The 288,358-nt window shown below is 46.5% G+C and overlaps 3 protein-coding genes, 2 long non-coding RNA genes and 1 pseudogene across 5 annotated transcripts; all 6 read left to right on the plus strand.

Moving 5' to 3' along the window:
* The first annotated feature begins 22,990 nt into the window (after positions 1-22,990).
* LOC147703347 (PDZ and LIM domain protein 7-like) lies at positions 22,991-186,595 on the plus strand. Its single transcript, XM_086931794.1, has 11 exons — positions 22,991-23,110; positions 31,054-31,161; positions 98,664-98,815; positions 102,842-102,866; positions 130,209-130,405; positions 166,975-167,021; positions 172,088-172,325; positions 175,784-175,964; positions 177,474-177,594; positions 180,031-180,146; positions 185,675-186,595. Exons 2-11 carry the CDS (start codon positions 31,060-31,062, stop codon positions 185,759-185,761), a joined length of 1,266 nt encoding a protein of 421 aa, XP_086787920.1. The 5' UTR covers positions 22,991-23,110; positions 31,054-31,059; the 3' UTR covers positions 185,762-186,595.
* Positions 83,637-83,765, plus strand: LOC147703348 (small Cajal body-specific RNA 14; annotated as a pseudogene).
* LOC147703349 (PDZ and LIM domain protein 7-like) lies at positions 139,955-151,918 on the plus strand. Its single transcript, XM_086931795.1, has 4 exons — positions 139,955-140,093; positions 145,732-145,886; positions 149,235-149,271; positions 151,134-151,918. Exons 2-4 carry the CDS (start codon positions 145,745-145,747, stop codon positions 151,228-151,230), a joined length of 276 nt encoding a protein of 91 aa, XP_086787921.1. The 5' UTR covers positions 139,955-140,093; positions 145,732-145,744; the 3' UTR covers positions 151,231-151,918.
* A 17,327-nt stretch (positions 186,596-203,922) lies between the features above and the next one.
* On the plus strand, positions 203,923-205,583 carry LOC147703350 (uncharacterized). The gene is made up of 3 exons (XR_015297292.1): positions 203,923-204,257; positions 204,398-205,141; positions 205,282-205,583. It is a non-coding gene; the product is annotated as an uncharacterized LOC147703350 (long non-coding RNA).
* A 2,713-nt stretch (positions 205,584-208,296) lies between these two features.
* LOC147703351 (uncharacterized) lies at positions 208,297-209,425 on the plus strand. The gene is made up of 3 exons (XR_015297576.1): positions 208,297-208,357; positions 208,569-209,179; positions 209,361-209,425. It is a non-coding gene; the product is annotated as an uncharacterized LOC147703351 (long non-coding RNA).
* Positions 209,426-211,762: 2,337 nt separating this feature from the next.
* On the plus strand, positions 211,763-236,918 carry LOC147703352 (uncharacterized). The gene is made up of 7 exons (XM_086931796.1): positions 211,763-213,310; positions 214,640-214,731; positions 215,964-216,037; positions 224,728-224,787; positions 233,524-233,961; positions 234,865-235,080; positions 236,561-236,918. Exons 5-7 carry the CDS (start codon positions 233,524-233,526, stop codon positions 236,816-236,818), a joined length of 912 nt encoding a protein of 303 aa, XP_086787922.1. The 5' UTR covers positions 211,763-213,310; positions 214,640-214,731; positions 215,964-216,037; positions 224,728-224,787; the 3' UTR covers positions 236,819-236,918.
* The last annotated feature ends 51,440 nt before the right edge of the window (positions 236,919-288,358 follow it).

Consider the following 288,358-nt stretch of genomic DNA (forward strand, 5'->3'; position numbering starts at 1 on the left):
GGGGGGATGGCTTTGGCAAAGCTTGGGTGCTGAAGTGGGTGGGGGGAGGGAGGGGGAATTGGGAATTGTTCGAATTAATTCACTGTGTCTGAGAATCATTGCGACCTCTTCTATTATTGCTAACACTGATCAACACTGTAGACTGAAACACAAAATTAGGAAGAATGTACTGTTGGAGCTTAGAACTCCAGCCCGCATCACGTTACCACGACATATCACCACTCTGACATGACACACCCTAACACACTGAAAGTAATAACGTGGAACGTCAGGGGGCTGGGGAACCCGAAGAAGATTAGGCAAATATTCGCATACTTTGACAGATTACATATCGATATAGCCTTTCTACAAGAAACGCACTTAGCTACCAGCACCTCATCCACACTGGGTGCTAGATGGGCGGAGTCAGTGACCAGCTCACATTACTCCTCGTACTCACGTGGGGTAAGAATTTTAATAAGGAGAGGGGTGCATTTTGAAATAACAGCAATACACAAGGATGCTGAAGGTCGAAGCGTAACTGTCGTCGGCATGCTAAGGAATCGACAAGTAGCCCTAGTAAACACATACGGCCCCAACACAGATGACCCAGGGTTCTTTGCTAAAATGTGTCGTGATATCTCAAATCTCCAGATTGAGAATGTAATATGGGGTGGTGATTTTAACGTAGCTCTAAAGGATGGCCTAGACAGATCACCACATACCCTAGAACCACACACACGGGTGAGAGAAATTATACATGATGCACTGAAGGATTTACATATGTCAGACATCTGGCGTATTCAACATCCAGGGGACACTGCGGCGACACACATAACGGTGACACACAATAGCTGGTCCAGGCTGGATTACTGGCTGGGCACACAAGAGGTGGTCGCGTGGACTGTCTCTATACAACACTTTCCGAGAACGCTCTCAGACCACAACCCGGTGACACTTACAATAGATATACCACACTATGAACCCCCACCCTTCACATGGCGGTTCAATGCGGGAGCGTTGCGAGATCTGGTATACACTGACACCACCCATAAGGCGATAGTGGACTACTTTGACATCAACTGCCCCACGACGGACGACCCATGCCTCTTGTGGGAAGCTTTTAAGGCCACATTGCGGGGAGTATGTATCAGCACAACCACGGGCATATTGACGGACATACGACAACAATTAAAAGCGCGTGAAAAGGCTTTGCAAACATTGGAACATAGATACACTCAAACGAGAGACACTGCACTATTGGGTGAAATACACACGCTCCTAAAAGAACACCAGCAATTTGCAACAGACGAACTCAAATACATAACTAAACGCAAAACAGCCATGATGTATGGTGAGGGGGGAAGGCCAGGCTGGGCATTAGCGGCCAAAATATGCTCAGGACGGACACCTCAACATATCACCCAAATCAGGACTCGGGAGGGAGTTATGACACGGGACATCAGGGTAATAATGAGAGAATTCATGGATACCTATAGCGACCTGTATGAAGCACATCCTGCGGTGCCTCAGGAAGAAATTCTGTCGTATATGGCAGATGTAGAAATAGCGTGGTTGTCGAATAATCATAGGGAGTATCTAGCTCGCCCCATAACCGTAGAGGAAGTGCAGGATACAATTAAACAGCTGCCAAATGGCAAGGCACCGGGACCGGATGGTTTCACCACAGAATTTTATAAGGCATCCGCAGATCTACTGGCACCCCACTTGGTGAGACTCTATGGAGCGGCACATGAGGCACAAACTCTCCCACCCTCAATGAGGGAAGCCATGCTGATAGCCTTATTAAAACCGGGGAAAGATGAGGAACAATGTGACTCATACCGCCCCTTATCCCTCATAAATGTGGACACCAAAATAATAGCAAGTCTCTTAGCAGCTAGACTTAAACCGCTAATGCTATTGCTGGTGAGGCCGGACCAGTCCGGCTTCATTCAGGATAGAGCGACGACACATAACACACGCACACTCTTCGCACTGGCACAATATCTAGCACCGGAGATTAAGGTGGTGGCGGTGCTCTTAGACGCTGCTAAAGCGTTCGACACGATTGATTGGAATTTCCTACACACGGTCCTAATACGGATGGGATTTCCGACGATTTTCACACAATGGATCTCCATGCTTTACACGAACCTGTCCGCACGGATCAGGGTAAACAAACATATATCGGAGCCGATAGCAATAGGACGAGGGACGAGACAAGGTTGTCCGCTCTCCCCGATGCTTTTTGAGTTAGTATTAGAGCCTTTAGCTTGCAAAATACGACAACACCACCATTATTCGGCCATACAACTACTGACAAGACCTATCCACATATCATTATACGCAGATGACATGGTTCTCTATGTAAAAAACCCAGAGCAACACCTCAACCCCTTACTACGTGAATACATCAAATGTGGTCATTACTCAGGGCTACAAATAAATTGGGGGAAATCTCTTATCCTAGCATTGACGGACAGTACGGCCCCGCCCACCCTGGACTACCCACTAGAGTGGCAGGATGAACCGACCAGATATTTGGGAGTATGGTTTCATAGGAATCCAGAGTTAGTCATCAGAACTAATTATGGGAGAGCAATATCGGCTCTAGACGACAAGATCAAGCGAATGGAATAAATTACCACTGTCATTGGCGGATAGAGCGGCTATTGTAAAAATGGTGTTGCTACCTAAGTTCCTCTACCTTTTTGCTAACATCCCCATCAAACCACCGGCAGAGGTGTTCCGAAACATTAACAAATTGATACTGAGCCTACTATGGGCGGGCAAGCAGGCCAGACTAGACTTGCAAGTGATGACACTGCCATATGAAAAGGGGGGCTTCAAGGTCCCGGACATCTATCTCTATTATCTCTGCGCTCAGGCGCAATTTGCGCACTACTGGTACCATGAGATACCCTTCCTGACCCATGTAGCGGTGGAAACAGGAGATGCTGCCCCAATCCCATTAGCCAACATATTACCACACAAGCGGCCAAGACTACATGAGAGGGATATTAATCCGGTGAATACAACCACTGAAGCGTGGAGGATGATGGGCAAAAAAGCAGGTAAATTACTGTTATATGCACCAGCGCTCCCACTAGCTAATCACCCAGCCCTTTCTATCACCCAAGAACAAGTAGGCATGGACCAACTGCGACAAGCGGGTATTGACACGATGGGAGACCTGTACAAAGAAGGAGTATTTCAAGCACTAGATAAGTTAACATACATTAGTCATCCGACACTGTTATTTAGCTTCAACTACTACAGACTCCAAAGAGCGATAAAAGAACACTTTACTGCGTTTCCAGAAGAAACCCAGACTTTGGCTCCACTGCAATTGGTCCTGACAGCACCCACAGCCTCGCACCTAGTATCAAGATTGTACACGAGCTTACAGAGGGACATTGGGGGCAACACGGAGGGGGTAAGAGAAAAATGGTGCACAATGTTGGATGATCAGCTGACAGAGGAAGAATGGGAAACGGCATGCGCACTCACCAGCATGCTAACACCGAATGGAAATCTTAGAATTATCCATTATAAATACATACACCAGATGTACTATACACCTGCACGACTCCAAAGGTATGGGTTACGAGAAGACTCTAGATGTGTAAGATGCAAACAAGAAGACGCAGGCTTCTTACATCTAGCATGGCAATGTCACTCCGTAGCGAGATTTTGGTTGCAGGTGGTGCAGGCAATTAGCAAAAATGATCGCGGAGAAACTAGTCTGCACGATCAAAGTCTGTTTGTTGGGTCTCGTCCCGCAGCTTAGGGCAAAGAAACGTAAGTTTTGCGTGGTCGCATTACTAATGGCAAAAAGGAGAGTTTGACTACACTGGAATGGTAAAACGGGGCCGAGAATAAAAAACTGGTTAGAGGACTTAACATATTGCCAAGATATGCTGACAACATATGAGGAAGAACTGCCTACCAAATCCAGACCTAAGGATTACTGGCTATAATTACGGGATTATCTGCAGGCGCAATCATTAGATCGAAATGAGTGATATGTGTAGAATAGCTGACCATATACAGGATACGGATATACAGTGTTTGACTATATGGATGTGGGGAGGGAGAATGCTGTGACGCAGTGATTGAAGTTGTAGTAGTTCTCACCTTTCTTAAGTTCAAGGTTTCAAAGAAAGGGAATAGTAAGTTAGACCAAAAAAAAATATATAAAATGTAAGACAACATATGCGCCAGGAAAATGGGATACAATGCACTGCAATGTAAATGTTATCCGCTGCAACGCCGCTGGTCCCATGGATGTCAGCTGATGGGCTGTGTAAACCTGAACGACATTGTATTTTTATAGTTAACAAATGTAGCCGGCCTGTTATGGATGTAGGCGCGAAGCTGTGATTGAACATGTGTAATGTGCAATAAACGTCTTCACAAAAAAAAAAAAAGTCTCCACACAAGATCTTACCGCAACTCCAGTATACCAACCATTACGACGACTTGGCAAGAATTATCTGCACTGCCGGTGATTTCGGCAAGGTCTTATTTCCTGGGTTTGCGTAACAGGCGTCGCTTACGTGACGTTGCCTCCCGGCATTCTGGGAGGTGTAGTCTTTCGTGTGGTGTCACCATTTGATACGCTAAATGCGGACAGCGGCTCTCCACGGCTGTAATCCTGACAGTACATCCCCCTTCACAAGGGACGCTGTCCAGCAGCAGGCCTGTCAGGAAATAAACGATGGTACTTCGCCACCAATCTGGGAGCGTGCACCGACCCCACGGGCTCCCAGGAATTCTCCTCCTGGCCATAGCCTTTCCAGGAAATCAGGTATTGCAGGCGCCCCTCACCCATCTGGAGTTAAGAATCCCCTGAACCTCATATTCACGGTCGTACTGCACCCAGATCGGTAAAGGAGCACGCCGAACTGGACAAAGAGAGGGTTTCAATAGGGACACATGAAAAACAGGGTGGATCCTGAAATGTGCTGGTAAGCGCAGCCTAACAGCCACGGGGTTCACATGTTTCACCACCCTATACGGTCCTATGAATCTGGGATTAAACACACTGTGTCTCTTAAACTTGATATGTTTCGTAGACAACCACACTAGGTCACCCTTCCTGTATTCAGGGCAAGGCCTACGGTGTTTGTCAGCCTGCGCTTTGTACATGCTCTTGGCTCGAACAAGATTCTCACACATAGCCAGGAGTATCCGGCGAATGCACAATAATCTGTCCTTGACATCTGGCAGCCTGACGTTGTCGCTCGGGAGCAACAAGGGATTGACTCTAGGATGGTGACCGTAAGAACAGAAAAAAGGGGAATAAAGCGTGGAGGAATGTTGAGTACTGTTATAGGCCACTTCCGCCACCCACAGTCAATCCACCCACGAGTCTGTATTGGCCTGAACATAGCAACGTAGATATTGCTTTAGGGTTTGGTTAAGCCTCTCTGTTTGACCATCGGTTTGGGGGTGGAAGCTAGTGGACAATGATGAAGATATTTGCAATGCAGAGGACCAGGTTTTCCAGAAGCGAACAGTGAATTGGGCCCCTCCATCCGACACTATCACCCTCGGGAGACCATGTAACCTGACTACATTCACTAAAAGGAGGTGTGCCATGTGACTGGCTGTAGGGACCTGGTTGCATGCTATAAAGTGCCCCATTTTCGTGAGGTAATCCACCACCACCAAGATAGCAGTTTTCCCTTGGTCTTTAGGAAGTCCGACAATGAAGTCCACAGAGAACCTCTCCCAGGGTGTTTCGGGTGTGGGCAAGGGTTGTAAATATCCCTGAGGTTGTTGTCGATCAGATTTCATTTGGGCGCACTGTATACACTCCTTCCCCCATTGACAAAGATCGGTTCGTATTGATGGCCACCACAACTATCTTAAGGCCTTTTCAAGGGTTTTCACATATCCCATGTGACCGGCACAAGGTGTATCATGGCACCAGGAAAACACAGTTTTTCGCAGGGGCTTTGTAGGTATGATACTTGAGATCCCCTCATGGGCACACCATGTCTCAACTTCCACTCGGGTTGATGTCGAAGCCAGGTTCTCCATACACAGGTTTGTATTCCTGATCTTACGCCTTGTAGAAAATCCCCTGTTTGGGTGACACACACAACTTTCGCGGGATCAATGATGGATCTGCTTGGTGTTATGGCGCGCATAGCTGGGTTTTCTTGCCTTGTCAAAGCGTCCGCTTTCTTGTTGTTAATGCCTGGTCTGTATGTGACAATGAATCTGTATTCTTCAAAGAATAACATCCAGCGTAGCTGTCTAGGGGTGAGATGACGAGCTGCTCGTATAAACTGTAGGTTCCGATGGTCGGTGTAGACCGTAACTTGATGAGTAGCTCCTAACAACCAATGCCTCCACTCCAAGAAGGCATCACGTATGGCCAGCAGTTCCTTTTCCGCTATCTTGTAGTTAGTCTCAGCAGGACTGAGTTTCCTTGACATGAATGCAATGGGGTGTAACATTCCAGTGGATTCGTTCCTTTGAGATAACACAGCCCCTAAGGCGACTTCAGAGGCGTCGGCTTCCACCAAGAAGGGCATGTCTGGATTGGCGTGAGTTAGAACAGGAGCCGTGGAAAAGGCATCTTTCAACCCATCAAATGCTCCCTGTGCTTCCGTATCCCATATAAACGGAACGTTCTTCCTCGTGAGAAGGGTCAAGGGTGTTACCATAGCTGAAAATCCACATATGAAACGCCTATAAAAATTGGCGAATCCCAGTAGACACTGAATGTCTTTTACATTACAAGGACGAGGCCACTCCTTCACTGCCTTGACTTTTCTCTTGGCCATGACCTGACCGGACGGTGTGAGCATCACGCCTAAGAATTAGACTGTGGTCACATGAAACTCACATTTAGTGATCTTGCAGTAAAGATGATGATGTAGTAAGGCCTGTAACACCTAGCTCACATGTATCGTATGTTCTTCGGATGTGTCTGAATACACCAAAATGTCGTCAATATATACGACAACAAAATGATCGAGATATTCCCTCAATACCTCATTCAAGAAGAATTGGAAGGCGGCCGGGGCGTTACATAGCCCGAAGGGCATCACCAAATATTCAAAGAGCCCATTCCGCGTCTTGAAGGCTGTCTTCCATTCGTCACCTTGCCGTATGCGAACAAGATGATTTGCACCTCGCAGGTCCAGCTTGGTGTATATTTTGGCTGATCTCACTTGTTCCAATAAAACAGGAATCAGTGGCAAAGGGTATTGGTTCTGGATTGTGATAGTATTCAGTGCTCTGTAGTCAATACAGCATCTCTTGTCTCCATTGGCCTTTGGAATAAAAAACAACGGTGAGGCCGCAGGTGATCTTGATGGTCTTATATACCCTATAGCCAGATATTTATCTAAATAAGCACGTCAATACTCATTCTCGGGCACTGTGAGAGCATAGAGTCTTCCGTTTGGAACCACCGATCCTGGGATAAGGTCCATTCGGCAATCGTAGGCTCTATGTGGTGGGAGCACCTCTGCCTGTGTGTCGCTGAACACATCCTCAAAAGCTTTATAGCAAGAAGGTAAAACTACGTCTTTCTCAGCAGCAGTAGCTATACTGTATATCGAGGCCAAAGCCCGGGATGGACACTCCGATTCAAGCATACACTGTTCTTTACAATATTCAGATACAAACCGTACCATTTTGGATGTCCAATGTTTATAGGGCTCGTGTTTTTGTATCCAGGGAAGCCCCAGGATGATGCCGTATTGTGGTGCTTGGATTATATTGAAGGATAATTTCTCATGATGGTATCCGTTGTGGGTGAGTTCGTATTCGGGTGTGTGATATTTAATGGGCCCAGCTACTAATTCACTACCATCCACAGCGTATACCATTTCTGGCTGGTCCTTTGTGATTAGACGTACTCCCAGTCTTTCGGCTTCTGCGAAGTCCATAAAGCATCCAGTTGCACCGGAATCCACCATAGCGCTAATGTCTTTCTCTACCGAATCACCAAATAAAGACATAGCCAAAAAAAAATGATTCTTCTCCTGGTCACAGCCAGGCGTTTTAGAAGGGATGATGTTCCTGCTTAATGATTCTCCTTCTTCCACCTTCAAGCATTGAAGTTTTCCGACTTCTTCTCTGAGGTTCCTGCTGCGGTTTGTCCAGTCCTAAACCTTCCAGTCTTAGGTTTCACTGGACAGTCCCGTAAGTAATGCCCTTTTTTGCCACAATATAAACAGAGGCCTTGTTTTCTGCGGTGATCCTTTTCACTTAGCGTTAAAGAAGCCCTCACCGCTCCGATATCCATAGGTTCCTGTTTCGTGGTTGGTTTCTCCCCTAGTCCTCCTCGATCATAAGACATGACAGGTTGTTCTTTTTTCTTGTTGTCTCCTTTTTGCTCTGTCATCCTGCGATCCAGACGCAGGGTAAGCTCAATAAGAGCAGAGCAGGTGCGAGGTTGCGGATCAATGTGTGCTAACACATCCTTCATCTCATCATTCAAGCCTTGATAAAACAGAGCAGATTGTTTGGCTTCTAGCCAATCGGTCTCCGCCACCAGACGACGAAAGCTGTTTAAATATGTTACCAGTTCTGTTTTGCCTTGTTTAAGGACTAGCAGCTCCCTATCAGCGGTAAATGTTTCGGCCCTTCGATCAAAAGTTTTCTCAAATTCTGATCTGAACTCATCCCTAACTACAGGGACTGCCCACTGCGCTGCTTCCCCCCCAAGGTAAGAAATTAGAAAAGCAACCCTAGCCTGATTGGTGGAGAACATCTTTGGCTTGCACATAAAATGCAGAAACACTTGTGTCATAAACACCTGGACTTTCTTGTTATCCCCATAGAAACTCTCAGGGGGTTCCAGGGGTATTTGTGTGGGCATCTCTACTAACAAAGAGGTGGAAGGAGTAGGGCTTGACCCAGCATCAAAGGGGTTCCCTTGCATTCTGTCCATTCTAGCCCTTAGTTGTGCTTTCTCAGATCTAGAAGCTGCCACCTCTCTGTTGGAGGCCGCTAGTTCTGTTTGAACCAAAGCTAGAGCTGCCATAACGTCATCTAAGGTAGCCATTATTTCCTCAACACAGCCAAGAAGAGAAAAGCAATCTTGGGCCGATAATTCTGTCAGGCTCCGTCTTCTGTTCTCTTCGGAGCTGTGTTTAATTACCTGTAACCTCCCCCACACAACGCCCCTAGAGTCTGAAGTGATAAACACAGACTACCAGGATAGTCCCGTGAGGGCGGGAAAGGAAGGGTACAGCGGGGAGGGAGATCTGAAATGACAAGGACAGATGTTTAGAAAACAACCCCTACAATACTTCCTTACACTTAGAATAATTGTATCTAAACCCCTACCTGAAAAGAAAAATACAGCAGACTTTGAATTTAGGAGAATAGATACAGGGCGATACCAGGGATTGCAACCAACTGAAATGACAAACATAAAAATACGATGAAATTCTATTCCTGTGTGAGGGCTATGTCAGTTACCAATAAATCGCATAACATACCAAACTAGTATTGTGTTCATTCTAAGGTTGGACAAATCACTCTGATCAGATACCCCTGAATCGTCTCTCCTGTGCTAGGATAAAAAGTGTAGAAAAAACGTTGTGGAAATAAATCATAGAAGAAAACAGCAGGCAAGGTTAAATCACCCTTAAACAGTTCCTGCCGAAACGAGTAGTTCGTACTATCCTGATGTGTCCAATAATCTTTAGACACCTCTTGTGATTAGGAACAAGGTAACAAACTCGAAGAACCGTTTGAGCCCAAACCGCTCCGATCTCCTTATTCAAGCAAAGGAAAAAACAAAGTAAATCTTCTGACCTAAAGTTCTGTCCCGATCGTGTCGGACAGATATCAGGTTTCTCCCTTCAATGAGAAAGCGGAAAGCCTTTCTCGTCCAACAGGGAGAAAAACGCTCGCTCCAAACAGAGAGAACCTTCTTTAGACCTTGTTTGTACATGCAGCTGTGTGTAAACCGTTAATGACCCAAAGAGTCCTGCCCCGACCCAGAACGGGGTGCACAAGGACCAAACGAATGAAAGTCTCCACACAAGATCTAACCGCAACTCCAGTATACCAACCATTACGACGACTTGGCAAGAATTATCGGCACTGCCGGTGATTTTGGCAAGGTCTTATTTTCTGGGTTTGCGTAACAGGCGTCGCTTACGTGACGTTGGCTCCCGGCATTCTGGGAGGTGTAGTCTTTCGTGTGGTGTCACCATTTGATACGCTAAATGCGGACAGCGGCTCTCCACCGCTGTAATCCTGACACTAATCTATGAAGACATACCAAACAGTAAGAATTATGTTGATTCAAAACACAGATATGCTAAGAAATTCCACACTTGAATCAATTTATTACAGAGTTAAGAAGAATAATCCATCAACATAGCCCAGTAAAATAGACCCAAAAGCACAGCACAACTTAGGACCTGGACCATGTAATGGTTAATAAATATTCCAGGAGATGCCCAAGTAGCAGCTTAGCAAATATCAACCCTAAAATACCTCTGCTCACTGCCCAAGAGGCAGCAGCATCCCTCGTGAAACAATGCTGCACAGAAATGGGTACAGGATTCCCGGACCATCCTTAGGCCAGGGAAATAGCTGTCCTAATCCAGCAGAAGAGAGTCCTACAAAGGGTTATGACCATGGTGCCCACAGTTAAAAGTTAGAAAGAGGCCATCCGAACACTGAAAATCAGCAGGGCTGTGCAGGTAGAAAAGGTGACTTATCCAACTTCCATTAATTTCCATTGAGGAGAGAGGATACAAGTAGTGAGAATAAAGTTTTGATAAAAGTGAAAGTAAGACAACCTTAGGTGGGATTGAAAACCATACCCTCAAGGAGGAATCCCAAAAATGAAAGAGACGAAAGCAAAGGCCCACGTTTTCCAAGCTTGCGAGCAGACTTGATAACCACCAGGAACACATCCTTGACAAATAGCCTTTTAAGGTAATAATCTTTTAAGGGATCAAAAGGAATGCACTGCGGGGGCTATACTGAGAGGAGGCCAATCTCAAGAAGGAACTAAGAACTTAATCCAAGGCCGAGCAAGCTAAATAAAATCCCAAAGACGGTGAGAAGTTGAGGCCTCCACATGATTAAATCCCAAACAAAGGCCCTGAAAACAGCCAGTTTACACTGCCCAATGGGAATCTATCGTTGAGGAAGTCATGAAATCTCACAGTATTGAATGGAAGAGGATTCAAACTATAGGAAGAAAACCCCCAGCTAAAGGATCCCCCGTCATGATTATAACACTTGAGGGTGGAGGACCTTTAAGATTGTGGGATGGCCAAAGCCCCCACAGCTGGAACCCCCAAACTGTTCATAAGACAGACAGTCAAGCGGAATTGGAGAAGAGAGGCATGAGAAGCAGCTTAACACCTGACAAACTGAAAGATCACATTGGAGGCTAAAGGAGCCACCAGGGGCAAACAAAACATCTCTGTCCTAACCCTGAGCAAGACCCCCTCTTTGGGGAAAAACTGGAAAGGCAAACAGAAGAAGGAAAGCCAAGGGGATGACGGGGCATCCACCCACACTGCTCAAGTACCCTTTGTCCACAATGCAATCAAGCTGGGCTGGTCTTATTGGTAACCACTCTCCAGGAACATTTACATCTTCAACAGTGTTGGGAAGCATTTAAAGAGTAGCTGGTTTGCCTTAGGTGCACCGCCGAGAGTTGAGTGGCTCATGGGGCATCAGAGTCAATGAAATACAGCTGCTGCATAGCAAAGTGACACCAGGGTCCAACCCACCCAAGAGAGGAGATCCGGTGGAATGAGAGCGCCCCAACCCACCCAAGAGAGGAGATCCAGTGGAATAAGAGCACCCCAACCCACCCAAGATAGGAGATCAAGTGGAATGAGAGCACCCCAACCCACCCAAGAGGGAAGATCCAGTGGAATGAGAGCTGCCCAACCCACCCAAGTGAGAAGATCCAGTGGAATGAGAGCACCCCAACCCACCCAAGAGAGAAGATCCAGTGGAATAAGAGCACCCCAGCCCACCCAAGAGAGGAGATCCAGTGGAATGAGAGCACCCCAACCCACCCAAGAGACAAGATCCAGTGGAATGAGATCACCCCAACCCACCCAAGAGAGAAGATCCAGTGGAATGAGAGCATCCCAACCCACCCAAGAGGGAAGATCCAGTGGAATGAGAACACCCCAACCCACCCAATAGAGAGGAGATCTAGTGGAATAAGAGCACCCCAACCTACCCAAGAGAGGAGATCCAGTGGAATGAGAGCACCCCAACCCACACAAGAGGGAAGATCCAGTGGAATGAGAGCTGCCCAACCCACCCAAGAGAGAAGATCCAGTGGAATGAGAGCAGCACAACCCACCCAAGAGAGGAGATCCAGTGGAATGAGAGCACCCCAACCCACCCAAGAGACGAGATCCAGTGGAATGAGAGCACCCCAACCCACCCAAGAGACGAGATCCAGTGGAATGAGAGCACCCCAACTCACCCAAGAGAGAAGATCCAGTGGAATGAGAGCATCCCAACCCACCCAAGAGAGGAGATCCAGTGGAATAAGAGCACCCCAACCCACCCAAGATAGGAGATCAAGTGGAATGAGAGCACCCCAACCCACCCAAGAGAGAAGATCCAGTTGAATGAGAGCATCCCTACCCACCGAAGAGGAGATCCATTGGAATGAGAGCACACCAACCCACCCAAGAGGGAAGATCCAGTGGAACGAGAGCACCCAAACCCACCCAATAGGAGATTCAGTGGAATGAGAGCACCCCAACCCACCCAAGAGAGAAGATCCAGTGGAATGAGAGCACCCAAACCCACCCAAGAGGGAAGATCCAGTGGAAGGAGAGCACCCCAACCTACCCAAGAGAGAAGATCCAGTAGAATGAGAGCACCCCAACCCACCCAAGAGAGAAGATCCAGTGGAATGAGAGCATCCCAACCTACCCAAGAGAGAAGATCCAGTGGAATGAGAGCACCCCAAAATACCCAAGAGAGAAGACCCACCCAAGAGGAAAGATCCAGTGGAATGAGAGCATCTTTCCAATTCCATATGCTCCAATTTTATTTCCGATCTCGCCGCCTTGAATATTAATCTCTGTAATTCTGGCTCTACGCACAAAGCAGGACACCTTCTTGACCCCATTTTCTCCAGTCTTCCCCACATTCACTGCGCTACAGCAGCACCTATTCACTAGTCAGATCATTTTTTATTAAAGTTTAAAGTATCTCCTCCTCCCACCTCGCTGTCTTCATTCCCTTATCTCACGACTGCCAAAAGAGATTGGAAAAAAAATGGACCCTTACGCTCTTAACAACGTACTACGCTCTAACCTCCCCTCATCTGATTCTCATATAGTTACGTTCTTTAAGAATGTTCATACCTGGCTCTCCGATGCTATAGACTCTTGTCTTCCCTTGACAAATAAAAAACGTATACACGGGGGCGTGGCTAGCAGCCTGGAATATGGCTGCTTGCTGAAGAGGCTCCGGTGTAGAGGGGCCCTTCCTGATCAATCCGGGCAGTTATCCTGTAATTACATGTGCCGTAGGGACCCCCGCGGACGCCAGTGACCCCTTGACTCCGGACAAAATCCGACACCGGGAACCAGGGTCGGCTGCAGCTGCGCGGCAGCGGCCTGCTCCATCCAGGGTGGCCGGGGCCTCAATTTATGCACGCACCCGGCCGAGCTCCGGGAATAAAAGACACGGCTACTGCGGCCAACCTCCGGCCGCTGCAAAACGGACCGGAATAAATGACCACTCACCGGCAATATAGTGGAACCGGCGCCTACACTCCATAACCAGAGGGCCAGCTCCGGAAAGAAAGGAAGACCGAGCGGGCGATTGCAAGGCCCTCTCCACTCGGGAGGGCAGAGGTGAGCATCGGAGCTGGTGACAGTGTCTGGGTCGCAGTGGAGTGAACCCCTTGACGCCGCCGGAGTCATTTCTCGGGCCTGCTGGCCCCTTGCCGATCCAAACAGCCCAGTTTTGCACTGCAGAAAGCCCGCAACTCGACCTGGCCTACAGACCGCCATATCAGAGGGGCCTGACGCCGTGACCGAGTGGGGCCGGTCGAAGACACCTGAGGAGTGCGCCCCCTGACTCCACACCTTCCCCCCCCGATGCCAGACTTGGGGATTCACTGATGCTTTGGGGCCGTGACTACCCCTGTGGATCGCGCTAAGTTACCGCACAGCATTACCCTGGTGCAACTGCCCTCCCCCTCAGCTACCATAATTACAGACCAAAGCACTCGGCCGCTCACTGCCTCGCTTCCTCCACCTCCCCTCCCAGATCGGTGCATACATCGGAGAGCCTGTGGAGGGAGAAACGCACTGGGTGGGGGGCCAACGCCCTACAGGAGGACTTAGAATTCACGCAAAGCAGTACCTACGGAAGATTTCCCGCGGAGGGCCCCACTAAGGTCCAAAACCAGCGCCATGTCGGGCAGAGGCCAGAGGAATCAAAATGCCCAAGCTAGGCTGGTTAAATACGCCTACGCGAAAGACTTTCCTCCGCTGCCGGAGGGGGGGGGGAAGCATCGGGTGGTGCTGCAGGAAAGGATACTTCCAAAAAAGTAACCCTGGAAGACCTAATGGTGGCGCTAAATAGTGTACAGACAACGGTGGGTTCTATCTCCGCTGATGTATCTTTGCTGAGGGCGGACTTTCAAAAAATCACTACCAGAGTGGCGGAGGTGGAGCAGACGACGAAGACTCTAACCATGGATACGGCAGTCTTGCAGAAAACTGTATCACGCCTCGAAACAGAGAACAAGATGTTGACTAAAAAACTGGACAACTAGGAAGGACGCTCACGCAGAAATAACGTACGCATTTTGGGCAGTTCGGAGAGTGAGGGCACCCAGGCAATGGACTTATATGTGGAGGAACTGATAAAAACAAGGCTGCAGCCAAAGGGACTCTCCACTTTCTTTTCGGTGGAGCGGGCACATAGAGTGGCGGGCGGAAGGGCCAAGCCGGGAGCACCCCTCAGACCGGTGCTCGCACGCCTGTTTAAGTTCCGGGATAGAGATGTTATCCTCCAGACGGCACACATCTCCCCACCGATTCGTTTGCTTAACTCCACAATCTCGTTCTTCCCGGACTATACGGCTGCGGTCTCGAGCGCCGTCGTAGTTTCATGGAGGTCAAAAAAGCATTGCGAGCCAGAGAGGTGCCCTATTTGATGCTGTTTCCAGCTAAAATGAGGGTCGTGGCTGAGGGGAAGACGTGGTTCTTCGAGACACCTGAAGAAACATATGATTGGCTTGAAGGATGGCGAAAGGCGAGCAGACCCCGGCACGGACACAGAGAGCAGTGCCGTCGAACCGATGACGAACAGGCATGCAGCCAAGAACTTTTTCAACATGAAGAAGATCACTCACAGAGAGTGGACACAGACGACCTTGGCAATGGATGAACCGGACCAGCGGGCGGAGCCCTGTAACGAAGACATCAGTTTGTCAATGACAGTATATCTAAGCTGACTCTGGACACTGTGCTGAGGCGGGCCCTGCCGGAAAGGGAGGGTTCCCCTCCCCTGAACTGCTTACCCCTTACACGCAAGTACACTGTTTTGGGTTGGGATGGAGCGCTCTGCTGAGTTGGGGTGGCGGGCAGTTGGAAGTCCGTCGGGCAGGGAGGCAGGGAGGAGGGTGGGATTTGGGGTAGTTCTTGTTTTTCGTTTCCTAGTTTTGGTTTTTATTGAAAATGGCATGGTAGCATGGTCTTTGCAACATGGCTGGTCCCCACATGACAGGACAGGGTTATTGTCCCCCTGCACTTCCCACAACCATGATGGCGACTGACACAACTCACACTAGAACTGGAGCGGAGGCCCCGATGGTTCCAGTAGCTCCACTCACACTATTGACATGGAATGTACGCGGATTGGGTGACAAAATTAAGAGAGGGTTAGTATTGCGTACCCTGAAACGTCAAGCTCCCACTTTGGCACTTCATCAGGAGACTCACCTCACAGGTTTGGCATGCAAGGCGATGGATAGATGGGGGTTCAAAATGGCGGTACACTCTGAATTTTCAGCTGGGTCTAGAGGCACAGGTATCCTGCTGCGAAAAAATTCCCCATTTATAGTTTTACAAACAAAACATGACGATCAGGGGAGATTCGCTGCTATACATGGTCAGTGGGAGGGAAGACTCATAAATGTGGTGTGGGTCTATATTCCCCCTGCGCTACACGCTGTGGCACTCCCGGCCCTCAGTCAGTTTCTGCTGTCTCTGCCGGAGGGAGACCTCCTAATTGGGGAAGACTTTAACGCAGCAATGGATGCCAGCAGAGACAGACACCCGGTGAGGACATTGACACCAGGGGTCTCCCGCCTCCAGAGTTTCACAGAGGCGTTGGGCCTGGTAGATGCATGGAGATACAAGCACCCAGTAGCGAAGCAATATACTTTTCACTCTACGGTCCACAACAGTTTATCTAGGATAGATTATTTTCTGACCTCGGAGTCTAGCCTACAACACATAGAAGACATTAATATTGGGCCCAGGGGTGTATCTGACCATTCACCAGTGGTGTTAGGCTACTCTTCCCATCACACTTCCCGCAAGCGTCTTTACCCTATTTACCCAGGTTATTTACAGATCCCACAGGTACGAAAGGAACTTAGTAAGACCACAAAGTATTTCTTTGCCGAGAACGTAGCCTCAGTTAGCTCCCCGACCACCCTGTGGGAGGCCTGCAAGTCGGTACTCAGAGGGCAGGCCATAGCCCCCATCACGGGATTCAAACGTTCTAAGCACCAGGACCTAGTAAATCTGGAACAGGAGCTGCACACAGCGGACGCCGCACATACAACTGATCCCACACCCGAGACCGCACATACCCTCTACCTAAAGCAGCAGCAATATAGGGAACACCTTAGACTAGAAACAAAAACTGCCATTACGGCGACTACACATAGGATATATGAGGTAGGCGACAAGGCAGGGAAGTTACTGGCTTAGCTGGACAGGAGGGAGCGCGGCAGCAGAGCTATAGCGCAACTAAGAACAACGGATGGTCAGGTTATATCGAACCCCGGCGCCATAGCGCACACACTGGCGGAACATTTCCGGGAGGTGTACACCTCCTCCTCGACTGCCTTGGATAATGACGCGGTGAATTTCTTACAAACCATAGAGCTGCCTGGCCTTGAGCCGGAAGCTGTTTTAGAGCTAGAGGCTGACTTGACTGTGGAAGAGATAAACGCTGCTATTAAGTCATTACAGTCCGGTAAGGCACTTGGACCCGACGGGACCCCATTAGAGCTCTACAAACTTATGGCTGACACTCTAGGCCCACATCTACTCGCCATGTACAATGACAGTAAGGAACATGGACTACTGCCTGAGGACCAAAGAACGGCCCCGATCGTGGCAATTCTGAAGCCTGGAAAATCCTCATCGAAATGTCTCTCCTATCGCCCAATATCACTACTCAACGTAGAGGCAAAAATATTGGCTAAATTACTCGCCAATAGATTGCAAGCACACCTTCCCAATTTAATTCACCCGGACCAGTCCGGCTTCATGCCCAACAGAAATACTGCCCTCAATCTTAGGCGCCTGAATAGCGCATTAGCAAGGGAACATTTACTGACTGAGCCATCGGCGGTCCTTTCCCTAGACGCCAAACTGGCTTTCGACATGGTGGAATGGAACTATCTTTTTGAGGCACTCCCGCGCTTGGGCTTCTGCCCAAAGTTTTGCGCATGGATCCAGCTCCTCTACACAAAACCGGTGGCACGTGTGGCGGTGAAGGGACATCTGTCGGAGACTATACCACTGACGAGGGGGACTAGACAGGGTTGTCCTTTATCACCGCTTCTTTTCGCGTTTGGTATTAGAGCCCCTAGCGGCAAAAATTAGAATGCCCCCTCTTTTGCGCGGTATTAAATGGACGGAGGACTGGGAAGACCACATTTCTCTCTATGCAGATGATATTCTGATATATCTTACAGACCCGGAAAGCTCGCTAACGGTGTTACTCGGGATCTGTCGCGCTTTTGGGATAATCACGGGTTACACCATAAACCGGTCTAAATCGGTTCTCTACCTCCTTAGGGGACCCGAGCCGCGACTTCCCCCGGACTGTCCACTAGCGTTATCTCGGGACTCATTTAAGTACCTAGGCATCCATATCACCAGAGACTCCGCTGCCTTCTTCGCCAAGAATTTGACTCCCCCCTCTAGAGCGCTTGGGAAACACTGCCACTGCCACTGCTGGGAAAAGCAGCATTATTTAAAATGATGGCCCTACCCCGTTTTTGATATGCGCTAGAAAATACGCCGTTTCCGGTACCATTGAAATACTTCAAACAGATAGCAGCACTAGTGTCCACGCTCCTGTGGGGTAGCAGGCCAGCACGCATAGCGCAGGCAAAGTTACACCACAGCTGGTACGACTGCGGCATAGCACTCCCTAATATACACTTTTATTACTGGGTGGCACATTGTAAAATCATTAACCAGTGGCTACACGCCTCTCAGGCAGATCCGGCATATAAGGCAGATAGGATACAGCTCGGAACAGATAGGATGTTGGCGGCCCTGTATAACAGATGACGTACGAAGAAACTAGAGGGTCCAACAAAGCACACGGTCACACTGTGGTACGCGGCACATACGCGTTTGGGTTGGAAGGAGACCATCACCAAACTTACCCCGCTTTGGGATTCAAAGCGGTTAGGATCACTCAGAAATAGCAAGGGCTTCGAACATTGGGACAGCATAGGCATTTCCACAGTAGGCGACCTTTGGGCCAAGGGGACGGTCGTTCCCTTCGAACTGCTTAGACAACAATACGAACTTGCACCTACCGAAACATTCCGATACCTACAAATTCGTCACGCTCTCCTTACAGTAATCCCGCAAGACGTAGACATACCTGAGGCCTCTCCCCTTGAAGACAAGCTACTTACAGATTTTTTGCCAAACGTGCTACGTCATTCACATATCGTAAGTTGATTAATAACCTACCAGATCCCACGAACACTTTGGAGGATAAGTGGACCACAGACATAAATGACATTGATGAGACGGAATGGCAGGAGGCCCTAGCCTCACCCAGGGAGGTGGGAATTCCTGCTAGGCTCAGACTTTTGCAGCTCAAAATCCTGCACCGTTCTTACCTCACCAGGAGCACGCTCCACAAAATAGGCAGAACACAACACCCATACTGTCTTAGAGGGTGCGGAGAAGAGGGTAATTTTTTCCACACTATTTGGGATTGCCCCTTCATAACAGACTACTGGCGCAAGGTCCTCCGAACGATATCCCAGACTTAGAATATCTCTTTGTTACCTGAACCGCGCAGATGCCTCCTGAACATATGGGAACCTAACGATCTAACACAGCAGGGACAGATGTGGGCGACTCTGGGCTTCATGGTCGCAAAGCGACATATAGCGCAGAAATGGGGGGCCACGGAGCGACCCCTGTTGGAGTCTTGGTGCAGGGACATGGACGTGACAATGATCACCGAAAAAACTGTATATATAAATAGGAAGTGCCCCAGAAAATGGACCAAAATATGGGCGGCCTGGAACACTTACAGGAGGGACATCTGCGAACCCATTCCTGATTCCGACCAAGATAGCTCAGATGGTGATTCAGGGGATGAGTAAGAGGGTGGGTGGGGCAAGGCAACTGTTGGAATTAATCGTGACTGTCGAGGGAGGGCCTGGGACACATGAAAATTACTGTCGAAAATGTTTTGTACATACTGAACCCGTATATTGTATACATGCGAACTGCCACTCTGATGTTTTTTGCATAACCAATAAAAACATATTTTGAAAAAAAATAACGTATACACCATCGCACCCCGGCCCCATGGTTTAAAGACATTTAAAAAATCTAAATGCAAAGTATTGGAACGTAAATGGAGGAAAAGCTACGCGCCTGACCTCAAAGATGCCTATAAAAAGGCGAAAAAAATCTACCATAACCTTTGCAATACTACTAGGGCCAATTTTGTTTCCAAGACCATTACTGATGGAGCTAACGGCTCAAAAACTATTTTTGGTCTAGTAAAAAAGCTTGCTGGGTCTGAAACCACGGGTAACCCTTCGCCATTAAATAAAAGTCAGTGTGAAGATCTTGCTCACTTCTTCACACACAAAATTGATAAGATATATCTTGAAATTGCTAACTCTCATCGGAGAAGGCCCTTGCAACCACTTTCCCCTTCCACTAACCACAGATTACTCTCTCCTAGTCTGACTGCTATTACATCACACACAGTACCAGTCACGGAGTCCCGCACTACTCTCCCCCTTTTAGACACGTGGCCCCCTCTTAACTTAGATGCCTTAGCTACCATATTAGACAGAGTAAAGTCTGGCTCTCCTAAAGATCCGCTACCTATTTCCATTCTCAAGCAACTTGCGCCTTCCCATATGCATGTCATCCTGAATGTTTTAAACTGTTCCCTACTGGAGACCAAAGTCCCCGATCTTTGGAAACATGCTATGGTGACTCCACTTCTAAAGAAACCCAACACGGATCCTACTGTTCCTGCCAATTACCGACCAATTTCCCTTTTGACAGTCTTCTCCAAAATCCTTGAAAGACACATTCACCATCATGTCTCCCAGTTTATTGAGACAAACAAAATTCTCCACCCCTCTCAATCTGGGTTTAGAACCGGGTTTTCCACGGAGACCACTTTGTTGGGGGTCACTGAGCGGTTACGCCATCACCTCGATATCGGAGACACCGTCGCACTCATATTATTAGATCTCAGCGCGGCGTTCGACACGATATCTCATCCCATATTAGTCAACACACTGAGGTCCTTCGGCAAATGCGGTTCTGCCTTAGACTGGATTGTCTACTTTTTGGACGGCCGCACGTTTCAGATCTTTTCGGCTACCGACAGCTCTGATATCCATCCCTCACTCTATGGGGTACCCCAGGGCTCTGTACTGAGTCCCATGCTCTTTAACCTGTATGTCAGGCTTCTAGCTGACATTGCAGTACAGACCGGTCTGACCCTTTTTACTTACGCCGATGATTCTCAGATCATCTTCTCACTTTCACACTCTGACCCCTACCCTACATCCTGTCTTCAGCTGGGTCTCAGGCGTATTGCACCATGGATGAACCAGAACTAGCTGAAACTAAATGGGGATAAAACTGAGGTCTTAATTCTTGATAAGGAGAAACATTTATGTGGTCCGCTTCATTGGCCCGCTGAAATGGGTGCACCTCCGAGGCCCTCCAGGCATGTCCGGAACCTAGGCGTTTACATCGATGATTCCCTGTCCATGCATCATCATGCAGTCAAGGTCACAGCTATTTGCTTTACCATCTTAAAATGGCTTAGGAAGATCCTTTGGATGCTACCCAGAAAACTGTGGTCCATGCCCTTATCACCTCACGGCTAGACTATGGGAATGTCCTTTTCTGAGTGCAAATAAGGCTGTGACCCGTAGACTGCAGCTGGTTTAAAACTCTGCAGACAGACTTATTTGCAGAGTCTCTAGTTCCACTCCAATTTCTGGCCATCTCTGTGATCTGCACTGGCTCAGAGTGGAAAACCGCATGAAAATTCAAAGCACTCAGCTCCACAACACTTGCAGTCTCTTGTTCAGCCATACTTACCTACACGCCACCTTCGCTCTGCCACTCTCGAAAAATGTACTGTCCCGAGGTTCAATCTTGCTGGGATGGGTGGCAGGTCCTTTTCTTATCTTGGCCCAGTGCTCTGGAATACCCTCCTGACCACTATCCGCAAAGAAACCATCTATACCAGTTTCCGCAAATCCTTAAAGACCTGGTTGTTTAACCAGTAACGTCTTTCATCATTACTCCTCTGAACCTTGCTTCGTCCAGGCGCCGGGAAACCCTTTTTGGGTAGCTGTTGCGCCCTACAAATTCAATAAATAATAATAATAATAATAATCCCAACCCACCCAAGAGGAGATCCAGTGGAATGAGAGCACCCCAGTCCACCCAAGAAAGAAAAATATCGTGGACTGGGAGGCCAGCAGTATCCCCATGTCGAACTGCAGCCAGGATGATCAGGACCCTTTAACCCCTTGCATGCTTGTGACGGAACCGTTCCATCACAAGCCTCGGGTGAGCTGTGCTTGTGACGGAACGCTTCCGTCACGGCCCGCTCGCCGCGCCTGCGCTGCGCGGATTGCGCGCCTGCGCTGACGATTTAATGGGCGGGCGGGTTCGTGACGGACCCGTTCCGTCACAAGCACAGCTCACCCGCGAGCCGTGACGGAGCGGTTCCGTCACAAGCACGGAACCGCCGCGCGGCCGCCCCACCCCCTTAACGCTGCGGCGGAATAGCCGCCGCAGCGAAGGGGTTAAACCAGGGTCCCCCAAACAAAATGAGTCAAAAAGAAGAAACCATTAATGTCACCAATGTATCATCTCCACGGACGGGTTCTACAGCAGCCCGGGACATGCCTCAGTGAGAGACAAGAGAATATGAAGTGCTTCCTAGGGGTGACCTTGTTATTTCTTCCTTTGAGGGGAGGGAAGGAGTTTTAAAAAGTCTCTCAGGTAGGTTACCGTCCTAGGAAGAGGGGCGGAGTGGCAGGGACTCGGTGAGCGGTCCCCAGACATTGGCTCAGCTCTAGAATTAGTTGAAGGAAAAAGAAGGAAACTGAAGCAATCCAATCAAAAGTAGCTTTGAAATGCAAGGTCGAGTGGACAGGCTAAGTGCTGCTCCCTTTCCTCCACCAGCTTCCTCTTCTCCTATTTCCTCTCCTCTGCCTTTTCTTTCCTCCCCATGTATCTTCTTTCTGGCATTTTCTCCCTTTTCCCCGTCCCCCCCTTTCCCCATCACTCTTTTCCTTAACTTCTCCCATCTCCTTTGTCAGTTTACCTTCCGTCATCCAACGAGTCCCTCGTACCCCCTACCCCACACATCAGCCCGCTCCCCCCGCCTACTTCCCCTCGGTGGTCTCCTGGTTCCTCCCTCTGTCCCAGTCCCCTTCCTCCTCTCTTCCCGGCCCCCTCCCTCTGGTAATGCGGGTGCAGGGAATGTTTACCCTATGCTGACGTGTGCCCCCCGCCTCCCTGGCTGCCGCCGGGCGGCTCTCCTTACACTCCTTATATAGTCTCCTGGTTCTGGCGAGCGGCACCGCTCCCTCCGCCGGCACTTCGTGTGCTCTGCAGCAGAAGACCAGGTACGTTGCCGGGGAGCTCATGCGAGCGCGAGACCCGGGGGATATGGGGATGAGTCGGGGGGCGGGGTGCAAGGACTTGTCGGTAGTAGGGGGCTGCCGGGGGGAAGGAGGCACTGCGTTGAGAGGGAAACCCCAACTTTGGTAGAGTGTGGGTGCTGGGGGCACTATTGGTGCCGCACAGTCGGTGAGCGAGGGAGGCTGCCAGTAAGAGGGACAGCGGTTAGTGTAGGAGGGGTGTCTTAGTGGCGGCGGGGGGTGACCAGGTAGCGAGGATTCCAGGCAAACTTTCAGAAGTTTGTGAAGTTTGTCGCCCAAGCCCCCGCCTTAATTTGTCATAGGGATGGGGTAGGTAGGAAGTTCACTACGTGTGTTAGAGGGGACCCGGGCGCCGAGAGCCCTCTGAAACGGGCAGTGCAAGCCCTGTCCCCGGAGGCGCTGCCTGGTCTTGGGCAGAATTCCTGGAGGGGATTTGGGGCTTGTGGTTGTCATTTCCGGTTTCCTCCGCGCGGGGGGCAGTTTGACTTAAACTTTGGTACAACAGCCACTTCTAGGACACTGTGTTTGTGTGTGAGGGAGGGGGGCAATCCCGATCCTGTGGAGCGCCCAGGTCTGCCTTGGCCCCAGTGTAGAGCTGCTGCTGGTCTGTCGAATCAAGAGTTAACGTCATGTGTACATGCCTTGTCATACAATACACCACAAGAGCGTGCTGCGGGCAAGAATCAACATTTATGTAGTGTGAATCTCTGACCACGCAGGTATGTGCCCGTCTGTATTCGTTAGACATATACACAGAGGAAAGGACCGCACCTAGTTTTAACCTCTCATGCGGGTGCCCATATGTACCCCATAGCCATTATGATGCGGGCAGCTTCAGCATGTATTTCTTTTGAGACTTCGACTGTGGCTTTTTCCACTGTCTCCCAGTTTTTTGCCAGTTGCCCTTTCCCCTGGCCTGCAGGCTTCCAGTAGCTGCCCGGTGCGTGCCCCCTGGGATGTCCTTTATTTGTTGACCTCTCGTATGCCCTCCAGGAAACGCTTGAAGTTGAGGGGTGCAGGCCAGGGTGCCAGCCAGGGTGCCATTATGCCCGTATGCCAGAGCCTCAGCATCTCTTTGGCCACAAGATAAACAAGGAACACGCCACTCCCCGGGTAGGTGGTAAACAACAGCCATTATTAGGGTGCACAGGGCTCCGCACACACTTAAATCCCATTAGGTAGTAAAAGACAGCAAAAATTAGAGTCGGGCAGTCCCCCAGTGACCCGGTGCCACTGTACCTGCTGCGTCCATGATAGTTGCACTGGGACTGTCACTCCTACCTTATAGCGCCCTGGCTGTTGTAGTTTAACGTGTGTGTGTTGGGCGCCACTGGCATTGTGTTGTGCCAGCCTAGCCCTCTCCTGCTGGGAAGGGGCGGGTTTTTGTCTTGTACCGTCTATCGCCCATGTCTCCTGTGTGTCTTGGAGTTCACCAGTGGTGGGCGTGTCCACTTTCTGTCACTTGGGTGATATCTATGCAGCTTGTGGCCTAACTCAACCTCTAACCTCTAAACTTATATAGCTTTTACTATCGACGACGAGGCGCTGAAGCGCTGTATGGCAGGTAGCACCCTGCTCTACGACCCAAAGCTAGTGTTTAATAAGAGTAGCTATTCATTATTGCTGTATGTTGTTGGTGTTTGGGTTAGTTTTGTGTTCTGATGAAACTGTCAATCATTTCTTCCAGCTTTTAGTGGTGGATTAAGTTAATAGGACTTTAGTGTGACTATTCGGATGAGTTCTTGAAAGTTGTGTGTTTGAGTGGGTGATGTTCCTCTTTCCTCTTACCTTCTGAATGTTTGAAGGTCCGTGGTACAGTAATGTTATGTTATGTTATGTTAAAATGCGTTTGTATAGCACTCGGCTACTCTAAAAGAGTGTCCCGGCGCTTTCCACGGGCTGAGGTGTAGAACAACATAACAAGAAAAATAGATTCCAGAGAGGAGGAAACCCACCTAAACAGAAAGATTAAAAAGCCAGGTCTTCAAATTTTTTCTAAATTTAAGCAGATTGGAGATACTGCAAAGTGCCAGTGGGAGCGAATTCCACAACTGGGGGGCCATGAGGCTAAAAGAGCGCCCCCCAATGCGGGCCTTCCTCACACGCGGGACGACATCAGTAACTGATGGGATCTGGGATTGTGGAGTTCTCTGCCATGTCTGAACTGGGGTGGCTTGATGAGCAAAATAACAATGGATTAAACCCATATCTGTGACTGGGGGTGAATGTTTTGCCAGTGTGCAACATTCCGTGCATCATCTTGTGTGTTTTGCTGTTCACCCTATGTGGGAAGGGTATGCCCAGACGTGGTTCCCATGCTGACTACTCCATTGGACAACCAACAATTGATGGACAGAATGCAGAACAATGTCGTACATTCACCCCAGTACAGAGATCTGGGCCTAAATCCATCGCTTTTTTTTTGCACTCCACACCATCCCAGTTCAGACATGGCCATATGCAAATCAGCCTTGACCCTGTGCCTCATGGGATCAGTCCAGCCCGAACTGCCAAGCCATGTCTTCCCTGGACCGGAATCAAGGATCTTAGGACCGGTTTCTGGCTATCAGCCGTCTTAAGCCAGGATAGCTTGACTCCAGTGGTGTGGAGAGCGCGGGACTCACGTCTGAGCATACCCTTCCCACTCGGGGTGACAAATGCAAAACCAGCAGTTGATGGACAGAATGCAGAACAATGTCATACATTCGCCCCAGTACAGAGATCTGGGCCTAAATCCATCGTTTTTTTGCACTCCACACCACCCCAGTTCAGACATGGCCATATGCAAATCAGCCTTTACCCTGTGCTTCATGGGGACAGTCCAGCCTGAACTGCCAAGCCATGTCTTCCCTGGACCGGAATCAAGCATCCTAGGACCGGTTTCTGGCTATCAGCAGTCTTCAGCCAGGATAGCTTGACTCCAGTGGTGTGGAGAGCACGAGCTATCCTGGCTGATGACGGCTGATAGCCAGAAACCGGTCCTAGGATGCTTTATTCCGGTCCAGGGAAGACATGGTTTGGCAGTTCGGTCTGGCCTGTTCCCATGAGGCACAGGGTCAAGACAGATTTGCATACGGCAATGTCTGAACTGGGGTGGTGTGTAGTGCAAAAAAAACGATGGATTTAGGCCCAGATCTCTGTAATGGTGTAAACGTATGACATTGTTCTGCATTCTGTCCATCAACTGTTGTTTTTGCGACTACTCCACTGGAGTCAAGCTATCCTGGCTGATGAAGGCTGATAGCCAGAAACCGGTCCTAGGATGCTTGATTCCGGTCCAGGGAAGACATGGCTTGGCAGTTCAGTCTGGACTGTTCCCATGAGGCACAGGGTCAAGACAGATTTGCATACAGCCATGTCTGAACTGGGGATGGCTTGGTGAGCAAAATAACAATGGATTAAACCCAGATCTGTGACTGGGGGTGAATGTTTTGCCATTGTGCAACATTCCGTCCATCATCTTGTGTGTTTTGCAGTTCTCTCCAGTATTTTCTGTGGGTTGGTGGTCTTTGGTATTTTACCCCAAAGACAGTGCAAGGGTCGAGAAAAGGGATGCAGGTTGATGGGGGCGTGTAATTCGCTCCTGTGTTTTACTATGATATGGGATTATTCCAACGGTGTGCATCGCAATCCAGATTGATGACTTTCTATAAGTCAAACTACAAAATCATTCAAACCTCTTAGTTTGCATAACATATCCATAATCTTTATTTAGCTCAAATATATACAGACCTACTGCAGTAATCTCCATCAGCCCCACAAAGAAATCAAAGAATGCTTATCAAATGCTACAAGTGATTCACCTTGCTTCTTCAAATTCACTTGATAAGATGACGAAAGGCTCCTTCCCCATACTCCTTTTCCAAGAGGCTAGCACAGTGGTTAGTCACTTGCTCTATTTAGTCATGTGTTTTTTTTCAGAGTACATCACTCCCGACAACGAGCGGGAGTGGATACACTACTTTAGGTTGGCTCACTAGATAGTGTAGTGATACCACTTCATAGTGGAGTGGTCAGTGGGATGGAACCAGCTGATCCCCTAGATCGGTGCTTCCCAAATCTTTTAGAATCACAACCCACTTTTTAGTACGACAAACTTTAGCGACTTATCTAGCTTTAATGGAAATGAGGTGGGCACATCTTTAATGTAATCATGCACGGTGTGGTAGCGCATTGTTGTTTGCAGACAGCACATTTTCCATTGAAATGATCACTAAATTTGCATTGACATACAGTTTTATAGTTAAAGTATATTGCACACAAATGCTAATGGATGAAAATTGGGTGTCACTGTATATTTTTGAATTGTGCATCACAAGGTAAAGTGTGTTGGTTTCATCTGATCCTATTACAATCTTCGTTTCCATCACACTTCACAATTACAATGATATGTGCTTCATTTTGCTTTTCTAATTGCTGAATGTGTACAGTTAATTTACAGGTATTTACATTTTGTTGTGTGCTCAGAATTGCATCCTCCAGCTTTCCTATTGCAATTCCTGTACTCCAGATGGATCGTCACATAATTCACTTTATTTTTCTTTCTCTGGCTGCAAAGTGAGGAGATCATAAACATCAGTCTTGTGTTAAAAAATAAGCAGCAAAAGACAAAGCTTGACATTTGACCTGTCTCTGAAGCGCAGCAAATGTGACATTATAAATACAGAATTTAAAAGCATCTTAATGTATTGCTTGGACTTTGGTGACCCACCCAAAATCGGGTGGGTTGCGACCCACAGTTTGTGAAACACTGCCCTAGATCTCAAATCAGAGTTGGTGGAAGGCCTGCCGTGATAGTAGGCCTTGCCATGGTAGTAAGCCCTGCTGTGGTGCAAGCCCTGGAGCCATAGTGTGCCTCTTCCCACTCCATATTGGGAGGCATTATCCTGCTGAACACGATTGTGATTCAAAAGCTTGTCAGAACAGTGCATCACTCAGGCCTGTCTTGAAGGCAATGTACCTTGTTTGAGACTTTATGGAAGGGTCTGCTGGATTCCATAGAACTTTGATGGTCTTGACTCCATGTTTGACCTGTTTTGGTCGGCTCTTTGTGTGGGACCAGAAGGTGCTGGAACATGGATTTCTCGAAGGGTGGTTGTGGGGTTCTAGGATCTGGAGCCAGGTTGATCCTTTTCTCCATCAAGCTTTGTGCCTGGTTCACACCAACTTGAAATCTATCCTGTGATAAGGAACATTAGTCAACCTGTGAAATGGTCTAATCTCTTTTGCATCTCTGGGCAAACTCTGCTGCATAGATTCTGAATTCTCTGCTATTTTTGCACCCAGTACTTAGGTGGGCCCTTATGAGCAATATTGCAGTAATCTAATGCGACTGACCTGGTGATTTCTTCCGGGTGATTCTCATGCAGCAGCACCCTTTTGAGCTTGTTGAGTTAGAAGACAGCCTTCTCCACAATTAATTTAGGCTCAGGTGTGATAGAGAGATCCCACCCTACTAAGACACTAGTTTCTCACCTTTTACTGCTGTCACTGTACCAGTCAATCAGAAGGAAGCTTCTGTTTGCCCATTCTTGAACCAGAATGGCAATTTTTGATCTTTTCTGTCATTCAGTTGCAGCCACCTGTGATGTGTCCATGGGTACTTTTGGACGTAGATCTGGACGTTACCATGTATGTTTTCTGCTACAGGTTGGAGCTGGTCTTTAACTTTGACTAGAGGGCCTGGATACGTTTTGAAAACGGACAGTGCTGCACCTCGGGGAGGCCACACATTACGCTCTTGCAAAATGAGAAGATAGTGCCAATCAGTATTTTTGTGTGTGTTTGGTAGGGAATTATTGTAACCACACAAATACCCTATCCCTCTATACAAGTAGTTTGGTAGGGTGAGTTGGCTACAGTATCACACGCTGTGCAGGAAGATCCTTGCTCCAGTGACATTTGTCTTGCCAAGCCATTGCTCCCTTGCTGTTGGGCATCAGGGTGAGACATACACACATAATGTTCATCCTTTTCTCTCAGTCCCCTGGGGTCTGACAAAATGTGACCCGGTTTACCCTGTATCACCCAAGGATCCTTCTTTTGAGCATGTGCTTTAAGGTGGCCACTCAACCTCTGCTACTTAACTCTCCTTTTCTTTATGGGAAAGCATTAAAACACGTCCAGAGGGATGAAATCCATTTGGGGTGCCATCATGGCTGACTGGCTGAGCAATATGTGGATCATTGCTGCACCAGAGCCCTGTCTAGACACAACTAGCGCATGCCTTGCATGCTGGTCTGGTGACCGGTGTACAGCTAGGTGCTTGTATATGCGCATTATATGACAAAGAAGAAAACTAATACAACTAACAAAGAAATGTGCAAATACCATTGTTATTTTCTGAATTAATATAAAAAAATACAATTAAGATTACAAACCCTACATGGTTAGTCGTTCTCAATTTAAACTTTTAATTTTTCTGGAAATAATGTAAAACATTTACAAACACTTCATGTGAAAAAAAAGTATAATTAGCCAAAGTTTAATTTTTTTTCTTTACATTTTTAAAGTTTACTCACAAATAATGTCGAATCCTATTCATGCACTTTATCATTTCATGTGTTAAAAGATTGAACAACTATTAAACTGCTCGCTTTTAAAAATTATTAAGGATTACTTTAAATTGCAGATAGTCTGAACAATATTTAACATGATTAATGATATTTTAATTTTAAAAAAGTTACAATTAAAACATCATCTTATGTTAAGAAAACCATGTATAACTCTGTTTCCATTCCCATGCAAGAACTCAAATGCTCTGCTTGTAAAGATAAAATTGTCTTTTTTTTGTGAATGTAAGACTGTCTTTTTTCGATTTTTAAAAAAATGCATTAATGAACCCTCACGTTTTCTTCTTTCTGGAATTTGCCATAATGGGTTCCCCACAAGTGCCTAGGCAATGCAACACATATGTTTCGTGATTGTGTGCTCTTCCCAATCACTTCCTCATTGTCAGATGAATCCAGTGATGCCTCTCTATCTAAACCCAGAGGAGAGCTGGAGACTTATGAAGGGTAATTTCTGGGGCACAGGACACGTATGTGACAGTCTGTTTCTCTTTGTCCCATTCATAAGATGCTAGCAAATATTCGTGTGCGATATCCTCAATGTCACCTGGGAGGTACCTAGAACACCAATTCCTACTCACACTCGCCCATGCTCCTCAACACGTAACTCTTTCTTGGAATTTACCAAACCATGTCCTACACCCTTCAATTATGATATCAGCAGAGAAACACGGGAGAGTATCAAAGACATCTCAGGGCGGATTGGGACAGCCCATTATTCGTCAGCATGCAAAGGCACTGACATTTCTCCAGAGAGGTGTGTAACCCTTGAGGCTGTCTTTGTTCACCTGCCTGTGTGCCCGCGAGACCTGCTGTTTCTTAAAGATGTGTAGAAAATGTTGAACTGACTCATTTGTGTCTGAGGTACCAGGCATTTTCCCCCAGGTGCGTGTGTGACTTTCAAGCTTCCTGAATTTTGCCCTGACGTGTCAGTCTTGGGCCCTGATAGTTGCTCCACTATGTGTCACAGTTTCTTCTGTGGGGCTTTTTTGTTTGTCCCAGCGTGTGCAACTCACTCCTCTTTGTATATGGGGTCCAGTGTTTACCCCCGACAGTGTATAAGGCCCAGACATTTTGTCTTGGGTGTGTCTTAGGTGGACGGGCCAAACATTTGGTCCAGGAAGCGGTCAATTTCCTCTCCTTTCATTTCTGAGGGTCTTGGCATTTGTACAAATGTGCATGTTTCTGAGTTTTTGTATATGTCTAACTTACTCCATGTGTGTCTATGTGGGCTTGTAATTGCCCTAGCTGTTTGTGACTCATTGTTCCTTGCACCAGAGGGGACAAGCGTTTGCCTCCTGCATTTGATCCCATGTAACGGTTTTCTTTGTCTTCCAGGCACAGATGGACATGGAGTCATACAAGGTGACCCTGGATGGCCCGGCTCCCTGGGGCTTCAGGCTGCAGGGCGGGAAAGACTTCAGCATGCCGCTGTCCATCTCTAGAGTAAGTGCCCTACTCTCTTATTATCCAATAGCAAGATGGGGCGGAGAGGGCCTCTGTTGATAATAGGTACCTGGATTCCAGGCATCAGGTCTCTCTGATGTTGGTCATTTACACATGCCAGCAGGGTCCTCCTTTATTGGAGAAGTGTGGCTCAATGGTTAGAGCTGCAGACCCTGATGCAGAGGTCTGGCCCGGGACCAGGGTTCAATTCCCGCCTCGGCGGGTCTTGGGCTCAATTTTCTTGGACCTGATAATTCTTGCCTCAGTGCCTATTCTAATCATAGGTCCCACTCTGCAACTCTGGGCAATAGCTTGCTTAATCTCCACAACGGCCCCAACAGCACTGGGATGCCTGGCTTCACCTTGGGGGTGCCCAGGAGTGGGCATTTCACAGGGAAAAGCCAAGAAGGGTTCCAAAGCGGTATGCGTACAGCGTCAAGACGCCTCAGGGTATAAGTGCGCTATACAAGTACAAATTCATTTCATTTCAAGGATATACCTTTAAAGTAAATTCTTGAGTATCTTCTGTGTAAGTTCCAGTCCGGTTTTAGACTTTGGCGAGAACACGTAGCCTGATACTTTTAATATCCCTAGTGATCAGCTGAAAGCATTCAATGGTAATAATACATGTTGGTGTTTCCTTACTGAACGCTCTGCAGCATTCCACATGGTCAGTCATGATACCCTAAGCAGCACCTTCCAAAAATGCATTTGCTCTTCTGGGGTGGGACTTACATGGTTTCCATTGCTTCTTACAATCCGTGTTAGTTTTTGCAACAATCCTATTCTACTGTCGTGTATAGCTGGTATGGCAGGGTCCTGCCCCATCTTTTATGGTCTTTGAATTGTAAATAGACAGTCATTCCATTCTTGTAAATCAGTGCACCAACACAGGTATATCTTAAGGTGACATGTCTCATGGAAGAAATAACAAAACTGGATAAAAGATTTCCCAAAACCAGATACAGAAAGTTACAAAGATAGATACTGAAACTACTAAAACCTTTCAAATATAATACCTGAAAATTTGCTCTCCCTTTACTGTTCCACCTTATAAAGCAAACTAATTTCTATTTATGAATTATATTTATGTATACAGAGCTGGCTTGTCACCTTATTCCATTTTGCAATATTTGAAAAGATTTTTGGATTAAAAAAAGGTTAAGGATGGGAATCTCTAAATGAGGGTCGTCTGTATTATAGGCGGGGCAGAAAAGGTGTACATTTCTTGGCATCTTGGATATTGTAGCCTTGGTTATGAGGCTCTGGATCCCTTCCAACAAAGGGAAGGGTCTCAGAACTGACCTGATAGATAAAGAAAGCCACTTTGGAAAAGCACTTATTCAGAGCCTTATTGAATACAGTGTCAGACTGGGTTGAAATCTCAGGCGAGAGTCAGAGTTTCATGATTTGAGGTCATTGAACTCTGTTAACTCTACCTCTAGGCTTCTTTGTGTTAAATGTGGCATGCGAGATCGATTTTACATTTCCAGAGGAAAGGACTTGGCTGTGTAGTAGTTTGAGTTCAGTCTTTTGCTCCACTGAGAGTCAAGAGAGGTCTTTCATTGATAGGTTAATGAGTACAGAGTTCCTTGGGTTCAAGGCTTGACCTTTTTTTTAATTCCAAACACATTCTTGCTTCCTGACTTTATCATCTTTGGAGCTCCTTTACTTCTTTTGCTGTCGCAACAAAGACTAGACGCCGAGATCTAGCCGAAGAACAAACTCTACGATTGTTAGAAGCAGCATCAAGTTTATAATTTATTTTCCTCGAGCCAATTGTGATTTGATGACTGAAAGGTAGATCTTCGTCAACCCAGAATACCAGTTTTTTAAAAGCAACTTTTCGCTGGTCATCGGAAAGGGAGAGTATTATGGGTTGGACCCAGTGTTCTGGTGGAGGACTTCTGGACGTTGTTACAGTTATGCCCCAATAGCTCAACTGAAATGTATTTTTTTGAGATGGTCTTAAGTATCTTGTTTACCTTTTCATCGTATTCAAAACACAGTGGCAGACGGGGAAAAGGTCTACCTAAGCTTTCCAGTATCTGACCTGTTGTCAGGTTTTGGTCTGAGGCTGAACCATTTAATATGCCAGTTTAAAGGTTTCTGCGTTTTTTATACTTTTCAACAGTTTATCTACTAATAAAACACAATTTTGTCTTACCATCTTCTGGGATTACGAGGTGGAGAGTTGTTCCCCTTTCTTTGTCGGCAATGTTGTACTGGGCCTTCATCAGCTGGTCTTTTCTGGCTATGTCCTCGGTGGCACAGTTGGTGTAGGCTTTCAGAAAAGTACTGATAACATACCTGTTATAGTGTGTATCACTGCCTGATACCTATAAGAATTACTATGTTCATGATTGTGGCTGCACTCCCAGACATCAATATCAAATATGGCTAGAAAGGGCTAGCCCCTGCTTGTCCCAACACGCCCTCAAGTGCTGCCTCAACATGCCCTCAAGGAGCGACCCTTGACCCTATTTTAGGCAGGTTGCTCCCCACGCCGCACAGCGCCACCTGTGTGTCTGTGTCCCTGAGCCCGCTGCTGCAGCCTGAAGTTCGAGGCCCTCCTCTACCTGCAGGCTACCACCTGCGCCTCATCCCTGGTGTCCAGTGGTAGGCCAAGACCTGGAACACCCTCCCCATCCTCCCACGGCAGACCCAGTACCTACCAACCTTCAGGAGGCAACTCAAGACCTAGCTTTTCGAGCAGTAGCAGCATCCCTCGCCCACACCCAGCGCCTTGAGACCCTCACGGGTAAGTAGTGTGCTTTGCACATTTCTTGATTGATTGATTCGCTGCCCTCGCTATTTCTGGCCTCAGTAGGTAAGAAAAAAACTGCATTCAAAGAAACTAACGGGGCTCCATAACCTTATTTAATTTCTGCATTGTCCAAGGTTTTTTTTTTGTTGTAAGAAAATAGTCAATACGGGATAGGCTATTATGGGTTGCGGAATAGTAGGTGTACTATTGGCCTTCAGGGTTAAGATGTCGCCAGATGTCTATCAGTCCCTGTGCCTCCATGAATTCACCGAAGCGGGATGGGCCAGGAGTCTGTGTCCGGACCGGGAATCTATCCTGTATGTTATGAGCCACTGCATTAAAGTCTCCCCCCACCACAAGGTCGCCTTCCGGTAGTTCTAACAGGAATTTCCCCAGGTCAGGAAGGGCGGTCGCATGTAGCGCTGGTGGAATATATCCAGACACTATGTTAAGTGGTTTCCCTTCCCATTGTCCACAAGCTGCTGCAAAGCGGCCGTGATCATCAGTTTTAGTGGTCTGTAGTATGAATCAGGATGCCCTCCTCATCAATATGCCCGTCCCACGGGACCCTGAAGTAAAGTCTGAATGTACTATCATGCGGTAGCCCCGCCTGTCTAGTGCCTCGCTGGCCGTGCCCACTAGGTGCGTTTCCTGAAGAAGGATCAGATCATGACTTATTCTTCTGATACCCTGCAGAACCAACCCCCTCTTTATCTTGTCTCCCAGCCCCGCACATTCCAGGACATCAACTGTAGTGGAGTCACCAGCCCGAGTGAGGACTCCCATCTAGGGTATCTGTATGTCTTGTGTCATTTCTTGCCTGTAATGACGGACATGTTTGCAGTATGAATTGGTGCTGTTGCGCCCGGCTTATGCCCATCTGCGTGTTTGTATCTTCTTGACATATACTATCCTTAAGAGTCAACCAAATCAAACAGTTAGAAACACCCTTACCCTGAACCCCCCCTCCCTGCCCCCCTGCTATACAGAGATAAAACCGCCCGCACCCTCAACTTAGCAGAGTGCTTAACCCATTCCCCATACCAAATACTTGCTCGTGGGGGTGAGGACTCTCCGGAGCCGGCGGCCCCTCTTACTCTCCTCGGATGCCCTCAGCCCAGTGTCCTGCAGCAGACCGTCAGGCAGTTCACAATGTTATGATTAAGTCTCTTGTAGTCACCAGGCGGCAAATGTTCCTTGTTGGCATCGTCGACCATAGTGTCTCTGTCCGGCGAGAGGTCTTCTTCCGTTCTCCGAGATGTCTGCGAGTCCGAAGGAGCTCCTGCGTCTTGGTTCTTATGCGTCCTGTTCGAGCGACGGGGCTGATTGGCCGGTCTCCAGCCCTCTAGCCAGTCCCGGGCTATTTCGGGAGTGTCGAGAACCAAGTCTTGCTTTCTGCTACCACCCTTAGTCTAGCTGGAAATATCATTGGATAAGGAATCTCTCGCGTTCTCAGTTCTCTCTTTACATCCAAGAACGTCTGCCGGCGGCGAGCGACCTCCGCTGTGTAGTCCGGAAAGAAGGCCAGCGTGGAGTTGTGGATCTTGACGGGAGGGGACACCCTTGCCGCTTGTAGAATAGCATCTCTGTCCCGAAAATTAAACAGACGGGCAAGGATAGGTCGCGGTGCTGCACCTGGTTTGGGCCGGTCCCCCGGAACTCGGTGCGCTCTCTCCACCGAAAAGAAGGTGGACAATCCTTTAGGCTGGAGCTCTTGTTTGATCAGTTCCTCCACATATAAGTCTGTTGCCGTGGTGCCTTCACATTCTGGTACGCCATGGATTCTTATGTTGTTTCTCCTCGAGCGCCCTTCCTGATCATCCAGTTTTTCACGTAACGTCTTGTTCTCTACCGACATTCGTTCCATCGCCGTTTGGAGCTCCGACACGTCTTCCACTATCGATTTTGTAACCACCTCCATTGAGTTGACCTTCTCAGACATTTTGTGAAAGTCTGCCCTAATCAGAGTGATTTCCATGGAGATTGAGCCCACTGTGGCCTGCACTTGTGTCAGGGCCCGCATGATGTCTTCCAGTGTCGTCTTCTGCGTGCTCGCTCCGTCCGCAGTTTTACCGGCTGGGGTTTTGCCGTCCGCTGGGGAGGAGGAACCCCCTCCACTGGCATATCTATCGATACGGGTTTGTGTAGTACCTCCTTTCGAGCTTTTGCCAGCCATTCCTGCTGTTTTCGCACCTCGGGCTTCTTGTCAAATTTCCCTTTTCTCTCGTGCGGTCACTTGAATGAGGATACGTTAAGGGTCACTGCCTGCTCCTCGTATCTCATGGGAAGCCTCTTACTTCCCATTTCACTTTCGGGTATTGTGCACCCACTGGTTTTTGCCGCCTCTGTAGTGCTTCACTTAGGCCTTGTGTTAGTGGTATGCTCGAACTCTTGCCCGTTGGGGGCCTTCGCCGTCGCAGTCCTCGATCTTGTGGACTGTGCAGTCTCAGTATTATATCCCCTTTGTCAATTGGCCAGTGTTCTCGGACACGTATTCCTTTCTTGTGCCACTGTTGACAGGACCTCGATCCTTTCTCGTTGTCCCAGAAGATACGGGGCTCAATTTTCAACAGCAGTAGCGGCTGAAGCTGTGGGGCCCCCTCTTCAATCGGACGCTGACTATTTGCAACCTCGCATGCCGAGACCTTTGATTTAATGGCAGGTCTTTTCCACGGTCAAGGCGTAAGGTAGCACCCACCCGATCTCTTAGTCTCTTCCAAACTCAGGAGTCTTGTCTCGGGCTGTTTTGCTTACTTCATAGCCCGTAAGTTCTCACCCGAAACCGGTCCCTGCCGCTACTTACTTCCGATCAGGTCTGAGTGCTAGGCCAACGCTTCCCGTCTTCCGCGGGTCCTGGCAGGCTTCCAATCTACGCAGCTCCCGGATCTGATCCCGTGGTAGCTGGTGGCGGTTGTTTCTTGGCCGTAGCTTCAAACTCCTGATGTCGGCTCACTACCCTCCGTGATCGCTACTCGGCGCTGCTTACTTCTTGAGTCGGCCGCGACGTGTTAAAATGGCGGCCCGAGTCTTTGTTCAGCCGCGCTTTCGATTTCTTATGCCCGCAGTCCGGCTGTCTTTCGCTGCGGCGGTGCTTGCGCTCTTTCCCCACAGTCGTCGATGCCCCTCCAGGCCACTCCGGCCAGTTGTTCCAGGTGCCGGTCGGGTGTCCGCCGGCTTGAACTGTAGTGGTCGATCGTTTCCGGTGGTTTTCTCCCGGGTCGCCTCTACTTCCGTTCGGATTGTCGGATGGGATAGATCCCGGCTCTTCGCTGCGGTGTAGGACTCAGAACCGCCTCGGTATAAGTCTTGCCTCCGGTGTCTGATAATGTTCAAAATTGCTGCCCTGGGTTCCGCTCGGTCCTAGGCTTCGGGTCCCTCCGCTAGAGCATCTTTTCTGTACGGATGGATACACGGATATTAGGAGAGGCCGCCCGATCTACGGAGCTCTTCCTTTAGGCTGCCGCCATGCTCGGCTGCTAGCCACGCCCCTCCTTTTTTTTTTTTACTTTATTTTTGATTTTACAACATAGAAAAACAATCCCCCCCCCTCCCCGAAATTGGCATCAATCATCAGGAATGTGTATACAGTACGATAACCTCATTATGGCACACTGTGGTACAGTGAGTACAGTTAAGGCTGTGTTCATGAGCGACGTAATGATCACATCAATAACGTGAAATACTGTTGAGGAACAGGCAGTGCACCTATATTAGAGCGGTTCCAACCTCCCCACCCGCCTCACCCACCCTCTCAGACCCCGATTCCCCCAAAGAGAAAAGTTCAGCACTCGTGCCATCTGAATCGCTGTGAGACAACTCCGTGGCACACATGACTCGCCATGCAAGGAGATCATCCTGCAATCTCTCATCCCTGCGGGTACTCTGCATATGCGTCTCCTCAGCCAGTGACCACTCCCTTATATCTTTACGCCAAGCTGACAACTCAGGAGTCCTCCGCCCCATCCAGGTGATCACCACCCTACGCCTCGCCAGCACCAACATTAATTGCAAAAGTTTGTAGGAAAGGTTTCTCTTCCTAGGCTTAGGGACCAGGGCTAATAGGCAGTGAAGCGGGGTCAGATCAATCCGGAGGCCAGTTACGGCATGTATACGATCGGCCACCCCCTCCAGAAGCTACTGACCAAGGGCGAGTCCCAGGCCAGGTGTAGGAACCCCGCCCTCTCCATCCCACATCTGGGGCAGTTGTCCTCCCCGTCTCCCGAAATACGCTTCAAGGAAAGCGGGGTTAAGTAGGTACGATGCATAAAGTTGAAATGTGTCAATTTGAATCTCGCATTGCAGGACACTCTATGGGAAAGGCTCTCTATGCGCTTACGCTGTCCTGGGTTCAGAGTGAGCCCCAGGTCTGTCTCCCAGGCCCCCCAGGAAGGTGAAATTGGCGGGGTCGAGTCCTGTCTCATGGCCGAATACAGCAGAGATATCAGTTTACGACCTCTGCCACAAGAGAGGAGGATGTTCAGGGTGTGGGACAACGGGGGCGCCTCAGGGAACTGGGGCCATGTCGCCCGTGCCTCCTCCTGAAGGTCCCGATAGTGCAAATATTGCCCCTCCCCCAGGCCAAAGGCTTCCATGGCTTGCTCAAAGGACACGAATGACTCATTGGGATAAAGGTCCGCCAAAGTCTCACAGCCTCCCATTTTCCAATCCCTAAAGGACATGTGTTCCGCCACGTCAACTACAGGGGCCAGGATCCACACCGGCAACTCCCTATCAAAGGGGGCTCGCCGCAGTATTTTCTCCACAAACCGCTGCCAGACTGCAGCAGTGTGGCGCACCACATAGGGCAGGGCCTCATCTGCTCCCCGTCCTCGCATCAATGCCACCTGCAATACTCGCTCGTCAGCCCTGCCGGCCAGTAGGCTCATCTCCCAGCTGTCTCCATCCACGAACCACCATGCAGCCGGTAACAGTTGTGCCGCATAGTAGTACAAGTCAAATCTAGGCGCCTCTAACCCCCCCTCCTCCTATGTTCGGATATCGGTATGGAGGGCAACTCGGCTATGCCAGCCCGCCCAGAGTAACGACGTAAGCAACGTGTTAAGTGTGTGAAAAACGCGCAAGGGGATTGGGCACAGGGAATTCTGAAGGACATAGAGCGTCCTAGGGAGCATCATCATCTTTGCGACGGCCAGTCGCCCCATAAGGGATAGTGGCAAGGAGTTCCAGAAAGTGACTGATTGTTGTAAGGACTTGAGGACCCGGTCAATATTACGGGCCAACCCCTGAGCATCCGTGGGTGTTACCTGGATCCCGAGATACCGGAACGCCTCCTGCTCCGTATTGTCCAAGCTTTGCCCTTGCCTACCCCTCTCTGCAACAGCAAAGAGGATGCAGTTGAAGGGCTAAGGCTGGGTCTATCAGGCTGTAATATCATTGTGTGTCAAAGGGTGATTGTCGTGCCTTCCTGATCTTCTGGCATCAGTGAATTTCAGAACTAAAAGTGTGCAGTTCAGGCCACAACAAAAAGTACACAAATGAAGAAATGGGGGTGACCACCTCATTCCATGTCATTACCAACACTGCCTCCAGTCCTGAACTTTTCACCTCCAAATCATTGATTTCTGGTGTGTTAGTCTAATCTGTTCAATAAGAGCAAAAAATAAAAACAAAACACCCAGAAAACATTAGGCTATCACGCTAAAGGGCACGGCTGGAAACGATGTGCCCAACACCCTCGAGGGAGGTGGTCGTCCTAGCATAAATATAGGTCTTGCTTGCATACTGCAGGCCAGAGAATGGGATCAATATTTGCACGATTATCGCGTTCACATAATGAATGCCTTCTTTTCAAAATTCAAAGAAGCATATCTTCTGCAAGATTTGCTTTGTGGCAGTGCAAATTACAGAGATGCAGTGAGGATGCTTATACTTTAAGCAGAATTCGGAGGAGAGTATACAAGTGCTTCAATCTTGTCTCCTGCCTCTAGCTCCACCCAGTCAGTCAGTCAAAAAATACTTTTATTTGATCTCGTTAAAAATCATAAAAGAATGGAGAAAGTTCAATGATACAAACATGTAAAAAAAAAAGAAACAAGGTTACTTAATTGGATAAAATGTTGAGGGTTAAAAAGGAGCTAACAAAAAAGAAATGAAAACACAATGCTGTCACGACCTGAATAATCGTCCATAGAAAATACATTAAGTAAAACTTTCATGTTAAAAGAAGTTTTGAACAGAGAGAGGCGATGCTGTACACCGGGGGCCCAGAATTTGTGTTAATGCAGGGGATGAACAAGGGTCCAAGTGGTCTAAACTGAACCACTCCAGTTCATTCTTGTTTGTTGTCTAATTCTTTGGCTGCCATTTTCCAAAGCATGATGGCTTTGCAAGAAAGTTCAATGGAGTGGCCTCCAAGACAATATATAACTGCCGCTCTGCATGTCCGTAGCTGATTTTTTATCAGCAACTTGCGGAGGACCCTTTTCCGAATTTCTAGTAGTGTAGGGCAGATGCATAGTAGATGTAAGAGGCTCTCTTCTCCTTGTCCGCACAGCCGGCATTCTTTTGTTGACCATACTTGTTTCCATTTTGGGGTTAGGTCCTTCGTAGGGAATGACCCCAGTCGTAGCATGGTCAGATAGTGTTTTTTATGTTGTGAAAAATGGTCTAACAAGTATGGTTGTGGTTTGAGCGACTGGTAAGAACTAATCACTGCCCAAGCGTGTTTTTAGGTCTCGCCTGTCGATGCGCATGCGCATCGAGCAAGCGAGACTATGGGGGCTCATCGACTCTTTATCTAACTTGCAAGGAATCGTGGCGATTCCTTGCAGTGCCCGTGACTTTTAAGGTCAATGCGCATGCGCATTAAGCTTATGCGCATGCGCATTGACCTTAAAAGTCACGGGCGCGTGCATGTCAACGATCGAATATAGCTGCTTTCTATAACAAACTGTATGATATTAGTTTGCTCTATGTTATGAACTGCAGAACACTGTACGTTTTATTAATGCGACTATGCATATGTAACTGCTTACCGTTCACCCAGCATGTTTACCCAGTTTAGTCCTGATAGACACGTTGTATAAGATGCGTACGCCACGATTTTTTATTTAATGCATCATTCCATTCACTCACTAAACTGCAAACACCTTTTTCACTACGCTTCTTATCCTTCCTCAGTTTTTTCGTACTTTATTTTTCAACCCATTCCGCGTAATACGCTGACATCTTCAACATTCTTAACCACTACAAAATGGCCGTCGCATAAAACATCCTTTATTCCTTTGTTCGACACTGCCCCAAGATGGCCGCCACCGCTGTTAGTCCCTTTTCGGGTCTAGTCACTTCGTAAGCGCATATGGTGCAGTCACTAGATCTTCACGATCAAACGCGCATGCCGACACCAAGACCAAACGCCGAAGTCATTATCGCTACACCGACCGATACGCGGTAAGATCACGATTATTGCACAACAACTCGCGTTTATTTATATGGGGAGTACGAACCAATATGACTCAAGCAATGAGGCATAGCACTAACAACATTTATCACTACACTGACCGGTACGCGGTAAGATCATGATTATTGCATAACAACTCGCGTTTATTTATATGGGGAGCACGTACCAGCATGACTCAAGCAATGATGTATAGGACTAACAATCTTTGAGCACGTGGGCCACACCCACACGTATTACCAATAGATAAGCCAACTGTTTCACGTCGAGTCTTTCACTACACTTTTCCGAGATTTTTTTTAACCTGGATTGCGCAACAGTTCACTGAGCACCTATTCCGATTTTTTAGCGACTAGTATGGACTTCATGTCTGTTCCACACGCGCTCTATATTATGAGTTCAACTATATAACAGAGACCTTCGTTGAGGCTACTCTCTTCATTCTGTTCTTCCCGCTTACTGCACAGCCACCGTGAGCTTCTTCGCCACTCTGTGTTTCACCCCTTCCCCCCACCTGGCCGCCCTTGCTCCCCTACCAATTGCCTACTCACCCAGATGCCCCAGAATTGACACACAACCTTATGTCCAGGCTCTTACTTCACCACCCTGGTAGTGTTCATGCCCCCTGCTCTCCCTCAACCCCTCACCCTCAACCCCTCACCCTCAATCCCTCACCCTCACTCACCCTCACTCACCCTCACTCACCCTCACTCACCCTCACCCTCAACCCCTCACTCACCCTCACCCACCCTCAACCCCTCACCCTCACCCACCCTCAACCCCTCACCCACCCTCAACCCCTCACCCTCACTCACCCTCAACCCCTCACTCACCCTCAACCCCTCACTCACCCTCACTCTCACTCATCCTCACTCACCCTCAACACCTCACCCTCACTCACCCTCACCCTCAATCACCCTCAACGCCTCACCCTCAACGCCTCACCCTCAACCCCTCACTCACTCTCACTCATCCTCACTCACCCTCAACACCTCACACTCACTCACCCTCACTCACCCTCAACACATCACCCTCACTCACTCACCCTCAACACCTCACCCTCAACACCTCACTCACCCTCACTCTCACTCATCCTCACTCAACCACCCTCAACCTCACTCACCCTCAACACCTCATCCTCAACACCTCATCCTCAACACCTCATCCTCAACACCTCACCCTCAACACCTCACCCTCAACACCTCACCCTCAACACCTCACCCTCAACCTCACTCACTCACCCTCAACCCCTCACCCTCAACCCCTCACTCACCCTCACTCTCACTCACCCTCACTCACCCTCACTCACTCTCACTCACCCTCACTCACCCTCACTCACCCTCACTCACCCTCACTCACCCTCACTCACCCTCAACCCCTCACTCACCCTCACTCTCACTCACCCTCACTCACCCTCACCCTCACTCACCCTCACCCTCAATCACCCTCAACGCCTCACCCTCAACGCCTCACCCTCAACACTTCACTCACCCTCACTCTCACTCATCCTCACTCACCCTCAACACGTCACACTCACTCACCCTCACTCAACCTCAACACCTCACCCTCACTCACTCACCCTCAACACCTCACCCTCAACACCTCACTCACCCTCACTCTCACTCATCCTCACTCAACCACCCTCAACCTCACTCACCCTCAACACCTCATCCTCAACCCCTCACCCTCAACACCTCACCCTCAACCCCTCACCCGCAATCCGTCACCCTCAACCCCTCACCCTCACTCACTCACCCTCAACCCCTCACCCTCAACCCCTCACTCACCGTCACTCTTACTCACCCTCACTCACCCTCACTCACCCTCACTCACCCTCACTCACCCTCACTCACCCTCAACACCTCACTCACCCTCACTCATCCTCACTCACCCTCACTCACCCTCACTCACCCTCACTCACCCTCACTCACCCTCAACACCTCACTCACCCTCACTCATCCTCACTCACCCTCAAAGCCTCACCCTCACCCACCCGCAAACCCTCACCCTAACTCACACTCAGCCTCACTCACCTTCACCCTCACTCACACTCACTCACCCTCACTCTCACTCAGCCTCAACCCCTCACTCACCCTCAACCCCTCACTCACCCTCATTCACCCTCACACACCCTCACCCTCACTCACCCTCAACTCCTCACCCTCACACAGTGCAATAGGTCTCGGAGCATTTGAGTTAGAGCTTTTAGAATTGTTTATGGCTTTTTTCTTTAGCATTGGCTACAGGGAACAAAAATGCTAAAGATTTACAAAAAAAAACCATCAACAATTCTAAATGCACTAACTCTAATGCTGCGAGACCTATTGCATTTCTAATGCTTGTTTCTTTGAGAATGCCGTTTTATCCATTAGCTGTGAAATTTGTTTGGTTGCGCTGTTTACTGCCTTTTTGAAGCCAGAAAAAGGGGTGTTTGTGTGCCATACCCCTTCGAGGTGTAAGTCCTTGAGTGAAGCTTTTAGGACTGTGACGATGGAATTATTTAACATCGCTTGCTTTTCGATTTCTTCCCAGCAGTAGTGGGCTAATGTGTTATCTTCTGCTTGCCTCATCCGCCAGTAGTATTTGATGACCGCCCCTTGTCTGGCTGGTTTCTGATTTTTTAGCCCGTATTCCAGTCGAATCTGAGCTTGAGAAATGTGCTGGGGGATTAAGAACAACCTCTTGAAGAAGCTTGGTTGGGCTTGATTAAGGGCGGCTGCGTCTATTGTATGCATTATTTCTGACCCATATGATATGGTTGGTATAAATTTGGCTGCGATTACCTTCAACACATGGCCTGTTGAGCTGCCTTTTAATTTCCTTTGTAAAGTTTTAAAGGCGTAGAGAAGTTGTTTTGCTTTCGTTCTCACTTGATTCAGCTGGTGTTTGAAGTTAAGGTTTTGGTCAAGTTGAAACCCTAGATATTTGTAAGATTCCACCTGGGTTATTGGTTTGTCACCCAGGTTCCAGATGAATTTGCCTTTTGACCCTTTTTTATGATGTTTTGAGAAGCACAGCACCTTAGTTTTCTTGCGGTTGATTGTTAATTGGGATGCAATGGTGTATGCTCCTAGTTGGGTCATTGATCGTTGAAGGCCTATCGGTGTTTGTGATAGAAGGACGATATCATCTGCGTATTGAAGGCTGGTGATTGGTATTTTGCCCAGTTTTGGGGGGTCGGTTTGGACTTGTTGAAGGTATTTCTCAAGGTCGGCGGTATAGATGTTAAAGAGGCAGGGGGCCAGCACGCACCCCTGTTTCAGCCCGTTTTTAGTTTGGAGCCTCTAGCTCCACCCATCTTTGTTTCCTTGTGTCAAAGATTGCATGCAGTCTGCCTAAAAGATGGGGAAAGAAGGAACAAAGACAGAGTGACGTAAAAATGTGAAGAAAGAGAGACATCCAAAAAAAGGAGGGTGGGCAGATTGGAAGAGGCAGGGAGCGGACATGGAGGGAATGATATTGGGGCAAAGAAAGGATGCGATAGGGAGTTCATTTAGAGGGGGACTATGAAGCGGGGGCAACAAGGACATAGACAAAAGATAGATCTAGAGAGAAGGGACATGAGGGTGCAGCCAAACTGCCCGGTAGTCAGTCCGGCCCTGCTTGTACAGTCATTCGTTTAACCTGGTGGTCTGGTTTGAGAGTTTAAGATCTAAATGAGGTACTTTAATTCATTTGACCTGTGTTTGTGCTTCAATTCCTGGCTTGCGGTGGTCTGAATGAGTTTATTGTACCTGAATTCATGGTCCTGGCTTGCTTGGATGGAGTTTAAGGTGCTCTGGATACTAGTTGTTGTTTTGTGTTTGTTCTGAAGGGGTCTGAGCTCTGTTTTTGTTCATTATATACTCGGATGTTTTGAAGACGTTGAGCTCTATTCCTTGGTTTACGGTTTTAGGTTTATTTTGGAGGGAATTCAGGTTTATTTTTATTCGGTGGTTACTGGTTTAGGGATGCTTTAGGTGCAGTTATTTTCATGCTGCACACTTTGTTTATTGAATATGCTTTTCACAACCAAGGAGAGGGTTATGCATTTTTCATTTCTGGCTTTAGCCAAGATGTTTTAATGTTCCTGGTATTTTATGTACAAGCACATACTTGTAGGGGCTTTCAGCGAGCCCTCTGCATCCAATGGACTGTTATTGGGTCATTCGCCATTTTCTTCTGTTCACTGTGGCATACAGCACGAGGCAGTGAATCGGCCCACTTTAGCCATTCGCTAACTACACAGTGAGTTATGGCATTGGGCCCTTTCACAAGGAGTACCTCTACACACAAAGTAGTTCCTTTCCATGACAAGGACTATTTTTTCTTTTAGCCATAGTTTTTTTTTAGATTGACAAGGGCCTGCCAGCTCCCTCAGCAATAAAGTTTGGTGGAATCCATGACAAAAAAACAAGCACTGACAATGCTAAAAAACAGACAGCCAAAGCTGGGACATTTGGCTTTGACAATGCTTGTTTTCTGCGGTGTGTGGGTACCACGTGTTGACATTGTGGGATGTGCTCTTTTGTGGTTTGTGCTGTGCAGAAATCTAACAAGGGGAACCGGCATAGGAAAGCAAATACATCTGCAGACAGTAGAGGGTGGACCTAGCAAATTCAAGGTCAGCCAGTTCCACTGAAGATTTTAAGGTGAATTGTTGGTTCAGAGCCGTTCCACTGCGTGGTATATTATTCCTTTTTATTAGCGTAGCCAGGGACTATTATTTCTCCAAAGCTGCTGTGTGCTGCACACATGTTGTGCCTTCTGGTCTCCTATTTACAGAAATGCTGCCTCTGACCGGCACTTGTACGCAGCTCGTGCTCACGGTGCGCGTGACTACACAAAGTAGTCGCGCCCGCTCCAGGGAGCGCACCAATCAGAGTCCACCTTGAAGGAGACCTACTCCCAGAAGTAGCCTATTTGAGAGACGTGAGGAGTTCCCAAGTACCCCTAACGGATTTCTAAGCCCAAACCACGTTATTATAAGAGACTCTAAGAGGAGCCCCTCTCTGCTCAAGGAGCGGTCTCCCCTCTAGGACACCCGTGGATCAGCCCAACGCGGAAGAGGCGGTTGCTCTGGGCAAGGCCAGCGGTGGCTGTTCCTGGCCCAAGTGAGGAGTGCACGCAGTGCAGATGCTTCAGTGCTCAAAATAAACCCACCGTTTGAGAAGGAGCCTGCTTGTGTGTTATATACTCTGTTACCGCGCGATCTTTCAAACGGCGGTGCAGTGTAAAAATTGCACCAGTATTTTAAGGGGCTACGTAGGCTATTGCGTATTGTTCAGTGTAAATTACCCCGATACCATCTCGGAATACTGCGTACCAGGGGGCAGATTTACAAGCCCCTTGCGCCGCTTTTGCGTCACTTTTCCCATGTTAAAAATGACGCAAAAGTGGCGCTAGGGGCTTGTAAATCTGCCCCCAAATCTCTACACCATGGGTGTGCTATAGGATTACCCACAATTTACACTGCTGCAGTTGACCAGTGACAAAGCTAAACTTGTGTCACGTGACCCTGGGTGGGGTAAAGCAGTGACCTCCCTCTGTCCCGCGGCTATAGGGACGCTTCTAAACTTGAATACCTATTGAATTGCTGTACTATGCGGAATGCATACAGTCTCGCACTACTTCTCGGGCGCAGCATAGCAACGCAATCGGATACTACAGCCAGGGCAACTGGAACTATGCGGGAGGGAAGGACCAAATTATGCAGCAGGTTTGGCTCAATCATGTGGGAATAAAGGCCAAATTATGCGGCGTAACGCAGCACATTTTGGGATAGTATTACTTCATTAGTGCACATGGTAACACCGTTTGGGCAAATATTTAACCTCATCAGTACCAGTTTAACAACCATGTACAGCGATAAGCAACTAAAAGAGGACCAATCAACCTTTGTGAGGGACCTTCCACTGCACGGTAACATGTGCCACCGAGTTTTTAGTAATTGTTTTTGATACTTTTGAGCTGGAAATGCTTTGGGCTTAAAATGTGCAGATTAGGCAGCAGATAGTGGTTATGTGGCAAATCCACAATAATGTGGAAAACACCATGACGGTAGAATCGCAAAATTCCAGTTGCTCCTACTCCAGCCCAGTACTCCCTCTGTACCATGTAACCCTGTATGAGGCAAAACCCCCGTAGGCCCACTCTGGCCCAGTACACTTTGCCAAAGCTCTGTACCATGTCATACAACCTCACTCTCCTTCTGTGATGCAAGGGCACTGCTACATCTCTGCACCGCACAGCCCTGTGTCAGACGGAGCTCACAAGGCCTTGCTGTGTTCCAGTGCACTACGGGGTACTGCCCTCTCTCTTTACCATGTCCTACAAGCTCACATTGCTCCAGTGCCCCATTGGAACGTAACCCTGTAAGAGACAAGCCTCATGTAACCTCACACTATTCCATTGCACGAGGGTACACTGCCAAAGATCTGTATCTTGCCCTGCAGCCCCACTCTACTCCATTGAACAGGGGACTGCTAATGCTATGGAGGGCCTCACAAGAGGAGCCAGCTTGCCTCCAAGGGTTATGAAGCCAGTATGCCTCCCCTGGGGTACAGAGCGAGCATGCCTCCCGGGGGTACATAGCCAGCATGCCTCCCCTGGGGTACAGAGCAAGCATACCCCCCCGGGGGTACAGAGCCAGCATGCCGCCCCTGGGGTACAGAGCAAGCATACCTCCCCGGGGGTACAGAGCCATTATGCCTCCGTGGGGGTACAGAGCCAGCATGCGTCCCTGGGGGTACAGAGCCATTATGCCTCCCTGGTGGTACAGAGCTAGCATGCCTTCCTAGGGGTACAGAGCCATTATGCCTCCCGGGGGTACAGGGCCAGCATGCCTCCCGGAGGTACAGGGCCAGCATGCCTCCCTGGGGGTACAGAGACAGCATGCCTCCCGGTGGTACAGAGACAGCATGCCTCCCCGGGATGCAGAGCCAACATGCCTCCCGGTGGTACAGAGCCAGCATGCCGCCCCTGGGGTACAGAGCAAGCATACCTCCCCGGGGGTACAGAGCCATTATGCCTCCGTGGGGGTACAGAGCCAGCATGCCTCCCTGGGGGTACAGAGCCATTATGCCTCCCTGGTGGTACAGAGCTAGCATGCCTCCCTAGGGGTACAGAGCCATTATGCCTCCCAGGGGTACAGGGCCAGCATGCCTCCCGGAGGTACAGGGCCAGCATGCCTCCCTGGGGGTACAGGGCCAGCATGCCTCCCCGGGATGCAGAGCCAACATGCCTCCCGGTGGTACAGAGCCAGCATGCCGCCCCTGGGGTACAGAGCAAGCATACCTCCCCGGGGGTACAGAGCCATTATGCCTCCCTGGGGGTACAGAGCCAGCATGCCTCCCTGGGGGTACAGAGCCATTATGCCTCCCTGGTGGTACAGAGCTAGCATGCCTCCCTAGGGGTACAGAGCCATTATGCCTCCCGGGGGTACAGGGCCAGCATGCCTCCCGGAGGTACAGGGCCAGCATGCCTCCCAGGGTTACAGGGCCAGCATGCCTCCCTGGGGGTACAGAGACAGCATGCCTCCCTAGGGGTACAGAGCCATTATGCCTCCCGGGGGTGCAGGGCCAGCATGCCTCCCGGAGGTACAGGGCCAGCATGCCTCCCTGGGGTACAGGGCCAGCATGCCTCCCTGGGGGTACAGAGACAGCATGCCTCCCGGTGGTACAGAGACAGCATGCCTCCCCGGGATGCAGAGCCAACATGCCTCCCGGTGGTACAGAGCCAGCATGCCTCCCTGGTGGTACAGAGCAAGCATGCCTCCCGGAGGTACAGAGCCAACATGCCTCCCGGTGGTACAGAGCCAGCATGCCTCCCTGGTGGTACAGAGCAAGCATGCCTCCCTAGGGGTACAGACCCATTATGCCTCCCTGGGGGTACAGAGCCAGCATGCCTCCCGGAGGTACAGGGCCATTATGCCTCCCTGGGGGTACAGAGCCAGCATACCTCCCTGGGGATGCAGAGCCAGCATGCCTCCCGGAGGTACAGGGCCAGCATGCCTCCCTGGGGGTACAGAGCCATTATGCCTCCCTGGGGGTACAGAGCCAGCATACCTCCCTGGGGATGCAGAGCCAGCATGCCTCCCGGAGGTACAGGGCCAGCATGCCTCCCTGGGGGTACAGAGCCATTATGCCTCCCTGGGGGTACAGAGCAAGCATACCTCCCTGGGGATGCAGAGCCAGCATGCCTCCCTGGGGGTACAGAGCCAGCATGCCTCCCGGGGGTACAGACCCAGCATGCCTCCCTGGGGGTACAGAGCCATTATGCCTCCCTGGGGGTACAGAGCAAGCATACCTCCCTGGGGATGCAGAGCCAGCATGCCTCCCTGGGGGTACAGAGCCAGCATACCTCCCCGGAGATGCAGAGCCAGCATGCCTCCCTGGGGGTACAGAGCCAGCATGCCTCCCTGGGGGTACAGAGCCATTATGCCTCCCTGGGGGTACAGAGCAAGCATACCTCACTGGGGATGCAGAGCCAGCATGCCTCCCTGGGGGTACAGAGCCAGCATACCTCCCCGGAGATGCAGAGCCAGCATGCCTCCCTGGTGGTACAGAGACAGCATGCCTCCCTGGTGGTATAGAGCCAGCATGCCTCCGGGGGGGCGGGGGGGGGGGGGTACAGAGCCAGCATGGGCCTCAAGGGATACAGAGGCAGCATGCCTCCCGGTGGTACAGAGACAGCATTCCTCCCAAGGGATTCATAGACAGCATGCCTCCCTGGGGGTACAGAGACAACATGCCTCCCTCCCGGGGGTACAGACCAGCATGCCTCCCACCACTGGTGCTTGCGCTGAGCCCCGGCAGCCTGTGATTGGAGGCCCAGGGAGCAGACTGCCCCTCGCATGGATCTATGGATGATGGCACGCTGGTGACGGCGGGTGCGCACCGTAGCTCATATTTAGAGTCTTGGTGTCAGAGGGGACTGCCCAGGGTTCTCAGGCTTCACCAAAATAACTTTTCAGAAATCTATAAATAAAGAAGGGCAAATTAGACAAGACACCCAAGGGACGAGGAGGCACCGGGAGGAGGAGGAGTGGCGAGTCCTTTCTTTAGGGCAGGACTAGTCTGAGGTGTGGTCGAGGCGAGTCCCAATCTTGCAGGGTGCCCTTGGGCCATGCTGGGGTTAGGGTCACCCGGGAGAAGTTGAAAGCAAAATGAAGGCTATAAAGGCCTCTCCTAGGCCACAGATCAGAGGCCGTGCTCAGCCAGGCACAGGTCTTGAAACCGATCCCTTGGAGAACTTTACGCGTCGGGGGTCTGCATAAAACCGGACACCGCCTCCTTGCCTGAGCAGCTGCTGCCCGACCCGCTCAGGGCCTCGTCCCAGCCGCTCAGGGCCTGCGTGTTCCTGCCTCTGCGGGAGCGCGGCTTGGCTGCAGCGGGACAGTTCACCAGCGTGTTGTCCTCAAAATAATTAGCTGGCCTGCCAAGGTGATAAGGGACGGACACAAGGACTGGTAGGATGAGCCGCCATTGTGTTCTTGTGAGAAGTGATTGGAGATAGCTGGACGGTTTTATAAAGGGGTGGGGCGCGTGCTTTGAAAATAAAAGTACCCTGCTGTGTACATGGGCGTCAGTGGCCATGAGGTCTTTGTTGGGCTGGGACCGCGAGGCTCTGTTAGTATTGGTCTGACTGTGATGGCCCAAGGCTCCCTAGGCCTGTGAGTGGTCTGTGTGCGCCTCAAAGCTCCACAGGCCTCTGGTTAGTCTGGGCTCCCTGCGCCTCTGGCGTGGCTGTAGAGACCTCCGGGCGCAGTAACCCTGGATGTCTGTGTGTGCACAGAGGCTCCGTGGGCCCTGGGTTCGTCTGTCGGAGCCCTGGGCCTGCTTCACAGTGACCCATCTGTGGTTGGTATTTGGGGGCATGAAGTGCCCGAGGCCTCTGATTGGCCTGTGAAGGCCCCGAGGCTCTGTCACCCTCTGGGGGAGTGTGAGGTGGGCCCTGGCAATTGTGCTCGCGGGCAGTTATGTCACACTCGCTTTGCTGGTTCCTGTTGGTTTTGTCACTCGTCCTTGCATGCTCGGGTGCGTGAGGAATGCCCCGGCCCTGGCAAGCGATGACAGAAGAGAGCCCGCTCCGGTTTCACTGTCACGAGTCCAGCCCAGCTCGGAGGCAAGGGGCCAAGGCCCTGCCAAAGCGGGCGGCGACGGTGCCAGGCACGGAGAAGAAGCCGCGCAGGCCCGCACTGTGTGCCGGGTACACGGATTTCCCGGCACCCACACCCGTTCCACAGCCATAATGCACACACAGCACTAAAGCAGATTACTGGCCCACTCCTACCCACAGGGGATTATAGCCAAGGAGAAAGGCAGCGGAAGGCTTTAAATCTGATTGAAAGGCCGTATTTGTATATAGAAAACATGCTATTGGGAAGGAAAGCAGCCTAACCAAAAAAAACATGCATTGGTAACGCCAAAAGGTCCTCTATTATGAGATGTACCTGATTTGGCTATAATATTTAGCCAAACTGTACAGCGTCGATGCTGACAATAATGTAAAAAAGAAAAGTGCTAGGAAATGGCTGTCACATCATTTTGTAGGCACGCACCAGCAGGGATGTGCACGTCTACAAAATGAGTAGAGCATTTTTTTCTTTTTATTTACCAATCTGAAATTGATTAGTTAATAAAATGTAGCACTAAACCTGCCTGTTTTAGTGCTCATACGCTTTTGTGTTATAGAGCTAATGCACTCTTTAAAAAAACGAAAACAAATGGGGAGTGGCTTAGGGTAGGGAGCGAGTCAGCACGGAGGTAGGGAGGGCAGGAGAGAAGAATGTGGGTGGGGCAGAGAAGGACAAAAGAGTGAACAGTGGGGAAGCACACAGACAACAGAGGAATGGGGAAGCAAAGAGACAACGGAAGGCAGGCAGGTGGGGAAGGGGAAGCACACAGACCATAAGGGAGGCTAGACAGGTATGAAGAAGCACGTGGATAAAGGAAGGGGGAGTGAGAAGCAAGAACGGCAACAGAAAGTGGGCAGGCGTGCATTAATCAAAAACGGCAACTGAGGGAGGTAGTACTAGGGGAGAAACACATGTAAAAAAGAGCAACACAAAGTACATGAGGGAGACAGCTGGAAAACACATGCATTCTAGTAGTGTGCTTAACCAAAAAGAAAAAAGTAGCACCTCGAAGGAGAGCAATGGAAGGATACAAGAAATGGGTCCATGCTCCAGAGGAGGGACAAACACCTAAAGAGAAAGGAAAGCCCACGGAAGCTGGCAAATAAGAAGCAAGTAAATGAGTGCCAAGAGAGCCAACCAATGAGGAGCAATGGCCTGGCTCGGTAGCCCATTGTAAGTGAAGAGCATGTTTTGCAACAGACAGAGCATGCATCAAAAGTCTAGCTAATTCCTTCGTAGAATACGCCTTGCTAGGTGCCCATATATTTGTATACCCTTAAATATCTTTCTTCAATTGAAAATGTATTTCATTCTGAGCTTGTGACCCCCAAAGTCACTGACAGACCGATAACATTTCACGATAAATGACCTTCCTTAGAAGATGCAAATAGAAATATAACAGCAGCATGCAAAGCCACCACTGTATATGCCTGGTACCCCCATTGTTAAACTTTGGTGGAAAAAAACGCTTAGAGCATATTTGTGACAGTGTATGATGCTTTAAATTAGTTACTTCATAACAGTTTTCAAAAGATCATTGCATACACAGCCAACACATGTTTTGGGGAGTCACCCCTTCTTCCAGGGCCGCCTCTAGGGTGGTGCGACTGGTACCACTACACCGGGTGCTGACTTCAGGGACGGTGAGTTTGCAAGTTTATTTTGGTTTTAAAAGCACCTGTTGCTGCACTCCTTGCCGATTTTGGAAAAGGTGATGGACAGAGTATCTGAATGATGCAGAATACTCCTACCCAGTCAAGAGATCAGGGCTTGATCCATCACCGTTTTTTAGCTCACTGCACCATCCCAACTCAGAACCTGGCTACATGCAAACTAGTCTGTTCCTGTCCCAGTGCATGATGGGAACAGGGCAAACCAAACTACCAAGCCAATTCTTATACTGGGAAGGAGACAAGCTTCCGGGGACCGGTTTCTGGCATTTCAGCCGTCTTCGGCCCGGCTTGCTTGAATCCTGATGGTGCAATGAGCAAGGGACTCACGTCTGAATATACCCTCCCACACTTAGTGTGGACAAAATCGATTTTGGAAAAGGTGATGGACAGAGTATCTGAATGATGCAGAATACTCCTACCCAGTTAATGTTCTTCCTACGGAGAGATCGGGTTTTGTCTAGTTGAGGTTTTGACTGATCATAAAATAGCAAAGAGGGTTAATATGCCTGCTGCAAAGAACATGTACCATGCAGATCACAAAGCGCATACAATGTAAATTGGTCAGTGGGTTACTGCTTTTCTAAGAGACATCCTTGCAGTTTATAAGTTAAAATCCTAATACAGAACACTGAATTATTAACTGTCATCAGATAACTGCATACACACTGCAAAGTATAGATTAGAGAATGGATTAATGTTGCAAATACGGTTCATTTGAGTAGAAATTGATTCTTAATAAAAAGAACCCCCAACTGTGGTGTTCCTTTTTAGGGCTCGCGCCCTGCGTGTTGCACTGCGCAGCGCCAGATATTTAGTAATTGAAAAACGGGGTTTGTATGCTGCCCTAGGAATCGCACACGCTCTTGCGTGTGCTTTTCCTTTTGTGTGCAGCTATTTGCCTTTGCATGCGTCTTTTAATGAAAGACTGCACGCAATAGGCCACAGGCGGGCGCATTGCTCCGCTCATGGTCTATTGGTATCTATTACGCGCTTGGTGCGCGTAATAGACACCAATAGGCCATGTGGTCACGTGTGTTGCAGTGGCGCGCACGCGCGCACCACTTGTTTATGTAGCGCTTACTACCCCAGACAAGGCGTTGCAATACGGGGTTTGACAGTGCAGCCCTGTACCGTTTGCGAGTTGCACATAAGCTCGCCCTTCGCCTTAATCTTTCTTAAAATGTAGTTTGGTTTCACAAGTTTCATTTAGGATTTGCTGCACGTCTCCTATTCTCCACAAACCTCCATCTTTTTACAACTTTTTCCTGCTCGCCGCGCCGGGTTACCTTAACCTCCGCTTTCTGCGTACACAGACTGCGCTGTGGACCGATCCCTACCCGCACCTCCGGCAGGCTCCAGCCGCTCTCTGATCAGGCTACACTCCCTCCATCCCTACCTGGGGGACCCCCGGGGTGTGAGATGTGTTGCTCTACTAGGGCCGATGGAGCAGCATGTACCCTACTGGCAACAGCAGCAGGGACACAAATGACCCATCACTGCAGCCTCGTGCCTCATCGCCGCAGCCTCGCGCCCCATCCCCGGCACCGTTGGCCCAGGCTGAAGGCAGCCCGGTTGCAGCTCGCGCGGTGCCCTGCTCCTCCCGCCTCATCCTGTGCGCCGGATCGGCCCTTCTCTGCCTGTCCCTGCTGCCCCTGGGAGGCAGTCTGGCCGCCGGTGAGCTGAGCTTGGCGCTGCCATTGCTCCGGCTTAGCCTGTACCTGGCCTGTGGTGTGGTCGCCTTCCTGCTTGGGAGCCTGTGGATGCTGCTAAGTCGGGGACGCCCCATGCGGACACTGGACTTTCAGTCTCGCAAGGAGACCATGCCCGGGATAGCGCTCGCCTCTCTGCGGTCCGCAAAGGTAAGGAGATATCAGCGCCAGGGCCGGCCTTAGGCATGTGCAAGCTGTGCACCTGCACAGGGCCACCAAACCTCAGGGGCCACCACACCAATATATATCCTTAATATAATAATCCTCTGAAGATAAATACATATTTGCGTGGTGGCCCCTGGCAGGGATTTGGCGGCCTCCGGCTCTGTTCCACTTCCAAACACCCTGACCCCCCCCCTCTTCACTGGCCTCCGCGCTCCGCCCTGCCCAGACCCCCTCTTCCGGGGCCCCCTACCGACGCTCCCTGCCCAGGGCCACCATGAGCCTAGAGCCGCCCCTGTCAGCGCTCCTTCTGTCACACCCCCGTCTGACCAAAACACGGGATTATGTTGTGTGTATCATGAGGGTATGCAGATTGTAGCCCTTTGGCATTCTGGGGGGAGTACATGGAGGACCATATGGATGAGAAAAACCTTTCTACTGTATTTCATAATATCCATTCTAAGGGTCCTTAAACGTAAACGTTATAACAAGGTAAACTTGAAGATATTCCTTCTTTTGGGCCCTAAAAGGGACCACAGAGACCGTTAATATTTCCTTTTATATTTTTGCATGTACACCAACAGCACAACATGTAATAGGAACTCTCTTATGTGACCCTTGTTCCAGAGGTGTCTGCTATCCGCTTCACCATCCCATTGTATACTGATGTTGTCTTGATGGGTATGCGTCTATACCTTCCTCCGGTCAGTCAGCATCAACAAACACCCTGTCTGTCAACTGAAGTACCTTCCTTGAACATCCCCTCTTGCAAGGAGCTTTCTTCAAAATAGTTTTCGAAGTTAAAGGTTTCCTCCTGTTGTTCCTCTGCCGGATCAATTGTTGTAGGCCTGTTCTCTCCTTGGATATGTTTTTGAAGCTGCGCCATGACTTAATACTCAACTTTTGTTTTTCCCTTTCGTTGAAGGTCTTTTGCTGGAACTCTGCACAGCCTTCTGACGTGTGGTCCTTAGGCAAACACAAGTTGCAGACTTGGAGATTATCCTTTTCTGCAAACTTGTGATGCCAATTAGGGCACAACCCGGTATGTGCTCGATATCCCAAATTAATTGTCCAGGCCAAGCGGATGATGCCCTTGTGGTACGCTATTTAGGGTTGAAAACCACAAGAGATGTCATTATGAACTGGTGTTTCTCTTTGGTTTCTTTCGCTGTGTGAAGTCTTCGTCCGATTGTTCTATAATTTTCCTAAAAAAAACTTCTACCTCTACTGCTTTCAGACCCCATGGCAGAAAAGAAACAAGCATTTGCAATGAAATAGGTCTCGCATTTACGCAAGTTTGAGCTATTGGCATTGTAAAGGACAATGCATTTTTTTATGTTTTGTTTTTTAAAACATAAATAAAAGGCATTGCCATTTACAATGCAATAGTTTAAACTTGCTTAAATGCGAGACCTATTGCATTGCAAATGCTTGTTCAATTCTGAGTTTGTGCTTCTCCAGACCAAGTGCTCTGACACCCTACACTGGTATGAGTGGCACTATATAACTAATTAAATGCACCTGAAATAGAGTGATTATGGAGACTTGAGGGGCTCTGTTAAAAGGTGGTGGTGAAGGAATCCGTGGTGGAGGTGCTCACCACCTCCACCATGGATGGCAGGGTGCCAACAAACATTGTCGCACCGGGCGCCACCAGCGCTTAAGCCGGCCCAGCCTTCTTCAAGGTCAATGAGTTCCAAGAAAACGAATCCATACATTGCTGCAATCTTCATCTTACTGAGCTCTCCCAGTAAATGGAATCAGGAGTGAGAAATAACTTTGGTCTCTGTCCACCATTAGAATTCCTATGGAGGAAATTTTGAAAAAGACTATTGATTTTGGGATTACCGTCCTTGGGACTTGTATTAACTGCAATGCGCCAATAGGGTGTAAGCGCAGGAGAAAGTAAGGTGCTGGGTTAAAGATCCGAAGTACCCTACAATCAGGCTAATGGCAGATGTATTTGCAGAGACAGAAAGCAAAGAATTTACTGCTAGTGTTTTAGCACCAGTAACCTGGTGGTGTTGGATTAGAACGGGTCTGGGAGGTTGTTTGGTGCTGGGGCGGAGCTCAGCTCACTCTTTGGCCTGCAGCGCAATCCCCATAGTCACAGTATCCATTGCTGTGCTGCTCAATATACATGTCCCTTAATTCCTACAAGCCTTGTCGGTTAGAAGTTCTTTAGGGGCGCAGCACAGCGAAAGCTTAGGCCAGGAGAGCATGCCACTGAATCAATAGTGATTTAGCAAGGGTGCCATGGGCCCCAATGCAAGCCTGCTCTTTGCATGGGTGCTAAATGATGTCCATAATTGGAGATCATTTGGACCCTTGCTTCCCTGGGCCCGGCTGTCACTTTGCCTGTTTCACTATTGAGAATTACAACCCTGTTCACTACTATGAAATCCCCCATTACACCTTGCGGACAAGTCGTAATCTTGTGTGGTCTCTTTTGGGGGGCAGGCAGGACCGGGCTGGGAACTGAAACCGGCCCTAGCAAAGAGCGCTGGGGGGGTGGGTGTTTGGGGGGTGGGGAAGATACTAGCTGAAGGAAAGCTTTGTGCCGCTTTTGTTTCTGGGGCTCGATATTGCAGCTATGTCGCAAAACTGGCCCCCTGTAACAAAAACGGCCCGCCAGGGGTCTAAAACCGGCACCCGCCCTGGTAGCCCATCGGGGAAATGCCTGGTGCCCACTACAACCAGTCCGTCCCTGAGGGCAGGAATCTTTGACAATATCAGTGCTTAAAATGAAAAACTAGATGTGTGGGCACCCTGTACCAGAGAACCTGCTTGTTTCGGGGAAGTGCCGGCACTCTCTAGTTAAAAGTATTATGTCACTCTTGCGAAGTGCAGGTACTCTCGCTCTCTCAAAATAAAAAAACAGTGTCAAGTCTCAGTACCGGCCCATTTAAAGCACTGGACAATATACACACTGCTTTACTGGAATGACTGAAGTGACAGGTCGTGCCAGAAAGCTGTTAACATTTCATGATTACATCATATTGTTGTAAGATTGAGCAGGGAGAGCGGGAGCGGACAACTGGACGCATGCGAGGCGGTGGATGGAACGGACCCCGGGGATGCAGTGATTAATTTGAGCCAGAGCTTTCCGGTGCTGAGCACCGGCACCTAATTGGTTTCCGGTGCTCGGCACCGGCACCTAATTATCAACACCACACTTAGGACAGTCTGCCACAAGGTGGCGCTGCTCATGTAATTTAGAGATGAGCAGTATAACTGTTGTTTAGGAAAAACAATATACATTAAACATTACTAATACCTACCTATCCAGCCATTCCTTCAGCTTTGGGGACCTAGAATAATCTGAACTGTCGCATTTATATGCGAGAGATGGTAAGCAGTTGTTTTGGCAGCGACGACAAGGGCGATGGGTGCTGCAAGCTGCAATGGCCTCCTGGTCAGAGCAATGGCACTTAATATTTTACAAATTAAGCACTGCGGGGATGTTTGTGTGAGGGTCTGTTGTGGTGGCGCAGCACGGGAGGTTATTGAGCAGTTATTCATTCTGAGGTAGCTGCAACCCACATGGGGGATTTGTAGGTGCAGCACCGACTTGCGGGGGAAGAATTACAGGGGCGTCATGAAAGGGTGGAGGCAGCATGAATGTAGGGGATGTTTTGTCTCGAGCAGATTACAACAGACATGGAGTCTCCGCCACCCCTCCCCCACCCAGCCAATTATTTCCAAGGCACTGCGTTGGGGTTGGCGTGGAGCCCGGGATGTTAATCTCCCCCCTTGCCCCCCGGCCCCCGGGGTTCAGCTGGAATGCCTCGCACCGTCCATTCACCCTGAGCGGGAGCGACAGCTTCGAGGGAGAGGACGGGCCTGCCTGGGCCTCGGGGACTCTTTTATCGTGCCCGGCTGCTTGGCGTCACCTCCCTGCACGCCTGTAACTCCCTGTGCTCAGGTTTTATTATTTACCGAGCATTCAGCGGAGCTGTCAGTCGCATCAACGCGCAGCAGGAGTGAGAACATTTCCTGAGATTATGTGCGGATGGAAACGCCTTGATTTTTTTAGCACTCCGCATCCTTTAGTTTTTGGCCACGGACAGATAGATACTCAGGAAAACTCCTGATGGAGAACTCCTACTAGGAGGGGCTACCCTCTCCTTGTTTGGGGTCCGTAGCTCGTAGAGTTAGGTTGGGGTGAGAGGCCATTCCCTTTGGATGCAGAAGGTTGAGGAATGGGCTTTGTGCGTCGCCTGAAACGGTGCAACAGTTTATATTCGTTATTTTTTGGGCCATCATATTTCGAGAGCTTTGGTTGGGAGATAATTTCTGAAGAGGTAGCTCGTTGCTTCTGAAGGAGCTATATTTGGGGTGAAACAGCTTGCACTGGGGTATTGAAAGGCCGATTTAATGGTTTCAGTACCCATCAGGCTCTCTCTGGCACCCTGACTGACATTTCCCTTAACACCCGCCTAGTTTGTTTCCCTCGGTTCAGAGCTCAATTCTTGGTACATAGATTGGCTCTCTCCTTGGAAAAACACCTGGCTCACCCTTCGCCCCCAGCCTGGATTTCTCCTTGTTCCAGACCATAGTATTCCTTGGCCCAGAATTTTTCTTTCCTTATCCAGGAGATTTGCCTCTTTTAGCCGGACCTTGTCTTCTCTTGGCCCAGAGCCTGTTTTCTGGAGCTCAGTTCGCTCCATGGCCTGCAGCACAACCCCCCACGGTCACAGTATCCATTGGTGTGCTGCTGGATATTTGAGTCTCTTTAATCCGACAAGCCTTATCAGGTCTAAGCTCTGTAGAGCAACTTAAGCCAGGAGAGCTTGTCACTGAATCTTATATCCTGCTTTACGATCTGGGATTCTTTCATGGTGGTTACCTTGCTTGATTTGCACAAAACTGCTCTAAAGATCACACTTAATATTTATTTCTTAATTTATAGTAAAAATCTATGGATTCATGCAAGAGGTCAAAAGTGAGGCACAGACGAATTTACAAGTCCAGTAGATTATGCAAGATGAAGATTATGCCATTTGACGCCTGAGGCTTGAGCCGGGCAGATGCTTTGACTTGAATTTTAAAAACCTTTTAAATACTTTGTGGAATACCACCTCCTTTGTGTCCTTTCCCCCCCCTGCACAGCGCGCGGATTTAACGCAGCGCGTGTCTCCACTTATTGAGGGTGGAGGCATAATTCCATTTAATTTTAAAAATTACCTCCTGAATCCCCCCGAATCCCGCGCTGCACGGACAGCACTTCAGCCTCCCCCCAGAGCAACCGGCCAGTTCAGGGCGCTCTTGCCGGGACAGCGAAGGGAAACGGCGGCGGCCATTTTGGGTAGGGCTAGTGACTATAAAAAGAGTAGAAGGACTCCGTTCGCGAGATATTATGCCATTTGACGCCTGAGGCTTGAGCCGGGCAGATGCTTTGACTTGAATTTTAAAAACCTTTTAAATACTTTGTGGAATACCACCTCCTTTGTGTCCTTTCCCCCCCCTGCACAGCGCGCGGATTTAACGCAGCGCGTGTCTCCACTTATTGAGGGTGGAGGCATAATTCCATTTAATTTTAAAAATTACCTCCTGAATCCCCCCGAATCCCGCGCTGCACGGACAGCACTTCAGCCTCCCCCCAGAGCAACCGGCCAGTTCAGGGCGCTCTTGCCGGGACAGCGAAGGGAAACGGCGGCGGCCATTTTGGGTAGGGCTAGTGACTATAAAAAGAGTAGAAGGACTCCGTTCGCGAGATATTATGCCATTTGACGCCTGAGGCTTGAGCCGGGCAGATGCTTTGACTTGAATTTTAAAAACCTTTTAAATACTTTGTGGAATACCAACTCCTTTGTGTCCTTTCCCCCCCCTGCACAGCGCGCGGATTTAACGCAGCGCGTGTCTCCACTTATTGAGGGTGGAGGCATAATTCCATTTAATTTTAAAAATTACCTCCTGAATCCCCCCGAATCCCGCGCTGCACGGACAGCACTTCAGCCTCCCCCCAGAGCAACCGGCCAGTTCAGGGCGCTCTTGCCGGGACAGCGAAGGGAAACGGCGGCGGCCATTTTGGGTAGGGCTAGTGACTATAAAAATAGACGGCTATGACTCCGCGCAGCGGACGCGCTCAGCGGGCACGCCGCATTCACGCCGGAGTCAAGCCAGAGTCCAGCCCGTCTGCGCCCGTCCGCGCTCAGGCCGGGCGCAGGGCCAGGGACCCTGTAAAAAATGTCATACCCAGGCGCTATGATAGACAAGACCTGCTGGCCTTACAAACAAAGCCCTGTTGTGACTCAAACAATTTTGATCCCTCACACTGGGCAGGACCAGTGAGCTGCCAGGCCTGCCGCCACACTTTTCTGTGGTCCCAGGTTTCGGCCTTCTCAACACCCCAAGATAGCTTTAAAGCTGCCCTAATGAATGCCAGATCTGTACCGAGGCATGCCCAGCATATCCAGGACCTATTGATAGATGACAACTTAGATTGTCTCTTTATTACGGAGACATGGCTTAAACCCTGGTGCACCCCAGATGTGGTTCATGCCCTGCCCCCTGGATATGGTATACAAAGAGTAGATAGAGAGAATGAACAACGTGGTGGAGGAGTGGCCATCATATATAGGGACTCCCTCAGCTGCTCGACGGTACCACTGCAAGAGTTGACAGATGCAGAAGGGATGGGTTTTATAATTAAAATCAATGACAACTTCTCCTTTTCGGGGGCTTTGATCTACCGCCCACCAGGACCCTGTGCGGGTTTCCTGAGTAACATAGGAGAGGTGCTCAGCCCATTGATACTTAGGTATTCTAATTTCACCCTGATGGGTGACATAAACATCCACCTTGAGTCCACTACCGATACTTCTGCCGCCTCCTATCGGGAAACCATGGAGGTCATGGGCCTGACTATCCTAGACACCCTAGCCACCCATGAGGCAGGGCATACAATAGATTGCATTGCCACCAACCTAGATGCTTTGACAACTTACCCCCTTAGACCCCAAATATGGACTGACCATATGCTGATTCCTTTTACGTTCCCTCTTATGTCCTATCGAGAAAACGATTTTAAAAAGGAACACAGCATGGTCACAAGGGACGAATGGAAAACGATATTGTCCCACCCAGAACTGATAACCATAGCCAGGAACTGTAGACCCCAGCTGGTAGTACCTGCTAATCCCATCAGCTTCAGAACATGGATGAATGATCTGAAAGGCACAGTTGGGCAGGGAAAAAACAGAATGAGGCAGGGTAGAAAGAAAACATCTGCACCCTGGTTCGATCGAGATCTCAAAGACAAACAAGGAGAGCTCAGAAGAGCTGAAAGAAGCTGGCGGAAAAATTACTCTAGCTTAGAACGCAGCAAATACAAAAGGATAAAAAATGCCTATCATGCGCTGATCAAACAAGCAAAAAAAAGGTACTTCTCGCTGGTAATAGAAACAGCCAGCAGCAAACAAAAGGAAATATTCAAAATTGTTAACGGTTTTAACAAACCTAAATGTTTAGCGCAGGATATCCCGCCCTCGCAGGCACTCTGTGATAAGATCGCAGATTTCTTTGAGGGGAAAGTACAGGGGCTGACGAAGGACTTTGATGTTCCTATATTAGAGCCCAGAATAGAGGAGGATATAGTGAGGCAAGGAGCCATGCAGCTGGAAACTTTCCTTCCAGTTAGCCTGGAGGACACCAAAAGAGGAATTCTGGCAACAAAATCTGGATCCCCCTTTGACCCCTGTCCAGTTAGACTCTTACACCTCATTGTGGACATCGCCAATCCAATAATAAATGCCATTGTCAACACCTCACTGTCCACAGCCAAAGTCCCCCCTGAGTGGAAACTGGCAGCGGTGAAACCACTGCAAAAAAAACAACTCCCCGACCCCACCACATTGTCGAACCTACGACCCATCTCACTACTTCCGGCCCTGTGTAAAGTTACAGAGTCAATTGTAAATAAACAACTTACTCGTTTCTTGGAAGAGAGTGAGGCATGGCACCCTAACCAGGCAGGTTTCAGGGTCCAACATTCCACCGAGTCGGCCCTCCTGTTCACCACAGAAACTATCCGCTCTGCCCTAGACCAAGGTAAGAAGGCCGTCTTGATTTTATTAGACCTATCGGCGGCCTTCGACACGGTCTCACATGCCATCCTATTAGACCGGCTAATAACATCTGGCGTCACAGGGACAGTGCTTGAGTGGATAAGAAACTTTTTAAGTGACAGGAGGCAAGTGGTGACCCTGGGGGAATTCTGCTCCAGTGAAAAAGCGCTGTTGACGGGAGTCCCGCAGGGTTCGAGCCTGAGCCCGACCCTGTTTAATGTTTATACCGCACCCCTGATAAAATTGATTTCGTCATTTGGCATAGACGCCATAGCCTATGCCGATGACACACAACTTATCCTGGTAATGGATAAGGATAACCAAGCCTGGGAGGAAAATCTCAAAGGTTGCCTAACGGCCACCTTCGAATGGATGCGTCTAAACCATCTGAAATGCAACACAGGCAAAACAGAGATCATGCCTATAGGCCCAAATAATGAGTTCATCCCACGATTATGGTGGCCAGAAAAAGCTGAAATACCACCTCACACAACCAACTTGGCCCGTAATCTGGGGGTGCATTTTGACTCTGACCTGTCTTTTAGACAACAAGCGGCTAGAGTGGCAGGCATGTGCTTTGGGGTAATAAAGGGACTGAGAAAGTTCTTTGATCTTTTGCCCCTTGAAGCTAGGAAAACAGTTACGGTTGCACTAGTAACATCACGCATCGATTACTGTAATAGCCTCTACGCTGGCACAAATAAAGCTGTCACACACAAACTTCAGATGGTGCAACATGCAGCTGCGAGGTTGGTCTTAAAGTGGCCGAAAAGATCATCTGCAACCAAAGCCCTTAAGGCATTACACTGGCTGCCTATTATAAAAAGGGTCTTGTTTAAAGTACTCTTAATTACTTTTAGAGCTGTCCACAACTTAGGCCCATCCTACCTGAGGAAAAAATTCAGCAGATACTGCCCAACCAGAGCACTCTTCAACGGCCAACCTGCTTACTGTCCCAAGTTTCAGACTTAAAACTCGAGGGGGTAAATCCCTGGCGGTACTGGGAGCAAAAGCATGGAATACCCTTCCCCCCCAGTTGAGATCACTGGATAAAGAAATAGATTTCCGTAAACACCTAAAAACCTGGATCTTTAATCTACAAGACACGACTGCCCAAAGCCTAGTGTAATTCGGGTCTCGGTCAAGTAAGCATAGGAACTACCTAACATCTGGTGGTCCTTTCTGGGCGCCTAGATGCTCCTTGGAGCGATTGTCGCGCGTTATAAATTGGTATTTACATTACATTACATTACATTACATTACATCTTAAAATAAATACGTTCTTCACAGTTTGGTGCCGTCAGGAAGATGGTTTGTTCCAAATCGTCGTGATGCTGGCAGATTTTGTTTGGCAGCACTGGAAGATACACTGGTTAACTTTTTAGTCAAGGGAAACCACAAAGCCCAAATGCTCCTTCTATATTCCAAAACTATTCTGCCCACTTTTTGTCCATTCTCTGCTTTCAGATACCAGACCAATAAAGATTCTCACCTTCCTTCCTTAGACAGACGTGATCCCTCCCTGAAGAGTGTCTTTTATTGGCCCTGTGCTTGGAATAATGTATTTAAATAAGAGGTGATGGAATTTTGGGTAAGGCGGGTATGGTAAAGGTCTGTGGTCAATGGAAATGCCACTCACCATCCATGAGCATTGGCACACAGCTTGTACAGTTTGGCAAAAGAACTTTGTGAAGCAGTTGTGACGCTCCATATTCTTACACAGTGTCTTTGATCACAGTAGCAAGTGCAGTAGCCTAAAACGATTCCATACCATTTTGGAATACACATGTAGCTGTTGGCTCACTCGCTTAGAGGGATAGTTCAGTCTAGTAAATGGACTGGAGTCTGCCACATATAGATCCTCAAAGAAAAATGGGTGAACAAAAAGGTCAAAGAGGGAATATTGTTTTAGAATACAAGCCTTTTACTCACATCTGATAAGTGTTGCCCCATAAAATTAAAATAATTGGAAATGCATTGCAACCCTCAAAATCTCTGCATTTCCCCCCCTTAAAACAAGCATTTGCAATGCAATATGTCTCGCATTAGGAAAGTTTGAGCTATTGGTATTGTAAATGACAATTTTTTAATTTATGTGTTGGTTTTGAAAATAGCGAAATTAATAGCTTTTCATTTACAATGCCAATAGTTATAACTTTCGCAAATGTGACACCTATAGCATTTGTAATGCATTATGTGTTGTATTTATGCGACTTAGATGTATTGCTATTACAAATAACAATAGCTTTTACTTTTTTTAAAATAATTATTACCTAAATAAAAGTTATTGTAATTTATAATGGCAATAGCTTAAACTTTTGTAAGTAACTTTCGTGAAGATTATGTTCAGTGTATTTTATTGTGAAAATCCAGAACAGAAGTGAAATATTAACATCTTTTTGTGACATTTGTAATAAAGGTTGAAACATTAAGAGAACATATTCGAACCAGTTGTTGAATGGTTGCACAGATTGATGCTGTGGTGGCGCTGAGTGATGTTGTGGTGGCGACGAGTGTTGCTGTGGCGTTCAGTGATGCTGTGGTAGTGCATAGTGATGCTGTGGTGCCCCTGAGTGATGCTGTGGTTATGCGATAGATAGAGTGAATGCGATAGATAGATAGAGGGAGGGCGATAGATAGAGTGAGGGCGATAGATAGATAGAGGGAGGGCGATAGATAGATACACAGATAGATTGTTAGATAGATAGAGTAATGGGGATAGATAGAGGGAGGGCGATAGATAAAGTGACGGCGATGGATAGAGTGAGGGCGATAGATAGAGTGAGGGCGATAGATAGAGTGAGGGCGATAGATAGAGTGAGGGCGATAGAGTGAGGGCGATAGAGTGAGGGCGATAGAGTGAGGGCGATAGAGTGAGGGCGATAGATAGAGTGAGGGCGATAGATAGAGTGAGGGCGATAGAGTGAGGGCGATAGATTGAGTGAGGGCGATAGATTGATTGAGGGCGATAGATAGACAGATAGAGTGAGGGCGATAGATAGACCGATAGAGTGAGGGAGATAGATAGATAGAGTGAGGGCGATTAATAGATAGAGTGGGGGCGATTGATAGATAGAGTGAGGGCGATTGATAGATAGAGTGAGGACGATTGATAGATAGAGTGAGGGCGATTGATAGGTAGAGTGAGGGCGATAGATAGAGTGAGGGCGATAGATAGAGTGAGGGCGATAGATAGAGTGAGGGCGATAGATATATAGATAGAGTGAGGGCGATGGATATATAGATAGAGTGAGGGCGATAGATATGTAGATAGAGTGAGGGCGAAAGAGCGAGGGCGAAAGAGCGAGGGCGATAGAGTGAGGGCGATAGAGTGAGGGCGATAGAGTGAGGGCGATAGAGTGAGGGCGATAGAGTGAGGGCGATAGAGTGAGGGCGATAGAGCGAGGGCGATAGAGCGAGGGCGATAGAGCGAGGGCGATAGAGTGAGGGCGATAGATAGATACATAGATAGGTAGATAGATAGATAGACTGAGGGCGAGAGATGGAGTGAGGGCGAGAGATGGAGTGAGGGCGAGAGATGGAGTGAGGGCTAGAGATGGAGTGAGGGCGAGAGATAGATTGTGTGTGGTTGTGGTTGTGTGTGTGGTTGTGTGTGTGTGGGGTTGTGTGTGTGGTGGTTTGTGTGTGGTGGTGTGTTTGGGGTTGTGTGTGTGCTTGTGTGTTATGTGCGGGGTTGTGTGTGTGCTTGTGTGTGGTTGTGTGTGCTTGTGGTTGTGTGCTTGTGGTTGTGTGCTTGTGGTTGTGTGGTGGGTGTGTGTGTGTGTTGTTGTGTGGAGTTGTGTGTGTGTGTGTAGTTGTGTGGAGTTGTGTGTGTGGGGGGGTGTTGTGTGTGTGGGGGTTGTGTGTGTGTGAGAGGGGTTGTGTGTGTGAGAGAGGTTGTGTGTGCGGTGGGTTGTGTGTGTGTGGGGTTGTGTGTGTCTGGGGTTGTGTGTGGGGGGTTGGGTGTGTGTGTGGGGGTATGTGTGTGGAGTTGTGTGTGTGCGGGGGTATGTGTGTGTGCGGGGGTATGTATGTGTGTGGGGGTATGTGTGTGTGTGGGGTATGTGTGTGTGGGGTATGTGTGTGTGTGGGGTATGTGTGTGTGGGGGGGTATGTGTGTGTGGGGGTATGTGTGTGTGTTGGGGGTATGTGTGTGTGTGGGTATGTGTGTGTGTGTGGGGCAGAGCTTTCCAAACTGTGTGTCCCGACACAGTTCTGTGTCACCTGCAACTGGTGGGTGTGTCGCGGGATAACAACACCGGTATTAAGGGCACTTACTGCTAATTAAGAGGCATTCCCTTGAAAGAGTGTCTCGGAGTCTGCCGCAGCGTGGACTCCGAGACACTCTGCTCTATGGGGGGGCGGTGATTCACAACAAAGCCCCATTAAGAAGTAAATGGTCTTTTAAAGACCTGCAAAGTACTCGGGTGTAGCTGAGTGTGTGCCCTGTGCGCTGGGTTGAGGTGACAGAGGGAGGCCCGCAGAGGGAGGGAAACCGGCAGAGGGAGAGAGAGAGGAACACAGGCACACAGGCAGAGGGAGAGAGACAGGCAGAAGGAGAGAGAGAGACAGGCAGAGGGAGAGAGGGAGACAGGCAGAGGGAGAGAGAGAGACAGGCAGAGGGAGGGAGACAGGCAGAGGGAGGGAGACAGGCAGTGGGAGAGAGGGATACAGGCAGAGGGAGAGAGAGAGAGACAGGCAGAGGGAGGGAGACAGGGAGAGAGAGAGACAGGCAGAGGGAGGGAGACAGGCAGAGGGAGGGGGAGACAGGCAGAGGGAGGGAGAGAGGGAGAGAGACCGGCAGAGGGAGAGAGAGATGGAGGGAGAGAGAGGGGGAGACAGGCAGAGGGAGGGAGACAGGCGGAGGAAGACAGGCAAAGGGAAGGAGGGAGACAGGCAGAGGAAGGGAGAGAGGGAGAGAGACAGGAAGGGAGAGAGGGAGAGAGACAGGCAGGCAGAGGGAGAGAGACAGGCAGAGGGAGGGAGACAGGCAGAGGGAGTGAGAGAGGCGGAGGGAGACAGGCAGAGGGAGGGAGGGAGACAGGCAGAGGGAGGAAGAGAAGGAGAGAGACAGGCAGAGGGAGAGGCAGACAGGCAGAGGGATACAGGCAGAGGGAGGGAGAGTGGGGGAGAGACAGGCAGAGGGAGAGAGACAGGGAGAGTGGGAGAGAGACAGGCAGAGGGAGAGAGACAGGCAGAGGGAGGGAGGGAGAGGGAGGGAGGGAGAGAGACAGGCAGAGGGAGAGAGACAGGCAGAGGGAGCGAGACAGGCAGAGGGTGGGAGAGAGGCGAGGGAGACAGGCAGAGGGAGGGAGAGAGACAGGCAGAGGGAGAGAGGGAGGGAGACAGGCAGAGGGAGGGAGACAGGCAGAGGGAGGGAGACAGGCAGAAGGAGGGAGAGAGGCAGAGGGAGAGCGAGAGAGAACCATCCGAACTCCCCTTAGGTGTTTCGGGCTCGCTACACTGCCTTACTGTGTCCCACAATGATGCATCTCCAAAAAGTGTGTCTCCAACATGAAGAGTTTGAAAAGCTGTGACATAGGGAGTGTGAAGGAAGGAAGAGAGGGGGCAGTGGGATGATTAGATGAGAGGGGTAGTGGGAGTATGAGGGGGGTGTGGGTGTGTTGTGGCAAGAAGACAGGGTTGGTGGAAATGTGAGGGAGAGATGGGTTGCATTAGAATTGTTTGCGGAATTGTGTGGTGTGGAGTTGCATAGTGGAAATATGTGGCATGGGGTGCTGCAGAATTATGTGGATAGTAATTAAATGGTGTTAAGTGTAATGGAATTATGTAGAGTTAGGTTGTGAGTTATGCAGTTAATTATGTGAAACGGTATTGTTTGTTGTGTATTGGCATGTTGTGGAGTTGGATTATGTTGTGTGCTGTTAACCTTTTGTGGCATGGTGTGGAAAATTGTGTTGTGGATTACAGATATGCTGTGTTTTGTGGAATTGTGTTCTGTAGTTGTATGTGGTTTGGAATTATGTGGTGTGTATTGGAAGTGTGTGGAGCTGAATTGAGTGGCGTGAAACTGTGTGGCATGCATGAAATTATGCTTATTGAAAATGTGTTATAGTGTGGACTGTATTTGCGGATTGCTGCTATGTGGCATATAGTGCTATTATGTGGATGTATTTATTTTGTTTTGAGTAGTGTGTAATTATGTTCTGTGTAATTATGTGGCGCTGAGTGGTATATGGAGTGTATTTATGTTGTGTGATGCAGAATTGTGTTCGAATTTTTTGGAGTTATGTGGCATGGTTTGGAGTGGGTATTATAGGTAATGGTGTTGAGTTGGGTAATTGCGTGTCATTTTGCAAAGTTGAATTTATTTTGTGGAGTGTAATTATGTGTTTCGGAATTGAGTGGATCTATGTGAGATGTAAATATGTGGTGTGATATGTAGCTTGGAGTATAATTATGTGTAGTGGAATTATCTGGAGTTGAATTGTGTAACAGTTTGGGATAGAGTGGAATTAGGTAGCAGAGTATTATACGAAGTGGAATTGTGTGGGTTGGAGGGGAGATGAATTATGTGGATTTTATTTTACTGGTTTGTAATTATGTGGCATGTAGTGGAACGATGTTGAGCGGAAGTGTGTGTAGTTGAATTGTGTGGCATGTCATTATGAGATGTGAAAATGTAGTGGATGTATGCGGCATGGATTTGTGTGTTGTACAGAGAGATATAGGAAGCGAGATACTGAATTAGTGAATTTGGGAGTCACGCTTGCCCTTTGCCCCGGGCATGCGCTAATCAGCGACTTCGCCTCTGCTGCGCCCTTCATCTTCCCGGGCTGCATTTATAATAAACTGGGAAGGCTTGTGTGACGTCAGATGCATTCCTCATACAATCTGAAGCCTACGTGAAAGCTTGTTATAAAGTTGGCCTGAGCCCATTTGACCATAAGGATGTTAATAGATCTATTCCACTAGAGTGGCCAACCCATGCCATTACCAGGCTTGCAAACTGCAATTAGGAGCAGTTTTGAAAAGCCTCTGATAATTGTGCCGATAATAAAAGGTCAGCCACTCGTATTGTTAAAGCATTTAAACGGCTTTCAGCCATCCTTGTTCTGTGGCCCTGCACATGAAATGTGGAAGCGAAAAGCATGTGCCAATCACCAATTATTAGCCAATGTCCAGGAAGCACTTCCCGAAGCCACTTTCTTTACTACTGCTGCAGTCTGCACCACAGCTTAAAACCTCTATGCCTAATTCACATTATTCAAGAGTAAAAAATAAACACAATAACTCCATAATACTCTGATAAAAGAATTCAGTATACAGCGCCTGAAAGCAGTAGGTGCACAGAATCATAGACACGGCGTCCGTGTTGTCTCAAAATCGTACGCAGATAGACATGTTTAACAAATGTTGATGTCGTTACAAACTAAGATGAATGACGGACATTGTCTGTTCAGATGTTTTGAAGGCGATGTTTTTTATATGTGTGCACATTTCGAGGTGCCAAGTTTCTGTCATGCTTTGGCATGCATTCCTTTTTCTTGGAAACTCATGGTTCCATCGCTAAATGTTAGAGGGAAATCAGCAAAGATTGTTTGTCATTGAGCTTGACTTCTTGAAGCAGTTCTTGCTGCTGATTCCAAATCTGAAATAGGATTATAATTGAAACTAGCAGCATAACCAAAGCTACAAGAGTAATGCTAATATGCTATTTCATATGTATGTTATTAATCAATAATGATATTTAGAGCCAAACTTGTTAGCACTTAATAATAATGTAGCAGGCAGGCAGGTCTGAAAGTCTAACCAGGTAGGAATGGCAATACCACATCATAGGAGTAGTCGTATTGCATGTCCAATTGTATGAAGAGTTGGCTTCGAAGAGTCATATCTGGAAACGGGGACTCCAGAGATAACCATACTTGCTGCTAATACAGGGTCCCCTTACCTCCTCTGTGGCCACAGTGTGTCTCGTCCGCGTCTGGACTCAGAGTAAATGTAGGAAGTGCTGCTTCCATGCCAGCCTGACATAAATGGCCAAAAGGAAGTGCGAAAGTGGGAGCAACCATGTGACCTCAGCTCAGGATAATATGGCAAAAAACTACAAAGCTGACCTCTTACGTGAGCCTAGTAACTGAAAGGAGGATCATATCGCGCATATGCAAGACCAAGACACGGAGGAAAAGACGATGCTGCGAATGCACGTGTATATGTGGACTACAGGACCTGTGTGTTTGGAAACGCACAGGCCAGTTTAGTAAACAAGAGTTAAGACAGCGGTAGAGACAAAGAAATGTGATGGAGAGAGAAAGTGAGTGATGTAGAACGGGAATAAAGGAAAGGGGAATATTGAGGCGGAAATAACGACGACGATGAAAAAAAAAGGAGAAATAGGAGGCAGAGACGAAGAGAGCGAAAGGGAGAAAGAACGCAAGCCAGTAAGACAAATTGAGAGAGTAAACATGCGATGCGTGCTCTGTGCTGGGGGAGGGGGAGGTCCATTAGCCTGTGAAACTCGCGCCGGCAGGGAAGAAAAACTAGAGAGAAGGGGGCGGGGGGTGATAAGCGTGAGGCGAGACGGCCTGGCGGCCGTCAAAGTGAAAGCCGTGGGCAGTGAATAAATTAGGGGAGGAGAAATGCCTGAGGCACAGCGCACGCTGGGGGATGCATGTGGGAGGGAGGCTGGTGGCTTTGATGTGCACGCGCTTTTTAGGTCAATGCGCTTGCACATTGAGCTTGCTTTTCACGGGCACAGCATCAAATCCCCGATAGTTAAGCTCTGGTTAGGCCCCAATATCTCTCGCAAGCTCAATGCGCAAACGCATTGACAGGCTCGACCTAAAAAAGGGCAGTGCACAGATCTGGGGAGAACTTTATACCTGTATGCACAGGTCACCCAGGACAATCAGTTTGCGCTCTCATTCCATTCAGTTTCTCTCTTTTTGTGTTTGTCTCTTTGACGGAGCATGGGTCAAGTACTGATTAATAATGTCTTTATTAGTGTCCTTCCGCTGCTCAAATTCAGATTGAGGGACTTTGAGTCTGTAGCCAAGGACTTATTTAATGTTTAAATGCTCCAGGGCGCTACTGCAGTGACTGATTTATTTAATGTTTAAAAGCACTTTCTTCGTTTTCCAAGTGGAACCTTCACTACAATGTTGCTTTTATATACTCCGGGGCGACACTGTAGCCACAGGCATATTTAATGTTTAAAAGCATTTTCTTTCTTTTCAACTTGCAATTTTACCTTTTTAATAAAGCAATTCATGCAACTGCATGTCTTTCTCTGATGTGACTCTTCTGTGCGCTAACACTGTAGCCACGAAAAACAGTCCGTGCCACTGCTTGTTTTTATTTGATGTGCCTCTTTTCTGTGCTAACACTGTAGTCATGGACTTATTTAATGTTTAAAAGCTCCAGGGCGATACTGCAACTACTGACTTATTCAATATTTAAATACACTTTGTACGTTTTCCAAATGCAATCTTTACTACAACGTTGCTTTTAGAACTTTAAAAGTGACAATTTGCTCACAGACTAATTCAATATTTAAAAGAATTTCCTTTTTTTCCAGTGTGCAAATACACTTTGTTCATTATCCAAATACAATCTTTAATGCAACGTTGCTTTTATATCCTCCAGGGTGGCACTGTATTCATTGATTTTTTTAATGTTTAAAAGGATTTTTTCCCTTTACAATATGCAATTAAATTTTTTTATTATAGCAGTTGCGTGCTATAACTGGCACCACGGTAAGCACAGGGTCCCATACAATGCCATACAGTGACAGGCCATACCATGCCAAATCATACCATACAGTGCAATAACCAGCTAAGCAGACTACAATCATAACAAACACGATTAAGGGACTTGCAGAGTTTTTGAAAGTTGCCAGCACACTGAAAACCAGAAAACTGCCTGTATGTCTCTCCAACCTCATCATCCACCACACTGCTACTCACTGAGGTCCATAACCCGATAGCCACACCTCAGTGGTGCTTACGCATGACATGAAAACATTTCACACATAAGACCACAAAAGCAAAGAAAACACCCTTGCCAACCACACACTCTACATGACTAGAAGAAGTGGTCTCCAAGTTGAGTCACTTAGGGGTATTGAGAAATGTATGTCGTGGGTGTGTTAGTGTGTTGTTTGGGTATGAGTAAGAGACAGATAACGAGTGGGGTATTGAGTGGTATTTTGTGATTTAATATATTTCTTGTTGCGTTTTGATGTAATTTCTGTGCTATTTAAATGCCATTTTATGTAATTTTGTGTAATGTAGATGGTTTTCATTTAAAAATTAGTAAATATGTGTTGTAATTTGTGTACAAAAGTATGAAATGTATATGATAAAAAGTAATTTAAGAAGAATAAATAAATGTTTGAAAGATGATTTTGGGTGAGTGATTTTGTTAGATTCATTCTTGTAGATAGGATTAGCTGGAATGTTTATTTACGATTACTCCAGCCCAGCGTGCCTGTGACTAGTATCAGAACTCTTTGTCGAACTCTACCGGTCCTTCACAATTATTTTGGTTGTACCAATGCTTATATCTAGTTTTGCACCTTCCAGATTGCCCCTTGCATCAGAACTGCACGTTTTTGTCTTGTCGTAGTGTTACTAGGTCATGGAGAACAATTGGTAATCTTTGAACCACATCATAGCCTCACCAGCTGGTCTTGATCAAGTTGAGGGTCTCCCAGAACAGTCTCTGTGGAAAAAAAACTAATTTGCAGAGAACCCACTGCTATTTTGGGGTGACTCCTGTAGAATAGTTAATGGGAGAGAGGGAGAAAATTTCTCACTGCCTCCTCTCAGACAGCATGAAGGTTTTAGAAATTCAGGACATGGTCTTAAAATATTCGCTGTACCTATCATGTGTGTTGATAGTGCTTAAATTCAGGGGCATAACACAAGCCCCTGCCGCCTTGAGAACTCCACCCCTTCAGGGACCCCCATTGAGGCCAAGGTCAATGAATATATGGGAGACTCAGAGGCCCCTTCTTAGATTCTGCATGGGGGGCACATGCCCTACTCACACACACACACACACACCTCGCACTGATGATGGCGACCATTTTTCTCCGCATCCATCAGGCGCTGTACTTGATGCATGTAACCTGGCACTGAGTTTGTACTCAACATTTATGAATCTCATTTTGAATTAGAGCAGTTTCTTTTGTCGTAGTGAAAAAGGTCCGCAGTTTATCACTGGCTTCCCCAGTCTCCCAGTTGCCAACATGGATGCCACCAGCATATGTGTTTGATGACTTGTGTCACTCCCTGGAGAAAAAGGTGGATCAGGAGTATCACAAGATGATCGTTTGCCAGCTGTGCCCCTGTAATCTGTTTAATCCGGGCCATTATCTCCTTCCCAAAAATGGACTTTGACAGAGAAGAACAGGTGCACAGCATGCTACTGATTACCGTCTCCCCAGCATGCTGGAGGTGGGGCACAATTCATTACTCTGAAGATGCATGGAGTGTAAAACCACAAAAAGCCACACTTGCAAGCATTATCTTTGATGAGGACAAAACTTCAATGTACGCTGCACTAGTGGCAGGTTTTGGTGCCCCTCACCCAAACATGAATATGTCTCGCTTAATCTTCTATGACGATATAATCACATGCTTACATATTGAGTGGTGGATGAGGAGTTCACATCCTATACCTGTCTTGACAAAGTGTCCCCCGAGTGACTGTTGTCCAATTTGAGAATATTGAAAATGTCTTCAACCATGTGGCCTTCATTTTGAGTTTTGTCTCTCTTCAACCTGTAAGGTTCCTCTTACTTCTCCAACTTCATAGATGTTCTCTTGATTATCGATTGAAATCAGAAATATCTTTAACCAGAGTCGAGGATTGTCCACCCGTTTTTGTCAGGCCCTCCCATCTTTTGTGCAGTGAAACATCCCCAACTTGGCCTTAGCAATAGCGGATTATTCCATTGTGTTGATCGACATGTCTGGTAGTCTGACTTGAATGTCGACTGGACATAGCGCTGAAACTGTTTGTCTAGTAGCAGGCCCAAACTTCCATAAAACAAAACTATCATCTAATCAAGCAAAACCTTTTTTTTTTTTAATGTAGTCATAGGCCTTCCCCAGTCTGTTTTTTCAGGGATTTCTGACTGTAGGTCTAAGGAGTTACACGCCCATGTTTAAGGACTACAATGCGTTTTTTAGTTTTTGGGGGCATTATACCTACTTTTGCAGGTGAAGAAGAACACATTTCTAAAAGATCAAACCTTGAAATGGCAGGGTTCCGCTCCATGCATGGGACCTAAGATTTCCCCATAGATCATTGTTACAGTAGTCACAGGTTCATTGTTCCTGCAGTTGGGGACTCTGTGTGCCACTGTCTATAGGCTCTGGTCTCCTTCTGTTCCTCGAGCCATTGCTTTCCACACAGAACTTTGTCCAATTCAAGGGTATTGCTGTCTCGTCTTCACTGTTTTGCTCACTGATGGGTTGGAAGGCCCTTGTCCCTTCGACTGGACTTGAGCCTGTAGGCCTGCAGTCGTTCAGCCATGGTACTGTGCTTGAGGGATCCTGGTGACCCTCACTCTCTGGCTTCAAGATTTCAGGGGTCGGGCGTACCGGGCATCTTCTGAACCCCTCTGCCTCTTCCAGGAGTCCAAGGCAATCATCTGAGGGCCATGTGAAGGAAGTACCAGCACGTGGCAGTCCTCGCCTTCCCTCTGCTACATCTCCAGACTCTCTATCAGGGCGCAAGTCCTAAAAAAAGAAGTGGGGGGCTGTCACCGGAAGTGACGTCACAACAGGAAGTGACGTCACGAAAAGGTGGCTTGCCCCATCGGCTCATTGCCTCCCCTCGCTCACCCCTTAGATGTGATTGCATCTGAGAAGTCGGCGCGTGAGCAGCATCCTGTGAGCTCCGATCTCGTCTCAGACAGGCCGAAGAGTGAAGTCCAGCTGTTTGGCAGGGGGGATGGCGTCCACCCAGTAAAATAAGTGGGGGGACGCCGTCCACCCGCCTCGTACCCTGACTCGAGCCCTGCTCTCTATGCCGTAGAGGTGTGGGTCTCAGTTTTCTCGAAGGGACCCCTCCTCAGGACAATGGTTTCGGTGCAGCATGCTGGGACTGGCTCTTCCACGGCCTGCACCCCTCCAGAGTCATTCTTGGTGCAGGAGAGCCTTCTCTTTGATGGAATCCCTCCTTCCAAGTGAGACCCCAGCACTTCTTCTGGTGGATATGGTCGCCGTCAAAAACAGTTTGACAAAACCTCAAATTCCAGGACTCCATGACAGCCCTCTCCTCGCTCTGCACCTGGCTGCAGAGCGGCCGCCATCACAGCCAAAATTAGTTCCAGTCACTTCACTATTATTCACACTTCCAGTGTGTTTTGTTGATCAAGCGTAAAGCCCCCGCTTGTCACAGCCTACCATGTTTCTTCAGCTCCCACAAACCACAGAAGGACACGCGACGTAGGCAAGGCCCATACCTTGGCGTCTGTGTGCACTGTGTAGGTAAAAGGATATGGTGGCGTGGGCTAGGCCCTGAGAGCAACTGAGGGCTATTCTGCTGCCGTTAAGGGGAGACAGAACCTCAAACTACTCAAAGGGACTGGGAGCTGGGCTAGTAAGGGTTTACCTATCTCTATTACACGGAAGAGGCTCCCGGATAGCCTGGGTGCCAAAGGAGTTTGTCTCTCCCCTATTGGCAAGAAGAGGGGCTCTTCTGGCAGCATAGCGGCCATAGGTGCTGAAACAGCTACCCAATCAAACTTATTTATTTATTTACCTACTTTATCTCAGTAAAGTGCGTTGTGATTTCTCTTCCCGCAACTTAGCGACCTGGCTCTGCACGTCTGATAAGAAATGACTCACAGTCACGGAAATCCTGTGCCTTTCATTTAGCAAAACAGTGCATTCTGGGAGTTGTCGTGCTTCGCTACTGTACAAAATTGATTCGGTGCCAGGTTGCAACGGTTAAAGCCCTGGGCTGGTAACTGCTGCCAGGTATGTGGCAGCGCAAGCTCTGAGGGTGTTCTTGTATGAGTACACCCAGTTCCACTCCCCCCACCCCTTCTTATCCGGAGAGCCAGAGGGAGCTTTTTAGTGCATCATGATAGGCACACCTTACGTTACATCCCTGGTGACCTGATGCACCGAGATGAGTACACCCTGACCCTCCGTGTCCCCCACACCCTCTCACTAGGGTCTGGATCTCGAGATGAGCACGTAGTGCCCACCCCCGCCTCTGAGTGAGGGAAGGCAGCAGGTGAGGGAATATCTTTGGCTGCTGCAGCTGTTCGTCTTCAGTGCTGCTGCTGCTGCAGAATCGCTGAGCTCAGGTGAATGGGGCCTAAACATAGCACCCACTGCCCTCCACCTGGTGGGAGGCTTTGCATACCCCCTCTGCTCACTGCTGCTCTCTACTATCCACAGTCGTAACCACCGCTGCTGCCCACCACTGACTACCATCTGCACCATTCAGCCTCACTGCCACTCGCCACAAACCAGCCGCCGCCATTGCGCCTCCCCACAAAACACCATCCCCACAACCCACCAGCAACGCAAAATACTGCTAACCACTGCTCCACCACCAACTACCACCAGGGATCGCTAACACCACCGCTTCCGGCAATTCCTCACCAATTAATCCAAGTCACTATCATCACCAACTGCATTTGCCATTTCTTACTTTTATCTTATTTACTGACAAAATGTTAGCAGTATTTGTATGTGTCATTCTATTTATATAGCACTTACAAACCCTGACTAGGCGTTGGCATTTTTTTAACCTAAAATACTGCACATTATAGCAAGATGTTTCCCATTAACAACAGCCGCTCGCCAACAGCCTTTCGCCGACAATACCACCATTAGGCCCATTGAAGGCTTGAACATATACTGCCACTATGGTCATATCAGCGTAGCCTGCACAGCACGACTGCAACAGCACCTTCACCTTTACCAACGCAGCATGACTCATTTCAGCATTGTCTATGCAGCACAGATGTCACTGTTCTGCAGCATCGCCAATATGCATGGCTCTAATTTCAGCACTGACAATGTAGCATAGTTGTCAGTGCAGCACCACTGTCTATACTGCATTAGGATTATAGGACAGCTACAAATGCAGCATGACTGTCCCTCCAGCAATGGCAGTGCCGCATAAGTATCGCTTCAGCATTGCTAGCGTAGCACAAATTGCATTGCAGCATTGCCAATGCAGGAGCACAATCAGTTAAGTATCCCCTATGCAGTACGAATGTCGCTTTAGCCTCGCCAGTGCAGAATGACTGCCTTTCAGCATTATCAATACAACAAGGATTTCACTTCCATCATCACCGCTTCAGCACAACTGTCACTGATCTTCAGGAATCACCAATGCAGCCCAATTGTCAATTCAGCTTTAGAAGTGCAGCATTACTGCCATTTTCAGCCTTGTCATTGCCGCATGACAGTCACTGCAGCATCGCCAAAGCAGCAAGACTGTCAACGCAGAATTGTAGGTGACGCACAACTGTCATATCAGCATTGCCAATGCCACACAACTATAAACACAGCCAGGGGCGGCTAGCACGTATATGCACCAGTGGGACGGGCGGGCGGGCAACTGAGTGGTGGGTGGATGGGTGTGTTCATGCAGGCAAGGGGAGTGACAAATATATTTTTTTAAATCACTTGCATTGCCTGTTGCACATTCACCGTCTTCCTTGGTCCCTCCTCTGTCGGCTCTGCGGGCTCCAGCTTTCAGGAAATTCCACTATCCAATCCTGGTGCTACTCTCATGCCCAGCATGAGAGCAGCGCCAGGATTGAATGGAGCGTCCTGGCTGGATGCTCCTTCAGGCCTGTTTAGGCCGTCTAAGACAGCTGAGTGGAGAGCTGCAAAGTGGGCAGGTCACTGTCACTTTTCCAGATCAAAAGAGACTGCCAAACTGACATGCGTACTTTGGAGGGTCCATCTTGCTTCTCCAGTCCTCTATGCTGCCAATCGGCACCAGAGAAGGACACACTCCCATTTATGCCGGCTGGAGGCTGCTGCACCCTAAACATGACAAATAAAATGGCAATGAAATAATTTCATTGCCATTTTATTTTTTACATATGGGCCCAGATGTAGGTAAATCACATTTACCGATTTTGAAATACCGAATTTTACCGATTCGGTATTTCAAAATCGGTAAATGGGATGTAGGTACCAACATCTGGATTTGTTACCGATTCCTTAAAAATTCGGTATTTACCGATTCGGTAAATACCGAATCGGTATTTGCTATTGAATCCTATGGGCCTTGAAGCCCATAGGATTCAATTCAAATACCGATTCGGTATTTACCGAATCGGTAAATACCGAATTTGTCAAGGGTGCAGGGGGTGTTACTTTGACACCCTCTAGCACCCCCAAAACGGGCATGTGTGCAATGTGGCACACAGACATGCCCTAAGGGCACGTCTGTCTGTCACATGGCACATGTGTACATGCACAGATGTGCATGTACACAGGAATCGGTATTTTACCATGGATTTGTATTCCATGGTAAAATACCGATTCTGAAAGCCATGTGCCAATGGAAAATTGGCTACCCACATATCAATCTAGCATTTTCGGTAATTTTACCGATTCGGTAAATATTACCGATTCGGTAAAATTACCGATTCGGTAATAATACCGATTCGGTAAAATTACCGAATATGTGCACCTACATCTCCATAGCCCTTTACCGATCGGAAATGGCAGAAAATCGGTATTTTCGGCCGATTCCGATCGGTAAAGGGCTTCCTACATCTGGCCCTTAGTGCTGTTGCAGCGAGTGGCGATGCCCCCTCGCCCTCACGAAGAAACCACTGCTGAACACAGCATCATAAGGGCAGCTTGACTGTCACCAATGCAGCACAACTGTCACTGCAGTATCGCCAATAGACCGGGCAGAAGTCCTAAAAAAAGAAGTGGCGGGACGCTGTCATCAGAAGTGACATCACAACAGGAGATGACGTCACAAAAGTTGGCTCCGATCTCGTCCCAGAGAGGCCAAAAAGGTGAAGTCCAGCTTTTGGCAGGGGGGACGGCGTCCACCCTGTAAAATAAGTGGGGGGCCGCCGTCCACCCGCGTGGTACCCCGACTCGAGCCCTGCCAATAGAGCTCGACAGTCACTGCAGCATTGCCAATATGGCATAACTGCCAACGCAGCGCCACTGTGATTGCAGCATTGTCAATGCAGTACAACTGTCACTGCCAGCTTTGCCTCTGTGACATGATTGACAGGGAAGACTATAGTCAGTCAAGATTTTCAATGCTTCATGACTACCATTGCAGCTCAATTGTAACTACTGTATTTCCAAAGCAGCACAAATGTTCCAAAAACCCAATCATTGTCTCACTGCCATGAATTTCTGGAAACACATATCTACATTATCTTAGCTTCCTTGCTGCGAGCAATTCAGGTCTGATCACTGCCAGAGAAAACAAGCATTCACAAAGACAATAAGTCTGGCACTGGCTGTTGGAATTTTGGCTTTTCAAATGCTTGTTTTCTCATGATTTTTGCAAAACGTTATTGTTGGAGAAGTTGCTGGGCCTTCATGAATCTACAATAAAAAAAAACGTTGTCTAAAAGCAAAAGTACCTAAATCTCAAAAGAACAAATTGACCTAGTAGCCCCTGGCACTTTGTATGTGGATGTGCTCCTTGTGAAAGGGCAAAATGCCGTCACTCACAGTGAAGTTAGCCAATGGCTGAAGTGGGTTGAACCATTTCCCCATGCTGGAATGGGCCGAAGCAGGAAAATGTGAATGAGACAATAACAGACCAATGGATGAAGAGAGCTGGCTAGAAACCCCTATAACTAAGTATATTGTACATATAATTTTAGAAAGACAAAAAATTCCACAAAAAAAAACAAATCGAAAGGCCTTGGCTGAGGCCAGACCTAAAAATATGAAGCTCCTTGACTGTCCTTTGAAAGCTGATGTTTTCAGGAGGTGGGTAGACTAGTATGAGTAACACAATGCGACACAATTTTGTATAACGGGTACAGCCTCAAACCAAATGAAACAAGGTTTCCTTTATGCTAAGAATAATCTTAGAAATACCCATCTGCCTCAAGACCTGCCACTCAGGCACCCACTGATCCGCTGGCGGCATCCGAACACAGACATCAACCAAATAGCCCCCCCTCCCCAGGCTGCCCAAAAAAGTAGCCCACAGCTGGAACTCGGAAACCGGCCCTTCGGCCATTGACAGGGTGCCCGCCTTGCCAATCGGACCCTTACTGCTGACCTTGATAGCGCTATGGAGCGCCGAGACAGGCTGCTCCCATCAGTGAGGCACTGCTCTCATGCTGTTGAGAGCAGGGTCCTGATTGGTCAAGGGAGTTTCCTGGTGGCCGACTGCAGTGTGCCGAGGTCCTGAGCAGGAGGTCCTGTTGTCAGGCAAGTGTTTCTTTATTATATTTTAAATTTATATTATAATATATTTTAAGGTTCCCTCCTTCCTTCCAGTGGATGCCTGTGCCGGATTCCCAAAGAGTCCCAGATGTGATCTTCACTCTTTCTTTAGGGGGATGGGAATCACAGTTGGGGTACACAGAAGAGATGGATGCTAATTCGCTAGATCGTACTACCACAGCCAGGCAGCTTCCTGGGCACGGGCACATTCAGACGCTTTTTGCTGTGAATTCTCAGCTATGTGTGGCAATTCCTGTAATCTCAGACATGGTGCATGGTGATTTGTCGCTTTAAAATCACACTCCTTTAATTATCATCAGCTCAATTGCGGCAGGTCAAACATTCCAAAATTTACAGAGGAGAAATGCCCTCTAATTGCTTTTACATGCAGACTTTGGTGCAGAAGGCACAAATATCTGCAGCAATCGATGATAGATACATTTTATTTTGTATAGTTAATTAAAACCAATACAATCGTTGCATTTAAAACAATTTCTTAAAATATGGTGAGAATAGTCTGTGTAATTGTCCTTATCAAAGCAGCAATCGATGAAGTTAAATGCCTGAATTAATCACAGCCACATGCAATCGCTCAGCGTCACATCCCAGTCCATCGTTTTTCACCTACTGTTTTAATTTTAAGTCTGTTCCTTTTTGTCTCAAGGATAGTCTTGTGAGTGCGAAGGCTAAGCTAACGGATCCCTGTTTGGATATTTTGACATAAAGGAATTCTGAGGATGTGTTGTAGTGTGTGAAAGTTAAAAACTAAGTCTGTAATATGCTTTTGACTTCAGGCTTTAAAGTCATGCCTCAGTAAAGCATTAAGGTTACACCCAATAGGGACAGCTCTATTACCCAGAACATGGGGCATTAAACAATAGCAAAACCACAATGGTTCTTGGACCACTTATTTAACAACCAACACACACAATTAAGCAAAAGAAAAGGTCCCCACAAAATACCGACAAATCTTATTGTATTGTTATATCGGAGCCATCGTTTTTTGTCACATTGTATATACATTTTTTGGTATATGTTTTTTTAGTGTACCATTGTGGGCACGAATAGTTCGTTAATGTACTGATTGTTCTATTGTACTGTTATTTATGTGAAAATTGTTTGAAACAACAAAACCTTTTTGCTTTGAAGACATTTCTTTTGTGGGTACCATCTTTTCTTTTGCGTAACTGTATATGTTGTTTGTTAAGTAATGGTCCTCTAACCTTTGTGGTTTTGATATCATTAAAACATTATCGCATAACTTTTTACTTGCCCACTGTTGAATGCCCATTTCAATGAGTTTGGGGCCCCATCTAGAGTGCCACACAAACTTGTTTAGTTTACGGTTGATTCTTAGTCTTCCACGGTTTGTTCTTCTGGCAGCATTCATGTAGGTTAGGATAACTAATAGGGAAAAGCATACTGTTTTGAAAATTATTTCCAAGTGGATGTAGTTTTAGTTTGTTAGGCCAAATTAGGTAATTAATGAGATTAGCATGAAATCGTAGGTGCTGAAATGAGTTGGCATGGGATTGAGTTTGGGGACCCCAACGGTTACCTGAAAAGCTTCTGAGAAGAAGGTGCTAGAAGTACATGTTTGTTTTTGGGGGGGGAAAGTTGAAAGCTAAGCGCCAGAGAAACATGGCAATCAAAAAGGTAAGCAGAGTGCATTGGTTTACAGTGTCAAAAGCAGAAGCGTCATGGGGGGTATACAGTGAGGCCTTTTTAGGTCTCCTGGCGTTTAACAGTGCGTCAGCGCTGTGTCCGCCAGGAGATCTTTTGTTGCTGACTATGCTTCCCAGGAGACAGCACCGGCCGCGCGCAAAGGCGATCGGCGTAGGCCACGCGCGCGCGAACACGCTCAGCTGCCGTCTCCTGGGAAGCTCCAACACCCTACATGCATGCGCATACGCAGAGACACACACACACACACGAGCGCCCATGCACGCATGCACCCCCACATAAAGAGAACTCACCCCTGCTGTCGCATACACACACACGTGCACCAAGCGCCCCCGCCCCCCGCGCCGCCCCCCCGCCGCCGCCACTTACCGCTACTCCGGTCTTCAGCTGCCACCGCGGGGCTCTCTCTAGGGCATGGGCTTCTCTCCGTGGGCGCGGCTTCTCTCCGTGGGCGGTTCGATCCCCGGCCGCTCCTCCTCACACGTGGGTGTCCTCCCTGACGGTTGCATGCGTCAGTAATACCATGTGACCCCAAGGCAGCCACGTACAGCAACGAGAGGGGGCCCACTGCCGACAGGACCCCCAGGTGCCTGTGCTACGGCTCCCTACAGCATTTTAAAGGCGGCGCGAGGACGCCGCGCGAACCTGCACCGAGATATGGAGATACTGAGACAGGAAACAAACCAAACGTTTCCACCGAAATTTGTACAGACTGGAGCAGTGCGTAGGTTTCAGTGCACGCGCGTGTGTGTAAATAAGTGCGAAGTGGGGATGGGCAGGCCATTTTACAAGCATGCAAAAAACACTTTGACGTAAAGGCTCTAGGTTCTGTAATAACTACCTTCAAGGTTGAAGCAGATGGTTATGAAGCCGGGCTACGGGGTTCGAGTCCTGGCAACGGCTCAAACACCCTGTGTTTCCGTGGGGGTTACTTTGGGCTGGCATACGCGCGCAGGAGATAAATTAGTGGAACGGGGGTTAAATGGTTTCCGGTTACCCTGTGTGTAAACGAAGAAAGGAAATACGTGCACAAATACGTGCCATGGCTTATTATCTCCCCTGCGCAAGCCGACCCCTGGTTTTGCTACTAAAAGTTGGTTCTTAGTTATAAGCTGCAGGAATTTGCTGGGGGGAAACAGTTTAATGTGAAAAGGGTGTGGCGCAGCGGCTAGGGTGGCTGGTTCTGAATGCTGGTTGAACGGATCGATCAACGGCAGCAGGTTACCGCAGCACCATGTGACATTTGCCAATAGCGCACTTAATGTAACGTTGTTGTAAAAGTGAGTACACACGTTCTCAATCTTGGGGTAATTGTCCCAGTTGAAAAAAACACAAATTACGGCAAATGTTTTCCCCAAGGCAAACGTACGACACAGTATGCCTGCAGCACTCCCAGTGCAGTAAATTGAGACAATAGAGAGCTTCAGGGTAGTGGTCACGGAAATTCTATGCGCAGGAGTAGAGTCGTAAGTCCGTAGGTAGTCACTAACATATTACGGCGAATTCCAGGCGTATTGTATGTGTATCTTGCCTACACCAGAGGGTGTGCGTGTAGAGGGTGGGCCATTAAATAAGAAAGCTATTTACAAATACGGGAAAGCTGGACTGTAAAAATTGCTTTCTCACGTATGTTAATTCCGTACACATCGTCAAATACATTGTCATGCTTAGGTTACACAGAACGTGCATGCTTTTCTGCCCCCCTTCCCTCGTTGTGCCTGCTAGTCCCTGCTTGTGACCCGGTTGCTGTGTTAGGTGGGGCTAGGGGGAGGGTGGTGGGAGGAGTCCGCTGGTGGGCAGGTGTGTGTGAGGGTGCGGTAGAAGCACTGCGGGAGAGAAGCTATGGTCTGGAGAGCACACACCAACCACGGGGCAAGAACTTGGAGCAAGAAGAAACCACAGTGACGCCCACCCTCAGCACCACTGCTCTCACCCCAGCACCCACGCATTTCCAATTGCTGTTTCCCAAGTTTAACCTGCGCGTTTGCCAAAAGAGCTCTATTCTGAGCCCCGCGTCCATCTGCTCCACCCCCTCTTGTGCCCTCAGCTCTGACCGGTGCCTGGGTCCGACATAGCGGCTCTTACCCCTTGGTCATCAACTCTTGCCCCGTACCGCCCTCTGACCTCAAGCAGGGCATTCGTCCCTTGCCACTTTACAAAAATGTCAGAAATACAAATACAACTGGATATCATTTATTTACCTTATTGGCTGGGTAACCTGGCTCATAGTTGACTCTTCATTATTCTAGTTTTAGAGAGGTTACTGCCAGTGCCTTTGAAGATATATTTCTACATGACCAACAGGATGTATCAATACATCTAAGTCCCGTAAATACAACACAAATTACAATAGAAATGCTATAGGTGTCACATTTTCAAAAGTTAAAAAATATTGGCATTGTCATACACAATGTCAATAACTCAAACTTTAATGCTCCGAGATCTATTGCACTGCAAATGCTTGTTTTTGTACTCGTGCGTGGTGAGGTGCCCTCGGGGGAGGAGGAGGCCGTTGTTTTGGGTTTGCGGACAGTCACAGAATCGAAAGCAGACTTTCAGTGAGTGTTTTTTTTCATTTATTTTTTAAATCGATTGTTATGACTATGCTTTTGTCCCTGCCTGTTCAGCTTCATTACAATAGCGATTGCGAAAGCTATCAATTTCAGTGCTGCTTTTTCTTGCAGCATTTACCATCTTTATACAACAATTCAGAGTTTGATAACAAATTAATGTAACACATTGTAATATACAATGCCAATAGCTCAAACTTTAAAGCTGGGAGACCTATTGCATTGTAAATGCTTGTTTGTTTTCTAATGAATTGCCGAAGGAAAGGACAGCTTCTCCCAGTAGCTACGATGCCACCCTGTGCAGGTATTACACATGTGAAAAGTGACAGGTGTTTCCTTTTTGAAAGTCCCAAATAGGAGGATAAAACCATTAAGGTGAAAAAACCTCCTTAGCAATCCGACAATGCTTGCTTCAATATAGAATATTATATTGAAGTAGATAAGCCAGGAACCAAACTTCCCCTGACATCTGGAAGAGAGAAGAGCCTCATCAATGGATTGAGTAGAAGATTCCAAGGGGAATCCAGATACAAAGTCAGGGACAAAAATATAAAGTAAGTGGCCGATGATCAGATGAAAAATAGGGAACCAATTTGTGGAGATGCATCTTTCGGTCATGATTGACTCCCTTGTATATGGGTTAAACAGGAACTGACATCACAGAAAAGACACATACTTCATCTTATATTGGGACCCTCCAATGGTGTTCTCTGAACATTTTACTATCTAAGGGTAGTTTATATGCCCGACCACGCCTCTTCCTTGTGAATCATGGTATCAGCTGAAAGTGCAGAGGGTAAGATCAAGTTTGAGATCCTTGACTACTCGCTACATTCCACAGCTCCACCACCCATCTGTATCAGCTTTCACCGATTGCTGATTCCGCCCCCTGTAACTGTCTACATAGAATGAATCAATGGGCCCCAGGCTACAAGGGTATCCAGCTACGTGCTGTGTGCTGCGTCCAGCAACACACTGTCTGGGTGAGCAACACATGCACCCTCTTCCTCTAACCGCAGAGAGCCTCTGGTGAGTCCTGGGCAGAGTTGCGAACTCAGGCAGTATTATAAGGATCCTCAAATATTGACTTTACGTATGAGCATCTGCTTGTAACATATGCATATGGGGGCTGCATCTCACTGGCCTAAAGCACACTTGTGTACATTCGTGATTTTGATCAGACATTGAAAGCCAAAATTTGATAAGATTAAGGTATGTTAAACTTTGAGTTGAAGCATACAATAGCAACATTTTGAATGACTAGTCCTGTTAGGTTAATTCGGGGTCACTTCTTCAGTGTTGAGAATAACACTGCATACGAATTAAAGAGATTTCTCTTAACTATGCGTACAATTTAATGCACACAAAGTTCTTATACCCCGATTATGTTACACCCAGGAAACTTTATTACATAGTTAAAAAGCAGACTTTTCAAAGCAGTGTGATTCTGTTGTTTCAGGTGAGAGGATTGTTCAAAAGGCGTCTGTAGTTTGAGGGGTTTTGTGGATCTGGCGTGATTTTTAGGAGTGTTTTGATCTGGATACTTTTTTTTAACTGTTCAGGCTCAACGGAATTTACCATCTGCCAAATCTACTTTAATACTCACAAATTATTACAATTAAATGTATAAAGTTTCCTAGACATAGAATTTGAGTATATACATTTCTGTTTGTATTTTCTGGACACCACGTTAATTTGTAGGCTCCAATCAAGGGTTATTTTTTAAACTCAAATATTTAAAATTACCTTGACATATATTAGTCGTTATTCAAAAATATTATAATTTAGAAAGAAAAAACTGAAATCTCCACACAAATAAATCTCATCAAATGTCCACCCACTTTTCGGATTGCACTCACTTTGCTTATATCAGATTTCTTTTCCAGATTTAATTAACAAAGAGTTGATGAGTATGTAGGATTTTCCCCTGTGCTGCTCAGTCTCTGTTCAATATCGTGTTTTCCTTCAATTTGCTTATCCATTTGCTTGCCTTTTGTTATAAGAAAGAAAAGAAGTACACATTGCATTAGAAAATGTACAAACTTCAAAAACGCAACCAAATTGCAATGCATACAGAAAATGCACTCTTCGGTTTCCTTTTTTGTAGTTTTAAACCCGTTTCTAATGAAATATAGGTACTTTCTAAAAAGCTGCCATAAATACGAGGGATCAAATTATTGGGTGAGGCTGTGGGGTTAGGGTGGTTGGGTGAGTTACATCAAACAAAACGACAACGTTAATTTTAACTGAAAAAACACTAGTGTGTCAAGATTCTGGTGCCAAAACTACAAATAGTCAACATTAATTTGGGGAGATTATAACAAAAGCTTCCAATTTTCTAATTTTACTGATTTTTACACATAATAAAAACAGAATAAAAACATTGTGTTCACCGTCCAATTCCTTTTTAAAAACTAGAAATACAAAAAAGTGGTGTTTGAGTGACTGTTCTTACTGCCACCTTATGACCACCAGGTTACTCTGTGCAGATTGCCAGCAGGAACGGATAAAAAGCAAATGAGATTTCCCTAACTAACTGTACCTGTGCGTATGTGACTTTATAAAGCTGGGGCCTTATATGAGAATATTGTACTATATACTTTGCTGTCTGTAATTCAAAAACTAACAGCCACACTCATCAGTTAACCAGCTGTGGAAATATACTCGTTTTTTTTCACAATACACATTTTAAATAAAGATAAATAGTGATCAGATGAGCCAAATGTAAATAAGCATAAATACAGTCTGAGGTACAAAAACAAACAAAAAAATAACATAAAACTGGAACCCCTAATTTTAACCTATACTCCTCATCACACTGTATTGCATTGTTTTATTGGAATTTGCAGTCACTCCGCCATGAATAGTGCCAAGGCGGCCATAGTTGGATGAAGTACCTTGAGCGATGCTTTTTGGGCCTTTGTCTTTGCCTGCTTTTGGTACCATTTGTAAGGTTTGCAGGTGTTCTATTGAGTGTTTTGTTTGTGTGACCTTGCGGAAGCCTTGATTATAAACGGTTTGCCTTTTCTGATTCTGTCATAATAGTGATCACGTCCACAGGTTTGAGTGCAGGTAGGTCTGGGAGCTAGGCTGACCCCATGGCAATCATCTTTAGGCTTTGAGAGCGGTTACTAACTGGGCATGCATGGTTTGGAAGCATGGTATGCAGAAAGCTTGTGAGCGATGCCCGCTCCCGATGTCCTCATGGTGTGATCTGTGTACGTGTTCTATATCAATTAATGTTTATGTAGCGGAATGCACTGTCTAGAGTATCATTATGTGTGTCAATATGTTTTTCTGTGTTTTGGTTCAATTATGGAAATTGCTATTTACTAGCAAATATAACCGCAGCATTAACAGCTCTGGGGTCCTCGCTGATGGTTGTATGCCAAATTCCTGAGGTTAATATCTACCTGTGCATATACCGCTCACTTATTATTGACTTCCAACGTATCGTCAAAGTAATCATCTGTAGGGGACTATAGCTTTGCGGTTCTTTAAAAATCCAATTTACTTTGCATGTATATCGGTAGCTGATATTGTTCAGGTCGATATTACAACTTCAGTATTGTGGTAGAACCCTTCCCTCGTGGCCATTACTGTCCTCTTCCCTTACCTGTGCCTAATTTCTTTTCCCCACTGATCTCTCACGACATCTGAAGGGGCTAGAGGTAAGGTGTATCATCAATGCTACATCTCTCTTACACCCTGCAATAGGTACTGATTACATATGACACCGGACGGCAGAGCCGGTCCTAGGCCTTCTGAGGCCCCGGGCGAAAGGGAAGATGTGAGGCCCCTCTAAGTGCCTTACTGCCTGCGCAAGTGCGCTTTTCCCTACTCTGCGGGGCTGGCAGGGGGCCCCCTGAGCGCGAGGCCCTGGGCAGCTGCCCATACCGCCCATGCCTAGGACCGGCCCTGCCGGACGGTATACACTCGGGCAATTGGTGGGCAACATTATTTGAGAAAGTGATTGGTCGAAGGATTAGTATACATTCATGGCGGAGGTGGGTGGACGCAGCTCTAATCCAGTGCCCACTGCAACTCCCCCCCTCCCCCCAAGCGCCTTCTTAATTCATAGGCCCGCTGGGCAGTTGCCTAGGTGCCCCACGAGCTTAGGGGCACCATGAGACCAGAATTTAACACAAATTTTCCATTAAACATTTTCATTCATTTCAGTGGTTGTGTAGGCAGAGCCCAGTGCACTGCTTTGCCCAGCCCCCCCCTGCGACCTTGGTTTGGGCAGCTGGCTAGAGGCCTTGCTCGTGCTCTGCAGAGGGTGGGGGAAGCTGGTGACAGCAATATCTGAGCTAATGCCCTACCTCTCTACCACTCCATCTGCAGTTCTTCCCCCTCATCACTTTGAGGGTGTGTGGGAATGGCACGCGTCCTATCACCACTCAGTGGCAGCTCAGCTGCCATTCTGTGAAGTACTCTGGACCTCCCCCCACACCTGACTCCTGCTAATGTCAGAGCCCCCCCCCCATGAAGGGGGAAGAAGGTACACTTGAAATCTACATTTACTCGAGCAGACCACAACCCTGACAGGCGCTGGGGTGACCGTCTCAGGAGCCGCGCTTCCTCGTCGCAGCGGCCATATTGTGGCGATTGCCCTCCGCGCTGGGTCCTCTGAGACTGCTCAGACTAAGGAGATATGTTCTTCTAGTTCTGTCCAATCCCCATCCCCCTTCAGAGTGCTCTGAGCACAACATCTGCTTCTCGTTACCCTTTTTAGCATCGGTGTGGATTTCTGTTCATATACAACGTTATGTTCCAGGAATTCCGGCTGTACAGCTGTGAGTCAGCAGGCAGTCACCACGGATAGACGGCAGAGTGGAGGAGAGAAGGCATGGCCTTAGGGTGTGGTGAGGCAATGGGCTGCTCTTGGCGGGAGTAGCGGTTCAAGACGGCAAGTGACTGCTCTTGTGGTACAATGAGGGCAAAGGTCAATATGGGGGTGGATACCAGGGTTTGCTACTTTCTCCAGCGGGCATCTGGAACTCCGGGGACTCATGCTCTCTGCATTGGGGTCCCTCATCCTAGGTGCTCTTGGTTTCCCTGCCCTTGGTGATTTTGCTATGGGGGTTCATCCTACCCCTGGTGCATGGGTTGTCATTGTCTCCAGACTTATTTCTCTCCTGGCTGCTGAGAGAAATGTGGTTGGTGTCCTGTGCTCTCAGCATCTGGGTCTTGCAATGGTTTAGCGTTGGCGGTCCTCCGATGTTCTCTTGCCAAAGCACCTTCTAGTCCTGAGGTTCTTTTACCATCAGGGTTATTCCAGCCCTTATGCTGTATCAGCACTTGATCGCCCAATTGCCCTCCTGTGCTCCACTTGGCTCTCGCTGTGTTGTCTGCTATCCTACCACCCACCTCTGTGTTGCTTCCCCACACCCTACGTGTTGCTTTCCACCACCTGGGGCCATGTTACTTCGACCTCCTCTGCCCACCGTGCCCCCTTGTGTTGCATCCTCCACTGTGTTTGCTCCTGTCCCCCCACCAGGTTGCTTCCTCCCATCCGCTTTAAAAAAATTTAAGAAAAAGATGCTGTCCCTGTTTTTTTACTTTTTAGTTACTGATCCAACAAACTGGTGCATTTATCCGTGTCAAATGCTGTTTTTACATTTCTTTATTAATAACATTGCACAGTATTACATTGCTCTTCTGTCATATACATGCTACAGTACGTCATTATCAAACCATGAAGAGCAACTTATTACTTGCCAATTTGTAGAACTATTCGCATATCACCTGCAATAATACAGTTTCTAAACATGTTATAGCCATTGACAGATTGCAATCTCATCCTCTTTCTTACCCAGCAGATCAATGTACATAGCAATGCTTCCTAGTATTATTAATAAGAGAAATGTATGTTAAATGAGAAAAGACAGAAACTACTAAACTGGAAGAAAAAAACCCTGGCTTGTTTTTACATTTCTTTTGCCATACTGCACATTATCAAGGATGCTGTGCAATCATGGCTAAAAAACATTGGCAAGGCCAATAGGTCCCAAATGCGAGACCTGTTGGCTCTGTCAATGCTTGTTAAAATGGCCTTTCTGTCTTTTTTTACTTTAATTATTAGTCAGGGATTATTACGGCAACTCTAGAACACTGTTTAAATTTATTTTTTCCTTATATTTGCTGCTTAAAGTATGCACTGATAAGGGAAAAAAATTACAGCTTTAGGTGATTTTCCAAATTTTTGTCCCAGGTGGGACATTAAAATACTAGTCATGCCTACCTGGTCCTAATGCCATCTACATCTGGGTATCCAAGAGTTCATGCTTTCTGGTCGGGGCCCCCTAGTGGCGTTGCTAGGCGTGGAGGCATGGGACAGACTGGGCCGGTTCCTCATCTATTTGCACTGTCAGGCTGGGAAGAATAATGTTGTTCCTCTTTGCAATTCACATTCTCCTTACTCTTGCATTCTCTAAGAGTATCTGCTTTATCGAGGATGGCCTATTTCTGTAGTTTGTTCATGCAGTATATTATTCCTGTATAGCGCATGGTGTTTAAAGAGTCGCCTCTATGTAACTGTGTGCCCAGGATGTGAGCGGGCCACGATTGAGAGTTGTGCAGTTCAGGCCAAATGCAGTTAAATTTCACACAGTGCCCGTCAGTGGGTCATAAAGTGGTCCAGAATACATGCTCACCCAAACCTTGGCAGAGAGCACAGACAAATAGTCAGATGTGTCAGTTGTAATTATATGTGAAAATATGTGGTAGTGCACAGCTGTCAGAACACTGACAGGGCTACCACTTTTGGCAGCAAGGGGGTTTTGGGACCAGAGCGACCTCCAGAGGACTGTGCGTTCTAGCTCTCGCAGCGCTAGTAGGGACCATGGCTGATAACCTGCAGGAAGGGGCGGGCATCCCGTAACACGCTACAAAGCACCTGCAGCAGTCATGCTGCGCGGGACACCATGTTTGGCAGCAATAGGTTTTTCAGCCCCCACAGACACCACCAACCCCAGAGGACTCTGTATTCCTGCTCTCCCAGTGCCACGACGAGGCTCCATTGCTGAGAGACTGCAGAAAGGGATGGGGAATCCTGTAACACGCTACAAAGTGCCAGCCACAGACCCACTGTGTGGAACGGGCTCAGGCGGAGCCCGGGACAAGGGCGGGCCTGTCCACGCCTGTCAAAGCCAGGATATGGCAGGGCCATTGTCTTTGATCTTCATCCAAATTAGCCCATATGCTATCAAGCACCCACTTTATTGGTCTTCTAAGGTATTGTACCTGTTACATTTGCACCTTATTTGCTGCGTAGTGCTTTAAAGGTCAGCTTTTTATATAGTATTTTCTTTTGCTCTGCTGTGTGCACTTTGCTCACTATGGGGAAAAGGAAAACTGTGATTAGCCCCTCGAACAGTACTACTCAATAGACCTGACCCAAGCACATGGCTTTGAACTGTGTTACTACTGACATTGAATCTTTAATCGAAAAGGTCTAAAGTATGCTGAACACCTGATATTTTTAGGAGGAAACCTTCGGCACACCCTACTCGTGTTGCATCACCCTCCCTGTACCACCTTTCTTTTCACTTGAGCCTGCACCTACCCCCATCTTAAAGATCAATCCAAAATCTCCTTAGGGCATGGAGGGTGTGTCTGGACAATCTTTCCCTGATTTTGAGTGCTCAAATAGGTGTGAAATTCGTCAGCCAGTGGATCTTGCAATCGAGCAATCTCAGAGCCATGGACCCCACCACCCCTCTGGAGGAAGCCCTCTGCCTCATCAATCTACTGGGTGATGAAGTTAAAGATCTAAAATGTGTGTGTATCGACATCAAGACCTCCCGGACCAAAGTATTTGAAGCAAACAATCTCCTCCCTCTTGCTCCTCCTGTTTGCTTGGTGGGTCCACCCTCCTCTACTTCTACATGCACCAGGGACATTGCCAGTCCGTAGTGGCATAGTGAGCAAAAGAGCAAAGGATTAAACCCAGATCTCTTGACTAGGGGTGAGTGGTTGAAAAGTTTCACCACTCCGTCCATCATTTTGTTGTGTTTGCTATGTTCGCCGTAAGCTGGCAAGGGTATGCCCAGACGTGAGTCCCTTGCTCACCACGCCACTGGATTCAAGCTAGCCTGGCTGATGAGGGGAGATACCCTGAAACCGGTCCCAGGATACTTGTTTCCGGTCCAGGGAGGACCTGACCTGGCAGTTCGGGCTGAACTGTTCCCATAGGGAACAGGGTCAAGTCTGGTTTGCACACGGCTGGGTCTTAACTGGAATGGCATGGCATAGGGAGCAAATAAACAATGGATTTAGACCCAGATCTCTGTACTGGGGGTGAATGTTTGACATTGTTCAGAGTTCCGTCCATCACATGTCCTTTCTTCATACACAAAGCAGCGCTCATGCTGGATTGCGCCCCCCTTTGCTGTCTCCTTCACTTTGAAAAATGCCACTTGGCTCTGAGAATCTGCAAGTCAGATACTAAGTCCAGAGTCGTATATTGTGTTTCCAACCTCCTATGTGCAATACGGTATATTGGACAAAAGGCTGTTGGGCCATGCACTTTTTAGAATAGTGTTCCATACATGTTAACGCTGTTTTGATACAAATATACACTGCACAGTACACTTTACTACATTTAGCAATAGCTAGTGCCCTGTGGGAATCCTCTACTATGTTTTTACATACTAACTGCTTGGACTGCATAGTGCTCCCTTGCAGAACCCTTGTTTTAGGCCACCAATAGAGGTGTTTTTCCATCAGGGAAATAGTTGGGGGTTATCCCGCCATGCCTTTTAACATATGCAAACAATACTTTTTCGATTCTTTTTTTCTTATGTGTGGCTGATGCATTCCAACCACCTTTGAAACTCACTGCCTCAATATGCTAGCTGTCTTTTTAGAGTACTATTGGACCCTTTAAGACCAAGAGACATTATACATGATTTAATTAAGGCCCATTGGTCAATGATGTGATCGACTTTTGATTGTATTTTCATTATTTTTGTCGTGCCATTTTTTTTTTAATCAAACACGTATTTTTATTCATTTTGTACTTTTATTGCGCTTGTAATCAGATGCACTATGATGCACTTTGATGGCTCTTCTGAGTCTAAATAAAGTTATTTGACGAGGATGATGACGGGACGAAAGTTAAAGAAAATGTATAAATGCACACGTACGCACAATCTTCATGATCACCCATTATAGTTGGCTCAGTCACTTTTATCCGTGGCTTCTTGTGTGCCGCATAAAAATCACATGCAGAGACGCCACTGGGGCCTCGAAGCCCCAATGCTGTTGGCGGGCGCTTTCCCACCTCTGAGAATCTCGCTGTGGGGGGCCCACAACATTGCTGCCCGCCAGGCAGTATTATTCCATGGGTGCTTGGGGCTCTCTTTGCTGCACCAATTCATCAGTTCTCATGGAACCAGGCCCCGAAGCCCCTCCCCCTCCGGCCTGATGCGCTGCCATCGAGGTTCACGCGCACAGGCCTCGGCACGTGCGTCGCCCTGTGAGGCGTCCGTGCTCGAGCCTCGCTCATCTGCCCGGAGAGCGACTACAATTAAGGCGGCTCGTCCGACACGTGAGCGAAGGCGCCAGGAATTCCAGGACAGAAACGCGGCCTTTTAAAGACTTGTTGCGTGATGTTGAAACTTGTCCGCGAGGCTTTGGACCGTGAGTGTTTAGACAGAGACTCTCTCGAGCCAACAGCGCTCCCGCTCCCCGGACCCTGTCTGAGGGGGGCTGAGTCGGCCAGCAGTCGGCCCCTGAACCCGTAGAAGGGCATGGTGGTGCCACCAGGGTAGTGTTGCCCATGAAACTGAGTAATCGGGGCCAATATTTTTTCCAAAAAGAATGGTCAATCGTGATAACACCGGTGTTGGGGCATGTAACATTAGCGCCTAACACCGGGTGGGTATTTGAGCCTTATTAACGCTCGAGTAAAGAAATTAAAATTAGCTAGGAGACCTTGGTTGCTGGTGCTAATACCCCTTTGATACTTCTGACTAAGCCTTGGTGTTAGAGATGCCTAGACATGCATGGCAGATGCACACTTACTACATATAACACTCTGGGATGCCATAGCTGCCGACACAACCGTTTTTAAAGTTACGCCTACAGTACCCCAATGCGTATTTGTTGTTGAACACCATTGTGTACAATACCAATATTTACGCTGGACTTAAGGTCTGCCCCTTGCACATCATTTGTTGGCTTTCCTGTCAATCTGATTTGCTTGCTTCCTATTTGATGGCTCTCCTTTTCCTTCTGCATATCCCTTCCCTGTACAGCAATCCATGGAAATGCATGTGTTTTCTTGCTCTCCTCACCGCAACCCAGTGTACGGTTTCCACCACACTCTCTCTGTGTTGCTCTCCCACCGTCCCTAGGCTCCCCATTGCGTCCCCCAATTCTCCCTGTACGTCTCTGCTATTTACCTTTTTTACTCCTCCTCCTGCTCCTCCACCTGGAACTCCTCCTCTGCTCCCTGCACGCCACTATTGGCGGCAGCGGCATTTGTTTCTTTTCTCCACCTCGCCCCATTTAAGTAGTGTGGCTCACTGGTTAGAGGCGGCAGACCCGAGAGCAGAGGACGGCCCGGGACCAGGGTTCGATTCCCGGCGCGGCAGGTTTCTGGACCAGGGTCAGCGGACTCGATAATTCTCTCGCCTCGGTGCCCACTCTGATCAGCGATCACACTCGGCAACTCTGGGCATTAGCTTGCCTCATCTTCACTAACGGCCCCACCAGACCGCCGGGGATGCCTGGCCTCACCCTGGAGATACCCATTAAGGGACCATCTCTCAGGGAAGCCAGGAAGGGTTTCGCAGCGGTCGAAGCGCCTTGGGACCCTACGGGTAAGTAGTGCGCTATATAAATGCCTATACATTTACATTTACATTTACATTTACCTTTGCTTCCCATTTTCTTTTTTATTAGAATTTTTTTTAACTGTTTCAGGAGGGTCTTGAAGCTACACTTTGCAAATGAGCCGTTCTTTCCCTACATATCCTTTAGTGCACCTTTTATTTTTCTATTGCCCCAAGGTGGGTGTTCACCACACCATCTTGGACATTTAAATTATGTTTTGCTTATCCCTCCAAAGTGGTCGTCTGTCATCTTGGAACAGAAAATTATAAAAACAAACAAAATGGCCACATGTCATAGTCTACATGTGTGTTCATGGTAACGCATTCATCCATATACATCATCATGCTGGGCATCATGACGTATATGTGCACATTCCTTGTGACCCAAGGGCATTTGCGTTATCTCACTGTGGGGGAGGGGGGAGCGATTTGCCTGCGCTGTTCAGCATTGGCAATAACCATTTTTTTTCTTTTTTGTTGCTGCTGAAGAGCAGTGGGAAAGGCAAAAGGCGAGGCTGTCTGTGAAATACAATTAGCAGGACCGGCTTTAGAGCTGGTGGCGTCCTGTGTGACAACGTTTGTTCGTGCCCCCGCCCCCATTTCCCCTCCTTTGCCATACATTTCCTCACCACCACCCTTTAACAGTGACCCTGAAGTATCCATTACACTCTCTCTCCCATTCTTTTCTTTTATAGCGCTACTCATACCAGTGCTGGGTGTCAGAGCACTTTACATCACACGTGACACAGACAATGAATCACACATGTAAATCAGTGTATAAGAAATGTTACATACGAAAGAGGACTACAAGGTATAAGAGTTACATGTCACCCATACTAGTTGGCAGTATAGTTTAAGGTGCTTGACCTGGAGTAGCAAAAACTCCGAATTTAAAACGTACCACTATGGTTGAGAGTTGTCTTTATTAATAAGAATTGATTTCTACCCAAAAGAATCCTTTCATGAACATTTGTATAATGAAAGACTGGTGGGAAAATTCATAATGCTCTAACCTATACCGTGCAGTTTCCGTGCAGCTCTTTGATGACAGTTAAAAACTCACTTTTCTATATTAGGATATTAATTGTAAGCAGCAAAAGGATCTCGCCAGCAAAAGCAGTAACCCACGGAACTGCTTACATTATATGCACTTCTGTGAGCTGCATGGCACACGTTCTTTGCAGCAGGCATATTAACCCTCTGTGCTTTTTTATGACAAGTTAAAACTTCCACTAGACAAAACTCAATCTTTCTCTAGAAGGTCCATTAACCACCAGAGTTAGCTTGACTTTTTTATTGTTGCCTGAACATGACCGGAGGCAAGGAACTCTGCAGCAACTGCTTTTAAATCCACAATGTATTTTACAACACAGCGCCTCTGAAGTCAGCGCCCGGTGCAGTGGCACCAATAGCACCGCCCTATAGCCGGCTACTACCAGCTGAAAGACAGTCACAAGTATACAGGCAAAACAACATCAAAAGTAATTTATGCCCAACTCCTAAGCAGGGCAGGTGCCATTTGTGCTTATGGTACATATTTAATATAGTTTATTTTAGTTAGCGTTGTATGCCACTGAATGACAGTCTTGGAGCACTGGAGGTGGGAAATAAAAGAGGAGGAACTAGAGAATCAAAATCGTATAGGAATGGATCATTAGTTCAGCAGCTGGATAGAATCTGTTTTCAGGTTCTCTTCTATGTGTAGATAAACAGTCTCAAATGTTTTAACTCATAGATCTGAATAACCCTCCGGCTCTCCTGAAGAAGACTGTGTAAGTGGCAGAAAACAACAGTGGGAGAAAGAGGAGATCTGTTTTGTCATACTGGGTTCTAGTATGGATCTTTAAAGGTTGCTGCTTGGAAGTGGCAAATAAAAGGATTTATGCATAATGCTAGCATCCTGTCTTGCCATAAAATGAGGAAAACTAGTAGGCCACGGGGCTTGTATAAACTAAATATAGACAAGGATTGTGATAATATTGTTAGCTTATGGTGTGTTGTGCTCCATGGACTATCCTGTGATGGTCGTAAAAAGCAATGAATGCATTACTGATAAGGATGCGGAAATAACCCTGCCTCACACCTCTCTTTCTTCCTAGCTGTCCCCCGGTGGGAAGTCTGAGCTGGCGGGGGTAAGTGTGGGGGACTGGGTGCTGAGCATCGACGGCGAGAGCACCTCTTCCATGACACACATTGAGGCACAGAACAAGATCCGCTCCTGCACCGACAAACTCTCCCTCAGCCTGAGCAGGTGAGTTTTGGGGATTGGGGTGCCAGAGTGCTCCGTGTCAGCAGGAATCTAGGCCTAGATTAACAGTTTTTCATGCAACACAGCGCCGCATGAAAACCTGAAGCATAGCATTGCCCATGTGAGGTTAATTTGCTCAATGGCAGTTTTAGAAGGGCCGCATGCATATGATGTCATTGGCCACATTAGCGCTATAAGAGCCATTTTAGAGTAATTAATAGGTGTTGCGCTACAACCAGTGGTTCACTGTGCAAGATTTGTACTTTAGGAAAATCCTCCAGGACTAATTTCAACATAAGGACAACTGCCCAGGGGAAAAACACGCAGTGTATGTAATTCCACATCTTACGCACGCGATTTTGGTGCAGTGCTCGAGTCAGGGTTCATTGCAAAAAAAGTTTCTGCATTCTAAAGTTGGCACTACTGTTTGCACTGCTGTGCATTGCATAAGTACCTGCACAAGCATACAGTAAAACTGATTTTTTTAGGTCTTGTTCTGGGAATTCTGGGAGTTGTAGTCTTTGTGTGCTTCATTTGGAGTAAGGCGTCAGATAACAACTTGTAAAAGGAAAGTCGGACATAAGATACAATATTTTGTGCCAATCAATCAATCAATCAATCAAAGCATTTATATAGCGCACTACTCACCCGGAGGGTCTCAAGGCCCTAGGGGAGGGGGGGGGGGGGGGGGGGGGGGTCCGCTACTGCTTGAACAGCCAGGTCTTGAGCTGCTTCCTGAAGGCGAGGTGGTCCTGGGTCAGGCGGAGGTGGGTCGGGAGGGAGTTCCAAGTCTTGGCGGCCAGATAGGAGAAGGACCTTCCCCCTCTGGTGGCTCTTCGGAAGCGGGGGACGGCGGCGAGGGCGTGGCCGGTCGATCGAAGCTGGCGTGTGGGAGCGTTGAAGTTGAGGTGGCTGTTGAGGTATCCCGGGCCTTGGTTGTGTAGTGCTTTGTGTGCGTGGGTGAGGAGACAGAAGGTGATTCTCTTGTTGAATGGGAGCCAGGGCAGCTCTCTCAGGTGTCCGGAGATGTGGCTGCGACGGGGGATGTCCAGGATGAGTCGTGCTGAAGCGTTCTGGATCCGCTGGAGTCTCTTCTGGAGTTTGGCGGTGGTACCGGCGTAGAGGAAGTTGCCGTAGTCCAGACGGCTGGTGACGAGGGCCTGGGTGACCGTCTTCCTGGTCTCGGTGGGGATCCACCGGAAGATCTTACGTAGCATGCGCAGGATGTTGAAGCACGACGAGGAGACCGCGTTGATTTGTCTGGTCATGGAGAGGGAGGAGTCCAGTATGAAGCCCAGGTTGCGTGCGTGGTCTGTTGGTTTGGGTGCGCTACCCAGGGCGGGGGGCCACCAGGAGTCGTCCCAGGCGGAGGGTGAAGATCCCAGGATGAGGACTTCTGTCTTGTCCGAGTTCAGTTTCAGGCCGCTGTTCATCATCCACTTGGCTACGTCTGTCATCCCTTCGTGTAGGTTGGCTCTGGCGGTGGCGGGGTCGTTGGTGAGGGAGAGGATCAGCTGGGTGTCGTCGGCGTAGGAGATGATGTTGAGGTTGTGTTTGCGTGCGTTGGCTGCGAGGGGGCTCATGTAGACGTTGAAGAGGGTTGGGCTGAGCGAGGAGCCTTGAGGAACGCCGCAGATGACTTTGGTGGCTTCTGATCTGAACGGGGGGAGGCGGACTCTCTGTGTCCTTCCGGCGAGGAAGTAGATGATCCACTCCAGTGCCTTCTCCTGGATTCCGACGTTGCTGAGGCGCTGCACTAGGGTACGGTGGCAGACAGTGCCGAAAGCCGCGGAGAGGTCTAGGAGGATGAGGGCCGCTGTTTCTCCGTTGTCGAGCAGGGCTCGGATGTCATCGGTGGCTGCGATCAGGGCGGTCTCGGTGCTGTGGTTGGCCCGGAAGCCAGACTGCGAGAGGTCGAGGGATCCGTTCGTCTCGAGGAAGGCGGCCAGCTGCTTGTTGACGGTCTTCTCGATGACTTTTGAAGGAAACAGGAGCAGCGAGATGGGGCGGTAGTTCTTGAGGTCGGTGGGGTTGGCTGATGGCTTCTTTAGTAGAGCGCTGAGTTCGGCGTGCTTCCAGCTCTCTGGGAAGGTAGCGGTGTCGAAGGAGGTGTTGATGATGTCCCGCAGGTGGGGTGTGATGACAGCGTCGGCCTTGTTGAAGACGTGGTGAGGGCAGGGGTCGGTCGGAGATCCGGAGTGGATGGAGTTCATCGTGCGGACGGTGTCTTCGGTGCTGATCGGGGTCCAGGCGCGGAGGGTGGTGGTGGGGGGCGGTGGTTCGGTCGTGGCGTGCGTCGGTTGAGTGTTGAAGCTGTTGTGTATGTCCGCGATCTTGTTGTAGAAGTAGGAGGCGAGGGAGTTGCAGTGGCCTTGTGAAGGGGTGATGTCGTTGTTTCCGGCGTTGGGGTTGGAGAGCTCTTTAACGATGTTGAAGAGTTCCTTGCTGTTGTGTGCGTTGTTGTCCAGTCGTTCCTTGAATGCAGTTTTCTTGGTGAGGTGAATCAGTTGGTGGTGTTTTCGGGTGGCGAGCTTGAGGGCAGTCATGTTGTCCGGTGTTGGGTCTCTGCACCAGGCTTTCTCGAGGGCTCAGCAGTTCCTCTTGGAGCTCTTGAGTTCGTAGGTGAACCATGGGGCTTTCTTGCTGCCGGGTCTGCTAGGCGGGGTCCTCAGAGGGGCGAGGTCGTCTGCGCAGTTGCTGATCCACTTTGTGAGGTTGGTGGCCGCCTGGCTGGGGTTCGTTGCGCCGGTGGGAGGGTTCTTGCTCAGGGAAGTCGCGAGCTGGTCGGCTGTGATCTTGTTCCAGCTTCTGCTTGCAACCTGTTGCTGGTGGTGGTGGATCGTGGTCCTTCTGAAGCTGAAGTGGACGCAGCTGTGGTCCGTCCAGTGGAGTCCGGTGGCATGGCTGAAGGTGATGTCCTTGCTGGATGAGAACACGGGGTCGAGAGTGTGTCCGGCGTAGTGGGTGGGGTTGGTCACCAGCTGCTTGAGTCCGAGGTTTGCGAGGTTGTCCAGCAGGGTGGTGGTGTTGCGGTCGTTGTTGTTCTCCAGGTGGAAGTTGAGGTCCCCGAGGAGGCTGTAGTCAGCGGAGGGAAGGGCCTGCGGGCTGATGAGGTCGGCAATGTCTTCGCTGAATTGTGTGCGTGGTCCCGTGGGTCTGTAGATGAGGGTGCCTCTGAGGGTGGTCTTGGGGTTGATATGGATCTGGAAGTGCAGGTGTTCGGCGGGTGCGAGGGTGTCGTCGGTGTTGGTCGTGATGCGGATGGTGTTCCTGTGGATGATGGCAATGCCTCCTCCTGTCTGGTTGACGCGGTCCCTCCGGATGATCCCACGAAACTGGTTGGGCCACCTACAAAGGACTGTGGAAAGTGCATGCTTGTGTATGTACATTTATATATGTTTATATATGTAGATGTATGTGTATATAAATATACATGTGTTTGACTAAAATGTTGAAATGTTTGTGCAGAAATGTATATATTCAAAGAATTGCTGCTTGGCAGTAAAAGGCAGCGAGGTACATCAATGTGTGTTGCCTGTTTTTTTCTCTGTGTGCCGTAGCTGACACACACCAACAGTCAACAGCTGTGGTGGTGGGGCACAAGGGGGGGGGGGGTCGGGGCAAGACAAATGGATCTGGGCTGGAGCGGCCTGTGCAGGTAAGAGTGGTGGGCGGTGAGGCTGGGGTGGGGGGCTGATTCCACTGACGACCACAAAGGAAAATTAAACAAATAATGAATTACCCCTCGTTGTCATCTTTCGACCCCCCCCCCCCACCCGGCTCCACCGCTCTTACCTGCACGGGCCACAGCTGGATCTGGGGCAAGGGCCACATCTGGCCCTCCTCTGGAGATGCCAGTGACGAGCAGAGGCACGGTCATATGTTGTGGCACGGGAGATAAGCAGGGCGTCCTTGGCCTCTTCTAATACACCACCTCCTACGGGTGGGCTGCAGTAGTTTCCTGGTTTGGTGAAATTCCCTTGGTGCTCTCCCCTTCTGACCTCGACACTGTATTTTGTTTTTTTGCAGAGTCACCCCACCTAAAGCACAGAAGGTAAGTGACCCTCTGTTTTCTTTCCGGGTGGCAAGGGTGTCTTGGATTGGGGTGGGACCACATAAAATAATTACTGTTCCTGAAATCTAGGGCTATGTGGGAGTTTCCAAATTGTGCTATCCTGGTATCATGGTCAGACATACTATTCCCAGACTTACTAGGGTCCGAGGCACTGTTTGAGCCACCACCGGAACTGCATCACCAACTGCCGTGCCCCATAGGCATGTCTCTCAGGATCCCTGTGACACCCAAATATAGATTAATTGTAGACCAGACTGGGCCCCCATCTCGAGCTTACTCTGATTGGACAGCTGAAGGATTGGACAGCTGAAGGCTTGGAAATAACATTACCCGTTAAACCTTAAGGTTATCATTTGGGGGATTTGGGCCCTCCTTGTCTCCTAGAATGGTGCGCAGTCTAGGGTTTGGGCTCAGTGCCACCAGCCCAGGTGCATTCTGGGTCTTGTGGGTTCTGATGGACAGTCTGTCCCCGCATCACTGAGCTGAACAGGTTTTTACACATATTTGTTGGTAGGAATGAATCTTGTGTCTGTGCCTGGCGGGGCCCTATAGGTTCTGCACTGGGCCTAGTGCCTGCTTCTAACCTCCATTTGCCCCCTGCAGTACCAGCAATGGGCAAATGTGTCGCTGTCGCAACATAGGGCGTTGAATGGAGAAACTAGCGGAGATCAGAGTGATTCTTCAAGGCTCATAGCAGTCTCTATACACACGCTTCTTTCTCCCTCGTCCCCGCCGCAGAGCCAACGTTGCTGTGGGGCTCTTTTTAGGTTTCGCTGGGGGACGGAGCCGTTAGGCTCCGCCTCCAGAGAAATCTATTGAGTACAGTAAGCACTCTGGAACACGCCCCCCGTCCCATTGGCTAGCTCCATAAATGGAGCCTAGCCATTGAACGAGGGGCCTGTCCATCAATGCCGGACCAGACACGGGGGCGTTCCCGAGATTCTTTGGCTTTTGCCGACGTCACGCGATGCCGGGAACGCCCCCGAGTCTCCTCCGGCCGGGCCGTGCTTGCTGCTGTCCTGCCTTGTGTCCCTCCTCCCGCCGTCCCCACGTTTCCTGCCTCCCTCCCGACGTCCGTGTCCTTTCTCGCCCCCCTCGTCCTCTCCCGCCCGCCCCCCTCGTCCTCTCCCGCCCCCCCCCCCGTGTCCTCACAAATTGTGGTATCCCGTCCCGCCCGGGGGTCAACCGGCAGCTGCTCGGCACCTTGGCCGAGGCACGAAGGGGCTGCGACCGCATTGGTGGCTTTTCGGAGGCTCGTCGGCAGAGGCACGCTCTGATTGGCCGCTGCAGTGGGCCTGTCCCCGTGAGCTGCGCCGCCGTTGGTTGGAGCCTCGCCGCGTCATCAGGATCTGCCCCGGGAGCCGCGCTGTGAGTGGCTGACTCCGGGGGAACCCTCGACGTCAGCGGAGGCCAGTGGGAGCTGCGACGGGGGCCGTGCCTGCGAGGGCGAGTCTTCGGCCCAGAAGCTGGGGGAGATCGCCTTCCACCCCGCACCCGGTATTGACACCGGCTGAAGAGAGGAAGCGCTGGGGGGCTGTGCGCTCGCTCGCCAAACCGTCACGGACGTGCGCCTCGCCTCCCGAGTGCCCCGCATTGCGCGTGGGACCCGGGGATAACAGCCCAATACCCGATCTCCCTGATTTGAGGGGAGAAACCAGCTGAGGCAGGAGCGCTGCTTCTACAAATGAAGGAGGACGTTGCCGGGCAGGTGTTGCCGAGTAGGACAGCTGCAGCCCCGCGCCTCCGCCCACGGTGAGTGCTGTGTTGCTCGGGTGTTCACGCCGCCCTGGGATAGGTTTTTATAGTTATTCATGCTTCCCTGTTTAAGATGCTCATTTGGCTTAGAATTGAGGGTTAGTTTATTTCTCCTTGTGATGTGTCTGACCCCTTATAAACGTTGTCGTGCAATTCCATCCCTGCACGAAATAAATATGTAGACTATAAACTCGTGTGTGCGGTCGTTTAAGGCGACTCATTACCATGGGGTTTAACACATTTTATTGAAGGGCGGGTAGCAGGTGTTTTAAGCACTGTGTTTTGCTGGGCTGTTTGTTTCTAGTCAGTGCATTTATGTAGAAGTTCGTTTCATCCATTCGTGCTCTCCAATATTACTATCGGTTGTACAGCAGACGAGTGCCTTCTTGGGAACTAGTTTGCATCTAAGTGTGTTTTTTGGAATCGTTGTTGTGGTCTAAGGTGTCCGCCCACAGTCGGCCCTATTCGTACACTGCACGTTAATCTGCTTAATTGCTCGTGGTCTTTCATCCTATTCATCTGGATAGTTTACTTTATGGTTAAGTTGTGTGCGTAGGCAGTGGTAGTGTTGCACACACACCGCTGTCAGAGATATGGAAGGAATCCTATGCCTTCAACTCTGGATGTGTGTAATCTACCTACCGATTAAGGGGAGGGCCAACTGCTTCCTGATTGTATTCAACTGTGCCTTTAGAATACAGGGGTTCACCAGCAACTCTTCAATTGGACGTTCATACACAATGCATTTCCCCCTGTACCCCAGGGATGATACTCAGTAACAGGTTCTCCAATGAGAAACGGCGCCCATTCAAGTGCAGCACGCACTCTTAGTATGATCGCTTTTATATTCGGCACCGCAGTGGAGCTTATTGTTGTATATTTATTTGACGTTACAAGCATTCCGTGGTGATATGTGGCAGGTTTCTATGTTTAAGTTAAGAACGCAGACTTCCCACCGGCTCTTTGCGTGTGTGTGGGGGGGGGGGGGGGGCTCTTGCGTGTGTGTGGGGGCTCTTGCGTATGTGTGTGGGGGGCTCTTGCGTGTGTGTGTTTGTGTGGGGGGCTCTTGCGGGTGTGTGTTTGTGTGGGGGGCTCTTGCGTGTGTGTGTGGGGGGCTCTGGTGTGTGAGGGGGGCTCTTGTGTGGTGTGTGTGGGGGGCTCTTGTGTGTGTGTGTGTGGGGGGCTCTTGTGTGGGTGTGTGTGTGCAAATGCAATACGTCTTGCATTTGCGACAGAGTAAGCTATTGGCATTGTAAATGAGAATGCCATTTATTTATCTGTTTTCAAAACCAACACATAAATAAAAAGTTTGTCATTTACAATGCCAATAGCTCAAACTTTTCCGAAGGCGAAACCGTTGCATTGTAAATGCTTGTTTCTTCTTCTTTGCTGGATACAGTGTGTCTGTTTTCACCTCCCTATATAAACATTTTGCACAGCACCCTCACCCTTGTGGGTGTGTTTAACTCAAGGTGTGGATGGACAGCGTGACACACAAGGACACCCAGAAGGGCGTCCCGCAGAGACGTTTTAAGGCACGGGCAAAGCGGGCTCTGGCCAGGGCCCCAGCCTATCTGGCCCCCTGATAGAGCTAGCTCTGTTCTGCAGAGAGTTTTGCCCTGATGACTGAATAATTATTAAACAGATTGTTTTAAATACTGTTTCCCTTTAATGTATTTTTAATGTGAGTTACTATTCCTGAATATTAGATGTAAGAACTTTAGAATTTGGACGAGAGAGCTTGTGCCCTGTCGGTGACCTGCATAGAAGAGCTGAAATTATATCATAAATTCAAAGCTGTCCCGAACAGGGGCCACCAAAATATGTTCAGCCTCAGGCCCCCAAAATCCTTAAGATGGCCCTGGCGTGACGCTCATGGACTAAAAAAGCGAGACACTTGGGGCACACGGACCTGAAGTGAGGAAGCAGGTGAAAGGAGTACGAGGCTCAGTGGCATCATGAAAAATCATGGGGCCCCCGAGGGAACCATACTTCACAACTGTCCATTATCCTTGGCATCAAGGGTTGGGACCCTCTTCATCGAAGGGGCCTGTGCTATGAAACAGGTATCTATCGGGCTCTGTTTAGTGCCCTGGCACAGGCGGCCCATTTTGTTTCGGACTGCAGTCCGGAAAAAAGTGACAGGGTGCAAAACAGCGCCCGATAGAGACCTGTTTCGAGGCAGCAGGCACATGGATGTGCGCTGCTCAGACGGCTTACTTCTCACCAGTGGAGAAGTGACGGCATGCCGTCATGCCAGGCGAGCGGTGTAGGGGAAGGGAAAACCTTTAAAGAGTCATTTTGACTCTGGATTTCCCTTCTCTTTTTGAAACTCAGGAGCAGCACCATTGTCGTGGTGTCATCAGGGCTTTAATTGGAAGCTGTATCAGTGTTATGTGCAAGCCATAGTTGCTGCTTATTTATCTTATGTAACTAACAACCATTGACAAAGCCAATAGTCCTGACTTGTAAGTATGATCTTACTTGTTGTGTCATATATCCAGATGCAGTGACATTAACAGCAAAATACAAGTCAGGCGGCACGCTATGATATACACAGATTTTTTGTGTATGTGTTTTTTGAGCCACGCCCTTAATTACATTGCCACGCCCCTTTGAGAGACCCTTCAGTTTTTTCATTCCACTTAAAGCCCTGGTGAGGGGGCTTAGGCGCATGAAAGACTAGCGTGAAAAGCACGAGGCACATAGGAAAACAGTGTGAGGCTCATGGGGCACATGGAAAATGGGAGACGCTCAGGCCCTTGTGAAGTGTGAGGAACCTGAGTCACATGGAGCAAGTGTGAGGGGGGCACTTAGACAGACATTTATCACAAACTGCCCCCATATTGGGAGTCAAGTGCTTATTTAAACGTGTTTTCCCTTTACATTCCGGTACTTGCCGTCTTTTTTTCTCGTTGTACAAGCATGACTACGAACCATAGAAAGCTAATAAAACTGCACTCGATGGGTTTCCCACGCCAAAGATGATCCCGTCACCTTCCCAGACATTAGGGATCAAGCGCCTTAAGCGCAGCAGGGTGATTCTGCGCGCTAAATGGTGTCCTTCAGTTCAAGCTGAGCGCTGCGGTTTGCAGAGGCTCGCTCACCCCCTCAGCTCCCAGACGACGCGCCACAGGTTATTGGGTCACCAGACATGTGAACTCATCCTTCCGGAGCAGAGACTCGTGGCCGCGCCCCGGGCACTCTCATTCTAACCACACATTGCGCGTTCGCACACACACCCCCGTGGAACTTAGTTTTTCCAGTATCACAAGTGGGTGATGTCATGTGCTGCCTCCGCATTGACTCACCTGTCGGGGGCGGGAGGCAGCGCCCTGCCGCCCCTCAGATACCACTGTAATCCGCCTAAGCTCAGTGGAACTCCTGGAATGAGGCAGGTGAGCTCAGACGCCCTCCAGCCTTTTCGTTTTTGTTTGTTTCTGCCGCTCTCTGTTGGGAGGTGCCTCGTTCTCTTGAACCTGAGATGTGCCGTTTCCTCGAACGTAAGGCACGCGTTTCCCTTCCCGGCCGACCTCATGTCCCCTGACGGCTTCCTTCCTTTGGAGGCGAAGTGGATATTTGCCTACCAGTCTTGCGCCTGAACTCCAGGCCCTGTAGTGTGGCGTGGTTGCCATGGATACAACCAAGGCGGCAAATAACCGGTCCTCACCACTTGGTCTGTTAGTGAAAGTACAGCTATAAGTGGCTTGCGGTAGGCCCCTCATTCTCTAAGGCCCTGGTGACACTGCACCTGCTGCACTATTAAGAAGCCCCTGCTTCAGGCCCTCAGCAGTCCTGTAGTCTTTTGTCTTTTCTGAGTTGCCCAGTGCCCTTCATGCCTGTGCCCTGCCTATTCGCTGTTTGCTCCTCCAACCTTTTCTGTGCTCCGTCTGCCCACCTCACATGAGCTGACCTCGTCTTATGTGATCAAATCTGCCAGCCATATCTTTTTTCTTGCCAAGAAAACTGCATTCCGGGCTTTGTGGTTTCACTTAAGTTTGAAAACATGGGCTCAAAGTCCCTACATGCATTGTGCTTTTGGATTAAAAAAGCCAGAACTGGCTGATAAGTTCACACGTGACTTGAGGCCACTTGACAGCTCTCCCAGTCCTCTTTGGTCACCGGCTGTCCCTGTATGCAGTGCTTAATTTGAGCTGGTGGGTTCTGGTGCTTGCGTTGGCGAATAATTTTCCACACCGGTGCTTATGATGGTCTGTCACATGGTGGTGCAGTTTATTTAATTTGGAGACAAACACAACAACAGTTATTTGTCAATTCAGTCTAACTTTAAAAAGACTAATATCTGCTCCCAAGCCATTCTTATAGCTTTGGGGGTCTAGAATACTCTGAAGGAGTGTGTTAATAGTTGTGTTGGTACTGTCATTGGCAGTGCTGACAGGGGCAATGGGTGGTTCAAGTTGCAGTGGCTTCCTGAGAAGGCCCAGCACTTATTTTTTCACAAATTAAGCACTGCCTGTCGGATTGCTCTCTCCACGTTTCAACTCATTCTCCCTGCTTGCGCTCCCTTTCTGCCTCTTCCCCCTGCAGCTATCTTTGCCTGCTCTTCAACCACCCCCCTCTTCCTGCATCTGTGTTATTTTTGTTCTGCCTTGGTTTTGCCTCCGCCCTGTCTGCTGGCTCAGCATGAAAGGGGCGCTGCATGAAAGTCCGGGCCATCTCCACACAGCGCAGGAACGGGACACACACACAGACAGGCGTTTTCCAAGATCCTATAGATTGTAGTGTCCAAAGACTGGCATTATTGGTGAAACTACATGTGGTACCTTCTGTAGGGCTTTAAATAGGATGCAAAAAGTGTGTATGGTGAAGTGTCTCTAAAAGGGACCTGGGCTGATTAATTCAGGGTGTGGCTTAAATATGTAAACTACATTTTTGTGTGCCACCTGACTGGTATTTTGGTGCAAGATTAAGTAATTCCCTTCCGCTGCAGCCTAGACAATCTCCGTCAAAGCCTCGGGTTCGCAAAAATCTCAAGACTTAGCCTTTTTCGGCTCATACTTCCTTCAGCATCTTCAGTTTGCTTCTGACTGGTCGGTGCTGGGACACTTCTTACAGGAGTAGCCATGTGCTTTATAAAACTCGTACTCGTTCATTCATTCAAAATATGTGAAATATAAACAGGAACTGAATCTCTGACATGGGTACATTAACGTTTTTTACAGTAATTGTTCAGATATCGATCAGTGTTTTGCCAGTAAACATGAATATAGGGCACAATATTGATTTAATGGGTCTGAGACTCGGCCCACTTAAAGCCCTGACCTTCTGCCTACCATGCTGGATACTAGGTCTGATCTGCAAAACTTGAGCTCTGAAGTCTCCTCAACTCTTAAAGTTTGCTACTGTCTAGTAGATGAGGACTAGTTTAGGAATGTAGTGTGAGTTACTCCAGAGATATTTCTTAAAAGCAATATCTCTTTAGTGAACAGACTAGAATAAAAAAGAAAGCAAGAAGAAGAACAGCAGCATTTACAACGGTGGAAATTGTTTAGTCTGTAGCCTTTTTAGTTCCAGAAATATTGAAAGAAACACCTTTATTGTTCATTTATCTGTTGTGATGCTCACGAGTCGGTGAACACACATAAAAGATTGTTTCACCAGAACCCTCAGGTTTCCCAGGTCCATACTAGGGTAGCTCATCCAGTCCCCGTTTTCCCCTTTGCATTCTTGGAGTTATAGTCCTGATTTCATAATCGGATCGGGTGGACTACAAATCTCAGAATACAAAGGGGAAAACCTGGACTGAATGAACTACTCAGCAATGAAAATGGGAAACTTGAGCTCTGGTTTCACTCAGTCAGCTCTCATTGCCTGCTAGAGAGGGGTCGATGCCAGCCTACGAGGATTCAGTACTGCAGATAGCCCCAGAGCTATCCTTAGTGCTGAAAACCTTCAACGAAGGAGTCTACTCACAGTCAAGTTGGGTATGGGAATGGCTGGAGGTGGATAGGGCTCACAAGTATAGTTCCAGGGACAGATCAGTCATGATGGCTCAGACCTGGAACAGTTTCTCACTTTCCACTTTAGATTTTATTTTTAGATATTTTTTTTAAATAGCACAAATCCCCAAAAATACAGTACAGATGAGTCTTTGGTGAGTTTCTATTGGCCCCGGCTGAAATTTTTCAGTTTATCTGGGGACTTGGTTAGATCGCAGGACCAATGGGGATCGAAAACATCTTGCATCTCAGTACCAGATGAAGATCATCAATGTTTTGTAGTCTCCTGAGGTCATAAGCTCCCGAAGTTTATTGCAGTTAGGGTCTGATACTGTTACAGTCTATTTAAGTCTAGTAATTTTACATTGTGGTCAAGTAATTGTTTGGACCTCAAAGTACTAGGTGCTGCAGGCACCCTGTAGAAAGAGTGAAGTCACTCCCTGGCACCATTAGATGTGGGTGACTCTTGTTTCACTGTTTAAAGTTGTTTTTGGCTACCGGGGGCTAGGAACCCTGGCTTTGGCCAGAGCCTCTGGGGGAGCCAGTTTGTGATTCAAGAGCGCTGCAGTCAGGGTTCCTGATCATAGGAGATGGCACTGGTTACTGAACCCCAACACCTTAGAAGTGGAGGGTAAATATGCCAGTTTCACCAGTTGCTGGGCACTACTCAGTCAGGCTGTGTTGATGAAAGTACTTCAAAATCTGGCTTTGGACCGTAACCTGGTATCCTTATTAAGAAGAGAGTTTGCCAATGCATACAGCCATATTGGGTGCCCACCGGAGTGTGTCCACCCAGAAATCAAAGCAACATAACTTACCATAGCATGCCAAGCTGTGGACTCCTAAACAAACACATGTAAAGTTATCATACAAGTAATGTGAAACCTGTATAGTATACCTGACCGTTACTAAATAAAATAAAAATCTTTTTTTTTAAACATAACCTACCAAGAAGCGTTTCTACTCCAGAGTAGTACTACCGCACTATGGGCCTGTGGGGGACCCTCTTGGCCTCCTGTCAATGATGTAGGTTCTCCTTTTCACATGTCATGGTCAGGCAGCCAGGTACACCAGCAGGGTCTTTGGTAGGTCTCTTCAGGTTTGGTTGGAGGCTTTGCAAGGCAGGCCTCATGCAGCTCTGACGTCTAGGAAGCACCAGCACTTGTTCCATGCATGTTCTTTTTAATGGCAGAAAAGACTTTACAGCACAGGCTCAAAATGTCCAATATATATCCAGTCTTTGCAGAGAGCAATAAAGATCTCCATCTCCAATCTTGTTAGGAACTTGTTCAGACTCCTGTCGATTAGCCAATAATAATAAAAGCATTTCTTCTAAAGTTCCTAGTTACTTCTGACAAAATGTCCCAGGGCTACGGTTTACTCACGGATGTAGGGCCAAACAATATTCTAAAAGGAGCAAGCCAATCAGATCACTCTAAACAACTACGTTTTTAGTTCTTTTAACTAATTAAATTTGTTCCGGTCTAAGTGGTAGGGGAAGAGAGTTCCACATCCCGGAGCCTGGAAAACTAAAGGAACACCCTCCGGTGCGTGTTCTTTTCACCGTAGGAATACAAGAAGGACAGAGCACTATATCATGGAGTTTTTTCACACTTAGGCGTGAGTGGTTCAGCTCAGACTGACCTTTTAGTTGTGGATTGACTGAGCAGCTGTCTAAAACCTATTGCTTACAGTTCTTTAGGATATGCAAAATTCTTTAACTCTTAGATGGATTTAATGCAGAAAGCAACCATTTTATGTGTGTTGTTCACTGCAGACTTTTCTTTAATGTTCAAGTAAGTCGTGAAGTTCCTCTGGCTCCACTGAAGGAGCGGGTTTCCTATGAAGCCATGCGTTACTGCCACAAAATCCTTAACAACAAACACCCAAGTTACCTTCACCCGCTGATTGCTTCCTACTTCCCTAACAAGAATTTGAGATCAGCGGAGGCCTCCTTAGTCTGCATCGCCAGGGTCAAAAAAAGCTCGGATTGAAAGCTGCTCTTTCAAGTATCTGGCAACCAAGCGATGGAATTCTCTCCCACTCATCCTTAGGCAGGAAAAATCCGAATTATCCTTCTGCAAGAAACTTAAAACCTTGCTTTTTTGATCAACTTAATCACAGCCTTTTCAACATGTGCTCTTTTGTGTCGGAGTGATGAAACCCTAGCACTGAGACACGTCAACTGATGTAGCCATACACTTTATAAATTGTCTTAGTATTATTATATTCCGAACTCAGGATGAAAGCCTCTCCTTTTGCCTTTTCCAAAGTTTTTTTCTGTCAGCTAAGCTAGAGACTTAAAAAAAAATTCTGAGACCAAGGAAGTGCAAAGGTCAAATAATCAAAATGGTTTCCTGCATCTACAGTATAATGCAGCTCATGATGGAGGATGAAAGGCTGGCCCTCCATTAGTATCAGAGGATGGGCGGGATCACGCACACTGGTGAGTGACACAGGCATGATAGAAGCGTGCCGGACACAGGTATGGCCTTACCTCAAAGCTCAGCAGCCCCTGCGGCCCAGGGGCCCCCCACTTCTTCAAGGCCACCCATCCCTTCAGGGGTCTCCCAATCAGGCCACGGTCAATAAGTATATCGGACACTAGGTGAATCCTCATCAAATTTTGCAGGTGCTCATTTTGCAGGACTCCACTGGAAACAGGCCACAATTGGGGAGGCTACAGGACTTCACTAAGCAGGGTTGGAAGATCTCATCAACCAGGGGACAGAAAAAGGCACCACTCTAGCAACAATATCAAAACTGCACCCAACCAGGCACTTACAGCACACTCCATAAGGATGAAAGCAGGAGCACATTGGGTGCTTCTTAACAAGGCATAGCCTAAACTCCACCTGGTAGCTACTAGAACTGGTACCTGCTGGTGTTTGAGGGCAGAGACCTCCAAATAGAAAGGGGTTGAACAGCAGATCTTTGGGAGGGTAAATTGAGTCTATCACCTTGGTGAAAAAACAGTTTGAAGAAAAAGGTTATGACCACCCCATTGTGTCGAACCCTGTTCCACATCATTTCCAAACAAATGGCATTCATCAGGCTAAATAATTCATATTTCTGAAGGCCTTTCATATCAGCAACTTTTCCTACAGCTTTGCTAGGATCAGAGAGACACTATTTCCTCTTCTCTATAATAAAACTTTTTTCCACTGCCTGCCCCATCTTCTGTATCCTCCCTTCCATTTTTGCTTTGTGTTGATGCATGGCAGGGTGGTGATCCCCCAAGCCCTCTATTCGTTTCTCAATCATTCTCAGACAACTTCTCCTCCTCCTCCCAGCCCTCCATTTGCCTCAAGTTATCCTAAATGACCTCTCTTGCGTTTTTGGCATTTGCCTGCGGCGGTGCTTCCTTGTTTCCACAAGATTTTTTTCCTTCCTGCCCTTTGCTTGTCCTTCTCCCCTGCTCCCTCTCCTTGTTTCTATGTTTTTAGGTCGAGCCTAGCGCAGCACGCATGCGCTGCTCTAGGTAAAACGACTTCTTGGAATCACTCCAGACTCTTGTGTTTTTTTGTTGGTCTTTTTCTTATTGGTCTTTGCGTGTGTCTTTCGAAAAAGACAGCACATGATCGAGCAGCGGCTTTCCTCCCTCGTTTACATTAGCAGCTTGTTAACAAATAGTAAGTCTGGGTGTGAGCAGTGGCGCGCGCCAGCTGCATTCCACGTGTCAGGTTACACACAAGCGCACACTTTATTATGTTGCTAATCTCTGCTCGCTTCCCAGACCCTCTCACCTTTCTCTTCTTGAGGCGGCCACAGAGTCCGCCTCGTGGAATCTCGGGCGGGGGCAGCACCACATCTGTGATCTGTGAGCCCAAGCAGGGGGCTTTCTGGTATGCCACTGCCCTTTGCCAGCTGACTTTGGGTCCTCCACTATCTCCGGATGCAATTTAGCGGTGAAGCCAACGCCGTTCCGGCTGTTATACTCTCGGGTCCAGTCTAAATGTAGTGGGAGGTACCCTTTTGTGGAAAAAGAATGGGTGAATAAGTTTAAACAACAACAGGTTTCCTCTCGGGTCCAGCCACAAGACTTCCGAGACTATGTTTTGCTGCCGGACGCTCCCCTCGCGACTGCTCTGGGCCTCAGCGCTTCTCGTGGTGTGCGGCTCCACCTCAGTCCTCCTCCCAAGGTCCGCCGGCCTCACAGTTATGTAGCAGGGGGCCTCCTTCGCCTTGTAAGCGATTTCCGCCGACTGGCCAGCCTCAGCCTTCTCCGTCTCCTGTTCTTACTGTATTTCGGTGATATAGCTCCTGTCTGTTTGGTTTTGATCTGCGACCTCCGGCAATGGCACAGATGGGTCCACCCGCTGTCTCTTTAGACTTTGGTTTATCACATACTGAGTGGTCCCTTCGCAGACCTCACTCCGGGTCTGCTGGGTTCTCAGATATACCAAGGGCTTCCGGTGCCTTGTACTCACTTACTCCAATGGATTACTGGCCGGATTATGGGGTTATGCTCCAGTTGTGGCAGAACTCAACCAGAGCTGTGCATAAAGGAGAAGTAGCTTGGTTGCAACCACAGCTGATTAATCTTCATGTTGATATGGTAGCAGCAGAGCATGGACACTTTGTAGTCGTTTACCTGGCAGATCCTGTACAGTGTAGGGAAGCATGACTGAGGCCTGGTGAGGCCTACTAACCAAGAACCATAAAGGGTGAGTTTAATTTGGATGGGAGAATCCTATTAACCAGCATCCTTGTATGCTCGCCAATTCAGGAGGGATGTCACTAATTTGCATGTTTCTTCACACGTTCTTACAGGCCCTTTCTTTTCCTCTCCTCTTTCTTTCTCTATCTCACTTTTTTTCTCTACCTCCTGCTCTCTCCCTCCCCCCACCACTATCGCTGTCAGTGTCCTTCCTCCTGTGTATGCATGTGCTCAATGCCTAAACACTTAAAAGGTCCCAAAGGCGAGACCTATTGGCTATGCCAATGCTTGTTTTCTTTTTGTTCGCCCCCTCTCTTTTCTCTTCACCCTGCTTCTTGGAGGTTCCCCTCTCTGGCACTCTATTCTTCCGCCTTACCATTTTTTGACGCCTCTCTCCAGTCCTCTGCACTCTGTCCCTGTGCTCTACCTGATGATCTCCCTAGGACCAGCTGCCAGGCCTTGCATAGCTGCCTATTTGTAAAAGAAAAACAAATACAGGCGTGAGTGGAAAGCATTTATTACCGGGCCAGTGAGGTTGAATGTATGGTGTGACAAACACCATGGTTGCCTGATATTGATTCCACTTTGTGGTCCTTTCTTCCCCCACTCTTCAATTACGATCTCTTAAGCTCACTCTTGCAAGTTTTTTTATCTCTGCTTTCTCCCTTCGTCATCCACTGCCTCTTTCTTCCTATTTCTCCCTTTCACTTCTTTCTTTCTTTCTTTCTTTCTTTCCACGTGTGATGATGAGACGTAAAACACAGCCTCCAAAATGAGAGCTGATAGCCAGCACCTGCAATCCCTGGCACAAATTAAGCACTGCTATGGCCCACCTAAATACCACAGGTTCCGTAAAATATGAAGCAAAAAGAGCCACAACAAACTCGGTAAATCCAAACTGTTCTGATTCAGTCAGAAGATCCCCGATTGTTGAAGCAGAAAAAGGCTCTATTTTAGCTTTTTCCCGCCTAAACGTGCCTCTATTTCAATTTATGTCAATGGGGAAAATTAATTCCCTCCTATTTTTTTCTAAATCTCCCACTTTCTAATTGTAAAATATTGACATTGATGCATGTTAAATACAATTTTTGCAGGCCTCCAGCCTTTGCACTCCAGAAGCATGCTTCATCCCCATCCAAATGCTGAATTTCAATAAAGCCAGTTTGACTCGAGGAAACTCTGCTGAGAGATCATTGAGAGTGAAAGGGAAAAAAATAGAAGAAGGAAAAAAGGAGAGATAGATTTGAACATGGTTTAATCCTTCTGCAGCAAGTTTAAAGCTGGCAGTTTCCTGCCACTCCTTTCCCTCTAAATTTTCCATGCATACCAAAAACACCAGGGGAGCGCAGTAGGGAAGGGATTGTGACATGCTGCAAGAATGTAAGAATCAAAAGCATTGAGGCTCCTGGTTTGCAGCAGCTAGGAAGGCTGCAACCCGGAACCAAAACACAAGTGTCCCCGAAATAGACAGGAAATGGCAGGGGATAGAGCAGGAAAGCTGAGCTTTAGCCAGTTCCCCATGTCAAAGGCGTCAGGCGTGCAAAAAGATTGCTCTGGAGGGCAGAGGGCATTTAAAAATACTAAGGCTTTCATCACGGGGACATCATGGAAAAAGGAACTGTAGCCTTCCCATGATGAATCCATTTACAATATGTGGGCTGTCAGTAAGAATATGAAGCCTCTGCATACTTTTGGCAAGAAGGGGCAAATGGACAGGGATGACAAAAAGCAACGCTGAGATGTTGTGGTGCCACTCTCAGCCCCTACGTTATGGTATGTTGTTATAACTTGATAAAGTGCAACAAATCCTACCTGAAGGTATATAACGCTTTCTCAGTTTGTAGGTACGAAAGTAGTATTGGCAAGGCACACTTTGGGTGGCAGTGGTATAAGAGCTGTCCTATTCACTAAAAGTGTTTCTAGCGCCAATGCAACTCAAACACAATCTTCTATAGTTCCACAAAATACCAAAGCGTCTCTGCTATTTCACCCCTCTACACTCACCAGGCTAAAAAATGGGGAAATTGGGCCTTGAACCTATCTGCAGTAGCCCTCGCGATTTAATACTACTTAGACAAACCGGGCTAACTCAATAGTTCATCTGTTTTGCCATCTCTGGTTTTACGGATCTGGAAATCCACTAGCTCTTCCACTTCTCCAGAAACCTAGGTCGAGAACTTAGAACCGCCGTCTAGAAGTCAAAAACCCAGTGCAAAATGCTATACCCAGTGGCCAAAAGACCGGAAGTGAAGGATGAAGTGCTGGCATAGGCCAGTAGTGTGTCAGAAGGTGCCTCTGCAATGGTCCTCATTTTAGAAAAGTTGAACATTCTAGTGATGGCCCAGGGGCCTGAAAAAATAGCCAAGGGCCTTATATTGAGTTTGACCGATGGGATACACTGCCTAAAGGTGACCGATATCCTGTCTGCAGTATTACGAGTGCCATAGGATATAATGCACTTATAATACGGTGAATGGGACCTTTGAGGTTCCGTGACAATTGTAAGTGGTGTTTTCGACTCACACGAATATGGTCGAGTCTAGTATCTATGAACCGCAAATGACGAGTTTAGCAAGTGTGCGCAGTTTCGCTGTGCTAACTTAAACCGTTCGTTTGTTATGTGGGTTTGTCATCTGTACCCACGGGTTCCATCTTAGATACGGCATCCATTTTGTCTCTTGCCCTCAAGTAGCCAGCGAACGGACGCTGTCCGCTTCGCGACCCTGGGACTCCCAAGATATTTGCGGAAGACACATGTTCTTTGAAAGTGTCTTTATGACGAGGGGGATGCTACTGTAAGGCAGATGGCGCCGCTCGAGGCTCATCTTGCCGCACGGGCTTATTGTCTCAGTTGTGCATCTCATTAGGCACGTCCCTTTGATGCCTGTATCTCGTGCTTCTCGACACTCCCCTTTTACACCCTTTCCGATCTCCCCACTGTCTCCGTCTTCCTCTGCACCTGTCTTCGTTCCTGTTTCGATCTACTTTACTGCTGATTGGAATTTGCTAATGGTGGGAAGATGGGTTTTTACAGTTGGGAACCGCCAAATGTTTCCGCACTTATGTTCCGGATCTTGTGTGTTTCAAAGTGATCTAAGCGACCCCTCTGAGAGCGACTTGTGGGAACCAGGTTGTAAACTATTGTGTATCATGTTATCCTATGGGTAGAAACTGTATAAAAGGAGCGATCCACAAATACAATTTGAAGCAGTCTCCCCGAACTACACTCGATGTACTTCTTGTGACTTCTGTGTTCCCTGCAGTAAATAAACCTTGACTCTTTGACGCCGAAGGAAGTGTCCCGTGTCTCTGTGATTTGTACGCCGGAGCAGGTTACCCACGAAGGTTTCAGGTGTTGTGCCCTGGCACCGCTGGGTCCAAAGAACCCAGTCCTTCAGTTGGCGCCCAACGTGGGGCTGCATCAGTGGTACCGGTCCAAGCCTGACGATCGTGAGGAACTTCGTGTGAAATCTCCGAGGGAAGGTGCACCCCGCTTCATCGATCCTGTTGTCGAAATAAGTGGCCCGAAGACTTTTCCCGCGAAGATTCCCGCCTCCTAACGGCTGCGACGGACTGCTGCCCTGACTGTAGACCTGTTTTGGCGCCTGGCGTAGACCTTGGTATAGCGAGACGATTGACGGGCCTTCCTGAGGACGCCATTGATCTTTGAGTTAAGTATTTGTGGGTCGCTCCCAGAGTTCTTGGTTGTAGACACTTTAGCGAGTGTCTTTGTTGTAAACACTTTAGCGAGTGTTTTTGTTGTAGACACTTTAGCGAGTGTCTTTGTTGTACACGCTGTGTGAGTGTTTTTGTCGGTGACACTTTGCTAGCGTACTTTGTTGTTGTTGTATTTGTTTGACGACTGCAGCCGCCAAAGACCGAGGGTTTAGTTCTTTGCTGGGACTTGGTAAATCCCGTAACCCTTGAAGTTTGTGAAACTCGGCTAGTGTGCAAGATGCCTGGTCGCAGTACTTTGTTCAGTTGCTTTAGACCTTGTGGTGCGGATTCCCTGCTGGAGGACTCGTGTCCGATACCTCCGGTTGGAACTCCTACTTATGACCTATATAGCAAACATGGGCTAGGCCCGATTGCTTTTAACGATTATTGGATCAAATATACAAAGAAAGACGGCGATCTTCGTTGGCCACCTCACGGTAGCTTCGAAGCGTCGATCTTAGATAATTTGGAAATAAAGTTGTTCGAACGTAAATCTAGGCCGGCCATGTTTGATGCCTTTCGGTTCTGGCGCAAAGAAGCCCGACAGAAAGAGATCAGACAAAATAAACGTAGTCAGCGAGATACTGTTGCTACTATAGTGAAGAAAGCTGAGCAGTTTCAGCGTGATAAGGAGGATAAGGATAAGGAAGTGTTTGAGAGATTACAGCGTATGTCCATAGACAAATGCTATCCTGTTTTGTCTACGGAGTCGGATAAGAAGGAAGAGGCAGTTGAGGATTCTTTAATGTCCTATCTTATGAAGTCGCCACCTCCGTACGTACAGGGTACCGCAGCTCCTGTGGTCCCTGCCGTACCTGTTCCGCCTATTCCTCAACCTGCACCCGCTCTTCCGACTGTTCCTGCTCCTGTGCCTGTGTCTATTCCTACTGCTCCTCCGCTTCCACATACTCCTGTTCCCGCTACTGCTCACGCTACTGCTCCTGTGTTGTTAACCCCTGTTGCTGCTAATGTCTCTACTCCTTCTCTTGTTAGTCCTGTGTCTTACTCTTCTCCCTCTACTCGTAATCGTGATTCTCCCCTTGCGACAAACTTCTTTCAGTCGCTCGGACCTGTTTTTGGGTCTGCAGGTTCTGATGGTCCACAGAGACGTAGCCAGCTTCCTGGTAATAGAGAACGTGTTGCGCTATACAATATGGCGATGGGTTGGATGATAAACCCTGTTAGAAATCCACCTCGTGTTGTCCTCGAAACGTTTGATCAATTCAACCTACCTACTCAGAGATATGTGTTTGATGAAATGTGCAAGTTCTTACATGATCAGATAGCGGCTGTTGCGCCTGACGAGGTGCTGACCGCCCTGTCTAATCTTCGGCTTCAGTTCGCAACTGGACTGATAGTCGATACTAATGTCCGACGTGCTATTGAACGGTTGCTATCTCTTCGTCCCGCTCCTCTTCCTCATGCATTGTTCGTTGAGGACATTGAACAACGAGATGGGTCTGGCCAATATCCTATGCGAGAAGTTCCGCCAGTTTGGGTACCCGCTGATAATACTAATGCTAATGCTCCAATACCAGCACATTTCCAGAGAGTGTGGATACACCTCCCTTGGAAACGATCGGAAGTGCTTCAGGTGAAACAAACTTTGCCTGATCCTCGCAAAAATCCTGCGGGGTATTACAAAGAATTATCGCAGCTCGTAGACGCTACGATAATGAATCTGGCCGATATCGACATGTTGTTTGGCAATGTCGTACCGCAACCGGTATGGGCCAAGATTCGTCACCAAGATCACGCGAATGAATTAGGTGGTGATTGGGCTGCCATTACAGCGGCAGACGCTGGACAAGTGGCTGCTACTAAACCCGATCAGTTGATTGAACTTCTTCCCCAGCGAATCATTACGTTAATGAAAACGCTTATGCCAGCTATGAGGGTAAATTGGGACAAGTTGTCAGCCTGTAAGCAGAAGAAAGATGAGAGTGTTTCAGACTTCTTTACGAGGTTCGAGGAAACATTCGTCGATCATAGTGGGCAGGATATGGGTACTGAGGGTGGACAGAGGTTGTTTGTGGATAAATTCGTATCGAACTTATTGCCCGACTTGTGCAATAAATTGAAGAATTCAGAAAGTGCGTGGGCCGTTTCTACCTCAGCTCAGATATTGGCTACGGCACAATATTACGAAAATAGAGAAAAAGAGGAAAATGACCGTGCCGATAAAAAGACGAAAGAGCTGAAAACTAAAGTGTTGTTACAACAAGCATATCCGCCGCGTTCTAATCAGAATGCGCCTCAGCAGAATAGATCGCAGTCGCAATCGAATCGATCGCAGCCGCGTAATGATTCATCTTTTCAGAGATCTTCGTTGGGGTACAACCAATGTGCTTATTGTAGACAGGAGGGACACATTAAATTCAATTGTCCTGCTTTAAATGACCGTAGTGGTGGTAATTCGTCTAGAGGAGGTCGTGGTGGTGCACAGCACGCATCACGTGGTAGAGGTCGTGGTGCTCAGAACGACGGTTCTGATAACTCGTCAAATTCTAATAATTGTTTCGACCAACGTGGATCATCGCAAGGACGATCTGCGCAGTACAATGTAGACGATTATTACGTCGATCAGGGAACTGACGATAGTAATTACTAGGACAGCCAAAGACAAGGAGAGGGAGTGGTATCAGTTCCGGTTGATCAGAGAGGGCCTTACGTCGCAGTTGCTACATCGGGCGTCGTTGAGCCTTTTCTGTTGGACACTGGTGCAGCGAAAAGTTCTATCATGCATTCGAAACTCCCTGGCGCACCTTTGTCTGGCTTAACAAATGTATCTGTTGGATTCTCTGGCGCCCCCGTTAGCAATCCAGTTTCGCGCCCTTTGCCCCTTAAAATTGGGCCTCGTGAGCTCGAAGCTCCGTTGATTTTAACCACTGGTTGTGGTGAAAATCTTTTGGGTCTGGATTTGCTTAAACGTTTGTATGCGACTTTGTATTGTTCTCCTGCGGGTGTAAAGTTTACGTTCGGAGAGAAAGTAGTCTCTCCCATGTATTTGTCCCTCGATAAGCTTCCACCGGAATTGGATTCTCTTCCTGCATCTTTGTGGGCGACGGGTCCAAACGACGTGGGCCTACTTGATATCTCCCCTTATGTTGTTCAGTTGAAATCGAATGTGCGATTGCCACGTATTCCCCAATATCGTATCTCCCTGGATGGTGAACGAGCTTTGTTAGCGATCATCTATGATTTGATCGAGAAAGATGTCATTGAAGAAACTCGGGGAAACGTGTGCAATAGTCCTGTACTGCCCATTCTTAAACGTACTGATCCTACCAAACCACCTGTTTATCGTTTTGTTATTGATTTACGGGAGGTGAATAAAATTGTGGTTCCTCAATTCCCTGTTGTGCCTGACATTACGGCGCTACTGACTCTGATTCCAGCTACAGCTTCATGGTTTTCGGTGATTGATTTGAAAAATGCGTTTTTCAGCATCCCGATTGCCGAAGAGAGCAGGGACCTTTTCGGTTTCTCTCTTGGTGGACGTAGCTTCCGGTTCAAACGCGCTCCTCAGGGCTACTGTGAAAGTCCATCGATTTACAGTCAAGCTTTGAAGGGTCAACTAGATGCGTTTAGGTTGCCGGTTGGTGCGGCTTTAATCCAATACGTCGACGACTTATTGGTGGCTGCTGATACCCAGGACATTTGCAAAATTGCTACAGTGTCGTTGCTGCAACATCTCTGTGAGTTAAATCACAAGGTGTCACCTTCTAAACTCCAATATTGTTGTCAAGAAGTAACCTATCTAGGTCACTTATTGTCAAAGGAGGGAAGGAGATTGACCCCAGAGAGAATTGCAGCGATTGCGCGCATGGCTGTGCCACAAACCCAAAGAGATGTGCGTGCCTTTCTAGGTATCACATCGTACTGCAGGCAGTGGATTCCTAATTTTTCATTGCTAGCGAAACCATTGGTGGCTCTTACGTGCAAGGATGTTTCGACTCCTTTACCATGGACGGAAGAATGTCAGAAAAGTTTTTCTGAATTACGTGATTCATTGTGTTCGGCCCCTGTGTTAGGTACCCCTGATTACAGTAAACCGTTCACGTTATATGTTCACGAGAGGGAAGGTTGTGCTTTAAGCGTCTTAACGCAACCTTTTGGTGGTAAGCAACGTCCATGTGCATATTTTTCCTCGACCTTAGACCCAGTAGCTAGAGCATTGCCGAGTTGTTTGAGAGCAACTGCGGCAGCTGCGGTCTCCATCCGACAATCAGCAGGATTGGTCATGGATAATATGCTTACGGTGATGGTTCCGCATGCAGTCGATACTCTTTTGAACCGTACGAAAACTCAGCACTTGACGAGTGCGAGGTTATCTGGGTACGAATTGACGCTCTTGGCAAGCCACATTCAGATAAAACGTTGTAATGTCCTAAATCCGGCAACTTTGTTACCAATTAGTGCAGAGTCAGATGCAGTAACAGAACATGACTGCTACTTGCGTACAGAGGAGGAAACAAAAGGTCGTGTGGACCTTAAAAACACCCCATTGGAAGACCCGGATGGCATCCTGTATGTGGATGGGTCATGTTTTAAATTGCCGAATGGTGATGTGACTACTGCTTATGCTGTGGTGACATTGAATACTGTTGTTGAGACTGCGAGATTGAATCAGAATTCTGCCCAAGCTGCAGAGCTGATCGCTCTTACTAGAGCATGTGTATTAGCAAAAGGTAAACGTGTGAATGTGTACACCGATAGTCAGTATGCTTTCGGTGTAGCGCATAGTTTCGGACGATTGTGGCGAGAACGTGGTTTCTTGACGTCACATGGCACGAAAATACAGCATGGCCAGCTTGTGAACGATCTTTTGGATGCATTGACTTTGCCTGCTCAAGTTGCAATTGTTAAATGTAGTGCGCATCGTAAGGTGACGGATGATGTTGGTCGTGGTAATGCGTTTGCAGATGAGATTGCTAAGGAGACTGCCCGGAACCTTAGCACTCGAATGTATGTGACGAATTCGGTTAGGTGGCCTACAGAATCAAGTATGTGTGAGAATACTATAGAGAGTGTGAAAGCAATTCAGAATGAGGCCACCGACACTGAAAAGATGAAGTGGAAAGAAAGTACGGGAAGGTTGGATGTGAATGGTTGCTGGATTGATTTGTCAGATCAGAAAAGATGGATGTTGCCTGATGCGTATGTACTGGCCGTTGTGCAAATGGCACATGGGTTAGCACATATTAGCGCGAAAGGTATTTGCAAGTTGTTGGCTGATGTGTGGAAGAATGATGGAATTACTAAGTGTGCTGAACGTTTGGTGAAGAATTGTATGGTGTGTATAATGTACAATCCTGGCAAAGGAACCCCAACTCCCCCTGGCAGTTTTGCTCCTCCTTCGTATCCCTTTGAGGTGATCCAATTGGACTTCATCCATATGGAGCGATGCAATAACCTGAAATACGTTTTGGTTGTGGTTTGCGCATTCTCCCGATGGATCGAGGCCTATCCCCTCAAAGATAATACTGCCTTGTCTACTGCGAAAATCCTACTGAAGGAATACTTTCCTCGGTATGGAATGCCTAGAGTCGTGTGGTCAGATAACGGAAGTGAGTTTGTTGGAAGTGTGATGAGGAGTGTGTGTAAGGGCCTTGGAATTAATCAGAAATTCCACAGCGCCAATCATCCCCAGTCAGCTGGATTGGTTGAAGGGTACAATGGCACCCTTAAACTAAAATTAGCGAAGATCCAGGCTACGACTGGACTTTCGTGGCCTGACGCTTTGCCTCTAGCATTACTGTCAACTAGGGCGACTGTACACTCCCGAATAGGGCTTAGTCCCTATGAAATAGTGTTCGGCCGTCCTGCGAATGTGTGGGGGGTTCCTAGGCCAGGTATGTTTGTTGATCTTGAGTACCCGATGTTGATTGACTACTTACATGACTTGACTGCTAAACTGAGGTTAATTCATCAACAGGTTTACGACGCCTTGCCGACGCAGACGGAGGGTCCAGGCCACCAGCTCCAGCCTGGTGATTGGGTTGTCACCCGAAATTTTTCGCGCAAGAAGAATCTGGACCCCCGCTTTGTTGGACCTCACCAGGTGCTTTTGGCCACGAGGACTGCCGTTCGTCTTGAGGGACGGAAGAACTGGGTACATGCTACCCATTGTAAGCGAGTCCCTATTCCTTTGCCGGCAGACCCGTGGGTGAGGAAAGGCATTGCGTCAACAGAAGCAGCGACATTGCCGGCGTTTGTACCTTTCAGTGACGCACAACTTGTTGGTGAACACTCAGCGCAGCAGAAAGCCATTGTTGGAACATTGTCAGCAAGAGACTCAAGACCAGATCAGCAAACTGATCAGCAGGACGCTGTCTCTTCGACAGATCCTTTATTTGACGAGCAGACACGTCCCGGGAAACATCGATATTCTTTGCGTTCTCATACTAAGGACAAATAAATTTTTTGCTTGCTTTGCTGAAATTGATAACTGCAATATCTTCGTTTCCCATGATCAACTTTGAACATTCGTATCATTGAAAATTGTTTTGTACATATATCAAGATTTTTTTCTTGTATCTTTTTCCTTCCACAGCTGAATTATTTGTGCTAAATAAAATACATATTGTGTATTGAGGGCCGTAGGGCCGCGCGCGTACTTCCTTCTGGACAGTAGGTCTTGACGCTAGGTTAAAGGCCGTCGGTTCCTAGGAACTCCTGGGAATTGACTATTGCTGCACAGAACGAAGTGCGTCAAGAAACGTTGCGGACGGTCATAGGGAAATGGCATTTTCAAAGCTGAACGATTTGGAAGGAACGCAGGCGTATAGAGTCAAACTGCAGAAACTTAGTCGTACTAAATGTTTTGTATTCCAATTGTTTGTACTGTTTTTAACTGCTTCTGCATTTTTGGCGGGTGGGGTGTATTACACTATGTCTTACTTCTTACTTCCTACCCCTACTCCTACTCCTTACCCTAACATTACTTCTACTGCTTCTCCTCATTCCTTTCATATGTTACCAGAACACGAACAGGCTAGACGTGTAGAATTCCGCAACAATTCCTTTATCCAGCTCCTCCATCAGCATCAGTTAGTGGTTAACACTACTAATTGTTGGGTGTGTGGGTTGATGCCACATACTACGGGTAAGGGAATTCCATATCTGGTGTTACCGTATAGTTCCCAAGGGTCAGCTCGAGCATACCAAACAATGCTTCGAAGCGCACTAGGTTTCCACCCCTCTCCAGAACGTTCCCCCAAACCGGGTCCTACCTCATGGCAGTGGGTGGTATCGATGATAATACAGGATTTGGAAGATGAGATCCATGATGCTTATCTCATCCCTAAGGTAGAGGTACAAGCCTATAGGGCACCGAATAGAGGGGAATATAGTACGTTCACTAATGAAAAGCAGCTTAAAAGCTCGTCTCCAATATGGGTCGTACCCCACACTGGTAATCTTTGTCTTGTGGGTCGTGGCTCGCAAGCCTCACTTGGAGTAAGTGCTTGCACTGAAAGTTACGTTCTGTCAATGTCCCCGATCCCTGTGCTTCTGGCTGCCAAGGGTACGTACTTCATCTGTCATGATCGTGCATACACATGGTTGCCCGCAGACTTCATGGGCTCATGTTTTGTTGCAAATCTGTTGCCTCCGACGTTTACTGTAGATGCCGATTACCACAAGACTAGAGTTGTACGAGGCGTAATTAGTGAAGAGGATACTGCCGGTCAAGAGGCAGGAGACTTTTTCAAGGGTTTCCTCCCGTTTTGGGGACCTATGGTTAATAGTAGGAACCTGAGACATTTGACTCGAGTGGTAGAATCGACAGCTAACATTACTGCCAGTGCCCTTGGTAATATCACCACAGAACTTCAGGCGGAGAGACTTATGACATTACAAAACCGTATGGTTTTAGATGTTGTCTTAGCAGATCGCGGTGGGGTATGTAAAGTGATCCATTCGAGCTGTTGCATTTTCATTCCAGATAATGCTCCTACTGTCTATCAAGCCATCTCGAAGTTGCACAAGATCTCCGAATCCATACACGTGGATGTAGGGGATTGGACGCTACTTGGTTGGTTTTGGGGCCTGGTGTCGACTTGGGGTTGGAAGATTCTGACGATCATCGGGGTTGTGGTAGTGTTCCTGTTCACGTGTTGCCTTTGTGTGCAGTGTGGTCCTGCCTTATGTGGCCTCTGTGCTACAACGTGTATGAGACAACCATCTGTTACCAAGGGGACTCGGTTGGACAGAGCTATGCTACAACGACATCTTGATGGTCTGATGAATATCGAGTATGATTCCGACTAGTGCTTGCCTACATGAGGGCAAAAGGAGCGTCTGAGGTTCCGTGACAATTGTAAGTGGTGTTTTCGACTCACACGAATATGGTCGAGTCTAGTATCTATGAACCGCAAATGACGAGTTTAGCAAGTGTGCGCAGTTTCGCTGTGCTAACTTAAACCGTTCGTTTGTTATGTGGGTTTGTCATCTGTACCCACGGGTTCCATCTTAGATACGGCATCCATTTTGTCTCTTGCCCTCAAGTAGCCAGCGAACGGACGCTGTCCGCTTCGCGACCCTGGGACTCCCAAGATATTTGCGGAAGACACATGTTCTTTGAAAGTGTCTTTATGACGAGGGGGATGCTACTGTAAGGCAGATGGCGCCGCTCGAGGCTCATCTTGCCGCACGGGCTTATTGTCTCAGTTGTGCATCTCATTAGGCACGTCCCTTTGATGCCTGTATCTCGTGCTTCTCGACACTCCCCTTTTACACCCTTTCCGATCTCCCCACTGTCTCCGTCTTCCTCTGCACCTGTCTTCGTTCCTGTTTCGATCTACTTTACTGCTGATTGGAATTTGCTAATGGTGGGAAGATGGGTTTTTACAGTTGGGAACCGCCAAATGTTTCCGCACTTATGTTCCGGATCTTGTGTGTTTCAAAGTGATCTAAGCGACCCCTCTGAGAGCGACTTGTGGGAACCAGGTTGTAAACTATTGTGTATCATGTTATCCTATGGGTAGAAACTGTATAAAAGGAGCGATCCACAAATACAATTTGAAGCAGTCTCCCCGAACTACACTCGATGTACTTCTTGTGACTTCTGTGTTCCCTGCAGTAAATAAACCTTGACTCTTTGACGCCGAAGGAAGTGTCCCGTGTCTCTGTGATTTGTACGCCGGAGCAGGTTACCCACGAAGGTTTCAGGTGTTGTGCCCTGGCACCGCTGGGTCCAAAGAACCCAGTCCTTCACCTTTGCCACTTTTGTGACAAAGTATCCAGTCCATCAAATTCTAAATAAGGCCCACAGACTGAACTTAAGGCTTGAGACCAGGGTCCCACTCAAGGATCGATCCGGGATTGACATTGCTGTGCCGGGTGTGTGAGGAGGTGTCCACTTGTGAAGAACTCTTTGACAACTTAGCCGAAAAATATTTCTGCATTTGCAAAAAGATGAAAACATCTTTGGCACTGAGTGCCAGGGGATTAAGTAGGACAAAAGTTATTCCAAGGAATTCTGCAGTGTTTTGTTTTCCAAGGCAAGCCCTCAAAGCAGCAACCAGGGCTCAAAATCAATGATGCTTTGACACTGGCAAAGTGGGTGAACTTCACCCCAGTGCATTGACCAAAACACGGCTTTGCATAGAACAGAAAGAGAGATCTTGGTTCTGCTCAGTGGTAGCCGGACTTCTGAAGGAGCTCTGGAGGCAGGCATGGACTGGTGCTTGGTAATGCAAGAAAGCAAAAGACACACAGATGATGGACGGAATTCATAGCAAATCATTCACCCCCATTCAAGAGATCTGGGTTAAATCCATCAGTTCTTTTGTTCACCGTGCCACCACAGATTACACCCAGTCTTATGCAATTCAGTCTTGACCCTGTGCCTCATGGGAACAGTCCAGCCCGAGCTGCCAAGCCAGGTCCTCCCTGGACCGGAAACAAGCATCCTGTGTCCAGTTTCGGGGAATCACCCCATATCAGCCAGGCTAGCTTTAATCCAGTGGCACAGTGAGCCCTGAACTTGTCCCAGGATGCTTGTTGCAAAGAACAATGCATTTAACCCAGAGCTCTTGACTGGGGGTGAATGTTTGATTTACTCTGCATTCCGTCAATCATCTGTGGGTCTTTTGCTTGGTAATGCAAGAAGACACTAATATTCCAGTGGGAGTATTTTGGTGAAAGACCTCCTTCCTGCAGAGTCTACCATAGAGACTGTTGTTACAACTGCTTTTCATATCATTGGTGCCGTACCCACGCCTTTGAGTCGAACCTCCTTCTTTTCGGGCAGGATCTGCTAATATAAAATGGCACATTTTCAAATTTGGCCTGGTGTGACATATGATCTGGATATCAACGACAATCACTGGGCTAATAATTAACAGTGAATTGCATGCTTGGTCCTTTGACATCACTTGACTTCCTGTCATCACTACCCCTTCTCTTTCGCTCTCAGGAATCCCTCCTTTTTGGCTCCATCATAGTTTGTTACACCCACTTAACTGCCTCTTCCTTTCATATATGGAGACACTCAGGTTGATGATGCAGTTCTCGTGATGTACGACCCCTGGGGTTGGGTGATGGTGGGGTCGCCAGGCGGGGGATGCTGTTTGTACATGAAGTGCTCAAACTGCCTGAACCTCTATGTGGCTCATAACGGTCCTCTCAAAGGGGATTAACTGTTCTTTTTGGTAGCCATATAACTCTTTGTCGGGATTTTGGAGAAGTTGGACTTGAACAGCTGCCAAGTTCCCTCGGCACGGCACGCACAGATGATTAATCAGAATCTGACCACAAAATGGCCACCCCTGAAGCCACAATGAGAAGGCGGCTGCTTGAGGGGTGCTCGGGGGAATGGTTGAGGCACACCTCGACCTCACTATAATCCTTGATGTCTCACTCATCTAAAGTCCTCTTTTGTTACATTGATTTATGTTATGCAATGTCATGCCATGTTATGATATTCATATTTGTGTAGGGCTTGTGTGTTACTGGTGTGGCTCTTAGCACTGTTGTGCTCTCCGGAATGTTGGTTTGTGTGCGGCTATGGGCACTGTTGGTATTGTGCATCACTGCCTTCCGAGGCTTGCATGATGGACAAACTTGCACACATACCATGCTTGGCATTTGATGTTGTGTGGATCTACACGGTGCATGGAGATTTCTGGGATTACGCCTCAATCTTGGTGTGTGGGTTTTGCAGCTTGTATCAATATTTCTGCATGCAGCATGCATTGTGTTTTTGTGTGTTTTCTCCCACAGGACCAGCACTCGTTCGACTCTGAAGAACCGAAGTATAACTTTGCCCCCAGCACGGCCCTGAATAAAACTGCACAACCTTTTGGTGCCAGGACGGGCCAGGAAAATTCCTCACCAGGCCTGGTGACCAAGTCTGTGATGTACACTCCCCCAGCGCCCACCTACGGCGTGAACCCCACCTCGCGTGTGCACCAGAATGGGTAGGTCCCAGAGTACCTAGGACAGGGTGAAGATGGGCACTGTAGTCAAAACCGAGTTGGATGAAGCACTCTTCTCTGACCACCGCCTCGTAGAGATGGCCACTTCTGAAGGATACCACCCTCATAAGGCAAGAAGCCGGGCATCACGCTTTATAACAGAACCAGAGATAATCCCAAAATGCAGACGGTGAGGGGATGTTCATGATGCCAAAATGCCACACTGGTTCAAATTAGCAATAAAAAACGGAAATACCCTAAAGTTAATAATTAACATTTCAAGCATACTAGCAATAATGAAACAATACAAGCATCTATTAACAATAGCTAACACTATGCTGGCATATATTATCAGTTTGCATCCTGTGTAAAGGTAAGGCTCAACTCTGACCTTCTATCCTTCAGAAAATACCTGAAATTGTCCCTCTTAAGGTAACATCCCCCTGGCTGACTCTGTTCTTATCCTTGCAACTGTTCAAGGCCTAATGTGCCTCGTAAAGCAGTCTCTGGTTTGGTTGTCTGCCAAGTGCTACTTGGCCTACGTGCAGCGGCGTAGTATGGGTTGCGAGCACCCGGGTGGGGCAAGGCAAGTATTTGCCCCCTAACCAGTGGAAAATTAGCCCTTCCTGGTGCAAAATTTTAAAAGAAAAGAAATTGTACAATTTTTTTTCTTTTTAAATGTTGGCCCCCTAAAACATTTTCACCAGTGCCCCCTGTGCCCCCCGCCTCCATCACCTACGCTACGGCACTGCCCACACGGCTAGGTTTGCGCTATAAAGATTCTCCAAGTAAAAAAGATGAATAAAACATGTTTCAAGTAGAGAAGGATTGTTTTTGGTTGATCAGCTAATTCCACACCGGAAATGAGTCAATAGTGATTCCTATAGTGACAAATAGTATCAATAAAAAAGAGATAGCAGGTATTATCAATTAAATAAATCAAGTAAATTAAACGAATAAAATAAAGCACTGACAGACATACACAGTACTCAAGCATTGCCCAGTACAATTTACCGCTCAAGGATACATTTTCCTGCCAGGCAGGAATGCCAACCTGAGAACTATTAGTGAAGTGCTAGGGTGCGACTCTGGCTGTGTGGAAATGCTGGGATTTGAAAGACTTGGGCAGAGAGGAGTATCTTATTTGTCCTATACTATAGGGTCGGTTAAGCGTTGGCAGAGCAGGGGGCAAGGGTGACCTCCTTCTGCGTGCTCCTGGTCTAACACAGAGGTTAAAGGGGGTGTAGCGGCGACAAGCGTGTTAGGGGTTTAGGAAGGAGGGGGGAGACCACTAATGGAGTGCAGCAGATAAAGGGCCACATAGAAGAGGCAGGATATGACAGTCTCCCTGAAGTGTTTTAGTTTTGAGTAGAATGGATATTACCCTATTTATGATGAACATAATGTATCCTCTAGCTACTTCAATAGCCTTTGGGGCAGACTCCTTCAGCTAGTGACTTCCTTTTCTCTGAAACCTACAGCTAGTGGCTGGAGACACTGTCAATCACATCTTGGATCAACCAGATGAGTATTTTAGTCTTAACTGTTTTTCCGCTGTTTGGGTGTGTCCTTCTGACTCCATTGGAATGCACGAGGGACTATTTTACACCAGAACTCAGTCAGTGAGTGACCCAGCTGCGTTTCGGATTCCTCATGCAAGTATCTGAAAATAGATGCTAGGGGGAAAAAATGGTTGCTCTGTGCCTGCAGTATCCATCTTTGAGATGCGTTGTTTGGCGTTTTAGTAAGCGGTGTGACGTTTGAAGGCTGTGTGCGCACCGAAGGTACACATAAATCCTCTTCATTTTACTATTTTTTATCGAACCAGATTACAGGTTAGCTCAGTCCTGCAGTAGCACAAGCCCGCTTAAAAAAGATGTTCAAGTGCCCAGTGACATTAAAAGAAGTGCGCTCCCAGGTGACTGAAGGAGGCGCGCGTCACGTTATCACGCTAAAAAATAAATACTTGAACTGTAAGAAAGAAAATGATCAAAAACTGTAAAAGTATTGTAAAAATAGTCCATCTGTTCAACAGTAAATGTTACGGAGCTTCCTGGTTAATCCCCGTTTCGACCTCTGCTGCCAGTCTTTTCTTGATTCTGGGCAGCGCTGACGCATGGGTCATGGACGGGGTTTGTATGCACACCTTTTGTCAAGTGTCCTTACAGCAGTGAAAAGCCAGAGACATCTGTTGGGTCGTTCCTCTTTCTCGCTCACTCGTAAACTATGCCGACAGTGCCATCTGGTGGCCGGATCTTCAAACTGTTTTACAGTTAAAGTGAAGCCTAGTAGGCCAGGCATTCTTGCTTCTGGCCCAAGCTTTCCTCAACCATGCAAACCAGGGCTCCATTTCTATGAGTCTGGTAAGATATAAAGGGGACTGTATCCCCAGGCGTAGGTACACATAACGTGCACAGGTCGTGCTTCAGTAAAGCATAGGTCACCACATTTGTTTCTTATGCCACCATACTCAATGCAAGGTCAACTTGTACGCCTCGTTTTCACGTCCACTCTGTACAGCATTTTGTACAGAGTAAGATGGAGTTCAGGCTGGGCTTTAAGAGGGCCGGGTCTGAGCACCGGCAGTTTTTTTAAAGGAGGCCTCGACACGGGTCTCTATCGGGCTCGGTTATGTGCACTGGCACAGGCGGTCCGTTTTTTTCCGGACTGCAGTGACAGCAGGCACATCAGTGCGCTACTCACTGCTCACTTGTGGAGAAGTTGCGGCATGACGTCATGCCAGGTGAGCGTTGTAGGGGAAGAGAAATCCTTTAAAGAGAGTCATTTTCTCTCTGGATTTCCCTTCTCTTTTTGAAACTCAGGAGCAGCAACAATGTCGTGGTGTCACCAGGGCTGTAAGTGGAAGCTTTTTCAATGTTATATGCAAGCCATAGTTGCTGCTTATTTATCTTATGCAACTAACAACCACTGACAAAGCCAATAGTCCTGACTTCTTGTAGGTATGATGTTACTTGTTGTATCCTATATCTGGATGCAATGACAGAAACAGCAAAATATAAATCGGGCGGCACACTATGCTAAGCACAGATTTTTGGCTCATGTGTTTTAAGCCACGCCCTTAATTACATTAACCACGCCCCTTTGAGAGACCACACAGTTTTTTTTACCCCACTAAAGCCCTGGTTCAGGCTATATATAAGCAATAAATAATTAAAAATAGAAATTATGAAAATATGACTGAGGAACCATTGTTTCGTACTGCACCTATGAAGCAGCTGCTCCCACAATGTCATGGCTGCCAGGAAGCCTCGTGTCACCAGCTAGTCCTCGCGACACATTTTCCATTGTGAATATAAGCCTAATAGTCCATGCAGGACACTAGTAGTTAAAAGGACAGAAGTGCCTTGGGGGTCAGGGGTATAGCTTGGGCAGAATGTTTGTGGGGGGTAAGGGTGAGCTTCAGACTTTCGAGAGGGGCTAAAGGGGTAATGGAAAGGTAGACAAATGTGGGTTGCTGGGCTACTAAGTGAGAGTGAGCTCTGATGAGAGGAGCGCAGTGTTCAAGGTGCTCTAAGGAGAGTAGTGCAGTGTTTGAGGTGCTCTGTGGAGAGATTTACAGTGTTTGAGCTGCTCTAATGAGAGCAGTGTGCATGTTTGAGGTGTTCTGATGAGAGGGGGCAGTGGTTGAAATGCTACTAGGAGAGGTTTGGAGTGTTGGAGGTGTTTTGAGAAGAGGAGTGCAGTGTTTGAGGTGCTCTGGGGAGAGAAGTGCAGTGTTTGAGGTGCCTTAATGAAAGGTTTGCAGTGTTTGAGGTGTTTTGAGTAGAGGTGTGCAGTGTTTGAGGTCCTTGAAGAGAGGAGTGCAGTGTTCGAGGTGCTCTGGTGAGAGCAGAGTCTGGGGGTGTTTTGAGGAGACGAGTGCAGTGTTTGATGTGTTTGGAGGTGAGGAGTGCAGTGTTATAGGTCCTCTGGGGAGAAAAGTACAGTGTTGAATGTGTTTTGAGGAGAGGATTTCAGTTTTTGAGGTGCTCTGAGGAGAGACGTGCAGTGTTTGAGGGGTACTGAGAAAAAAAGTGCAGTGTTTAATGTGTTTTGAGTAGAGGCGTGCAGTGTTATAGGTGCTCTGAGGAGAGAAGTGCTGCGTTTAATGTGTTTTGAGGAGAGGATTGCAGTGTTTAAGGTGTTCTGAGGAGCAGAGTGCAGTGTTTGAGGGGTTTTAAGGAGAGGAGTTCAGTGTTTGTGTTTTGAGTAGAGGAGTATAGTGTTTGAGGTCCTCGATGGTGGGCGTGCAGTGTTTGAGGTGTTCTGAGGAGTTCAGTGTTTAATGTGTTTTGAGGAGAGGTGTGCAGTGTTTGAGGTCCTCGATGAGAGGAGTGCAATGTTCGAGATACTTTGGTGAGAGCAGAGTCTGGGGGTGTTTTGAGGAGACGTGTGCTGTGTTTGATGTGTTTTGAGGCAAGGAGTGCAGTGTTCTAGGTGCTCTGGGGAGATAAGTGCAGTGTTTAATGTGTTTTGAGAGGAGGGGTGCAGTGTTTGAGGGGTTCTGAGGAGAGGAGTTCAGTGTTTAATGTGTTTTGAGTAGAGGAGTGTAGTGTTTGAGGTCCTCGATGGTGGAAGTGCAGTGTTTGAGGAGCTCTGAAGAGTTCAATGTTTAATGTGTTTTGAGGAGAGGCGTGCAGTGTTCGAGGTGCTCTGGTGAGAGCAGAGTCTGGGAGTGTTTTGAGGAGACGTGTGCTGTGTTTGATGTGTTTTTAGACAGGGAGTGCAGTGTTATAGGTGATCTGAGGAGAGACGTGCAGTGTTTAATGTGTTTTGAGGAGAGACGTGCAGTGTTTAATGTGTTTTGAGTAGAGGAGTGTAATGTTTGAGGTGCTCTGAGGAGTTCAGTGTTTAATGTGTTTTGAGGAGAGGCGTGCAGTGTTTGAGGTCCTCGATGAGTGGAGTGCAATGTTCGAGGTGCTCTGGTGAGAGCAGAGTTTGGGGGTGTTTTGAGGAGACTAGTGCTGTATTTGATGTGTTTTGAGGTGAGGAGTGCAGTGTTATAGGTGCTCGGAGGAGAGAAGTGCAGTGTTTAATGTGTTTCGAGAAGAGGAGTGCAGTGTTTGAGGGGTTCTGAGGAGAGGAGTTCAGTGTTTAATGTGTTTTGAGTAGAGGAGTGTAGTGTTTGAGGTCCTCGATGGTGGGAGTGTAGTGTTTGAGGTCCTCGATGGTCAGAGTGCAGTGTTTGAGGTGCTCTGAGGAGTTCAGTGTTTAATGTGTTTTGAGGAGAGGAGTGCAGTGTTTGAGGGGTTCTGGGGAAAGGAGTGCAGTGTTTGAGGTGTTTTGAGTAGAGGAGTGTAGTGTTTGAGGTCCTCGATGAGAGGAGTGTAGTGTTTGAGGTCCTCGATGAGAGGAGGGCAGTGTTTGAGGTGTTTTGAGTAGAGGAGTGTAGTGTTTGAGGTGTTTTGAGTAGAGGAGTGTAGTGTTTGAGGTCCTCGATGAGAGGAGTGTAGTGTTTGAGGTCCTCGATGAGAGGAGTGCAGTGTTTGGGGTGTTCTGAGGAGAGGAATGCATTTTGAGGTTATTCTGAGTACAAGTGCAGAGTTTGGGGTGCTGAGTCGTGCTCTGTTTGGAGGAGAATTGTCCCAGTGCGGTGTGGTGTGATGAGCTGCGCTTTGTGTTTTGAAGGGCTTACTTTTCCATGTGACAAGTGACAGCTGTGCCAGAGGGGTGGACCGTGTGAGGTGAAGCGCTCGCGGGTTGGGACCGGCTCCTGCGCAGTAGCCGCACTCCTGGCAGGGTGTGTCCGTGCCAGCCCCTGCAAAGACCCCTCTGCGAGATTCCAGCTGCCCAGCAAGATGTGGGCGGACCCCGTTATCCCGAGGCACCAGGCTCACCAGGCTCGGTTAAGCTGCTATGTGGACAAAAATGACTTTTCAGATTCTAAAATAAAGGGCCTGCTCCTCTTGGTGCTCTGTTGGAGGAGAAACCAAGGCTCAGAGCGCCGTGCAGGCATCAGGCAGATGTTGGCGTTCAAGTAAGGGTGGCACCGTGCCAACTATCTGTGCCAGCTATTCTGAAGGTTTCTCTTTGTACCCGGCCTCGGGCAGCTGTTGCTCTGTGTCAGGCAGTCAGAGTCCCTCTCCGTGCCAGCTAATACGCAGGTGCCACTCTGCAGCAGGTATCCTGCACGAGTCGCTCATGCCAGGCGCAGCTCTTGCCCTGTGCCAGGTGTGAGGCAGGTGCCGCTCTGCACCAGCCATCAGGCTGCGGTCACTCTGTGGCAGGTACGTGTCGATGCGTCTCTAATTGGATTGACCGGGTCAGCGCCCTGGGCAGAAAGAAAAGATGGCGTTTGTTGTGGGGGCGGGTAATTGCGGTGTGACATCAGGAGGTGTGAGGAAGATGGGAGGAGGCAGGGGGTTGATGGGTTCTAACAATTATGCTGAGGTTCATTAAGGAATGATTACAGAGTCTTTAACGGGACCCGATTGAGTCCAAGTGGGGTGGGCGAGCTGCGGTTTGCATGGCAATACGTCAGGCAGCTCCCTGCTGCGCCCCTCGGAATGTTGGCGCCCCGGGCCAGGGCCCAGCTCGCCCATGCCTAAGGCCGACGCCGCTGCCAGGCATTGGGAAGGTGTTGTTCTCCGCCCCCCTGCCAGGTTACGCAAGTGTGTCTCAGAGTGCGGTCCTTCCCTCTCCCTCCTGTAAGGGATACACGGCTTGGAGGCCCCGTCGGGAGGGGCGCAGGGTGATGTCACGGCACCCTAGTAGGCATGCAGTAACCTAATGCCAGGCTATATTGGGTGCAGGCTGAAGGGCACCGAGCCGCGGGCTTCGTTACACTTCAGCTACCGGCACAGAGGAACGAGGTATGGGGATTTGTGCATGGGGGCACGGGTCGGTCGCGTCTGGGGTGGGGTGAATTGCACGGGATTGTGATTGGCGTGTGACTTTGGGGTCGGGGTGTGACCTCACGTGTGTTCGATGCAGGGTCACTGTACAGAAAAGTCAAGTGCCTGTCTCCCAATAGCGGGCCTCTGGGCACTTTGTGGCGGGGGAGGGGGCCTTGTCGGGCACTACTCACTGAGTGATATTTTCTTTTTTATGTAAAGTGAGGTGTATGAAGTTCGCTGTCACTCACTCTCGCCTGCTTTCATATTACCTGTTTGATCTTGGGTCTCGTATCTGATTTGGAGAAGGGGAGGTTGATGTCGGCTTGCACCAGCTCAGAGCACGATCAGTCTGTGCATTATGTGCCTCCTTGACCCCCCTCCCCCTGCCTGCTTGACCCCCCCCCTGCCTGCTTGACCCCCCCTGCCTCCTTGACCTCCACTCCACCCTTTCCCATTTTACTAATTGTCTTCTGTCTTTCTTTCCTTCTCTCTTTACAGGTGCAGAACCCGTAAGCCTAAACTTTTTTTATTCTTGCATGCCATCCCCCCTTCCATCCCCTGACTTATTTACAGCCATCGGTTGTGGGCTCTGTACTTCCCACCGCCCACTCTCAAAGGCCCTTCTCGATGACGTCGAGCCCAGTATTCTGTGTGCGTCGCATGATGTTGACATGTCCTATTTTAAAATGACTACAGACATGGTTGTTTAATGAGACTGTTTCAAAATGCATAGATTTAACCCCTCGAGTTCGGGTTTTGATCATCTAGCGGTACCATACACAGTATTAACACTTTTTTGTAATGTTTTCTTAAATTAGGCCCTGCAGTTTAAAATAGAGGGTTTAAAGGCATTCCATTGCAGAAGGGGTGTATATGTAGTGGGTTGGTGCCTGGGGGTGTGGCTGTCGTTAGTAGGTCCTGTCTTTCCAGGCTGCAGGTGTACTCACTAACTGGGACCCAGGCCTGCGCCATGTCTAAAGTACCAAGGGCTGGATCACCTCAGGTGGAAGGGGCAGCTGAGAGGTCTCTTTTGATTGGCAAGTGTCCTGAGACATATCCATATGGCTTTGCCTCTTGTTCCTCCGGCCTGCAGTCTCGCTGCTCACAGTATTAGGGCACTGGCTAAGAAAATAGAGGATTAAGGTGGCGCCACTAGAAATTCCCTTTACATGGGTGTAATGGCAGCTGACTTTGACCAAAATACCAAACTTGGCAACACCACATTCAAAGAGAGGCGGAAAAAGAAAGCAATGGAAATGCAAATATCTGCAAGGCCGATTCATTTGCGAGGGCTGACATGGATATGGATCTCAACCCAATATAGATCAGGAAGTGACGTCTTCTCTTCCAAGCCTCACACATTTAGATGCCAGAAAGCGCCATACACTCGGATTTTTCATTGTAGGAGAGGGGATGGTGGCGAAAGGGTAATAATGCATTGCAGAAAAGGAAATGCCAGTGTGCCAAATATAGTGCTCCCATATTATTAACACAGTGTGCTCAGAATCAGGCACGTTTCGTACAAAAGTCAGTGGTCGAAGTAGATTAAAAAAAATATGGGAACTACGTTGCTGCCTCAAAGGGGGTGGATGAGTGAGTGTGTAGGCGTGGCTAATATACAAAATATATTGTAACTTTTTTTTCAGTCTTTCACTTTCCAGTAACTACATATAAAATAACATAATTGAAATGAAAATGTATGTGTTATTCAGTGGGAAATACACTATTGTAAATTATGAAACCTCTATTAGTTGGTGCATTGGAGAAAAATGACTTGTGTATTTTTAGTGCTACATGGTCCCAGTCTGTGACAGAAAGTACTGTGAACATGCAAGTCATTATTTAAAACTTGCATTACACACAGTTTAAGACAGGCTGCTACAGAATACACAAAAAGGTTTAAGATAAAAAGTGTTTCCAAAATATAGATTTTTTTTGCTAGCTGTACACAGTCCAGTTATTTTTAATACCTGTCTTGAAAAAGCACACACTTCACAGTTTAGCTGCCAGCTAGCTCCCTTACAATACCCCTCAAAGTAATGAATGTGTGTCACCAGGAAGCTTCAAGCGATTATATCAATTAAAGCAAATACCAGCTTCCAAGCCCCCTTTACATTTGCAGATTGACTAGTGGTGCACATTTATACTTCCTTCAGGCTAGCAGGTACCCTTCCAAGAAGGCTAGTTTAGCTGTTTGCTCCTCCCTTGGTGTCACGGCACAGGAGGCTCCCTGAAAGACACTTCAGCTAAAGCATTTTATCTCTCAGAATTAATCGTTCTGGGGCAGTTGACTTTTGATGAAAAGTAGGAAAACTGTTTTCCTAAAAATTAAAAAGTAAGGGCACGTCATGCCACTCGGACCCCCCCACTTCGACCACTGACAAAAGTACTGTACCCACAGAAATGTAGGGACTTTTTTTAGGAGTGTGGTGGATGGGCGGGGGGGCTCTGATTATATTCTGTCCTGTCGAGTGTTCTTCAGTGGGGCAAATAATCAGCATTTCCCTATAGATGGTGTACATGTTTGTCTGTGAAAGTTAGAGTTCAAGGGAGTCCGAACAGGCAGGCATTCTTGGTAACTCTAACTCCTGTCTTCTCTCTCTTTTCCTTAATCTTGCTTCCTTTATCCCTTATCCAATTTATGTTGCCTCCTGCTGATTTCTGTTTACCAACTGCTGCTGTTGTCCATACTCTCTCCCTATCTGTCCTCCTCGCCTATATATTCACCCAATCACCACCTAACTGGATCTCAGGACGGTTGCAAACCCTCCAGAGTTGAAGGATCAGCCCTCATCCAACGCGGCCTTCCCCGCATTGACACCTGCAACCCTTGCCTCATTTTACCAGGACGATAAGTAAGTGAGGGTTGCACCTTCGCGTCTTGTGCCATATTGTACTTGATAGCTCTTTTTGTCCTTGGGGTTTGCGAGGGGCAAAGTGGGCGATGCGCATGGCCTGATGGATCCAGCAAGCGTGAGCCGAGATGAGGTGGCTGCTTCTTGCACGTGCCAAGGACTGGAGGCAGTTAGATTAGGGAGTAAAGAATGAAACATTGTGGATGCTTGCAACAGAGATTTCTGCCTGTTACTCTAAGGATGTTTATTCACAGTCTACATAATTTATTTTACTTTTCGAGTTTTATATAGTGCAAACCTGATCCGAGGGCATCAGATCGCTTTACAAAGTTTGCACAGACAGCATTTTCAAGGAATACCTAAGAAATAGTACGCATACAAGGGAATAATATACAAAGGAGGGTGGAATAGATAGTCGCTCTAGTTCGAAGGTGACAAATGGTAGTTTATTACAGAGGCTGGAGGAATAAATGAACAGTTTTACCCAGTGGTAGTTATGTTCTATGTAGGAACGTTGCCCAGTGTCTTTCTTTTAAGCAGGGGGATTAGTAGAGAATGGCATAAGCTACAGACACAGGTCGGTGATAGTCCTTCAACAACTTAGAAGATAGAACATAAAGCAAAGTTGTCTGTCCCTCTTTTCCCTTTGGGTGCCGTAATGTCTGTGGGGTGCAGGGTGCAGTCTCTTTTATGCTGTTATATGAATGCACCCGAGCAGGGGCTTATTTCACAGATGTTGGTCCCCAAGTACCCTTACAGCTCTCACTGTGTGGCTCATACTAGAAGAAGACATATGCAGGAACTTGGACAACCGAAAATGGCACTTAGTGTCCCCTCCCCTCTTTTTGGACAGGTGCATTAGCAGAGGAAGGCCTTGGGTGGGCGCTCTTCTCAGGAGACGGAGAGTAAGAGATGATACTGTCAGCTGCGGCCCGTGCAGTTAATAGTGGTTGGGCCAGGTTGGGAGGGGGGATTCGACAGATGACCGCAAGGGAAAATTAAATGAATAATTCAATTTTCCCCGTCGTCTGTCGGAATCCCCCGACCGGTCCCACCACTCTTACCTGCATGGGCCGCGACTGGATACAGTGCCTCCAGTGAGTAGAGATTTTGGCAAGGTGTTTCACTAGGTGCTCTGTGAAATTGTGGTAATGTCCACTCTAATGGACGCAGAATACTATATTAATGTGAGTATTTTATTCATACTTGTTAAAATAGTAGATTTAATTGTATTTTGATAAAAGCTAGTTTTTATTTATGTATTTATTTTTATTGTGACCAATACTTAAATGCATCTGGATGTGCAGGCTCATAGAGAGGTCTGTTTGCAGCTTGTCTGTGCTATAGATTCACGTGCTGCATATTCATTATCTTAACATCCAGAGGTTGGGTTCCGAATCATATTTAGCAATGAAGCTAGTGAGTGTCGACCAGAGGCGTGTACGTGTTTGTTAATAGAGAGCTTCATGACGTTGACCGCGCTTGCAGTGTGCCCCAAGCTTCGGCAAAGTATTACATATTGTTATGCAGTTTCTCTTGACCTGTAGATCGACAGTGCAAGAGAAGAAGAGCCACAAAACAAAAAAACACTAGATTTAGGCTGGATGAGAAGGATGTTGCTATATGTTTTTGGGAGTTGCGCACTGTGGTGGTTCTTATCAGGATGACAATATGTTTGCCTAATATTGAGGTTTCTTGAAAGGGCGATGTTTGTCTCCCTGCATGCCACAAATCATTAATTTGAACTGCCATTTACTCAAGTTGGAATCTGGAAGCCTTTGGAGCATAGGATGGTGACTTAAATCTTGTGGAAAGCATTAAAACTACAGGTATTTCTAAAGAAAACTAAGAAACAAACGTGTGGAGGGTCGAGGGGAATATTTAACGACCTGTCTGCTCGCTCCCCTATTATTAGGATATGAAACACAAAAAAGAGCAGAACAGGTCAGGGAGTGGTGTGTAACTAAACCAGTCACTGTAAGCCAGTAGGGTGTGTACGCAAACTAATGTCGTTGAGAAGTATTGGAAAACAAAGCGCTAGAACAATTCCCATCAGACCACCCATTCGGTGGAATTTACGTCACGTGGGAATTGCTGATCACTCCGGAACACATCCGGCCATATAGTGCCGGTGTAGAACTGGACGTCAGAAAGCTAGCCATGATGTTTTCCATAAAGTGGACTAAAATCAATGTGCAGTGCTTGAATGTGATAGTGAAAAATAAAATTGACTACACAGATTCTAAGAGAACGTCCATATAGAGAACTGTGTGTCAAGGGTTAAAACCACGCCTGGTAGGAAGGCTACCTTTTGGCGCTGTGCAAGATGGTCAGTGCTATATGGCCGGATGTGTTCCGGAGTGATCAGCAATTCCCACGTGACGTAAATTCCACCGAATGGGTGGTCTGATGGGAATTGTTCTAGCGCTTTGTTTTCCAATACTTCTCAACGACATTAGTTTGCGTACACACCCTACTGGCTTACAGTGACTGGTTTAGTTACACATTTCTAAAGAAAACACAGACACTGGGTTCAGAAAGCTGTGGCGTCTAGCCGAGGCTCTGGTTCTGAGACTTTTGTAAAGACTGTTGAAATGTAGGGAGGGAGTGAGCCAGGTACAGAAGCAAAACTGGAGTCGTAGGCATCTCAGATAGTATAAGGGGTCATCAGAGACTATGGGCCTTATTTAGAAATGGCAGCCATACTGCTTGCCCGCAGAGGCTGTTGTCTCCGCTCCCCTGGCGGAGGTCGTACACCATATTTAGTGAACCCTGCCAAGCATTTGAGAAATCCTGAGTGAAGAGTAGAACTGTTGGTGTTGCATATCCACCAACGCATTGAAGCTTTGCTGATCAGACGCCATGTTGAGGCATACATTCGGCAAAAATATTTATTTTCTGAAAACACACTCCAAAAGCGGAAAAAAATAATTGCCATGACAGGCAGGGCGTTTTCTCTTTACACATTGTGACCATTGTGTATTTTCCCTGCTCAGTACAACCAGGCCTCACATGGCAGTCCTAAGTAGCGACAACAAGTGATGCTTACCCTGCCCTACATGATCTGATGGACTTTGGGTGTCTAGCGATAAGGTCAGAGGTTTCAAATGGCAAAACAGCAGAGGTTCCACCGTCAGAAATCCAGGTCTTCCCCAACTCTAAATAGAGCCTTGTAACTGGGAGCATGCCTTGGCAGGACCAAGAAGTGCACTGCTGTTAAGCTTGCGTGTATGGAATTTCAGTTCAAATACATGACATAGGTAAACTCAAGAGCTCAGAGTGTATAAACACAAATGTTTCCAGCAGTTACCAGGAGCTCTCAAGTAACTTGTTACTGAAGAGACGTGGAGTCTAAAGCAGGAGCTAGGATTAGTCTCCACACTGTAGTATCCAGCCCCTTTCTGTGATTGATAAAAAAAAGAAAACCCTCTTGGTACAAACCACAATATTTTTTTTGGGGTTGGGGGGCATATTTCTTTAAGGGACCTAAAGAGCATAACTCAATAACTTTTCAAACCAATAAAAGCAAATAAGTAAGTCACATAACCCGAATGATAGGGCGAGCAGGCCTGCCGTCCTTGCCACCTCCATAATTTCCTATCAGAAGGTGTGAATTTGCACAATTTTAGGTTGTTCTCTCCCTCCCAAATGTCCTGATGAAGACCCTGTTTGATGGTTTTAAGCAACCATGCTATCCATAGAGTCGAGAAGTCGACCCTTTGTAAGGGGTCCACACAAGCTTATTCCATCTGGGACTTCTAAGGCATTCTCCTAGTTGTCCCTGGTTGGATCATATTTGTATTGGCAGACTGCTAACACGTGACTTGGGCTCGGTGTTCGATTTTCCCTGTATTTTTAGCTCCAGTTACCTTCCTTGTTTCACAGGCCACTCTGCCCAAGCAATTTTGTCACACCGTTGCACATATTGGAACAACCAATCATTGACATGTACATAGATTATTCTATGTAGTTTGAGCTGAATACATGCTGTGAGTACAAACGTTCATCCGGGTTATGTGTCTTATTTATTTGTTTTTGTTTGTTTAAAAAGTTATTGAGTTATGCTCTTTGGGTCCCTTAAAGAAATATAGGCCCCCCAAAAAATTATGGTTGGTACCAACAGGGCTTTCTTTGTTGTATCAATTACTATGCGGGACCTGAGGTTCACTGGATTACCTCATTAGTTTGTAATGGTCTTTTTGGGATAGGCCTGGGATGTGGAGTGACTATCAGGAGCCATAACGTTTATCCAGGGACTCTTTTGTTGGAAGGAGATCCAAAGGAAATAATGGAATTAGGTCCATTAAAGCCTTTTCCCAAAACTGTGAAGAAATATGGCCTTCAGTGGTTTTCCAAGCAGTATTTTTACTGGTTTATATGCCTTGATGACCCTTGCTGGAGAGAATTTAGTAAACAAACACCATGCGTTACACATCCATATTCCTTCTCAAATGGTTGGTAAGCACCTCTTCGCTGATCCTTTACCGAAGGTGTGAGTTGCAGTGTTGGCGCTCGGGTGTGAGGAGGGATCAGAACAAGGAGTCCAGTGCATTCAGGACAGATTGGATCTACATGTAAAACTGCTCGCTCTTTGGGATGCAGAGTAATCACAGTTAGAGAGGCTCTCTTAAGGGTACAGTGAAAAAGGTGACAGTAAGTGTACAGTGTATTAAGTACAGATCAGGAGAAGAGCATTGGGGCACCCTTTTGGCAGTACGGGGTACAAGGTCACGGGGATACCGCAAACAGTGCAATGTACGTAGGATGAGCGTAGAGGGGAACGTGTTAGCACGCCTGTTCTCAATAAGTTCAGAGCAAGAAGCCAAGATTGGTGTGACCCGCTGCCCTAGAGTGCGGTGTTGTGGGTACAAAGGCTGTGTTTGAATGCTTGACGGGAGTTGGAGACTGTTTTCACTTTTTGGTAATTCTGAGACCTGCAGTTGTAGTAATTGGTTTCTGCCATATAATATGCCAGCCAAAACTGGTAGGAGCTCTTTGCTACATTGTGTGTACAGTGAATACACCTGGAGTCGCGGGGTGTTGCTTCTTGTTGCAAACTGTGCTGCTGAGTCAATTGACTGGTTACTTGTCCTGCATTATTCGCTGTGAAGCAGAACTCAGGTCTTTGTGGCATAAGGTGTGGATTGTTTGCAGGGATGATGAATCTGAGAATTGTGCTGGGTGGTATGCCATGTGGAAGGGCTGGAGCTCTGTGCAACTACCTAATGGGCTGTATGCTTCTCATTTTCATGGTGTATTGTGTGTAGTGTGCCTCCTGTTTAATAGGTGTTCATTGTTAATCGTGGGCTCTGTGCTTAATGGTGTGCAGTATTCTTGTGTGACCCGTACCTCTAAGATGCACGGTGTGCAGTGGGCCTACGTTGTGACCCATACCGCTACGATGCATGGTGTACAGTGTGCCTGTGGTGTGACCCGTACCTGTAAGATGCATGGTATGCTGTACATTGATTGTGTGACACAGAGCTGTATGCTGCATGGTGGTAGGGTGCCTATGGAATGGTGTGAGCTCTGTGGTGCACGCTGCACTCTAACCACGCCGCAGTGTGCTCCAGCCAGCTCAGGCTGTGTACTGCCCACCCCATGACATGATCTCTTACCACTCACCCACATCCCACAGGCACTCGCTGAGGATGGAGAGTCATCCAGCCTATCTTGCCAATGACTCCAGCAAAAAGAGGTTGGTGGAAGATACTGAGGACTGGCAGCCAAGGACTGGAACTGCCCAGTCTCGCTCCTTCCGGATCCTAGCTCAGCTCACGGACACAGACTTCAGTAAGTTTCTGATATAAACAGAGGACAGTCCAAGGAGGCAGAAGAGAAGCACAACTAGCACACATGGCACATTTGATCTGCAGTGGCGGCCAGCACCGGTAAGAGCAGTGGGCGGGGTGTGGGGGGGGGGGGGGGGCGGGGGGGGGATGGGGGAGTCGACAGACAACGGGATAGGTAAAATTGAATAAATAAATAAATAAAACCATGTACCTTGCGCCTGTCGCATCGCCGAGCCGGCAATGCGAGAGCGCAAAGTAAGTGTATTCATTTTTTTTATTCCATTTTACTACCCCAGTCTTCTGTCGACTCCCCACCTCACCACCCCGCCCTACCGCTCTTATCCGTGCCGGCCGCCACTGATTAGCTGTGTTGTTGCATGTGGCATTATATTAGGTTTACTGTGACTGTAGTTCACTCCGATGTTTGTGGAATGTCAGCACAGTCTTGCACCGGTTTTGGTGGTAGTGAAGCCTGAAATTCTTGGTAAGTGTCTACTGATCAGCCAGTCTGGATCTATCAATTTGATCCATCTATACATGTTTTGTGTGGAGCACCTGAGATGTAAGTTCTCCTGGAGAGTTCTTTTCAGTTGACAGTACTCTTGGTTCTTACTATCCCTGATTGATTGGCAGTGCAATTGGTTAGCACTCATTTTTGTAGGAAGAAGGGTACTCTTAGACAGGAGGGCTTCTAGTAAAACCTCTAAGTAGTTACGTGTGTATTTCAACCTACTCCAAGTGACATAGCTTGTGTGACCATGGAGAGAATGTGTGATACTCAAAGTACAGCCCGGGGGCCTCTTACGGATCTCTTGACATGCGCACCGTCCCCCGGTGAACAGCAGCATGAGCTGCTGTTTAGCTGCTGAGCATTAATATTCAGAAAAAAAGTTACATAAACAGGCAAGCATTTATTAACTAGCACATTAATGCTGGCACATTTAATTAACATTTGATTTTAGAGCTCCTTAAACAATCCATGACCCATCCAAACCAACTGCTCTACGCCACCCCGTTTGCATCAATGCAGCCCTTGGTCACACCACAGAGAGTACTTTGTGACCCCTGGGCAAATGTTTTCGAGTACCTATATTCTAGATGAATGGTAGATCATGGAGGAAATGTAAGGGCCCTAGTCAGTGTTTCCTTCCAGAGAGAAGGGATAGATTTTGTAGATTCTTTGAATCCATCTAGCAACAACTGCAAAAGGTTAATGGATGTAGAAGAGTTAAAGTACAGATAATTAACTCATTCATTCATTCATGTATTGGGTAAGTGATTATCAGCATCTTCTGTGCCCCTTAGAAACTGTCATATCCTACAACTCAGGCTGCTATAAATTAATCTTGTCCAGTGGGGGCCGATTCGTGGATGCCCGTCTACAGGGCTTCCGCTTAAAAATTGAGGGCTCGCCCTGCAGTGGCCATTGCAACGATTCTTGGTTGTGGAGATTCAGTTGGAGTTGAGTGATTTTCCTCCGCTATCTGGCCCTATTTCCTGTCACTAGCTTGTTGTTTCTGCAATTTCCCATCACTATTTCCTGCCACAGTTAATAATCGTTTGTGACACTAGGGGTTGAGCATTTACAGGGACTTGGCACCAGGTAATCTTGCTATGTAAGCGCTCTGCCTTGGTGCCTGGTGGAATGGCCATTTTGTGACTCTGGCTTTGGGTCACAATAGTGCACATTACTTGTAGTCACCAGAGATGATGGCTCCTGGTTTGAATTTGCAAACGCCAACCATGGCGAATACCTTTTCTTGAACATTTACATTCACCTAAACAGTTTTCTACCCCTAAGTCAGCCTTTGATAGGAATTATTGCACGTTCTCAGATCCGTGCATCCAGCATTAACAACCTTAAAGGTGTTTTTTGTATCCTATGTAATTTTTATTTCATCATTAAATCATTAAGCCCTGAGAACCTGTTGCGTCATCTGCTATTGGAAGATTGAGATACTTCTCTTGCCTCACAAACGAGTCTGAGTCTCTTGTGTTGACCTTTTGGAAGCATTCACTTTGCAAGTGAAACAAGCTTCAATCTGAGTCAAAAAGAGAGTTTTCTCCAAGTTAGGCCTTTCCCAGTAAGCCAACAAAACAAGAGCTAGGAATTGTGGCGTTGATCTCTTGAAAGAACAAACAAAGACCCTTGGATATGACCAAGCTGTAGTCGACCTGGCCACTCTCTCCTTTCAAAATTGACTAGGACTTCTTCTCCTATTTGACCCTTGTGACCTTAAACTGGGCAGTGCCCCTGGTTGGTTTGTCGCTTTGTGTAGAAGGCAGATACCCTCCTCCTTCTCTAGGGTGCCATGTTGGCACCATTGTTTGGGAGCTACTTGGCCCATGATCTGGAAATGCCTGTGACTTTGGCTACCCCAGCATTGGGAGCTGTTTAACAGCAGATAACTTTGCTCCTGCTGTGTGGTGAGCTTTATAATGGTCAGACCCCCTTTCTACATCTATTCTCACAGATCAAGGTGCAGCGCCTCGCTGCGTTGCAAGGCATCGATCTGACTTATTTTTTAATAGTATTTTACTACCAATTTAGCAAAAAGAGAATAGACATTGCGTTAGAAGACTATGGGCCATATTTATATTTTAGCATGTGTGATACGTCGTCAAAACGTGACAGCTATCCCATTCACTGTATTGCAAGTGCCACAGTATATAATGCACTTGCAATATGGCAGCTGAGACATCAGTCATGTTTGTTTTAAACCTCTACGCTGTCTGGACCAAAGTGCAGTCTCCTGGCTGCAGAACTCTAAATAAGTCCGACTCCAGAGGTTTCGTTTCATGGTATTTGCTTCTGAGTGCGATGACAGAATAACAGTGATGCTTCACAGCATGAAAGCCATGCCCAAGAAAGAGTAGTAAAAGGTGTTAGAAAAATATCTGAACAGGGGTCCTTTAATATCCAGGGTATCCAGACAACAATATTTGACACAGTCCAGAGCCCGCTGCTGCTGTGGCTCTGGATTTATTGGGGTTTTGTAATCTTAAGTGCAGTAGCAACAGATGCCAGTCCCTCTGGTCAGGGCTCGAAAGAGCTGTGGTAGCGGAGTTTGTCTGCCTTGCTTCTTACGTGCTTTGGTTGCTCAGGTATTTGGATTCCTTATTCCAACGCTTTACTCCTTGATTGTCTCTGGTTCTCTTTTTCTCTATTGCTGTGGGGCTTTGTGTTTCTGGGAGCCTTTTGCTACGGAGGTCTGTGGAATTTCATGTTCTCTGATGTCCAGGGTGTTCTTTAGTTCTAGGCTCCCAGAACTGACAGTTGAGCACTCATCTCCTCTTCTTAACTCATACTTCTCTTCTTCTTTCCTTAATGCTTTCTGCGTGTCCTCAGTGCAAGACCCGGATGATGAACATGTGAAAAAGGCCAGGTAAGGGTGTAGGACCTCAGTCAGGGCTGGGAGGGAAAGCAAGAGATGGGTCAAAATAAGGGAATGAGAAAGATGACAAACTATGTGGAAAGAAGGAGAGGAATGACAGCCTATGGTAAGACTGGAGGCAGGGTGGTTACTTATACTAGGCACCGATGCAGGGTAACAGTCAATGTTAGATGCCAAAGAAAGGCACTGTCCTGGGCCATTGATGCACTGCTGTTAACTGTAGGCTGAGATATGAGGTCAATGTGAGATGGACTTGGATTGCAAAGATTCTGCAAATCAGTATCAGTGCAATGGATGTAGCCCACTGACCAAAAGCCCTCGCTAGATGTATGATATGGATGATTTTAAGGAATAGGTTGGTGAGGCTGCTAAAGCTGACTCTAAGGCCAGGCATAAAAATATGATGGTCAAAGAAAAGCAGAGCACTTGTATGGCACGTAACTAAATGGAATTCAAACCAGAATGAAAAGTCTGATTAAAACATGAATCTCAGGGATGTATACACATTCCAATATGTCCAGTCATCTTTTGTAACCTTGCTATAAAGTGTCAAATACCCAGAATACTTTTCTTCCAGTTTCATAATGTGGCAGGGCTGGAGGGGCTAAAAAGGGTGTGTACAATGCTCGGCAGCTCCTTGGAAACAACCACTAAACTGTGGCAGATGGAATTTTCATCTGTGTGACCCAGGTGTGAGTTTGAGAGCGCCTAGTATAAACAGGGGCTGAAGTGGGAGTGGGGTCATTGATAGCTAGAGGGAGGAGCTGAGTTGAGAGTTAGCTAGCTGGTGGTGCAGACTCAATGTTAGTTAGCAGTAGGCACAGACTCAGTGTTAGTTTGCAGGCGGTGTGACTCAATGTTAGTTATCAGGAGGTGCAGACTCAGTGTTAGTTATCAGGAGGTGCAGACTCAGTGTTAGTTATCAGGAGGTGCAGACTCAGTGTTAGTTATCAGGAGGTGCAGACTCAGTGTTAGTTTGCAGGAAGTGCAGACTCAATGTTAGTTATCAGGAGGTGCAGACTCAATGTTAGTTTGCAGGAGTTGCAGACTCAATGTTTGTTACTGGGAGGTGTAGACTCAATGTTAGTTAGCAGGGGGTGCAGACTCAATGTAGTTAGCAGGAGGCGCGGCTCAGAGTTCACTGGGACGGCTTTGCCACTTCATCTCTCCTGGTGATCTCTTTGTGTACTCTGAGCAGCTCTTCTTGCTCTAGAGGTGGCGAGACTCTGATCTTTCTTGATGCTTTACCTGATTCATCACTTTGTCTCCGATGCTAATTCTTCTTATTCTCTTTTCTCTTCTCTGGTGTGTCTGTATTACTGTTCACCACGTGACTGTCCTTCCATGTGTCTCCTTCCATCTTCTTTCCTCCCTACTCACTTCTGCCTGTCTCGTTTAACTTTCCTTGTTTCTCTTGCTCTGTTATCCACTTTCTCATTTCAAAATTTCACTTGCTCTAACCTTTGCGCCTCTCTCTCTCTCTCTCTCTCTCTCTCTCTCCCTCTCTCTCTCCCCCCTCTCTCGCCCCCCCCTCCCGCGCTCTCCACCTCCTTGCTCCCTGTCTCGTACTCTCTCTTTCTTTCTCTCTCTTTCTCTCTCTCTCTCCCTCTCTCTCTCCCCCCTCTCTCGCCCCCCCTCCCGCGCTCTCCACCTCCTTGCTCCCTGTCTCGTACTCTCTCTCTCTCTCTCTCTCTTTCTCGTTCTTTCTCTCTCTTTCTCTCTCTCTCTCTCTCTCTCTCTCCCTCTCCCTCTCCCCCCCCCTCCCTCTTTCGCCCCCCCCCCCCCCCCGCCCGCGCTCTCCACCTCCCTGCTCCCTGTCTTGTACTCTACCTGTCTTCCTTCCTTCGGCTCAGGGAGAAGTTTATCACCGAGCTGCAGAGCCCCCGCTACACCCGCCTGCGGGACTGGCACCACGAGCGCTCCGCCTGCTCTCTGAACGTCAAGCCCTGAGCTTGCACCGGTGCGGAAGAAAAGTGGAGAGTGGAGGGAGAGAAGGGGGCCTTGTCTGTGCTGGGGGTGTCCAACCTCGGCCCCCTCCCGAAAAATGTGCAGTACCCAGGGATAAATAGCTGTGGCTTTTTAATCGTAGGAATTTGTTTAGAAGTAGCCAACTATTTAAAAAAATGTATTTATATGATATATGTGTTCGGAGCTAGACTCTCTGCCTTCTGAATGCTTTAGAGCCACAAAGAGAATTTCACCGCCTCCAGGTGTGGGGGCAGTGGTTCATTATGACAAGGAAGTGGGAACAGACCCCAAAGTCTCTCTTGAAGTTGGGAGACTTCTGTATATCCGCCTGGGAGAGAGGATATTTTATAACCCACCTTTTCAATCAATCTATTCTAGAGGAGGGACCCCAGTTCTGACCCCCTCTCACTTTCTTCGCCCTTTATTCTTGATGGAAGCTGCCCCAACTCCCTCATACCTCATCTTCTCCCCCAGGACAGACACTGGGTGCTCGCCCTGGAGTTCCCTGGGAAGGGGATACCTTGGCCTTAGTTCACACAGAGGAGTGGGGGTTGTGCCTTTGCTGGGGGTGGCCTTGTTCTAGCCCACTCTGCAGGGGGCCTGAAAAATGTTTATATATTCTGATCGATGTCTTAGACTAATGTAATAAAATACATTTTATGTACCCTGATAGTTCTAATTTTGGCGTTTGTATCATTACATTGTTCATGACTTTGGAATATCCGCAATTGTGGCCTTTGTTTCGAACCAAGGGCCTCTTAGCAACCTCCCTTCTTAAACGTGAAATGCCCTTCTGTGTTTCAGTTTTTAATGTCCCTGGTTTGCACTTTTTCACCATGAAGCCCAATGAAAGGATCCCATCTGTGTTTTTATCATTGTACCTCCTGAAGGTAGCCTTGATTTTCACTATATTACCTTTTGGAGACAGCCTTTTTTCATCATTGTACCCCCGGGTGGTACATGCTGCGTCCTGGAGTTTGGTCCTCTTTTTCAGCGTTATAGGTCTTGGAGCTAGCTTGCCATTTCAACATTATACCGAAGACTGTAATTATTGTCTGCTTAATTTCATAGACTAATCCTTTGTTTTAATTAACTTGTTCTTTCTTAGCAACAGTATACAAAATTTATTTAAAAAAAGAAGCCCTGGAATTTTGTCCCCCCCCCCCCTTATAAACAGCTCAACTTCAGTCTCTCTTCAGAATGAAAAAAATGAACTAAAATGTGATCTCATCTGGTTACTACTGGTGTGTTTGATGCTTTTATGAGCATATTGTGTCCCTCTCACATAACAGAATGTAGTCTGGCATGAAGTTTCCAGGTTCAGTCGTAATAAAAACATCTCTTTTCTATGTACACTTAAGTTGTAATAATTATACTACAGTATATTTAGGCTAGTCATATTGTGACACAAAATCGTGCACAGAAAATCGAGGGACAAAATATCGAAAGGTAAGTGCATAGAGAATAGATTTACTCTTTTTAATTACACATCTATGTACCATGAAGATATACATATCGTCAGGGTACATATATATGTGTTGAGTTAGGTATCTATACTTAGGACTACTATAGCTTCTATCCCTAGGAATCTATACATAACTTTCGATATTTCATCCTTCGATTTTGTTTTTGTGACATTTGGTGCCATTTAGATTCCTACCTTGATATTTCAAGGGCATACCCGTTGTTATAAATCTTTATCTTGCTTCAACACAAAGGCAAAAGGGGCTCTAACTGGACCTACCTTATCGGTGGGGGTCTCCAAGTCTGAATTTTAAGGGCACAGGAGGGGCCACAAATAAAACCGGTCGACCACCTAACAATGGAAGATCATGAAGATTGTGTGTAGATGTGTAATATATGCACATACTTCTTTGAAAACCTTTGGACAACAATTCACCTTTGCATTACTCACAAATTGCCAGCACGTTCTCAGTATACATGCCAGTCTTTATGTTTCATTGTGCCAATTAACCATTTCAGAACTTTTAATCTCATATTCTGGTAATAGCCCAGCCTTTTCACATTAGTGAACTGCAAAGAACCCATTTCTGATGGCTCATATACATATATATAGCTCGAACATGACCTAAATCGGGTATCAGAGCGCTTGATATAGCACCAGTTGCGATACATGAGGGCACATTTATTTTTTGTTGGGCACGGAGAGATTAATCGATTTGCCCAGAATCACAGGATGTTCAGCGTCGTTGCCAAGACTCGAACCCAGTTACCCAGATTTGAGGACGACGACCTAGCCGTTAGGCCAACTCCCCTCCCATATATATATATATAGTGTTCTGGGTAATAAACATTTTTTTTGTTGACACATCCATACATACAGTACAATGCATCAACTGAGTGCCAGAATAGCAGTGGGCACTAAAGTTCAGTGAGGAGGTGCATTGACAGAGTTGTTTGTGTTGTCTGTGTCTTTTAATAGCAAGAGTTTGTGCAGTTCGGCAAAGAGTCAGATTGGCAGAGCTGGTTGTGGGCCCACACCTGAAATACCAGAATGCAGCAGATAGCTTTATGTGCACTAACAAAATTATTTGTGTGCTTTACAGGGAAGTCATTAATTGTCACAAAATCAACTCAAGCTCAAGGTGCAGTACCATTAAAATGTGGTGTAGTTCGGTTGAAATCGATTATAGAAACAAGTATTTGATTAGAAGAAAGGATAGGGGTGCGCATGTAATGGGCACAGTGCCAGGCCACACTGTTGAGTTGATTTTTGCATAATTTTATTGGAATATACACACGTTCATAAATATTATATTTACACAATGTTTTATCACCAATGTTTATAATGTAAGACACTCGGAAATGAAATATTTCTCCTACTATCACACAAAGCCAGGATACAAAGCCAAGTCTCCGGCAGCCAAGGTCCACGACTTTTGTGCCATTGCATCAAAATATTTACAAATATAGATAGGAAAGAGTGAATATTTTCTTCTTTCATACTGACATCCAGTAGACTCAAGTGCAAAGTTTGTGTTGTCTTAAATGTCCCTCAGAGCTCCGAGGTGAGAAACATCCCAGTTAGTCATTGTTTACTCATCTGTAATTTGATGTTATTTTAGGTCCCCAAAATCATCTGCCATGCTTTCATAGTAGCAGAGGAGTCAGTGGAGTAATGGAGGCGCCATACAAAATATAGTCTCTCCTTCCTGTAAAAATGTAAAAATAAAAGACCTAGCTTCCGGACACCAACCCACACACCCTCTGTGCCTTTCCTCGCCCTCACAGAACTATCCTCTCCATCAGAGCGGAGAGCTAGCATTGCATTGACAGGCTCCCTGAGAGCACTGTCAGAGGAGCCTCTCATTCCTTTAAGGCACAGCGACAGTGGCAAACAATATTTGATTCCCACTGTTGCTACCCCGTAGTAGTGAGTAACCGATTTAGAATATGATATTTGAGCTAGTGGCATAGAGTGAGGGGTTTACCGTTCATTTGCACGCTTTCCTTACTCGTGTTCCCCCCTTGTTAAATATACAACAGTCTTAACATGTTTTGAATAAAAATCTGTGGGTGTTTACAGACAGAGTCTGTAACCCGACCCTGATGGCGTTGACTAAAAAAAAGAAAATCCTCCTAGATGTTGCCCCAAGTGATGAGAAAGTTCGCATCGAGTTATTCTTCTCAACATTGTCATTGATAACTTAAAGGAGCCATATCAGAAAGCCCAGTGTTTAAAGGGGATAGAAATTTGACCCTGGGTTTGCCACCAGATTGGATATCTTATTTGGCAATTGTGTCTTTCAGATGTTTAGTATGTTGCAAACCTGTAAAAACACTCTACAGTGTTGCTCGTGAAGCCTATCATATATTTCATTTTCCGATGTTCACCATCCTTGTGGTCACTGCGTTACATCACACCCTAATGCAGAAGCTTGTAGTGCTTTTGAGCAATTATAGCAAATAACCCTGAAGACTAGGCGTAGTCTATGATGATGAGGAAAATGTTTTGAGTCAGAACAAGCACACAGCAGCAGATTGCTTAGACGATTATGTCGAGGAACTTGACATCCAGTTAATTTCCCTGTTCATTAAACCATAGCATAATATAAGTCCTTAAATGTTGCCATTTACTATCAAAACATTGCAAACTGCAAGCCAGAAGTGATCAACATTCCCTACAGAGATGAGTAGAGTCCTACGATGCAGCCACCTGTGTACTGAAACGAAGGAAAAGACGTCTTATTGATGACCAGCCCCACCAAGGGGGAAGGCTTCAACACCGAAGCAAAGGTTGTCATTACCCACAGTCAATTTTTCGTTGAAAACCTGGCATCAATACCAAAACTTTCTTGATGATGATACATTTGTTAGGTACAACAATTGTGATGCCTCTGATTTTGACGCATTCTATGCAGCATCCTATGAGGTGGAAATAGAACAATAAGAAATCAGGTGTTTTTGAGTTTGTGTAGAAAATATCGAGGCGCCGAAAATATAATTCCTTAATATTGACAATAAGACTTTATTCAAGGTAATTGTGCATTGATAAGCACTGTTTTACTATTCTTAACTACGCATGTACCTTGAAGATATACATTGTCCCATTACATGTATGTGGAGTTAAGTACTTTAAACCTATACTTACCTTCAGTATATTCTGGTTGTAGATATTATGGCTAGAATATTTTGGATCAATGTAATTGCTTGTCAGTATACGGAGGCACACTATCGTTGTAATGGCTGATTTCTGGGTTATACATGTAAACGCTGTTTGCGATGCATGTGACTACTTGATGTATGTTGCGCTGTCAACTGTATCCTGAAAAAGTTTAATACAAAAAAAGATATTATGGCTAGAATATTTTAGCACATCGACATTTAAAACTTAATACTCCGCACGGTACCATTCTGAACTGTTCGTTAGTCTTTGGTGTGATTATCAGGCAGCATTGCCATATAACAGGGAGACTATGCTATAACAGCCATCACCTTCCAAATATGATACCTTATGCATCATGCTGCAGCCTACGTCTTAAGTGTTTTCCACACATATAAGTTTTCTGACTGGAACAAGGGAGCCACTACCTTATTTCATCAACACCGGTTAGGAGTAGCCAGGGTAGTATGTGCTACCTCTAGCTTAAGCTTTGGTATCCCTGGAACTACCCTTGTTGCACACAATCTCAGTATTCATGGTGGCAGTGGCAAGAGCAACACATATTGGCAAAGACAATAGGTTGGACCCATGTGAGAGCTATTGGCTTTGCCAGTGTTTTTTAGTCATGTTGTAAAGCGCTATTGCTGCTGTGCAGCATGGATAAAAGTTATTAAAAAAAACGCCACAGAACTTCATAGAAAAAAAAAACCAAGGGCTATGAAGCTGGGAGCTGAAAAAAATAAAAAGTGCGGACACAGCCGGCGCTGGCCGAGTCATGGTGCTTTTTTTTGTTATGGCGAATGGGGGGCAACTCAGAGAACGGGAGGATGGGAGGTGGTACGGAATAGACAACTTGGACAACATGAGGGTGGGGGAAGAGACAACATGGACAACGGGGGTGGGAGGGAAGAGGCAACACATACAATCAGAGGGTGTGGGATGAGGTGGGAAGAAGCAACACGGACAACAGGGGTGGTGTAAGCAAGAAGCAAGACAATTGGCTGAAGAAATAAAAAAGAAAAAGCAACATTAAGGGAAGAAGAAAAAAAGAAAATGGTACTTCAATCACAACACCAGTAGTGGAAGGACCCTAATCAAGATAAGCAATCAATACTTGGTACATGCTCCAGACGAAAAAAAGGAAGTGAAGCTGGTACACGTTGCCCAATTAGGAGGCTGAAAATGAGAGTGACACAGACGCCCATGAATGGAAAGCAGTGGATGGGCTCCGAATGTCGTTTGAGGTCAAAGATTATACCACAATATCGATCTGCCACACGTATACATAATATCAAACACACTGCATCTTCAAGCTAGGTAGACATGGATATAAAAATAGTAAATCTATACTTCCTTATACTTACTTTACTTCACAATATGTTGGTAGTCAATATCATGGACAGTGTTAATTTGTAAAAGAATGAGTGCCGGTGCCCAAAGTTCTACTAAGAAGACTGTGCTTTTAAGTGTCAGCGTGTTCAATACTTGAAACCCCCCCCCTTTATCTCACTCATGCAGGTTTCTGCTTTCTCCCTCTGTGGTGTTTTTTCCATAGTTCTCTTCCTCCTTCTTTCAGCCTTATGTGTTTTTTCCTCTCTCAATCTTGGTAATTGTCTGATGAAGAAAAATAAGAGCGGTTGTCAAAATGAGTGCAGGTGGCCCCCACTGGCTCAAATTAGACACTGATTATGGATACCTTATTTTGGGAGATTGATAGTAACACCCCAATATTGTGACTCATAGTCAGGGTCATAGAATATGTGATGTCAGATCTTCTATACCTGGCCTGGCAACATGGAGAATGGATCTCAATTACTTGCTTCCTCTTTAATGTCCGCACTTATACTATATATATATTTACCTAGCTGGCCATAGTTGCCTTGGTGTCTTTTTGACAATATTATGAGTAAGGTTCCCAGCTTTCCATTTTACTGATTTATACAGATAAATACAGAAAGAAAACAATGTGTTTCTTGTCTGTGTTTATTTTTAAAAGTGGAAAAATACTGAAAATTGTGCTTCTGTTGAGTGACTTCCCATGCTGTCTTTCATAAATCGCAGGCCAACAGCTGAGCGCATAGACAGCATGGGGAATTAAAAAACAGGATAACATTTCCTTAAATACAGGCATGTGTTTATATATACATAACGGGTAATGGTAATATTTGCCTGTAGGTGTAGTGTTTTGTTATATTTGGCTGCTTAATTTGCTAAAATGCAGCAGGCATCAAAGTATGAAGGCATGTTCGTCAGTTAATAAAATGAGGAAATATGTCATTGTGCAACTGTGTTTATTCCCAAAACACAAAATAAATATGGATAAATACCAATAAGATGGCCAAAAAATAAATATAGATAAATATATCAGTTTGCAATTCCATTTATCCCCAAAATACAAAATAATTATAGATAAGTACCAATAAGATGGTCCAAAAATAAAGAAGGATATATACAGAGGAAAATAAATAAAAAAAATACCATAAAACTGAGGGCCCTAATTAGGAGTTAGGTTTGTGGCTTCAGGGCCGGAAAAGAAGGATGGGGCCGCTTCAGCTAATGCACATAATGTAAACGGACCCTCATACGTGGATTCAGTCACAGTAACAATTAAAACCTTAGTTGCCACAACACCTGCTTAAAAGACGAAGAATCGAATGGACACCCAGGGAAGGAGGTTTACAAGCCGTCATTAGTAAACTTAAGTGCACCTTATGCCACAGCAATTACGGCGCCTTATGACAGGAATGTGGGAGAACAAGTCGGAGATAATTGATGTCTTCCAGAGAATAAGCAGCAGCTCACCCTGGACACCGTCCAAGAGGGGAGGAGAACCTTAACGGATTACAGTAAGTTGGCCCTGGGTGCAGGAAACAATGTCACCAGACAGCTAGCACCAGGAGCCATTCTACAGAGACGTTCTGTGCTCCAAATGTCTTTATTTCAACTGAGGTTGGGACACCTGTAATGAATATGACATACATTAGCACAATCTTGTTTGTCAGGAAGTGATGCTGCTGTTGTATTGTAATTGCACTGTAATTGCATTTATATAGTTCTTACTACCCCTGAGTTGAAGCTCTTTTTCAGAGAGTAGCACACTACTCTGGAACCTATAAAGGATTAGTGGTGAATTAGTATAGTGAAATATGAAAGTAATATGAGTGGTAGATATGTTAGTTGTTTGGATTGAGAAGGTTAGTGGAGGGAAAAAGGTTTGCATTTATATAGAGCTTGCTACCCCTGATGGGATGTTGACGTTCTTTTTCGGCGAGCAGCATGCTACACCGAAACCCATAAAGGGGATTAGCGGTGAATAAAAATAGTGAAATATTAAATTAATTTGAGTGGTGGACATGTTAGTCTGTTATTTGGGTTGAAAAGAATTGTGGAGGGATAGAAGAGGGAAGGATTTAGAAACATTTGATTTTTGTTTTTGTTTTGGAGCTCATAGCAGCAGGAGGAGGCTTGGGATGAGTAAAGGTGAGGTGAAGGAGAAGTGTCACTAAACGAAAATCATACACATCCAATCAAAATGTACTGCCATTATGCATGATTTCTAAAAACAGGAACTAAATTAATTTATGTTAAAGACAGAAGGAAAAAGTAAATTTTCAGAAAATCTGATTTGATCCAACCCCACGTGTGCATTATGACTGCTTTTTGATGTACGTGGAAGTTGATTCTGTTGTTGAGGTATTCTGGCCCGTTGTTGTGTAGGCATTTGTAGGCGTGGGTGAGGATCTTGAAAGTCACGCTTTTCTCCACGGGGAGCCAGTGGAGTCTTCGTTAGCTGATGTGTTTGTGCTCGGGGATGTCTAGGATGAGTCTGGCGGCGGCGTTCGGTATTGTCTGGAGTCTGCGGAGTAGGGACTTGTTGATTCCGACGTTGAGTGCGTTTCCATAGTCCAGTCTGCTGGTGAAGAGTGCGTGGGGGACTGACTTTCTTGACTCATGGGGGATCCATTTGAAGGTTTTTCGGAGAATTCAGAGTGTGTTGAAGCAGGCTGGAGGTGACGGCGTTGACCTGTCGGTTCATGGTGAGTGATGAGTATGATGCAGAGGTTCTTGGCGTGGTTTGTGGGGGTGGGTGGTCTGCCGAGGGTGGTCAGCCACCAGGTGTGGTCCCATGCTGGGGAGGGGGGGTTCCAAGGACGAGGACTTCTGTTTTCTCAGCGTGGAGTTTCAGGCAGGTCATCCAGACTGTGACGTTTTGCATTCCTTTCTGGAAGTTGAGTTTGGCGGTGGTGGGGTCTTAGGTGAGAGAGAGGGGAAACAGCCACTACAACGCGGCCGTTTCCACGAATACACTAACCGCGCATGCTTTACAACGCATGCGTGGTTACCACATATAACCTTTACCACGCATTCCTTTACTACGAGATACGTACTAAAGGAATGTGAGTTAAAGGTCGAAAAAAAAGGGCGCTTGGGGGGGGTTGGGGCGGATCTCCCCCACCAAAAAAAAACAGGTGGGTTTTAAAAAAAAGAAAACTCTTACCTAAAAAACGCTATTGTGTGCCTCTTGTCCTTAATGCAATGAGCCTACCTAACGATGTAATTACGTACAGTGTGTCTAGGTACTGCATTGTCAAAAAATAAAAAAAGAACCACTTAAAACAGTGTGAGAAGGAGAATTCTGTCCATAGAAACTGAGTATATATTTTTTTATACTAATTTATTAGGTTAGGCTTTAATAAAAAATATATTATAGATTAAAAAAAAATTATTAGCCCTGCAGTCGGTTTACCATGAAAATGCCATTATCATGCATAGTTATACAACGAAAATCGTTGTAAAGGTATTTTCGTGGTAAACCATATGCCTGGTAATGGCATTCCCTTTGTAACGCATGCGTGGAAAAGGTATGCGTTGCAAGGGAATGCGTTGTAACGTCATACAACCGAGGGAGCATGAGCTGGGTATCGTCGACATAGGATACGATGTTGAGGCCTCTGCAGGTGATTTTCATAGGATCGGAGAGGAAGGGTGGCAGTCTGATCCTCTGGCTTTTCCCGGTGAGGAGTGATCGGATCCATTCCAGGGCTGTTCCCTGTATGTTGGCATTGTGTAGTCTGGCGAGTAGTGTGCAGTGGGAGACAGTGCCGAAGGCTGCTGATAGGTCGAGTAGGATGAGTGCTGCAGAGTGGGGCTGGTCCAGGAGGGTGCGGATGTCATCTGTGGCGGAGAGTAGGGCGGTCTTGGTGCTGTGGATGGCGTTCTCTTTGATGAATCGTGTCAGTTATCTGTTGACTATCTTCTCTGCGACCTTGGAGGGGAGGAGCAAGATGGGCCGGTAGTTTTTTAGGTCATTAGAGTCCGCTGTGGACTTCTTAAACAGGGGTCTGACTTCTGCGTGTTTCCAATCATCTGTGAAGGTGCTGGTGTGGAAGGTGGTGTTGATGGTGCATTGTAGTTCCGGTGCGATGGTGGCCACGGCTCTGTGGTAGATGTGAGGAGGGCAGGGGTCATTGGGGGCTCCCGAGTGGATGCCTTTCATGGTTGAGGTGGTGTCTTCACTGGTGATCGGTGTCCAGTTGGAGATGGTGGGCCGACTGGTGTCTCTCGGGTGCGTAAGATCGGCTGTGACGTCTGGTGGGTGTTTGGTGAAGTCGTCATAGAGGTTTTTGATTTTGAGGTGGAAGTAGGTTCCAAATTTGTCGCAGAGGTCCTGGGATGGGGTGATGCCTGTACCTCCGCGGCATGGGTTGTTGAATTCCTGGATGGCATTGAAGAGTTCCTTGGAGTTGGTTGAGTTGGCGAGGATTTTGTTGTGGATAAAATGTCTCTTGGTGGTTCTGATTTGATTGTGGTAGTTTGTCATGGCGTCCTTGTATTTGGAGTAGCTTTTGGCTGTTTTGGTGTTTCTCCAGTTCTTCTCCAGGTGTCTGCAAGTGCATCTGCGATCTTGGAGGTCGGTGGTGTACCTAACGGCCTTCCTGGGTTGCTGTTTGCCAGGGTGGCAGAGCGGGGCAAGCTCATCTGCGCAGTTGTAGATCCAGGTGTGGAGTTCTCTGGCTGCGCTGTTTGCCTCGGATGCCCAGGTGCGGTTGTCTCAGGTGAGAGAGGAGTGGAGTTGTTCATCGGTAACCTTGCTCCAGGTGCTTTGTGGTGGGCGTGGGGCAGGTTTGGGTGCATTGGGTTTGTAGACTGTGAAGCGTACGCAGTGGTGGTCGGTCCATGGCGGTTGCATTGTGTGGCTGAAGTGGATATTGTTTCCTGCGGTGAAGATGGGGTCATGGGTGTGTCCTGCTCTGTGGGTTGGTGTGGTTACGAGCTGTTCAAGTCCGATGTCGGTGAGGTTGTCGCGGAGGGTGGTGGAAGGGTGTCCGAGGGCAGGGTGGCCTGTAGATGAGGGTCCCTTGGAGTGTGGCATTTGGGCTGGTCTGGATCTGGAAATGCAGGTGTTCGGCGGCGAGGAAGGTTACCCTATTACGAACATGGGTGCAGAGGCAAACATACCCATGGGAAATGCAATGACATTGCAGTGCGCTACAAAAAGGTGGGCATTGTTAGTGTGCCATCTGAGGGAAGCACTTAGGATGGGGGGGTAAGGGAGTCCCAGGGAGTCACTCACTTCACCCTCTGTCAGGGGTATCTTTGTCTCCTTTTTCAAGTGCAAGCGGATTGCCTCCTGAACAGAGATGGCAGGACTGGCTTCTTTCCCCCACTGTTCACCATTCATAATGCACTGCTCCCAGGGCAGCACAAGTTTGCGGCTGTCCTGAGGCATCCGTTACTTTAATAGGACACACTGTCACTGTTTGCACCTGGTTGACCTCTTTAAATGTGTGCCATGACGCAAACAGGGACAGCACATCCTTTACATAATACAGGACCAGGTAGGCAACCCCAGCATTCAACAGGACCACAAGTGAGCGGCTAAGGAAAACCATTGACCTTTGCAGTTGTGCTTTCGTGCCTGGAACTTCTGGACTTGAAATGCAAATGTAAGCTCTTCTTTCTTCACCTGAGGTATGACGTGCTATATAAATAATGCAGTTAAAACACACAGAAATTATTTTGGCTGTGCAAGGGATATGGAAAACACCATATACATACCAATACAATACATTCTCAATAGCTCTTCAGAAGTACATCCCAACTGCTGGCAGATTTGCTGCAGCAAAGGACTACAGGTCTTAAAATGGTGCTAAAGCGTCCTTCTGTCAGGTTCTAGAGCTCATTGACACAAGGACTCTTGTGCATTTCTCTAAGAGTGTGCAGGTGGCCCTCAGCTTCTTGTCTCCTTAAGTCTGTGCCCAGTACTCATCTTGTGAGTCTTTCTACGCTGGTGTCTTGCATTTATTCAGAGTGCCAGTCTGTGTGTTTATTTAGTATGAAAGCCTGTTTTCAGAGTCTTCTCAAGTTCACAGATTGTTGTTAGGTTAGTTGGTGAGCCCTCATAAAACCAGTATGCTGTGCAATTGATGTGCTGGGTAACAGGTACTGTGATGAATTAATCTGATTGGATATTGGCCTTGTGCTGCTGGGTGATTAATTCTGATTAGGTAGAACAATTGATGATATGTCAGAACTGGTGGAAATTGTTAAGGCACCAGGGGCAGTAAGAGATGTTCTTCAGAAAATTGGGGGGCAGCAACGCTAGCAAATATTATTTGTGTTGTTGATGAATCCTTCCTTATGGAACTCTGATCTTGACGAGGGGCCAGTCTGGATAGCGGACAGGGCTAGAATGGAGGTTTCAGAATCAGTAACGTTAAGCCCAACCGTAAAGCCTTAGATAACGTGACCTGCATCTGTTAGCTGAAACACAGAAAGTTGAGTGCATGGGCAGAAAGTCAGATGATATCCAGTGAATGATGGCAGGCCTAGAATTTAAAAGACACAGAAATGATGGACAGAATGTGGAACAAATCAAACACTCACCCCCAGTCAAGAGATCTAAAAACCCATTGTTCTTTTGCTCATCATCCCACCCCCATTTAGACCATTTGTTTCTCGCCATAAGTGCACTGGGTATGTATGCCCAGAGTCAGACGTGGGTCCCTTGCTCACTGCCACTGGATTCAAGCAAGCGTGGCTGATGTGGGGCGATTCCCCAAAACTGGTCCCAGGATGCTTGTTTTCAGTCCAGAGAGGACCTGGCCTAGCATTTCGGGCTGGACTGTTCCCATGAGGGACAGGGTCAAAACTTATTTGCTTAAGGCTGGGTCCAGAGTGGGGTGTCATAGTGAGTAAAAGAACGATGGATTTAACCTAGATCTCTTGGCTGGGTGTGACTGTTTGATTTGTTCTGCATTTAGTCGATCATTTCTGTGTCGTATGCCTTAAATTTAAGCATAATTTGCTTATCTTCTGGTCTAATGACAATTAAACTAAAGGCTGCTGCAAAAGATAGTATGCACAGCACCTGTACACAGCACAAGTTTGTCGGATTAGGGTAGCTCTTGTGGGGCTGACGCCGAATGTTGAGGGAGGAGATCTGGACTGTGTGGTCCAGCAGGAGTCGGTATAATCATGTGGTGGTCCAGCATAGAGGTACTATGTCTAGGTTAGAAGAGGTGTCGTCCACTAAGGGCATAGGGTCAGTGGTAGAAAGGAGGTGTTGTGATAGTGCCTGTTCCATTTGTAAAAAGTATGGTGAACATGCATGGTGTTGCGAGCCAGGAGCATCCTGTCTCATCAGGAGACACTGTATTAAAGCCTCCGATTGTTGGTAAAGTGATGAATATGTGGTAAGTAGGAGACATGTTTAAGAATAGAGTTGTGGTGTATTAAATGAAGTGTGTTACAGAGTGAGAGGTGCGATATTACAGTAAAAGTGTGTTTTAGTAACAAGAGTTTAGGCTAAAGTGAGAGCTGTTTTAGCAATACCAACATCTATTAATGTTATTGTGGTATGGAATTTGGGCTATGTCCACATAATGTGGAACAGTAATGAACGCAGCTCCCTAACTTGAGGATTTAGTAATACTTGAGCCAAAAAAAGTAAAACATTTTTTTGAAAACAGCCCAAGAGATACTCCCGCAAGTGAAAGGCCTAAATAAATACTTGGGACAAAACCATTTTGAGGTACTAATTTTAGAACACTGAGTAAGAATGTGAAGTTGGTCCGTAAGTCTATTTTAGACCAGTAACAACCAGAGAAGAAACTCCTGTGTCATATGTAGGATTTCACTCAAGCTAATAATAGTAAAAGTGGAGCCACAGGCACTGGCAAAACACTTCTAACCAAAAACTACAAACATATACTATGCTCTGGAAGTTATTCGAAATTTTAAACTTTAAATTATTATTTTCAGCAAAAATATGTCAAGTATAATCAACAAATGCTGTAAAAAGTGTCATACTTACAAAATATTTTTACATCTGTTCAAGAAGCTTTTAATTACTCTGTAAGATACTGTCCAAATATAAAACAAAGTTCAATACGAAAAAGTTGTCCAAATAGTTGAACGCAGAGTGTTATAAAGCAATGTGAAAATAAAGAACATAAATTACTGTTAATGTACATTATTCCTCTGCAGACTCTTCTTAGGATATTGATGAAACTTACAAAGCACTTGACGTCTTACAATATCAACAGAGCCCAGAGACTGCTAAAAGCCTGTATTAGAGGGCTACCTTCTACGTAATAAAATGAAACAACAGCAATATACGCCCATAGTATATTATTCAAACGTCACACTCAAAAGACTAAGTACAGAAAATTCACCAAAGAAATATTACATTAAAAATTGTTATAAATAATCCTTTATCAATCATTTATTGTAGATAAAATGATGGGTTGTTTTGCAAACCTAAAATTTCTGTGAGGGGTGTCTATCCTTTCTTGTATCAAGATCCAGAACTTAGACCCATGTGTGAAAGTTGCATATATTCCAAGAGAAAAATGAATTGACAAGAAATCTTTGAGTCAAAGGCTTCTATGAGCCTCAGTCTAGCTGGCCTCAGCTCCAGCTGGCCTCCACTCTAGCTGGCCTCACTCTAACTGGCCACTCGCAACCCCACAAATAGTTTCTGACTAACACAAGGAATAATCATTCAGAAAAGGCCTGCCTTAGTAATTCCCACAGACAGTACTCTTCCGAGGCAACTGTTTGACTCGCTTGGGGTAGGCAAGTATTTGCTGGACTTTAACTCCTAAATGTGCGTTGTGTACATGAGTTAGAAGAAAATGAAGTGAGTGTCTCTTTCCCCACGCAAAAGACAGGCTTCAATTGGGCAGGTGCACTCACAGTTATTTGGATGTGAACACAACAAGATTCCTTTGCAGGAGGGGTTATCTCTGGTCCAGATAGATAAGTCTATGCCCATATCAGTCAATTCAATACAATCAAGTGACATCCCTACCACTCCTCCATGGGCAGGTCCCATCCGCCTCCTACACGTGGCATGTCTGTCTCTCTGTGTCCCACATACACTGCATGTTTTCGTCAATATCACCTCTATCCACATCCTTCCACTCTTGGACACATGCATTTTTTTTGTGCCTTGGACTTTGGCACAAGGACTCTCGATTGATCTGTGTTCCAAAGGCACAAGTCATGTTTCTCTTATCTCCTAACAATACACTTCCAGTCATATCTCTCCTGCTCCTTCACAATGTCTCTTTTATGCCGAACATTTGTGCTTCCTGTCTCTCTACTTTTTACCATATTGTCACCTGCTCTTCTCCTACACATTCAATTATATCTCCTACAAAATCAGTCCTCATTTATGTATCTTCCATATGTGCGTTGTTAGCCCCTCTGTGGCTCCCGTTACACGCACCCATCCTGACATTTAGTCTCCATCACTATCGCCATGCATGCACTTCCTGTTTCTCTATCTCCTACAGAAGCACTTCCTAACCTCCTCCCATGCATTTTTTGTAAAATTAAAATAGACTCTTCTGAAGCTTTGCCTCCTCCACTTGCACTTCCTGTCACCAAACACGCAAACACTTCCTGTCACCACTTTCTCCTCACGTAAGTCCTGCACATTTATGCACATGCACTTCCGGTCTTGCTGTGTGCTCCTACCTATGTACTTCATGTCTCTGTAGCGCCAACACATACAATTATTGATCCCCAATCTCTTACATATGTCCTTCCTGCTTCTGCTTTGTCTTGTTAAAGTGACAGTTGTTTTCTCTCAGTCAGGACATACGCACAGGACCAGGCGATGTTCCTGATATGGGCCATGGTAAGTGTGACACTCTCCTTGTGCAGGTCAGTGTGAGTGGAGGTGCATGGGCAGACGTGACGTTGTTGTGTCTTATGATGTAAGAGTTCCGTGGTGCAGTGTGTTAAACTGGTACCTTGGTGGTGGCAGAGAGACGGTTGATAGGGCCAAGTCTGTAATGCATCACAACATCCACCGCTAAATACACATCACAGTTTCAAGGTCCACCGTGAGAGGCCAAGGAGGTCCATATGTGGGCCTTCTTTAGACCACCAATGTCACATTACAGGACTTTATGTAGTTGTGTCACCCTGCTGTTGTATGTTTGTGGGCAGCCCTGTGCGTTTTTCCCCTGTGAGTTGGAAAACCACGTGCCCCTTTGGAAATGCCCCCGTTATATTGTATTTCTGTCCCTATCAGACCTAGACTGTAAAGTTAGAGTGCCCCCAAAATGAACGTCATTTTGAGAGTTACAAATGCCCTCTTAACCAAGGCAACGTGGTGACTGAGGCCTTTGGTGGAGTGATTTCAGCCAGGGCCCTAGGTTTTTTAGGTGTACCCCCTTAAAAAGACTGATGGCTTTCCACCTGTAAGCGGGTTGTGCAGTCCCCATTGCTGCTGAGGTCCTTTGCCTTCCACATTGTGAATGGACTGATGTGTGCTGCGGTACAGTGGCCTCCATGAGTGTATGCTGCACCAAATAGAGGGCTCCTTTTTGCTGGGCTGGTGATGTCCACCTCCGACATCCCAAACTACACGCGCGCACTCAGTGGCCTCCTACACTTTACCTGTTTACCTTGATGGGTGGAGGGCTCTTTCCCTTTGTCTTTGGAGAAGGTTTTCCCTGCCTGAGCACAACCCACTGCTTCCTATACTGTAGCCATTTTCTCTGTTGCGCTACGAAACCAAAGCCAAAAGATGGGGCAAAATACAAATTGCAAGTGAACCAGTTCAAACTGGTCTCAGTAAGGACATTGGGCAGGCTGCCTGCAAGATCTGACCATCAGCCATAGGAAAATGCTCCTATAATATTGGGGTGGCATGTCTAATTTAAAAAAAGCAGATTCTCTGGATGCTTATATCAGTCCAACTAAATTACCAAAGGAGAGTAAGAACTGTCCTATTCAACAGGACCCGATTCTTTTTTTTTGTCATCTGGGCACAGGCCAGCCCTTAAGTTGACGCTTGTATCCAGATTGCAGTGACTAGACATGGGGTCACCAAGGATATCAAGGGGAACATCAAAGTCTTTCTTAACGTCCCCTTTAATTACAGAACTTGGGCTATGTTTTAGGGAGGACTTGCATCAAAGTAGATGCAGGGTACTAAAATTCTTGCTGTTATCCCATCAATCAGGCTCCACTTTTTGAGAGCGACACAAATGCTTTAGAAAAGAACTGAGCCCCTGAAGAATCCCCCGTCAGATAACACTGGACATAGGACTCCATGTTAAACAAAAAACTAGTGCCTAGTGTAACTAAGCTCTAAAGATGCTTAAAGTTGTAACTTGGGCCCAGAAAGTGCTAGGGTATCCAGGTTTCTTTGCTTGTCATAATGTGCACAGGTTGTGCATTGGCGTTCTTAACTGTCATAGATTCATCTGCTCTGATTCTGCGTTTCTTGGCTCCTCCACTTCCTGGAGTCAGGCGTGACACTTTATTGCCACCACCTAGAGAGTCGCATGCCTCATTGGAGTCTCTTGGCTATCCAGTTTTGAAGTGCACCAGTATTGTAGCCTTGGGAAGCAGCAGTAGATAACATTACCCATAAAAGGTAATGCCCTCTGTATTCCCCAAGAAAAGGCCACACACCAGTGAGAACATCAAAGCCCATGTCTTGGCTCACATTATCAAAGAAGATTGAGAATGATATTGGGTCCCACTGTCAGAGAGAACGAGGACTATAATTTGAATCACAGTCAGAGAAAACCGAGAACCAAATTTGAGTCTATGCCTAGAGACTGACCACATAGTCTTATCATGGTCCACTGCCATAGACACCACGATGTTGACGGGCTCCCCGTAAAAGAAAGAAGAGAACAGTAGTGTACTTTAGAGACCTCAGACGATCTACATTGGTACACAGTCAAGAGACCACGGAGTGATATCACGGTCGATGATAATGTATTACACATTGTGAGCCACCAAAGATAATATTTTAGTGCGCAGTGAGAAGCTGTTGAGGATGACCGTGGTTCACTGACGGAGCGTTGAGGATGATATTTGTATTCACAATGAGAGAACTTAAGAAAATACCATAGTCTCCACCAATGGTCCAATGAGGACGATTCTATAGCTCACTATCAGAGACCGCATTGAATTAAACAGTGATACTTGATAGGAGTCCAAAAAGGAAAATATATTGATTTAAATTGGTGAGAAACATCCTATGGCCACTGTCAGAGACCAATAATAAAGATATCCCCTTCCACGATGAAACACCAGTTTAGACCTAATTGTGGACTAGGAAAAGAGATCTGCAAAGGCAACATCGTGATCCATTGTCAAGACTCCAGAAAAGGGAGATATCTCAGTTCACTGTCTGAGACCACTGAAGAAGATGCTGTGGTTCACAGTAAGAAAACACAAAGGATGATAATATGTTTCACCATCTGAGACCTCTGAAGATCTTGTTACAAGTTACTGTCAGAGAACACAGATGATGATGTCAAGGTTTAACATCTGAGACGACCAACAGTCTGCATTAGGTTACTGTGAGAGGACAATCCTGCGATTGTGTTTTGAGTACGCTGAGAAAGGTTTCTTGGATTACTGTCAAATCAACGAGGACTGTCAAAGAAAATCTTCTCAAAAGAAAAATGAGCAGGCTGCGAATTCCAAGCCCAGCTTGGCGGGGTTTCGCAGCTGGGATGGACAATACTCATTGTGTAAAGACAAGACAGACATTTATAGCAAAAGAGGTTCTGCAAAGGGGACATGTGGTACAGTTAATCAATGGGAGCATACAGGTTCCTAAAGGCTGAGATCATGAGAAACGAAGACAATGACTTTCAAATTGTAACAAGAATGTAAACATTTTGTCAGAGCAAACTAATCAATATTTATTTGTCTCAGGAGCTAAGATGTGAAAGAAAGAGGCTCAAAACATGGAATGAGGGTATTTCATTTAAGCACTTGTTAGCAGAGCAGAAAAAAATGGCTGAAGCAAATTACAGCTACACAACTGATCAATTATTCTACAGATGGATATTCTGGGTCACTGTGAGAGGCCACAGCCGATGTTGCCTTGGATTCCCTTCTAAAGCCATTGAAGATTTCATGGTGGATTATTGTGTGAGTCCATCCATGAAGGGCAACACTGTAGACCACAGTTTACTGCATGGATTTCTGAGGGTGATATTGCAGGTCCCTGTGAAAGACCCCCAAGAGCAATTGTGAGGTAAAGATACCTATAAGACTGAGTGTATGAAAGGGCTGCACCCCAATCTTGATGCCAGAAGAGGAAGAGGTGCCAAGAAAAAAAAACTATCAAGTGTCTGAAAAAAACAGTTTACAATAAAAACGAATTTTGCATTAGGACATTAGATTCTCTGTGAAGAACAGTTCATCAACACATTCCCGGTGCCTGCTGGAGTTGTGTCTGCGAGGGTTGTTTTTATTACCAGCAAGGTCAGCATTAAACCTTCCTGAGTACTGCGCCAGGCGACTTCAAAAATTGTGCAATGATATCCACAATGGAACATTCTTAAATCTATCTGCCGTCTCTCCTCAACGAGCCTTGCGTGACGGTTGCTGCCCAGCATCTCTAAAGCAGCTACGGTCAGCTGGGTCTGAGGCCAGGAACACTATGTCCAGGAGTCGCTTGCACTTGATGACAGATTAGTCGAGGATGTAAAAAAGAATCTCAGGACAGGAACAGAATGCAGCACCAGAGAGAAGAGGGTGTCAAATCCTTGCTATGAGTGAGTCATAAAGCCATGTGTGGCTACCTGAAGAAATTCCTTGCCCACTAGGAAATCAAAATCCTACACTACAAAAATCTGGATGTTAAAACCCACCTCTCAAAGCAACGCAAAATGAGCCCCCCGTTGGCAGGTTGCGGTAGCTTTGAACCCAAAAACCATCCAACAGCCTGTAGGTCACTGGATGAGAACTACACATGTCACACTTCTACCATTCAGTTAATCTAAATGTATTTGAGAGATGTGCAAATGGATCTAAAAAGTCAGAACCGAATTCCTTCCTCCTCATGCCTGTCTTGATAATTTGTACAGGCGTGCCGCCACAGCACAGGCACCAACAAATCGTTTTTTTGGCACACCAAAAGAGTCGCTGTTACTGGCAGCACTAGATATTGCGACTACCTGGTCACAGTGTAGCAATTCCAATTTATTTCTCGTGAATAGTGGGGATATAATCCTACATTAACTAGGAAAGTGAAAGCATCAACAACTTCACCTATCATAGTCAACACAGCACTACTACCAGGCCAAGCCAACCTTTCATGCATTTACCAGTATTGCCCTGGCTGTCATTCCAGGCAGATGTTCAACCAGGCAGCAATATACCTACCAATTAGTTATCTCGCACACATGATCATATGTTTGTTGCTATGTGCGTGTTTTTGATTCTCCTCCGTCTATGCTTGTTGAATGCGAGCGAGGCCCTGTGCACTTGCAGTATGACGTCAGTATAAGCTGAATGCTTTTTGAATGCTTGTGAGGCCCGGTGCCCTTGCAGTATGACGGCACTGTGAGTTGAATGCTTGTTAAATACTAGCAAGGCTCTGCACTTGCAATATGACGGCACTATGAGTTAAATGCTTGTTGAATGCGAGCGAGGCCCTGTGCACTTGCAGTATGACTGCAGTATGAGTTGAATGCTTGTTAAATGCGAGCGAGGCCCTGTGCATTTGCAGTATGACTGCAGTATGAGTTGAATGTGAGGGAGGCCCTCCCAGTGTACTTGCAGTATGACGGCACTATGAGTTGATTGCTTGTGGAATACGAGCGAGGCCCAGCGAGTATGAGTTTGTCCTGCTGCTCAATGTGGATGGAATTGCTACCCAAAATGGCACTTTGCAGGGGTGCAGTCAAGGTCTTGTACCTATGCTCGTCTTTCTTTCAGTCCCACCTGCACAGAGACCGCCTCCAACAGGACCTGCTGTCAGACCGCCCTGGGCTGTAGATCCCACGTTTGCTGAGCGCTACGCTCCGGACAAGACCACCACGGTCCTAACCAAGCACAGCCAGCCAGCCACACTGACGCCCATGCAAAACCGCAACTCCATTGTGCAGGCAGCTCAGCAGCCACCCGAGAGCGGCACAAGGACCCCTATCTGCTACCAGTGCAACAAAATCATTCGGTGAGTGATGGGCATGCAGTCCGCATGTGTGGGGTGAATGTCACTGATTGTTTGGTTGCTGCACTGCCTTTAGAGGATTGTAGTAACGTTGATGTCATGTTTAAGATAATTAGGGTGGAATCGTGAGGAACACAGGTAAAAAATATTGACAATAACATGGAATAGCGATATGAAATAAAAAAGAGGGAAGTACTTCAAATCATAGCTTGTACCCTTTATTGGCGGGCAGATTAAATATCACTATATGGAGAGGTGACCTTTAAGAGCATTATTCAGTAACCCAGCATGAACCGTTGCTTGGCTGCTACCAATAAGCCTGACTTGTAGATTTATAATATCAATGCCAAATCACAAAAATCACATACTTACATAGTCACTGGGTCGTTACACCTGGTTCTAACTTCGTACTTAGCTAAATATTACAAATACGGCACCCAAACAGATGATGTAAAGATAACAAAATAATAAAACCAAAATACAATTGGAAATTGACTTTGTGAGGCCTTTTTTTAGAGTCCCGGCCAGTATCCTGTGTGGGTACTGTCATTTACCACTGATTTTCTAGGGCCTCATACCGGTGTATTCTATTGGGACAGTCAAGGTATTCTTTTTAGGGTCCTGACTCTCACTCTTTAGCAAGGTCGAGCATCCAAGGCTTACTGCTGGATGTGGATAGGAGTGGAAACTCACATTCAGTATGACACATTAAGTAACACTCAATAACATCAATATCCAGTCAGCGCTTTACTGAATAAAAAAAAAAAGAAATTAACTAGTTAGTAAATAGTGCAGTTAAAACCGTAAGATCTAAAAGAAAACCCAGAAGCTACAAAGAAACCCAAAAGCTGCTTCCATCTTCTGGGGCTGAAGCACAGCCTTAAACATTATTTTAGCTTCCTAACAACAGGTGCTAGATTCCTGTTACCATTAGCCCTAAAGCCAATGTTGTCCTTGGTGATGTCGCTCTGACAACTAGGTCATCTCTGTAGGTAGTATAAATCCTAATTCTTAGCAGAGGCTAAACACCTTCTATAGAGTCTAAAAGATGAGCAAAGGATACAGTTGGCTGGACTCCTATCTCAAGTTTGTTCCGTAGATAGAACTCAGGCACTCGGGTGTTGAATAAAAAGTGTCAATAACTGAATTAGTCTAGAATAGTAGGTGGCACCCCAAAGAGGTAGAGTGCAACAAACAGGATTTCAACCAATAAGTGCTTTTCGTGCTCCTAGTGGGAGGCTACGGGAAGGGTAATTGATGTCCTGGGTCCTCTGTCTGATCATGACGTCAGCTAGGGATAGTGTTCAGGTAACTGTAGTTGGGTCCCTATACTTTTACAAGGAGATTGGAGAAACTAGTGGGCCAGCTCACACTGTTATGGCCCAGTGGTGCCTAACGTGTTAGGGTTTTACATCTCTGGATCTTCCAGCGATTGTCAAAATTTTCCAGGGGTGAGGGGTCTCCACAGGACCCCTTTGGCCTCTGGCGACACTAGTTTTTACTGGGTGCTGGTCAGGAAGGGATAGAGTTGTCTTTGGCTTCTACAGGCAATGTATCTGGAGCCATTAGGGCTACACATGTGGCCCATAAGGTTCTGCAGTCTGACCCTGTACCTCCAGGTAGTTCCAGACCCCGTCCTAGAGGCATGAAGACCGACTCTCTCCTCTTGCCTATGGGTTGAAGTAAGGGGAGATATAGGCACCCTGCAAGCACAGCATGACAGCATGGGCTATTGTTGCTAGTCAAATTTTGAATTAGGTATGTGACTGTCTAGGTATGGCGACAAGCTGTCAAGGCTTACTAGGGGAGGTGCAGGACCACAGAGGCATGGTCAGGCAATTATAAAGCTTGCATCTGCTCCCATTGTTCTTGAAGATGGTCCCAGCACAGGAAATGGAGTATGGAGAAGTTTCACCCAGCTAGAGAAAACCTACATTGAGACAAAATAAATGGTCAGGAAATAGCATCCAACCCAAAGACTAAACAGGTTTCAAGGAGGTGGGAGCAGGAAGAGTATAAATGCAAGCTGGGATACCTGCGATGGGCATCACCGGCTCAACGCAAAGGAAACCACAATTTCTGCAGCAACACATGAACTCCAAGATTCATCCCACAAAGTACAGTCTACATGAAGCAGCACCTGGATACTCTCACGGGTGATAAGCCACGCTATGCAAGCATCGTTTGATTGATCAATGCCCCAGACATGCTGAATGTAAAAGCCTCAATTATGTGGACTGAGTGGTCCTTTTCTAGGGAAACGTGGTAGTTATTCTCCAGACTTGCACAGGCAAAGAGACTGTCCCTGCGGGCCTCTGCCCTTTCCATGGATTGAGGTTCACTGCCTTTTTACACTGAGAATACTGTTGATAATCCAGGTTTGCATCTTCTGGCTTGGATCCTTTGACTTTTTGGCAGTACAACTTCGTGCGTTGGATTTCACTTCTGGACTATCATGTTTTGTAGTTTTAAGCTACTCCACAGTAGGGAATCCAGAACCAGATTCTGTTTGTGGAATGAATTTCACCAAAGCATGTGATTGTCAACAGCCAAACTGAGATAATGGCCTTTTAGCTAATCAATGTGACCTGTGTGGAGCCAGACCTCCCGATACATAAATTGGACTTAAAGGGAGAAAATATTTACCACCCTGCCTGGAGCCTCTGAATGCCTTGTGTGTCCTACTTGTTCTGTGCCAGTCACCATTCAGCACAGAATTGGACTGAGCATTCTTAGAGACAGCATCAGCGTAGAAAGAGAAGTTGCCAGGTAAATGATTGCGTCCTTTGAAAGCACAAGGCCTCCGATAATAGAAAGATGTGAGGCGTAGCTGTTCAGACTGCCTTCAGGCAGCATTGTTTTAAATGTGTTCCCATATTTTCATCTATATTTATCACTATTTTAATGCCTTAATTGGCATTTATTCATACTTACTTTTAAGCCATAAAAATGAAGTCACATTATCATAATTCCACGTTCATTTAATAGATCAATGTACACTCTCACTTCCATGCCTGTGGTCTTATAGTACACTTCCAAGTCCCGTTCAAACAGTGCACTCACCAGAAAACATCTGCATGATTTTCCCGAGACAAGTACAAATCTGCTGCTATTCTGGCATCTAAGGAATACGTTTTTGTGTTTTTAACTCTTAGTGCTGCTGGTATGGGCAGCTGCTGGTCTGCAGTTCAGTGTATTCTGTACTCTCTAATGTGGATCACAATTTTACGATTCTAAAAACAAATGCAGGCAAAGAAACACACTACGTCCTTTATGTATTTATGCACAGAAATCAGTAGAAAGGAAAATGTGGAGTCTGATTCATAAGATGGGACACTCAGTCTTCTTGGACTCAGTCACTGACTTCTGTTTTTGACAGGTGCTATGCTAAATTCACAGGTATGGAAAATCATGAATACACGTATTTTAAAAACATGACTCTGGTCTCCCTTAACCTACAGAGGTCGTTACCTGGTGGCGCTGGGGCAGTATTACCACCCGGAGGAGTTCACCTGCTCGCAGTGTCGGAAGGTTCTAGAGGAGGGGGGATTCTTTGAGGAGAAGGGCTCCATATTCTGCCCCAAGTGTTACGACATGAGATTCGCTCCAAACTGTGCTAAGTGCAAGAAGAAGATCACAGGGGTGAGTGCGCAAGAGCTGTGTTACGTCATCAAAACAAACCCAGAGGCATGAGTCTGTAAGCCATGTTCTGCTGTGACTATGTGCTGTGAGCAAATTTGGGTGAAATAATGACCATGCTGGTAGAGGTTACTGCAGGTCCTCTCGCAATAGTTTTCACAGTTGTGAGTTATGTTTTCACTGACTATTCTTTGCTGCACATCATATTACACCGAAGATGGCCTAACACTGTATGTGTGTAACGAATGTGTGTTTGTGCATGAGTATGCAAAGAAAACAATTGATGGACAGACTGATGGAACAATGTCATACATTCAACCCAGTATAGAAATCTGGGACCTAAATCCATCGTTTTTTGTTCCTCATGCCATTTCAATTTAAACCCAGCCATATACAAATCAGTCTTGACCATGCCCCACTTAGAAACAGTCCAGCCCGAATTGCCAGTTCAAATCCTCCCTGGACTGGAAATAAGCATTCTGGAACCTGTTTTGGGATATCACCCCTCATCAGCCAGGATAGCTCGACTCCAATGGCATGGAGAGCACAGGACCCACGTCTGGGCCTACCCCTTCCACTCTGGGTGACAAATATAAAAATAACAATGGAGGGACAGAATCCTGAACAATGACAAGTACAGGGATCTGGGCCTAAATCCATTTTTTGTTGGTTCCCTAGGCCATTCTAGTTTGAACCCAGTCATATGGAAATCAGTCTTGACCCTGCTCCTCATGGGAACAGTCCAGCCTGAACTTCCAGGCCTGGTTGTCCCTGGACTGAAAATATGAATCCTTGGACAGGTTTCAGGGTATCACCCCTCATCAGCCAGGCTAGCTTGACTGCAGTGGCGTGGAGAGCACGGGATCCTCGTCTGGGCATACCGCTCCCATTTGGGGTGACAAATGCAAAAATAACTCTTGAATGAGGGGGTGAATGTTTGACTTCTTCTGCATTCCATCCATCATTTGTGTGTCTTTTTGCTTTCTCGTCCTAAGTACGCCGGGTATGCCCAGACGTGTGTCCCGAGCTCACTGTGCCACTGGATTTAAACTAGCCTAGTTGATATGGGGTGATAAACCTGAAACCGGTCCCAGGATGCTTGTTTCTGGTCCAGGGAGGACTTGGCTTGGCAGTTTGGGATGGACTGTTCCCATGAGGCGCAGGGTGGAGATTGATTTGTATATGGCTCGGTCTAACCTAGGGTGGCATGGTGAGCAAAAGAACTAAGGATTGAGCCCAGATCTCTTGACTGGGGGTGAATATTTGATTTATACCGCATTCCGTCCATCATTTGTGTGTCTTTTTGCTTTCTTGTACATGAGTATTATTTATATGTCCAGGCATGCTACTCCCTTTAACTTTCTACCTTCTTTTGTCTGTGTACCGTATAATGGAGATGGCCTGGCACGTGCATTCTTTTTTTGTATGTGCTGTATGTGTGTGTGTTGTGCACACTTGTTACCGCACATATGCATGCTTGGAACTCTTCCTGATACTCTCTTTCATTTGTAGGAGATCATGCACGCTCTGAAGATGGCATGGCACGTGCAGTGCTTCACATGTGCGGCATGCAAAACTCCCATCCGGAATAGGGCCTTTTACATGGAGGAGGGGCGGCCATACTGTGAGAAAGGTAAGTGCTCCTCTCCAGACAAGTGGACAGGCTCGCTCCGTTCATTAATTGTGGTGGAAAATTGTGACCTATGGTGTGACGTGGTCAGAGGAGAAAGTGAAAGCCATTCATCTGTGTTTGCACACTGTCTTTCTCTGTCTGCAAACACACCACCCATATTTCTGAAAACGTACCTATTCTTCTATGGAATGGCTTCTTGGATCCCATCAGTGAAGCTCGAAATAGCTCCACATCATACCAATGGTCGCCGGAGGCCTTGGAAAAAGTTCTAGATTTAATAGAAAGTTGTTTCCCCAGTTTAATAAGAGCAACATTGGTACACCAGCTAATACCTGCTTAATCATTTGTAGTAAAGCCCAAACGCTAAGTGTGTTTCGCTCTAGGCCTGCTCGTACAGATCAAGTATAGTGCAGACTTTTTGCGTGTTCTCTAACAGGTGTTCCTGCCAAATAACCAAATCGAAAGATCCTGAACACGGTATTTTTATCCTCGTCCATCAGCCAGAAGCCAAAGATTGTGCTTTCTCCTTGGCTGTGTTGATTCGCTAATTAAAATTATTTCTCTCTGCATTCATGAATAGATGTCAGTGTAAGCTGGCTGCAGCCTAGTCATGCCAACTTAAACTCATCTAAATCAGGCATTATTTTTCTGATTAGTAAAAATACTCTTAACAGCAGTGTCCTGCCACCCCTGGATTCAGGCCTGGGAGCCTCATATGTTGATTCAGTGGATGACAGGGGATGTAAGCTCGTTCATGCGTAAAGGAAGATTTTCAAGATATGGACTGTGACTGTGGTTCATATATTAAGTCAGCCACAGTATAGGCATTACATTTTTCCTGCTCTCCTGCTGGAGAATAGTTGGGTGCTAGTTGGATGGATAGCCCCCATCCCTTTGCCTCAGCCAAGCACTACTCTCTGGAATCTTCTCTTTGGACACTTCTGTGTGGATCCCTTTGTACCATGGAAGCCTACACCTACTCAAGATAGTGGCGCTGGCCCAAATCATGTCCTAGGTACAGAAGCAGCCGCAATGCCTTTTTTCATGTCTTTCACTGGGAGGTGCTAAAGAAATAGTTCTGGTTTGTGTTGTGCTGGGCTTGTCGTGACTACAAAACAGCCTTCTTTAGCGTGATCTTAAACGGTGTGGGATCCATGCCTATCTTTACTTACAGGAGCGACTGATCCTATATAAGGGAAGGAATCATCGCTCCTGTAAAGCCAGTGATATCCCTGATCTTCCGATTAGGCTTATCGGTTAACAGGCTGAAATTCTCCTGTATTCCATCACAGAAGATAGAAGCCATAGAGGTATCTAAGGATACAACTTTGGACAAGAAATGTCCTGCTCTGGAGCCAGTGTCGGGGGCTACGTGATACAGCTCTTCACTTCGGAATTCGAGAGGCCACCCCAGGGGTGACTCGCGCAGCCTCAGGCATGCTGGCCTCCTGTGCCCAAGTGCTGCCAGGGGCATGGAACCATTTGAGAGAACTAGTTACATCTGGCTCACCATTGGTAGCAAACAATCTCTCCCATCTAGTTTGCATTTACCCACTGGTTATACAAGATCTCAACTGTTTGGAGAAAGAGTCCAATCTCATGGCCAGAATCCCTTTTTACCAGCCACTCCCAGAAGTGCCTCTCCTGAAAGTGACCTTATTAAAACATGAGTTTACTCACAGGTGTGTGGCATGTAGTCCTCACAAGGCCAGGGCCTTTAGGCCATCTTAATGCTGGCCCTTTCTTCCAGGTTGTTTGGTGCAAGAGGGTCCTGATGTTAAATGGATAGCGCTGTGACCATGTTTTACTTTAACAAGCGGAGAGAATCACTCTATACGCCTGTGTTTGCCTGAGCAAACCCTCTATTTAAACGTGCAAGCTAGCACAAGCCGGGATGACAATACAAGACCCTCAAAAGTCAAAGAACATACAAGAATGCTTGACACTTTGGATCGGAGAGTAAAAGTAGCCTTAGGCCAAATTGATCTCATGGAACTTGTGCCTTCTCTTTACTTTCAAATATTGTAAAGGTCCAAGCTTTGGTAATACCTTTCTGCCCTTAGTCCAAGAAAATATTATTTTACTGAATTGTATTGCATGCAAACGTCCATAGGCAAACGCCTCAGAGCGCACCAGTATGCACCACAGATACACCCCCTCTGATTGCAAACACCTGTGTGCTTCATATAAAGTGGCCTTCTGTGATCAAACAGTTCTGTGTGCCTCAAAGGGCACATCTTGCTTCCAGAAATATCTCTGTCTGAAACAATCTTTGAGCCTCATGAAAAAGTACCATCTGTGTGAGCCATGGGCACATCCTTTGTTTGGCGATCAGGGACAAGCCCAGTGAATTCAAACACAGTTGTGTACCTTGCATTGACAGATTACCTCTGTGCAAACACTTCATGTGCTTGATATACTCACTCTATGTTACAGATTTCGAGGTGATGTTTGGCACAAAGTGCCGTGGTTGTGACTTCAAGATTGATGCTGGGGATCGATTTCTGGAGGCGCTTGGTTACAGCTGGCATGACACCTGCTTCGTCTGCGCGGTGAGGCTTCACAAAGTATTTCTTTTATTTCTGTTTTGTATTTTGTGCAAATGAGGACACACATGGCATCAGAAAGATCAACTGGGGGGTATTGTAGTAGGCGAAAGGCAGATACTAAGCAGCAGAGGATAGGGGAGGGGGTTTATAAAGCGTTATTCATGACCATCCATCCATGACTATTAGCCACCAGCTGTGTTGGTGGATAGGCTTTGGTTACCATTAATCACCAGGGAATTAAGAGTTAACTTTTTATCAGAAGGATTTTAATGGCAGGCTCATGGCCGCCTGAGGTATTGATCAATTGAATGAGTACCTTCCTAATGCACAGAGAGGTCTGTCGCCACTCGTTCTACTGCTCCCCTGGCCCTGAAACAACCAGGTCTTCTGCAATAACCAAAGTTAAGGTGTTATGGATTTGTTCAAATCTGACTAGGAAAATAATTTCAGTTTGTTGATACTTGCATGGATAAAGCCGCAACCTTCCGTGTCAGCCATCTATCTGACCACCGCCATAAGGTGGCTGTCGGCGAGCCTAGGTGGCCTGCCAGTCTCATAATAGATCATCTTTGCAAGCATGCCAGGGCCTTCCTAATTCGACATAAGAATCCAACCCTTTTTATTTTAAATTGATTTCTAATTGCCACTGGTACACTGACTAGTGCTACTGCTATTACTACTCTCAATACTAGTACTACTTCCACGAGTACTACTGTTACTAGTACCACTTGTAGTATTAATTTCATGTGTACTACCACTACCACAACTACCAACGTCAGTACTACTACAAGTACTACCAACACCACTAGTACTACTACTAATATTACTGATAATACTACTAATACTACTGTTGCTTCCACAGGTACTACTATTACAACCACCACCAGTACTACTAATACTACCATCACTGAGACTACACAGACAGCGTGCGTGTCAACCTGTTGTGTTGGGTAACAAAACGAAGAGCCTTCAGTTTGATGTTATAACCTGTCTCTGATATGGACAGTCTGAACTCGCCAGGAAGGTGATGGCAGGCGCTCACCTCCTCAACTACTTCTATCTACTCTCCAGCCAGCACGAGGCACAGAGAAATGCTTTGGTAATAAGCGCCACAGACTCTGCGACGAGGAGTAAAGTGATAGAATGTGAGCTGAGGGGCTAATGTTTAAAGCGAGCATGCATTTTGAACAGGATCTCGTCATTCATCAGAAGTCAATGAAGTGATCTCAGGACTAAGTGATAAGGACCGTCAGGCACCTGCCAGCCGCAGCCTGCTGAGCTAGTTGTAGCTACGGGAGTAGTTTAGCAGAAAGTCCACCATGAAGAGCAATGCAGTAGGAGCGGTCCCTCAGATCCTTTCCAGAGGAAAGCGCTCTTAGTTTGTGTTGCTGAAAAAAGCAATGGTTAGCTGCGCCGCTGGGAGTTGTTAGAGTCTGAAATAACACAGGCATTTGGCCTTGTCTAGGAGCTGAAGTGTTAATTTAAATAAAGATCCAGGAGGCCCATATTCCCTCTACAAGCTGACCCCGTTTGGTTTTGCTGCTATTGAGCCGACGATAACTATTGTGTGTCCAGTTTTGAATCCACGCAAGACACTGTTAAAGGTGAGAAGATTATCTGCTGCCCTTCCAAACTGCACACATTTAGGGTTAGACTAACGCATTTTAAAGGAATTTACTGCATCCGAGTGGCACGGGTATGCCCAGACGTGGGTCCGGTTCTCTCCATGCCACTGGATTCAAGCTATCCTGGCTGATGAGGGGTGAAATCACGAAACCGATCCTAGGATGCTTGTGTCCAGTCCCGGGAGGACCTGGCCTGGTAGTTCGGGCTGGACTGATCCCATTGGGCGCAGGGCCATGGCTGATTTGCATGTGGCTGGGTTCAAACTGGAATGGCGTGGCAAGCAAAAAAACGATGGATTTAGGCCCAGATCTATGTACTGTGGTGAATGTTTGACATTGTTCTGCATTTTGTCCATCAATTGTTCTTTTTGCACATCTGCAAGTGCATGCATAATTAAATTGTGCTGCATCACTTCTTCCTCTACGTTGCTGCCAGGTGGCTTATTTCCTTCTGCTGGAGAGCTCCTGATTGGGTCGTTCTTTTATCACATGGTGTGCAGCCTGCCTACAGAAGGATCTGTGGCCTTTGTGTGACTGCTATCAGCAGAGGCAGGCTGTTGTATGGAGGGGCCTGCACCGACTTTCCAACACAAAGTAAGGAGAGATTGCCGAGACTCGGCGACTCCATCCCTGGCACCGTGCAGGAAGTATTGCATAGCCTTAGGGTGCTGCAGTGCGCCTTGACACAGGCAGACCCATCCCCAAGCAACTCAAGCTGCGGCCGACCGGCAAGGCTTTAAGTGGGCCGGGTCCTGCCGGAACTCAGCACAGACAGTCTAAAAAGCAGGTACTGAGACTAGTACCTTTCGGGCTCTCCTTTTTTCCCCTCACCTTCAGGGTGAAAAAACTCTGCAGCAGTGCCCACCCTTTCACTGCCTCTGTTGTAAATTCGAAGAGACTCGTAGGTCTTTCATAATCTCATCATTTCAGAACAGAAGCATTTTCAATATTATTTATAACAAAAGCCATAGTTGTTGCTTATTTATCTTCTGCAACTAACAACCATTCACAAAGCCAATAGCCCTGGCTTTTAGTAGGTATAATGCTAATAGCTAAATTATATATCTAGATGCAATGACAGAACCAGCAAAATACCAATTGGGTGGCAAACTATGGTAAGGACATGTTTTTAGCTTGAGTGCATTTAACCCCTTCCATGCTCATGACGAGCTGGGCTCGTCATGGCGTAGCCTCCTCGCACGCTGATGCCGAGCCCAGCTCGTCATGAAGCATGGGATTTTGAAAATCTGAGCATGCGAGCAGAATTCTCTGAGCGCGGATGCGGTTAAGCTGCGGCCTTAATTACATATACTATGCCCTTGTGAGAGACCCCCCCCCTCCCCCCCAGTTTTTTCATCCCACTCAAAGCCCTATTGACTGGCATAATCTTCAGGCTCGGACTTGGCCCTTACCGGTCCTGTCCCCCTATGTCTGCACTCTCAGTGCACGGACACTAGACCATCCTTGCTGTTTGGCTGAGGAGGAGAGATAGAGAAGAGGAAGAGAGAAGAATAGGGAGTGGTGAAGAAATAAGGTGAAATCAAATTAGAAAGGGGGACATGGAGATAAAGCTAAAGAAAGAGAAGCCGACGGGAAGAGAGAGGTAAACCTAAGGAAAGGGGAAGGATGGGTAGAGGTGGAAAAAGTTGAGCAAAAAGTAAAAAGATGGCACTGAGACAGAGCTACGAAGAGGGAGATGCAGACAGAAAAAAAGGAATTGACGAGGGTGTAGAAGGAAGTACAGTACATAAAAAGAAATAGAGACAAAAGGTAATGCGATAAGAAAAAAAGGATGGAGAACCCGATAAAAGAGAGAGAGTAAATCTGGGCGACTAGTGCATTTGTGACACAAGCGCTTCACTTGACCCTAGCTGAGACTTCTGCATAGTCACAAGGACGGGCCGCGGGGACAGCGTCACTCACAGAATTGTCTACTGCCATGACAGATGACGCTAAAAAGAGAGGACAGGAAGAAAGACCCACAGAGAGAGGAGAGGAGACAGAGATAGGTAAGGAGGGATAGAGGGAGTACGGGAAAAGAGGTGAGATAGAGAAATAGAGAAGAAATAAGGAAGAGATAGAGGGGACTTGAAGAGATAATAAATAGGGAGGATGCAAGAGAAGACAAATAAAAGAGAGTAAACCTGGGAGACCCCTTGGATTGTGAGATGGGCTGTGAGCTAGACTCTAATGATGACTACTTCTCTAGACCTGGTGGTAGGAATCAGGGGACAGCGCCTTTCACAGAGCGGATGCTGCCAGCTGTAAAGGAATGTCTGACCCCCACCCGCATAAAAAAAAAATTCCACTACAACTTGTGCTCTGTGGGAAGTCAGGGTCATCACAGGGCCCTACACTCCCCATCTGCTATCGCCTAAAATGTAATCCCATGCGAATATTAGTGCCTACAAGGGATTTTTAACTGTGATAACGTCAACAGCTTATGATTAATTATCAGAAATGATACATGGATGACATTCCAACTAAGCACATCATAGCGGGTTGTTAGTGAAAGGTGATTTGGCGCTATAGTAGTCCACCCAGGCACAGGCATTGCTCCTTAACCATACATTTTGCCAACCATCAGCTAATATTAAAAGTGAATCTCTACGTTCCAGAATGCTGTATAGTATTTGCTAGTAAACCAGTATTGACTGAGGTTAGGTGACGAGATGATGTGCAGGTAATATTACTGGTAGCTTTATGGAACAGTAGCGCCTTCTGGCCCGATCCTATGTCACAGCGGCTGCTGCTGCACCCAAGCTTCAAAATACTGCTCTACGATAAGCAAACGTTTCTAGGGTGACTTTTCTAGGATGACGTTTCTAGGGTGATCATGTTAGAAAAGAGAACCATGTTAGTGAGAGTGAATAAGCAAAGAGGAGTGCTGTGGGCGTTTTAAGTCCGTTCAGTAATTTATGAAATGCATATAATTAAATGGACAGAACTACTTGGTTCTTCTTGTGCTAAAGCCTCATTCACAGTGTCACACAACAATGCAATGAAATGTCATACATAATCGCCAAGAAAACATGTAAATGTCACACTTAAGCAATCTGAAAACTTTGAAGCTATATCAATAACAAACATATTCGGCAGAGGGAGATGAGGGCGAGAGGGCAAGAAGGCTCAGCCCCTAGGCACAGCCTCAAGGAGGGTATCTTTAGAGCTGCTGTGCTTCAAGCGGGCAGCAGAGGGCACCAAAACCTCGACGTTGAGCTATCGTCACTGCAGCAAAGGTGCTGGGACTGAAACATGGACGAAGTGTGTCCAGATAGGGGAGGGGAAGACGAAAACAAAGGTAGGCAAGAGAGGTAGGAAGTTAGATAATTTTGGGGAAAGAGCAGTTAGACGTGCACGGGGTGGCCTTAGGTGTGTGTGTGTCTATATTCGAACAGAATGCGCAGGTGAGGCGAGCCACAACAGAACAATGGATGACCTGAAGGAAAGGGTAGGTCAGTAAAGTGTCCTCTTGCTGGGGGAAGCCCAAGCGAGGGGCCATGGATGGAAAGGAAAAGGAGAGTGGGGGTGCGGGTGCGGGTGCCCATGCACAGAAGGGGGTGAGGCCTGCAGAACACAGTCAACAAAGCGCTCTCAGAGGGCTGTGATGTCCAAGGAGTGAGTTGGTTAGAACACAGAGGAACGAGGCTCAGAGATGGGTCTTCAGCATGGACGCAGCTTTTGTTGATAGTGCTTAAGAGAGAATTTGGGTCACAGGCATTGGTCATGGAGCAGGGAGATAGGTGTGCCACAAGGTGAGAATAGCTACAGGAGGGCATCTGAATATTACAAGTGCTGATGCCCAGCAGTGGAGCTTTAAAGAGACACTTGCTTGTGAATCTTAAGGTGCTGTAGTCTGGCAAGGAAATATTGTGTACGTATAACCTGTCTCTTTTCTTTTATCAGATTTGTCAGATTAACTTGGAAGGGAAAACATTTTACTCCAAGAAGGACAAGCCTCTTTGCAAGACCCACGCCTTCTCCCCTGTCTGAGAGTCACACGGTCTCCTGAAGCTAGAGTCACACCTTCACCCCGCACAAGTCATGAGTTCTGCATGTGTGATCTACAAGAGGATTGTTTCTCTTCCAGGAACAATGAGAGGTGCATCTTGTATCTCCCTGCAAGAGAAATGCATTTACATTCGCCCAAGAGCCACGCAGTTTCCCTACATCAACTGTGAGAACCACGTCTTGAATTGCAACATCTGTGAACTTCAGGAGCCACACCTCCCACTGTGAGTGTGCCACAACTACACCAGCAAACGAGCCTTGGAAGCAGGCCATAACTCACGTTGTGCTGCACACCTTATGGCCGAGGGAGCTCTGAGGCTGCATCTTCTAGTGATTGTTACACACTTCTCGCTGTGGGAACTGCACATCCTCCCCTATGCACAAGCCACACCTTTGCACATGAGAGACCCTCAGCTGCATGTGCGAGCTCTGAGGCCCGCTTTTCCGTGTAGGCACCCGGCCTTCACTGTGTGGGAGGCAATCCTTTCCTGTGCGAATCCACGCCTTGACCCTGTCAAAAGACTTTTTCCTGTGCAAGGTGAGAACCTCTGCACAAGAGCTTTTCTCCAAGAAAAACTTCATTTCTCCATGGTGTGTGCCAAGCCTAATGTTTATGGCCCTCATATTAGCTTCCTGAGCACCAATCAGGGGAGCGGCAAAGCTTGGGAGAAGCTCCAAACTATCCTCAGTGGTTCTCCTCCTTGTAGCACTGACGGCTCGGGAAACATACATTTGTACCCACATGCTTGCTGCTTGGTTTGCATGTAATAGATATTTTATATGTTTTTTAAATTTTATAAATATATTTGTCTGTAATGTGTTTGAAGATATTTGTGCAAGTGTGTCAGAGTCCAACATCCGGTTCACACCTACTCGCAGGGTGCGACAATTGTGACTGAGTTACTCAAACACCATATGTAGCTTTTAAAGGTAGAACCCAAAATACAGGAAAAGTTGGACTTTACTTAGTGCTGCAAAAATGAACAATAAGTGGCTACCTCAATGGCTAGGAGCAGTATTAATCTCTAAGAAAGCCTACGTGGTGCCAAGACTTTCCATATAGCTGAGTTTCATGCTCTTACGTTGTGTTCTTCCACTATGGGAACATCATGCAGCGAATGTAAATAACTCCCAGAAGGGCGAATTCCCTAGGTCATGTTCCATATAGCTGAGTTTCATGCTCTTACGTTGTGTTCTTCCACTATGGGAACATCATGCAGCGAATGTAAATAACTCCCAGAAGGGCGAATTCCCTAGGTCATGTTGTCATCCTTTGCACTGGGTGCCTCTCTTCGAATCTTATACCAGCAAAGATCAACCACCACCTGACACCTCTGTCAGCGATGGTCGAGTGTTCCTCTGGAGAAAGAGGCCATTAGAAGAGCACCCCAGGGAAGACAATTACCTGTAAAATAAAAAGAATGGTAAAAAGAAACAGGTCTCTGCCCATGCTCTCAGACATTGCCATGACTCAGCCATCTGACAACTCAATGTGGTTGGTGGCTGTTACCTTCGAGCCATCACAACAGTACAGAACTCTTGTTGTTTGTGTCTAAGCACAATGGTGTGTATTGGGGTTACAAGCACTTTCCCAGATTTGCTTCGACTGCTGGTGCCAGAGGGTTTGATCTTAGACGACCAAGATCTCCTCTGAAAGCCTTGATGTTCTGTTGGCCCACAAACCCCCGAAACATGTCTCTGTACAGGAACACATTATTGAGATGCAGTCTCTGGTCACCGAATAACAACATCATCCACTTACTTGCTCCATATATGAATTAATGGCCTATTTTAAGTGTTTTAAAATCATGGGCATACAGGGACATATGTATACACGATTTAACAGCTATTAAAGAAACAGGCTGGGGGAGTCAGTCTAGCCCTTTAATGATTCTACCTTGTGCTGCCTTGCTGAGCTTCTCCACTTTTTGCCAGTGCCCCAAGGTACATGACCAGACCAGAACCGAAAATACGTTCTCCCCAGCCTCATGTAGAAGCACATGGCCTCTTGGGAGCTCAAGACGGTCATTTACAGAACTCCCTGAAATGGTCTTTCGAGTTACTATAACATTGATAAGGAATGTAAGAGAATTCCACGTCCTCTGTGTTATCACACCCTACCCCTTGTTTCATTGCTATACGACTAGGCGATAGAACACCGATCCACTACTCCCCTAGAGTGCTGGGGGTGTAAGAATTGTGTTGGGAATCACATACCAGATAGGGTGGGGGATTAGGTATTGGTGGGAGAGAGCAATGAATGGAGTCAACTTACAAAGTACCAGTAAACAGTCTCACTGCAAGGGACCAAGAGGATGCACAGAGATGCTGAGGTATTAAGGTTTTGGCGAGCAAATTCACTATAATTCTGTCCCAAAAGTTGTCATTTAAATCCCTCTAAATGAAAGAATCTGGGGCCATATTATCAAGAAAGGGCGATACATTATCGCCGCTTTTATCGGCAGGAAACTGCCACTAAAGCGGCGATAATGGGCTTGATAATATGGCCTTGTGAATTCCCATAGAAGCCCAGGTTAACACCAGAACCTGGGCTGCTATGGAAATTCACAAGGGCATATTATCAAGCCCATTATCGCCGCTTTAGAGGCAGTTTCCTGTCGATAAAAGCGGCGATAATGTATCACCCTTTCTTGATAATATGGCCCCTGCTTTTCAGCATGAATCTATTAAAGATCCACATGATGTGCGTGTGTGTGTTTGCACTTCAGTTTGCTTGTTTCCGCCATTGGTTCCAGAAATATGTGTGCTATTGAGAAAAATGCAAAAAACAAGAACAATGGAGAAAGGAGGAACGAATACTACGCTCTTTAGAAATAGGAGACCACTAATTCACCTATTTTATGCAAAATGTGCATTATGAAATAAATCAAACATTCTGTACTTCAACACTCATACACGGGGACATGATTACACATTTCTATTTTTTGTAATCAACATAAATGATTTTTCTCTTATTTCTTATTCTCTTTTTTTCTCTTACCAAACAAGAAGTGTTTAGCCAACGCTTAATACATCATACAACACTATATACATATCTATATACACACCTATATACAACAGTAAACAACACAAACAATTTTGACAAGAATGAAAAGCAAAAAACAACAAACAAACTAAATAGTTTTTCACCCTCAAAGAACAAATGTAGCAACAGCTAAGTGCCCTCCTATTAACTCTAGGAGGTGCACTAGGAGGTAGTCCGACACCACTGGTTCAATGCACAGATTTGCAGAACCTAAATCCAAAAGTGTGTCACAAGGCATTCATTTCCAAAATTAATTTTCATTCAAAGACTCCTCCGTATGGAAACTGTCGACGCGGTCGCGTTTCGGCCTCCAATAGGTCTGGCCTCTTCAGGACAGGGCGATAAACAACAAGCAAGATCAATCCGATAGCAGCGGGAGAACAATCATTTGAGGTACAATCACTATTTCTTATGACTCCCTGGTAGGGGTGCGTCTTCATTTAAATCCAAGTTAGTCTCTTCTACACGCTGTCAACTTTCCAAGGGTCACTCCGCTGTAAGTGTGGATCCTCTAATCTACAACACACGGGGCCGCCATCGTGGTCGGGAATAAACTGCAACATTTCGTAACTAATTCGAGTGCTGAAAGTACAGAATGAACAATAGTGATGACTAGTCAATCTACAAGTATCCATGTAATATGAGAATTAAGTAACTTATTTAGCTTCAAGAACTTTCTCAGTGTTCTCTGTGTAATGATGAGAAAAACTTAATTTAAGTTTTGGCAAGTGTATAGTATTATTTGTCTTACCTGAAATCACCTAATTTGTCGTGTTTTTATTTGATCAGATAATAAATTCAGACAGGACAGCTTTGACTAGCTTATGCTAATGCATCACAGGATCGAACTTCTCTGCAAATCACTCTACTATCAAATAATCTGTATCTTCAGGAACACCAACATAATGATTTTGAGGAAGGAAGGACACATCTTTGATTTTACAAAAGTGAGTTCTTGCAGCTGTTTTGGTAGTTAGAAGGACCTTGAAGTTAAGTAAGGACGAATGAGACCTGTTTTGAGTGGAAAAGATACACTTTACAAAAGAAAAGACTGAAATCCTTAGACAAAAGTGGACCGCATGCTACAGCCATCAGCAGAGTTACATCCAGCGAAATGAATGACATAGACCATGAAACTTCCTCATTGAACGTACCTGGAAACTGGAGAACTATGGACTAAAAAATCAAAATCAAATTGCCCTAACTTTTGGCATAGAGGATTGAACCTGGAATGTTGATGCAGGTGTTTTTATGCCAGTCTTTATTATTAGCCGAATACTGAGAATACCTTCTGAAGAACCCTAGAATATTTCACCACTGCCTCAAAAAATGAGAATAGTGGAAAAAATACTATGCTGAACACAGATTTTGGAACTGTGGGTACACAGAATCGGGACAGGAAAGACTCACAGTGGATTTTATTCCAGACATTGGGGGCCTCATTTATGAAAAGTGACGCATCGCTGCGTGAAAACAGCGATGCGTCACTTTTCACTGCGCACTCCTTGCGACACCAATGATGCGTCATATTTAATGTATGACGCATCATGTCGCAAGGACTTACAGATACGTCAGTATTTCTGACGTATCTGTAAGCGCAAAAAGTGACGCATTGCTGGAGTGTGTCACAAAAGTGACGCAACTCCAGAAATGCGTCCTTTCACATGGGGAAAGCCCCATGTGAAAGGGCTTGCGTCAGTCGTACGCCTGCTGTGAGGCAGGCGCACGATTTTGACGCAACAGCATCCTAAAAGTGACGCAGTGAAATCTTATAGATTTCACTGCGTCACTATTACGAGGCTTTTTGCGGGGGAACGCCCCCCTGCATACATTATACCTGACGCAGGTATAATGTGGTGCAGGGGTTTAAAAAGTGACGCATCTACCTAGATGCGTCACTTTTTAAATATGGCGCAACAAAGCTCATTTTTTACGCCGCTGGTGCGTCACAAAAAGTGACGCACCGGTGGCGCAAAAGCGACGCAAGGCCTCATAAATAAGGGCCTAGATTTATAAGAGAATCTGGGAACTGATGGTGTTGAAAAGAAAACATTAAGATTGGAGTCAAGTCTTGACTTTAGTGGGGTATGGATTTGCACCCTTCCGAAGAATCCACCTTTGCTAATATCACTCCCAACAAATGCGGTCATATAGGTGTCAGCTGAGGTATATGGGGTTAATTTCAAGAAAGTGGAAGACGATAAATACTTCTTACTTAAGCCATTATCACCTCCCTAAAAACGAATCAGTATCTTTCTAATAAGTGCAAGGATCTGCCACGTGCCAAGAAAAGCTTTAGTCATCCAGTAGCTGTACGCTTACTCACAGTAAAGTCTGGAATAATAAATTCCTAAAGGAGGATACTTTGGGGGCAAGACAGGGCCAAGAAGCAGACATGCCAGGGGATAGTGCATTCAAACAATGTCAGAGTTATCAGTTTCACACTCCCTGGTGGACGTAAGATTAAAGGTCTTCCTGTGTGAATGGAAGGGTATGGCCTGATACAAATGAGTTCTTCAAATGATGACTTGTGGTTACGACATGGAGCTCATTACAACGTCAAGGAACTTTCCACCACAGCACAAGAAGATGAAGGAGAAACATTTCCTTTAGCTCTTCGAAGAGGTACAAGCTCTCCTTGCTTGCAGCACTTAACTTTAACACAATTTTCAAAGACAGCCATACTTGTAGTACAGTTGGCCACTGCATGCCTGGTGCTACTGTACATGCTGCACCATTGATACTTATGCACCTGAAAAGCGATGCATGCATTTGTCTTAAGTGAAAAATATCACCCATTCCCGTTCTACTATTCATTGCCAAATCTGCCCAAAGTGTATTTGTAAAATGCTCAGCCGGGGTAATGACTTATTTCCTAATAAAGGTTATTCACACCCCCTTATCTTGGATGACTGGCAAGTGAAGGGGAAATATTTTCAACAATGTCCAACTAACACAAGCAGAGCATCCCAGCTATTGTTTCCATTGGGGTTGCCAGTAAGTAGAATAAAGTTAAACTAACCGCAATCATCAGAAAACCTCTACCAGACCTCCCCGTCTCTGACAGTGAGAACAGCGGCACGTATTCAGTTGGTTATGTGTGCCTTCCAAATACAGAGGTTAACAGGAGTGTCTGAACAGTCAATGGTTACAGGGTTGAGGAAATCCAGAGGTTGCCACAAAGAACATTCACATCAGTGGACAATATTGGGTTTCAAAGAAATCCTGGAGAGCACTATGACAACATACTATTTGCCCTCTGGTTGGGGAGCAAATGTGAGGGTCATAACAGCACAGTGGATGCACAGTACATCCCAACCCACACACCGCCTCAGTATACCAGGACTGACATTACAAGCATTTCACAGTCAACTGCATGGTAGTAACAATGATAATATACCACTTACTGAAAGAAGGAAGCACATGTTCACTGATAGCACTATCAATCTGGCGTTGGATTCACCAAGTGATTTCCAAAACAGCAAGTGTAGTCTTCAATTCTTTAATTTTCATATGCTCTATAGCAGCCAGCCGACTCGTGTTTCATCGCTTGCGCAAATCTTCAGGGCTGCCGCTATTTTGTAATTTCGGCAAGAATCCCAGGAGTTCTTTCAATAAAATTGTAGTGAAGCCGATCCCCCATCCACCAGGTCAATGAACCAAAAGCGGAGGGGAGAGTAAAGACAGCGGGTCACTCTCAATCACTCTTTTGTCTCTCGTGTTTAAATAAACGCGAAGTGCGCGCTGTTTTTCGAGCTCCCGGGTCACCGTGTTCCCAACTTTCACGCTTGTGTATGTTAAAGATTCACAAGTGGCCTACCTTGCCTCCATCCGTGTTAGGAGGGTAGCAAGCCTGAAATCAGCTTTTGATATACATTACAGCTACTTCACACTCACATTAACTTACATGCTTTGCGACACAGAGAAAATAAAGAAGACGGAGCTGAGGTGTGGAGCTTTGCTTTGACATCTTTATTAGTTAACTGAATCCCATAGCATTGACATTCAGTATCTTATTCTACAGAAGAACCAAACGCTGGGTCTAACTGCCTGGCGGAAGTATTGTAACAGCGTGTGAATCTATAGCAGATGCACGCTGCTAGGCTATTTATAATGGAATTAGGCAAATGCCCAAAAACTCAAAGGAAGTATGATTGGTGCACCAAGTTTTAAATGTTAGTCCAAAAAATGTATTTATATTTGTATTTCTTTTTACCATCTTTTCATTCAGAGTGAATCTATATAAAGACAAAGAGACAGCTGTGTTATTTGAATATTCTTATTGTTGACTCAGTCATAGGTGTAATATCTATTTCTTAATATTTATTTTTTATAAAACAGCGATATCACATTGCTTAATATTGTTATTGAGCAATATTGAGGATCTAACTGCATGGATCGTGGCCAGTCGTTCTACCTGGGTGCTCAGTGCATTCACAGGCTGCAATGGATCAAGAGAAGTGGCCCGTCATTTGTAGGGACGAGGCGATAAGACCCCAATCCACTACTCCCCTAAAGTGCTGCGAGTGTAAGAATGGTGCTGGGAATCACATATCCGATAGGGTGGGCGATCATGTCTTGGTGGGCGGAAGCAATGAATGGAGTCAACTCACAAAGAGCCTCCCTGCAAGGGTCCACGAGGATACACAGGAATGCTGAGGTACTACGGTTGTTACTAGTACCTGTTGCCTCTTCTGGCCATACACTGTTCCAACCAGTCGGCAAGCTCAACACCTGACTATGCCTCGAGGGTAGCTGCCAATATGGTTTACACCGGGTGCACATCGATGTGAGGGTATTTAGAGTTGCAAACGGGGCATCGTTTGAACGGGCTCCGTTCCATCGTCGATCGTTGATGGGGCCTCTGGTATCGAAAAAGCCACGCGCCCTTCGACGTCCAGCTCGAACAACTGGAACAAGTACGCGGCACCGATCAAAAAGACAATACCGACGCCCCAAAGGCCTTTTGGCCTTGTAAAAAAGTTTTTTTATCGATTCCGAACTTGAGTTAAGAAAGTACATCCGAACCCAATGGCGGAAAAAAACAATCTGAGGATGGAGAGGATGCCCATGCGCACTGTAGTCCAGGGGAGGAGCCACCCATCTCGTGATACTTCGAAGACTCTTCCAGGACAACAATGTGCAATCATCCGGACCCAACACTAGGCGGCGATCTATGCACAGATATGAATATCAGCAGCCCTACATGCCAAGAACAGATGCATACTGGTAAGTAGCATATTCCTATTGAGAAATAGACATGGAGTGGCTGCCCTACAGTATGCCTCTTACGAGGGCCTTTGGACCAAAGGGGAGCAGAGCCACTTGTGTAATACACACTCTCTTTTCTGCAGGTAACATCATAGTAACTTTAATATTGTAGTTTTGCTGTTTTCGATGTACTGCACACAGCATACTACACCCCCAACTCGGTGGTACTACACACGCCAAACCCTGGAGAACAAAGGGTGGAGCAGTCCATGTCGGCACAGGAGTGCAATTCCAGGCAACAGTAGCAAGTTTTCAACACACTGGCAGGTCTCTCACTCTGTATCGGAGTACCCTCAAAGCATCTGAACCCTCTATCCCCGCCACACTGTATATCCAACCCAAGGCCACATGATAAAAGTACTGAAGATGACCGAAGAGATGGGAAGAACTTTATGCCACTGAGTGTGCTATGACCACTTTATGCAAAGCTGTCCTGTGCCTCCTTTGTGTGTGTGTGTGGAATTACTGCACTTCTGCTGCTCAGGCAGCCCCTGAACCTGTGCAAGGCATGCGCTTGTACTGACTATGATGCATACCTGTCAACTCACACAGTGACACCATGTGACACACGATATCGCCTCCCATCACATGGTCTCCCAGTGAGCAGCCAATATCACACAGTGGCAAGGAAAACGAGCTGAAAACCTCTTTAGTCGTTTTCCAGTTCGTTTTCCGAAGATTCGAACTGCTGAAGTCCATTAACCCCTTGGCCGTGGCACGAATTTCGCCATGGGGGTGAGCGCGACGCTGCCATGCTTGTGATGGAACCACGCCATCGTGAGTCACAGGCGGCGTGGTTCCATCACGGCCCCATCCACTCATTAATTCGCCCACACAGGCGGGGAATTAATGCTGCGTGGGCGGAGCAGCAGCCGCATGACGGAACCATGCGTTCATGAGCACACGCCCCTGTGGCTCATGACGGCGTGGTTCCGTCATGCGCACGCAAGGGGTTAAAGGGTGCGAAAATACCCTAGGACATCAACACCAGTCTTAGCAAGCTTTTTCGTAGGAAGAGGGGGGCTTGGAACATGGTGGGGTTCAAAAGTGCCTTGTGGGTACTTCTTGGCACAAGCCCCCGCCCCCTTCAAGGACCCACCCCCTCCTCACACTGGGAGACTATTCTTCAATTTGCCAGGTATGTATGATGTAACTATTCTATGCATTTATTTCGTGCTATAAATGGAACTTTAGAAGTGCAGGTACTCACTATTATAACTACCTGCTTGCTACTGAGAAGTGCCAGTACTCTCCCATTAAATGTATTGCAGCAGTGCTGTGAAGTGCCAGCACTCTCCCTTTCAAATCAAAGAAGTGCAGATACTCAGTACCGGACAGTACCTGCCCATATGAAGCCCTGCATTCATTTGATGTCTGCCCCGCTGCTGTCTTCCTGTTCCGTGAGGAGACTTGCAACGCTGCTGACTGCACTGCACCTGCTACCGCCACGCAGCCCTTTGCGTGGGGCCTGGAGTACTTCCCCCTCGTGCACTCGCTGATCTGTGTGAGGGGAGCAGGGCTCGAGTCGGGGTACCACGAGGGTGGACGGCGTCCCCCCACTTATTTTACTGGGTGGACGCCATCCCCCCTGCCAAAAAGCTGTAAAGAAGAAACTCTCATGCACGGCCCTTCGATGCAATTTAATATATTTACATATCCCAAGAGAGCCGTTGGCATTTCTGGCACCCGCACTGTACGTTCCCGTCCGCTCCCCAAGGGGGGTAAACCTGCGTGTTTTTGTTATGGGTCCCCTGGCCCGTAACTTACTTACATACCTATTCAAAAGAATCGCTCACCAATCACCTGCAGGTGATTTTGAGGTCTACCGTAACCCCTTGGCTATTTGAAGGTTGAAATGCGTGACATCAAGACTGATGGGAAACCATTTCTTTGAACTCGGAGACTCCTCCAGTTTCTTTTCTAAGCGGTTAATAATTTCGATAGCGACCTTTCACACCTGCGAGCGCTAAGAGGCGCTTTCAGCAGCAGTTAACACGTTATCGGCCGCCCAAGAGGGCTTACACGTTTGCACAAGTTACTTGTTGTGGAACTTGCAGGTTTTTTGAGAGTTGTGAAAAAACATAACATTGGTTGGGGGTTACATTCATTAGACGCAAAAGGCAAAACAAGCATTTACAATGCAATGGTTTTGCCTTTGTTAAAGTTAGAGCTATTGGCATTGCTCTTGACATTATTTTTATTTATGTTTTTTTTTAACATAAATAAATGGCAGTCATTTACAATGCTAATAGCTTAATCTCTCGCAAATGCCACACACAAACACCCACACAGAGCCACCCCCCACACACACAGAGCCCCCCCACACACACACCCACACAGAGCCCCCCACACACACACCCACACAGAGCCCCCCACACACACAGCCACACAGAGCCCCCCCACACACAGCCACACAGAGCCCCCCACACACTGCGAGCCCCCCCCCCACACACTGCGAGCCCCCACACATTGCAGGCAACAGAGGCACGTAAACAGCTCTTAGGCGTAAGGCATTCTGAATCATAATTTGAGTAAGCTGAGGTGGGGTTGCTTTTGGGGAATTGTATGCTAGGAATGTCATTCTATTGTAGAAGACCAAGGCAAAAAAAAGTAGAAATAATATTTCAACAACAATAGAAAATGTAAGGGAAATATATTTGGAGTTTCAAGATCATAGTTCTGACCTATAGAGAGAATATTTCAACTAGGAAGTTAAGCTACTTTGTTTAAGGATATCCAGTTCCCTAAATTAACACTTTAGAAAATACTGGAATAAATAAAGGAAAATCTGCAGAGCCAGTTGGTTTTCCGGAAAAGTTATACTAGTTATTAGAGGAATAATGAGTTACTGTAGTTCAAGAAGTTATAAACCAAAAATGGGAACATAAGGACGGGGACAACCATAAATGGTCAGAAGCTTCCATCCCCTTAATAACAGCAACTCAGAAATCCCATGAACTATATGGCACGTAGACCAATCCGAACACAAGTCAAAGACCAAGATATTAGAACATGTGTTAAACATTTTTTTTACCTTGCACTGTTCTAGATAAATAAAAAGTGTGTCATTCCAAACAGATACCAAAGCCATGCCAGGATTGCTGCCACCAACCCCACTTTTACAGCTTGGTTACATCAGGTGGTCGATATCATCAAAGTCACCAAAGGTTACAACAGGGTCAAAAGGACTGACTTAAGGTAGCTGCAAAGAAGTTCTGTGAAATATGCAGACTGTATCAACAATAAGTCTGACTTACCTCCTCATTTCCAGACTTCGAAAGAAATAGTTCTTAAAATTGGTAATCTCTCAGGCCACTTCAACAAGCATGAGAAGTCAGGGCGTATGATCTGGGTTCAAGTTGCATCCTGATGAGACAGGACCCAGAGTTGTTATCGTCTTTATTCTCATCAGACCAAATGATATATGTTAACTATGGTAGAATAAATTGCCATCATCTGTACGGCCCAAATGAAAGGAAAAAGTATATTCAATAAAATAATGATCTGTCCCAAGCTCAATTCCTTTTTCAAGAATAACCTTCTGGATGAAGAGAACTAATATTCAAAGAAAGCACAATTCAGAAAGTTCATTTTGGCCTCAAAAGGGGTTAGGATGCCAAAGGAAGAAACTAATCTGAACTATATAACAAGCATTTGCAATTGAACAGGTCCGGCAATTGCAAGATCTAGTGCCATTGCCATTGACTCGTGAGGGGGGGAGGGGGGGGGACTCGCACGGGGGGTTAAAAAGTACATTTAAAAAAAATAAGAAACTCTCTTACCTCGTGAAACATCCCTGGCTTGTGTGCACAAGTAATCACACGCTGGGTAAGGACACCCTGCCAACCTTTGTGAGCCCCCGTGCCAGAGAAGAGTGTAGTGTGCATGTTTGTGAATAAAACCCTTTCTTGTGAGCCCCCGTCCCAGAGAAGAGTGTAGTGTGCATGGTTGTGAATAAAACCCTTTATTGTGAGCCCCCCCCCCTCTGTTTCAGAGAGGAGTGTATTATACTTGCTTGTTAGTATAACCTTTGTCACTGACTTGTGCCAGAGGAGTACGGTGGGCATGTAGGTGAATAAAAACCTTTCTTGGGAGCCCCCTCTGCCAGAGAGTAGTGTGGTGTGCATGATTGTGAATACAAGCATTGATTGTGAGCCCTCGTGCCACAGAAGCATAGCGTGTATGTGTGTGACTACACCCCACGCATCTCCGAGACGAGTGGGGTGTAAATGTCTGAATATAAGCGGTGACCCCCGCTGCCAGTGAGGAGTGCAGCGCGCGTGTCTGTGAATAGAAACCTTTCTTCGAGCCCACGTGCCAGAAATGAGTGTCATGGACATGTTTTCTCTCCTTGTTTCTTTTCTTCCTTGGAAGGCGGGCAGACGCCTGCCACTGCCTTTCAGCTGAAGAGCCGGGACAAGAACCGACAGAAGCCGGATTGGTGTCAGTCCACCCTAATGTAAGAGAAATTTGGTGGCCATTTTCGTTTCAGGCTAACACTTAGGCACTGACAAAGGCAATTAATGTGTTGCAGTAAAAATAATAAAGTGTGTCTTCATAACCTGCACATACCGGATAATGAAATGCATGTATGCCGATTAAGTGTACCTTGATGCAAAATAGTTCTTCATGCACTGCAATGTAAAGATGGAAGATCCAAACAGCCAATAGCATGAGGTGATGGAGCTTTACTAATTTTGGGGCAGAGCCTAAACCATTCTATATATACAATAAAGTATTCTTAACAACAGGTGTTGTAGGCAACTAAAGCTGTCTTTAGTAAGCCTTAAAAACACATTTGAAGCGCGTGTCGTATACTAATGAGATAGCTTTATAATGCTTACAAAGCACATGTTAACTTAAGGCTCCTATACTGGGACTTTGATACATTTGCATGGCAAAATGGAGTGCTAACTAAAGGATACAAGTCAAGTCAAGTCATGGAATTTGTATAGCGCACTACATACCCATAGGGTTTCAAGGCGCTTAGGAAGGGGAGGAGGATTACTTGTCAAATATCCATGTTTTAAGTTGCTTTCTGAATGCTAGGTGGTTCTGGGTAAGGCGGAGGTGAGCGGGGAGTGAGTTCCATGTTTTAGCAGCCAGGTATGAAAAGGATCTGCCTCCCATGGTGGTCTTGTTGATGCGAGGTACAGTGGCGAGGGCTTGGCTGGAAGAACGTAGTTGGCGGGGGGGGGGTGTAGAAGGACAGTCGTGAGTTGAGGCAATCTGGTCCGATGTCGTAGAGTGATTTGTGTGCATGGGTAAGCAGACGGAAAGTGATCCTCTTATCGACGGGTAGCCAGTGGAGGTCTTTAAGGTGACCAGAGATGTGTTCGTTGCGTGGGATGTCTAATATGAGCCTGGCTGAGGCGTTTTGGATTCGTTGGAGTTTCTTCTGGAGTTTTGCGGTGGTACCTGCGTAGAGGGTGTTTCCGTAGTCCAGTCGGCTCGTGACCAGAGCGTGGGTGACTGTTTTCCTTGTTTCGGAGGGGATCCAGCGAAATGTTTTTCTGAGCATGCGAAGAATGTTGAAGCAGGAAGAGGATACGGCGTTGACTTGTCTGTTCATTGAGAGTGAAGAATCCAGGATGACACCTAGGTTCCGTGCATGGTCTGTCGGGATGGGTGCTTTTCCGAGGGCTTCTGGCCACCAGGAGTCGTCCCATGCAGAGGGGGATGTACCTAAGATGAGGACTTCTGTTTTGTCCGAGTTCAGTTTCAGACGGCTTTGTTTCATCCATTCGGCAACTTCTTTCATTCCTTCGTGTAGGTTAGTTTTGGCGGTGCTGGGGTCATTGGTGAGGGAAAGGATCAGTTGAGTGTCGTCCGCGTAAGAGATGATGTTGAGGTTGTGTTGGCGTGCGATGGCCGCGAGGGGGCTCATGTATACGTTGAAGAGGGTGGGACTGAGCGAGGATCCTTGTGGTACGCCGCAGATGACTTCAGAGGCCTCGGACTTGAATGGAGGAAGGCGGACTCTCTGGGTTCTTCCAGTGAGGAACGAGGTGATCCATTCAAGTGCTTTTCCTTGGATTCCGATGTTATTGAGGCGTTGTAAAAGGGTGCTGTGGCAGACTGTGTCGAAAGCTGCAGAGAGGTCAAGGAGGATGAGGGCGACTGTGTCTCCATTGTCCAGTAGAGTTCGAATGTCGTCTGTTGCTGCGATGAGGGCGGTCTCAGTGCTGTGTTTTGCTCGGAAGCCAGATTGAGAGGAGTCGAGGGATTTGTTGGCTTCGAGGAAGGCGGCGAGCTGGTTGTTGACAGCTTTCTCGATGACTTTGGCCGGGAATGGGAGAAGCGAGATGGGGCGGTAATTTTTGAGTTCGGTGGGGTCTGCTGTTGGTTTTTTCAGAAGGGCGGTGAGTTCAGCGTGTTTCCAGTCTTCCGGGAAGGTGGCGGAGTAGAGGGAGCAGTTGATGACGTCTCGGAGGTGTGGTGCTATGACGGAGAAATGCGTGGCACTCCAAATGGTATTCATTCGTTTCTAAAGTATTTAAGGGAAGTTCACATCGAGTTTATACAGCCCATAAAAGAACATACAAAGCTCCCAACACTTAGAAAGTCTACACAGCACCAACAAATAATGCATATACATCAAGGTGCCAATACATAATTTCCAGAGTCCCTTGGCACTTAGGAGCCCAGGTAAAATTTAGAAACATCCTATGAGGAACATGGAGCGTTTTAGCGAGTAGTGCTCAAAAGAGCTACATATAATGTGTGCTACTCCAATAGCGCTTAGAAGTACCTTCGTAGCGCCTAGAATCCCGCGAACTCACCTTGAAGAGCGCATAGTGCAAGTACTGGTAGGGCTCCCTCCGCTGGAAGTCCTGCAGCGTGTCCCGGCCGGGGTAGGGCACCTGGAAGGCGGGCAGGCCCTTCTTACACTTCCTGAGGCAGACGGCGGTGTGCAGCAAGCGGCGGAAGAGCAGTAGCTCCCGGTGCCAGCCCTCCAGGGGCTCGGTGGTCTCCCAGCGCCAGCGGGCACTCTCCTCGGGCTCGGGGGTGCCCGCTGGCCCCTGCAGGCTGCACTCCCGGCCGCAGGCGGCCTCGCTGTCCCGCAGGAGGCGGTGCAGGCGCAGGCTGTGCTCCAGGAGCCGCACCGCCTCGCGCCAGCTCTCGCCCTCGTAGTGCTCCAGCGCCAGGCTGTAGGTGGCCGTCAGGGGCGCCAGGTCCGCCAGGGGGAAGCCCCGGAAGCTGTACTTCTCGTACTGAGCCCGGGAGCAGGGGGGCGCCAGCAGGAGCAGGAGACCCCAGAGCATGGCATTGGCTAGGCAGGCTCTGCGGGAGGAATGGAGCCGGCTGTGGGGGTCCATGGCAGCTCGCGGTGGGGGCAGCGGCCTCATGAACCTAGGGTGCCCTGTGCAGCCCCCAGGGGCTCGGACAGCAGCTGCCCCTAGGGCCCGCCCACTGCCCCCTGAAGCTGGCCCCTAACTCCAGACCCCCTGGTGCGCCTCTTACCCCCAGTCACTTCCTCTGCTCCTTCTGACCCCGGCGCCTGTTGCCCCGGCCCTGCTGCCTTCTGCCCCTTCTGTCACTTTTGATGCCCCAGACGCCCTGCTTGTTCTGCCCTGATGCGGAGCTTGCTGTCACTCATCATGCCCTGGGTGCCCCTGCCCCCCTCCTGCGTGTTCCTCGGTGCAGCTGTACTGCCCCTGCTGCCACTTCTCGTGCTGCTGCTGCTGCCCCCAATCCCCTGCTGCCGCCCTTCTGCTGCGCCCTGTCCTGCCCCCTGTCTTCCCTCTCTTGCCCCCTGTCTCGAGCACACGCTATACCCTGCACGTAGCACCCGGCTCAAAAATTCCGTTCATTGAAAGTCGTGAAAAAAAAGTTTTCAGGGAACATCTGGAACTTTTTTTCCCTTTTCCCAAATTTGGTAAAAGGTGGGAGGGAGGATGAGCAGGGGATTCTGCAGGGTCTTAGCGCTCCAAGAAACTCAAACATATACCCTGCAGTCTCAAAGCGCCTGGAAATCGGCTGATATGTTGGCGCTACACAAAACATCCGTCACTGTCATGGCGGGACCGCAGACAGCGCAGGATGCCTTCATTTGGCCTTTTTCAGGAGGGTGGGGGGGGGGGAGCCCATCTGTGCTACAGATTTGGCAGAAAATACAATATTTTCCATCTGCCCCGGGAGGACGGCCTCGGCGGGGCCTCTCGGCGGCCTCTCCTGGGCCTCTCGGCGGCCTCTCCAGTGCCGCAGCGGTTTCTTTGGTCTACAGGAACGTTCTCTGAAACAAGCATTAACAATGCAACGGAGGGGGGGCGGAAAGGCACGGAGAGCGGGAGTGGGGCGGGAACGGCCACACACTTACAGCGGAGGGGGAGGGAGGGGGGGCGGGGGGCGCGAACAGACACACACGGAACCGCTTACCTGAAAGTCTTTAGCCACGGAGAAGGAGACCCACGGAGAAGGAGACCCGACACGTAACCCCGGAGAAGAAGCAGGAAGGCAGGAACATCGGCAATGCCGGACCAGATTCGGGGGCGTTCCCGGCTTTTGGCTGACGTCGCGTGACGTCGCCAAAAGCCATAAATTCCCGGGAACGCCCCCGAATCTGGTCCGGCATTGACGGACAGGCCCGTCTTCCAATGGCTAGCCTCCATTTATGGAGCTAGCCAATGAAAGACGGAGGCCGTTCCTGCTCCCCGTATACATCTCAAGAGGTTTTCGCCTGCGCAAAAAAGATGCGCAGAGCGCATCTTTTCGCCAGGTAAAACCTAAACAGGTGAAACCTTTATTTTAGGCCCGCAGAACAAAGCATTTGTTTTCTGTCACCACGGAAGGAAAAACATTTGCCAGCCACAGCAGCACCGCACCCATTCCATGCCAGGCGGCAAACGCGCTATACATCCATTCCCGGGACTTGCCTTTACAGACATGTGCCCTTTGGCATTTTCTGGAGAAATGTTCTTCAAATGAACTCACTGTAATAAGACACCCAGATAAAAGCGATTTGGAAATAGAAACCACAAACTGTCTGGAGCAATGCAGCGATAAAATGGCCAGATTAACCAACGTTTAATTTTACCAACAGGTAGTTCTAAAATGTCCTAGGTCCAGGTGCGAGCTGTTCACCCAGTTCATGCATTATCAGAATTGTAGCCTTAGTGATCTCGTTGTAAAATTGGACTATTACATGTCCTAAAATGCAAAGAGAAAACGTGGACTGGACGAGCTGCTCGTGCATGGGCGACGTAAGAACCCTGCCTCTGCCTGTGACACTCGCCCCCGAATGGCTCATCTAATCACATAAAATAAAGTAAAATGATTTATTAACAATGACGCTACATTCCACAGTGGATTAACGACGTGGCCCCCCGGGTGAAGCTGGACTCCATGTAATGAGAGGGGACTGACTACCCCCCCCCGTGACGTCACTTCCTATCGTGACGTCACTTCCGGTGACGCCACCTACCTTGGAGCGTCCCCCCACTTCTTTTTTAGGTCGAAGGCCTAAAAGGCTGCGCTTGCGCAGTCTTAGGCCGGAGATTTAATGAGTCTGAGTAGCGGTGAATGTCCCTCCTCCGTGCCCCCTCTCTCCTTCATTGGCTGGCTTCCTAAACGGAGGCCAGCCATTGGAGGAGAGATGCGTCACTCCAAACAAGCTCCGTCCTTTTCGGATTTGGGGGCGTAATTTTTGATGTTCTTTAGACAGTGACGTTGCCTGTCACTCAGAACATCAAAACACGCCCCCAAGTCCGAAATTTGCCGAAGGATCCTAAATGCCATTTTCCCTTGATCGTCTATGCGAGAAGTCGTTGTTCCAAATCTCTTTGAACGGGTGAGTCTTTTGTTTTTTATCCCATTTTGTTTTTTTAGGCTAATCTTATGTTTCTTATCTCTTTTGTAGGTCCAACATGGCCCGTGGCGTCTTCCTGCAGCGATGTGCACCGCTGTGGACGGAGCGCTTCAGACGGGTATGTATGTTGCTGTTGTTTCCGTGTAAAAGTAAGCCATTTTGTTTTTTTAGGCTAATCTTATGTTTCTTATCTCTTTTGTAGGTCCAACATGGCCCGTGGCGTCTTCCTGCAGCGATGTGCACCGCTGTGCACGGAGCGCTTCAGACGGGTATGTATGTTGCTTTTTTTTCCGTGTAAAAGTAAGCCATTTTGTTTCTTTAGGCTAATCTTATGTTTCTTATCTTTTTTGTAGGTCCAACATGGCCCGTGGCGTCTTCCTGCAGCGATGTGCACCGCTGTACACGGAGTGGTTCCGACCCGCGGCTCTTTTGCAGATTGAGGTGAGCTATCTTTTCAATTTTAATAATGTTATGTTTCTTATCTTTTTTGTAGGTCCAACATGGCCCGTGGCGTCTTCCTGCAGCGATGTGCACCGCTGTGGACGGAGCGCTTCAGACGGGTATGTATGTTGCTGTTGTTTCCGTGTAAAAGTAAGCCATTTTGTTTTTTTAGGCTAATCTTATGTTTCTTATCTCTTTTGTAGGTCCAACATGGCCCGTGGCGTCTTCCTGCAGCGATGTGCACCGCTGTGCACGGAGCGCTTCAGACGGGTATGTATGTTGCTTTTTTTTCCGTGTAAAAGTAAGCCATTTTGTTTCTTTAGGCTAATCTTATGTTTCTTATCTTTTTTGTAGGTCCAACATGGCCCGTGGCGTCTTCCTGCAGCGATGTGCACCGCTGTGCACGGAGTGGTTCCGACCCGCGGCTCTTTTGCAGATTGAGGTGAGCTATCTTTTCAATTTTAATAATGTTATGTTTCTTATCTTTTTTGTAGGTCCAACATGGCCCGTGGCGTCTTCCTGCAGCGATGTGCACCGCTGTGGACGGAGCGCTTCAGACGGGTATGTATGTTGCTGTTGTTTCCGTGTAAAAGTAAGCCATTTTGTTTTTTTAGGCTAATCTTATGTTTCTTATCTCTTTTGTAGGTCCAACATGGCCCGTGGCGTCTTCCTGCAGCGATGTGCACCGCTGTGCACGGAGCGCTTCAGACGGGTATGTATGTTGCTTTTTTTTCCGTGTAAAAGTAAGCCATTTTGTTTCTTTAGGCTAATCTTATGTTTCTTATCTTTTTTGTAGGTCCAACATGGCCCGTGGCGTCTTCCTGCAGCGATGTGCACCGCTGTGCACGGAGTGGTTCCGACCCGCGGCTCTTTTGCAGATTGAGGTGAGCTATCTTTTCAATTTTAATAATGTTATGTTTCTTATCTTTATTGTAGGTCCAACATGGCCCGTGGCGTCTTCCTGCAGCGATGTGCACCGCTGTGGACGGAGCGCTTCAGACGGGTATGTATGTTGCTGTTGTTTCCGTGTAAAAGTAAGCCATTTTGTTTTTTTAGGCTAATCTTATGTTTCTTATCTCTTTTGTAGGTCCAACATGGCCCGTGGCGTCTTCCTGCAGCGATGTGCACCGCTGTGCACGGAGCGCTTCAGACGGGTATGTATGTTGCTTTTTTTTCCGTGTAAAAGTAAGCCATTTTGTTTCTTTAGGCTAATCTTATGTTTCTTATCTTTTTTGTAGGTCCAACATGGCCCGTGGCGTCTTCCTGCAGCGATGTGCACCGCTGTGCACGGAGTGGTTCCGACCCGCGGCTCTTTTGCTGATTGAGGTGAGCTATCTTTTCAATTTTAATAATGTTATGTTTCTTATCTTTTTTGTAGGTCCAACATGGCCCGTGGCGTCTTCCTGCAGCGATGTGCACCGCTGTGCACGGAGCGCTTCAGACGGGTATGTATGTTGCTTTTTTTTCCGTGTAAAAGTAAGCCATTTTGTTTCTTTAGGCTAATCTTATGTTTCTTATCTTTTTTGTAGGTCCAACATGGCCCGTGGCGTCTTCCTGCAGCGATGTGCACCGCTGTGCACCGAGTGGTTCCGACCCGCGGCTCTTTTGCAGATTGAGGTGAGCTATCTTTTCAATGTTAATAATCTTATGTTTCTTATGTTTTTTGTAGGTCCAACATGGCCCGTGGTGTCTTCCTGCAGCGATGTGCACCGCTGTGCACGGAGTGGTTCCGACCCGCGGCTCTTTTGCAGATTGAGGTGAGCTATCTTTTCAATGTTAATAATCTTATGTTTCTTATCTTTTTTGTAGGTCCAACATGGCCCGTGGCGTCTTCCTGCAGCGATGTGCACCGCTGTGCACGGAGTGGTTCCGACCCGCGGCTCTTTTGCAGATTGAGGTGAGCTATCTTTTCAATTTTAATAATCTTATGTTTCTTATCTTTTTTGTAGGTCCAACAAGGCCCGTGGCGTTTCCCTGCATCCGATTGCACCACTGTGGACGAAGCTGTTCAGACGGGTATGTATGTTGCTGTTGTTTCCGTGTAAAAGTAAGCCATTTTGTTTATTTTGCCTAATATTATGTTTCTTATCTTTTTTGTAGGTCCAACATGGCCCGTGGCGTCTTCCTGCAGCGATGTGCACCGCTGTGCACGGAGTGGTTCCGACCCGCGGCTCCTGCGACAGAAAAGTAAGTTATTTCTTTAAAAATATTTTTATCTCCCTTTTTTTATGATATTGTTATTTATTGTATTGCCTAATAGCTGTCATTTAATTTGTAAAAAAAATGTTTGCGATATTTACATTTTTTATTTGTTTGACGAAAGTGCTATTAATAATTGAATAGGGGGAGTACTTGATTTTAATACGGCATGGGCGGGGCACGTTTATTCACGTTAACGTCATTTCCCGATCTCGTCTGGAAAGTTCTACAGGTAAGCGAGCAACTTTTGTCTGTTGATGTAATGTATTAATTATTTATTGTTACATTTACGGTTTTTATTTACAGGTAAGCCAGGTTTGTTTGTTTTTTACGGTTCATCTTATGTTTCCGTCGAGACTAAGCGAGCAACTTTTGTCTGTTGATGTAATGTATTAATTATTTATTGTTACATATACCGTTTCCATTTACAGGTAAGCCATGTTTTATTTTTTTTAGGCTCATCTTATGTTTCTTATCTTTTTTCTAGCTCCAACATGGTCCGTCGAGACTCCCTGCAGCCGCACGCAGTTTTTCAGACAGGTATGTATGTTTTTTTTTGTTTAGGATCCAAGTAAGGCATCTTTTTATAGTAGCTAATGTTATGTTTTTTCTCTTATGTTTAGGTATAACATGGTTGATGTATGTTATTGTTGTTTTCCTTTACAGGTAAACCAGTTTTTGTTTCTTAGGCTAATGTTATGTTTCTTTTCTTTTTTCTAGGTCTAACATGGCCGGTGGCGTCGCCCTGCAGCGATGTGCAACGCTGTGCATGGAGCGGTTTCGATCCGAGGCTCCTGCGACATAAAATGCTGTTGTTTCCGTGTAAAAGTAAGCCATTTTTTTTTTCGGCTAATCTTATGTTTTTTATCTTTTTTGTAGGTCCAACATGGCCCGTGGCGTCTTCCTGCAGCGATGTGCATCGCTGTGCACGGAGTGGTTCCGACCCGCGGCTCCTGCGACAGAAAAGTACGTTATTTCTTTAATAATATTTTTATCTCCCTTTTTTTTATGATATTGTTATTTATTGTATTTCCTAATACCTGTCATTTAATTTGTTACAAAAAATGTTTGCGATATTTACATTTTTGATTTGTTTGACGAAAGTGCTATTAATAATTGAATAGGGGGAGTACTTGCTTTTAATACGGCATGGGCGGGGCACGTTTATTCACGTTAACGTCATTTCCCGATCTCGTCTGGAAAATTCTACAGGTAAGCGAGCAACTTTTGTCTGTTGATGTAGGCTCCTGCGACAGAAAAGTACGTTATTTCTTTAATAATATTTTTATCTCCCTTTTTTTATGATATTGTTATTTATTGTATTGCCTAATACCTGTCATTTAATTTGTTAAAAAAAATGTTTGCGATATTTACATTTTTTATTTGTTTGACGAAAGTGCTATTAATAATTGAATAGGGGGAGTACTTGATTTTAATACGGCATGGGCGGGGCACGTTTATTCACGTTAACGTCATTTCCCGATCTCGTCTGGAAAGTTCTACAGGTAAGCGAGCAACTTTTGTCTGTTGATGTAATGTATTAATTATTTATTGTTACATCTACGGTTTTCATTTACAGGTAAGCCAGGTTTGTTTGTTTTTTACGGTTCATCTTATGTTTCCGTCGAGACTAAGCGAGCAACTTTTGTCTGTTGATGTAATGTATTAATTATTTATTGTTACATCTACCGTTTCCATTTACAGGTAAGCCATGTTTTATTTTTTTTAGGCTCATCTTATGTTTCTTATCTTTTTTCTAGCTCCAACATGGTCCGTCGAGACTCCCTGCAGCCGCACGCAGTTTTTCAGACAGGTATGTATTTTTTTTTTTGTTTAGGATCCAAGTAAGGCATCTTTTTATAGTAGCTAATGTTATGTTTTTTCTCTTATGTTTAGGTATAACATGGTTGATGTATGTTATTGTTGTTTTCCTTTACAGGTAAACCAGTTTTTGTTTCTTAGGCTAATCTTATGTTTCTTTTCTTTTTTCTATGTTTAACATGGTCCCTGGATTCTTCCTGCAGCCATGTGCACCGGTAAGTACGGAGTAATTCCGATCCGAGGCTCCTGCGACATACAGGTACGTTATTACAGGTACGTTATTTCTTTAGAAATATTTGTATCTACCTTTTCATTATATTGTGTGTTATTTATTGTATTAAATGATAACTGTTATTTCATTTGGTAAAAATGTTTTTGCGATATTTCTACTTTATTTGTTTGACGAAAGTGCGATTAATAAATGAATACGGGGAGTACTTGATTTTAATACGGCATGGGCGTGGCACGTTGCGTTAACGTCATTTCCTGATATCTTCTCGAAAGTCCTACAGGTAAGAGAGCAACTTTTGTCTGATGTCATGTTTAACATATTTTTAGTTAGGTGTACTGTTTTCCTTTACAGGTAACCCAGGTTTAGTTTTTTTAGGCTAATTTTATGTTTTTTTTCTTTTTTCTCGGTCCTACATGGCCCGTGACGTCACCCTGCAGGGATGTGCACCGCTGTGCACGGAGTTGTTCCGATCCGAGGCTCTTTTGCAGTTTGAGGTCAGCTATCTTTTCTATTGCAATAATCTTATGTTTGTTTCTGTCTTTTGTAGGTTCCACATGGTCCGTGGCGTCTCCCTGCAGACAGGTATGTATGGTTTTGTTTTTTTTAGGATCCAAGTAAGGCATCTTTGTATTGTAGCTAATGTTATGTTTTTTCTCTTATGTTTAGGTCTAACATGGTCAATGTATATTGTTGTTGTTTTCCTTTACAAGTAAGCCAGGTTTGTTTTTTTAGGCTAATGTTATGTTTCTTTTCTTTTTTCTAGGTCTAACATGGCCGGTGGCGTCGCCCTGCTGTTTCGATCCGAGGCTCCTGCGACATAAAATGCTGTTGTTGCCGTGTAAAAGTAAGCCATTTTGTTTTTTTAGGCTAATCTTATGTTTCTTATCTTTTTTGTAGGTCCAACATGGCCCGTGGCGTCTTCCTGCAGCGATGTGCACCGCTGTGCATGGAGTGGTTCCGACCCGCGGCTCGTTTGCAGATTGAGGTGAGCTATCTTTTCAATTTTAATAATCTTATGTTTCTTATCTTTTTTGTAGGTCCAACATGGCCCGTGGTGTCTTCCTGCAGCGATGTGCACCGCTGTGCACGGAGTGGTTCCGACACGCGGCTCTTTTGCAGATTGAGGTGAGCTATCTTTTCAATGTTAATAATCTTATGTTTCTTATCTTTTTTGTAGGTCCAACATGGCTCGTGGCGTCTTCCTGCAGCGATGTGCACCGCTGTGCACGGAGTGGTTCCGACCCGCGGCTCGTTTGCAGATTGAGGTGAGCTATCTTTTCAATTTTAATAATCTTATGTTTCTTATCTTTTTTGTAGGTCCAACAAGGCCCGTGGCGTTTCCCTGCAGCCGATTGCACCACTGTGGACGAAGCTGTTCAGACGGGTATGTATGTTGCTGTTGTTTCCGTGTAAAAGTAAGCCATTTTGTTTATTTAGGCTAATGTTATGTTTCTTATCTTTTTTGTAGGTCCAACATGGGCGTCTTAATGTAAGCCATTTTGTTTATTTAGGCTAAAGTTATGTTTCTTATCTTTTTTGTAGGTCCAACATGCCCGTGGCGTCTTCCTGCAGCGATGTGCACCGCAGTGCACGGAGTGGTTCCGACCCGCGGCTCTTTTGCAGATTGAGGTGAGCTATCTATTCAATTTTAATAATCTTATGTTTCTTATCTTTTTTGTAGGTCCAACATGGCCCGTGGCGTCTTCCTGCAGCGATGTGCACCGCTGTGCACGGAGCGCTTCAGACGGGTATGTATGTTGCTTTTTTTTCCGTGTAAAAGTAAGCCATTTTGTTTCTTTAGGCTAATCTTATGTTTCTTATCTCTTTTGTAGGTCCAACATGGCCCGTGGCGTCTTCCTGCAGCGATGTGCACCGCTGTGCACGGAGTGGTTCCGACCCGCGGCTCTTTTGCTGATTGAGGTGAGCTATCTTTTCAATTTTAATAATGTTATGTTTCTTATCTTTTTTGTAGGTCCAACATGGCCCGTGGCGTCTTCCTGCAGCGATGTGCACCGCTGTGCACGGAGCGCTTCAGACGGGTATGTATGTTGCTTTTTTTCCGTGTAAAAGTAAGCCATTTTGTTTCTTTAGGCTAATCTTATGTTTCTTATCTTTTTTGTAGGTCCAACATGGCCCGTGGTGTCTTCCTGCAGCGATGTGCACCGCTGTGCACGGAGTGGTTCCGACCCGCGGCTCTTTTGCAGATTGAGGTGAGCTATCTTTTCAATGTTAATAATCTTATGTTTCTTATGTTTTTTGTAGGTCCAACATGGCCCGTGGTGTCTTCCTGCAGCGATGTGCACCGCTGTGCACGGAGTGGTTCCGACCCGCGGCTCTTTTGCAGATTGAGGTGAACTATCTTTTCAATGTTAATAATCTTATGTTTCTTATCTTTTTTGTAGGTCCAACATGGCCCGTGGCGTCTTCCTGCAGCGATGTGCACCGCTGTGCACGGAGTGGTTCCGACCCGCGGCTCTTTTGCAGATTGAGGTGAGCTATCTTTTCAATTTTAATAATCTTATGTTTCTTATCTTTTTTGTAGGTCCAACAAGGCCCGTGGCGTTTCCCTGCAGCCGATTGCACCACTGTGGACGAAGCTGTTCAGACGGGTATGTATGTTGCTGTTGTTTCCGTGTAAAAGTAAGCCATTTTGTTTATTTTGCCTAATATTATGTTTCTTATCTTTTTTGTAGGTCCAACATGGCCCGTGGCGTCTTCCTGCAGCGATGTGCACCGCTGTGCACGGAGTGGTTCCGACCCGCGGCTCCTGCGACAGAAAAGTAAGTTATTTCTTTAAAAATATTTTTATCTCCCTTTTTTTATGATATTGTTATTTATTGTATTGCCTAATAGCTGTCATTTAATTTGTAAAAAAAATGTTTCCGATCTTTACATTTTTTATTTGTTTGACGAAAGTGCTATTAATAATTGAATAGGGGGAGTACTTGATTTTAATACGGCATGGGCGGGGCACGTTTATTCCCGTTAACGTCATTTCCCGATCTCGTCTGGAAAGTTCTACAGGTAAGCGAGCAACTTTAGTCTGTTGATGTAATGTATTAATTATTTTGTGTTACATGTACGGTTTTCATTTACAGGTAAGCCAGGTTTGTTTGTTTTTTACGGTTCATCTTATGTTTCCGTCGAGACTAAGAGAGCAACTTTTGTCTGTTGATGTAATGTTTTAAATATTTTTAGTTATATGTACTGTTTTCCTTTACAGGTAAACAAGGTTTACTTTGTTTGTAGGCTAATATTATTTTATCTTTTTTCTAGGTCCAACATGGCCCGTGACGTCACCCTGCAGCGATGTGCACCGCTGTGCACGTAGTAGTTCCTATTCGAGGCTTATTTGCAGTTTGAGGTCAGCTATCTTTTCTATTGTAGTAATCTTATTTTTTTTCTGTCTTTTGTAGGTTCCACATGGTCCGTGGCGTGTCCCTGCAGACAGGTATGTATGTAATTTCACGATATCTTCACTGAAGTTTGCGCAGGTGTCGTCCTGGTATTCGGGTCCTGTACTCTAGTTTTGCCTTAAGTATCTGATGTTTTCTGATCTTTGCCTCTTGTTTTTAAATTTTTTTTTTCAAGGTCCAACATGGCTCGTGGCGTCTCCCTTTTTCACGTTAACGTAATTTCCCGATATCTTCACTGATGTTTGCGCGATGTCGTCCTGGTATTCGGGTCCTGTACTAGTTTTGCCTTAAGTAGCTGATGTTTTATGATCTTTACCTCTTGTTTTTAAAAATGTATATGTATGCACTGTCCATGTTCTGTTTGTGTTTCTCTGATTTATACACCCCACTGACTGTGCTGCTACGATCGACAGGTAAGTGATATATTTTAATACATTTATGCACTGTTCATGTTTTATTTGTGTAACGATTGTCTAATTTCTACAGTTCACTGAATTTACTGCTACGATTGACAGGTTAGGTGCAGAGCGCCATATTAGTAATATAAAAGAAAAATATTTTGCCACAATTTGTAGTATCATTAATTTGTGAGCTACTGTTTCAAATTATATGCCTACTGTTATGCTTGCAAGTTTACGTTAACGTTTTGTTAACACGCTTGCATGGAACTGCGTTTTTATTTTATTAAATTTTACACTGCACTTGCGTATTGGTTTTAATGCACGCACGACTTTGTAGTAACTGCCCAGACTACTTGGTGCCACTTTAATTCTTTTGGGAGGGTGGGACCTGTCTCTTGCATCCGCGCGCGTTCACACTCAATTCACATGTAATTGCCACATCTTGACTCGCAATAAGATACACTTCTTTCCAGACTGTCCTTTGTTTGCTACAAGGAAGCACCGCACCCAAACATTAACATACGGCTACAGGGCAACGTCAACACTACATGTGGTCTTCTTTTGGTATTTAATTCAAGCAACTGACAGGCCTTCGCGTATACTTAACACAGAATTCGCACCTCTGCACTCACAATGGAATACACTTCTTGCCAGACAGTCCTTTGTTTGCTCGAAGGAAGCACCGCACCCAAACATTAACATACGGCTACAGGGCAACCTCTTACCTATTTGCTGTTTTTCAACACTACATGTGGTTTCTTTTGTTATTTAATTCAAGCAACGACACTTTTTTAGCTTTCGCACTATTTAAAACAGACGAGCGGACTTTCGGGACAGTTCTTGGGAAAAAGCCCGACGGTATACTTCGAGAGCTGATCGATCTCTAACTAAAAACTGTAAGTAACTGCTTTCATTAAGAATAAGAGAATGCTTTACTTTTAACGTTTTAAATTTATTTACAATAAATAATTCAATTAGTATATTTGTATAAATTTTATAACTTTTACTTCTAAAATTTACGTGCACATGGCTTTTTAATAAACACTTTAAAGCATTTTAGAATATTTTTTGTCGGGAAACTTTCAACATCATGCAACTTTTGCCATATCTCATGTTCTTTAGTAGCTGCAGTGTAAGAAATGAGTGTATTTTAAAGATCTTATCATTTGTAGCAACTCCATAAAGAGTACTATCAGTGTTTGTAAAAGCATTAACAGTAAATAGTGCAACTTTTGCCATATCTCATGTTCTTTAGTAGCTGCAGTGTAAGAAATGAGTGTATTTTAAAGATCTTATCATTTGTAGCAACTCCATAAAGAGTACTATCAGTGTTTGTAAAAGCATTAACAGTAAATAGCCATGCGGCAAAGAGCCCTGTCGCGTAGCTGTGGAGAGCGGGAGGGGGCATGCTGTAACCCCGGACTCTACGTAAAGCACCCGTCTCCTCGTGTGCCGTCTGTCATCATCAGTGTCCTGGGGTAACTTTTACTTTGTTTGTAAAAGCATTAACAGTAAATAGCCATGCGGCAAAGAGCCCTGTCGCGTAGCTGTGGAGAGCGGGAGGGGGCATGCTGTAACCCCGGACTCTACGTAAAGCACCCGTCTCCTCGTGTGCCGTCTGTCATCATCAGTGTCCTGGGGTAACTTTTACTTTGTTTGTAAAAGCATTAACAGTAAATAGCCATGCGGGAAAGAGCCCTGTCGCGTAGCTGGGGAGAGCGGGAGGGGGCATGCTGTAACCCCGGACTCTACGTAAAGCACCCGTCTCCTCGTGTGCCGTCTGTCATCATCAGTGTCCTGGGGTAACTTTTACTTTAACAAACAGATGACATTCTCTTGTGCGAAACAACTGCTCTTCCTGTAAAAATGCCCATTTGTATTCAGTAGTATAACTCAATGACATGCTGGGTAAACTTTTGGAAATAAGCCGAAAGTAATAATATTGGTAAAGTAATAGCGCATTATTACCAACCATCCGTTTGTTAACAGATTGCACACCAAATCGTGTCTCGTTTGTGAGGGGCCACGAACGCTCATGCTACCTTACCTTGCTCGCGCATCCCCTATCTGCTTCGGGACTGTCTCCGGGGCTGACCACCTCCATAGCGCCCCTCTCCAGCGCGTCTCAGAGGCACAGGGCACATACATGCTGTTTTTGTACATTACACGTGCTCATCTTTTTTTGGATTAATTAAAGTAACTGACATTATTTCTTCCTTTCGCAGTATTTGAAGCACACGAGCGAACATTCTGAATATTTTATAAAAAGAAGCTAGGCCGTATACTTCAAGAGCTCATCTCTCAATTTTACAGAACTGTAAGTAACTTCATACAATGGAAAGACAGTAATGCTTTGTTTTGCATTTTGGGCCTTTTTAACTTCACTTACATTTGTTTACGAGGAATGTAACGCTGTCATACCTTTAGCTTTTATTTGTCAAATTTACGCGCACTCTGTAATTTTTAAAACACTATCTTGTACTTTTTAGATAATTTGTCCATTGCACCATCACTCACTGCTGCACTCTCTTCAGCCTCTCTGCACTATCACTCACTGCTGCACTCTCTCCTCAGTCTAGGTGTAACATCCCTTCATTCTCTCCTCAGCCTCTCCCTGCACGGTCCCTTCAATGTTGCCCTCTCTGCTCAGACTCCCGCATCCAGGCTGCACCCATGACTCATCCACTGCACCATCACTCACTGTTGCACTCTCTCCTCAGCCTCTCCCTGCACGGTCCCTTCACTGAAGCCCTCTCTGCTCAGACCCCCTCATCAAAGCTGCACCCATGACTCATCCACTGCACCATCACTCACTGTTGCACTCTCTCCTCAGCCTCTCCCTGCACGGTCCCTTCACTGTTGCACTCTCTCCTCAGCCTCTCCCTGCACGGTCCTTTCACTGCTGCCCTCTCTGCTCAGACTCCCGCATCCAGCCAGCACGTCTGACTCATCCACTGCACCGTCACTCACTGTTGCACTCTCTCCTCAGCCTCTCCCTGCACGGTCCCTTCACTGAAGCCCTCTCTGCTCAGACCCCCTTATCAAGGCTGCACCCATGACTCATCCACTGCACCATTACTCACTGTTGCACTCTCTCCTCAGCCTCTCCCTGCACGGTCCCTTCACTGTTGCACTCTCTCCTCAGAGTCTCCCTGCCCCGTCCCTTCACTGATGCACTCTGTAATTTGTAAAACTCTGTCTAGCACATTTCGTTAATTTGTTGTAAAAAGCGTTCATTATAATGAAACTGTTGCCGTATCGAATGCTCTTTGGTAGCTGCAGTGTTTAGACGGAGTGTATTTCAAAGACCTTATCCCTCGTATAAACTCTTTAAATAGCAGCACTAGTGTTCGCAAAAACAGCCTGTAGCTTTGCTGTCAGTAGAGGGGGGGCGGGGGGGGGGGTTGGGGGAAGGAACGGAGGATGCGGTAGCTACAGACTCCTTACGTAAAGCATCCGTCTCCTCGTGCGCTGTCTGCCCAATGCCACACTTCTTGAATTATTTTATTCAAGTAACTGACATTATTTTTTATTTCCTTGTATTTCAAGCATTCGAGCGACCTTTTCTCGAGTGGTAACCAGGCAGTATATTTCGAGAGCTGATATATCTCTGTTGCAGAACTGTAAGTAATTTTATACATTAAAAATAAGACAATGCTTGACTTTTAAGGGTTTACCTTTTTAACTTTACTTATATTTTGACTTACGATATATGTAACAATGTTATACCTTTGCATTTTAATTGCAAAATATACGTGCACCTTTTAATTTATTACACACTTTCGAGCACATTTCAATACTTTGTTTACTACGTTTAACATCCTCAACCTCTCCCTCCACCGTCCCTTCACTGCTGCAATCGCTCCTCTGCCTCTCCATGCATACTCTCCTCAACGTATACAAATGTTATCTGAATGAACGGAAAAGTGATGCAACTTTTGCCATATCTCATGTTCTTTAGTAGCTGCAGTGTAAGAAATGAGTGTATTTAAAAGATCTTATTTGTAGTAACCAGTGTTTGTAAAAGCATTAACAGTAAATAGCCATGCGGGAAAGAGCCCTGTCGCGTAGCTGGGGAGAGCGGGAGGGGGCATGCTGTAACCCCGGACTCTACGTAAAGCACCCGTCTCCTCGTGTGCCGTCTGTCATCATCAGTGTCATGGGGTAACTTTTACTTTAACAAACAGATGACATTCTCTTGTGCGAAACAACTGCTCTTCCTGTAAAAATGCCCATTTGTATTCAGTAGTCTAACTCTGTGACATGCTGGGTAAACTTTTGGAAATGAGCCGAAAGTAATAATATTAGTAAAGTAATAGCGCATTATTACAATCCATCCGTTTGTCAACAGATTGCACACCAAATCGTGTCTCGTTTGTGACGGACCACGCACGCTCGAGCACATTTCAATACTTTGTTTAGTACATTTGACATCCTCAACCTCTCCCTCCACCGTCCCTTCACTGCTGCAATCGCTCCTCAGCCTCTCCATGCATACTCTCCTCAACGTCTCACTGGATCATCCCTTCAATGCTGCACTCTCTCTTCTGCCTCTTACTGCAACATCTCTTCATTCTCTCCTCAGTTTCTTCCTGCACGGTCCCTTCACTGTTGCACTCTCTCCTCAGCCTCTCCCTGCACGGTCCCTTCACTGAAGCCCTCTCTGATCAGACCCCCTCATCAAAGCTGCACCCATGACTCATCCACTGCACCATCACTCACTGTTGCACTCTCTCCTCAGCCTCTCCCTGCACGGTCCCTTCACTGTTGCACTCTCTCCTCAGCCTCTCCCTGCACGGTCCTTTCACTGCTGCCCTCTCTGCTCAGACTCCCGCATCCAGCCAGCACGTCTGACTCATCCACTGCACCGTCACTCACTGTTGCACTCTCTCCTCAGCCTCTCCCTGCACGGTCCCTTCACTGAAGCCCTCTCTGCTCAGACCCCCTCATCAAGGCTGCACCCATGACTCATCCACTGCACCATCACTCACTGTTGCACTCTCTCCTCAGCCTCTCCCTGCACGGTCCCTTCACTGTTGCACTCTCTCCTCAGCCTCTCCCTGCACGGTCCCTTCACTGAAGCCCTCTCTGCTCAGACCCCCTCATCAAGGCTGCACCCATGACTCATCCACTGCACCATCACTCACTGTTGCACTCTCTCCTCAGCCTCTCCCTGCACGGTCCCTTCACTGTTGCACTCTCTCCTCAGCCTCTCCCTGCACGGTCCTTTCACTGCTGCCCTCTCTGCTCAGACTCCCGCATACAGCCAGCACGTCTGACTCATCCACTGCACCATCACTCACTGTTGCACTCTCTCCTCAGCCTCTCCCTGCACGGTCTCTTCACTGTTGCCCTCTCTGCTCAGACCCCCGCATCCAGGCTGCACCTCTGATTTATCCACTGCACCATCACTCACTGCTGATACACTTGATATGTATTACGCTCTGTTATCTATGCTCTCTGTATTATACTCTCTGTGTTATGCTCTATGTGTTATGCTCTGTCTTACGCTCTCTGTTTTACGCTCTCTGTTTCTTACACTCTGTTTAGCACACTGTTTATACACGCTCTCTAACATATACTCTGTTACACATTATATATATATCACGCTCTGTTATCTATGCTTTATGTATCATGCTTTCTGTGTTAGGCTCTCTGTGTTATGGTCTCTATCTTGCGCTCTTTGGTTCTTACACTCTGTTCCTTACGCCCTTTTCGTACGCTCTGTTTCTTACTCTGTTTCTTACTCTGTTTCTTTCTCTGTTTCTTACTCTCAGTTTCTTACGCTCTGTTTCTTACGCTCTGTTTCTTACTCTCTGTTTCTTACTCTGTTTCTTACTCTCTGTGTATTACGCTCTGTGTATTACGCTCTGTGCATTACGCTCTGTGCATTACGCTCTGTGCATTACGCTCTGTGCATTACGCTCTGTGCATTACGCTCTGTGCATTACGCTCTCTGCATGACACTCTCTGTATTACGCTCTCTGTACCACATTCTCTGTACTACATTGTAAGAGTAGTTCAGAGAGTGTGTTGCAAAGAACATGGTACAGAAAGCGTGGTGCAGGAAGCGTGGTGCATAAAGCGTGGTGCATAAAGCGTGGTGCATAAAGCGTGGTGCAGAGAGTCTGGTGCAGAGAGCATGATGCAAAAAGTATAATGCAGAGAGTATGGTGCACTATAAGTTGGCAATCGCTGATGATGATAAAGTGAGTGCAGGTGAGAACCAATCTGCAAACTCCAATTGGGTTGCTTACCTGAGGCATTGCCAACTTTTTCACATCTTTTCACTTTCTATACATTCTGTCTGGCGCTCTGTCTGGCGCTCTCTGTCTGGCGCTCTCTGTCTGGCGCTCTCTGTCTGGCGCTCTCTCTTTGGCGCTCTCTGTCTGGCGCTCTGTCTCTTACGCTCACCCTCTGTACTACATACACCCTCTGTACTACATACACCCTCTGTACTACATACACCCTCTACTACATACACCCTCTGTACTACATAACACTCTGTACATACACTCTGTACATACACTCTGTACATACACTCTGTACATACACTCTGTACATACACTCTGTACATACACTCTGTACATACACTCTTTAACACACTCTCTGTACCATACTCTCTGTACCACACTCTCTGTAATACACAATCTCTTTACATACTCTCTATACACACTTCCTATATTACTCGCTCAGCATTATGCTCTCTTTAATTTATTACACACTTTCTAGCACATTTCAATACTTTGTTGTAGAGTACGTTTGACATCCTCAACCTCTCCTTCCACCGTCCCTTCAATGCTGCAATCGCTCCTCTGCTTCTCTTTGCACCGTCCTTTCAATAATGCACTCTCTACTCACCTTCTCCCTGCACCGTACATTCACTAATGCACTCTCTGCTCAGCTACCCATTGCATTGTCCCTTCACTGCTGCACTCTCATCAACTTCTCACTGCATCATCCCTCCACTGTGGTGCTCAGAGCATAAGGCAAAGAGCATAGTGCAGAGAGCGTTGTACAGAGATCTAGAGAGAATAAAGATAACATTAGCCAAATTGAAAAGATAACTTTTCACAAACTGTACAAAAACAGCATATTGAAACAACTTCATGCACAGTAGTGCATATCGCTGCAGGAAGACACCACGGGCCATGTTGGACCTACAAATGAGATAAAAAACATAAGATTAGCCTAAAAAAACAAAATGGCTTACTTTTACACGGAAACAACAGCAACATACATACCCGTCTGAAGCGCTCCGTGCACAGCGGTGCACATCGCTGCAGGAAGACGCCACGGGCCATCTTGGACCTACAAAAAAGATAAGAAACATAAGATTATTAAAATTGAAAAGATAGCTCACCTCAATCTGCAAAAGAGCCGCGGATCAGAACAACTCAGTGAATAGTGGTGCACATCGCTGCAGGGAGATGCACGGGCGATGTTGGACCTAGAAAAACGAAAATATACCTTTTCCAAATAAATTTGAAAAGAAACAAAAAACATACATACCGTTCAAAGGAGTACTAAGCAACTTCTTTCAGAGAGGGTCAGAGCAAAATGGCCTTTACATATCTACAGCCATTTTCAGAGTTCGGTATGTGATGGGTCTGTGCTTTTGTTGTTCTGAGCAACACATAACGACACTCACTGTCTAAAGAACAGCAAAACTTAAAGGCCCCCAAATACACTCTCTATTATGATCTCTGTATTATGCTCTCTGTATTAAACTCTCTGTACCACACTCTCTGTACAATGCTCTCGAGACTATGCTCTCTGGACTACGCTCTCTTGACTACGCTCTCTGTACAATGCTATCTGTACAATGCTATCTGTACATAGACCCGCTGTAGTACATACACCCTCTATACTACATACACACTCTATACTACATACACCCTCTATACTACATACACTCTCTGTACATACAATCTTCATACACAATCTCTAAAACACACTCTGATACACATGATATGTATTACGCTCTGTTATCTATGCTCTCTGTATTATACTCTCTGTGTTATGCTCTATGTGTTATGCTCTGTCTTACGCTCTCTGTTTCTTACACTCTGTTTAGCACACTGTTTATACACGCTCTCTAACATATACTCTGTTACACATTATATATATATCACGCTCTGTTATCTATGCTTTATGTATTATGCTTTCTGTGTTAAGCTCTCTGTGTTATGGTCTCTATCTTGCGCTCTTTGTTTCTTAAACTCTGTTCCTTACGACCTTTTCTTACGCTCTGTTTCTTACTCGGTTTCTTACTCTGTTTCTTACTCTGTTTCTTACTCTGTTTCTTACTCTGTTTCTTACTCTCAGTTTCTTACGCTCTGTTTCTTACTCTCTGTTTCTTACTGTGTTTCTTACTGTGTTTCTTACTCTCTGTTTCTTACTCTCTGTTTCTTACTCTCTGTTTCTTACTCTCTGTTTCTTACTCTCTGTTTCTTACTCTCTGTTTCTTACTCTCTGTTTCTTACTCTCTGTTTCTTACTCTCTGTGTATTATGCTCTGTGTATTATGCTCTCTGCATTACGCTCTCTGCATTACGCTCTCTGCATTACGCTCTGTGCATTACGCTCTGTGCATTACGCTCTCTGCATTACGCTCTCTGCATGACACTCTCTGTATTACGCTCTCTGTACCACATTCTCTGTACTACATTGTAAGAGTAGTTCAGAGAGTGTGTTGCAAAGAACATGGTACAGAAAGCGTGGTGCAGGAAGCGTGGTGCATAAAGCGTGGTGCATAAAGCGTGGTGCAGAAAGCGTGGTGCAGAGGACTGGTGCAGAGAGCATGATGCAAAAAGTATAATGCAGAGAGTATGGTGCACTATAAGTTGGCAATCGCTGATGATGATAAAGTGAGTGCAGGTGAGAACCAATCTGCAAACTCCAATTGGGTTGCTTACGTGAGGCATTGCCAACTTTTTCACATCTTTTCACTTTCTATACATTCTGTCTGGCGCTCTCTGTCTGGCACTCTCTGTTTGGCACTCTCTGTCTGGCGCTCTGTCTCTTACGCTCACCCTCTGTACTACATACACCCTCTGTACTACATACACCCTCTGTACTACATACACCCTCTGTACTACATACACCCTCTGTACTACATACACCCTCTGTACTACATACACCCTCTGTACTATATAACACTCTGTACATACACTCTGTACATACACTCTGTACATACACTCTGTACATACACTCTTTAACACACTCTCTGTACCATACTCTCTGTACCACACTCTCTGTAACACACAATCTCTTTACATACTCTCTGTACACACTTCCTATATTACTCGCTCAGCATTATGCTCTCTTTAATTTATTACACACTTTCTAGCACATTTCAATACTTTGTTGTAGAGTACGCTTGACATCCTCAACCTCTCCTTCCACCATGCCTTCAATGCTGCAATCGCTCCTCTGCTTCTCTTTGCACCGTCCTTTCAATAATGCACTCTCTACTCACCTTCTCCCTGCACCGTACATTCACTAATGCACTCTCTGCTCAGCTACCCATTGCATTGTCCCTTCACTGCTGCACTCTCATCAACTTCTCACTGCATCATCCCTCCACTGTGGTGCTCAGAGCATAAGGCAAAAAGCATAGTGCAGAGAGCGTTGTACAGAGATCTAGAGAGAATAAACATAACATTAGCCAAATTGAAAAGATAACTTTTCACAAACTGTACAAAAACAGCATATCGAAACAACTTCATGCACAGTAGTGCATATCGCTGCAGGAAGACACCACGGGCCATGTTGGACCTACAAAAAAGATAACAAACATAAGATTAGCCTAAAAAAACAAACATGGCTTACCTCTGAACGAAAACAACAACATACATACCCGTCTCAACAGCTTCGTGCACAGTGGTGCACACGGCTGCAGGGAGACGCCACGGGCCATGTTGGATCTACAAAAAGACAAAAAAAAAATAAGATTATTGCAAAAGAAAAGATAGCTTACCTCAAACTGCAAAAGAGCCGCGGATCTGAACAACTCAGTGAATAGTGGTGCACATCGCTGCAGTGAGATGCACGGGCGATGTTGGACCTAGAAATACGAAAATATACCTTTTCCAAAAAATTTGTAAACTAAAAAAAACATACGTACCGTTCAAAGGAGTACTGAGAAACTTCTTTCAGAGAGGGTCAGAGCAAAATGGCCTTTACATATCTACAGCTATTTTCAGAGTTCGGCATGTGCTGGGTCTGTGCTTTGGTTGTTCTGAGCAACACATAACGACACTCACTGTCTAAAGAACAGCAAAACTTAAAGGCCCCCAAATACACTCTCTATTATGATCTCTGTATTATGCTCTCTGTATTAAACTCTCTGTACCACACTCTGTACAATGCTCTCTGGACTACGCTCTCTGGACTACGCTCTCTGTACAATGCTATCTGTACAATGCTATCTGTACATAGACCCGCTGTAGTACATACACCCTCTATACTACATACACACTCTATACTACATACACCCTCTATACTACATACACTCTCTGTACATACAATCTTCATACACGATCTCTAAAAGACACTCTGATACACATGATATGTATTACGCTCTGTTATCTATGCTCTCTGTATTATACTCTCTGTGTTATGCTCTATGTGTTCTGCTCTGTCTTACGCTCTCTGTTTCTTACACTCTGTTTAGCACACTGTTTATACACGCTCTCTAACATATACTCTGTTACACATTATATATATATCACGCTCTGTTATCTATGCTTTATGTATTATGCTTTCTGTGTTACGCTCTCTGTGTTATGGTCTCTATCTAGCGCTCTTTGTTTCTTACACTCTGTTCCTTACGCCCTTTTCTTACGCTCTGTTTCTTACTCTGTTTCTTACTCTGTTTCTTACTCTGTTTCTTACTCTGTTTCTTACTCTGTTTCTTACTCTGTTTCTTACTCTGTTTCTTACTCTCAGTTTCTTACGCTCTGTTTCTTACTCTCTGTTTCTTACTGTGTTTCTTACTGTGTTTCTTACTCTGTTTCATACTCTGTTTCATACTCTGTTTCTTACTCTGTTTCATACTCTGTTTCTTACTCTGTTTCTTACTCTCTGTTTCTTACTCTCTGTTTCTTACTCTCTGTTTCTTACTCTCTTTTTCTTACTCTCTGTGTATTATGCTCTGTGTATTATGCTCTGTGTATTATGCTCTGTGCATTACGCTCTGTGCATTATGCTCTATGCATTACGCTCTGTGCATTACGCTCTGTGCATTACGCTCTCTGCATTACGCTCTCTGTATTACACTCTCTGTACCACATTCTCTGTACTACATTGTAAGAGTAGTTCAGAGAGTGTGTTGCAAAGAACATGGTACAGAAAGCGTGGTGCAGGAAGCGTGGTGCATAAAGCGTGGTGCAGAAAGCGTGGTGCAGAGAGTCTGGTGCAGAGAGCATGATGCAAAAAGTATAATGCAGAGAGTATGGTGCACTATAAGTTGGCAATCGCTGATGATGATAAAGTGAGTGCAGGTGAGAACCAATCTGCAAACTCCAATTGGGTTGCTTACGTGAGGCATTGCCAACTTTTTCACATCTTTTCACTTTCTATACATTCTCTGTCTGGCGCTCTCTGTCTGGCGCTCTCTGTCTGGCACTCTCTGTCTGGCGCTCTCTGTCTGGCGCTCTCTGTCTGGCGCTCTCTGTTTGGCACTCTCTGTCTGGCGCTCTGTCTCTTACGCTCACCCTCTGTACTACATACACCCTCTGTTCTACATACACCCTCTGTTCTACATACACCCTCTGTTCTACATACACCCTCTGTACTACATACACCCTCTGTACTACATACACCCTCTGTACTACATACACCCTCTGTACTACATACACCCTCTGTACTACATACACCCTCTGTACTACATACACTCTTTACATACACTCTTAACCACACTCTTAACCACACTCTCTGTACCATACTCTCTGTACCACACTCTCTCTAACACACAATCTCTTTACATACTCTCTGTACACACTTCCTATATTACTCTCTCAGTATTATGCTCTCACACTCTCTATACACACACACACAGTCTAACACGCTTTAAAAGCACAAAATCCACACAACACTATTTACGACAATAAACTACACAATATTAAGTACATGCTTATCGAAAAACACTATAGTACAAATGCAACTCACTATTATTTATGACTTGCTCAAAAATACAAATACACTTTACTAAACACTTTCATTACCTTACCTTCTTTCTTGTAATACAATACATTAATAAATACTATTATTAAAAGTACTAACTAATGCATTTTTCTCATTTTTCATAGGTTGCCAATTATTCCTTACAAGATCACAAGTTGCTAATTGCGTGTCCAAACAACATCGAGGTAAAAGTACATAACTGTTTTTGTTTCTCTATCCACTTGTAACAGTAAAAAGAATTTTAACAACATCAAATAGTATAGATCTATAAACAAGATAACATAACTCATTTACTCTCTATATATACATATATATATATATATATATATATATATATAGATATATATGTGTGTGTGTGCATGTATATAGATATATTTATATATATATATATGTTTATAGAATAGCCTACTTAAAGTAAAAATAAAAATACTCTAGTATAAATAAAAGACCTAAATATTATAAAACTAATACTTACAAGATTACTAGGAAAAAAATAGGCTAGAAATTAAAAGCTATAAAAATAAATCTCATTAATAACTATAATATAAATATAGCAATTTGCCAGTAAACTGTAACTATATACAAATAGAACATAGTCAATATACTCTTTAGACAAGAGTTTAAGAAAACAAAATCAGTGTAGCAATAAATATGATCCAAATACTGCAAGCAGATTATCATCAGGGGCATTTAAGATTTTCAAGTAATTCAAGGGGGAGACAATGTTTACCAAATAGCACATTTGCTATTATACACAACTATAGCAAAGTTGCAAATACATGGACTAAAGAAGATTTACATCACATTATGGACTTAGGTGAAGCTTTATACACAGATATGCATTCAATTAATAGTCAAATACTTATGCATCCAGACGAATTGCCTAATTTTATACAACACAATAACACTATCTATGCACTTAAGCTTAAAGAACCATCATATGGAGACATATTGAAACATTTTGACCCATCAACACCAACATTAATAACAACATTAAAAGCTGCACTAGATTGCAACTCAGGTGTTTTACTTTGCATGGAAAAGTATGTTATTTCTATTATAAACAATAACAATTCATACTTTGTATTTGATTCACATAGCCGCGATAACACAGGAATGCCTCACCCAAATGGAACATGTATTACTATACAAATACCATTTGAAAATCTTCTAGACTACATAACTAAGCTTGCACATAGCATTAAAGGTCCAAATGATAATTGCGTGCCATATGAATTAACTCCTATAAATATAACTACTATTAAAAAAGATACGCTTCAAAAAGCAATAGTCAATAATGAACAAAATAGAAATTCTATACCAAGAAAATATATATATGTGCATTCTACTGAAGCATGTTCTAATTTTTTTACACACGCCTTTCTGACACGTATAGAAAGAGCAAAAAATATCATACGTGAAGCAAAAATCAGAACCTTTACTAATGTAGAACAGCCATCAACATCATTAGCTAATACTCTTAGTACAAGATCAGATCCAAATGCATTTTCAACTCCTACAACACGTACAGAACTAACTACGACTAACAGCCATCACATAGATCCACCACAATATACTACTACACCACAGAATAATACTACAACTAACACATATGCTAGTATAGTTAGAAAAACACTTCACCAAAATAGCATAAACAAACATTTAGAAAAACAAACATCACAAGGTAATTTACATGCCAACACATATACAGATAGTAATGATCATGTTTATAAACGTATTCCTGTAAGTAATACAATAATAATTCCTGAAAATAGGGCCAATAGCATATTGACTAAAAGTCTAACAGACACAAATAGAGACCGAAATAATGATAATTTGGCACAAACTCCACAAAATATAGATACACTTAATAGAACACAGGAGCATAAACAAAACACCATTGAAAACACATCTCAATATTCACAATCTCTAACAATGAGTCTATTTGCTATACTACACAACTACTGTAAACCAGCATCTACTTGGGACACTTTAGATGTTAATTGTATAATGGATCTTGGAGATGCTTTATATACTGAAATGCACTCTCTTAATAACGATAATTGTGAACTACTACATAATTTACCTAATTACATAGTTCACAATAACATAATATATTCGACTAAGCTGAAAAAAAACTTTCAAGGTGAGATAAATGAAGAAAACAAAAGTAAAAATGCTAAATTAATGTCAGCATTAACTTCAACAATTAATTTAGAAAATGGTGTTTTAATCAGTATAGAAAATAATGCAATTTCTGTATTTAAAAATAACCGTTCTTACTTTATATTTGATTCACATAGCCAAGATGAAAAAGCAATACCACATCCTAATGGAACATGTATTGCTATAGAAATAGAATCTATTAATCAACTTATCCAATACATCATTAAGTTACCTAATAAAGGAAGACTAACACATTCACAAAGTATTAGTTTACAATTAACTCCTGTAAAAATTATAACAATTAGCCGGAAATCCCTTAACGCAACACTAAAAAACAATAGCGATAATAAAATGAAGTCTAAAAAAAACATATATGTCCATACTACACAAGTATTGGTAAATGCATTAACACATATTACAACTACAAACATACAAGTCAGAAATACAAGTACAAACACAGTAAACAGCAATAGTCAAGCAAATGAAGAGCTTTTAACAACACACAGTAATGTCACTGCCGACATAACTAATAGCAATGACAATGTCATAACTGTATCATTTACACATAGTGATCAATTACAAACACAAACTAGTAGGGTACAATTACAAACACAAACTAGTAGGGTACAGGCGCAAAAAAGTAACAGGAAAAGAAAGCATATACAAGAAGCAGAAAATTCAGATTACACTGATACTAATATAAGGTTAGAAACAACAACTGAAATAATAAGTAGATTCCATGCCCAAATAAGATATGGTCCGGAGTATGCTTGCACTATTTGCAATCAATTATGGCATAAACAGAATTTAGTCAAAACACACAGTATTACAAAGAAAGCAAAATTCTTAGAGTGTAACATTAGCAAATTCAAAACTGATGAGATATGTAAAACATGTTACACATATATCAATAGCAACAAAATACCCCCTTGTTCTTTTTATAATGGTATGACTTTTCCTAATATTCCAGCAGCTTTACAGTTGCATAATTTAGAAGAAAGATTAGTATCACCAAGAATACCTTTTTTACAAATTAGAGCACTACCACGTGGGTCCCAAAAATCTCTATCAGGTGCAGTAGTTAATGTACCTGCAGATGTTATGACAACTGTTACTGTTTTACCTAGGCAAGTTAATGATAACATGACGATTCCCATTAAATTAAAAAGAAAATTAAGTTACAAATCTTATACACATTTTGAGAATGTGAGACCTAATAAAGTTAAAAACGCTGCAATATATTTGGCAAGTACTAGCAATATGTTCAAAGAATATGGAGTCACCATTAATCCAGATTGGCAATATACACCAGCAAATATAACACCTTGTAATGACACTTCTGATACTAACGATACATCAGATTCTGAAGACAACATAGCAGCAGGGAATTTAGATACTATGTTAACGAATGAAACTATAACTACAGAAAATACTAATATTTTAAATTTAGCACCTGCAGAACATAACACACCAAGAGGTCTATATGAAGACATAGATTATGAATATTTAGCTTTCCCTACAATATTTTGTGGCAAGCGAAGGCTAACAAATAAAGAAAGGCATGTACCAGTACATTACAGCACAATTTGTCAATGGGAATTAAGGAGTAATGATAAAAGAGTAGCAAAGTCTATAACTAATGTTTTCTTTAAATTGACTAAGTTGCGCATAAAGCAAATACATAGCAAAATATATATCTCCCTTAGGAAATACTTTAATAATGGCCATGTTATAACTGCAAAAGACATCAAACAAAAATTAGACAAAATTCTACAATTTAATGAGGGGTACAAAATACTTAAAACTGTACGTAGTTCACCACCATATTGGGAGCAATGCAAAAAAGATTTATTTGCTATGATCAGACAATTAGGGATACCAACTTTCTTTCTGACTTTATCAGCTGCTGAAACAAAATGGTATCATTTAATTAACATCTTATTGCGTAGTGAAAACCAAAAGGAATGTACAAAAGAAGAATTTCAAAATATGTCATGGGAAACAAAATGTGCATTAATACAACAAAATCCTATAACTTGTGCAAGACATTTTGACTTCCAAGTTAGAAAACTATTTAATTGTATACTATTACATGAAAGTAATCCAATTGGCAAAATAATAGATTACTTTTATAGAGTAGAATTCCAACAACGAGGATCCCCACATATACATGCCATAATATGGATCGAGAATGCCCCACAATATGAAACTTCTGAACTCAATAAAGTTATTACTTTTATCAATAAGTATGTAACATGTGCAAAAACTCAAGATCCAAATATAGAGTCTTTATTACCGCTCCAAAAGCACGGCCATACAAAGAATTGTCGTATTAAACATAAAAGAACATGCAAATATCAGTACCCAAAATATCCAATGCCAGAAACGTATATATTAGAACAATTAGAGCTAGACAAAACAGATCAAGAACTCCTTCAGCAAATTGAACTAATACATCTAACGATGAACTCACAAGAATTTCAAAATTACACTTTTAGTCAGTTTTTAGATTCAATGCAACTAGATATAAAACAGTATCTTAAATGTATACAATCAATTATTGAAAAGAAAACTATTTTTCTACAAAGAACACCTGCTGAATGCTTTATTAATAACTACAATCCTACAATTTTACAAGCATGGCAAGCAAACATAGATATACAATACATCTTAGATGCATATGCCTGTGCTGTATATATTGTTTCATATATTAGTAAATCTCAACGTGGAATGAGCAAAATAATTGCACAAGCTGCAAAAGAAGTATATCACAATCCAAGTATAAAAGAACAACTCAAGCATATAGGTAACAAATTCTTAAACTGTACCGAGATAAGTGCACAAGAAGCTGCCTATCTCATACTTCAAATCCCTTTACGAAAAAGTTCGAGATCTTTTGTATTCATTAATACAAGCCCACAAGAAAAGAGGACATACCTATTAAAAGACATTGAGGCTATAAATTTATTGCCAGATACTTCTAATAACATTCAATATGAAAATATTATAGTAAAGTACAGCAAACGCCCTGAAATATTAGAAACATGTACATTAGCTGACTATGCATCTATGTATGATGTTAAAAAAAAAAAAAAAAAAAAGAATAAAGAAACCGACCATGAAAATTTTCTTGCAGAAAATAACTTTTATAGCTCAGATGAGGAAGAACTTGAGATTAATCTGCAAAATGAAGAAATAGAAGTAGACTACGCAAAACGCAAAAAACAAAAAATAATTCGATATTGTAGATTTAACAAAAACAATGACTCCGAAAATTATTATAGAGAATTGATAATGCTTTATTACCCATGGAGAGTTGAACTTCAAATAATTGGTCAGAAAGAAACATATTATGAACGCTATCTAGAAATTCAAAGCACAATTGACTATTATCATAATAAATATAATAAAACATTAACAACAAACGACAATGAAAATAGTACATTAGATCCATTACTTATACCTCCCACAGAAATAGAAAATGATGACAACATATGTCCAGAAATACAAGCTAATGAACAAATAATCTATGACTTATCATTCGATTTAGGAATTAGAAGTACAACTATTGAAGAAGAACTAACAAATAATTTAATACCAAATGAGCAATATAACAGTATAATGCAAAATCTTACCAATGAACAACTTAACTTTATATACCATCACTTACATTGGATCAAAACAAAAGATACACCCTGCTACACATTTTGTACAGGTGGTGCAGGAGTTGGTAAAAGCTTCCTTATTACTGCGCTTTACCAAACATTACTACGATACTACAATACTAAAGCAGGAGAAAATCCAGACAACATATATGTATTGCTTACAGCTCCAACGGGCAAAGCAGCACATAACATTCATGGTAAAACACTACATAGTACTTTTAAAATACCTGTTTCGCAAACACTAGATCACAAACCACTAACTCATGAGAACAGGAGCACACTACAAAACCAATTAATGCATCTAAAAATAGTAATAATTGATGAAATCTCAATGGTAGGAGCAAATATATTCAATTTCATACATAATAGACTACAAGAAATAAAAATGTCTAACCTCCCTTTTGGTGGTGTATCAATTTTAGCAATTGGAGATTTTTATCAATTAAAGCCAGTATTTGACCCATACATTTTTGAAACTTCTAAATATTCATACAGACCATTAAGTACTAATCTATGGCAAGAACATTTTAAGTTATTTGAGTTAACTAAAATAATGAGACAGCTCAATGACTTACCATTTGCTGAACTACTAAACAGATTACGAGAAGGAAAACAAACTACTGAAGATATAATACAGATACAAACACGAGAATTAGAACCACCAGAAAACATTATCAAAACTATACCTTACATAATGGGAACTAACAATGAAGTTAATAGCATTAATAGTGCAGTTTTATTGCAACATATACAACATTACCCAGTTTACACAGCAACAGCAGTAGATACAGTTGCATCTGACTTAACTGAAATTGTTAAAAAGAAAATTCTTAGTCAATTGCCTACAGACTCAACAAAAACAATGGGCCTGCCATTCGTTGTCCATATTGCCTTGAAATTAAGATATGATCTAACTAGCAATATTAATGTTAATGATGGATTAACTAATGGTGCTACAGGCATAGTTGAATTTGTAGAAACAATAAATAACACCCCTAATGTTATATGGATTCATTTTGATGATGCAAATGTTGGTAAATATACAAGGCAGGAAAATAAACACATATATAACACTAACATTTTGCCTACTTGGACACCAATACATGCTATATCGCGCCATTTCCAATTTACCAAAAAATTTATCACCATTATACGCAAACAATTTCCCCTACGACAATCATCTGCACGTACTATACATAGAACACAAGGAGCTACTATTGAACCACTTTACATACACTTTAACAATAGCAAAGTACATCATATGCATTATGTGGCTTTAAGCAGAGCAAAATCATTAGCTAACATATATATTAAAAACTTTAACCCTGACAAAATAGCTGTCCATGCTAAAGTACATGACGAAATGACAAGACTTCGAACAGATATGCTATTGCAAATATCTGTACCACAATTATGTAACTACAGCCAAATGTGTAATTTGATAGTGCAAAATATACGTTCACTGCAAAAGAATTACACAGCTATGAAAGCAGACACAAATCTAATGAATGCAGATATTCTATGCTTCACTGAAATAAACACTACTAGACCAGCTGATAGCAATACTTTCTTAATAGAACAGTACCATCTATTAATATTTGACAAATTCCACCATCAAGTAACAAACCATGGCATAGCAATTTACTACAGGAAAAATATTTTTTTAATTCCTATATATGAAACACAACACGAAATTGACATTCTACATTTTACTCTGCAGCTTAATAATTGCAACTACTTATTTGTTATACTATACAAACCACCACATGTACACATACAAATACTATTACAAGTTTTAAGTACGATATTGAACTTTTACCCTAATTATAATTACTGCATAATGGGTGACTTCAACATAGATCTAACACAAACATCACAAAATGCTGACATACTGCGACAATATATGGTAAACGAATTCAAATGTGAACAGAAAGTAACAGAATATACAACTGACTACAAATCGACTTTAGATCATATCTATAGTAATGTAAACTTAAGTCACTATGGTATATTAGAGTCATATTATAGTGATCACAAAGCTTTATGGGTTGCAATTTAGTAAGCATGGTGTATATATATGGGTGTATAAATAGTTCGCTATCTTTATGTGGCTAAAGCAATATTTATGTTAAGTACTAACTCAGTGGCTTTCTATGGGTATATATGTAGCTCTGTATATGTGTTGATAGCTCTCTGTGTGTATGGCTGTCTCAGAATATGGAAGTTTATGGATGTATCAATATGTAGTGCTCTATATGTATGTCTGAGTGATACACTTTATCTGTGTGTGGTAGACTCTCTCTCTATATATACCTCACTCGCTCTCTCCCTATCACTTTCTCTCACTAACTCTCTCTCACTACATCACTCACTCTATCTCACACACTACTTGACTCGCTAACTAACTCATTCACTCTCTCTAACTCACTCTCTATCTCACTACTCAACTCTATCTAAATAACAGCAACACAATAACACTACTTCACTAACTCTCACTCAATAGCTCATTAAATAACTGTTGCTACATACATCACTCTCTTGCTACATCACTCTCTAACACACTATCTCACAACTTCACTCTCTACCTCACTACATCACTGTCTCTCACTACATCACTCTCTCTCAATTTCACTCTCACTACATCACTATATCACGCCTCGCTCTCTCTAAAGTTCAGTCAGTCAATAACTCACTAACATAATCACTATCTCACTAACACACAAATTCTATCTCTTTACCTCACTACATCACTCTCTCTCAATCTCACTTCATCAGATTGACAATCTCTTTATCACACTAAATAACTCCCACTCTCTATCACTAACGCACTCTTATATCACTAACTCACAACATCACTCTCTGTTTATATCTCTACATTCGTAAGCATCACTACCTAACTCTTTCAATACTTCACTCTGTCTCTCACTACCTCACTCTCTATCTACCTAACTCTCTCTCACTACATAACTCTCTCTATTTAATAAGCCAGTTATATAATTTCATAGGTTACTTTATGTTACTTCAAGATAAAGTACAATGTATTCAACAGTTATATTCAAAATGTATACTCACAATTTATTCTCATTTCAGATGATTTCTATACAAGAAATTAAGATGGGCAAACAAGATGAGAGCAAAACTTATCAAAAGGCTATAAAAGCAAACATTGTAACATGTTCTCAAAAAACAAACTACCAAAATGCTAAGAAAGAAAACAAAATCTTATACCACCTTGCCCTAGCAGATGAAAGTGGTACAATAAAAGCAACATGCTATAATGACGATTTTTACAATCAAACAAAACAAGGACATGGAATTATTATAAGAAATTTTCTAGCAAAGAACAATGTTGTACTTTTAACGAAAAATACTAAAATATCAAGGATGATACCTTTAACGCTTACTAGTGAGATTCTGGACGAAGCTAAAAATATACTAGAACCACCAGCTCCACCAGTATCACCGATTAAAACAATAAGACAAGCAAAATTAAGGACATTGATGAGCATAACAGGGACAATATCCGAGGTATGTTAAGAAGTACAACACCAACTCTATTCAAACATGCTCTCTGCCCCACACGATCTGGCCCCACGCTCTCTGCCCCCACGCTCACGCTCTCTGCCCCACGCTCTCTGCCCCCGCGCTCTCTGCCCCCGCGCTCTATGCCCACGCGCTCTCTGTCCCCGCGCTCTCTGCCCCCGCGCTCTCTGCCCCCACGCTCTCTGCCCCCACGCTCTCTGCCCCCGCGCTCTCTGCCCCCGCGCTCTCTGCCCCCGCGCTCTCTGCCCCCGCGCTCTCTGCCCCCACGCGCTCTCTGCCCCCACGCGCTCTCTGCCCCCACGCGCTCTCTGCCCCCACGCGCTCTCTGCCCCCGCGCTCTCTGCCCCCGCGCTCTCTGCCCCCGCGCTCTCTGCCCCCCGCGCTCTCTGCCCCCCCGCGCTCTCTGCCCCCGCGCTCTCTGCCCCCCCGCGCTCTCTGCCCCCCCGCGCTCTCTGCCCCCCCGCGCTCTCTGCCCCCGCGCTCTCTGCCCCCCCGCGCTCTCTGCCCCCCCGCGCTCTCTGCCCCCCCGCGCTCTCTGCCCCCCCGCGCTCTCTGCCCCCCCGCGCTCTCTGCCCCCCCGCGCTCTCTGCCCCCCCGCTCTCTCTGCCCCCCCGCGCTCTCTGCCCCCGCGCTCTCTGCCCCCGCGCTCTCTGCCCCCGCGCTCTCTGACACCACGCTCTCTGCCCCCACGCTTTCTCTTCAACACACTCTCTTCACAAAAATATGTCTGCACCGCACTCTGTCTGCACCGCACTCTGTCTGCACCGCACTCTGTCTGCACCGCACTCTGTCTGCACCGCACTCTGTCTGCACCGCACTCTGTCTGCACCGCACTCTGTCGCCACCTACATCACTAATAAAAACTAATATTTACTTTATCTTTTACAGGAAGAAGAAACTAAAAACATTTTTGTGTCAGGACAAGAAACAAAATTAAAATCTATTACAGTTATAGACACAACAGACTCTGTCAAAATAACATTATGGAGAAATGCAACAGAATTCCCAATAACACTTGGAACGTATGTCAAAATGACACACTTAACTGTCCACGAGTTTAACAATGAGAAAATGTTAAATACTACGCGGAATACACATATAGAGGTAAGTACTACCCACACGCTCTGCCCCACACTCTCTGCCCACATGCTCTCTGCCCCCATGCACTCTGCCCCCACGCACTCTGCCCCCACGCACTCTGCCCCCACGCTCTCTGCCCCCACGCTCTCTGCCCCCACGCTCTCTGCCCCCACGCTCTCTGCCCCCACGCTATCTGCCCCCACGCTATCTGCCCCCACGCTATCTGCCCCCACGCTATCTGCCCCCACACTATCTGCCCCCACGCTTTCTGCCCCCACGCTCTCTGCCCCCACGGCTCTCTGCCCCCACGCTCTCTGCCCCCACGCTCTCTGCCCCCACGCTCTCTGCCACCACCCTCTCTGCCCCCCGCGCTCTCTACACCCCGCACTCTCTGCCCCCGCGCTCTCTGCCCCCACGCTCTCTGCACCACGCTCTCTGCCCCAACAGCTCTCCTCAACGCTCTCTGCCCCCACACTCTCTGCCCCCACGCTCTCTGCACACACGCTCTCTGCCCCCCGCGCTCACTGCCCCCCGCACTCTCTGCCCCCCACGCTCTCTGCCCCCCACGCTCTCTGCCCCCCACGCTCTCTGCCCCCCGCGCTCTCTGCCCCCCGCACTCTCTGCCCCCCGCACTCTCTGCCCCCCGCACTCTCTGCCCCCGCGCTCTGTGTATATGTAGATTTGAGTGCGTTTACCTGTATGTATGCAAAGCTCAATAAGTGGGTAGGTGTCTATGTGTGTTTCTTTAAGTGGCGCTATATGAGTATAATTAACTCTCTATGTCTATGTAGATGCCTCAATATGTATTATACCTAAATCTATATCTTACAGCACTATCTATCACTACCGAACTCTCTCACTACCTCACTCTCTAACTCACTACATCACTCTCTATCTTACTACATCACAAATTCACTCTCTATCTATCTCACTGCCTCACTTTCTCTTACTCTCTATCTCACTCCCTCACTTTCACTACATAACTCGCAATATACCACACTCACTCTTTAACTGTAGATCTGTATCTTACAGCACTATCTATCACATCACTCTCTCACTACATCACTCTCAATATCACTACATCACTCTCTATCTTACTACATCACAAATTCACTCTATCTCACTACATCACTTTATCTCTATATCACTACATCTTTATATTACTTTCTATCTCACTACATCACTTTCAACACCTCACTCAAAATACAACTCGCTCAGTCTCTTCAAATCACTCTCGCTCTCTCACTACATCAATAAATATAACTCAAAACTCCACTCAATTTATCTCACTACCTCACTATCCTACAACATCTATCTCGCAAAATATCACAACTACACAATCTCCCACTAAATAAGTACATCACTCTCTCTCGCTCTCACTACCTCACTCTCTATCTTTAAAACTATCAGTTTCTATTTAACTTACCATCTGGACTACTACAATAACAGAATAATCACAATGCACACTATATGCCTCTATTAACAATTTTTTTTTACTTTGCAGGTAATAGAACCACCTTTGGAAAAAATAAATATTACAATATATGGGATTGAAAATACGACGCAAGAAAAATGTACACTAACGGTACACATTCAAGACACTGAACTTTTAAAATCAATGGACATCGAAAATACTATTATAATGGACTACTTCGATATACCTACAGACGTAGAAGACTTTAGTGAAGCTCTCATGCTAAAATTACCAAAAAATGTCAATGTTATATTTAAAAATGGCTCCATTATTGAAATAATCGAATAAAATTACTAAAATGTAATTTAAAGTGAACACTAATGCAAACTTTAAGAAATGTAAATCAAACTCTATATAAATTCTAATTAATAAAAATTTTTAAACACTTTTCAGTACTAATTATTTACAAACAACAACAATGTATTTGATCTTCTGAACTATCAATGCATATTTACAAATAGTCTAGGATTACCTCTGTATGTGTAAGTCAGTAGCTATGTATATCCTCACTCTATCTCAAACTCTCACTTTCACTGCCTCATTCTCTTCCCATCACAACGTCACTCACTCTCTCTAATCTCACTCTATCAATATCACTAACTCACTCTTTCAACATCACTAATCCACTAAATATATATCACTAACTCACTACTCACACAATCAAAGACTCAATACCTCACTCACTAACACAATATCTATCTCACTACCTCACAAATACACTCTCTCTCTCTAACTCACTACTTCACTCACTCTATATCTCACTAATTCACTTTCAAAACATCTTTCACTACATCACTCTCTCTCAAGCTCACTACCTCACAACGTCACTCTCTGTTTCAATCTCACTACATATAACAACACTACACCTCACAAACTCACTCTTTAACTACCTCACTCTCTGTCACACACTACCTCACTCTATCTACCTCACTCTCACTACCTCACTATCTCCATTTGTATCACACAAAGACATTTTCACTGTTTCAATACATTACTCTATAGCTCACTACCACACAAACTCACTCACTGTTTACATCTCACTACTATAAAAGATTCCACTACCTCAATACCAAAATCTTGCACAAACTGACTTTTTCCTTCTCTCACTACCTCACTCTCCATCTACATCTTTATCACTACATAAATCTGTCTACTACACTATATTTATCTCAGTACTTCACTACCTCACAACTTCTCTCTCAAAAAATATAACAAATTCACTCTCTCACTACTTCACTCTCTCACTATAACTCGCTACATCAATAACTCTATCTCACTACCTCACTCTTTCTATCACAGTAACTCACTTCTACTCTCTCTATCACTACCTCCCTATCTCACTAAATCACAACATCCCTCTCTCTAACTACCTCACTCTTTACTAACTCACTCTATCTCACTACATCACACTCTATCTACCTCACTCTCTCTCACTACCTCACTCTCTATTTCAATATCTCAGTCTATCTTGCTACCTCACTCTCTCTCTGCTAATGCAATAAGTATCCCATATTTTGATTGAGAGGGGGGGGGGGGAATGGACGCCCACGGATTGTCAGAAACTTTGATGTGTGCACATAGGGAGGGATTATATAACTGCAAATGTGTATTATAACTTAGGCATCTAATGTGCTGATGGCCATAGTGCCAACACAAGTGTTCATTGTTTTAATGGCAGTACAGTATTAACACAGGGCAGAACGTGCTGCACTAAGAAAACGTTTGCTACAACCTGAAATGAACATCATAAAATTCATGCCTCCAAAGTTTCAAGGCTAATATGCAAGTAGATCACCTAGGCTAGTCTTTTAATTTTCATTCTGGGTCTTGTAGTCCTAGTTTTCTATTATAAAAATCAGGGGACAGCAAAAAAAATACGATCTATGTGCAGCACATATGTAGACAGAAAAAATTGAAAATTCTGCAAAAAAAATAGAAAGAAGTTGCTAGGGAATGTCACTGCCTCATGATGCTTCAGTCAAATAAGTTTGCCTGCCTTTACAGCCCACTGTGACTATATTCTGTACAGGAAACAGCTACAAAAAAATGACCAGTGATATAAAATATTCAACTATTACTGTACTCCTTCCACCATCAATTGGATCAGTATGTTGCCAACTTTTCAGCTGTGCGCTATTTGGACATGGTCTGTTAAACTGACATCATTTTATGATGTCTTCACACATTAATGGTGCCTAACAGTCGGAGGAGGGAAGGGAAAAATAAGTCTATGGTGTGTTTCAATCTCACTACATATAACAACACTACACCGCACAAACTCACTCTTTAACTACTTCACTCTCTCAGTCACTCACTAACTCACTCTATCTACCTCACTCTCACAACCTCACTATCTCTATTTGTATCACACTAAGACACTTTCACTCTATTTAACTACATCACTCTATATCTCACTAACACACAAACTCACTCACTGTTTACATCTCACTACCGTTAAAGACTCCACTAACTCAATACAGAACTCTTTCACGGACTCACTTTTTCCTTATCTCACTATTTCACTCTCTGTCTACCTCACTAAATAACTCAGTCTACTACACTATACTTAACTCAGTACTTCACTATCACACAACTTTTCTCTCTAAAAATATAACAACTTCACTCTCTCACTACTTCACTCTCTTACTATAACTCACTACATCAATCACTATCTCACAACATCACTCTATGACAGTAACTCACTTTCAATCTCTCTATCACTACCTCCCTATCTCACTACATCACAACATCCCACTCTCTAACTACATCACTCTTTACTACCTCACACTCTATCTCACTACATCACTCGCTCTCACTACCTAACTCAATATTTCAATATCACACTCTATCTTGCTACCTAACTCGCTCTCTACTAATGCAATAAGTATCCCATATGGGGTTTTGGGGGGGGGTGATGGACGCCCACGGATTGTCATAAAGTTTGATGTGTGCACATAGGGAGGGGTTATATAACTACAAATGTGTGTTATGAGTAAGGCATCTAATGTGCTCATGGCCATAGTGCCGACACAAGTGTTCATTTTTTTAATGACATTACAGTATTAACACAGGGCAAAACGTACTGCACTTACAAAACGTTTGCTACAACCTGAAATGAACAGCATAAAATTCATGCCTCCAAAGTTTCTAGGCTAATATGCAAGTACCTCACCTAGGCTACACTTTTACTTTGCTTTTTGGGCCTTGTAGTCCTAGATTGATATAATAAAAAAAATGGAAAGCAAAAAAACTAGGATCTATGTGCTGATGAAATGAGGACCTAGAAAAATTAAAAGCTCAGCAAAACAAATAGGAAGAAGTTGCTAGTGAATCTCACTGCCTCATGATGCTTCAGTCAAATAATTTTGGATGCCTCTACAGCCCACTGTGACTATATTCTGAACAGTAAACAGCTAATAAAAAGTGAACAGGGATGTAAAAAATTCAACAATTAGTGTACTCCTTCCACCATCAATTAGATCAGTATGTTGGAAACTTTTCAGCTGTGCGCTATTTGAACAGGGTCTGTTATAATTGCATCATTTTCTGATGTCTTCTCACATTAATGGTGCCTAACAATAGGAGGAGGGGAGAGAAAATGAAGTCTGTAGTGTGAGCTGTGTCTCTTTGATTACAAGATTCATAAAGGTACACATTACTTACCACGCCTACTTCCTGCAAATCTGACACCACGGGTCCATTCAGGTGGATACAGCAGCATGTGCATGGGACATCTTGTAGTATGTGAACACTTAAACAAAAAATGTGGCTTCATATTAAAACAAAAAAAAGGAAGTTTTTACGTTGGGATCGGTGAGATTCTGATTTATGCTACAATCTACAAAGATTACATATAGGTGAGCAGAGGTAAACAACTGTAACTCAACCTGCTCTTTAGTACACCTAATAGCTATATCACAACATCACAAATTAACTCTCTCTATCTCACTACCTCGCAAATTATCTCTCTCACTACTTCACTCACTCTATATCTCACTAATTCACTTTTGCTACCTCTTTCACTACATCACTCTCTCTACACCTCACAAACGCACTTATTGACTACATCACTCTCTACCTCACTCTATCTACTTCACTCACTACCTCAATATCTCGATTTGTATCACACTAATACACACCACTCTATCTCACAACTTCTCTCTCTCAAAACATCACTACCTCACTCTCTTACTACCTCACTCTCTTACTACCTCACCCTCTAGCTCACAACTTCACTCTCTCTCTCTAACTCACTACCTCAATCACTCTCTTTCTCACTACCTCACTCTTTCTATCTCACTAACTCGCCATAAAAAGCCTGGGTGTCTATGCGCTTCAAAAGTTTCGAATAACATAACTCACTTTCACTCTCTTTCACTACCTCTCTCTCTCACTACATCACTCTATGCTTAGATCATTACCTCACAACATCCCTCTCCCTCCCTCACTCTTTCACTACCTCACTCTCCTATATACCTCACTCTCTCACACTATCTCACTCTCTCTCTATTTCAATACCTCACTCTCTCTCTTTCACTACCTCACTCTCTCTCTGCTAATGCAATAGGTATCACATATGCAAAAAAAGCTAATGCCGATAGAAATGCCAATGCCATTTATTTAGGGATACAAAAAAAAAAAAAAATAAAGAGCAATACCAAAAGCTCTACATATAATATTGCCGAGACCATTGCATTGTAAATGCTTGTTTAGGACTTGTGCCCTGTAGGGGAGCTTGCACGTGGGCAGGCGCTTCGGGAGCGCGGCCTTTATGTATTCTGAGCGAGTGGTGGGCGAGGAGCGAGTCCCTCCCCATCTCGCGCGCTCCGTGTAATTCCGAGCGGGGATTTACAGCTCCCATGTTTGAGAGTGTGCCAGCTGCCTCTGATCCCTTGATCAATACAGTCACATTAGCTCGCGCCAAGGCACAGCTGAGTCCATAATTGCTTCCGTAGGGTGGTCTGTAGCTGTAGCGCTTTATTAAAACTCAAATACAAAAACAATGAAGTGGGTTCACTTCTGTACAAACGGTGTGTAAAAGAACCCTCATGTGTAAATATGAGTCACGGCCGCCCCTATATACAATGAATTATGCATGTTTGTTACCGACGGTGAAGGCGGCATCATGGCATGTGAATGTATTGGGTGAAGGGCTAAACTCAGAGAAGGCGGCACGCGACAGTGCGGTCTCGTGCAGACCTAAGAGCGGGCGTGGATTTCAGCAGCACCGGCAGGGCCAAGGCGTTAGCAGCCGTGACGACGGGCCGTGCTGCTGACATCACTTTTGTGAAACCCTCCGGTAGGACATCAGACGTCCTACCGGAGGGTTTCACAAAAGTCATGAGGACACGTGTCTGTAACCAGGCAGTCATGATGACGCCTCTCTGACGTTGTGAGCCAGGTTTTACACTTCGTTCAAAAAATCCACTGGAAAATGATTGTTGAAGATCACAGAACAGTGGCAGTGCCCGCGTTCAGACAATAGCAACAAAGTAACCACCAAGGAAAGTCTGAGAAAAATGTTCACTTGAGGAGTTCTCTAAAGTTACACAATATCCCAAAATACTTCTATTGTAACACCCTCGGTGGTGCGAAGCTTGCACAGAGCTCAAAGGAAGTGTAGAAGGCAGGCAGCAAGAAGTTGCATGGACGAGCAGCTCAGAACATATCTAGCCAGGTAACTTTGCTGGGATATACCCAATTTAGTGACAAATCTTGTGACTTGAGCCCATCGGACCATCATGCCTGACAAATGGCGCGTTGGCTTGTAAATAAAAGCAGTGGAGATATTAGCGATTGATAGTGCTCAATTTGTAAGATAATAAGTACCAGGGCCCAAACATTTACTCAGAAAGCTCATGGCAGGCGGCACGGCAGAAGGTTTTGATGTGAATACCAAGCCTGTGTAGTCTTGATTCTTCCTCACGTCTCTTTAATCCACCAACCAATACTCCCTGCCCCTCTGCAAGTACTTTTTCGTCCCTGCTTTTTACCCATTTGTCATGGTTTTCCTTCATTCTCTTACCCCTTCATTCCACCTTTTATGTTTATAGGTCAAGGCTGGCGAGGGCATGCGCTGCTCTTCAAGGCATGCTGTATTAAGGTATGGACTTGAAGCTCCGCCCATAATTTTCATTGGCTTGAGTCATTGTTCTTTGTAAACTGTGGCTTTTCATTGGTCTATAGACTTAGTAGTCCCTCCTTAGTACTGCCTTGCTCATCTTGTAACCTCCCATTAGGACTGGCCCTCTTACTTGTCGCTTTATTATATATATTTTTTGATAGCGCACACTCCTTAGAGGCGGCTTCGCCTTTGTTTTATTTGCGGCGCTGAACGCAGAAGCCTGTTTTTTCCTATTTATTCACTTTTTTGTTTTGTTTAGAAGCGCCCCATGCCACGCTTGCACGTTAATGGAGGCCGCGCCCCTTTCTTTATACAAGCTGCGTGTAAAGGAAGGTCCGTGGCAGCTATTTAAGTTAAACCGCGGCATGGGGCTCTTTTACACAAAGAAGCATTTGTTTGTCAACTTGACAAACAAATGCTTTTTTTGTATAAGAGCCCCATGCCGCTCTTTCACTTTAATGGCTGCCGCGGACCTTTATTTTGACACAGCTCATCTAAAGAAAGAAGCGTGGCCTCCATTAACGTGAAAGCATGGCAGGGGGCACTTTTACAAAAAAATGCCAATAGCTCAAACTCTTGTCAATGCAAGACCTATTGCATTGCAAATGCTTGTTCTCTCTTCTTCTGGTTCAAAGTCTGAGGAGGAAAAATAGAAGTGCTGGTACTCAAAAATAGGTGCCAGTGGGCCTCTCTTACAACCACTAGCTCAAATTAAACACTTGTGATTGCTAGCAAGTTAGGGGCTTATTTACAAACCCCTTGCGCCGCTGGTGCATCACTTTTTCCTATGTTAAAAGTGACGCACCGGCGGTGCAAGGGGCTTGTAAATAAGCCCCTTAGTGTGCCACCAAAGTGTTCTACCATCCAGGTTACAGCTACCCACAGTGAAAAAAGTTACAAATCTACAGCTCTCTCATGAAAACCAGGATGCACTTGGACATCCATGTTAAAGCAGTTTAGTAACAGCTTCTTTTGGTAAAAAATGCCAATCAAGCAATAGTCATCTTAGCTGGAATAACGGAAAATTAGACGTTATGTTTTTACAATAAATTTTTACAATACTATTGGTTCTTACTGTAGTGTAGTTCCTATATTCCCAATAGGCTCTGCGCATTGGAATAATATATCCTATAGATTAGATGTAGGACTGAGGTCAACTAGGTCTCTATCGAATATATTAAACTTAATAGTGAGTGCCAGCTAGCTCAGAGGTCACTAGAAACTTTCTCGAATTACAAGAACGGATTCGTTTCTGACAATATATCTCTAGAGTCGTGGGAACAATAGATAAGTATTTCACTCAGTCACTCGTGCATGCTTAATTTCTACAAAGGTGCAGAGAAATAGACAGCCGTTTTCAATAAAAAGGTTTTATTGAACAGTCTTCTTTCTCATGCAAGTAAAGTGAACTGCTACAATCGTAATGCAGACTGCAATGTATAATGTGTACAGCGAGAACAATATTATAAAATAATACTGTAAGAGCATTGTATGGTTTCTAAACCATATATAAATACATACATAAAAAATAATGGCTAAAAATGCTCAACTGGTGCTTCTAAAATACGCCTACCCCAATGTACCTAACCTAAGTCTAGTACGCGGGAAGAAGTAAGTATTGTGTAGCGTAGGTTTGGTTTTCTTTGCCAAGAATCTATCCAAGATTTCGCTAGGTTAATCAGCTCCATACCTTAGTTTAGAATGAAGAAGGTCTGGTATCTCAGTCTAGGGACTCGATTTCCCAACACCCCGCAAGGGGAGCTTGGACACACTGGAGCTGGATTCTCGCCGAGAGAAATGCAGCCTCTTGATCAGTGCGGCAGCTGGAGGGTCGGCTTCCTTCGGCACTTGCTGTAGCGAGCTGAGTCAGGCAAGTAGATAGTCGAACGGCTCCAAACCACGTGTCTTGCTAAAGCAAGTGTAGGCATATTTATACTTTGAAGGTGTCTAGTTTGACGTAAAGTCGGGCATATTAACGTCAGGAAAGAACCCCTAGGGAATAGTAGTTCTTTGTAAAGTGCATGAGTTCTTGGACAAATCAATATTCATGCAAATAAGGTCCCTGACTGCTTAAGCTGATTTTCGAAGAAATCGTTTTGACGTTTGGTACGCGTGGAAGTAGCTATGCCTGTATTTGGTTTGCATGGGCTATGACTAAATTAGGGATTGATTTCTATGCCTATATTAGGGCAATGTGAATTGTACCTATTTAAGGGCATGAATTGGGAAAATTCACACAGAGCCTAAAACGCCACACAACATTACCATACTGAAATGCAAGTGTCCCTTTATTTAATTGAGCTTTTTCCACCCGGTAAATTTCCACACCTTTGACTGCTGAAATTTATAGGATAAAAAATCTGATTGTCTGATTTTTCAGACTCATAATTCGGACACCACTCTTTGCACGGGTCTCGGAATGATATGAGGTACTCATAATCAAGCCTTAAGTTTGGCATTAAAGCACTTTCTTAATCTGATTTCTCTTTTCATTGGGTTCCAAAATTTCTATTGATTGGTTTTGAAGAGTAGTTGGGTTTTCTATGGGTGGTAGACATTTATCAAATGTTTACTTCAGTAATGGGTTGTGTTGACTAGTGTGGAAATTAAATGAGTTGGACATTGAGCAAGGAAAAGAGGGACATTGAAGTTGGAGTCACATACCCACCCTGTACTAGAATGGCCACGAATGGCCACGACAGTGTTCTGCAGCTCCTTATATGAGTATTAGGGGTGGGCGGAATTTGTGTAGTCGCGCTATTCAAAGCTCTGCGAAATGGTAAAAAATCTCCGCAAGCACGCCAAAGTTCAGCAAACACGCGGAATTGCTTGTTCCGCCCGTTCGCGATGCTTTTACCTTGTTCGCGAACGCTGTTTGCGTGCTCGGGGAGAAATATCTCACAGACACACAAGTTGAAAGCGCGAACAAGCAAAAAATCCTGTGAAGCCGCGGATCGCATAATTTTTGGCAATTCCATGTTCTCCGCGGAGCGCGAAATTACCCAAATTCCGCGAGCGGAACAGAATTTACTGCCCAGGCCTAATGAGTATCTAGAGGTCAGGAAAATGCACATGTGCGCCAGGCCAGAGAAATCACTCTACATGTAGGCAAAATCACAGGGGGCCCCCTCCTGTCCTGTGGTCCCCCTCCCATGGCTCCACCCGAGCTAGAGGGCCTGGCCAGGATGGGCTGTAATGTAAGAGAACAACTTCTGCTCACTCTAGTCCTGGTAAGTCTGTATCCAAATCTGTAGGGGCAGTGTCCCTATTGGTTATACCTGAACTTTCTGGGCAGGTTAGGACAAAGAGAGCCAGCCTGCCCCGTAACAGGGAGTCCCTGATACTTTAAAAGTGACCCTGAACTTTCACCTAAAATGGTCGCGTCCACACTATCTTAGGACGTTGGTCTAGGCCCCACCAAACCAGTCAACCACATTTTAGCCCATTTTGGAGCTTAGAATAACTGCCACTAGGAGGGTGCATCGAGTTGACCATGAACATAAAGCTTAGAGATAGATAGATTGGGTCGTTAACAAAGGCCTGGCGCTTGATCCTCTTCTGGACCTGAAATTGCAAAATCCTAGGGCAACACAAACATGATCCAAAGCATAACAATAGTTTATAGCTAGAACATGAAGGAACAAGAACATCATATTATAGACAAATACAAAAATGAATTTTATTAAAGCAGTGCAATAAGTATTGGTGATAAAAACATTCCACAGGAACCCTACAGCGGCGTCAACATTCACTCTGACATCACTCTATATAATAGAGACAAAAATACATAGACATGAACAGTGAAAAAAAACAGAAAAATGTCTGTTATTTTCTCATTTATGATACATATTTAATCCTAAAAATCTGATCTGTCTGCTTGACCTATGATATCGTCATGAATAGCTAAGGGCCAAATTCTTTTCAACAGCAATCGAAGGCTGGTAAACATTGATTTGTTTTGGCAACAATCAGTGGCTGGAACCCAGATGGTATCCACACACTTTTCGGCAGGGAAGTGCCTTCTTCAGGAAAAGCCACACATGACAATTTTATATTACCCATATAGGCAGAAGTCCCTTGGGCAATATAATAATGATGGAAAAAAAGTCCTCTGGAACACAAAAATGAATGGTTAGTCTAAAAACCAGCTGTGATGGTTGAAAATCAGATGTCTGAAATTTATATGGGCCAACCGATACCATGTATCAGTTGTGGGAAACGAACTCTTATGTAAGTAATGGTTGTCCATGTATGTACACAAGTTGGATGCCGAATATGCCCAATATACATAAAAGAAAAAGGGGATCAGATGGTGAGTGTTTGTACACCAAATAAACGCTAAATATGTTCAATGAAAAAAAGGGAATTTTAGGAGTATCCACATGATGAACCAGACATAGGGAAATCAGCAGCCGGACGCTGTCTGAGCCAGAATAACTGCCACTAGGAGGGTGCATCGAGTTGATCATGAACATACTACTTAGAGACTGATTGGGTCGTTAACAAATGCCTGGTGCTTGATCCTCTCCTGGACCTGACAGGCAGGAGCATGCAATATGGCGACCATGCCGGAAGACTAGATGGAGGAAGCTACCTGAGAGGCACTGGGGCCGATCCCAGCTCATAGCCCTCCCATGTCCTGGGCAAACTAAAGAGCTCTTTAAATAAAGACACATACACAAGGTTAGCAGTGAATGAGACTGCAGTAATTTGACCCTGGAGATTCTTTGATGAGCAAGGGCCAGAACAGAGACCTCGTAATTGCGGGGCAATTCACCCTCAATACACCAGGGGAGGCATAAGAAGGGATCCTGCATTTGTCACAGGACCCTTGCTGGGTCGCCGGGCCCCCTGGTGTATCATAGCAATAATGTACAATAGAAGGAAGTGCACCTTAAAAAATATACTCATTAGGGTGACATCTTGAGACAAACGGCAGATGCTGGGGAAGAGGTACTTCCTCTCAACAGAGGAGTGGAGAAGTGTGGCTCAATGGTTAGAGCGGCAGACCCTGATGCAGAGGTCTAGCCCGGGACCAGGGTTCAATTCCCGCCTCAGTGGGTCTTGGGCTCAATTTACGCTGACCTGATAATTCTCGCCTCGTTGCCTATTCTAATCATGGGTCCCACTCTGCAACTCTGGGCAATAGCTTGCTTAATCTCCACAACAGCCCCAACAACGCTAGGATGCCTGGCTTCACCTTGGGGGTGCCCAGGAGTGGACACTTCACAGGGAAAAGCCAGGAAGGGTTCCACAGCAGTATGCGTACAAGCGCCTGAGATACCCCTTCGGGGGTCGATTCGGGCGCTATACAAATACTACTACATTTACATTTACATTTACAGAGAAAGACATGAACACCAACAACCACCTGCTAATTTAAGCTGTGTAACTTGCTGTCCTGCATCAAGAGTGGTGGCCATGGGGGTGACATGGCTTGCAATGAATATTGAACACAGCCTTGTACTTCGATAACAGGAGAGCTGGTCTGGCCCTCTCCACATTAACAGTAACTGTACACAATGGAAGGATTGGTAGAAGGCATTTTGACCTTCTGATGTGCCTGTACTCCCCCTGGTAAATTCTTATGGGGTAGAGTGGGGTTCAGCTGGGCTGAGGGAGGCATATGTCTGCCAGTGACCACCCAAAACCAATGGACCCAATAAGTAAATATTTTCAATCTGCAACAGCCTCCTCTTGTAATCAAATCCACTCCTCATCTTCTATTATGGCGACCGCTCTCAAAAGAGAAGACATGGAAAGCATCTAAGTCGAATTTCAATTGTGCCTAGAGAAATCCATGACAGAAGGAAATGTTTACCTCAGAGAAGAAATAGGAAGGCTAGGAGAAATGAAGCAGGACATACAAACCCTAGACCTCAGAGTTGAGGCACGGTGAGCAGTATACCTCCTGGGAAGCAACATATATAGTGCTCTACACAACAGTCTCTACCTTTGAGACATACATTCAAACTTTTAAAAAATATTTGAAGACCTGGAAAATAGATCTAGGAGGGAAAATATTAAAGTGTGCAATCTCAAAGAGGGAACAGAGAGAGAAGACATCTATAAATGCCATGATGAAATGTTCAAATCTACACGTTGACAACAGTAAATGTTAACATCTTTCGACTGTACACAATTTGGATATGCTCAAATTAACCAGGAGGAAGGCCTCAAGACAACATAGTCTGACTAGGAGATTGCGTGTAAATGAAGCAATTCTCCTGGCAGGATACAATAAGTGGGCTCATGCCTTTCAAGACATCACAATACAATTATATCAAGACCTCTCCACTATGACTTTACAATGGCAAAGAGAACTCTGCCCAAGTACTCAAAAGCTCATTAAACAGCAGATCAGATACAGACTGCCATACCTAACAGGCATACAATTTTGATAGAAAGGAAAAGAATGGTGAACAAAATATGTAGACGAAGGCCTTCAGCTCCTCCAACCACCTGTTGCCTCCAATATTCAAAGAAAAGAGTGTGCCTCTTTAACACTGAGTAGGGAATATTGTGGAACCTTCATATATATTTAACCAAATATTTAGTGGCAAAACATCGAAAGTTATGTATGTAGGTTTCTATACCTAACTCCACATATATGCACTTTGATGATATATATATAAACCCTCAAGCTATGTAGATGGGAGCAAAGAATAGTAAATCTAAGCTTCCTCAATATGCACTTACCTTTCAATATTTTCTCTAAAGCATTATATCACTATATTACTATGCTCAAAATTCCATGGTACAGTCAAGAGAAGAAACCCAAACGAAGACAAGAAGAAAAAACGCACACAGAGATTTACAGTGAAGCACCGCGCTAAAATCGCACAAAGACTGATCAATGAGAAAGAAACAGATATGATAAGTCTCAAGCAGAAGAGACTCACAGAAATGATTAACACCTTTTAGTCCCGAAATGCTGTGTAAACTTTTCATGTCCCAGTACATGACAAGGGATAAGCAGATACCTTTCAATCTCAACATTTAAATCCCCTTTAATAAGGAGACCAGGAAGATTGAGGAAGGGGGTGGTGGGTGAGAGAAGGAGGGTGCGGAAATTCACAATACTGTATTTTGGTCTAATGAGCCTAGACTGTCTCACTGACCTTAATCATGGATGCCAGCAATGAGGGTGCAAAAGAAAAAGCCACACACTCAGTTTCTCTCAATGGTGAATCCAAAGGTATCAACTTGGGCCCAGTTGGCCAATATGTGCAGTTTCTTTTCTTGTTTAGAAAGGGAAAGAGGAGCAACAACTCACTGTGTATTCAGAAAGAAATTCATCCAAGCACTCAGAAGTCACAAATTAACAGTCTTTCAGATGTAGTAGTTCTCCATGTAATATCTAAGTTTAATATACTTCATTCCACAATTCTTCTCATTGTCCAGACGCAGCCAACACGTGTTTCGTCAAGTCAGTGTAGACTAATGACTTCTTCAGGGCAGTTCATCAGATAATATTCTCCTTATAATTTCTCACTCAGTAATACCATCCGTTCCTCACTGGATCTAAATCAAGATAAGCGTTGCAATACATTATCCACCTAGTCCGGCATGATGCAATCTTCAATTATGTACTTCGGTGAAAGCCGGGCTATGGTCCTAAGGTAAACGTTCAATCCCCACTGTTTGCGGCACGAGTACGTGTCCGTCTGTAGCGCAACTCGACCCGTACGGTGGTGGCGTTGGTAGAACGCCACCACCGTACGTGTGGAGGGCACGGTTGGGAGTGTAGGGACTGATGAGGGAATTAATGAAAGCCGGGGCAATGCGGGCACGAGCCATGAAGGCCAGGCAACCAATCTTAAAAAGGGCTTTCTGGCAAATGGGGAGCCAGTGAAGGGATTTCAAAACAGGAGTGATGTGGAGGGACTTGGGAAGGCGAAGGATAAGACGGGCGGCCTGATTCTGAATAGCCTGAAGGCGGCGTAGTTCGTAGGCCGGAATGCCCACGTAGAGGCTATTCCCGTAATCGAGACGAGAAAGAATCATTGCCAAAATAATTTTAAGTTTAAGAGCATCAGAAGAAAAGAAACGGGACACTTCCCGAATAATCCGGAGGGAAAGGAAACGGGAGGAGACAACTGAACTAATCTGGGCGTGCATGGAGTGGTCCCGACTGACTTTACTGCCCAAGGTCTTAGCAGAAGCCGCTGGTATGGGCGGGGGCCCAAGGTGGAGGGCCAAAAGGCAGCAGACCAAGGGGAGGTGGTAGGGCCAGTCAGGACCAACTCCGTCTTGTCCAGATTGAGTTTGAGTTGGTTGTAGTTGATCCACTCAGAGATGAAAGCTAGGGTAGAATGGAATTTAGGTAGGGAATCTAAAGGAGAGGAAAGATCAAATACTAACTGGAGGTCGTCCGCATAATTATACACGGAAACCCCCATGTCAAGAAGAGAGAGAATGAGGGGGTGAATGTAGAGATTAAAGAGAAGGGGGGACAGGGAGGAACCTTGGGGGACCCCGCATGGACCCAAGCGGGAGGGGGCAGTGAAACCGGAAAGATGGACCGCCTGAGTCCGGTCTGTGAGAAAAGAGGCGAGCCAAGAGGGAGCGGTGCCCCGAACGCCCGCTGCGCGGACACGATCGAGAAGAATGGAGTGGTCAACCGTGTCAAGCGCAGCGGACAAATCAAGGAGCACCAAGGCTTGGGGTAGATTTGAGTCAGCCTTGCTCTTTAGTTCATGTAGAACGGACAGGACCACTGACTCAGTGGAGTGGGCCGGGCGGAATCCCGCTTGGTGTGAGGCCAAATGGTGGTTGTCCTCGATGAAAGTGGAGAGACATGTTGTAATATAGCTCTCTAAGATCTTCCCAAGGTATGGAAGAAGGAAAATGGGTCTGAAGTTGGATGGGAGGGAGGGGTCTAAGCCGGGCTTTTTAAGGATGGGGAAGACTATGGCCGATTTAAAGGATTTCGGGACTTGGCCAGAGGAGATAGAAGCATTAAGAAGGGAAAGGGGGGGATCGGGGCAGTGAGTGAAGAGCTCTCTCAGAATGCGAGCTGAAACACAGTCAGCCGGGGAGCCTGACTTCACTTTCTGGAGAAGCTCAAGGAAAGACTCCATAGAGATGGGGGGGAACTGGTAAAGGGAGGAAGATGGTGGGGGGAGAGCAGGGGAAGGGGGAGGCGCAGATACTGAAGGGATGTTAGATTTGATCTTTGCAATCTTCTCTAGATAAAAATCATTCAGGGATGAACAAAGAGCTTGGGAAGGGATAAGGTTAGGGTTGGCCCTATCAGAAGCAACTAGATTGCGAATTATGGAGAAAATCTCCTTGGGTTTGTTGCCTGATGAGGTGATTTTCTCCGAGAAATAGGTGGTTTTAGCTGAGAGGATAGCGCTCTTGTAGCTGGCTAGAAGAGACTTATATTTAGCTCGCAGGAGAGGACAGTAGTTGTGCCTCCAATGGCGTTCAGAGCACTTAAGGTCCAGTTTAAGAGATTTCAATTCATCATGGGGGCGACAAGCCTTGACTTTCCTGAGGGGGGCAACCAGGTCACAAGAAGAGGACAGCCAATGATTCACGGCGCCTACTTGAAGATCAAGGGAGAGGTTAAGAAGATCCGGGGGAGAGGAAGCAAGAGAAGCACCGAGAGAATTGAGATCAACCCGATTCCAATTGTGAGCCGAGATGTTCTTGGGCAAGAGGGGTTTCTCTGGTGCTTCAAGCTCAATGGAGAAAGAAATCAAAAAGTGGTCAGACCAGGTGCATGGGAGAACAGTGGGGGAAAGGATGGTACAGCTAGCCGACCATATTTGGTCTAATATATGACCCTGGACGTGAGTAGGGGAGTGGGCGTGTGGGAGGAAGTTAAGGCACTGAAGAGTAGCCGAGAAGTCCTTGGAGAACTGGTCTTCCCTAGGGTCGTCCAGCCAGTAGTTAAAGTCTCCCAAAAGAAGAACAGATGAGTTGTTGACCACAAGCGTAGCCAAAAGTTCCTGTAAGGCAGGCACAAAAGAAGGCATGTTCTGTGGGAGTCAGTACATGAGGACTATTGTGAGGGGGGCCAGAAGATTAACTGAGCGGGCAACTAAAAAATCAACGGCAAGTATGGGACGGTGGGGAAGAGGCTGGAACTGAATATTGGAGCGAGTTATCATCGCCACCCCCCCACCGGCTTTACCGGCTGGGCGGTCCGCCCGAAGGGCGTAGTAAGAGTCGGGGGAGAGTGGACAGTAGGTCAGGGAGGGAATCAGCCGAGGACCAAGTTTCTGTAAGAAACAGAAAGTCGAGGGCTTCAGTGTCCAGTAAGTTAAAGAGCTCGAGCTGGTGCCAACCCGCCGATCTGGTGTTTAGCAGGTAGGCAGAGGCCGTGGTGGGGGAGAGAGGGGAGGAGGGCAGGGGGGGAGGAGCGTGTGGTCGGGGAGTGAGCAACGTGGATCTGGATGAGGAAGGCGAAGGGACTGAGATACCCAGGGCGATTGTGCGATGGAGCAGAGAGGGGGTGATAGACTGAATCTTGTTAAATGAAAGTAACTGAGGTGAGGTATAAGTTAGAGCAGGGGCAGGATGCATGGTCCCTGGTCCCGGCCGGTCGTGGACGGCGAAGACAGGCTTGCCTTTGGCGTGCTTTCGGCGCGCTGGCGGTGCTCCCGCTGCGCGCACGAGAAATGCTCATAATTATGGGGTGGGGGGGCGTGGCCTCCCGACAGTGGGCGTGGTCTGTGGTCTCGTGGGGAATGGCGGCAAAGAGGTTTTCAATCCCGCAGCAGCGCGCAGGGGTAGCCAACACAAAGGATTCGGGGGTGAAATGCCTGAATACAGAGGTTCACGGTGAGTGAAACACAGTTAAAAAAAACATTTTTGCAAGTTTTTTAAAAGAATTATCACGAGCGTTATCTCCCGGCTTCCGCCTCAGGAGCAAAGTACTTCTACTTGTTGATGTTCAGGCTATACCTATTCCTGTCCTTACGAGCAAAATACAAAATATACAGACAAAGTTAATAGGTTATGGTCCTGATTTAATTTTAGGGTTGCCCTTTGCCGGGGCAAGGGAGTATTCCACTCTGTCGCCCTGATGCAGATCCCAAAAGCCACATTTTGAAATGTCCGTCAAGTTGACAAACATTTCTAGCACATGGCGGTTCCTGGAAATGTTTTGCAAATTTGACGTATGGCTCTGTCAAACATGATGGAGTTATACACCAAAGCTACACATTTTTTTTGATTTTCAAAAACAAAACCCCATAGTGGGGTTTTGTTTTAAAAATACTGCCCCCCTTGCCATGAGAGTTATCCCCCATGGCAAGGGGGACATTTTTATGTTTTTACTGCCCATTTCTGCCAGGGTTTTCAACTATATGTCCGCCCATCTAAATTGGGTGGGTGTGCATATAGCCGATCCTCCAAGAGCCCTTACTCCATCGGGTCATTGGAGACGTTTGGCCACGGCACAGACTGAGTAGTCTCCTCCATCACCAGATTATGGTCTGTCACTTTTAAATTTGACGTGCCTACTATTATGTTAGCAAGAAGGGTACTCCGTCGCCATTCAAAGGAGTACCTTTTCTGTCAATATATAAATCATGCCCTATGTTTGGGCCAGGGGAAGAGCTCCCACCAGCAATCAGATTTTAACAGTCACTAGGGAAAAGGGGGACTGATATCCTTCAATATATTAAACTAATACAACGCAACCCGCCTGAGAGTCATAATAGAGTGGACAGTAAGAGGGTCTGACAAAGTACCATGGAGTAACAGGTCCATCCTTCTGGGACCTGGCATGAGCCCCAGAATGGAAAGGCAACCCAACATATATCTTTCCACAATGAAAACTGTTTTAGATACCTAGGATTGCCTTACTAAACAACCATATCTCTTCACATCTACATCACTAAACATGCGATACAAGCCAGTCTACCATTAATGTCGAAATAAAACCAAGCTCATTTCAAAACATGGAAGGAATGGGGGTGTTTAAAACTCTGCAAGGAACACAATTCCCAAATCAAATTCTCACAATGCAAAACCAAGGTCAGGGTACAAGAATCTAACTACAATACATTCAAATATGGAATCGAACATTATACTCACCTAACAGAGAAGCAGCCACTCTGGAATTTACACTGCTTGAAACATATACACAATCCCATTTGGGTACAAAGGGCTAAATCTCCAGATTGTACAATATCTTGGGCAATACCCATGAGAGTGGAAAATGAAAATATCAAACGTGTTAGGAAAACATCTTAAATAAAATATTTCTAATAAGGCCTGAAAGACATCCTAAACCACTACTTCGCAATTAGTGCTAGATAAACTGCACACAATGCTCTCTTACAATGGTATTTAATACCTGACAGATTGCGCTCTACATATCTTCAACTGCCTGACATGTGCTGAAGATGTGGGCATGGAAGGGGTGCAATGTTTCATATATGGTGGAACTCTCCCAGAATCAACATTTATTAGAAACAAATATCAAGGGTAGGAATAAGGAGGTTCTGGGATACCAATCCCGGAAGACCTGAGCATTGTCTTGATTGGTATTTGGCCTGAAGAAGACCCCACTCTACCAGCAAAGACCAGCCATCCTGCAGATTATTGGCGCTGCTATGGTACAAATTGGAAAAACTGGGAAAAGACTGCTGGTCACAATATCACCCACTGCTTTCATGGGATCTGTAATTCCTTACTGCAGAAGAAAACTCACATATACCTTACAACAAGACGAGTAAAAATTGTGTGAGAAGCGGTCTTTGATAGCACGCAATTTAATATGAACAGAACACACCCATATGGCATGAGTTCGATTGACAGCCTTGCAAATACAGGAACATTCAAAAAGACTGAGAGACTAAGTCATTCAGCCAGAAGAGATGCTTTAAAAGTGGGCAATTGCCCAGGGCCCTCACCTTCTAAGGTGTCCCCTTGCAGGGTGATATTTCTCTATTTCTCTCACTCTGTCTCACTTTTAATGATTTTGCACGGGAGCCCAAAAATCCTTAAGATGACACTGTTAGCCAGTTATTTCACATATTGCAAAACTCGAGGGAGCCAAGTGTAACCTGCAGAGAGTAAATTAATTGTTTATAGAGCGCACAGCTGTCTAACAGATGTCCTAGTGCTTTTAAAGAAAAGCATTAACAATTTATAAAGTAGATGCCTACAACTTAAATAGAACACTGAATATCTGTGTCTATCGGGGCAAGAGAATGAAGAGGTAGATAAGTGCAAACTCATGAGTTTTACGTTTGAAGGAAAAGTTCTCTTCATTCTTTGTTCTCTTTGTGAATTATTTTCTTTCTTTGTTTAATTTTGTTATAAAATCAATAAATGGAATATATGCCTTGTTCGACCTACCACTCCAAACCAGGAAGAGGTCGTTGATGTATCTATGCCAGGCTACCACATACTTGACCCTTTTCTCCTTGTCTCGGGCAAGGGCCACCGGCTCCTCCCACCAGCCAACGAATAAATTCTCATAGCTGGGGGCAAAGCAGGTGCCCATAGCCGTCCCCGAGATCTGTCTGTACAGGTCTTCCTGGAACAAAAAGATGTTATGCAATAAACAAAATTCAATGAACGTGATCAACATATTGCTATGTTCCATGCATTTTAAGGGCCTTTTGTTAAAAAAATACTTCATCGCCTCAATTCCTTGAGTATGGTTGATACATGTATATAAGCTTGTGATATCTAAGGCAATCAATCCATAAGTAGATTCCCACTGGATGCCACTCATCTGGATGATAATGTCTTTGGTATCTTTGACATAAGATGCAAGTTGTAATACCATCTTGAAAAGAAAAAAATCTATATAAGTAGACATATTCTCAGTAAGTCACCCTTTTGAAGAGACTATAGGCCTCCCTGGTGGATCCATTTGGTCTTTATGAATTTTCGGGACTTGGTAAAAGGTGGGTATAATCGGATAACTGTTTCTCAAAAATAAAAATTCATTAGTATCCAGCATTGATTTGTTACGCCTCTTGTCAATGAGGTTGTGGTACACGGTAATACTCTCATGATATTGTTCTTTGTTTGTCTTTTCATAATGCCTAGTATCGTTGAGTTGGCGCAATGATTCACAACAATATTGTTCTCTAGTAAGTAGCACGATATTTCCTCCTTTATCTGAGAGTTTGCATATTATTCTGTCATCCTTGCTGAGATTCATGAGGATTGTTTCTTGTTCCCTAGGCAGGTTCTTTTGCTTTACATTTCGGGACTTATCATTTCCTCTAAGTTCGGAAATAGAGTAAATCGCATCGTATGGCATTTGTGGATTGAATTGCGATGGAGGTTTAAAGGCAGTGACTGGTGCTTCCTGTTCAATGCCCACCAGCCGAGTTCTAGCCGCCACATCTCCACTCTAATTAACCTCACACTCTTGTTCTGAGCGCAACTCCTCCAAAATTTCAAGCATGCTCAAATCTTTTACTGCAAGGATATCGGTATACCTCATTTGTGGTTTAAGTTTAAGCCGCGTTGCCTCAGTCACTGATGGTTTCAGTTTGAAAAATGTGTGCAATTTCATTTTTCGTACAAATTTGAACAGATCTATCCTGGTCTGCGTAAATTCCAAACGGTTGTTAGGACAGAATGTTAATCTTTGTTTCTGGGTAGATTCTTCTGCTGCTGTCAATATCCGGAGTGTCAAATTAATGATTGTAAGGTTGTCTCCTACCATCTGCTGCCCCTCTTGCTGTGTGTTACTCGTGGTTTGGTTCTTCCTCTTGCTCTTCTCCTTCCAGCCGCCCCTTCTTGTCTGTCTTTGTTTTCTGGTGGCTTGCTCTTGCCACTTCTGAGCCACGTCCGGGGGGTGAGATTTAACTCCAAATGAAAAGGAATTTTCCCTTTATCACTCGATAGAGCGGCCATTTCATCTCCTGATTGTTCGCTCTGCGTGATCTCTGATTCAGAGGTTTTGACTCTCTCAGACATACCGTCATCTATGTTGTTGCAATACTGACGTTAATGAATTTAAGTGGCTCCTCGCGGTGATCGTATTAGACACTGACAAAGGATTTGCCGAAATGCGTCTGTTTTGTTTGTTTGATGATTAAAGACAAGCTGATACGACACCCCCAGGAGTGCTAGACTTTGTTTCAAGGGACAACGAAGTTTGGGAAGCGCTGATTATACGTGGGGCGCCACCATGAAGAGCACCAGTCTGCACATTGGCAGCGTTTTATATATATATATATATATATATATATATATATATATATATATATATATATATATATATATATATATATATATATATATATATATATATATATATATATATATATATACACAAGTAGTCAAACTGCAGCCCAGCCCAGCTCCAGGAACCAGAACCAGAACAGACGACCAAACGAATCCGCAATAAGGCAAAGAAGAATTTTATTTAAGGCAAACTGAGCAGAAGCAAAAAATTGACGCGTTTCGTGCGGATGCCCTTGTTCACAGTCAAAAGTTTACCCACAATGCCTGTATTTTTAAAATGCTAGTGCACACTATGTGTCACAATTAAACATAGAAGAAATACTACTATTGCGTGTATATGGCATATGTAAGTAGAGGGGAGATCAAATGCCCATTTATCATATTAAAATTCATATGAAATTACAATCATGACTGAATAAATTCATTTTTTAAGACAAGAAAGTTTATATATATATATATTTATATATCCAACAAAGAGATGCCTGTTGAAAGAGGACCAGACCCAGGTGAGTATCTGTATCGCTTTAATTAGTTGATGCGGAGGCAGAACACAGCAACTTGATGCACCACAATAAAATTAACAGTCCATCCCGACGCGTTTCGTGCCTTGTAGGCACTTCATCTTGGGGCTGTGGGCTGATGGCAGTGGTGTACGCATCACTTTTCAACACCCATTTTGACGCCCAGATGGGCGTGGCCCCCCGCGTGGCCTGATGCTACATGTAGTGTTGCATTCTTTCTCATGTGAGCAGTTGCTGTTCACCAACGGCATATTTCTCATTAAATCCCCAATATATATATATATATCCAACATAGAACTCCTGCCACTTCCAAATCTCGGCGGCGAAGAAGAGACTCGGACCCCACAGCTCTTTAGGCAAGGGAATTTTTTATTTTACCACAACCCACTAACTATGCGTTTTGGGCTACAGAAAGCCCTTGATCATATGCCCCGTGCCCATTCCTTTGTGAACCCTCTCTGTAGGGTCTTGGGCTCCAGTAACGGGGGAACTTTTGTTTTATATATATATGTATTCAAGAAAAACTACTCCTTCCGGACCCCCAGGGACAAATGGAGAGTGGCGCACACGCCGGCGGAGATAACAGGCAAACTTAATTCTATGTCAGGACAGGAGGCTCCGATTATGCTTTTCTCATTTCTTTATAATGAAATGCTCAGCAGCCAAATGATAACAAAAAAAAACTACATTTCCCATGAACACTAGGGAATAACCATAGATTATACAGTATAAAAGGTTACAACACTAGTCCTTCTTCCTCTTTCTTTGCTGCTCCGCAGCCAGTTAAGTGCCTTTATCTGTATTTGCATGTTTATTGATGTATACCTGCTGAGATATTGAGTATTTTCGCTTACTTTGAGCTCAAGCTTTGGCGTTTTTGTAGCGCGCTGTGTTTGAGCTTCGTTGGAGCGCCCCGGCTCGGGTTGCTTTCATTGCCGCTACTGTTCTTCTTTCGCCCGTTCTGGCGGCGTGTTCGGTATTGTAGCGTGTGTCCACCTCCTTGTGCCCGGGCACCGGTGTGTTGCCTGGGAGCTTTGTGGCAAGGGGTGGTGAGGGACAGAGTCTCTGAATTAAGCAGAAAGCTCTCACCCAGTCAAGAGATCAGGGCTAGATCCAACACCGTTTTTTAGCTCACTGCACCATCCCAGTTTCAGAACCTGGCTGTATGCAAATTAGTCTGTTCCTGTCCCAGTGCATGATGGGAACAGGGCAAACCAAACTACAAAAGCCAATTCTTACACTGGGAAGGAAACAAGCTCCCGGGGACCGGTTTCTGGCATTACAGCCGTCTTCGGCCCGGTTTGCTTGAATCCTGATGGTGCAATGAGCAAGGGTCTCACATCTGAGAATACCCTTCCACGCTTAGGGTGGGCAAAAATATTTACAACAAGGGGTGGTGAGGGACAGAGTCTCTGAATTAAGCAGAAAGCTCTCACCCAGTCAAGAGATCAGGGCTAGATCCAACACCGTTTTTTAGCTCACTGCACCATCCCAGTTTCAGAACCTGGCTGTATGCAAATTAGTCTGTTCCTGTCCCAGTGCATGATGGGAACAGGGCAAACCAAACTACAAAAGCCAATTCTTACACTGGGAAGGAAACAAGCTCCCGGGGACCGGTTTCTGGCATTACAGCCGTCTTCGGCCCGGTTTGCTTGAATCCTGATGGTGCAATGAGCAAGTGTCTCACATCTGAGAATACCCTTCCACGCTTAGGGTGGACAAAAATATTTACAACAAGGGGTGGTGAGGGACAGAGTCTCTGAATTAAGCAGAAAGCTCTCACCCAGTCAAGAGATCAGGGCTAGATCCAACACCGTTTTTTAGCTCACTGCACCATCCCAGTTTCAGAACCTGGCTGTATGAAAATTAGTCTGTTCCTGTCCCAGTGCATGATGGGAACAGGGCAAACCAAACTACAAAAGCCAATTCTTACACTGGGAAGGAAACAAGCTCCCGGGGACCGGTTTCTGGCATTACAGCCGTCTTCGGCCCGATTTGCTTGAATCCTGATGGTGCAATGAGCAAGGGTCTCACATCTGAGAATACCCTTCCACGCTTAGGGTGGACAAAAATATTTACAACAAGGGGTGGTGAGGGACAGAGTCTCTGAATTAAGCAGAAAGCTCTCACCCAGTCAAGAGATCAGTGCTAGATCCAACACCGTTTTTTAGCTCACTGCACCATCCCAGTTTCAGAACCTGGCTGTATGCAAATTAGTCTGTTCCTGTCCCAGTGCATGATGGGAACAGGGCAAACCAAACTACAAAAGCCAATTCTTACACTGGGAAGGAAACAAGCTCCCGGGAACCGGTTTCTGGCATTACAGCCGTCTTCGGCCCGGTTTGCTTGAATCCTGATGGTGCAATGAGCAAGGGTCTCACATCTGAGAATACCCTTCCACGCTTAGGGTGGACAAAAATATTTACAACAAGGGGTGGTGAGGGACAGAGTCTCTGAATTAAGCAGAAAGCTCTCACCCAGTCAAGAGATCAGGGCTAGATCCAACACCGTTTTTTAGCTCACTGCACCATCCCAGTTTCAGAACCTGGCTGTATGCAAATTAGTCTGTTCCTGTCCCAGTGCATGATGGGAACAGGGCAAACCAAACTACAAAAGCCAATTCTTACACTGGGAAGGAAACAAGCTCCCGGGGACCGGTTTCTGGCATTACAGCCGTCTTCGGCCCAGTTTGCTTGAATCCTGATGGTGCAATGAGCAAGGGTCTCACATCTGAGAATACCCTTCCACGCTTAGGGTGGACAAAAATATTGGCAGGGTATACTCAGACATGAGTCCCTTTCTCACTGCTCCATCAGGATTCAAGCAAGCCGGGCCGAAGAAGGCTGAAATGCCAGAAACCGGTCCCCGGTAGCTTGTCTCCTTTCTGGTGAAGAATTGGCTTGGTAGTTTAGTCTGCCCTGTTCCCATGATGCACTGGGCCAGGGACAGACTGATTTGCATATAGCCAGGTTCTGAGCTGGGATGGGGCAGTGAGATAAATAACGGTGATGGATCAAGCCCTGATCTTTGGACTGGGTAAGAGTGGTCTGTTTAACTCAGACACTCTGTTCATCACCACCCCCTTTTTGTAAATCGTTTTTGGCCACTATAGGTGTGGCAGGGTATACTCAGACATGAGTCCCTTTCTCACTGCTCCATCAGGATTCAAGCAAGCCAGGCCGAAGAAGGCTGAAATGCCAGAAACCGGTCCCCGGTAGCTTGTCTCCTTTCTGGTGAAGAATTGGCTTGGTAGTTTAGTCTGCCCTGTTCCCATGATGCACTGGGCCAGGGACAGACTGATTTGCATATAGCCAGGTTCTGAGCTGGGATGGGGCAGTGAGATAAATAACGGTGATGGATCAAGCCCTGATCTTTGGACTGGGTAAGAGTGGTCTGTTTAACTCAGACACTCTGTTCATCACCACCCCCTTTTTGTAAATCGTTTTTGGCCACTATAGGTGTGGCAGGGTATACTCAGACATGAGTCCCTTTCTCACTGCTCCATCAGGATTCAAGCAAGCCGGGCCGAAGAAGGCTGAAATGCCAGAAACCGGTCCCCGGTAGCTTGTCTCCTTTCTGGTGAAGAATTGGCTTGGTAGTTTAGTCTGCCCTGTTCCCATGATGCACTGGGCCAGGGACAGACTGATTTGCATATAGCCAGGTTCTGAGCTGGGATGGGGCAGTGAGATAAATAACGGTGATGGATCAAGCCCTGATCTTTGGACTGGGTAAGAGTGGTCTGTTTAACTCAGACACTCTGTTCATCACCACCCCCTTTTTGTAAATCGTTTTTGGCCACTATAGGTGTGGCAGGGTATACTCAGACATGAGTCCCTTTCTCACTGCTCCATCAGGATTCAAGCAAGCCGGGCCGAAGAAGGCTGAAATGCCAGAAACCGGTCCCCGGTAGCTTGTCTCCTTTCTGGTGAAGAATTGGCTTGGTAGATTAGTCTGCCCTGTTCCCATGATGCACTGGGCCAGGGACAGACTGATTTGCATATAGCCAGGTTCTGAGCTGGGATGGGGCAGTGAGATAAATAACGGTGATGGATCAAGCCCTGATCTTTGGACTGGGTAAGAGTGGTCTGTTTAACTCAGACACTCTGTTCATCACCACCCCCTTTTTGTAAATTGGGAGCTTTGTGGAGCGGGAGAAGGGGTTACCGGCTCGCGCAGAGAGCGCGAGCGCTCTCGAGCCGTGTTTTTCACGGGCGGCAGTGTCGCGCATGCGCATTGCTTTATTTCCGGCTTCTGCATTTCCTCACAGCGCCGGTTGAGTGAAGATGTCGTTTTTCAACGCCCACGCCCACAGCCTGTTGAAATTTAACCCCGTACGACACTGGAGTCCTGTGAGGGCTTCGGTAGTTACATTGTGGCATAGGCTCTGCCTAGAGTGTGTTTTAGGCTTGGCAGGCTTATCTCCCTCCACGTTTTACTTCTTTTGGAGACAGGTTTGTGCCTGCTCTTTTGGCCTGCTGTGGGGTTCTCACACTCCCCCTGCATTGTGTCTTTGACACTCCATACTTATTGTAGCCATCTTGTGGGCTCTAAATTTATACACTTGTGTATCATGGCAGAATATTATGACACTGATGATGACTACTATTATGGGGACGAGGAGGATGGTTCATTGGAACATAATTTAGTGGAGGAATTGGACAAAGGTGTCCAGCAGTCTGTCAATAAGGCGCTCATACGTGCCATTAATCCTCTCAGAAAAGGGGGTGGTGATGAACAGAGTGTCTGAATTAAACAGACCACTCTTACCCAGTCCAAAGATCAGGGCTTGATCCATCACCGTTATTTAGCTCACTGCACCATCCCAGCTCAGAACCTGGCTATATGCAAATTAGTCTGTCCCTGGCCCAGTGCATCATGGAAACAGGGCAGACCAAACTACCAAGCCAATTCTTCACCGGAAAGGAGACAAGCTTCCGGGGACCGGTTTCTGGCATTTCAGCCGTCGTCGGCCCGGCTTGCTTGAATCCTGATGGTGCAGTGAGCAAGGGACTCATGTCTGAGTATACCCTGCCACACCTATAGTGGCCAAAAACGATTCAGAAAAGGGGGTGGTGATTAATCCTCTCAAGCGTCATTTAAACATGTATGCACAACAACAGGGATGGTTGCCTGCGACTAAAAAATCCACCAAGTCTCCTGTCAATCCCCACAGGTCTGATTTCCAGAAACTGGCTAAAACTTTGGCGGCTGAGGCTTCCAAGTCTTCTGCGCCTCAGGATACCGACAAATCTGATAATGTTCATTCTTCAGCTTCATTAGAACATGATTCTCCCCCGCCCAGAAAGCGTGTCTGCAAAGAACATTTTGTTGACGCTCCTGAGCGTCCTCCTGTGTTGAATTTTGAGCCCGCAGATATCCTGCACCCTAATTCCTCTTCTTGGTTGCCTTCGCCTGCAGTCGCAGCTTATGTTCAGGCTCACATTGGTCAGCCTTTTGATGCATCTGTTAGGGCTAGACTCCTCTCTGAATGTCCGAGGCCTGATCTCGCAGATCATTTGGCGGATACGCCAGAGGTCGATCCCATGATGGTCACCTATTTAAAGAAGTATGCTAAGGACCCTAAAAAGGGCCTTGACCGGTCTTGGAGGTCTTGCCAAGACAAGATGCTTGATATGCTTGGTCCTCTGACCAAAATTCTGGATCTTGGGTTCCAGGCGAAGGAGGCCTCGGCTCTTGTGGATCCTGATGAATTGATAGAATGGGCACAGAGAGCGGTCTGTCAATTGGGTAATGCCAACTGTGCTGTATCCGCAGAGCGGCGCGGTCAATTCTTTTGAAATTTGACCCGAAACTAGCGGAGCTATCGACCTCTGAGTCGGGTCCGGAGGCGCAAGGTCTTTTGCTTGGGCAGCCTTTCTTGAAGGAGCTTACCAAATTTGTTTCCACCTTCAGTGGCATCGATAAGGCGCAAGCTTCATTGCGCCGGGCTATGCGTCCGGTTTTCGTCAAGGCAGGACGACATCGTGGACGCTTGTTCGGCCGAGGGTCAAATCAACAGTCCGAACGAGGTAACACCTCTCAACGTGGAGGAGGCCACGACTCAGGATACCCCACCAGAGCGAACTTATATCCCTCCCGCAAGGGGAAAGAACACTATGGAAAAGGCCGTTCCGGAGGACAACAGGGCGATTACCAGGACTCCAACTCTGCAGGTGAGCTTGATTCATGCTTGCGATGTGATTTTGGGGGGAAGAGTACAGTTTTTCCCCGACAACTGGCGCATGATCTCCAACGATGCATGGGTGCTAGAAACCGTTCAAGGGTTCAAGATAGAGTTCTATCATCCCTGCATCAGACCCGTCCTCCCCCTCCTTTAAGTTTTTCCCTTCAAGATCAAGCTTGCCTCTCCGAGGAAGTCAACGTTCTTCTCAGAAAGGGGGCGATTCTTCCAACCGCCCGTCATCCGACGGGCTTTGCCAGCTCAGTCTTTCTGGTTGAGAAGAAAGGAGGCGGGTCTCGCTTGGTTCTCAATCTGAAAGACTTCAACCGAGGGGTCGTGTACCGGCACTTCAAGATGGAGGGCATCCATCTCTTGCGGGATCTCCTTCGCGAAGGAGACTGGATGGTCCGTCTGGAGCTCAAAGTCGCGTATCTGTCGATTCCAATCTTCAAGCCTCATCGTTGGTTCCTCCAGTTTCAGTGGAAGGGTGTTTGGTACGAATATCAGGTTCTCCCGTTCGGCCTTTCGTCAGCACCGTGGTGCTTCACGCAGCTTCTGAGGCCGGTTGTGGAACATCTCCGAGCTCAAGGTGTACGTCTGATTATTTACTTGGACGACATTCTCCTTATGGCGGATTGCCCACTCAGGCTCCTGTCTCATCTGGAGTGGTCCATCGATCTTTTGCAATCTCTCGGTTTTCTGATTAACATTCAGAAATCGGTTTTGGCACCGACGCAATCAATAGATTTTCTGGGTTTCAAGATAGATTCGGTTGCCTGTCAGCTTCTCTTGCTCGGTCAGAAAATGTGTTACATCAAGAGGGAGTTGACATCTGTTATTTTCAGACAGACTGTGTCATTGAGATCGTTGGCACGTGTAGTAGGTCTGTTAGCGTCTTCCATTCAGGCGATCTTTCCGGGCCCTCTGCATTACAGGGCAATGCAGCGTCTGAAAATCCAACATCTCCGGAAAGGCCTCAGGTACTCGGATCAGATTCCTCTGTCGGAGGAGGTGAGGAGGGAGATGCAATGGTGGCTAGACCACATGGAGGCCTGGAATGGTCGAGCTCTCTTCGGTGTGTCGCCGGAACCAGTGATAGAATCCGATGCCAGTCGCTGGGGTTGGGGAGCCCGATGCGGTCCTGTCTCGACGGGGGGTCGTTGGTCTCCTCAGGAGTTATCTCTCCACATAAACTGTCTGGAACTCCTGGCGGGTTCCTTTGCGATCAAGTGCTTTACACCCCATCAGTCCAACTGCTGCATTCTTCTCCGGATAGACTACGTGTCCGCAGTCCGCTATGTCAACAAGCTGGGCGGGACTCGGTCAAAAGTACTTGCGGAGATAGCCAAGGATTTTTGGCATTCTTGCCTGCAGCGGAAGATCACTGTTATTGCAGAGTATCTTCCGGGTCGCCACTATCAAATTGCGGATTGGCACTCGAGACATCTTCGGGACTTCAGCGACTGGAGGCTTCACCCTCGCGTATTCCGCTCCCTTCTTCGGCGTTGGGGCCAGTGTCACATAGACCTGTTTGCTTCTCGCCTCAACACACAGCTTCCGCTGTTTTACAGTTGGAGACCGGATCCGCTAGTCCCTAGCCACGGATGCCTTTCTTCAGGCTTGGCCGTCGACTCTGTGCTATGCGTTTCCTCCATTCATGATGATCCCCAGGGTTCTGGCTTACGCCACACGGTATCGAGCGGATCTGATTCTGATTGCTCCGTTCTGGAGGGCTCAAGCGTTGTTCCCGGTTCTCCTGGAAATGTGTTGCGTGGCTCCTCTTCTTCTTCCCCAGAAGTGGAATCTTTTGCTGGATCCTCTCGAAGATCCGCATCCCCTGATTCTATCCGGATCTCTCCAGTTGCTGGCGTGGCGGATCTCGGGGATCGCTGGACGATCCCAGGCATTTCTAGCGACGCTTCCAAATTCATTAGCGAGGCCTGGTCTGCCAATACTCACAAGCGATACAAGGGTGCTTGGAAGCGCTGGTGTGATTGGTGTGTTCAACGGGAAGTTGATCCCGTTTCAGCAGATGTCTCCTTGATCATTAACTTTCTGGCGTCCCTAGCCTCTTCAGGTTTGGCTTATCGGACAGTCAACAATTTTCGTTCCGCTATTTCGGCCGGCCATGTCCAGATTGTTGGCAAGCCTGCTGGTGAACACCCTTTCATTTCCAAATTACTTAAAGGTATTCGTCTCTCGAAACCGCCCACTCCGAAGAATGTCTCTTTATGGGATGTTTCCATCGTTTTGCGGTTCTTGGAGGCTTGGCCTTCTAATCCGCTGTTGTCCCGTAAGCAGTTGTCTGCAAAGTTGACCATGTTGTTGTGTCTTGTCTCTTGTAAACGTGTGTCGGATGTCCGTGCGTTGGATCTTGCGGGTCGCTGTTTTACGCCGGACTGCGTTACTTTTCGTCTTTCCAGACGTACTAAGTCTAATACTGCGGTGATTACGTATCCCTCTTTTCCCGCGCATCCCAACCTTTGCGTTGTGCATTGTCTCAAGGATTACGAGGTAAGTAATGCTTCCTTACGTTCTGATATGCAGGGTCAGTTGTTGATTGCTTTACAGAAACCATTTCGCCCTGTGACCCCAGCTACTTTAGCACGCTGGGTACGATGGCTCATGTCAGAAGCTGGCATTGATGTGTCTGTATTTGGTGCACATTCTGCACGTGGGGCGATGGCTACTAAAGCTTTCTCCTTGGGTGTCACCCTTTTTGACATTATGAAAGCTGCAGATTGGTCCTCTGATTCGGTTTTCAAAACGTTTTATTATAAACCAATTGACCATATTGCTTCTGTGGTGGTGGATCAGCTTTGAACAAGCATAATTGGAGCCTCCTATCCTGACATAGAATTCAAAATTTGCAAACATACGTGACAAGAATTTTCAATTCTATTAAGGACAAGGAGGCGAGGATTATCTCACCCATTGTTATTGATTTGCATTGTTATTTGCTGTAATCTGTATTGATGATGTTGCAACTGCTCTCTCATCTCTTGTTTTTCCCCCCCTGGTTTGCATTCTTACTCTTGCACTATTTGGGTATTACGGCTATATGTCTCTTTTCAGGTTCTGACCCGAAGTAGAGTTTGCCGGTGCCATCCGTCTACGTGTTCTTCTTCTGCCTGCGTCCAGTTCCTTTGGATTTCTGCGGCATGCTTTGTTCTGTTCCTTTTGATCTACGTGGGATTGCCTTTTGGACTTGAACTGTTACCTCAACAAAGAAAGAGGAAGAAGGACTAGTGTTGTAACCTTTTATACTGTATAGGTTATTCCCTAGTGTTCATGGGAAATGTAGTTTTTTTTTGTTATCATTTGGCTGCTGAGCATTTCATTATAAAGAAATGAGAAAAGCATAATCCTCGCCTCCTTGTTATGTTATGTTATGTTATGTTATGTTATGTTATGTTATGTTATGTTATGTTTTATTGGTTTTTCTATAGCGCACGGCTACTCCATGGACTGTCCCGGCGCTTTTAATTAACGAACCAGTAACATACGAGAAAACACAACTCAGTAGAACAGAGGTCTTCAAACTTTTTGATGCCGAGACCCCCTTGTAAAACCTTTTTAGGCGTAAGGACCCCCTTCCGACAAAAGATTCTAGAAACTGGTACTCCTCATCATAAACAACTATCGACAACCATAAATGCGCCTGTTAGACCTCATCACATCCATCCATCCATCATTCATCCACCCACACTTCCACACATCCATCCATCCTACATCCATCCACCCTTTCATCCTTCCATCCATACATCCATCCTTTACCTATCCACCCGTCCATCCACACACCCACCTTTTCACACATCCATCCATCCATCCATCATTCATTCATGCTTTACCTATCCACCCGTCCATCCACACACCCACCTTTTCACACATCCATCCATCCATCCATCATTCATCCATGCAACCTTTTATCCATCCATACATCCATCATCCATCCACCCTTTCATCCTTCCATCCATACATCCATCCTTTACCTATCCACCCGTCCATCCATCCATCATTCTTCCACCCACCTTTTCACACATCCATCCATCATTCATCCATGCAACCTTTTATCCATCCACCCATACATCCATCCTTCATCCATCCACCCTTTCATCCTTCCATCCATACATCCATCCTTCATCCACCCACCCTTTCATCCATCCACCCACCCAGCCATCATTCATCCCCCACCTTTTCACACATCCATCCATCCATCATTCATCCACCCTTTCATCCATACATCCATCCTTTACCTATCCACCCGTCCATCCATCCACCCATCATTCTTCCACCCACCTTTTCACACATCCATCCATCATTAATCCATGCAACCTTTTATCCATCCATCCATCCATCCATACATCCATCCTTCATCCATCCACCCTTTCATCCTTCCATCCATACATCCATCCTTCATCCATCCAACCTTTCATTAATCCATCCACCCTTTCATTATTCCATCCATATATCCATTCACCCTTTCATCTATACATCCATCCTTCATCCACCCACCCTTTCATCCATCCATCCACCCACCCATCCATCATTCATCCCCCACCTTTTTACACATCCATCCATGCATCCATCATTCACCCATGCAACCTTTTATCCATCCATACATACATCCTTCATCCATCCATCCACTTTCATCCTTCCATCCTTCCATCCATACTTCATCCATCCACCCTTACATCATCCATTCACCCATCACTCATCCACCCACCTTTTCACAAATCCATCCATCATTCATCCATGCAACCTTTTATCCATCCATACATCCATCCCTCATCCATCTACCCTTTCATCCTTCCATCCACCCTTTCATCCATCCATCCTCCATCCACCCACCTTTTCACACATCCATCCATCCTTCATCCATCCATCCACCCTTTCACCTTTACATCCATCCACTCATCATTCATCCACCCACCTTTTCACACATCCGTCCACCCTTTCATCCTTCCATCCGTCCATCCATACAGCCATCCACCCTTTCATCCATCCATCCATACATCCTTCATCCGTCCACCCTTTCATCCATCCATCCACCCATCATTCATTCACCCACCTTTTCACACATCCATCCATCCATCCATCATTCATCCATGCAACCTTTTATCCATCCATACATCCATCATCCATCCACCCTTTCATCCTTCCATCCATACATCCATCCTTTACCTATCCACCCGTCCATCCATCCATCATTCTTCCACCCACCTTTTCACACATCCATCCATCATTCATCCATGCAACCTTTTATCCATCCACCCATACATCCATCCTTCATCCATCCACCCTTTCATCCTTCCATCCATACATCCATCCTTCATCCATCCTCCCTTTCATTATTCCATCCATATATCCATCCACCCTTTCATCCATACATCCATCCTTCATCCACCCACCCTTTCATCCATCCACCCACCCAGCCATCATTCATCCCCCACCTTTTCACACATCCATCCATCCATCATTCATCCACCCTTTCATCCATACATCCATCCTTTACCTATCCACCCGTCCATCCATCCACCCATCATTCTTCCACCCACCTTTTCACACATCCATCCATCATTAATCCATGCAACCTTTTATCCATCCATCCATCCATCCATACATCCATCCTTCATCCATCCACCCTTTCATCCTTCCATACATACATCCATCCTTCATCCATCCAACCTTTCATTAATCCATCCACCCTTTCATTATTCCATCCATATATCCATTCACCCTTTCATCTATACATCCATCCTTCATCCACCCACCCTTTCATCCATCCATCCACCCACCCATCCATCATTCATCCCCCACCTTTTTACACATCCATCCATGCATCCATCATTCATCCATGCAACCTTTTATCCATCCATACATACATCCTTCATCCATCCATCCACACTTTCATCCTTCCATCCTTCCATCCATACTTCATCCATCCACCCTTACATCATCCATTCACCCATCACTCATCCACCCACCTTTTCACAAATCCATCCATCATTCATCCATGCAACCTTTTATCCATCCATACATCCATTCCTCATCCATCTACCCTTTCATCCTTCCATCCACCCTTTCATCCATCCATCCTCCATCCACCCACCTTTTCACACATCCATCCATCCTTCATCCATCCATCCACCCTTTCACCTTTACATCCATCCACTCATCATTCATCCACCCACCTTTTCACACATCCGTCCACCCTTTCATCCTTCCATCCGTCCATCCATACAGCCATCCACCCTTTCATCCATCCATCCATACATCCTTCATCCGTCCACCCATTCATCCATCCATCCACCCATCATTCATTCACCCACCTTGTCTGTGCCTCTCTCATGGGGGGCCAGTATCTCTCTGCTTCGTCTTCCTCTCTCATGGGAGGGCATCTCTGTGCCTCCCTGCTTGGTGGGGGGGGGCGGGGGGGGGGGGGGCAGCCGGCTGTGAAAACATCTCACCATGAAGAACAGACTCTCAGCCACATTTCTCCTGCACAGGCGCCAGGTATGAGGGCTTGTTGGACTTGAACCAATGATATGATTGTAATGTCCTTCTGCTGTCCTTCTGCTGTTTACTGTGTATTTGTAAAGCGCTCTGATACCTACGGGTTAAACTAGCGCTATATAAAACATTAAAAGTAAAAATAAACCCACAGCTAAGTCCATTGAACTCAAAGGGCTACAGCCTCCTCCCCCACCCCCCTCCACCCCCCCAGCTCCTGTATGTCAGCCTGGCTGAAACAGCTTGGACACACACAAAGGCACACCAGAGTACTATCGCAGGTCTTTAAAAGACCTTTACTTGTTAACGAGGCTTTGATGTTTTTCACACCTCGGTGTGAATTAGGCCTCCGCCTTGAGCACCCTCGATCAGCCCGACGCCAGGAACTGCACTCTGGCAGAATCTGCGACCCCCTTCCCAGGACTCCACGACCCCCCTGGGGGTCGCGCCCCACAGATTGAAGACCTCTGCAGTAGAATAACAGACCAGACCAAAGGAGAAAGAAGCAACCTAAAGGGCGAAAAGTCAAGTTTTAAGGCCCTTTCTAAAGTTCAACAGATTAGAGGTGCTACGCAGAGCTAAGGGCAGAGTATTCCAAAGCTGTGGCGCCAACAGCCTGAAAGAGCGACCTCCAATCCGAGCCCTTTTTACTCTTGGGACCACAGCAAGGAAGAGTGCTTCAGACCTCAAAGATCTGGCGGGATGGTAAAAAGCAAGCCTCTTCTGAAGATATTTGGCTCCCGAGGCGTAAAGCGCCTTATGGGCCAGGGTCGGAGCCTTAAAAACTATCCGCTTACGGATAGGCAGCCAGTGCAGCGACTGCAGAAGACCAGAAACTCTGGCTCGCCTGTGCAGACCGAAGATGGCCCTTGCGGCCAAGTTCTGGACCACCTGCAGCCGCTGTAAGAGATATTCTGGCAGGCCAAGATAGAGGACATTGGAGTAATCCAATCTTGAGCCTATTAAGGCCTGCACCGTCATCTTCCTGTGCTTGTCCTTAATAGAATTGAAAATTCTTGTCACGTATGTTTGCAAATTTTGAATTCTTCAGCTTACTTTTCCAATCCGCGCGCTTTCAGGAATCACAGACCCAACAAGGTATCAGATAAACTGCTGTTTATTTACACAATGCGTTTCGCCAACGGGCTTGACCACGTGTAAGTAACCACCATTGCCGGCAAGGATAAATACTGTAGTGAACATAGAAAGAAGACAGCGTATTTACAATCAGCCGGCATTCAAAAGTGAAAAAACTCTGTGTTAAATACACTACTGTTCTACATCATATCACTGGCACTGTTGTAAATTAAATAATTAGCAAATAACCTCGTACCCTTAACAGTAATTACAGAGGTACAAACATTCGAGCGACCTAAATGTCGAAAAAAAAATGCAACCTGGTGCGTAGTGTCCTCTACAATTCTAAAACCGCTGTTGCCACGGGCCCAATATTACCATAAACATTCTTGGTATCCTGTGAGTGGAAGTCATTCCGCTAGCCCATTCTGTATATGTATGCGTATTATGCTTGGAACAATAAAGTTGTGTTACTAATGAAAGCACTGACGCACCTTACGCATGCCCATTAGGTTGGATATCCTAGAGCTAGGTGAAAACTTTAAAATAAGACAGAGCTGCTCCACCTAGACCTTAAAGGGAGTATATTGATATACTGGTGCTTCCTAATGATCATGGCATCTCACAATAACAGATTAAACAAAACCATTTAAAATAGGGTCCAAGGGATATATATTTTAAAGACCCACACCTGATTTTATCCCCAGCACCAACTGAATGTATAACACACGAAACACAGTGGGTCTAACAGCCAAATTGAGAGGCTACACTGTCGATACTGAGTCAACAAGATTTCAAAATATCTTTATCGCACACACATAGCGTATTAATAAGGATAAAGAAGGAAAAAAGGCTAACACTACATGCATAGAGGAGACGGTACATCATCGATTATTCGCAAAATGGCTGATTAATCCACAACAGATTGTAAAGGGTTTCCATCAAATTAGACTCAATGATCAGTCCTATCATTTGGCCAAACCCATGTGCAAATGAGGTTGGTCCCCTGATCAGTGGGACACTCAGCTCCGCACCTTATTGTTGTATCAGGATTTGGTCCACCAAATACAAAAACCGTCCATGATGACTGATCTTTTGATGGTAAAGTAAGAAGAAATAGTGCAACGAACAAGAAAGTGATTTAAAATAGGATGGAATGTCCTCCTTCTAAATACTTTATTCTGCGGACTGGACACGCCTCCTAATTAAAAAATAGAACAGTGCAAGAGAAGACAGTGACAATTATCTGTGTACATAAGGGCCAACATGTTTCTGCCTAACGGGTATTTAATCCCTTGGCATTCGTCAGGGCCTCTGCTCGTATAATAGTTGCACTCCTAATAGTGAAATATAGAATTCACCACCATCACCAAAACAAATTGTAGTAAAACTGGTTAGAAACGGTACAACCTGTAACAACCATGGACATTAACCCTCCGATTCACAATGGTTACTGTGAATTCTGTGAAGGAAAACGTTATATCATTAGTACTGTATTCGATGCATCAGTCTCATGTGCATAGTGTGTCACTAAGCCAACCAATAATGTGTGTCAGAAAATTAAATTTTATGCTTACCCTTCGTGGTAGGGCAATAGACCTCACCTCACCTGGACACTGCTCAGGTACTAAGAGGCCCCGCACTACAAAGATATAGGGAAAACAAAAGAATGTGGCAAAGTACTGTAAAGAAATTTTTTCGCTTTATACCCTGCCTATGATCATTCCTATAACCAAATGCCCTGTATCTAGAGGCAAAACATATGAGGTAGATAAACACCCCAAACTCAGTGTACTAAGCCTCAAAATGACCCAGAAACTCGACTAAGACACCAAACTTTAAGGAAGATTAAAACTCCTTTGTATGCTTATTCAGGAATTTTACAACATACTGATCTTCAAAACCTGTGATTTGCTAAAGTTTACAACATAGTATAGCTAAAAATATTCTAAAAATATTCTGTGGTAGCTGCTCACCTTTCCGTCGGTACCTCAAGCTCCCATCTGAGACTTGGGGGAGGCACCGATCTGTAGGAGATGCTAGTATAAGTAGTCTAGTGAGGGTTTGTTAGTGAAGTATCCCTCCACCTTTAAGATGTATACTAGATAGTGGCAATCTTATCATGTGTCCCTTCAATTGGTATATATTAGTGGCAAGGACACTATTATCAGACATTTATTGTGAAGTAAGCCTTATTGGTCTTTATTTTCATAAGAAAACTAAGGGCACTACTTTACGCTCGAAATCTCGCGAGATCTCGCGAGAGGAAGTGCTCAGAACTACCATATGATGTCATATCGACCATCTTTGTAGTTCCTAACACTATAATCTGGTAATCATTGGACCATGATTATTCCTCACGTGCATATTATTATTATTATTTTTTTTTTTTTTGTAAGACGTTTATTATTGTTCAAAAGTGCAGTACATATAGCAAAGCCTACAACCCTGCGTGTACTTGCGGGAGCAGTGTCAGTGGCTTGGGGCTGGGGGCGAGTTTCGAGTCGGCGTTTGCTAGAGAGCCCTCGTGTGGGTGGCTGACTGTGTCCATGACTTGCGCGCTTGAGGGTCGGTGTCTAGTTCGGGGGGGGGACGCGATGAGTGGTGTCGCCTACTGAGCTGTCGCCCCTGTGGCGCCCGCCCATCACAGCATCCTCTATGTGAGCCCTCTGACCGCGCCCTCCCCCTGTAGGGACCCCAGGATGTCATCCCAGAGCTGTGCGATCGGGAACTGCCTCAGACCCGCTATCTCCTCCCGGTGTAGTGCCGTACCCTCTGCTCTGGCCCAGTTAGTGAAGGATGCAAACCAGTGTGCTGGGGTAGGTGGTTCCCTTCTCTTCCAGTGCCGAGTGAGCAGTCGTTTGGCCGTGATGAGGCCCAGATCCCAGAACCGGGCTTGCGTTTTATTCAGTTTAGTCCTTTTATACAACCCAAGAACGCATGCCTCCCACGTGTCAGGTAACCCCGGGCCTGTGCTGTGAGTCAGGAGTGATGTCACTTCCCCCCAGTATGTAGCCAGAGATGGGCAGTGCCAGAGCATATGTAAGATGTCCGCACCCAGCAGGTCACATCTGGGGCAGGCAGCAGTGTTGGTCGCAAAGTATTTATTTATTCTATCTGGTGATAAGTACGCCTGGTGTAGTATGTACAACTGGATGATTCGGAAGCGGGAGTTGCGGGGGACGTTCACAGGGCTGGCCAGAACCATGTTCCACTCCTTATCCGTCCAGTCCCTCCCACGGTGGGCTGCCCATTTGTCCCTGATCTGCTGTGTGGGTCTTTGCGTGTGAATGAGAAGCACCTGCGCCAACCAGTGTGTAATGTGTGAGCCTCTGCCCATGACATGCAGGTATTGTATTAGATGATGCATCGGTGGCTCGTCTTGGATGTCCCCCCAGGAGTCAGTATATGCCCGCAGTACCGACGCGTGGAGCAGGAATTGCCCCGCCGGCAGGCCCGTGCCCTCCGACAATTCCGCAAATGGAAGCAGGGCCCCGTCTGCATACAGGTCGCCCTTGGTCTCCACTCCGGCTGCAGTCCAGAGCTCCAGGTTGCGTGGCGTCACCATCCATTGTGGAGAAGTGTGGCTCAGGGGTTAGAGGCGGCAGACCTGGAGCTTGAGTTCGGCCTGGGACCAGGGTTCAATTCCCCGCCTCGGCGGGTCTTGGGCTCAAAAATTCCACGGACTCGTTAATTCTCGCTCCGGTGCCTTCTCGACTCACGGGTTCACACTCTGCGACTCTGGGCAATAGCTTGCTTAATCTCCACAACGGCCCCTCGCGGTGGGATGCCTGGCTTTCACCTTGTGGATACCCTGCCAGGGTTATCTCACAGGGGAATACCAGGACGGGTTCCCTAAGCAAGCGCTGAGATGCCCCAGGGTAAGTTGTGCGCTATATAAGTTTCATTCATTTCATTTCATTTCATCCCACTCCTCCGGGGGGTGCCCATCAGGGGGAGGGCAGGGGCATACGGCCTGACATTCTGTGTCAGTTTCAAGCTACGGACGAAGGATTTGCGGGCCACAGCCATGTGCAGGGGTAGAGGGCGGGGTCCCTTGGTCAACGGGTGAAACAGGGCGCACACCTGTGGGTGAGTCCATTGGTAGTCTGCGGTGGCCGTGTCATCGAGATGTGAGCCGCTAAGCCAGTACGTCACCCATTGTAGCTGTGCAGCTAGGTAATATAGCTCCATGTTGGGGACTGCCAGCCCTCCCTCCGCAGTCGGGGAGTATAGCTTCGCCAGAGCTACGCGTGGACGTCCCGTGTTCCAGATCAATCCGCGAAGCATTGATTCCAGTTCGCGGAATATCCGTGTGGGGACATACAGTGGGATATTCGCAAAGTGGTAGAGTAGCCTGGGAAGCGCTATCATTTTGGATAATGCAATCCGGCTGGGCACGCTCAATGGCAAAGTCTTCCAGAAGGTCACATGGGCCCGCAATGAGGAGATAGCGCGCACCAGCTTGCCCTCCAGTATGTTCTGCGGGTCCCTGTAGATGTGTAGCCCGAGGTATTTGAACGTGGTCGGGTACCATGCGAGCCGAGCTCCTCTAAGGTGCACTTCACACTCCCCCAGGTCCGGGCTGAACGAGTATACTCCGGACTTGGTCCAGTTGACCTTGAAGCCCGACACCTCCTCGAAGGTCCGGAAAATGCCCGACAGCGCGGCAGGCACCGCGGTAAGGTCTCGCACATAGAGCAGCAGGTCGTCCGCGTAAAGCGAGACCGTGTGCATCCCATCGGCCAGCGGGATCCCCCATTCCGCTCCCTTGTCCCGTAGTAGAGCCGCCAGGGGTTCGATGGCCAGAGACAAAAGGAGGGGCGACAGGGGGCAGCCCTGTCGGGTGCCTCTGCGTACCCTCACCCTCTCCGATAGCAGCCCGCCCGTTCGCACTCGGACGCTGGGCCTCTGGTAAAGTAGTCCGACCATGTCTGCGAAGGCATCGCCTACTCTGAATCTATCCAATACCGCCCCCAGGTATGGCCACTCCACAGAGTCAAAAGCCTTCTCTAGGTCCAAGACTAGACACCCCGATCTCGGCCAATGCGTCGTGGCCGCTTCCTGAACTCGGAAGAGGCGACGCAGGTTACGGGAAGTGCTCCTCGCCGGCATGAAGCCATTCTGGTCTGCATGTACCAGGGTCTGGACCTCTAAGGCCAAGCGTCGGGCCAAAAGGGAGGTGAAAATTTTATAGTCGGTGTTCAACATGGCTAATGGCCTGTAGGACCCCATGGACGTACCATCCCTGCCTGGCTTCAATAGTGAGACCAGGTTTGCTTCATTGAGCGAGTCTGGGAGCGCCGAGTCCTCAATTGCATTGTTATACAGCTTGAGCATCTCCGGGATCAGTGTGTCCGAACATGCCTTAAAGAATTCGGCGGGCAGGCCATCCGGGCCAGGGGACTTGCCATTGGACAGTGCGAAAATGGCTTCGCGCATTTCTTCCGGGGTGAATGGTGCTCCTAGATCCCCCTGTTGTGCGTCCGTGAGGGAAGGCAGTGGGATGTCTACAAGGTAATCCGCAATGTAGGCCGCGGAGACCCTCAGTTGTGATTTGTACAGGGCCTGGTAGTGTCCCACAAACGCTTGATGTATCTTGCTTTGTGTGTACACTATCTCTCCCTCAGCTGTACGGATAGCGGACACTGGCTCCGTGCGGGTCTCCTGTCTGACCAGCCAGGCCAGTAGTCTCCCGGGCTTGTCACTGTATTGGTGCACTTGTGCCGAGTGGGCCGCGAAATTAACGTGTTGCAGTCTTTCCAGCAATGCTTCATGTTCCGCTCGGGCCTCCCTCAGCCGGTCTCCCGTGCCACCCACCGCCTCCTGCTCCCAGCGGAGTAAGTCCGCTTCCACCCTGTGTAGATCTGCCTCCAACTTCTTCTGTATGCTCCCCTGTGCGCTCAGGCAGTGTCCCCGTATCACCACCTTGAAGGCGTCCCATTCCACTCTCGGGGAGGACGCTGTGTCCGAGTTGTCAGTGAAGTATTGTGCTACGCAGGCCTGCAGGGAGTCCCTAAAGGGGCCGTCTAGTAGCAAAGCAGGTTGTAGTCGCCATGTGGGGATGGGTGGGTGCGGGCGTTCCCAAGCCATGTGCAGGGTGTGTGGGTTGTGGTCCGAGTGTGTCCGGCCGAGGTATTGAGAATCAGTGATATGCGGCAGCATTTCCGTTGACACCATGTATCTGTCAAGGCGGACGTGCAACACGTGTTCCCCTGAGAAATAAGAGTATACCCTAGCGTCGGGATTGTGCGCGTGCCATGCATCTTTCAGGTCCCACTGTGTCGCCCACTGTGTGAGTGCCCTCGTGGCCCCTAGGGATGTTGCTTCTGGCCTGGGCGGGACCGAGCGGTCCATCACAGGGTCCAGTACCGTGTTATAGTCACCTCCCAGTATCCATGGGTCACCGTGCCAGGGCGCCAGTTTCTCCGAAATGCGTGCCAGGAAGTTTCCCTGGTCCGTGTTCGGAGCGTAGATGGACGCCAGGACTACTGGTTGCCCGTCCATGCGGCCCTTTACCAGGACATACCTCCCCTCTGGGTCCGTGTAAACTTCTGACATTGTGAAGGGGGTGCCCGGCTTTACCCACAATAGCGCCCCGCGGGCAAACGAGGAGTACTCAGTGGCATACAATTGTCCCCTCCATCTGCGTCGCAGTGCAGCCACCTCCGCCCCGCACAGGTGTGTTTCCTGCAGGAGTGCAACTTGCACCTGTTGCCTTTTCAGGTAGGAGTATATTTGATACCTACGCGCAGGTGTGTGCATGCCTCTGATGTTCCAGGTACACAGCTTTATCGCGGTCATTCTGGCAGTATATACTCCTCCCCAACATTTCTACTAACAGCAGCTCCATCAAGGGCTCTCACAGCGTTTCCCCCAGCTCTCCTGTATCCACCCCCCACAGTACACTCAGAAATGTTCGGGAAGACATTAGGGTGGGGAAAAACAATGAATAACAGTAACCAACAGCGGGTGAACCCCACTAAAATACCAAAAGGGCAGTGGCGAAACGGGCCACCGTCCATGTTCTCAAGTGAGAGGAACAACCTTACTAGTCTAAGGGGCAATGTGCACTAAGCACAATCTCGGCAATGAGGATGTGCAGTCAGTTAAGGAAATCAAGTCCCATCCCCGAGCCTTATGACACAGGGTACTGGTGGCCACCGTCTGCGCTCCGGTGCTTGGAGTCACTCTGCTCGTGGGGGGCCCGCTTGTGTGAGTCTCTGCAGGTGGGGGGAAGAATGGTATGCGATGTGAGCCTTGAGCCCCTATCAGGAGGAGTCCCCTCCCACCCGGGCCCGCACTTGGAGGTGGCCAAGGTTGGGCACATGCCGAAAGACAACCCCGCCATTACCCACCCCGTCGACCACCAGTGTCACAGGGGCATTACTCACTGTTCCAGATGTCCACTGTCCAATCGGCAGGCAGGGGGGGGAAGAAGACGCCCCCAGTCGTGTCGGGCATCAGCTGTGCTTCATTGTCCAGTTGGCCTCTGCCGCCCTCCCCCCGCCATGACAAACTCTTCGCAAACTTCTCCTGTGGAGTCAGTGAATCAGGTCAGAGGTTTGCGGCATGACGACTGGCAGGTCTACTGAGATCTGTGAGTTCGGGATCCCATATATGGCCTCATCCTCATCGCTGGGTACTGTCTGCTGACCGTCCTCTAGGATCGTCTCTTGTGAAGGTGGGTTGCTCAGCTGGGAAACCCTCCGGAGTGCATCGCGTTGTTCTTGGAGCATCTGGTCCATCGGGGGAGAGTGTTGCGACCCCTCCTCCATCCGTTGGGACTGTTGAGTTCTATGTCTGCGGCGGCGCCGCGGCCCGCGTGGCCTGGACCGTGTCTCACCTCCACGAGAGTGTTTGGGTGCTGTGTCTGTGCCCCCGTCCAGCCACTCACTGGCCTCCTCGGGGGTTCCGAAGAAGTAGGTGTTGTCCCCCGCCACCACTCTCAGTTTGGCAGGGAAGAGCAGGGAGTATTTGAGGCCTGCGGTGCGTAGTCTCTGCTTCACTTCCATGAAGTCGTGCCTCTGGAGTTGCTCCTGGATGGTATAATCAGGAAAGAACATGATCGTCGCATTGTCTATGCGTATTTCGCCCAGTCGTCTTGCTTCCCGCAGCACCGTGTCCCTGTCCCTATAGTTCAAGATCCTGAAGAGCAGTGGTCTCGGGTTAGCGCCGGTGGTATGGGGTCTTGTCGGCACTCGGTGTGCACGTTCCACAACGAAGTGGGGTGATAGCGAGCCTTCGGGTAACAGGGTCCGAAGCCACTCTTCCACGTGCTGCGCGGGGTGGTTCCCTTCCCATTTTTCAGGGACCCCCACGAGTCTGATGTTGTTGCGTCTCGCCCTCCCTTCCGCATCCTCGGCCCTGTCCTCCAGGAACTCCACCCTGTTCAGGAGATCCTGCACTTGCCTGTCCGTCTGGGTGACCTTGGGTTCAATCTCCTTCACTGCGCCCTCCAGGGACTTGGTCCGGTCGGAAAATTTCCTGTGATCGTCTCGTAGGAGGGTCAGGTCCACAGCAACACCATCTATTTTTGACTCCAGGGATGCTCTGGTCTGCTGGAGTGACTGTTCCATGCGTTCCACAGCTGCCAGTACGCTGTCCAGCCTCGTGGCCAATTGTTCGGTGGCCATTTTGTGCAGCAGTTTGTCCGTTTTCCCCTTTGGTGGGGCCCCACCAGTCCCGGTGCGGGTCTGCAATCCCCCGGAGATGGGCAGGGGGTACCCGTCCGGCAGAGTCATCGCCTGTGCTGCTCCGGTGGCGCCCCCGGGATCACTCCCCTCCTGGGTGGGGGGCCTGGTGGTCGGCAGCCGTCCCTTCGGTTGAGGCCGTTGTCGTTGCGCCCGGGGGGGGGGGTCTGTCAGGCGGGTCTCCTCCCTACCACCACATGGCTCCGCCTCGCCGACCCGGGTGCAGCGGGGGCCGAGGAGGCGTGCGCGGTGCGTGTGTGGGGGGTCCGGGCGCCACTGTCCAGGCCGGATCACCCCGCCACGTGTGCCTCACTGTCTCCCGAGCAGCCTCCACCTCCGGAGGAGGGGGCCCGCAGGTGGGCCCAGCGTTGAATGCCCCTCCGTGTGCCCCCGGTGCAGGGGGAGGCGGCCGTTCCGTCTCCGGCAGTGGCGTGACTCCCAGGCCGGGGACTCAGGTCCGCAGCGTCAGGCTTGGGGGCGGCCGCTCCGCGCTGGCTCCTCTGTGTCGGTTGGGGCGTTGTGGAATCTCCGGGTGGTGCCGGCTGCAGTGTGGCTTCTCGGGGGAGGACCTCTGTCGGTCGGGGCTCCCGTCACTTCCCGCTCCTCTCCGGGGTCGATCCCCGCACCCCGGCTGCTCCAGGTGTGCCAATGGGGAGCCCGGCTTTGCCTCACCGTCTTCCGGGGCAGCAGTCGCGTGGAGGCCGCGATGTGGGTGGTGGGCGTCCGTTCACCTCACTGTCCGGGCCCGTCACTGGTGCCCTGTGGCGAGGCGGGGCGGCCTCCGGACCATCGGTGTGTGCTCTCGGTGTGGCGGTGGGCGGCCCGTGGGTCTCAGGCAGCGCGGTGTGGTCAGTCAGTTGGGGCCTGTACGCTAGGCCCAATCCTCGGTCTCCCTTGACTGCTCCGCCAGTCAGGGGGCACCCAGTCCCGCAGGAGGGCCGCAGGATGGGTCAGGGTCGGCCCCGTCGGTGCCTCAGGTCGAAAGTCGGCCAGATTGCCGCAATGGGCTCCGGGGAGGTCCGCCTGCTGTTTCAGGCGGCCACGATGAATTTTAACGGAGAATCGGCTCAGGGAAGGGGAGCTTATCACGGAGCTCTACCCAAGAGTGTCCGCCGCCATTGCGTGCTTAGCCACGCCACCTCACGTGCATATTATGTAAGAATGCCCCCAGTGTTGTGAGTCACTGCCTATTTTTCTACAAAGTAAGCCTAGTTGAGCTTGTTTTCTTAGAAACAAGAGCGCACTACTTAGCGCTCGAAATCACGCGGGAAGATGCGCTCAGAACTACCCGATGACAACATATCGGCCATCTTTGTAGTTCTGAAGGCTCCGACCTGTATATCATAGAATCACGATTGACCATGTGTTGTTTTTGAAAAAAATACCAGTCATTGGGCAATGACAGCTGCCCAATGATGTCATTTCGGACATCTTTGTAGTGCGATGACTGCAACCTATTGGTCCGTGATATTCCAATGTTGTTTTTGGGAACGCAAGTGCTCTAAGTAGTAAGCCATGAGTGGCCTCAGAGTGTATTCAATGGGCATAACTATGCAGATGCTCCAAAATCTTACAATGTGGGAACCATCCTAATGATTGTGCATAGCTATATGTCACCCTCCAGTGTATGTCAGAAAACTCCCATAATCAAACCCATTTGTGATATTATGAGAAGAGTGTGAGCAAAGTAATTCAGGCATGAATCAATATGTACAACATGTTTATATAGACACACCCTATTACAGTCAGTATATCCCAGTTATTACTCACTAGTGCCAAGGCTACAGGGAGGTCCAAGGAATATCATCATTTAATCCTCCTGTATCTGTCCGAAGTTTATAAATCCATTTTTGCTCTTTTCTAAAAAGGTAACCCGACACATCACTTATGTGACTGGGTATATATGGCTTCTCCAGGACAGTCCATTAGAAGTCTGTTTCTAGATGTGCACGCTCCAGGAAATGTCTTGTAGGTTTAGTGTTGTTTTTCTTACAACGAAAAGAACTCTTGTGTTCCAACATCCTGGTGCGGACTTTGTGGGTCGTCATACCCACATATCGTGTGGAGCAAGGACATGTCAGCATATAAATCAGATTGGTACTATTGCAATTACTATAGTTACTCTGCAACCAAGGTCTCGTGGTGCCTATATCTATCTCCTTCGTGTGTTTGGTCTGAGGGCAGACTGAGCAAGTGCCGCAAGGGTGATGCCCGACAGCTGGTGGAAGGTTCCACAGTGTTCCACCAAGTTTCCTAGGGAGCTCTTTTGGGCGTGTGTGAACAAGTCGATCCCGAATGCTGCTTGCCATTTTGAACGCAAACAAGGGTTGCGCGATTTTCTCTCTCCCATGGTTCAGAAGGCGCCAGTGTCTTTTGACAATCTTCTGGATGGCATTGCTTCTAGTATTGAAGGTGCTCACGAAAGTGAGTCTAGTCAGAGGTGGTTTAGGGATTGGAGCTTCCAGGAGGGCCTCCCTATTGTTGTTAACCGCTCTCTTTTTTGATCTTTTTATGAGTGAATTTGGATAGTGTCTGTCCCGTAATTGTTCACAGAGATTCCTAGCATGCACCTCAAAGTCCTCTCTATTGGAGCAGTTCCTGCGAACCCTTAGGAACTGGCCATATGGTAGATTCTGGCGCAGGGACTTCGGGTGGTAGCTCTCGTAAAGGAGGAGTGAGTTCCGCGCCATAGGTTTCTTATACAGTTCACTCTGCAATCCTGCAGTAGTGACATAGATCGACAGATCTAGGAATGCAATTCTTTCCTTATTTGTTTCCATGGTGAATTTAAGAAATTGGTTTCTACTGTTTAGCCATTGGTGGAATTCATTGACGGAATCCACCGTGCCTCTCCACACCACTAACACGTCGTCAATATAACGCTTCCACCACCTAATAGAGGTGTGGAAGGGGTTGGTGGGTGTCAGTACGTGTTGTTGTTCGAACTGGTGCACGTATAAATTCGCCAGGCTCGGCGCGAAAACGCTGCCCATACTCGTGCCCGAGATCTGGAGAAACAGCTTGTCCTCATACTTGAAGAAATTCATTTTCATGGCTATAGTTGCCAAAGCCATTATAAATGGTACAGGGGTGATAGTTTCACATATACTATCCCTCAGGATGGATGTTACGACTTCCAAAGTCTCATCCTGAGGGATAGAAGTATACAGTGATTCTACATCGAAAGAGACCAGGAGGTCTCTTTCAATATCATAATCAATTTCTGCAAGGACACGCAAGACATCTTTAGTGTCCTGCACATATGTAGGCATTTTCTGTACAATTGGCCGCAGAAAATAATAGACAAAAGTTGACAACGGCTCCAGGAGAGACCCTATTCCTGAAATAATAGGCCTACCAGGCGGTGGCCTCTGTGGTTTGTGTAGCTTTGGTAAAAGGTAGAAATAAGGAGTGGTTGGGTGTTTAGCAACCAAATAAGTCGCCTCACTTTGAGTGATCCAACCCTCAGATAAAGCTTCTTCAACCATATCCTGTATCTGTTTAGTCACCTCTTCTGTAGGATCTGTAGACAAGGGAGAGTATGCCTGTCTATTGTTTAGTTGTCTATAGCACTCAGTCTGGTAATCCGTGGTGTTTAAAATAACTATAGAGCCGCCCTTATCTGCAGGCTTTATAGTTATTAAATGATACTCTGAAAGTGATTTCAGTGTCATTTGTTCTGATTTGGTAAGGTTGTTAAATGACCTGACTGTTGTGCTCCACAGTGAAGCAATATCACCCGCAACAGCTTGCTCAAAGGCTAAGACCTGTGGAGGAACCGTGTGAATAGGTGGCTGGAATTTAGATTTTGGTCTAAGACCGGTGTTTGTGTCGCAATCAGCATTAATCTGATCCTTGAAGAGATAGTGTAATCTAAGTTTCCTGAAAAACTGACTCAATTCGCATTGGAAAGTGAATAGGTCCCCATGATTCGTCATGACGAAACCCAAGCCTTTATTCAGTACTTGTTCTTCAAGTGGAGTTAGTATCTTGTTAGATAAGTTGACTACGAGGGATTGTTCGATGGGCCTGCTTTCTGGTTCTTGGCAGTTTGGCTCCGTGTACCTGCATGTGGGCCTGTCTGGTCTTCCCATTGTACAACTGTGTTTTGTGCTGCTCGCCTTTTGCCTCTTGGTCGGCGTGGGCCAAACCCTAAAAAATGTTGAGAATTGTAGGCATTTGGAAACCCTTGGAAATTCGGCGGAGGTGGAGGTACAGGGTAAGGCTGTTGGTTCGGTGGAAAACCCCAAGGGGTGGGTGGCCACCATTGTTGGTATGGATCAATATGTTGATTGCCATATGAGTAGGGTCTGTTCCCCCTACCGACGCACCTGAGACTCTTCCCTCCTGACCCCGCCCCCACCTGGGCGTACAAAGCCACGCCTCGCGGCCCCCGCTTTGCGGGAGCCGCTCGAAGCGACGTGGAAGGACTTTGTGAATACTGCTGTTGGCGACCTGCGTGGAGTTTCCCCTTCACCCCTGGGAGGCTCATTGCTGCAACATCAAGGCGTGGGGAGACGAGGTACTGCGAGTCCCAGGACCGCCAGCGGCTCGGCTGGCCGACGCACCTGAGACTCTTCCCTCCTGACCCCGCCCCCACCTGGGCGTACAAAGCCATGCCTCGCGGCCCCCGCTTCGCGGGTGCCGCTCGAAGCGACGTGGAAGGACTTTGTGAATACTGCTGTTGGTGACCTGCGTGGAGTTTCCCCTTCACCCCTGGGAGGCTCATTGCTGCAACATCAAGGCGTGGGGAGACGAGGGACTGCGAGTCCCAGGACCGCCAGCGGCTCGGCTGGCCGACGCACCTGAGACTCTTCCCTCCTGACCCCGCCCCCACCTGGGCGTACAAAGCCATGCCTCGCGGCCCCCGCTTCGCGGGAGCCGCTCGAAGCGACGTGGAAGGACTTTGTTAATACTGCTGTTGGTGACCTGCGTGGAGTTTCCCCTTCACCCCTGGGAGGCTCATTGCTGCAACATCAAGGCGTGGGGAGACGAGGGACTGCGAGTCCCAGGACCGCCAGCGGCTCGGCTGGCCGACACACCTGAGACTCTTCCCTCCTGACCCCGCCCTCTCATCCCAGGTGATCTAGCATTATTGATATAAAAACACTGTGGGCTACGCCACACGCGGGACGCGCGCGGGCGGGCGCCGGGCTAAGCCCGGGCAAAGGGCGGGCTGTTTTAGGCCGTTAGAGGCTGGCAGAGACAGGACCGGGCCATCCCTCTAACGTCCTGCCTTTGCATCACTATCTTCTTCCCCTTTGGTGCGGCTCGTGCCTCACTGGCGCCCCATACACATGGCTACGAGAGAATCCAGAAGTAAGGCTGTCCAACAGATTTCTGGAACCATGGAAAAATTTATTACCAGGGCTAATGCTGTGGCTAACAAAGGACTTACTGTGCTAGGAAACCCCCCGGATGAGGGTGCAGAAAACTTGTCATTGGCCTCACCTGGCTCCTCAATTAATGCTAGCACACCACTACTGCTTGATGCCACCCATCTGTCTCTCATGGATAGTATTGACCAGACTATTGAGTCAGTTCTGCAGCAACTGAGGACACCATCCAGCGCCCAGAGGGATAGAGACTCACTACGCCTCTCTGGGATTGTAGAGACCTCCCGTAATGCCGATTTTGCAGAGATAGTGTCGCAGGAGGGGGAACCAGCTGCGGTTCTAACTGAACATAAGATCAGCAGGGGGGGACTATCCATCTAAAAGGAAGAGGTCAAGAAAGCCAAATGGTGCTAAAAGGTCTAAAGTCGATCGAACAATGCCAGCTCAAGGTGATAGCACAGACATTATGGACGGTCCCGGGGTAGCATCTACAACAACCAGGTCAGATCTTTCTAGTTCTCCAACAGTACCATCCCTACCGGTGTGCACGGGGCCATATATTTTTGGTGGGGTCCCTTCGAACACTACAGGTCAGCTAATTAGCTTACTCACGGACATCTTTAGAGATTTTTTGAACCCCCTGTCTGTTAAACTAGACTCTATAGAGGCTAGATTGACACCCATAGAAAGACTCTGTACGGCTAATAGTGCAGATTCAGGGTTGGGGGTTAACTCACAAAGGGCCCCCAGGGACAGTGCTAGGAACAGTCAATTGCCCCCAGTTACAATTATCCAGCCCCCAAATGCTCCGCCAATTCAGGCAGGGGAAGCCGCAAGAAATATCACTGTACCCGTCGCTCAACCTGGCCCATCAGTGCCCCAAACAGGGAGGCCTCCAGTACCTGCACCTAGAAGGTCAAAACAACCTGCTCCATCTCAACAACTTAATCAGGAAAGACCACTCAGTGGGCAAACTGGTTGTCCTATTAGCCCCAACACCAGGCGTAGGAGGGTTAATCTGCCCCCTGAGGCTGTAGCATATACTGCGATCTTGGTGGGAGTACCGGAGTTCACTAGTGGTGCCCTGGAAACGCAGGATTCCCTACGCAATAAAGTAATAAATTGGCTAAATATCCACAGGCCACTCCCACCCTATCTAAAAGGACAAGTCCTTATGGTAAGAAGGGTTCCATGGATTGGGTCTACCCCCAACAAATGTGTGGGTGATTGTATAATTGTTAGTTTTAAAAGTCCACAGGTTGCCCCATATATTTGTAACTGGCTTGGCAGTGCTGGCAATACTTCTATTGAAGTAATGGCCCTTTCATACTTTTACCCAAATGCAGGTAATTCTGCCACGAGGAGGGAAGAGGGTTGGACTAGAGTTGGCTTTGCAGTGGACGGTTCACGATATAGGCCAAGGTATAATGCACCCCCTAGTTACGGTAACTTCATCCACCCAAACAGATATTCTTGCCTTGACCAGGTTGATTGACCACAAAAGGTTGCTATCCAACAGGCCCCCCAAATAAGTCTTATTGGTGAGGATGACAGGGGGGTGAAGGGACCTGCTTGTAAGAATAACAATCGGGTGCAGGACTCCCCCAATAAGAAAAGGAGATCACTTGGAAGCCTGGGGGGACAAGTAGTCAATTCTCCAAAGAGATTGACGTGTAAGAACTCGACTACGGAGGCCGCGTGTGCCCCGCTCTCGACACTTGTACCTCCAAACATTCCGGACCGCCCCGACCCTTCCCAAGCCATTGTAGTATCCACATATGATGGGGCAGGAACATCGCGTACTCCACCTATGAGGGTCCTCTCTTGGAACGTGGCGGGGATCGCAAATAAAGTGAACACAATGGATTGGGATCTTCTGATAGATGGCAGTGATGTTTGCCTCTTCCAGGAGACCTGGGCGAGGGAACCCCTGAGTAGATCGGGCTATGAAATTTTCGAAATTCCGGCCAAGTGGAGTGGTATAGGGAGGCCCTTGGGTGGCCTGGCAGTCTGGGTAGCGAGTCACATTGGGTGTCAGGCGGAAAGTATGGTTACATTCTCGCAGGACATCCAGTGTGTCCTCCTCAGATGGCCTGGCTCAGTAACCTGGGCAGTTATTAACGTATACTCACGGCCTGTTGCCTTGGCCAAGGAGTCATCTACCTTAGATGACCTCTCATCCTTTTTGGGTCAGCTTCTAGGTGAC

The sequence above is a fragment of the Lissotriton vulgaris genome, chromosome 7, assembly GCF_964263255.1.
Source record: "Lissotriton vulgaris chromosome 7, aLisVul1.2, whole genome shotgun sequence".
NCBI classification, from domain to species: domain Eukaryota; kingdom Metazoa; phylum Chordata; class Amphibia; order Caudata; family Salamandridae; genus Lissotriton; species Lissotriton vulgaris.

Bases quoted from the DNA above. Each gene is read 5' to 3' on its own strand.
- LOC147703347 (XM_086931794.1), top strand. From the start codon at position 31,060: ATGGACATGGAGTCATACAAGGTGACCCTGGATGGCCCGGCTCCCTGG. The intron at 167,022-172,087 runs GTAAGTGTGACA...TCTTTCTTTCAG, and splicing joins TGTTCCTGATATGGGCCATG to TCCCACCTGCACAGAGACCG. The intron at 180,147-185,674 runs GTGAGGCTTCAC...TTCTTTTATCAG, and splicing joins ACACCTGCTTCGTCTGCGCG to ATTTGTCAGATTAACTTGGA.
- LOC147703349 (XM_086931795.1), top strand. From the start codon at position 145,745: ATGGAGAGTCATCCAGCCTATCTTGCCAATGACTCCAGCAAAAAGAGG. The intron at 145,887-149,234 runs GTAAGTTTCTGA...GCGTGTCCTCAG, and splicing joins GCTCACGGACACAGACTTCA to TGCAAGACCCGGATGATGAA. The intron at 149,272-151,133 runs GTAAGGGTGTAG...CCTTCGGCTCAG, and splicing joins GAACATGTGAAAAAGGCCAG to GGAGAAGTTTATCACCGAGC.
- LOC147703352 (XM_086931796.1), top strand. From the start codon at position 233,524: ATGATTTCTATACAAGAAATTAAGATGGGCAAACAAGATGAGAGCAAA. The intron at 233,962-234,864 runs GTATGTTAAGAA...TATCTTTTACAG, and splicing joins TAACAGGGACAATATCCGAG to GAAGAAGAAACTAAAAACAT. The intron at 235,081-236,560 runs GTAAGTACTACC...TTTACTTTGCAG, and splicing joins CGCGGAATACACATATAGAG to GTAATAGAACCACCTTTGGA.